Source organism: Mobula birostris, chromosome 5 (genome assembly GCF_030028105.1).
Source record: "Mobula birostris isolate sMobBir1 chromosome 5, sMobBir1.hap1, whole genome shotgun sequence".
NCBI classification, from domain to species: Eukaryota; Metazoa; Chordata; class Chondrichthyes; order Myliobatiformes; family Myliobatidae; genus Mobula; species Mobula birostris.
Window position 1 is genome coordinate 5,228,091 of NC_092374.1, and position 288,358 is coordinate 5,516,448.

General features: G+C 47.7%; 3 protein-coding genes across 4 annotated transcripts in view; all 3 read left to right on the forward strand.

Moving 5' to 3' along the window:
• The first annotated feature begins 66,348 nt into the window (after positions 1-66,348).
• On the forward strand, positions 66,349-149,286 carry dab2 (DAB adaptor protein 2). Of its 2 annotated transcripts, XM_072257084.1 has the most exons (15): positions 66,349-66,527; positions 105,149-105,313; positions 113,603-113,742; positions 116,705-116,803; positions 122,782-122,913; positions 126,978-127,064; positions 127,670-127,690; positions 128,467-128,517; positions 130,135-130,197; positions 134,927-135,481; positions 136,590-136,707; positions 138,543-139,169; positions 140,563-140,648; positions 142,159-142,242; positions 147,930-149,286. In XM_072257084.1, exons 2-14 carry the CDS (start codon positions 105,235-105,237, stop codon positions 142,234-142,236), a joined length of 2,136 nt encoding a protein of 711 aa, XP_072113185.1. In that variant the 5' UTR covers positions 66,349-66,527; positions 105,149-105,234; the 3' UTR covers positions 142,237-142,242; positions 147,930-149,286. The 2 variants fall into 2 exon arrangements, with proteins under 2 accessions (XP_072113185.1, XP_072113186.1); XM_072257085.1 differs by lacking the exon at positions 134,927-135,481.
• An 8,364-nt stretch (positions 149,287-157,650) lies between these two features.
• LOC140197175 (complement component C9-like) lies at positions 157,651-199,822 on the forward strand. The gene is made up of 12 exons (XM_072257086.1): positions 157,651-157,755; positions 160,865-161,030; positions 162,725-162,869; positions 180,342-180,483; positions 182,503-182,641; positions 183,055-183,258; positions 186,502-186,742; positions 188,495-188,647; positions 191,444-191,622; positions 192,335-192,566; positions 194,190-194,336; positions 199,717-199,822. The coding sequence occupies exons 1-11, from the start codon at positions 157,670-157,672 to the stop codon at positions 194,333-194,335; spliced, it is 1,833 nt and encodes a 610-aa protein (XP_072113187.1). The 5' UTR covers positions 157,651-157,669; the 3' UTR covers position 194,336; positions 199,717-199,822.
• Positions 199,823-230,832: 31,010 nt separating this feature from the next.
• Positions 230,833-288,358, forward strand: part of LOC140197472 (FYN-binding protein 1-like) — a 235,315-nt gene continuing 177,789 nt past the window's right edge. The window contains exon 1 of the mRNA XM_072257432.1: positions 230,833-231,690. Within this exon, the coding sequence (XP_072113533.1) occupies positions 230,833-231,690 (858 nt within the window). The remainder of the gene's footprint in view (positions 231,691-288,358) is intronic.

Consider the following 288,358-nt stretch of genomic DNA (forward strand, 5'->3'; position numbering starts at 1 on the left):
GCCAAAGGCAGATCCATCATTCCTTTTAAAAACGCAAACAACAGGAATTCTGCAGATGCTGGAAATTCAAGCAACACACATCAAAGTTGCTGGTGAATGCAGCAGGCCAGGCAGCATCTCTAGGAAGAGGTGCAGTCGACGTTTCAGGCCGAGACCCTTCGTCAGGACTAACTGAAGGAAGAGTGAGTAAGAGATTTATACTCCAAATCTCTTACTCACTCTTCCTTCAGTTAGTCCTGACGATGGGTCTCGGCCTGAAACGTCGACTGCACCTCTTCCTAGAGATGCTGCCTGGCCTGCTGCGTTCACCAGCAACTTTGATGTGTGTTGGTCCATCATTCCTTAATGGGTAGAGCCAATAGAAAGCTTTTGGCACATTGTGTTAAGCACAGAAGATGGGATGTTATATTGAAGTTGTATAAGACATCGGCGAGGCCTAATTTGGAGTATTGAGAACAAACAAGAGAAAATCTGCAGATGCTGGAAATCCAAGAAACACACACAAAATGCCGGAGGAACTCAGCAGGCCAGGCAGCATCTATGGAAAAAAGTGCCATCGATGTTTCGGGCCAAAACCCTTCGGCAGGTATTGTGTACAGGTTTGGTTACCTACCTACAGGAAAGATGGCAATAAGATTGAAAGAGTGCAGAGAAAATTTACAAGGTTGTTGCCAGGACTTGATGACTTGAGTGATAGGGAAAGGTTGAATAGGTTAGGACTTTATTCCCTGGAGCATAGGAGAATGAGGGGAGATCTGACAGAGGTATATAAAATTATGAGGGGTACAGATGGGGTAAATGCAAGCAGGCTTTTCCTACTGAGGGTGGGTGAAACTACAACTAGAGGTCATGGGTTAAGGGTGAAAGGTGAAATGTTTGAGAGATATTGATGGAGAACTTCTTCAGTCAAAGGGAGGTGAGACTGTGGATCGAGCTGCTAGCAGAAATGGTGGGTGTGAGTTCAATTTCAATTTTTAAGAGAAATTTGGATAAGTACATGGGTGGGAGGGGTATTGAGGACTCTGGTCCAGGTGCAGGGCCGACGGGACAAGGCAGGTTAATATTTTGACACTGCCTGGGCCGATTTCTGTGCTGTAATATTCTATGACTTGATACAGGCAGACATTCAGTTACCTGAGGCTTTGGAATCCAGTAATAACACCTGCTGGCTGCCGCAGGCCCAAACGGAAACTTGAGGGGTTGTACCTTGGCATTTGTTGGGTTTTGCTGTAAGAGTACGGGAGCCTCCACACTGGGAATCGATAACCTCTTCATGAACACGTGCGTCCAGGCTGGAGGAGGGGAGCCCCACGTCTCCCGTTCTCTGCCACTTTAATGCCCCATCACACTGCCACTTAGTAGCCTCCTGTAAAGCAAACACCGGGAAGAGTGCCTCAACTTCTGCCTGGCCACGTTGCAGCCTTCCTCATTGAATATGGAAGTCTCCAGCCTCAGGCAATTTAATCCTCAGATTCAGATTCCTTTATTAAATTGAAACACACAGCGGAGTGTGTCGACAATCTACACAACCATGGAAATGCTGGGGCAGACCACAAGTGCGGCCAAACCTTCCAGTGCCAAGATAGCATGTCCACAAGTTTCAGCGTGGCACAACAACAAAACAAAAACAGTAAAAATAAATCTCTTCTGCTTTCCTCTGCTGGAGAGAGTAAAGGGAAGATTTATGAGGATGTGGCCGGGATTTAAGAAACTGGGCTATGGACAGAGATTGATCAGGTTGGAACTTCTCCACTGGTGAGTAGGAGAATGAGGGATGACCTTATTGAGATGTATAAAATCATGAGGGGCAGAGATAAGGTATGGAAACACCAATGCACTGGAACAGAACAATCTATAAAACATAGTGGATACAGTCCAGTCCATCACAGGTAAAGCCCTCTCCAGCACCGAACACATCTACATGTAGCACTGTCACAGGAAAGCAGCATCTATCATCAGGGACCCCCACCACCCAGGACGTGCTCTCTTCTCATTGCTGCCATCAGGAAGAGGGGACCGGAGTCTCAGGACTCACATCACCAGGTTCAAATACAGTTATTACCCTCAACCATCAGGCTCTTGAACCAGAGGGGATAACTTCACTCAACTTCAACTGAACTGATTCCACAACCTATGGACTCACTTGTAATGACCTCACAACTTATTTTCTTGATATTTATTACTTATTTATAATAATAATTTTAAAAAAATATTATAAATAATAATATTGATTAATAATCATTATTAATACAGTTTAATTTCATTTTTGTATTTGTACAGTATGTTATCTTTTCCACATTGGTTGCTAGTCTGTTAGGTACAGTTTTTCATTGATTCTATTGTGTTTCTTTGCAAGAAAATAAATCTCAGGGTTGTATATCATGACATAAATCTGCTTTGATAATAAATTTACTTTGAACTTTGAAGGTGAGTGCGCAGAGTCTTTCTTCCCAGGGATGAGGGATGAGGAATCATGAACTGGAGGGCACAGGTTTAAGGTGACAGAGAAAAGATTTAATATCAATCTGAAGAGAAACCTTTCCACCCAGAGAGTGGTCTGTATATGGAACTATCCGCCAGTGACTGGTACAGCAACAACTTCAAACAATATTCGGATGGCTACGGATTAGAAAGGATTAGAGCAGTGTTTCCCAATCTTTTTAGCCCAACCCCCCCCCCCCCCCCAAATAAAACACTTTCATACTTGCCAATGCCCCTTTCAGGCACAATATACTTTCTGGCATCCCCATCATGTAAAAACATGTCTTCCGTATGTTAACATGAGAAAAATGATTCTGCATTACTAAATTTTTATTTGTATTTAAACAGTACCTGTGCACTCTATAGCAGCTTCGATATCAATCTGATCCTCGAGCTTGATGGTTTTTAGCAAGAGTTGAAATATCCTTATCAAGTTGTGACAGCAAAAGCCTTATGTCTCCACAATTAACAACGTCCAAGCAGTTTCTGTTTTTTGTGAGTATGTGGCTCTCAGCACTGAAGCCTCTTTCATCAAGGAAGGAGGATGGAAATGCAATGAAGAGCAGTTTGGCTCTTCACCAAAGACCAGGAAATATTATATGACAACGTAGCCACTCACCACAAAGCCGACATTTTTGAAAAGCATTTTTGCTTCTTCATCATTCTGAATTTTGATCATTTCTTCTTGCAAGCTTTCTTCCTGTTCTTACACCTTACAAAGAAGTGGGTTAATTACCCAGTCCAGAATTCCCAGATTGTTCAAATCCTTGAATCGATTCTGAAAATCCTTCAGTGACTGCAAGTGTAAGCAGTACTCTTACAAATCACCGTCTGTGAAAGGAAGTGCCATACTTTCTATGCAGGGAAACTGTGAGAACATTCTTCTCCCAATGTTTTATATATTTTCAATCTTCCAATAAAAGTGGACAGTGCTTGGATTAAATTGAAATTCTCACCCTGCAGTTTCATATTTACGATGTTCATTTTCTCATACAGATTGGCTAGGTATACCACATCTTCATGCAGAATTTCAATCTTGTTTCCCAAGCTCTTGTTGACTTTGAGCAAAAAAAAATCAACCACAGTGTCAAGAAGATCAAAGAAACATTTTAAGCAGCAACCTTTTGACAGCCAACACTTCAGTGTGCAGAAGTAAGCATTCAAACCCTTCATCGTTATCTTGGCATAACTGGTGAAATATTTTGCTACTTACTGGAAGAGCTTTAATTTTGTTGATTGTAGATATTGCAAGAGTCATGCTTGGACAAGTTCACTGACTGAGGTTTTTGGCTGCGAGATGTTGATGATGAATTACACAATGGATTGCAAACAGCCTTGGAATTTCTTTTTCATAGATGCCACTAAACCAGCATGGTGACCTGTCAGATACAATGCTTCATTGCACAAGAAATCGTGTTCCTAATTGGAATACTTTTAGCCTTAATATACATTTTGAGTTTGTCGTGGGTTGATTTTTTATTGAAATTTGCTATTTACTTTGAAAATTACGCTGGCAAGGATTCAGATTGGAAACTGAATGTTAATCACGATAGAGCTGGTGTTCTGCAAGCTACCTTTATACCGTTCGAGTTAACGCAATTGTCCAATCACGTAAGGTCTCATAATCCCCAAAGATGGTTCTTGACTGCACATATGAAGCCAAGGTCGCCTTGAACACCTCCTTGGGGTCGGCAGGTTCACTGATTGACTCTGTTTCACCATTTGGCTCTGGCCCCCGCTGTATCATTGCACGACCTGTTTTCCGTAGATCTGTAGAGCAAGCTGAGGGGGTGGACCTTCTTACTAACTGTTAAATTGCATAAATATGTTCCATGCCGCCAGTCAAGGGAACTGTTGGGTACCCTGGTTGCTAATTTATGCATCCCCAATAATGTCCGTTTGGCTGGCAAGTTGGCGGTAGGGAAATTCTAGGCAGTTTCTAGAGTAGGTGACATGGTCGGCACAACATTGTGGGCCGAAGGGCCTGTAATGTGCTGTAGATTTCCATGTTCTATGTTCGGATGAGATTCCCGAGCTTCAGACACGTTGTGACGATGAGTGCCCACTGCCTTCAGAGCAACACTCACAAGTTCCTGGAGGAACTCAGCAGGCCAGGCAGCACCTATGGAGAAAAGTACAGATGATGTTTCGGGCCGAAACCCTTCGGCAGGACCAGAGAGAAAAAAAAGCCGAGGAGTAGATTTGAAAGGTGGGGGTGGGGGGAGAGAAACACCAGACGATAGGTAAAACTTGGAGGGGGAGGGATGAAGCAGAGATCTAGGAAATTGATTGGTGAAAGAGACAGTACTACTACTACTACTACATCGACTCAGGCCTAGGGGGCCGGCGTCGGGCACAATGACAGACTCTCCACTTCTCCCTCTCCCTCTTCAGTGTGTTCAGTTCATCTACATTAGCCGCGCCGCTGTCTTCTAGGAGCGTGTTGACCATAGTCTTGGGAGGGCGTCCAGGGTTCATCCTCCCGTGCTTGGGCTCCCATATGATGACTAGGCTGGCAAGTAGCTCGGGGTGGCATAGACAGTGCCCCGATAGTTACAGTCTTCTCGTCTCGATTTTTCACCTCACCTCAAAAGAGACAGAATGCCATGGAAGAAAGGGAAAAAGTGGGGGCGGGGGCGCGAGGAGCACCAGAGGGGGGCAATGGGCAGGCAAGGAGATAAGGTGAGAGAGAGAGAGACAAGGAAATGGGAAATGGTGAAGGGGGAGGGGAGGCATTACTGGAAGTTTGGGAAATTGATGTTCATGCCATCAGGTTGGAGGCTACCCAAACGGAATATAAGGTGTTGTTCCTCCAACCTGAGTGTGGCCTCATCACGACAGTGGAGGAGGCCATGGATGGATATATTGGAATGGGAATATGGATAGGCCTGCAGAGCTAAGGTTCTCCCTGTGTTCCAGTGCCTCATTCTTCTTCTTGGAAGTGCCTGCTCTACTAATGGTCAACCAGGTCTTGTACCTCGTTAGGGTGCTGCTTACCACACCCACCCACCCACCCCAAGGATTTTGAATGTGTCCCAATGACTTCTATTTTTGCTCATGCCCCTGTAGTACATGTAACCAACCCTAGTGGGAATCACTGGATTAGAGGGATATGGGTGAGCGGGACAAGCTTAGATGGACACTTGGGTTGGAATGGACCAGTTGGGCCGAATGGACTGTTCCCGTATCTTATGACTTTATGATTCTATTTCCGTTGTTGTCATCTGTGAGGTGAACACAGTTTGTTGTTTTTTACCTTTCTTTAAGTTCTGAGAATGAACCCAGTACGATCTGCCTGGCTTCATTTCACAACCACAGTCTCACTCTTTGACTGTTTCCATTCACTTCGTGACCAGAGAACCCTCATCCTAACTTCACCCTATCAGGGACAACCTCCTCTCTTCTACCCCAAAGCCCCAGCTTCTCCTGTCTCCTTCCCAGGTCTGGCCAGGGGCCTTGGATCTGGTTCCCTGACCTGCTGAGTATTCCCAACACCTTCTGTTTGAGCAGGAATTCAGATGCCAGAAACCTGAAACAAAACCCAGATATTAGTCATTGCTTACACTGCGTCACTCTCCACAGATGCTGCCTGACCTGCTGAGTATTTTATAACTCTTTCTGTTGGAGCAAGAATTAGTCATAGGTCAGAGGACACTACAGCACAGAAACAGGCTCTTTGGCACATCTAGTCTGTGCCGACCCATTAATTTGGCTATTCTCATTGAGCTGTACCCAGATCACACCCTCCTATCCATGTATCCATCCAAATTTCTCTTTTTAGCCAGAGGGTGGTAAATCTGTGCAATTTGTTGCCACAGGCAGTCGTGGAGAGCAAATCATTGGGTTTATTTAAGGCAGAAGCTGACGGGTTCTTGATTAGTCAGGGCATGAAAGGATACGGGGAGAAGGCAGGAGACTGGGGCTGAGAGGGAGAGTGGATCAGCCAGGATGAAATGGCAGAGCAGGCACGATGGGCCAAATGGCCTAATTCTGCTACAATATCTTACGCTGTTATGTTGAAATTTAGCCGACCTCCACCACTTTCACTGGCAGCTCGTTCCACACTCACACCACCCTCTGAGGGAAGCAGTTCCCCTTAAACATTTCATTTTTTTACCTTTAACCTACGACCTCTAGTTCTAGTCTCATCCAACCTCAGTAGATAAAGCCTGGTTACATTTACCCCATTTTAACCCTTCGGAAATTTGTATGCCTCTATCAAATCTCCCCTCAATCTTCTGCATTCTGGGAAAGAAGCCCTAACCTATTCAAGCTTTCCCAATAACTCAGGTCCTCACGCCTCGCAACATCCTTGTAAATTTTCTCTGCAATCCTTCAATCTTATTGATATCATTCCTGTAGGTGACCAAAACCAGATGTTTACAAGGATTTTTCTGGGACTTGAGGGAACTTTTGAATCGATTTTGACTTTATTCCTTAGAACGTAGCAAATTAAAGGGGGATTTGATAAAGGAATACAAAATCGTGAGCAGTATAGAAAGGGCAGATGTGACCAGGCATTTCCACAGAGGCTACAACTAAAGGTCATAGGTTAAGGGTGAAAGGTGAAACATTTCAAGGGAACATAAGAGAAAGTTCAAAGTAAAATGTATTATCAGAATACATTCATGTCACCATATACAACCCTGAGATTCTTCGCTCAGAGGGAGGTGAGATTGTGGAATGAGATGTTAGGGGAAGTGATGGATGTGGGGTTGATTTCAATACTAAAAAGAAATTTGGATGGGTACATAGATGGGAGGGGTATGGAGAGCTACGTTCCAGTACATTTCAATGGGAGTAGGAAGATTAATGGTTCAGGGCAGACTAGAAGGGCTGAAGTACCTGTTTCTGTTCTGTGCTCTATGACTCTATGCCTCGGTGACTTTTAAAAGACTCTTAGATACAGTAGGCACATGGATGACAGAAAAATAGGGGGTTATGTAGAAGGGAAGGGTTAGATTGATCTTGGAGTAGGTTAAAATGTTGTCCAAATCATGGGTGGAAGTGACTTTACTGTGGGCTGATGGGGCCTGTACTGTACTGTCTGTTCTACGTTCTAAAACAGAAAATGGTTACGGTCAGGTTCAATGTTATTGTTATTCAATTCTACACGTGCATACTGCCAAATGAAACAATGTTCCCCTGGACCAAGGGGCACAGTACATCTAACTGACACACAACACAGTACACATAACTCACACACGACACAGTACACATAACTCACACAATACAGTACATCTAACTCACACACGACACAGTACACATAACTCACACACGACACAGTACACATAACTCACACAATACAGTACACAACTCACAAAATACAGTACATCTAACTCACACACGACACAGTACACATAACTCACACAAGATACAGAACAAATAACTCACACAGGACAGTACACATAACTCACACACGACACAGTACATATAACTCACACACAACACAGTACACATAACTCACACACGACACAGTACACATAACACACACAATACAGTACATCTAACTCACACACGACACAGTACACATAACTCACACACGACACAGTACACATAACTCACACAATACAGTACATCTAACTCACACACGACACAGTACACATAACTCACACAATACAGTACACATAATTCACACATGACACAGTACACATAACTCACACACGACACAGTACATATGACTCACACACGACACAGTACACATAACGCACACACGATACAGTACACATAACTCACACAGGACAGTACACATAACTCACACACGACACAGTACACATAACTCACACAGGACACAGTACACATAACTCACACACGATACAGTACGCATAACTCACACACGACACATTACACATAACTCACACAATACAGCACATCTAACTCACACACGACACAGTACACATAACTCACACACGACAGTACACAAAACTCACACACGACAGTACACATAATTCACACACGACAGTACACATAACTCACACAGGACAGTACACATAACTCACACACGACACAGTACACAAGTCACACAATACAGTACATCTAACTCACACACGACACAGTACACATAACTCACACAATACAGTACATCTAACTCACACACGACATAGTACATCTAACACACACATGACACAGTACACATAACTCACACACGACAGTACACAAAACTCGCACACGACAGTACACAAAACTCACACACGACACAGTACACATAACTCACACACGACACAGTACACATAACTCACACACGACACAGTACACATAACTCACACAATACAGTACACAAAACTCACACTCAACACAGTACACATAACTCACACATGATACAGTACACATAACTCACACAATACAGTACATCTAACTCACACACGACACGGTACACATAACTCACACTCAACACAGTACACATAACTCACACTCAACACAGTACACATAACTCACACACGATACAGTACACATAACTCACACACGACACATTACACATAACTCACACAATACAGCACATCTAACTCACACACGACACAGTACACATAACTCACACACGACAGTACACAAAACTCACACACGACAGTACACATAACTCACACACGACAGTACACATAACTCACACACGACACAGTACACAAGTCACACAATACAGTACATCTAACTCACACACGACACAGTACACATAACTCACACAATACAGTACATCTAACTCACACACGACATAGTACATCTAACACACACATGACACAGTACACATAACTCACACACGACAGTACACAAAACTCACACACGACAGTACACAAAACTCACACACGACACAGTACACATAACTCACACAATACAGTACACAAAACTCACACTCAACACAGTACACATAACTCACACAATACAGTACACAAAACTCACACTCAACACAGTACACATAACTCACACAATACAGTACATCTAACTCACACACAACACAGTACACATAACTCACACACGACAGTACACAAAACTCACGCACAACACAGTACATATGACTCACACACGACACAGTACACATAACTCACATGATACAGTACACATAAATCACACAATACAGTACATCTAACTCACACACGACACGGTACACATAACTCACACAATACAGTTCACATAACTCACACACGACACAGTACACATAACTCACACACGACACAGTACACATAACTCACACACGACAGTACACATAACTCATACACGACAGTACACATAACTCATACACGACACAGTACACATAACTCACACAATACAGTACATCTAACTCACACACGATACAGTACACATAACTCACACACGACACAATACACATAACTCACACACGACAGTACACATAACTCATACACGACACAGTACACATAACTCACACAATACAGTACATCTAACTCACACACGACACAGTAAACATAACTCACACACGACACAGTACACATAACTCACACAATACAGTACATCTAACTCACACATGACACAGTACACATAACTCACACAATACAGTACATCTAACTCACACACGATACAGTACACATAACTCAAACACAACACAGTACACATAACTCACACGACAGTACACAAAACTCATTCACAACACAGTACACATAACTCACACACGATACAGTACACATAACTCACACAATACAGTACACATAACTCACACACGACACAGTACACATAACTCACACATGACACAGTACACATAACTCACACACGACACAGTACACATAACTCATACACGACAGTACATATGACTCACACACGACACAGTACACATAACTCATACACGACAGTACATATGACTCACACACGACAGTACACATAACTCACACAGGACAGTACACATAACTCACACAGGACAGTACATCTAACTTACACACGACACAGTAAACATAACTCACACACGACACAGTACACATAACTCACACATGACACAGTACACATAACTCACACACGACACAGTACACATAACTCATACACGACAGTACATATGACTCACACACGACAGTACACATAACTCACACAGGACAGTACACATAACTCACACAATACAGTACATCTAACTCACACACAACAGTACACATAACTCACATGATACAGTACACATAACTCACACAATACAGTACATCTAACTCACACACGACACGGTACACATAACTCACACAATACAGTTCACATAACTCACACACGACACAGTACACATAACTCACACACGATACAGTACACATAACTCACACACGACAGTACACATAACTCACACAGGACAGTACATCTAACTTACACACGACACAGTACACATAACTCACACACGTCACAGTACGCATAACTCACACAACACAGTACACATAACTCACACACGACACAGTACACATAACTCATACACGATACAGTACACATAACTCACACACGACAGTACACATAACTCACACAGGACAGTACATCTAACTTACACACGACACAGTTCACATAACTCACACACGTCACAGTACGCATAACTCACACAACACAGTACACATAACTCACACACGACACAGTACACATAACTCACACACGACACAGTACACATAACTCATACACGACAGTACATATGACTCACACACGACAGTACACATAACTCACACACGACAGTACACAAAACTCACACACAACACAGTACATATAACTCACACACCACATGCAGTAATATTACTGGAAATAAATTAACAAATAATAAAGTATTTTCTTGAAGACTGACATTTAGCGTGAGGTACATTCATGACGCAAATTAAAAAGTAAACAATGTTATGCGACTGGCGCTTCTTAAGCGATAAGACCAGGGTGTTGGCAGGGAATTCAGTGATTTTACAGCCTGGGGAAGAAGCTGTTTCGCATCCTCACAGACCTTGCCCTAATGCCTGCGGTATCTCCTGCCTGATGGTCGGGGTCAGAGAGGCTGCTGGACAGTTGGGAGGGATCGTTTACAATGCTGGGGGCCCTGTCTACAGAGTGATGGATTGACCCTCGGGGTCATCTAAACATACATCAGTAACATTAGCTCTGCTTTTCTCTCCATAGGTGTCTGTCACCTGAGCTGCTGAGTGTTTCCGGCACTTTCTGGTACAGTACTCCCCTCAACAAGCGGCGATGGGTCAGTAGCACAGAGTGCGACCGTGGCCTCGGGCTCTAATCATCTCTGTAAATCATTTACAACAAAGGTTTCGTGCCAAAACAAAGATAATGATGTAACTAAAGCTCTCTTTTGGGCGCAGGAGTTGGTACCCTGTTCAGTGGTAAACAGCGTTGTGCAATGGGAGCTCAGTACTTATGGTTGAACTGACTGCTTCACGAGTGTGATGTTTGTCCCGTGGTTGCCCCACGCGTAGCCATGGTCCTCACCGGCTTCCGGGATCCTGCTCAATGGTTTAGCACGCACAGCGCAATGCAGGGTGGAGTCCGGGATTAGACCCGCAGAGTTAAAACACTGACACTCCCGCCTCCCACGGACACTGTGACACCTCTAACACAGAACACTGCAGTTCACCTCAGTTCACTCCCCACCTGCTCCCTACTGATCCCGGGGACATTCCCCACTGCTGTGTAGACAATCCCGGCTGGATCAACCACCCCCTTCCTCCCTTCCTTTCCCGATTCCCCTCACCATCCATCTCCCCTCCTCCCACCCTATCCATTTCCCCTCCTCTCCTCTTCCATACCTCCACCTCCCCTCCCCTCCCACGTCTCCAAATCCACTCCCTTCACCTCCCCACCCCCACACCCCCTCCCTCCTCCCTCCCACACCCCTTCCCTCCTCCCTCCCACACCCCTTCCCTCCCCCCCTCCCACACCCCCTCCCTCCCTGCCCCTTTCCCTTCCTGCGACCAGAACGGGGTAGAGACTGCTTAATGCAGCGACATCACCATCTCTCATCGTTGGAAATGACATTTAGTCGCCCCTCTGATTTTTATGCACCGTACCACAGAGGGGAGGACAGTCGGCCCATTGTGTGAATGTTGCGGCAAATCCTAGTGACTGTGGTCTCCTGTGCCTGTGCCTCAGTCCAAGGCAGCTGATAGAGCGGGTCCCACCACTCAGCTATTCTCCGTGACCCCTGCTCTCCAAGCCCAAAAACATCCACCTGGACTCTACTCCTGCCCACACATAGGGCAATTTACACCCACACACCACCCCTCCCCACCCACAGGGAGGCAATTTATACACACACTACTCCTGCCCACACATAGGGCAATTTACACCCACACACCACCCCTCCCCACACACAGGGGGCAATTTACACCCACACACCACCCCTCCCCACACACAGGGGGCAATTTACACCCACACACCACCCCTCCCCACACACAGGGGGGCAATTTACACCCACACACCACCCCTCCCCACACACAGGGAGGCAATTTATACACACACTACTCCTCCCCACACACAGGGGGGCAATTTACACACACACACCATCCCTCCCCACACACAGGGAGGCAATTTATACACACACTACTCCTCCCCACACACAGGGGGCAATTTATACACACACTACTCCTCCCCACACACAGGGGGGCAATTTACACACACACACACACACCACCCCTCCCCACACACAGGGGGGCAATTTACACACACACACCACCCCTCCCCACACACAGGGGGCAATTTATACACACACTACTCCTCCCCACACACAGGGGGCAATTTATACACACACTACTCCTCCCCACACACAGGGGGGCAATTTACACACACACACACCACCCCTCTCCACAAACAGGGAGGCAATTTATACACACACTACCCCTCCCCACACACAGGGGGGCAATTTACAGGACCTGTTAACATCCAGAGAGTTGAGGACACATCACGGAAACCAGTCTCCCCCCCCCCCCCCATCCCCCCATGTACTTTTCACTGTCCTGGGAGAGCATCCAACATAATCAAAGACCCCTCTCCAACCGGACATTCTCTCTTCTCCCTCCTCCCATCGGGCAGAAGATACAAAGGTCTGAAGGCACAGGACAATAAGACATAGAAGCAGAATTTTGCCCATTGACTGCTTGGCCATTCCATCATGGCTGATTTACTATCCCTCTGAACCCCATGCTGCCATCTCCCCTTAACCTTTGACACCCTGACTAATCAAGAACCTATTAACCTCCGCTTTAAATATATCCAAGTCTTGGCCTCTACTGCTGTCTCTGGCAGTGAATTCCACAGATTCAACACTCTCTGGCTAAAGAAATTCCTCCTCATTGCTGTTCTAAATGGACATCCCTCTATTCTGAAGCTGTGCCCTCTGGTCCTGGACTCTCCCACTGCAAGAAACATTCTCTCCACATGGTAACATATACTGTACTCTTTCAACACACATCAAAGTTGCTGGTGAACACAGCAGGCCAGGCAGCATCTGTAGGAAGAGGTGCAGTCGACGTTTCAGGCCGAGACCCTTCGTCAGGACTAACTGAAGGAAGAGTGAGTAAGGGATTTGAAAGTTGGAGGGGGAGGGGGAGATCCAAAATGATAGGAGAAGACAGGAGGGGGAGGATGGAGCCAAGAGCTGGACAGGTGATTGGCACAAGGGGATACGAGAGGATCATGGGACAGGAGGTCCGGGAAGAAAGACAAGGGGGGGGACCCAGAGGATGGGCAAGGGGTATATTCAGAGGGACAGAGGGAGAAAAAGGAGAGTGAGAGAAAGAATGTGTGCATAAAAATAAGTAACAGATGGGGTACGAGGGGGAGGTGGGGCCTAGCAGAAGTTAGAGGAGTCGATGTTCAAGCCATCAGGTTGGAGGCTACCCGGACAGAATATAAGGTGTTGTTCCTCCAACCTGAGTGTGGCTTCATCTTTACAGTAGAGGAGGCCGTGGATAGACATGTCAGAATGGGAATGGGATGTGGAATTAAAATGTGTGGCCACTGGGAGATCCTGCTTTCTCTGGCGGACAGAGCATAGATGTTCAGCAAAGCGGTCTCCCAGTCTGCGTCGGGTCTTGCCAATATATAAAAGGCCACATCGGGAGCACCGGACGCAGTATATCACCCCAGCCGACTCACAGGTGAAGTGTCGCCTCACCTGGAAGGACTGTTTGGGGCCCTGAATGGTGGTAAGGGAGGAAGTGTAAGGGCATGTGTAACACTTGTTCCGCTTACACAGATAAGTGCCAGGAGGGAGATCAGTGGGGAGGGATGGGGGGGACGAATGGACAAGGGAGTTGTGTAGGGAGCAATCCCTGCAGAAAGCAGAGAGGAGGGGGAGGGAAAGATGTGCTTAGTGGTGGGATCCCGTTGGAGGTGGCGGAAGTTACAGAGAATAATATGTTGGACCCGGAGGCTGGTGGGGTGGTAGGTGAGGACCAGGGGAACCCTATTCCTGGTGGGGTGGCGGGAGGATGGAGTGAGAGCAGATGTACGTGAAATGGGGGAGATGCGTTTAAGAGCAGAGTTGATAGTGGAGGAAGGGAAGCCCCTTTCTTTAAAAAATGAAGACATCTCCCTCGTCCTAGAATGAAAAGCCTCATCCTGAGAGCAGATGCGGCGGAGACGGAGGAATTGCGAGGAGGGGATGGCGTTTTTGCAAGAGACAGGGTGAGAAGAGGAATAGTCCAGATAGCTGTGAGAGTCAGTAGGCTTATAGTAGACATCAGTGGATAAGCTGTCTCCAGAGATAGAGACAGAAAGATCTAGAAAGGGGAGGGAGGTGTCGGAAATGGACCAGGTAAACTTGAGGGCAGGGTGAAAGTTGGAGGCAAAGTTAATAAAGTCAACGAGTTCTGCATGCGTGCAGGAAGCAGCGCCAATGCAGTCGTCGATGTAGCGAAGGAAAAGTGGGGGACAGATACCAGAATAGGCACGGAACATAGATTGTTCCACAAACCCAACAAAAAGGCAGGCATAGCTAGGACCCATACGGGTGCCCATAGCATGCCTACAGATGCTGCCTGGCCTGCTGCATTCACCAGCAACTTTGATATGTATTGCTTGAATTTCCAGCATCTGCAGAATTCCTGTTGTTTGCTGTACTCTTTCAATCTTATGTACATCTTTCCTGTACTCTGGCCAATACTTCACTGACTCATCCTTCCCCACCATTGATTATATCTACAAGAGACGTTGCAACATCCATCATCAAAATTCCCCACAGTCCGGGCCACGCCATCTTCTTACAGCTCCCATCGGACAAGAGGTACAGAAACCTGAAGTCCCACAGGTCAGGTTGAGGATCAGAAACTTCCCTTCAACAATTCAGTTCTTGAATCAACTGGCACAACCCCAATAAGCACCTCAGCATTGGAACACTTTGACCATCTCCTACACGATGATGAGCTTGTCCCTGATTGCCTCCTTGTAAGTCTCCTTGCGCCTTGTAAGGCATGAAAATGCCCAACACAGGCCTCTCATTGTCCGAGTCGACATTCCCCCCACCCCCCCATGACTGTCTCTTTTTTGCACTGAGGTCTTTCATCTTTCTCTCAGTTCACTGTCTTGTATAGTTAATGTTCTGTGTGTTATCTTTACCTCTGTGCCTGTGATATGGTCTTTCAATGTAGATGTAAATCACTGGATTTGTGAACACAACCAACATTCCCTCTAATTTTGTTACAGCTGCATGGACCAACCATTGCTTTGAACAGGAAGTTTTTACACGGCCTGAAAACTGCACGGAATTTCAAATGATTTTTTGTAATATGCATATTTAGAATGAAAATTTAAAACTCATGCTTTTGATTTTACTTATTAATTGGAACATATGAAATACAGTGTAACCTTTCATGTTTTGTGAACTTTTTCCCGTCTCTCTTTAGTCCAGCTGCGTGGCAACAAAGGCTATGTTTGTGGGAGCATTTCAGTTACTGCGCGGCCGCGCAGCTTAGCGGGAGCAGTGCACAAAACACAAAGGTGGTACGGTAGCGTTGCAGTTAGCATAATGCTGTATAGAGGCAGTTGCAAGATCGGGGTTCGATTGCTGCCACTGGCTGTGTGGAGTTTCTAGGATCTCCCCGTGACTGTGTGGGTTTCCTCCGAGTGCTCCAGTTTCCTCCATCATCCCAAAGGCATACAGTACGGGTTAGGGTTAGTAAATTGTGGGCATGCTATATGGACACCTTGCTGGCTTCCCCCAGCACGTCCTCAGTGTTGTATGTTGATGCAAATGACACATTTCACTGACTGTTTCATTATATACGTGATGAGTAAAACTAACTTCCTTATGTCTTTAAATTTGACTTGATTCTGCGTGTTTAAAATCCAGATATGCAAATTAAATTTGACAGCTTTGCCAGAAATAGAAATTACGTAATAGAAACATAGAAACATAGAAACATAGAAAATAGGTGCAGGAGTAGGCCATTTGGCCCTTCGAGCCTGCACTGTCATTTATTATGATCATGGCTGATCATCCAACTCAGAACCCTGCCCCAGCCTTCCCTCCATACCCCCTGACCCCCGTAGCCACAAGGGCCATATCTAACTCCCTCTTAAATATAGCCAATGAACTGGCCTCAACTGTTTCCTGTGGCAGGGAATTCCACAGATTCACCACTCTCTGTGTGAAGAAGTTTTTCCTAATCTCAGTCCTAAAAGGCTTCCCCTTTATCCTCAAACTGTGGCCCCTCATTCTGGACTTCCCCAACATCGGGAACAATCTTCCTGCATCTAGCCTGTCCAATCCCTTTAGGATTTTATACGTTTTAATCAGATCCCCCCTCAATCTTCTAAATTCCAATGAGTACAAGCCCAGTTCATCCAGTCTTTCTTCATATGAAAGTCCTGCCATCCCAGGAATCAATCTGGTGAACCTTCTTTGTACTCCCTCTATGGCAAGGATGTCTTTCCTCAGATTAGGGGACCAAAACTGCACACAATACTCCAGGTGTGGTCTCACCAAGGCCTTGTACAACTGCAGTAGTACCTCCCTGCTCCTGTACTCAAATCCTCTAGCTATAAATGCCAGCATACCATTCGCCTTTTTCACCGCCTGCTGTACCTGCATGCCCACTTTCAATGACTGGTGTATAATGACACCCAGGTCACGTTGCACCTCCCCTTTTCCAAATGGCCACCATTCAGATAATAATCTGTTTTCCTATTTTTGCCACCAAAGTGGATAACTTCACATTTATCCACATTAAATTGCATCTGCCATGAATTTGCCCACTCACCCAACCTATCCAAGTCACCCTGCATCCTCTTAGCATCCTCCTCACAGCTAACACTGCCACCCAGCTTCGTGTCATCCGCAAACTTGGAGATGCTGTCAGGAAATTAACAACATACACTTTGTGGCCAGTTTACATTGTGATAACTCCTGTACCTAACCAAGAAGCCTCTGAGTGTGCGTTTATATCGTCATACCCCCTGTACCTTAACCAAGAAGCCTCTGAGTGTGCGTTCGTGATGGTCTGCTGCTGTAGCCCAGCCACTTCAAGGTTCAACGTCTTGTGCATTCAGAGACGTTCTTCTGCACACCACTGTTGTAACATGTGGTTATTTGAGTTACTGTCACCTTCCTGTCAGCTATAACCAGTCTGGCCATCCTCCTCCAACTTCTCTTCTGTGTTTTTGCTCACAGAAATGCTGCTCACTGGATTTTTTTTGTTTTATGAACCATTTACTGCGAACGCTAGAGACTGTTGTGTGTGAAAATCTCAGGAGATCAGCAGTTTCTGAGATACTCAAACAACCCTGCTTGGCAACAACAATCATTCCACAGTCAAACTGACTCAGATTACATTTCTTCTCCATTTCTGATGTTTGGTCTGAACAAACAACTGAACCTCCTGACCAGGTCTGCATGCTTGTGTGCCTTGAGATGCTGTCACATGATTGGCAGATTAGATATTTGCATTAGCAATAAGGAGTTCAGAATACAAAGTCCAAAGTAAATTTATTATCAAATTACACATGTCACCACATGCAAACCTGAGATTCATTTTCTTGCAGGCATACTCAATAAATTCAATAACCTTAATAAAATCAGTGAACGACCACACCTACCAGTATGCACGAGGCAAAAAAAAATGTGCAGATACAAAAAGAAAGGAAGAAAAATAACCAATAAGCAATAAATATTGAGAAGATGAGATGAAGAGTCCTTGAAAGTGGGTCCATGGGTTGTGGGAAGAGTTCAGTGATGGGGTGAGTGAAGCCGAGTGTACGTCCTCCCTGGTGGGGGGGGGGGGGGTCTCTAATGATGGAGGCTGCTCTCCTGTGACAATGCTTCATGTAGATGTGCTCCATGGTGGGACGGCTTTATCTGTGTTGGACTGGACCACATCCACAACTTTTTGTAGAGATTTCCATTCAAGGGCATTGCTGTTTCTAAGATGCAGCCAGTCAATCCACTGCACATCCATAGAAATCTGTCAGTTTTAGAAGCCGTGCCTAATCTGTGCAAACTCCTGAGGAAGTGAAGGCGTTGCTGTGCCTTTTTCATCATTGGCGCTTACGTGCTGGGCCCACGCCAGGTGCTCCGAAATAATTACACTGAGGAATTTAAAGTTGCTGACCCTCTTGACCTCTGATCCCCCGATGAGGACTGGCTCGTGGACTCCGATCTTTCCTCTGCTGAAGTCAATAATCAGCTCCTCGGTCTTGCTGACACTGAGTAAGAGGTTGTTGTGACAGCGTTTGGTCGGGTTTTCATTCTCCGTCCTATGAGCTGAATTGTCAACTTTGATCCGGCCAACGGCGGCGATGTCACCAGCAAACCTGAATATGGCTTTGGAGCCGTGCTTAGCCTCACAGCTACAAGTATAAAGTGAGTAGAGCAGGGGGGCTAAGTACACAACCCTGTGGTACAGCTGGGCTGATAGAGATTGTGGAGGAGATGTTGTTGCTAACCGAACTGACTGGGGTCTGCAAGCGAAGAAATCCAGGGTCCAATTGCACAAGGAGGTACTGAGGCCATGGTCTTGAAGCTTATTGAACAGTTTTGAGGGGATGATGGTACTGAATGCTGAGCATAGTCAATAAAGAGCATCCTGATATTGACGTGTGTCATCAAGAATCTCTCAGAACACTTCATCACCATGGATGTCAGTGCTACTGGAGACAGTCGTTGAGGCAAATTACCATGTTTTTAGGCACCAGTGTTAGTGAAGCCTGCTTGAAGCGGGTGGGTACCTCAGACCGCCAAGTGAGAAGTCGAAGATCTCTGAAGTCTTCAACCAGTTGATCAGCACAGGTCTTTAGGACGTGTCCAGGCACCCCGGCAGGGCTGGATACTTCAGGTGGGTCCGCCCTCCCAGTTACACAGATGTAGCTATAAATGAGACCAGAGTGTACAGGAAATCCATTTCGTTCATGCTGAGGGTCCCGAGAGGCAATTCGCTCGCCTCCCGGTTCCAGGTGAGCTGCGTCTAATCTGGTGTCCGTGTCGGGATGGGAGACTGACGCTCCGCTGGTGGAGACACAGCGCACCACACTGGCCAAGGGTTGTAACTGCAGGCTCAGGACGCGTGTGGGCACCGGAGACAAGATCAAGATCAAGATCAGATTTGTCACCTGCCCGGCCCGGGGTAGTTTACAGGGAGTCACGTCGATTTACGTCAAATCAGTTCAGCGGAGATTGTGCTGCGGGCTGGCTCGTGTACGCATTGTAGCAGCCCTAACCCATTCGTCTTTGGAATGTGGGAGGAAATCGGTGTCACAATGGGAGCACTCGAGGAATTCTGCAGATGCTGGAAATTCAAGCAACACACATCAAAGTTGCTGGTTAACGCAGCAGGCCAGGCAGCATCTCTAGGAAGAGATACAGTCGACGTTTCAGGCCGAGACCCTTGGTCAGGACTAACTGAAGGAAGATTTGAAAGTGGGAGGGGGAGGGGGAGATCCAAAATGATAGGAGAAGACTGGAGGGGGAGGGATGGAGCCAAGAGCTGGACAGGTGATTGGCAATTGAGAGTTGGCTGGGGTGATATACTGTGTCCGGTGCTCCCGATGTGGCCTTCTATGTATTGGCGAGACCCGACGCAGTAGAGGAGTACCTCGTACCCCATCCGTTATTTATTTATATACACACACACATTCTTTCTCTCTCCCTTTTCTCCCTCTGTCCCTCTCACTATACCCCTTGCCCATCCTCTGGGCTTTTATCCCCCCCTCCCCCTTTTCTTTCTCCCCAGACCTCCTGTCCCATGATCCTCCCATATCCCTTTTGCCAATCACCTGTCCAGCTCTTGGCTCCATCCCAACCCCTCCTGTCTTCTCCTATCATTTTCGATCTCCCCCTCCCAAACCTCTTACTAACTCTTCCTTCAGTTAGTCCTGACGAAGGGTCTCGGCCCAAAACATCAACTGTACCTCTTCCTAGGGATGCTGCCTGGCCTGCTGCATTCACCAGCAACTTTGATGTGTCTTGCTGTCACAATGGGGGCATTGGGAACAGATCCAAATGCAAGACACAGACACTGAAGTACAAGGAACAGGACTTGACTAGAGTAGGGGTGTGACAGGATTCAGACAAGGAGCAGGGACAAGAACGCAGACTTGGGCTAGGACATGGACTAGACACAGGGAATCCCAACAAGGAACTATGAACTAGGAGCCTGGGCTTGGACTCCGAGCCAGAGACTGGACAAGGATCTAGGACCTGGGTCTTACCTTGGGCTCGGACCCCAGAACTAGGCAAGGACGTGACATGGCTACAGGACAGGACGTGGCCAGGGTCTTGGCTCTTGAGGCCTGAGGCTGATAACTCAGAGTCTGGAGCTCAGAGACAGATTGGGAACTGTACATCAACATGGACTTATCCTTTGAAAAGCCAAGACTCAACTTCATCTCCACACCAAGGTGGGACAGGACCATCCGTCGGGTAACAGCAGAACAGCCGGACTTACCCTACAGAGGCGAGGACAAGAAGAGACAAACACCAAAGAACAACAGACATTTCCATCTCTGCATTGGCAATTGAACTCCACAGTGGTGCAGGTGAGGTATCCAGCCAGAGAGTCAGGCAAGAGAGGGGGGCAGGGAGACAAAGAGGGGAACAGGACAGTCCAGCAGGGAATCCCTGTCTTGCAGAGGTATTTATGACCCAGCCCCAAAACGAGAAACATGTGCCCACAACAGAAACTGGGAAAAACCAGAAACCCCGGAACAAGGAGCCAAGGACCAGACCGTGAACCGGAACACGGACCCCACGGACCGGACCATGACAACCGGAGCATCTGGAGGAAACACAGATGGTCCCGGGGAGAACGTACGAACTCCTTACAGACCGCGGCAGGAACTGAACCCCAAGCCCTGTAAACCAACGTTCCCTCTCGTGTTTTTACAGCTGCACAGACCGACCGTTACCCTGAGGAGGACATTTTTACACTAACATTACAGAAAAGAAAGTCCCAGATGTACAACAGCAAAGGTCAGCAGCGCGGGAGCATTTTAGATACTGCGCGGCGGCGCACCCGTGCAGCGGGGAGCAGTGGGTATTAACTGCGGGCGCTGGGATCGAGAACATCACGACAAACAAAACGCTGGAACAACTCAGCGGGTCAGGCAGCATCTGTGGAAGGAAACGGAAAGTTAACGATTTGAGCCAAGAGCAGTTGAAGGGCGTCAGTCCGAAACATCCACTGTCCTTTTCCCCCGTAGATGGTGTCTGAATAGCTGAGTTCCTATGTGAGTGTGTGTGTGTGTCTGTGTGAGTGTGTGTGTGTGTGTGAGTGAGTGTGTGTGTGAGTGTGTGTGTGTGTGTCTGTGTGTGTGAGTGAGTGACTGTGTGAGTGAGTGTGTGTGTGTGTGAGTGTGTGTGTGTGTGTGTTTGTTGGTATTGGTAATGGCTTTATTAGTGTCACCATTACTTGGGGACAAGTGATAAACACGGGTACTCACACCACACTCACACCCACAAACACAAACTCATAGAAGCACACAAACGCACACACACTCACAAAACACATGCACACAGACAGACAGACAGACACACACACACAGAGGAACTCGGACACATTCTATGGAGGAAAACAGACCGTGGACTTTTTGGACTGGGACCATTCAACTGGCCTTGGTACACACTCACACTCACACACACACTCTCTCTCTCTCTCTCTCTCTCTCTCTCACACACACACACACACACACACACACACACACACACACACACACACACACACACACACACACACACACACACTCACACAAACACCCAGTAGAACTCAGCAATTCAGACATCTAGCTATACTGGATTGGGCATTATGTAATGATCCAGAGGTAATTAGGGAGCTTAGGGTAAAGGAACCCTCAGGAGGCAGTGATCACAATATGATTGAGTTCAACTTGCAATTTGACAGGAAGAAAGTAAAGTCTGATGTGGCAGTATTTCAGTGGAGTAAGGGAAATGACGGTGGTGTGAGAGAGGAGTTGGCTAAAGTAAATTGGAAGGAGATGCTGGCAGGCATGTCAGCAGAGCAGCAAAGGCGTGAGTTTCTGGGGGGAAATGAGGAAGGTGCAGGATTGATGTATTCCAAAAACAAAGAAATAAACTCAAATGACAAAATAGTACAACCATAGCTGACAAGCGAAGTCAAAGCTATTGTAAAAGCAAAATAGAGGGCATACAACAAAGCAAAAATTAGTGGGAAGATAGAGGACTGGCAAGATTTTAAAAACCTACAGAGAGCAACTAAAGTATCGTTAGAAAGAAAAGATGAAATATGAAAGTAAGCCGGCAAACAATATCAAAGTGGATGGTAAAAGCTTTTCCAAGTATGTAAAAAATAAAAGAGAGATGAGAGTGGATATAGGACTGCTAGAAAATGAGGCCAGAGGAATAATAACGGGGGGAAATGAGTACTAGGTGACACAGGGCAAGATAGGACAAAGTCAGCATGGTTTCCTTAAAGAAAAATCCTGCCTGACTAACCTGTTGGAGTTCTTCAAGGAGATTATATGTAGGATAGATAAAGGGGATGGAGAGGATGTTGTATATTTGGATTCTTAGAAGGACTTTGACAAGGCGCCACACATGAGGCTGCAGGACCCAGGCTGTAAAAATAGGGGACAAGATCTCCTCTACAATTACTCTGAGCACCGGTGCCCCACAAGGCTGTGTAGTCAGCCCCCTGCTGTACTCACTGTACACCCATGATTGGGTAGCCAAGTTTCCATCAAACTCAATATATAAGTTTGCTGATGACACCACAATTGTAGGCCGTATCTCGGGTAATGATGAGTTTGAGTACAGAGAGGAAATTAAGAACCTGGTGGCATGGTGCAAAGACAATAACCTATCCCTCAACGTCAGCAAGGCGAAGGAATTGGTTGTTGACTTCAGAAGGAGTAGCGGACCGCACGACCCAATTTACATCGGTGGTGCGCAAGTGGAACAGGTCAAAAGCTTTAAGTTCCTCGGGGTCAATATCACAAATGACCTGACTTGGTCCAACCAAGCAGAGTCCACTGCCAAGAAGGCCCACCAGCAGCTTTACTTCCTGGGTAAAAACTAAAGAAATTTGGCCTGTCCCCTAAAACCCTCACTAATTTTTATAGATGCACTGTAGAAAGCATTCTTCTAGGGTGCATCACAACCTGGTATGGAACTTGTCCTGTCCAAGACCGGAAGAAGCTGCAGAAGATCATAAACACAGCCCAGCACATCACACAAACCAATCTTCCATCCTTGGACTCACTTTACACCGCACGCTGTCGGAGCAGTGCTGCCTGGATAATCAAGGACACGACCCACCCAGCCAGCACACTTTTCGTCCCTCTTCCCTCCGGGAGAAGGCTCAGGAGCTTGAAGACTCGCACGGCCAGATTTGGGAACAGCTTCTTTCCAACTGTGATAAGACTGCTGAACGGATCCTGACCCTGATCTGGGCCGTACCCTCCAAATATCCGGACCTGCATCTCAGTTTTTTTGCACTACCTTACTTTCCATTTTTCTATTTTCTATTTATGATATATAATTTAAATTTTTAATATTTACTAATTTTTACTATTCTTAATATTTAATATTTGTAATCCAGGGAGCGGGAAGTGCAGAATCAAATATCGCTGTGATGATTGTACGTTCTAGTATCAATTGTTTGGCGACAATAAAGTACAAATGTTTATATAAAGTATAAAGTTAAGAGACCATAGTATTACAGGAAAGTTACTGGCATGGTTAGAGCACTGGCTGATTGGTAGGAGGCAGCAAGTGGGAATAAAAGGATCCTTTTCTGGTTGGCTGCCAGTGACTAATGGTGTTTCACAGGGGTTAGTTCTTTATATGCTGTATATCAATGAGTTAGATGATGGAATTGATGGCTTTGTTGCCAAGTTTGCAGACGATACAAAGACTGATGAAGGGCAGGTTGTGTTGAGGGAACAGGTAGGCCGCAGAAGTACTTCGACAGATTTGGAGAATGGGCAAGAGAGTGGCAAATGAAATACAGCGTTGGAAAATGCATGGTCATGCACTTCGGTAGTAGAAATAAATGTACAGGCCGTTCTCTAAATGGGGAGAAAATCCAAAAATCTGAGACGCAGAGGGACTTGGGTGTCCTTGTGCAAAACATCCTAAACGTTAACCTGCAAGTAGAGTTGGTGGTGAGGAAGACGAATGCAATGTTAGCATTCATTTCAAGAGGTCTGGAATACAAGAGCAGGGATGTGATGCTGGGGATTTATAAGGCACTGGTGAAGCCTCACCTTGAGTATTGTGAATAGTTTTGGGCCCCTCATCTTAGAAAAGATTTGCTGGCAGAGGAGGTCCACAAGGATGATTCCGGAATGAAAGGGTTACCATAAGAGGAACATTTGATAGCTCTGGGTCTGTACTCACTGGAATTTAGGAGGATGATGGGGGAGCATACTGAAACTTTTTGAATGTTGCAAGGCCAAGGCAGAGTAGATGTGGAGAAATTTCTTTAGCCGAGGGTGGTGAATTTGTGGAATTTATTACCACAGGCAGCTGTGGAGATCAGGTCACTGGGTGTATTTAAGCAGAACTTGATAGATTCTTGACTGGAGATGGCATCAAAGGTTACGGGGAGAAGGCTGGGGAGTGGGGCTGAGGAGGGGTAAAAAGGATCAGCCATGATTGAATTGCAGATACTGGAGAGGGTGTTCAGAGGAGATTTACGAGGATGTTGCCTGGATTGGGGAGAATGCTTTATGAGAATAGTTTGAGTGAACTCGACCTTTTCGCCTTGGAGCGGTGGAGGATGAGAGGTGACCTGATAGAGGTGTATAAGATGATGAGAGGCATTGATTGTGTGGATAGTCAGAGGCTTTTTCCCAGGGCTGGAATGGCTGCCACAAGAGGACATAGTTTTAAGGTGCTTGGAAGTAGGTACACAGGAGATGTCAGGGGTAAGTTTTTTACTCAGAGAGTGGTGAGTGTGTGGAATGGGCTCCCGGCGACGGTGGTGGAGGCGGATATGATAGGGTCTTTTAAGAGACTCCTGGACAGGTACATGGAGCTTAGGAAAATAGAGGGCTATGGGGTAAGGCAATTCTTGGCAGTTTCCAGATTCCAGAGTAGGTAATATGGGCGGCACAACGTTATGGGCTGAAGGGCCTGTAATGTGCTGCTGATTTTTGTATGATTCCATGTTCTAAGACCCTATGGAACAAATGGCCTACTTCTGCTCCCTAGTCTTATGGTCAATGGTCTTATGTACAAAGGGAAATGGATAGTGGACATTCTAGACTGGGACACTTCATCAGAGGTTCACACACACTCTCACACACACTCACTCACTTACACACACACACACACTCACTTACACGCATACACACACACAAACTCACACTGACACACACACACTCACACTCACACAGACACACACACTCACACAGATACACACACTCACCCAGACACACACACACTCACTCATTCACTCACATGCATACACAAACACACACACACACACACACACACACACACACACACACACACACACACATACACACACACACACACACACACACACACACACACACATACACACAAAGTGTGGGCACGTGGCCAAGTGGTTAAGGCATTGGACTAGCGACCTAAAGGTCGTGAGTTCGAGCCCCAGCCGAGGCAACGTGTTGTGTCCTTGAGGAAGGCACCTAATTAGGAAGGGGAAAAAAGATTATGAGAGGAAACTGGCAGGCAATATAAAAACGGACTGTAAAAGCTTTTATAGATATGTAAAAAGGAAAAGACTGGTAAAGACAAATGTAGGTCCCCTGCAGGCAGAAACAGGTGAATTGATTATGGGGAGCAAGGACATGGCAGACCAATTGAATAATTACTTTGGTTCTGTCTTCACTAAGGAGGACATAAATAATCTTCCAGAAATAGTAGGGGACAGAGGGTCCAGTGAGATGGAGGAACTGAGCGAAATACATGTTAGTAGGGAAGTGGTGTTAGGTAAATTGAAGGGATTGAAGGCAGATAAATCCCCAGGGCCAGATGGTCTGCATCCCAGGGTGCTTAAGGAAGTAGCCCAAGAAATAGTGGATGCATTAGTGATAATTTTTCAAAACTCGTTAGATTCTGGACTAGTTCCTGAGGATTGGAGGGTGGCTAATGTAACTCCACTTTTTAAAAAAGGAGGGAGAGAGAAACCGGGGAATTATAGACCGATTAGCCTAACGTCGGTGGTGGGGAAACTGCTGGAGTCAGTTATCAAGGATGTGATAACAGCACATTTGGAAAGTGGTGAAATGATCGGACAAAGTCAGCATGGATTTGTGAAAGGAAAATCATGTCTGACGAATCTCATTGAATTTTTTGAGGATGTAACTAGTAGAGTGGATAGGGGAGAACCAGTGGATGTGGTATATTTGGATTTTCAAAAGGCTTTTGACAAGGTCCCACACAGGAGATTAGTGTGCAAACTTAAAGCACACGGTATTGGGGGTAAGGTATTGGTGTGGGTGGAGAGTTGGTTAGCAGACAGGAAGCAAAGAGTGGGAATAAACGGGACCTTTTCAGAATGGCAGGCGGTGACTAGTGGGGTACCGCAAGGCTCAGTGCTGGGACCCCAGTTGTTTACAATATATATTAATGACTTGGATGAGGGAATTAAATGCAGCATCTCCAAGTTTGCAGATGACACGAAGCTGGGTGGCAGTGTTAGCTGTGAGGAGGATGCTAAGAGGATGCAGGGTGACATGGATAGGTTGGGTGAGTGGGCAAATTCATGGCAGATGCAATTTAATGTGGATAAATGTGAAGTTATCCACTTTGGTGGCAAAAATAGGAAAACAGATTATTATCTGAATGGTGGCCATTTGGAAAAGGGGAGGTGCAACGTGACCTGGGTGTCATTATACACCAGTCATTGAAAGTGGGCATGCAGGTACAGCAGGCGGTGAAAAAGGCGAATGGTATGCTGGCATTTATAGCGAGAGGATTTGAGTACAGGAGCAGGGAGGTACTACTGCAGTTGTACAAGGCCTTGGTGAGACCGCACTTGGAGTATTGTGTGCAGTTTTGGTCCCCTAATCTGAGGAAAGACATCCTTGCCATAGAGGGAGTACAGAGAAGGTTCACCAGATTGATTCCTGGGATGGCAGGACTTTCATATGAAGAAAGAATGGATGAACTGGGCTTGTACTCGTTGGAATTTAGAAGATTGAGGGGGGATCTGATTGAAACGTATAAGATCCTAAAGGGATTGGACAGGCTAGATGCAGGAAGATTGTTCCCGATGTTGGGGAAGTCCAGAACGAGGGGTCACAGTTTGAGGATAGAGGGGAAGCCTTTTAGGACTGAGATTAGGAAAAACTTCTTCACACAGAGAGTGGTGAATCTGTGGAATTCTCTGCCACAGGAAACAGTTGAGGCCAGTTCATTGGCTATATTTAAGAGGGAGTTAGATATGGCCCTTGTGGCTACGGGGGTCGGGGGTATGGAGGGAAGGCTGGGGCGGTGTTCTGAGTTGGATGATCAGCCATGATCATAATAAATGGCGGTGCAGGCTCGAAGGGCCGAATGGCCTACTCCTGCACCTATTTTCTATGTTTCTATGTTTCTATGTTAATCACACATTGCTCTGCAACGACACTGGTGCCAAGCTGTATGGCTCCTAATGCCCTTCCCTTGGACAACATTGGTGTCGTGGAGAGGGGAGACTTGCAGCATGGGCAACTGCTGGTCTTCCATACAACCTTGCCCAGGCCTGCGCCCTGGAGAGTGAAGACTTTCCAGGCACAGATCCATGGTCTCGCAAGACTAACAAAGACACACACACACAAACACTCACACACACACACACACACACACACAGAAAGACACACACACAAACATGAACACACAGACACACACACACATACACAGACACATAAGGTTCATCCATCGTCATCGACACCATTAGTACTTTTTACGAGGTCAAGTTGTGAGCTCGACACTCAACCCGGCACGGATGGAAAGCGTGCCCAGGAGCGGCTCGACTGGGTTTGAACTCGGGAACCTTCGCTCCGGAGTCCAGCGCTGATGTCACTGCGCCACCAGCCGACGCGGGTACTTAAATCCAAGTCACACACACATAGACTCACAAACACATACACACACACACACACACACACACACACACACACACACACACAAGCACGCACACACAAGCATGCACACACACTCACAATCATACAAACAAGCACACAGACATACAAACGTGCACACTTGCACACTCACACATACTCACACCAGATATTCACACATATGCACACACACACACACACACAGATACACACTGACATACACACATACACACACACTCTCAAATACACTCACACTCACTGAGACACACACACAGGCACACACATACACTTATACACACAAGCACACACATGTACACACACAAACACAATCAAGAACAGAGACACACACTCACAATCATACTCGCTCACTCTCACACTCACTCACTCACAATCACACCAACAAGCACAGACATACAAACATGCACACATGCACACTCACACATATGCATACACACTCATACACAGATACACACTGGTATACACGCACATGCACTAAAGCACTGTCTCTCTCTCTCTCTCTCTCTCACACACACACACACAGCACACACACACACACACACACACACACACACACACGACTGGGACACTTCAGCTGGTCTGAACACACACACATACACACACACACTCACACATGTACACATTCACTCACACACTCACACACAAACATACACTCATACATATGCACAAACACACACAAGCACACACACATTAAGAACACATGCATACATACATACAAACACTCTCTCTCACACAGACAGAATACACATATACACATGTACTTCACTCATACACACAGAACACACATACATACACGCACTCACACACATGCAGACACAGACACAAGCACACATACACACGCACACAAACACAGATACACACACTTACACACATTTCACACACATATACATGGGCACTCACACACACAGACACAGACACACACACAGATACTCACACACACAGAAATACACACAGACACACTCATACACAGACCGGAACTCAACCATTCAGACACCATCTGTGGAGGGAAATGAACAGTGGACATTGCAGACTGGGACATTTCAAATGGCCTTCACACACTCACAGTCACTCACACTCACACATGCGCACTCACTCTCATACACATACACACACACACACACTTAGTGGAACTCAACAATTCAAATGCCATCTACAAACGGAAAGGGACTGTGGATGTTTCATACTTGGATATTTCAACTTGGCACACGTGCACATAAACACACATACAGACACACAAGTGTACAGACACACACACAACAAGTGCACAGACACATAACCACACACACACACTGATAGACACATAATCAGACAGACAGACATAGAGGAACTCAGCGATATCGACACCATCTGCAAAGAGAAATGAACAGTGGACGTTTCTGACTGGGATCTTTTAATTGGTCTTAGCGTGCACAGACAGACAGGCACACACGCACACACACAGACACACATATACACACACACATTTTCACACACTCATATGCACACACTCACATACACATACTAACAGCTACACACACAGTCACACACACTCACACACTCAGACACACACATACAGTCACACACACACACACACACACAAACACACACACATTTTCACACACTCATATGCACACACTCACATACACATACTAACAGCTACACACACAGTCACACACACTCACACACTCAGACACACACATACAGTCACACACACACACACGCTCACACACACTAATGCACAGTAACAGGTACACACACACAATCTCACACACTCACACACAACCACACGTAATCACACTCACTCTCACACACACACACACACACACCTTCTCTCACAAACACTCAGAGTCACATCGACAGTGATGAAATGCTTTGAGAGGTTGGTCATGACTAGATTGAACTCCTGCCTCAGCAAGGACCTGGACCCATTGCAATTTGCCTGTCGTCACAATAGGTCAACGGCAGATGCAATCTCAATAGCTCTCCACACACTTTAGATCACCCGGACAACTCAAACACCTACGTCAGGATGCTGTTCATCGACTGCAGCTCAGCATTTAATATCATCATTCCCACAATCCTGATTGAGAAGTTGCAGAACCTGGGCCTCTGTCCCTCCCTCTGCTATTGGATCCTCGACTTCCTAACCGGAAGACCACAGTCTGTGCGGATTGGTGATAACATCTCCTCCTTGCTGACGATCAACACTGGTGCACCTCAGGGGTGTGTGCTTAGCCCATTGCTCTCTCTCTATATACCCATGACTGTGTGGCTAGGCATAGCTCAAATACCATCTATAAATTTGCTGATGATACAGTCATTGTTGGTAGAATCTCAGGTGGTGACGAGAGGGCATACAGGAGTGAGATATGCCAACTAGTGGAGTGGTGTCACAGCAACAACCTGGCACTCAACGTCAGTAAGACGAAAGAGCTGATTGTGGACTTTAGGAAGAGTGAGACGAAGGAACACATACTAATCCTCATAGAGGGATCAGAAGTGGAGAGAGTGAGCAGTTTCAAGTTTCTGGGTGTCAAAGTCTCTGAGGATCTAACCTGGTCCCAACATATCAATGCAGTTATAAAGAAGGCAGGATGGCAGCTATACTTCATTAGAAATTTGAAAAGATTTGGTATGTCAACAAATACACTCAGAAACTTCTATAGTTGCACTGTGGAGAGCATTCTGACAGGCTGCATCACTGTCTGGTATGGAGGGGCTACTGCACAGGACCGAAAGAAGCTACAGAAGGTTGTAAATCTGGTCAGCTCCATCTTGAGTACTCGCCTACAAAGTACCCAGGACATCTTCAGGGAGCGGTGTCTCAGAAAGGCAGTGTCCATTATTAAGGACCTCCAGCACCCAGGGCATGCCCTTTTCTCACTGTTACCATCAGGACGGAGGTACAGAAGCCTAAAGGCACACACTCAGCGATTCAGGAACAGCTTCTTCCCCTCTGCCATCCGATTCCTAAATGGACATTGAATCTTTGGACACTGCTTGACTTTTTTTAAAAATACACAATATTTCTGTTTTTACATGTTTTTTAAATCTATTCAATGTACGTAATTGATTTACTTAAGACTATAAGACCATAAGACAAAGAAGCAGAAGTCGGCCATTCGGCCCGTCGAGTCTGCTCCGCCATTTTATCATGAGCTGATCCATTCTCCCATTTAGTCCCACTTCCCCGCCTTCTCACCATAACCTTTGATGCCCTGGCTACTCAGATACCTATCAATCTCTGCCTTAAATACACCCAATGACTTGGCCTCCACTGCTGCCCATGGCAACAAATTCCATAGATTCACCACCCTCTGACTAAAAAAATTTCTTCGCATCTCCGTTCTGAATGGGCGCCCTTCAATCCTTAAGTCATGCCCTCTCGTACTAGACTCCCCCATCATGGGAAACAACTTTGCCACATCCACTCTGTCCATGCCTTTCAATATTCGAAATGTTTCTATGAGGTCTCCCCTCATTCTTCTAAACTCCAAGGAATACAGTCCAAGACCGGACAAACGTTCCTCATATGTTAACCCTCTCATTCCCGGAATCATTCTAGTGAATCTTCTCTGTACCCTCTCCAACGTCAGCACATCCTTTCTTAAATAAGGAGACCAAAACTGCCCACAGTACTCCAAGTGAGGTCTCACCAGTGCCTTATAGAGCCTCAACATCACATCCCTGCTCCTATACTCTATTCCTCTAGAAATGAATGCCAACATTGCATTCGCCTTCTTCACTATTTACTTGTTCATTTATTTTTTTTTAAATTTTATTTATTATTTTTTTCTCTGCTAGACTATGTATTACATTGAACTGCTGCTGCTAAATTAACAAATTTCACGTCACATGCCAGTGATAATAAACCTGATTCTGATTCTGATTCAGATACACTCGCACAAACCCTGACACACGCACAAACACTGACACACACACACACACACACACACGCACACACACACACACACACACACACATAGATGCAAACCCACACTCACATTCACACATACTCACACACATACGCTCTCAAACATGCTCACACACAGACATGCATACACACTCAGACACACACACTCACACATCTACATACACAGACACAAACACACAAACACACACTCACAGATACAAACACACACACTCACACACACACACAGACACCCACACACAATCTGTGATATACACACACTCACAGGCACACAGACATACACACACTCACAGATACACACACATGCTCACACTCACACAGACACACATACACACTCACACTCACACACACTATCGCTCACACATTCTCACAGTCATACACAGACTCACACAGACACAGACACACACACATACTCACACACATGCACACACACGCACACACACACAGACATGCCTACAGACACATATACACACATGCCAACACACATAAAGGCATACACAAACCAATAAACACAAATACGCAGACACCAACACACATGAAAGTACACAGACACTCAAGCATGCACACACGCACAAACATATACACGCACAAAAATACACCAACACATATGAAAGCACACACACATTCACACAGGTGGGCACACACAGGCAGACACAACACACAAGCACATACACACTCACACATGCTCTCACACACAGACACACACACACACAGATACATACACACACTCGGACACACAGACACACACTTACACACAGACTCAAACATACACACACAGTTACAAACACAGACACATGGACACACAGACCCACTTTCAGACACAGATACACTCACAAATACTCGCATGCACACCCACACACACAGACGCAAACCCACACACACTCACACACACAGTCAAACACACTCACAAACACTCGCATGCACACCCGCACACACAAGCACAAACCCACACTCACGCTCAAACACAGACACACACTCACACTCACACATATGCAGACAGACATACACATCCCTTTCTAAGACTCCCCAATGTGTTGTTTCTCTTGATGCTGAAAAGGCATTTGATAGCATTGAATGGAAATACTTATTTAACATTTTAGAGAAATTCAACTTTGGTACTAATTTTAATAAGTGGATTAGAACGATATATAAAAGCCCTATTGCCACTGTTATTACTAATAATTGTAGATCCCCTTTTTTTTGCCTTTCGCAGGGTAAGAGACAAGGATGTCCGTTAAGTCCCCTGTTATTTAATTTGGTGCTGGAACCTTGGCCATTGCACTTCGTGAAGCTAAAGACATCCATGGAATTTTCATAAATGGGACTATTCATAAGATCTCCCTCTATGCTGATGATCTCACAGTTTATGTTTCGAATCCTGAAGAATCTATTCCTAGTTTATTGAAATTATTAAGTGAATTTAGAGAGTTTTCAGGATATAAACTAAACCTGCATAAAAGTGAAGTATTTCCTCTAAATGATTCTGCTTCTATATATGTTGACATTCCTTGTAAAGTTACGGACTCTTTCAAATATTTAGGTATTATCATCACTAAAAATTATGGAGACCTTTATAGAGCTAATTTAGTTCCCTTAGTGGATTTTATGAAGCAATTATTTTCTAGATGGAATCCACTTACACTTTCATTAGCCAGTTGAATTCATGCGGTTAAAATGATGATTTTACCAAAATTCTTAGATGTATTTCAAAATATTCCCATGTTTTTAACTAAGAAGTTTTTTGATCAGGTTGATTCTATTATTTCATCTTTTGTTTGGAATAATAAAAGACCAAGAATTGGAAAATATCATTTACAAAAATTAAAAAAGGATGGAGGTCTTGCTCTGTCTAATTTTAGAATGTATTATTGGGCTGTTAATATATGTTATGTATGTTCTTGGTTATATTGGACTGATAAAAATGAACAACCACCTTGGGTTGATTTGGAATTGAAAGCTGTGAAACAATTTTACTTAACTTTGTTATTAGGGGCCTCTTTACTTGTACAACTAGTCAAAATTTCTATTCTAAATTTATATCCTATGATTAAGCAGTCATTACGAATTTGGTACCAGTTTCATAATTTTTTTAATCTTAAAGAATTTAACCTTCTTAGTTTAATTTATCAAAACTATTTATTTAAACCTTCACTAAGTGATCCTACCTTTTCTCTTTGGAGGAATAAGGAGTATATTCTTCGTGGATCTGTTTCAAGAAGGCCGATTGATGTCCTTTGAGAAATCAGTAACTAAATATTCTCTCTTGTACTCACACTTCTTGCAATATCTTCAGGTCAGACATTTCTTACAAGAATATTTAAGTAATTTTCTATATATACAAGATTCTGACCATTTAATTTAAAATGTCTTTTAAATTAAGACATTATTTTAAAAATGAATCCTTTAGTGAAAGGTTTTATTGGGAAAATTTATAATTTACTATTACAACAGGATAATTATCCTTTACTTAAGATTAAGCAAGATTGGGAAAGAGAGCTTAACATGACCTTGATAACAGAGGATTGGCTGCAAATTTTGAAGTTGGTTAACTCCTCTTCAATTTGTGCCAGTTACTCTCTAATTCAATTTAAAATTGTACATCATTATTATTTGACAAAGGAGAGACTGTCTAAAATGTTTCCTAAAGTTGATAGTCAGTGTGATAGATGTACAACTGAGACAACTATGTTTTGGTCGTGTTCTGTATTGAAACAGTTTTGGAAATCTGTTTTCTCTACAACTTCTAAAGCTTTAAAAATTAATTTACAACCTAATAAATTGGCAGTTTTGTTCGGTATAATCCCTCAATATATTCATGGTATTTCTATATCAAACCAACATGTCATTGCATTTGTCACATTATTGGCCAGAAGGGCTATTTTATTGAAATGGAAAGATGTCTCTGCTCCCACTTTGATACAATGGTTCTCTCAGGTGATTCTATGTCTTAGTTTGGAGAAAAACAGAAGTCAAACTTTTGATCCTCAACTTGACTTTGAGAAAAGGTGGGGCTCTTTTGCCCGCTACTATCATTTGATTTGCGTTAATTAAGATGGTTCCCTTCTGATTCTTGTGTAAATGGATTTGAGTTGGCGGATTGATGTTTTTCTTTTATGGAAGCTTGTATGGCGTATAACTCCGGGGTTGTGCTCCCAATGGGGTTTTTTTCTCGTTTTTTTGTTAGTAGGGGTTCTTTTTTCCTTCTTACTTTTTTCAAAAAAAAATCTTTAACGTTTTGTTTTTTCTTATTATTATTGATATATTGTTTAGCTTGGTTGATAGTTTAACTCTTATTGTACGTACTGATACGTTGACTTGATTACTTTAGTGTATTTTTGGTTGATTTTCAATAATAATTAATAAAAAAAGATTTAAAAATGAAATGAAAAAATGACATACACACTCATACATACTCATACACACAGACACACACTCACACACAGAGACTTACACACACACAAACACATACACTCACACACACACTCACAGTCACACAGTCGCATACACAAGCACAGAGTCAAACACACTCACACATACAGTCACACATACACACAGATGCAAATCCATGCACACACTCAAACACGGATGCATACCTACACACACTCACACACATGCACTTGCAAACCTACACTCATACTCACACACAGATGCCCACTCACACATGCAGACACACACACACACACACACACACACACACACACACACACACACACACACACACACGCACACACACCCACACCAAGACAAAAACTCACACTCAGACACACATAATCACACTCATTCAAACTGGGCTCATAACTTACAAGTAACATTCGTATCTCTAAAGTGACAGCACTCACCCTCGTATAAGACTCTAAGACATTGGAGCAGAATTATGCCATTCGGCCCATCAAGTCTGCCCTCCCATCCCATCATGACTGAGTCCTCTCACCCCCATTCTCCTGCCTTCTCCCCATAACCTTTGACAGCCTGTCAAATCGAGAACCTATCAGCCTCGCTTTAAATATAGCAAATGACTTGGCCACCGGTGGCAGTGAATTGCACAGATACTCCACCCGAGAGGATCTAACTACCTCCCACTGAAGGCACACCAGCGGCTATATCTTGCTCTGAGTTTGAGGAGGATGTTTCTACATTGAGAGAATTCTGACTGGTTGCATCAACGCCTGATATGGACAGGAACGGAAAAAGCAGCGGAGGGTTGTAACTCGGCTCGCTGCATCGTGGGCACTAAGCTCCGCACTCCTCCTTCAAAAGGTGGCGCCTCAGGGAGGTGGCATCCATTATGAAGGACCCCCATGCCCTATTCTCATTGCTTCCATCAGGGAGGAGGTACAGGAGCCTGAAGACCCACACTCAATGTTTCAGGAACAGCTGCTTCCCCTCCACCTGAACGGACAGTGAACCTACTACCTCACTGTCTTGCTCTCTTTTTGCACTATTGATTTATTTATTTAGAGCCATAGAACCCTACAGCACAGAAACAGGCCCTTCAGCCCATCTAGTCCGTGCCAAACTATTAATCTGCCTCGTCCCATTTTCACAATTTCTCTCGGGATCAATAAAATATGTCTACCATTGACCTACATCTAAACCACAGCCCTCCATACCTTTCCCATCCATGTACCTATCCAAATTTCTCTTAATGCTGATTGTATTTTTATTGTATTTTTATATTTATTATGATAACCCATAGTATTACTATTCTGTATTGCAAAACAAGAAATTTCACAACATATGGCAGTGACATTAAAGCTGACTGTGATTCTGATACACCTGAACCCAAGCAGGTACCAGTCCAGCCTATCGGACCTTGTGTCACACAAGACAGCCCCCCAATTCCAGCTGATTCTGACATTTCCCATCGCTCAGTCCCCCAACATCAGCGTCGGGGGGGTGGGGGTGGGAGAGTCACCACTGAACAGAATCTCAGATGGATTAGCCCCATTAAAATGTGCCCGGGTCAATCGCTGGCAATGACTCCCCTCCAGGCACCCCAAGGTATTTCCCCCTTCTATAAGGCACATGTCAGGAGTGGGGTGGAACTTGTTTAGATGAGTGGAGTTCCTTGGTTATTGCACAGACCAGGCCCTCATGCCTCAGGCTTGCCTGTTACGGCCTCTGGGGAATGAGATGCCTGAGCTGGCTGTTTTCCCCACTGCGTCGAAGGCTGACCCCGCCTGTCAGTGCTGCCCTCCAGTGTTTGCTCCTGGGAAGAGAGGCTGGGTTGCCTTTGTTTGCAGCTCCCCTTGTGGAGGTGAGGAACTGCTGAGTACTCGGTCTTGCAGAAATATGTTCCTTGCACAATCAAGCTACAGGCCGTGACTTGGGTCATGTTGGTTTTCGTGACTGTATGCCTTTCTGCTATCATGATTGTATGTACTGTATGTGCTATGTGTGGTGTGTGACTGTTGTTTCTGTGTTTTGCATCTTGGGCCCAGAGGAACATTCTTCATTTGGTTGCGTTCATGCAGATTTGTGATTAACAGTTAACCTTGAACTTGAACTCCCAAGAAACTCTGGGACAGAGGAGCCTGCTCGATCTGCTCGCTAGCCACCACCTCCCCGTACACTCCCTCCCTCCGTCACCGGCGCACAGTGGCTGCATTGTGCGCTGTCTACAAGACACATTGCAGTTAAAGATAACACATGCAAAATGCTCGAGAAATTCAGTCCTGCCGAAGGGTTTCGGCCCGAAACGTCGACTGTACTCTTTTCCATAGATGCTGCCTGGCCTGCTGAGTTCCTCCAGCACTTTGTGTGTGCTGCTCGCATTTCCAGCACCTGCAGGTTTTCTCCCTTTTGCAGTTAAAAATGAAAGATTAAAGATTATTAAAGACCGGAGATGTGTGGAGAGCAGCCCACAAGTGTTGCCAGGCTTCCAGCACCAACATAGCATACCGACAGCTCACTAACCCTCACCTGTACAGCTTTGGAGCATGGGAGGAAACCGGGGCACCTGGAGGAAACCCATGAGGTCACGAGGAGAATGTACAGACTCCTTATAGACAGTGGTGGGAATTAAATCTGTGTCGCTGGTGCTTTTTAGTGCTACTCCGAATGCCTGTGACCCTGACATTTGGTGTTGGCCCTGGAGTTTCTACACTGATAATGCTGGAGATTTTAAAGAGAAAATTCATGTCAGGTTAGAGGAAGTTATGAGCCTGAACAATTAGACCCAGGGAATGAGAAAGTGACGTGGCGTCCTGGTGATAAGGCCACGAGGATAATGTTGGACTGGCAGCGTAGATAAGACTGGAGGTCCTACTGTGCAGGATGTGCCTCATTGGCCAACAGGATGTGCTACTTGCTGACATTGGAGTCATGTGACCCTCACAGGAAGTGGAGTTGATTGGTCACCTGACAAGCTAGGGTCAGCAGGCCATTTAGTGGCAGTATTGGACAGGGTAGGTGAGTGGTGGAGAGGGTCTGTATTCTTGTTCTGATAAGATGTGGGCTACTTGTGGTGGATGGGTGGGTTGAAGTTTGGAATGTTATTGACATGGTTTATATTTAATGTTCTTGTTGATATTTTCCCTTTGTCTAATCCATTACTTTGGAAACTTTGTGATAAAGTGGGTTTAGTTTAATTTGATGAGTTCCGATTGGATTGTTGCTCTGGAATGTTCATCTGCTGGGATAAAATTCAGTCTGTTCTCCTCCTGAAATCTGTCTTCAGTGTAATCATTCTTTAATGGGCATATTTGCAGGGCTGAAATAATTGTGTCACAGTGAAGAAATTAGTTTTGATTTCTTCTTTCCTTTAGCTCTAACAACTTTAAACCTAAAGTTGCTTTTCTCGATGAGATAAGAAGGATGTGATTGTGCTGGTGAAAAGTGCAGAGGAGATTTATGAGGATTGGTAATCTTATTGAGGCTAATTAGATGCCTATAAAACTTACAAAGTGATGTGGTGTAGGTGGTCAGAATCTTGGATTCTCTACAGTTGGGAAGTAAGATAAAGAATATAAGTTTAATGTGAGAGGGGTGCTGTCTTAGAAGGGGCTTGGGTTGTGTTGGGAGGGGGATTATGAATGAGGTTTCATAACTGCTAATAAATCTAATCCCTTATCATGGCTGTACCCAGAGATAACTGGGTGAGCAGCTTGGCTGTTTGGAGTTGAAGCCACCATAGATTTGTCATAATTATATCAGCTTGTGAGACAGTTTTGATGGGCTGAATGGCCGAGCCCTCTGTTACCTTGTGCCACCCAGCACGGAGTCTAGAGGTGATGGTTTTGGATGTAATTGCAATGTGAGGTCCTTTAACATCTGCCGGACGATGCTGAGGATGTTCTATGAGTCTGTGGTGGCCAGTGCGATCATGTTTGCTGTTGTGTGCTGGGGCAGCAGGCTGAGGGTAGCAGACACCAACAGAATCAACAAACTCATTCATAAGGCCAGTGATGTTGTGGGGATGGAACTGGACTCTCTAACGGTGGTGTCTGAAAAGAGGATGCTGTCTAAGTTGCATGCCATCTTGGACAATGTCTCCCATCCACTACATAATGTACTGGGTGGGCACAGGAGTACATTCAGCCAGAGACTCATTCCACCGAGATGCAGCACTGAGCGTCATAGGAAGTCATTCCTGCCTGTGGCCATCAAACTTTACAACTCCTCCCTTGGAGGGTCAGACACCCTGAGCCAATAGGCTGGTCCTGGACTTATTTCATAATTTACTGGCATAATTTACATATTACTACTTAACTATTTATGGTTCTATTACTATTTATTATTTATGGTGCAACTGTAACGAAAACCAATTTCCCCTGGGATCAATAAAATATGACTAAGTTTAAGCGACTGAGGAAAAAAAAACTGGGCCAAGCAAAGGGGGGGGGTGGGAGGGGAGAGAGAGAGAGAGAGAGTGAGAGAGAGAGAGAGTGTGTGTGTCAGGAATGAACACTTTCCAATTTCCTGTGAAGGGGTCATCTCACCTGCTGAGATCCTCCACTAGCTTGTTTCTCACTCTTGGTCAGCATGGATGAGTTGGGCTGAAGGGCCTTTTTCTGTGCTGTAGGGACCCCTGAACTCCTGACCTTGTATACCAGGTCTAATTGTCACTTCAATCTCCTGCAATGGTTGTCTAACCTGAGGTGTCCCAAAGACCTGGGATTGATTGAATGTTAACTGACCACTTCATATCTTTATTGAGATCTTTGCTTGGTACTGCAAGAGTTAATTGACCATCCTGGCACTTGGCCTGAAGGTAGCTTAGCTGTGAATTCTGTAACAAGTGGCTGATTAGCAACTTGTACAATGTTTGGTCTGCCGGGTGGGATGTTTCTGTTGCTGAAGCAGATGGGACAAGGCCTGAGAGTGGGGCAGCTTCTAATGAGTGTTATTCTGCAGTCTTGCTATCGAAACTATAATCTGTCTCTGTGCTCTTGGGTGAATCTTTTCCTTCTCAGTCCCCTCTATAATCAGCTCTTATCTCACTGAACAGCGATGTTAGATTAGTCTGTTTAGACCAGCTTCAGGAAAAATTCAAGGGCAATGTCTGAACAAGGGCTGGGGGTGCATTAACCCTTGCTTTTCCAGAGCCAATATTGTAGAAGTATTTTTTTTTGCCTTGGATGTTCCAGTCCTTTCTGGGCAACTTTCCTCATTAATGCGGAGGTCCAGTAAGTACCCCGTTTCGAACTCCACTTCTCATTCATGTCTGGTCTGTGCACACTCTGCCCTGTATTCCAGGAAACATGCCGTCTAGCAGAAAGCCTTTTATGCTTGGTTTGGTCAGCTCGTGTCCAAGCTGATGTCCCTTCCAGAAATGGGGATAAATTGGAGAAGGGCTTGAACTGGGATGTTACTGAGTTGTCATCACTCCTCAATGGACTCGAACATAGAATATTACAGTGCAGTACTGGCCCTTCGACCCACAATATTCTGCTGACCTTTTAACCCACTCCAAGAATCCATCTAGCTCTTCCCTCTGACATAACCCTCCAATTTTCCTTCAGCAACATGCCTATCTAAGTCTCTTAAATGTCCCTGATGGGGCATTGCACATGCCCACCGCTCTGTGTTTTTTATAAACACTGTTTTCGCCCCCCCCCCCAATACTTGCTCCAAGCTCCTTAATATCATACCCGGGAAAAAGTTTCTAACTGTCCACTCAATCTCTGCCTCTTATCTTGTGCACCTCCTTCAAATCACCTCTTATCCTCCTTTACTCCAGAGAGAAAAGAGCTCGGTCAGCCTCTCCTCCTAAGTCGTGCTCTGTAATCCAGGCAGCATCCTGGTGAGACTCCTGTGCACCCTCTATAAAGCTTCCACATCCTTCCTATAATGAGGCAACCAGGACTGAGCGCTAGACCTGGTGTGGTCTCACCAGAGCTTTGTAGACCTGTAACATTGCCTCTCAGCTCCTGAACTCGAGAAGCACTTGGGATTCCTATGAGTTTAGCTTGCAGGGTGAGCTGGCACCAAAGGAGGCAACTGCAACGTCAGCATTCAAGAGGCCTAGAATACAAAAGCAAGGATGTTCTGCTGAGGCTTGAAGGTTTTGACCAGACTGTATTTGGAATATTTTAAGCAATTTTGGGCCCTGTACCTAAGGAAAGGTGTGCTGGCCATGGACCACGTCCAGAAGATCACAAGAATGATCCCAGGAATGAAAGGCTTCACGTACAAGGGGCGGTTTTCTCCCGGCCTGTACTTGATGGAGTACAGATAAATGGTGGGATAAGGTAAAATCTCATTGAAATGTACCAGAAACTGAAAGGCTTGGATAAAGTGGATATGGAGAGAATGTTTCTGCCAGTATGTGAGCCTAGGAGCTGAAGGCACAGCCTTGGACATCTCTTTAAAACTGAGATGAGGAATTTTCTCTTTGGAAGGTGGTGAGTCAGTGGATTCATTACAGATGGCCAAGTCGTTGAAGGCAGCGATTGATTGGCTCTTAACTGGTAAAGGGGTTAAGGTAGGAGAATGGAGTTGAAATAAAAATTGGTCATGATTAAATGGAGAGTGGATTTAATGAGCCAAATAGCCCAATTCTACTCCATACCTTGTGGTCTACAGTGGAGTAGATCTGAGACACGGAGACGGGCCCTGTGATACTGGGGGGGAGTGTGGTGTAGATCTGATACACGGAGATGGGCCCTGTGATACCGGGGGGAGTGTGGTGTGGATCTGAGACATGGAGATGGGCTGTCTGGTCAATGCCACCTTGGATTCCTCCTACACTAATCTCACTTGCTTGCAATAGTCCCAGTCTTGCACCTTATCTGGCCAAATGCCACTTTGATGGTTGTTCATTGTGTCCAGCAATGACAGGAGACCTGTGTGGGAGAGTTTTTAAAGTGGGAAAGCTGCTGTGCTGGGGCAGTTCCGCTCTGTAGCCTGGAAGTCCAGCTCCAGTAGTAATCTTCATTCTAAGGTGTGTGCGCACACACAACTTTTGCTACAAGCTCACGATAGGTTGTCACCTTCTACCCCGTTGGCATGTTACGTGTATTTCACTATCGTACACAATCACAGTTTCTTTTCCGGTTTCTGATGCAGATGGTGTTGACAAGGTGGAGTTTGCAATGATTTGTCTGCAGATTCTAGAACTGGCTTATTTGTACTGTTCTTATTGAAGAAATGATTCAGCGTGTGTGCATGTTGTTTTCACTGGGCAAAGAATTGCCCAGCACAGGATTTTTGTACACACTGTCCATTACAAATGTGAGGGGACATTGACGATTGATCATTTTAAATTGTGCCGTGATTGGGCTATAGGGTTAGATTGGGGCTCGCTGGGCGGCACAGTTCAGAGGGCCAGTCTGGTGTATTCCGCGCTCTAGCTCAATAAATAAACTGAATATAAATTAATAAATAAAATCCAAAACCTGCCTCAAAAAACCTTGCAGTCCCATCTCCTCCCCCCCCCCACCCCGCGCTTCTACTCTACCTATGGCTCTCGTAATTTTAAAAACTTCTGTTCCTCTCTCTCCAGAGAGGACAACCCCAAAAGTTTGACTTCTCATTATAGGTAGTACTCTCTAATCCAGGCAGCCTTTCCAAATCTGCCACTCCTTCCTGTGATGGAGCAACATTTCAATGGGTGGGACGGGGGAATCTTTGGTGATACCTCATAGATGGGATGTTTATTATCTGCAGGATCTTGTGGCTGTTACAGAATCTCGTTTCTAATGTCTAGTCTATTAACAAAGTCTGCTGTATTCCTTTAGAGTTACAATGTGGAACAGTGCCCATTGGTAGTTTTAGTAACAGTTACTATTCCTGTTTAAATTTCAATTCCACAATCTCATGATCAATCGGTTTATTACGAGAAAGCTTTTGTCTGTTTGCATACAATCTGTACAAATCCTAAGAGTATCTGGTATCACAAAAGGAAAACAGAACAGAGTACTGTAACTTAGAAAATGCAGTGCAGGTGGAGGGGGCAAGGGTCCCAATGGAGTTTATCTTTATTACACGAGAGGTCTGTTCAAAAGCTTTGTAACAGTGGGATAGGATCTCGCCTTGAGTCTGGTGATCTGAGCTTCCAGGCTTCTGTATCTCCTGTCTGATTGGGGGGGGAGGGGCGCGGGGGGTAGAAAAGTGTGACCAGTGTGGGAGGGGCCCATGGTTATGTTGGCTGTTTCCCTGAGACAGTGGGAAGTGCGGTTGGTGGAGGCGAGGCTGGTTGGTGTAAAGACTGGGCTGCGTTCACAACTCTCTGCGATTACTTGCAGTTTTGGCTCAGCAGTTGCCCTCTGAGACTGTGAAGCATCTGGGTAGGATGTTTTCGCACAGTACAGGGCCTTTGGCCCACTGTGCTGTGCTGACCTTTTAACCTACTCTTAAGATCAATCTAACTCCAGTTAAAGAAATCCCCCCTCATCTCTGTTCTAAAGGGATGTCCTTGTATTGAGAGTCTCTGCCCTCTGGTCCTAGACTCCCCCACTACAGGAAACATCCACTCTGTCTGGGCAAGTCAATATTTGATGGGTTTCAATGCGATACATCTTCATTCTTAACTCCAGCGGATACAGAACCAGAACCATCAAATGCTCATCCGAAGTTAACCCTTTCATTCCTGGGATCATTCTTGTGACCCTCTTCTGAATCCTCTCCAATGCCAGCACACCCTTTCTTAGATTGGGGCCCAAAACTGCCCACAATCCTCCAAATGAAATCTGACTAATGCCTTATTAAGCCTCAGCATTACATCCTTGCTTTTCTATTCTAGTCCTCGCAAAATGAATGCTGACATTGCATGTGCCTTCCTCACCACCATCTCAGCCTGCAAGTTAACCTTTATTGATTCCAGCACGAAGATCTCAAGTCCCTTTGTACCTCATTTCTAAATGTACTCCCTGTTATAATGTCTTTATTCCTTCTACCAAAGTAAATGATCATACACTTCCCTACACTGTTTCGTCTGCCACTTCTTTGCCTGTTCTAATCCATCTAAGCCCTTCTGTAGACTCATTGTTTCCTCAATGCTCCCTGACCTTCCACCTATCTTCGTCATATTCACAAACTTGACCATGAAGCCATCAATTCTGTCCACAAACCACCACATATGTGACAGCTGGAGAAGCAGTATCCTGCGCAGACTTTCAACGCTGAGGTGTCGCCCTGGATCAGACTGCTACAATTGCAGGAACCGTTAGTTTGTACTTGATCCATTTCTGCTTTCCCTACAACATTGAATGATACTTGTTCAGCAAGTAGGCTTGTGGGTGAAAAGTTCTTGTAAATGCTTCAAAAAAAATCCTGCACTGACAGGAAACCGTCTCTCTGGAATGCCACTGCTAAGAGAGAGAAAGCTGGAGAATTTCCTGTTCTTATTGACAGATAGTCGAACCCTTCAGTCTCCAACAGGGAGCTGAGTGACTCGGCCAATGTTGAATAGCTTAGCCCTGTGTGCTTGCACTAATGCACCCTCTCCCTGATGAAACAGGGAGGCCCCCACATCAAGTGGAGTTTCTTATCATTTGCCCATGTACGGTGAGGTACAGGTATACTGGGAAAACCTGCAGCACTACTAGAGGAATGCAGAACATACACTCGGTGGCCACTTTATTGGGTACAGGAGGTGGTTCACAGTGGCCTCTGTGTAATTTGTGCATTATATCATACAGTGGAAAAACAATGGCAAAAGCAACACCTTAATTCAGAAAAAGGCACGGTAGAGAGGTGACCTGCAGAGTTAGAAGTGATTAGGGTTGTTCAACAACCAAATGGTTGAAAGGAAATGGCTGTTCCTGACCCTGTTGAGTCGGACTTCAGGCTTCTGTACATCACAAGTACACGGAAACATAGCGAAACGTCCACACAACCTGTGCAAGTGCTGGGGGCAGCTCCCAAGTATCGGCACAAATTCTGACACCTACATAACATGCCCACAGTGCTTGTCAGAACAACAGAATGCAACGAGCAACACAATCAGAGCAGAACAAGCCCCATTCCTCCTCCCGGCCTCCACTTTCCATGTGATGGCGCATTGGGCTTCAACTACTGGACTTCTGACTGGCCTTTCGGCTTCATTGCTTGGCGTCGAGCCCTTCTGCGCAATTTCAGCAACAAGGAGGCGGCATGGCTTGTCGGGTGGGATTCCGGGATTGATGCTGCCAACTGTAGATGCCATCAAAGCTGAGATTTGGGTGAAGATTACATGGGCACATTTCAGCTGAGTTCTGACAGCCTCTAGGCTTCATTATATTCATTTGGAGAGACAGCATGGTAACAGGTCACTCCAGCCCAAAGAGATCACGCTGCTCAATCACGCCCATGGCCATTTAACCCGTCAACCAGTATGTCTTTGGACCAGGAGAGGAAACTGGAGCACCCGGAGTAAACCCACAGACACGGAGAGAATGTAGAGACTCCTTAGCGGTGGGAAATGTGTTCACGCTGCTGGCACAGTGATAGCGTTATGCTGACCGCTACCGCCCCCATGCTGCCACTTTGTGGAATCTTGCTGTGCAGATCGGCTTCATAGCCTATAATAATGGCCATGCTTGGCTGGGGCAGTACATTGCGACGCGGTATCTTGGCCCTAGTGCCATTTGTACAGTAGTTCTGGTGACACAGTAGCACAGAGTTCAGAGTAACACGACCATGCCAGCAGTAAGGGTTCGATTCCCGCTGCTGTCTGTATGTTCTCCCCATGACCACGTAGGTTTCCTCCCACAGTCCAAAGATGTTAGGGTTATTGAGTTGTGGGCATGCGATGTCTGCGACAGAGACTTGTGGGCTGCCCCCAGCACGTCCTCTGTCTGTGTTAGACATAGAGCACTACTGTTTGGTCCATCTAGTTCCTGCCAGGCTGTGAACCGGCCGGGACCCCTCAGCCTGCACTTGCACAGGGACTGTACTCTCCCATCCATATACCTTCCCATATTAAGCTTCCCTTAAATGTTGCAATCAAACCCAGATCTGCCAGCTCATTCCACACTCTCAACACCCTGAGTAAAGAAGTTCCCCTTAAACTTTTCACCTTTCACCCTTAACCCCTGACCTCTAGCTCTAGTCTTTCAAATGACGTAATTTAACTGTTTCAATAGTACAATGCGATATTTTTGTCTTTATTTTTGTTCCTGGCACATGTAGGGTTAATGTGCCTGGCAGCAATTACTGTTCCATTGCAGCTGACCCCATGTCAAGGAATTTAGGGTGGTGGGGGACGGGGAAGGTAGCAAATGAGAAACGCATCACTGATTCTTGAGCAAGGGCTATTTATCCCAGAGAAGACCTGCTAACCCCACCTAATTAGATAATAAATTCCATCTGAGCGCTGGAGTCCTTGTGTGCTGGCCGTGCTGCCTGTGGTGGGGAGGGCTCGACAAGGCTGCACTGTGTGCCTGTGGCAAACCTCCAAGCACCTACCTATTCTCCGCTCCCGCCACAAAACCTCCTTTGTACTCACCGTTCAACTGAATTTAACACCAAACGCTGCAGGATCTCAGCAGGTCGGGCAGCACCTGTGGAGGGAAATGGACAGTTGATGTTTCAGGCAGAGACCCTTCATTAGGAAGGGGGCAGAAGCCAGAATAAGAATGTGGAGAGAGGGGGAGGAGTTCAAACAGGTGAGGGGTAAAGTAAAGAGTTGAGAGGTGATTGGCGGAAGAGGGAATCTGACAGGAGAGTGGACCATGGGAGATGGGGGATAAAGGGGCACCAGAGGGAGGTGAGGCGAAGGGGTGAAGAGGTAGAAATTGGATGAGACCAATGTCAGAACTGCGGGAGGTGAGGGGTGTGATTGGCATTTAACTGGCTGGAGCATGTCAGTAATTTTTCCAACAGATGCTAGAAATCTTGAGCAACAGAAAATGCTGGAGGAACTCAACAGGTCAGGCAGCACCTATGGGAGGGAATAACTAGCCGCCATTTTGGCCTGAAACCCTTCATGAGTACTGGAAAGAAAGGGGGGCAGAAGCCAGAATAACTTGAGGGGAGTGGAGGCATACAAGCTAGCAATTGATAGATGTTGGGTGGGCACATGGTCGAAGAGTCGGAGAGCACTGGGATGTGGCTGTGAACTGCTTCCACGTGATGGAGACTGGTCAAGAAGGGTGAGACACAAAATGCTGGAGGAACTGAGCAGGTCTTTGCTCAATAAATCCATGATAACGGCCTTTGGATGTGAGGAAACAATTAGTGCATCTGGAATCGTCTTTAGATTATAAAGATACACAGTCTTCTTTTATTGTCATTTAGTAATGCATGCATTAAGAAATGATACAATATTTCCTCCAGTGTGATATCACAAAACACAGGACAGACCAAGACTGAAAAAACTGACAAAACCACATAATTATAACATATAGTTACAACAGTGCAACAATACCATAACTTGATGAAGAACAGTCCATGAGCACAGTAAAAGTTCAAAGTCTCTCAAATGTCCCACATCTCACACAGATGGGAGAAGGAAGAAAAACTACCCCTGCCATGCCTGACCACAATCCGACTCTGAGTCATCCGAAAACTTCTCCCTCTGATCAGCTCTCCGACACAGAGTATTGAGTGCCATCTCTGTCTGAACGATTCGACCTCAATCTCGGTCGCCAACAGCAGGTAAAGCCAGGGATTTTGAGGCCTTCCCACTGGAAGATTCCTGACTGTGCAGTAACAACAGCAGCGAACGAGCGTTTCAGAAATTTTTCCAGATGTTCCTCTATGCTTTCACATCTGTCTCCATCAAATCAGAATTGTCCACGGCCCCTATTTAACAGATACGATATCATTTTTCACCGGAGGGCTGCGCACGCGCGGCGTGCTGCTCTCTCTCCTCCCGCCTTTAGGATACAGAGTAAAAATGTTATTTTCCTTTGTGGCGGATAGGTTTTTATGATGACTTGGATGTGTCATAGCTGCCATTACTAAGACAAGCTCAGTTGGTAAGAGATAGAATTACATCTTTAGAAAGAGGTGACAGAGGGTCAGAGAATGGTGAATCTTTGGGTGGAGTTAAGAAACTGCAAGGGTAAAAAAAAAATTATACAAATCATATATAGGCCTCCAAATAGTAGCCAAGATGTGTGGGTGAGGTTGAAAAGGGAGCTGGAAAAGGCAATAAGGGTACACAATCGAAATGGGGGAATTTCAATATGCAAGGAGATTGGGGAAAATCAGGTTGGTGTCCAGTCATGAGGGAATTTTGTTGAATGCCTATGAGATGGCTTTTTGGAGCAGTTTGTGCTTGAGCCTACTTGGGGAAAGACTATCTTAGATTGTGTGTTGTGTAATAACCCAGATTTTATTAGGGAGCTTAATGTAAAGGAACCCTTGGGAGGCAGTGATCATAATATGTTTGGAATTTGAGAGGGAGAAGCATAAATCACATCTATCAGTATCACAATGGAATAAAGGGAATTACAGAGGAATGAGAGAGGAGCTTGCCTCGGTGGATTGGAGGAGGATACTGGCAGGGATGATAGCAAAACAGAGATGACTGAAGTTTTTGGGAATAGTTCACAAGGTATATCCCACAGAAGAAGTTGTTCTCAAATGGCAGGGCTAGGCAACTGTGACTGACAAGGGAAGTCAGGGACTGCATTAAAAACCAAGGAAGGTTTATATATCGTAGCAAAAGTGAGTGGATGGAGGAATGGCTAACAGGCAGGAGGTAGTGAGTGAGGATAAAAGGAGCCTTTTCTGGTTGGCTGCCAGTGACTAGTGGTGTTCCTCAGGGGTCAGTATTGGGACCACTACTTTTCACGTTGTCAATGATCTAGATAATGGAATGGATGGCTTTATGGCAAAGTTTGTGGATGATATGAAGGTAGGTAGAAGGGTGGAAACATTGTGATTGTAGAAAGACTTAGACAAATTTAAAAAAAGGTGGCAGATGGAATACAGCGTTGGGAAATGTATGATAATGCAATTTGGTAAAAGGAACAAAAGTGCAGACTATTATCTAAATGGGGAGAAAATCCAAACATCAGAGGTGCAAAGGGACTTGGGAGTCCTTGTGCAAGGCTCCCAGAAGGTTAGTTCGCAGGTTGAGTTTGTGGTAAAGAAGACACATGCAATATCGGCATTTATTTCAAGGGAAATAGAATATAAAAACAAGGAGATAATGCTGAGTCTTTGTAAGACACTAATCAGGCTGCACTTGCAATATTGTCAACAGTTTGGGGCCCCATATCTCAGAAAGGATGTGTTGTCATTGGAGAGAGTCCAGATGAGGTTCACAAAGATTCTAGGAATGAAAGAGTTAACATACGAGGAGTGTTTGGCAGCTTTGGACCTGTACTCACTGGAATTTAGAAGAATGTGGGGGAATCTCATTGAAACCTACTGAATGTTGAAAGGACTAGATAGGGTGGATGTGGAGAAGATGTTTCCTATGATGGGGGTATCCAGAACTAGAGGGCACAGCCTCAATATTAAGGGGCAACCCTTTACAACAGAGGTAAGGAGGAATTTTTTTTCACCAGACAGCAGTGAATCTATGAAATTCTCTGCCACAGACTACCGTGGAGGCCAAGACCATGGGTATATTTAAAGAGGAAATTGATAGTTTCCTGATTGGTCAGGGCACCAAAAGTTATGGCAAGAAGGTGGATTTCCAGCATCTGTTGAATCTCTCTTGTGTAAGAAAAGTGAGCCAAATCTCGGGTGCACTTGGTTTAGTTTGGGATAATCCTGATTCCATTAACATGAGATTCAATACAACACATTTTATTTTATCCAGGACCTCCAGAAGGTGACTAGAGGAGAATTGATTACAGCAGAACTGCTCCTCAGTGGGGCCAGAGTATCACTAGTGCTCCTCCAAGATCCCTCATGGTCTGTTCATAGTCATAGAACACCACAGCTCAGAAACAGGCCATTCAGCCCATCTCATCCATGCTGAACTGTCATTCTGCCTTGTCCCATTGACCCACACCTGGACCATAGCCTACCACACCCCCCCCCCACAATCATGTACTTATCCAAACTTGAATGTTAACATTGAACCTGTGTCCACCACCTCACTGGCAGTTCCTTTCACACCCTCAACGCCCTCTGTGTGAAGAAATTCCCTGTCAGGAATTTCACTTTTCACTTTTAACCCATGACCTCTAGATCTGGTCTCGCCCAACCTGCTTGTATTTACCCTGTCTATGTGAGGTGAGAGCGAAGGCCTCCGTCAGTCAGTGTTGACCATGGCTATTGTGTCTTTGCTGTCTAGATATACAAGCCTGGACAGTAGAAGATGGAGAACAAGCTTCCCTCTCTGCACACATCTGATGAATCCAAAGGAATGGCAGAGACCCATACAGTTGGGCACCAGCAGCATTGCCAAAGTTGCCATTCAGTATTGAACTCAATGTAGGACTGTCTTAGGGACTCCCATCTCCAGATTTTTCCCTCCGGCTTTACTCCCGAAGCCTTCCCCATGAGCGGGTATCACCACAAGGCAACGGAGATTTGAGATCAGAGTTTTCCTTTTCCGAGATGAGCTGCCAACCACTGCTGATGAGCCCCATCTGCCCGAAGCGACTGGTTTTAAGGCTCCAGTAACCCACCTTTACCCCTTCTGTCAAAGGAAGTGGTTCCACCAGGCTTCTATCTGAGCCACACGTGAAGGCCAGGAGCTGGACTTGGTTGTCAGAGGCTCTTTGAGGTGCACGCCATTGGGAGCATTTAATAGGTAGTGGGAGCTTGTCCCATTACCACCCCCGGCTATGACGATCTTAAGGAACCACCCTATCTATTCCTTCATAATTTTGTTCCCTTTCACTGAATAATTTCACTGAAATTATAGGCCGGTGAGTTTAACGTCAGTAGTAGGTAAGTTATTGGAGGGAGTACTAAGAGACAGAATCTACAAGCATTTGGATAGACAGGGGCTGATTAGGGAGAGTCAACATGGCTTTGTGTGTGGTAGGTCATGTTTGACCAATCTGTTGGAGTTTTTCGAGGAGGTTACCAGGAAAGTGGATGAAGGGAAGGATATTGTCTACATGGACTTCAGTAAGGCCTTTGACAAGGTCCCGCATGGGAGGTTAGTGAGGAAAATTCAGTCGCTAGGTATACATGGAGAGGTGGTAAATTGGATTGGACATTGGCTCGATGGAAGAAGCCAGAGAGTGGTGGTAGAGAATTGCTTCTCTGAGTGGAGGCCTGTGACTAGTGGTGTGCCACAGGGATCAGTGCTGGGTCCATTGTTATTTGTCATCTATATCAATGATCTGGATGATAATGTGGTAAATTGGATCAGCAAGTTTGCTGATGATACAAAGATTGGAGGTGTAGTAGACAGTGAGGAAGGTTTTCAGAGCCTGCAGAGGGACTTAGACCAGCTGGAAAAATGGGCTGAAAAATGGCAGATGGAGCTTAATACTGACAAGTGTGAGGTGTTGCATGTTGGAAGGACAAACCAACGTAGAACATACAGGGTTAATGGTAAGGCACTGAGGAGTGCAGTGGAACAGAGGGATCTGGGAATACAGATACAAAATTCTCTAAAAGTGTCGTCACAGGTAGATAGAGTCGTAAAGAGAGCTTTTGGTACATTGGCCTTTATTAACCGAAATATTGAGTATAAGAGCTGGAATGTTATGATGAGGTTGTATAAGGCATTGGTGAGGCTGAATCTGGAGTATTGTGTTCAGTTTTGGTCACCAAATTACAGGAAGGATATAAATAAGGTTGAAAGAGTGCAGAGAAGGTTTACAAGGATGTTGCTGGGACTTGAGAAACTCAGTTACAGAGAAAGGTTGAATAGGTTAGGACTTTATTCCCTGGAGCGTAGAGGAATGAGGGGAGATTTGATAGAGGTATATAAAATTATGATGGGTATAGATAGAGTGAATGCAAGCAGACTTTTTCCACTGAGGCAAGGGGAGAAAAAAACCAGAGGACATGGGTTAAAGGTGAGGGGGGAAAAGTTTAGAGGGAACATTCGGGGGGGCTTCTTCACACAGAGAGTGGTGGGAGTATGGAATGAGCTGCCAGACGAGGTGGTAAATGCGGGTTTTTTAACATTTAAGAATAAATTGGACAGATACATGGATGGGAGGTGTATGGAGGGATATGGTCCGTGTGCAGGTCAGTGGGACTAGGCAGAAAATGGTTCGGCACAGCCAAGAAGGGCCAAAGGGCCTGTTTCTGTGCTGTAGTTTCTATGGTAACTACAGTGTTCTATCTGCATACTGACCCTGCTGCCTTTCGCAGGGCTTTGACTGGGATTTGCGCATTGGGCAGGTTACTAGGTGGGAAGCCAAGAGTTAATATGGACTCCCGTTACCATGGAGATCTCCAGCTGGGAATCTGCAGCCAGTCTGCAGGAAGTGCAGTTTACAGCTCTACACACTGCATCAGGCCAGTAGCTGGACAGGCCGGGCTCCCACAGCACACATTCAGATGTTGGCGTAGAGAAAACTCAACTCAAAAGTATCCATGGCAACTGTACGGGGGGGTCTGAAAGGCTTCTGGGCCTTCTGTTGGATTCTTTAATTCTTGGAGCCTAACTTCCATTCTGTGTTCTGGGTACCTTCCAAACAGTGTGCTCTGTTCCTGAGCAACTTCCTGTGGGTCCCTGCCCTGTTTCGTCAATAGTTTAAGCATAAATATTCTGGGGTATGGTTTTAGTGTGGTATTGGCTCCCCCCCCCCCCCCCAGAGATTCAGGAACAGTTAGAACTCTACAAACGTCAGGCTCCTGAACCAGTGTGGATAACTTCACTCACCACTACTCCGGACGGATTCCACAACCTGTGCACTCACTTTCAAGAACACCTTATAGCGCATGTTCTCAGCATTATTATTATTATTATTATTTCTTGTTTTTCTTTATTTACACCAACTTTTGCACAACTGACTCTAGAGTTTACAGAGAGTGGTGCAGGAAAACAAAAAAAAACATCTAGAGAGTGGCAGTTCTATGGGTGAAAGCGCATTATTGAGAGAGATGGCCGGATTGGTACAAGCTGACAAAAATTCAATGGCCATGTGTTATAATGGTGGTGTGCAGATGAGCATCTCTGAACACACAACATGTTGAACCTTGACATGGATGGGCTACAACAGCAGAAGGCTGGCTACAGGAGGTACCTAATAATAAAGTGGTGACAGAATGTATATGCACTTTGATAATAAATTTACTTTGACAGAGTTCCAGCCAATGCCCTACACATGGAGTTCTGTAATGCTGCTGGGAGAGCCAATGTAAAGGCACTGTAACTGGGCCATTCTGGCCATCAAGGGAAATCTTGTCTGACAAATCTGTTGGAATTTAGATTATGAGAACACTCAGTCCTCTTTTATTGTCATTTAGAAATGCATACATGCATTAAGAAGTGATGCTATTTTTCTCCGGCGTGATATCACAGAAAAACAGGACAAACCAAAGACTAACACTGACAGAGCCACATAATTATAACACATAGTTACAGCAGTGCGAAGCAATACCATAATTTGATGAAGAACAAACCATGGGCACGGTAAAAAAGAAGTCTCAAAGTCCCCGAGTCGATCGACTCCCGAGTCCCTGATAGCAGGCGGCAAAAGGGAGAAACTCCCTGCCATAAACTTCCAGGCACCATCAACTTGCCGATGCCTTGGAAGCACCCGAACATAACCGACACTGAGTCCATCCGTCTGAAAACTTCGAGCCTCCGACCAGCCCCTCCGATACAGCCTCCCGAGCACCACCCTCTGCCAAGCGCCTTCGACCTCGTCCGGCCGCTGGAACAAGCAAAGCCGAGGATTCGGGGCCTTCTCCTTCAGAGATTCTGGTTACCACACAGTAGCAGCGACAGCGAAGCGGGCATTTCAGAAGTTTTCCAGATGTTCCTCCGTACTCTCACGTCTGTCTCCATCAAATCAGAATTGTGCACAGTCCCCTACTTGACAGATTACAGGTATCATTCACCAGAGAGGCCGGCGCGCTGCCGTCACGCAGCCATCTTCTCCTCCAGACAAACCTGAGGAAATAACAGGCAGGATAGACAAAGGGGAATCAGTGGATGTTTATTTGGATTTTCAGAAGGCCTTTGACAAGGTGCCGCACACCTGCTGCTTAACAAGGTACTACAGGAAAGATACCGGCATAGATAGAAGATTGACTGACTGGCAGGAGGCAAAGTGGGGATAAAGAGGCCATTTCTGATTGGTTGCCGGTGATTAATGGTGTTCCACGGGGGCTGCTATTGGATCCACTACTTCTCACGTTGTATGTTAATGTTCTGGATGATGGAATCGATGGCTTTGTGGCCAAGTTTGCTGAAGTTACTGAGAAAGCTGGAAGAGCGGGTAGTTTTGGGAAAGCAGGGAGTCTATAGAAGGACTTGAACAGAAATAGCAGATAGAAAACTGTGTAGGGTCATGAACTTTGTTAGAAGTAATAAAGGCTTATATTATTTTCTAAATGGGAAGAAAATTCAGAAATCCTTACTTACTACCAGCTCAACCTGCAAGTTAACTTTTAGGATGAGGACTCCCAGGTCCCTTTGCACCTCTGGTATCTGAATTCACTCCCCATTAGTGAATAATGTATCACTTTATTCCTTCAGTCGAAGTGCATGATCACACACCTCCCTGCACTGAATTCCAGCTTTGCCCATTCTCCTAACCTTCAGCAGATACCCTGCTTCCTCAACACTACCTGCCCCTCCACCCATCTTTTCCATGGGTTTGTCCAGAAGGAACTAACACTCAAACTAGAGCCCAGTGACTTTAAACCACCATTTGGAGGAATTTGCAAACTTGGCACGTAAGTGTACAAGGAGACTGGACAGAGTAATAAACACCTTGGTGTGTACAGTTCCAACCATGCCCACACCCCCTCTCCAAGTTATGAATGCTCAACTTGTGGACACCCACACGAAGAAGCATTTAAAATTGTTTACCGTCAATTTACCAATACTGAATTAATTTTCTTATTTATTGAGATACAGCATAGAATCAGTCCTCAGAGTCCTTGCCCAGCAACCCCACAATTTAACCATAGCCTACTCGTGAGACCTGCTGACCTACTATAGGTACATCTTTGGACTGTGGGAGGGAACCAGACGACGCATTCCACCAGGGGGACGTGCAAACTTCTTGGAGAAAGCTGGCATTCAACTCCAAACTTTGCCCTCAGCTGTAATAACGTTGTGCTAATGCTGCACATGGTTTCATGCTGCAGTGACAAGCTTGTCTTCCACACTGGATCGTTACACGGTGCATTGGGGTAGAACGAGGTAAAACAATAATAGTGACAAGCTTATCTTCCACACTGTTCATACAGACCAGATCGTTACACAGTGCAACACACATCAAAGTTGCTGGTGAACGCAGCAGACCAGGCAGCATCTCTAGGAAGAGGTACAGTCGACGTTTCAGGCTGAGACCCTTCGTCAGGACTAACTGAAGGAAGAGCTAGTAAGAGATTTGAAAGGGGGAGGGGGAGGGGGAGATCCAAAATGATAGGAGAAGACAGGAGGGGGAGGGATGGAGCCAAGAGCTGGACAGATGATTGGCAAAAGGGATATGAGACGATCATGGGACAGGAGATCCGGGAAGAAAGACGGGGGGGGGGGGGGGGAGACCCAGAGGATGGGCAAAGGGTATAGACAGAGGGAGAAAAAGGAGAGTGAGAGAAAGAATGTGTGTATATAAATAAATAACGGATGGGGTACGAGGGGGAGGTGGGGCATTAATGGAAGTTAGAGAAGTCGATGTTCATGCCATCAGGTAGGAGGCTACCCAGATGGAATATAAGGTGTTGTTCCTCCAACCTGAGTGTGGCTTCATCTTTACAGTAGAGGAGGCCGTGGATAGACATATCAGAATGGGAATGGGATGTGGAATTAAAATGAGTGGCCGCTGGGAGATCCTGCTTTCTCTGGCAGACAGAGCATAGGTGTTCAGCGAAACGGTCTCCCAGTCTGCGTCAGGTCTCGCCAATGGAAGGCCTCATCGGGTGCACCGGACGCAGTATATTACCCCAGCCGACTCACAGATGAAGTGTTGCCTCACCTGGAAGGACTGTCTGGGACCCTGAATGGTGGTAAGGGAGGAAGTGTAAGGGCATGTGTAGCACTTGTTCCGCTTACACGGATAAGTGCCAGGAGGGAGATCAGTGGGGAGGGATGGGGGGTACAAATGGACAAGGGAGTCGCGTAGGGAGCGATCCGTGCGGAATGCGGGGGGTGGGGGGGGAGGGAAAAATGTGCTTAGTGGTGGGATCCCGTTGGAGGTGGTGGAAGTTACGGAGAATAATATGTTGGACCCGGAGGCTGGTGGGGTGGTAGGTGAGGACAAGGGCAACCCTATTCCTAGTGGGGTGGCGGGAGGATGGAGTGAGAGCAGATGTACGTGAAATGGGGGAGATGCGTTTGAGAGCAGAGTTGGTGGAGGAAGGGAAGCCCCTTTCTTTAAAAAAGGAGGACATCTCCCTTGTTCTGGAATGAAAAGCCTCATTCGTCTCCCCCCCACCCCCCACCCCATCCCTCCCCACCGACCTCCCTGCCGGCACTTATCCTCGTAAGCGGAACAAGTGCTACACACGCCCTTACACCTCCCATCGAGTCTTCTCCACCCTTATATTACGATTGATTTATTACCCCTCTCGTCCATATTCTCCTGCCTTCTCCCTGTAACCTTAGCTTCTTGATTATTCAAGAACCAATCAACCTCCACTATAAGTATACACAATGGCTGGTCTACACAGCTGTCTGTGACAATGAACTCCACAGGTGTACCACCATCTAGATGAAGAAATTCTTCCTCATCTCTGTTCTAAGGGGGAGGCCCTTGTATTCTGAGGCTGTGCCCTCCAGTCACAGTGGTTAAGGCATTGGACTAGCGACCTGAAGGTCGTGAGTTCGAGCCCCAGCCGAGGCAGCGTGTTGTGTCCTTGAGCAAGGCACTTGACCACACATTGCTCTGCGATGACACTGGTGCCAAGCTGGGTCCTAATGCCCTTCCCTTGGACAACATCGGTGTCGTGGAGAGGGGAGACTTGCAGCACGGGCAACTGCTGGTCTTCCATACAACCTTGCCCAGGCCTGCGCCCTGGAGAGTGAAGACTTTCCAGGCGAAGATCCATGGTCTCGCAAGACTAACGGATGCCCTCCGGTCCTAGACTCCCCCCCCCCCCCCCCGCCCACTACAGGAAACATCCTCTCCACATCCACTCTTTCTAGGCCTTTCAATATTCAATAGGTTTCAGTGAGACCCTTCCCTCCCTCCCTCCTTTCCCCTCCCACCATGTAATCTGGAAAAAGGCATATTTCAGAGTGGATTGTAGAATCAGCATGGACTGGATGGGCCAAATTGCCTGTTTCTGTGCTGTAAAGTTCTGTTCACTGAATTCATGTTCAAGTGGAGATTTTTGACCAGGTAGGTTGGGTTATTAGGGTGGAAAATGTTGTATCATTGTTGGAGTAAACTCAAACTGACCTCTGTGCAAATGAGCCAAGTGTCACTAAACTTGCATCTTTGTAAGCCTTCAGTTCAGACCTAATCCTTCAACCTCCCCACAATAATAAGAGTCATGGATGTGTCCCAAGTTAAATTCGGCCTGAGCTATTTGTTCGTCTCAGCTGTTGGTCATTAGTTCACAATACCCTCCCTCTGTTCAGCTGAGCTTCAGCACCTAAGCTCACATTTGGCAGGAATTTATCCCCCAGCGTTATATCCAGCTGCTCCAGACTTCCAGCTTCAGGTGTATCAGAGGCCCTTCGTTGGTCGGGGTCAACTGTGGGTACTGTGTCCTAGCTGTCTACGTTGTCACTGTCGGGTCAGTACATGAGCCAGGGCAGTATGGTATGGAGAGCTAGCTGTTGCCCGTGCAGCAGGCTCCCACGGCAGATCAGTCTAAAGGAATGGCAGAGACCCATCCAGTGACACCACAGGAATTGTTAGCGTTGAACTCAGCCCAGGACTGCCTTAGGGACTGCAGCTGCAGAATTTTCCTTGGCAGTGGGGGGGGGGGGTGGGCGTGGGGTTTACTCAAAGCCTTCCCCATGAGTGGGTATAGCCACAGAGGTTTGAGATCTGAGTTTTCCTTCTCTTAGCCAACTACAGCTGATGAGCCCCTTCTGCCCAAAGCAACTGGTTTTAAGGCACCAGTAACCCACCTTTTCTATTTCTCAGTAGAAATAGTTATGCTGGACTTAGCTAAGCCACACGTGAAGGCCAGGAGCTGGTCTTGATTGTCAGAGGCTGTTTGAGATGCACGTCATTGAGAGCAAAAAAAAGTAATGGGAACTTACCCGCACTAACCCCTACCCCAGCTGTGAACACCTTAAGGATACATGGGGTATAATGTCACTGACATTATGAAATGTGCTTTCTGCAAAGACACAATAATTCTATTTAATTTACAATAAATAGTGCAAAAGAGATTTCAGTAGTGTTCATGGGTTCGTGAACCATTCTCAAATCTGGTGGTGGAGGGGAAGAAGCTGTTTCTGAACGCGGGTCTTCAGGCTCCTGTACCTTCTCCCTGATGACAGTAATGAGAAGAGGCACGCCTCAGGTGGTGAAGGTCCATAGTGATAGATGCTGCTCCTTCAAGGCACGGCCTTGATAGCCTCCCCACCACTGAGGATAGTGTCCATGATGGAGCTAACTGTAGCCTCTTGCGATCCTGTGCATTGGTGCCTCTATACGGTTGTAATGAAACCAGTCAGAAAGCTCTCCAGTATACATCTGCAGAAATTTGCTGAAGACTTTTACATACCAAATCTCTTCAAACTCCTAATGAAATATAGCTGCTGGCATGTCTTCATATTTGCATCAATATTTTGGGACCAGGGTAGATCCTCTGAGGTCCTTTCATGCCCAGGAACTTGAAGCTGCTCACCCTTTCTACTGCTGATCCCTCTGAAGACAGATGTGTGTTCCCTCTACTTCCCTTTCCTGAAGTCCACATCATTTCCTTAGTATTACTGACTAACATTGTATACATGCTTGTTGTGACACCAGCCAATCTATCTCACTCCATTACACTTCCTCGTCACCATCTGAGATGCTGCTGACAGTGGTGGTATCATCCTGCCATGATGAGGCCAAACTCAGGTTGGAGGAGCAACACCTCATATACCGTCTGGGTAGTCTCCAGCCCCTTGGTATGAACATAGAATTCTCCAACTTCCGGTAATTCCCTCCCCCTCCCTTCCCCCATCAGAGTTTCACTCAGCCCCCTCCTCCAGCTGCCTATCGCCTCCCTCATGGTTCCGCCTCCTTCTACTATCCATTGTGTTTTCCCCTATTCCTCCTTCACCTTTCCTGCCTCCCCTCCCTCACCCCTTGATCTTTCCCCTTACTGATTTTTCACCTGGAACCTACCAGCCTTCTCCTTCCCACCCTCCCCCCACCTTCTTTATAGGGCCCCTGCCCCTTCCCTCTTCAGTCCTGACAAAGGGTCTCGGCCCGAAACATAGAACATAGAATACTACAGCACAGTACAGGCCCTTCGGCCCACAATGTTGTGCCGACCCTCAAACCCTGCCTCCCATATAAGCCCCCACCTTAAATTCCTCCATATACCTGTCCAGTAGTCTCTTAAACTTCACTAGTGTATCTGCCTCCACCACTGACTCAGGCAGTGCATTCCACGCACCAACCACTCTCTGAGTAAAAAACCTTCCGCTAATATCCCCCTTGAACTTCCCACCCCTTACCTTAAAGCCATGTCCTCTTGTATTGAGCAGTGGTGCCCTGGGGAAGAGGTACTGGCTATCCACTCTATCTACTCCTCTTGTACACCTCCATCATGTCTCCTCTCATCCTCCTCTCCAAAGAGTAAAGCCCTAGCTCCCTTAATCTCTGATCATAATCCATACTCTCTAAACCAGGCAGCATCCTGGTAAATCTCCTCTGTACCCTTTCCAATGCTTCCACATCCTTCCTATAGTGAGGCGACCAGAACTGGACACAATACTCCAAGTGTGGCCTAACCAGAGTTTTATAGAGCTGCATCATTACATCGTGACTTTTAAACTCTATCCCTCGACTTATGAAAGCTAACACCCCATAAGCTTTCTTAACTACCCTATACACCTGTGAGGCAACTTTCACGGATCTGTGGACATGTACCCCCAGATCCCTCTGCTCCTCCACACTACCAAGTATCTTGCCATTTACTTTGTACTCTGCCTTGGAGTTTGTCCTTCCAAAGTGTACCACCGCACACTTCTCCGGGTTGAACTTCATTTGCCACTTCTCAGCCCACTTCTGCATCTTATCAATGTCTCTCTGCAATCTTTGACAATCCTCTACACTATCTACAACACCAGCAACCTTTGTGTCGTCTGCAAACTTGCCAACCCACCCTTCTACCCCCACATCCAGGTCGTTAATAAAAATCATGAAAAGTAGAGGTCCCAGAACAGATCCTTGTGGGACACCACTAGTCACAATCCTCCAATCTAAATGTACTCCCTCCACCACGACTCTCTGCCTTCTGCAGGCAAGTCAATTCTGAATCCACCTGGCCAAACTTCCCTGGATCCCATGCCTTCTGACTTTCTGAATAAGCCTACCGTGTGGAACCTTGTCAAATGCCTTACTAAAATCCATATAGATCATATCCACTGCACTACCCTCATCTATATGCCTGGTCACCTCCTCAAAGAACTCTATCAGGCTTGTTAGACACGATCTGCCCTTCACAAAGCCATGCTGACTGTCCCTGATCAGACCATGATTCTCTAAATGCCCATAGATCCTATCTCTAAGAATCTTTTCCAACAGCTTTCCCACCACAGACGTAAGGCTCACTGGCCTATAATTACTTGGACTATCCCTACTACCTTTTTTGAACAAGGGGACAACATTCGCCTCCCTGCAATCCTCCGGTACCATTCCTGTGGACAACGAGGACATAAAGATCCTAGCCAGAGGCTCAGCAATCTCTTCCCTCGCCTCGTGGAGCAGCCTGGGGAATATTCCATCAGGCCCCAGGGACTAATCCGTCCTAATGTATTTTAACAACTCCAACACCTCCTCTCCCTTAATATCAACATGCTCCAGAACATCAACCTCACTCATATTGTCCTCACCATCATCAAGTTCCCTTTCATTGGTGAATATCGAAGATAAGTATTCGTTGAGGACCTCGCTCACTTCCACAGCCTCCAGGCACATCTTCCCACCTTTATCTCTAATCAGTCCTACCTTCACTCCTGTCATCCTTTTTTTCTTCACATAATTGAAGAATGCCTTGGTTTTCCTTTACCCTACTCGCCAAGGCCTTCTCATGCCCCCTTCTTGCTCTTCTCAGCCCCTTCTTAAGCTCCTTTCTTGCTTCCCTATATTCCTCAATAGACCCATCTGATCCTTGCTTCCTAAACTCATGTATGCTGCCTTCTTCCACCTGACTAGATTTTCCACCTCACTTGTCACCCATGGTTCCTTCATCCTACCATTCTTTATCTTCCTCACCAGGACAAATTTATCCCTTACATCCCGCAAGAGATCTCTAAATATCGACCACATGTCCATAGTACATTTCCCTGCAAAAACATCATCCCAATTCACACCCGCAAGTTCTAGTCTTATAGTCCTCATAATTTGCCTTTCCCCAATTAAACATTTTCCTGTCCTCTCTGATTCTATCCTTTTCCATGATAATGCTAAAGGCCAGACTGTTGACTGTTCGTTTCCACGGATACTGCCCGACCTGCTGAGTTCCTCCAGCGTGTTGTGAGCGTTGCTTTGACCCCAGCATCTGCAGAATATTTTGTGTTAAAGAAAATTCTTCCTTGCTGAAATCTGCAAGCAAATTGGCTGTTTGTTGGTCAGCTGTGTCTCCAGGTTTCCATACACCACTGATTACAGCAGGCACAATACAATATAGTCATACTGCACAATCAGGCTCTTCTGCCCATCTTGTCCTTTCTGACCAAATTGCCTTCCCAACCTAATCTAACTTGGCTGCATTTTGCCCAATCCCTTGAAACCAGGAGATTTAAAAATGTTATTTAATGAGATACAGCGTGGAGTAGGCCCCTCCAGCCCTGATCTATGATTCTTATCTATGACATCACCTCTCATCCTCCTTTGCTCCTCATTCAACCTACCCTCGTAAGACATGCTCTCCAGTCCTGGCAGCTTCCTGGTAAATCTCCTCTGCCCACAAAGCTGTGCCGAACTTGTCCTTACTATAGAAATTACCTCAGGTTACCCATAGTCCTCCATTTTTCTAAGCTCCATGTACCTATCTAGGAGTCTCTTAAAAGACCCTATCGTATCTGTCTCCACAATTGTTGCCGGCAGCCCATTCCATTCACTCACCACTCTGCATTTTTTTTTTTTTAAGAAAACTTACCCCTGACATCTCCTCTGTACCTACTTCCAAGCACCTCAAAACTGTGCCCTCTCGTGTTAGTCATTCCAGCCCTGGGGAAAAGCCTCTGACTATCCACATGATCAATGCCTCTCATCATCGTGTACACCTCTATCAAGTCACCTCTCATCCTCCATCGCTCCAAAGAGAAAAGGTTGAGTTCACTCAACCTATTCTCATAAGACATACTCCCCAATCCAGGCAACACCCTTGTAAATCTCCTCTGCACCCTTTCTATAGTTTCCACGTCCTTCCTGTAGTGAGGCAACCAGAATTGAGCACAGTACTCCAAGTGGGGTCTGACCAAGGTCCTATATAGCTGCAACATTACCTCTTGGCTCCTAAACTCCATCCTACGATTGATGGCGGCCAATGCACCATATGCCTTCTTAACCATAGAGTCAACCTATGTAGTCCTATGGACTCAGATCCCAAGATCCTCACACTACCAAGAGTCTTGCCATTAATGCAATACTCTGCCATCACATTTGACCTACCAAAATGAACCACTTCACACTTACCTGGGTTGAACTCCATCTGCCACTTCTCAGCCCAGTTTTGCATCCTATCAATGTCCCACTGTAACCTCTGACAGCCATCCACATGATCCATGACACCCCCAACATTTGTGTAATCAGAAAATTTACTAACACATCCCTCTACTTCCCCATCCAGGTCATTTATAAAAATCACAAAGAGTAAGGGTCCCAGAACAGATCCCTGAGGCACACCACTGGTGACTGACCTCCATGCAGAATATGACCCATCTACAACCACTCTTTGCCTTCTGTGGGCAAGCTAATTCAGGGTCCATAAAGCAATGTCCGCTTGGATCCCATGCCTCCTTACTTTCTCAATAAGCCTGGCATGGGGTACCATATCAAATGCCTTGCTGAAATACATATACACCATATCTACGGCTCTACCTTCATCAATGTGTTTAGTCACATCCTCAAAAAAAATTCAATTAGGCTCGTAAGGCATGACCTGCCCTTGACAAAGCCATACTGACTATTCCTAATCATATTATGCCTCTCCAAATGTTCATAAATCCTGCCTGTCAGGATCTTTTCCATCAAATTACCAACCACTGAAGTAAGACTCATTGGGCTATCTCTACGCCCCTTCTTGAATAAGGGAACAACAGCCACAACCCTCCAATCCTCCGGAACCTCTCCTGTCCCCAATGATGATGCAAAGATCATCGCCAGAGGCCCAGCAATCTCCTCCCTCACCTCCCACAGTAGCCTGGGGTACATCCCATCCGGTCCTGGTGACTTATCCAACTTGATGCTTTCTAAAAGCTCCAGCACATCGTCTTTCTCAATATCTACATGCTCAAGCTTTTTCAGTCCATTGTAAGTCATCCCTACAATCGCCAAGATCCTTTTCCGTAGTGAATACTGAAGCAAAATATTCATTAAGTACCTCTGCTATTTCCTCCGGTTCCATACACGCTTTTCCACTGTCACACTTGATTTGTCCTATAATGATCCCCTGACTAATGAAGGCCACCACCATATGCCTTCTCAACTGCCCTATCAAATTGCACAGCAACTTTGTGACTGTCTCCACAACTTCATTCGAAACAAATCAGAAACTTGGTCAAAGTTTTAAACCATGAATCCACCCTTTGGGAGGTGTAAATCTGTCTTCTTTCTGGGGAAATAACCCAGGAGCTTCTTCGCTGTTGAGCACAGATTCCAAATGGTTAGTGAAGGGCAGAGGATGTATGAGTGCCTCAAGGTCAAAGTAAGTTTATTATCGAAGTGTGTATGTTACTGTATACCACCTTGAGATTCGTTTTCTTGCAGGCATTTCACAGGAAAATAAAGAAATGCAAGAATTTATGAAAAGCTTCACTGAACTCCACTCGCCCCATCACTGAACTGTTCCCACATCTCAGTTTCTCAATATTTATTGCTTATTTATTATTCTTCTTCTTGTATTTGCACAGTTTGTTGTCTTTGGCACACTGAACACACAAGTTGGTGTGCTCTTCCATTGATTTTGTTATTCTATAGATTCGTTGAGTATACCCACAAGTAAAAGAATCTCGGGATCTTGTATGGTGACGTGCATGCATTTTCAACTTTGATAAAGACTGACAAACGTGCAAAAGACAAATTGTACAAATAAAGTATAGTGCTGAGAACCTGAGTTGTGAAGAGTCATTGAACGCAAGTCTATGGGTTTGGAATCAGTTTAGTGTTGAGATGGGTGAGGTTTTCCTTGCTGGGGCAGGAGCCTGATTGTTGAGGGGTAATAACTGTTCCTGGACCTGGGGGTGTGGAACCGAAGGTTTCTGCACCCGCTTCAGGCTGGCAGCAGCCAGAGGAGAGCATGCTGTTGGTGCTGGAGGCCCTTGGTGACGAATTCTGCTTTCTTGTGGCGGTGCTCAATGGTGGGGAGAGTTTTGCCTCTGACGGACTGGGCTGTATCCATCACTTTTTGCATCCTTTGCCGTTGTTGAAATGTGGAGCTTCCATTCCAAGCCGTGATGCAACCAACCAGAATACTTCTCCACTTTTATCTATAGAAGTTTGTCAGCTTTTTAAAAAAGAAAACAAAAACTTTGCCTCCCCGTAAGCCGAATGGTCTTTTTTGGGGGGTTCCTATAGGGGAGATACTGCGAGACGTGCCGCTCTAGCCGAGGGGTTGCTGATGGGTACTCGGTGAGAAGGTGTACGGGGATGGTGCTGTCGGTGGGAATGGGAGGCGCGCAGAGGGTTAACTCTGACCGCCGGGGGGGGGGGGGGGGGGAGGGGCTGTCCCTTCCACTCTCCGGCGCATTCCTTCCCAATCTCCGGCCGCCAGCATCTGATTAGAACCTTCTCCGAGACAACGGTCCTCGTTCCCCTGTCCAGCCCCCGGGATCGGCACTTGCAGCGGGCGCCCTCTGGGTCCCAACCCGGGACATGTGGACTGGAAGCGGTTCGCACAGCCGGCCGGGGTCCCCGTAAGTCGTTGAAACTTTTGAAAGCTCCGGCCGCTGTTTTCGACGCGAGTAGCGGTTCGGTGTGAGGAGGCCAGGGGTTAACGTAGGCATCGGACGTGGAATGACTGCCGTGCGCTCCTTCCCCGGGCAGAGAGCGGCTCCGCGCTCCCTCTCTCCGGGCACAGCTCGCTGCTGGGCAGGCACGGTCCGCCCCAAGAGGCAAGTGCCCATGAGAATTCTCCAGTGTAGGTCACCCACCTGAATTCCCCAGTTGGTTGGGTTGGCAATGCAGCCGAGGCCATTCGGCCCTCTGTGAGTCTGCTGTTGTAGAATAACTCTTACCAATCGCTCCGTTTTCTGCCCTGCACAGACATTCCTGCTGTTATATAACGGGGTAAGCGAACATTAAGCCCTTGACTAGAGTGCCTTCCTGGGTTAGTCCCATATTTCTGTATTTGACCCATATCCCTACCTTTCCTGTCCAAGAGTAATTTCATTGTTCTACTTGTACCTGCCTCAGCCACTTCCCTTGGCAGCTTGTTCAGTACATTGACCACCCTTGGTGAAAATCGCCCCTTGTGCCCCCTTTAATCTTTCCCTCTCCCTAAACCCATGCACTCTAGTTTTAAACTATAGCAAAAGGCTGACAATCTACCTTGTAGTAGGAGAGTCTAACACCAGGGCAACAGCCTCAGAGTAGAGCAGGAGCTCCCAACCTTTCTAATGCCATGGACCCCTACCATTTACCAAAGGATCTGTGGACTCCAGGTTGGAAACCCCTGGAATAGAGGGAGGCCCATTTAGAATGGAGATGAAGAGGAACTTTTTGCCCAGAGGGTGGTGAATCTGTGGAATTTGTTGCTACAACTGGCTGTGGAGGCCAAGTCATTGGGTATATCTAAAGCGGAGGTTCTTGATTAGTCAGGATGTCAAAGGTACAGGGAGAAGGCAGGAGAGAGGGGTGGAGAGGGATAATAAATCAGCTGTGATGGAATGGTGAAACAGACTTAATGGGCTGAGTGCCCCAATTTTGCTCCTGCATCTCATGGTGTCATGACTTTATAAACCTCTAATCTAACCTGTCAGCCTCCTTCACTCCAGGGGAAGAAAGCTCCAGCCTGTCTGCTCTTCCTGTAACTCAGATTCATCTTTCTCAATCTCCTCTATTTTCTAGGGGTACCCCATGCACCCTGTAGTGTGGTGACCAGAATTGCATACAGAACTCCAAATGTGGCCTACCTAATGTCTTGTTCTGTTTTCGCCATCAAGGACGCATATACAGAAAGGTGCTGGAAAAGGTCCAGTAGTATCATGAAGGATCTCGCCCACCCTACTCATGGACTGTCTGTCCCACTCCCATCAGGAAGGAGGCTGTGTAGCATCCACACCAGGGCCACCAGACTCAAAAACAGTTACCTTCCCCACGCAGTAAGGCTGATCAACACCTCCACACTCCAACCCACATTCCAAAGACCTGCGAGTTGGTAGGTTAATTGGTCATCGTAAATTGTCTTGTGATTGGCTAGGGATTAATTAGGGGAGGGCACAGCTCGAAGCCCCAGAAGGGCCTACTCCACACTGCATCTCAATACATAAATAAACCACCGCTACTTCATAACGTCCTGTCGGAGTCACCTTGTGTGCAGACTCCATGTCCTGTGTGACTCTATGACTCTATGGACAGACGATCGATCCATGTATATTATTCTGCTTTTCATTTTGTGCTGTTTCAGATCCAGAGTAACAATTATTTCATTCTCCTTTACACTTGTATACTGGAAATAACATTAAACAATCTTGAATACTTGAATGAACAGCAAGGTTCAGTTGGTCGGCATTCAGGATGAGGTAGTAAACTGGATTAGACGTTGGCTTTGTGGAAGGAGCCAGAGAGTGGTAGTAGATGGTTGCCTCTCTGACTGGAGGCCTGTGACTAGTGGTGTGCCACAGGGATCGATGCTGGGTCTTTTCTTGTTTGTTATCTATATCAAGGCACTGGATAAAAATGTGGTTAACTAGGTAAGCAAATTTGCAGATGACACCACAATTTGGGGCGTAGTGGACAGCGAGGAAGGTTATCATGGCATGCAGAGGGATGTGCTGGTGCAGACAAGTGCGAGGTTTTGCCTTCTGGTAGGGCCAACCAGTGTTGGTCTTACACGGTGAACGGTAGGGCACTGAGTGTGGTAGAACAAAGAGATCTGGGAATACAGGTACATAATTCGTACAGGTAAATCCCCAGGGACTGACAAGGTGTTCCCTCAGACCCTGCAGGAGAAAAGCGCAGAAATTGCTGGGGTCCTAGCAGAGATACTTAAATCATCCTTAGCAACAGGACTGCAGGATAGCCAATGTTGTTCCGCTGTTTAAAAAGGCTCTAAACATAAACCAGGAAATTATAGGCCGGTGAGTCTGACATCAGTTGTGGGAAAATTATTAGAAGGTATTCTAAGGGACTGGACTATATGTATGATTCAGGATAATTGGTATGGCTTCATGCATAGTAGGTCATGTCTAACCAATCTTGTAGCTTTTTGAGGAAGTTACCTGGAAAGAAGATGAAGGTAAGGCAGTAGATCTTGTCTATGTGGACTTTAGCAAGGCATTTGACAAGGTCGCACATGGGATGTTGATCAAAAAGGTTCAGTCGCCTGGTATTTAGGTTAAGATAGTAAATTGAATTAGACATTAGCTTTGTGGGAGAAGCCAGAGACTTGTAGTAGATGATTACCTGTGACAAGTGGTGTGCTGTGGGATTGGTGCTGGGTCTGTTTTTGTTTGTCATCTATAAGAAAGTTCTGGATGATAATGTGGCTAACTGGATCAGCAAATTTGTAGGTGACACCAAGATTGTGTTGTAGTGAACAGCGAGGAAGGCTTTCAGATGGGTACAGTAGTTGGGATGTTATGTTGAAGTTGTATAAGATGTTGGTGAGGCCTAATTTGGAGTATTGTGTGCAGTTTTGGTCACCTACCTACAGGAAAGATGTGAATTATTCACATAAGGTTGAAAGAGTGCAGAGAAAATTTACAAGGATGTCGCCGGGTCTAGAAAACCCGAGTTGTATGGAAGGTTGAATAGGTTAGGACTTTATTCCTTGGAACATAAAAGATTGAGAGGAAATTTGATAGAGGTATAGAAAATTGAGCATAGATAGATTAAATGCCACTGAGGTTGGGTGGGACTGCAAGTGAGGGTCATGGGTTAAGAGGGAAAGGTGAAGAGTTTAAGGAGAACCTGAGGGGAAACTTCTTCACTCAGAGGGTAGTGAGGGTGTGCAATGAGCTGCCAGCACAAGTGGTGCATGCAAGCTCGATTTCAACGATTAAGAGAAGTTTGGATGGGTACATGGATGGTAGGATACAGAGGGCTATGGTCCTGGTGCAGGCCGATGGGAATAGATAGCTTAAATGGTTTCAGCATAGATTAGATAGGCTGAAGGGCCTGTATCTGTGTTGTACTTCTCTGACTCTAACCAGGCCCTTCAGCCTTGGTTTTTCTCCAACCACCCTATAAATCTGATCTAATTCCACCTGCCTGTACACAGTCCATATCCTTCCATTCCCTGTGTGCCTGCGTCTGCCTACCTACGTCAAATGTCCCTGTTGCGTCTGCTTCCAACACCAGCCCTAGCCCCTCGTTACCAGTATGGATGTAAATATGGTAGCATAGCAGATAGCACAGTGCCATCAGTGCCAGTGATATGGGTTCAATTCCCGCAGCTGACTTTTAAGGAATTTGTATGTTTTTTTTGCCGTGACTGTGTGAGTTTCCTCCGGGTGCTCAGGTTTCCTTGCACATTCCAAAAACGTATGGGTTAGTAGGTTTATTGGACAGCGTGGGCTCGTTTGTCTAGATTGGCCTGTTACTGTGCCGTATCTCCAAGTTTTAAAAACTTGCCTTGTCTGTCCTCCCTCTCCTTAATGCCTTTTATATATGATCCTTCTACTCAGGAGGGGCAGATGCCGGGTGCTAAATGCTCTACCCCATCTATCCCTGGCATTCCTGACCAGTTTGTGCCCGTCGCCGGGACTGTGGAGGTGAATGTCACCATGATTTACAGGATTTGCGCCCACTGCTGGAATACTGGGAACTCCATCGGGGCCCCCTGACAATCTTTGTGTATCTTCCACTCCAGTTTTAGATGTGATCTGCCCCTTCTCTGTGTAGCACAAAAACAGGCTCTTCAGCCCATCTAGTCTGTGCTGAACCAATAATCTGCCTAGCCCCATCAACCTGCATCCAGACCACAGCCTTCCATATGCCCCCATCCATGTACCTACGCAAATTTCTCAAATGTTGAAATCAAACCCACATCCACACTCCCACCAGCAGCTCAGTCCAAACTCTCCCCTCCCTCATTGCTCCCATCAAGGAGATGGTACAGGACACAACCCCATGTTTCCTGGGACAGTTTCTTCCCTTCCAGCAGATTTCTGAAGAAGTGTATATGAGCTCATTGTCCATTTTTTTTAGATTATGAGGCCACTCAGTCCTCGTTTATTGTCATTTAGAAATGCATGCATTAAAAAATGATACAACGTTCCTCCAGAGAGATATCACAGAAACACAGGACAAACCAAGACTAAAACTGACAAAACCACATAATTATAACATATAGTTACAACAGTGCAAAGCAATACCATAATTTGATAAAGAGCAGACCACGGGCATGGTAAAAAAAAAAGTCTCAAAATCCCGATAGCCCCATCATCTCACGCAGCCGGTAGAAGGGAGGAACTCTCCCCACCATGAACCTCCAAGCGCCGCCAACTTGCCAATGCAGCACCATTGGAAGCACCCGACCGCAGCGGACTCTGACTCTGTCCGAGAACTTCGAGCCTCCGACACAGCCTCTCCGAGCACCATCCTCTGCCAAGCGTTTCGACCCCGCCCCGGCCGCCGAGCAACAAGCAAAGCCGAGGACTCGGGGCCTTCTCCTTGCTTGTATTTTTTTCTTTTTTTTTCTCTATTTACATTAGTTATCTAATTTAAGGTCCTCCTTGTGTTCCCCTTAAACATTTCACCTTTTACCCTTAACCAATCACCTTTAGTTGTCTCACCCCAACTCAGTGGAAAAAGCCTGCTGTGGTTATCCTGCCTGTGGACAGTTGTGGAGACGGTTCAGGGAGAGCGATTTCCCTGGCTGTGGACAGTTTTGGAGATGGTTCAGGGAGGGTGATTACCCTGGCTGTGGGACAGTTTTGGAGACGGTACGGGCAGGGCAATTTCCCTGGCTGTGGGACTGTTTTGGAGACGGTTCAGGGAGGGTGATTACCCTGACTGTGGATGGTTTTGGAGACGGTTTGGGCAGGGCGATTACCCTGGCTGTGGGACTGTTTTGGAGACGGTTCAGGGAGGGTGATTTCCCTGGCTGTGGGACTGTTTTGGAAACAGTTCAGGGAGGGTGATTACCCTGGCTGTGGGACTGTTTTGGAGACGGTTCGGGCAGGGCGATTACCCTGACTAGACGGTTTTGGAGACGGTTCAGGGAGGGCGATTTCCCTGGCTGTGAGACTGTTTTGGAGACGGTTCAGGGAGGGTGATTTCCCTGGCTGTGGGACTGTTTTGGAGACGGTTCAGGGAGGGCGATTTCCCTGGCTGTGGGACTGTTTTGGAGACAGTTCAGGGAGGGCGATTACCCTGGCTGTGGACGGTTTTGGAGACGGTTCGGGCAGGGCGATTACCCTGGCTGTGGGACTGTTTGGGAGACGGTTCAGGGAGGGCGATTACCCTGACTGTGGACGGTTTTGGAGACGGTTCGGGCAGGGCGATTACCCTGGCTGTGGGACTGTTTTGGAGACGGTTCAGGGAGGGTGATTTCCCTGGCTGTGGGTCTGTTTTGGAGACGGTTCAGGGAGGGCAATTACCCTGGCTGTGGACCAGTTTTGGAGAAGGTGCTGACCACTGCGTTCACAGGCTGTAGAGTCCCACGATCTATTCAGATGGTAACGGGCCGCTCTGCCCAGTTATACCTATGTGTCCAACTAAACTATATCTTTGGAATGTGGGCAGAGACTGGATGACCCAGAGGAAACCCAGGCGATCGCAGAGAAGGCCCCCTTACAGAGAGTGCCAGGAATTGAACCCGGGTCTCGGGCTCTGTGCCAGCATTAAACTAACTGTGCCTCTCAAAGGTGGTGCAGATGGATTTCAGCCACGGTCTGAGTTCCTCTAGAATTTTGTGTATGTTCTCCTATTCCGAGTCTGTGCCCTCTGGTCTTAGACCCCACGTTTTGAAGCCTCCTCTCCACCTAGGCCGCAGTTTCACAAACTCGGGCCCACAGAGCCCTGGGTCAATGGTAGGAGTCCATGGCATAAAAAAAGGTTGTGACCTCCAGAGGTTAGGTTTCAGTGAGATCCCCGGCCGTTCCTTGTTGCATTGCTGGGATAAAAACTCACTCGACACAGACTGAGCACGTGCCCATGGCACATTTCCCAGGCCAGATTGGGGGGGTGCTCTTGGAGCATTCAAACCTGGATCTGTACCATTCAATGTAGAGTGCAGGAACAAGCCCTTCAACCCATCTTATCTGTGCTAACTATGTGCCTAGATACAGTCCATATTCCTTCATTCCCTGCTGACTTTATCACAAAGACTTCAGCACCCTGCAAGTCAAGTCAAGTCACTTTTTATTGTCATTTCAACCATAACTGCTGGCACAGGACATAGTGAAAATGAGACAACGTTTTCCAGGACCATGGTGCTACGTGAAACAATACAAAAACTACACTGAACTACATAAGAAAAAAACACAAAAACTACACTAGACTACAGACCTACCCAGGACTGCATAAAGTGCACAAAACAGTGCAGGCATTACAATAAATAATAAACAAGACAATAGGCACAGTAGAGGGCAGTAGGTTGGTGTCAGTCCAGGCTCTGGGTATTGAGGAGTTTGATGGCTTGGGGGAAGAAACTGTTACATAGTCTGGTCGTGAGAGCCCGAATGCTTCGGTACCTTTTGCCAGATGGCAGGAGGGAGAAGAGTTTGTATGAGGGGTGCGTGGGGCCCTTCATAAAACTGTTTGCTTTACGGATGCAGCGTGTGGTGTAAATATCTCTAATGGCGGGAAGAGAGATCCCGATGATCTTCTCAGCTGACCTCACTATCTGCTGCAGGGTCTTGCGATCCGAGTTGGTGCAATTTCCGAACCAGGCAGTGATGCAGCTGCTCAGGATGCTCTCAATACAACCTCTGTAGAATGTGGTGAGGATGGGGGGTGGGAGATGGACTTCTCTCAGCCTTCGCAGAAAGTTTAATGCAACAGGGTGCATTTAAGATCACCCTGCCATTCAAGATCGTGGCTGCAATCCAACCGCACTGCTTTTGGGCAGCATTCTGATGAAGGGCCTAGGCCCGACACATTGAGTGTTTATTCCTCTCCATAGACGCTGTCTGACCTCCTGAGTTGCTGCAACACTTCGTGTGTTACTCCAAATTTCCAGCATCTGCAGAATCTCTTGTGCTCAGAATAGGATGCCCCTTTACAAGAGCAATGAGGAGGAATTTCTATAGCCAGCGAGTGGTGAATCTGTGGAATTCATTACCATGGATAGCTGTGGATATTTAAAGCAGAGGTAGATAGATTCTTGACTCAGGGTCTCAAAGGTTGCAGGGGAAGGCAGGAGAATGTGATTGGGGGGGGGGGGGGAACAAATCAGCCATAATTGAATGGTGGAGCGAACTCAATAAGCCAAGAGGTCTAGTTCTGCTCCTACATTTTGTGGTCTTTGGAGGTTTCCACTTCCTGTGAAAGGTCGCTGGGTTTTTTGTTGGTGTTCTGCCACTTAGTCATCTTTCCCCAGTTTGTGGCTGTGTATAATGAGCTGGATTTATCAACACCGACTGTAGTCAAGCACTCTCGGCTGGGACTTTCCTGCTCTGGCAAAAGCTTTCTAGTCTGGGGCAGGAGAGGGCAGAATCTTGATTCTTTGTTAAGTGAACATCCTCTGTGTATCTAGTTGCTGTGGATTGGGTGTGACGATGTTTTGTCTTTGAGGGTGAGTGAGGAGGAGTGTAAATAGGCTCCAGGATTAAATTGGTCAAGTTCAAAGTAAATTTACTGACAAAGTACATGTATGTCACCAGTTCATTTTCTTGCAGGCATTCACAGTAACTACAAAGAAACACAATAGAATCAATGAAAGACCATACGCAACAGGACAAACAAACAACCAGTGTGCAAAAGATGACAAGCTGCAAATAAAAATAAGCAATAAATATTGAGAACATGAGATGACGAGTCTGTGCAAGTGAGTCCATAGATCGTGGGAACATTTCAGCAATGGGGCAAGTGAAGTTATCCCCTCTGGTTCAAGAGCCTGATGGTTATGGTTGAGGAGTAATAACTGTTCCTGATCATTGGCCCCGCTCCAGGCCAGAAGGGTCAAATACTAGAGAATACCTCGGGTGAGAGGGGATCGTTAAAGGTGATACACAGGTTAAGCTGAGGTCAGTGTCTGGAATTGCTTCCAGGGACAGTGGAAGCAGGTGATGTTGGGGTTGATGGGATAATAAATCAGCCGTGATGGAATGGCAGAACAGACTTTGATGGGCTGAATGCCTAATTCTGCTCATGTGTCTTGTATGCAGACAGAAAGGACTGGTTTAATTTGGCATGATGGTCAGGATAGACGTAATGGGCTAAAAAGCCTGTGACTGTGGTGTTCCATTGACGAGCAGTGCTGGTGGTATCAAGACAAGTCTCCAAGACTATCTGAGAGAGTAGAGCTGAGGTCCAACCCAGTGAGGATGAGAGGAAGACCTTGTCAGCAGAAACGTCATTCTCTGGAAAGGGAGAAAGGTGAAACGAGGGTTAGAGGTGTAAATGGAATGGTCGGATTGGATCTCCCCCCCCCCCCCCACTCCAGTGAAGTGCAACGGGTTAGAGTGAAGGAGTTCAGACCACCCTCTGAAATATTAGGAGGCACAGAAACAGGCCCTTCAGCCCATCTAGTCCCTGCTAAACTGTAGTTTTGCCTAGACTCATAAATCTGCACCTGGAGCAGGGGTTTCCAACCTGGGGTCCTTGCTTAATGGTATAATTATGGTTAGGAGCTCCTGAAGAGCTATAGCACGCTACTACACAAAACAGGCTCTTCTGCCCATCTAGTCCGAACTGTTCTTCTGCCTGGTCCCATCGACCTGCACCAGGACCAAAGCCCTCCGTACCCCTCCCATCCGTGTACCTATCCAAACTTCCCTTAAACATCGTATTCAAACCAGCATCCACCACTTCCACCAGGGGTTGGTTCCACACTCTCACCACCTTCTGAGTGAAGGAGCTTGAGTTCCCCTTAAGTATTTGACCTTTCACTCCTAGCCTATGACCTCCAGTTCTAAACTGAGGTGTGTGGTGAAGAAGTAATGTGTGTGTCAATGGAACTGTTGAAGGTTAAAGTGCCAGCTGTCCAAGTTGGCCTGACTCCCTCCTGTTTAATCAATCCTGTTGCCTGTTGAATAAGTAACCGGCATGTAGCGACATGACTGAGCTTCAGTGCATTGTGGGAAGCTTTGAACTGCTGCCCCACTTTATCTTCCGTAGTGCTCGGAGATTTGATCTTAATTGCAGCAACAAATGAGCGTCCAGACCTGGTGACCCTCTGTTGGCATTGACCTCGGCAGCAAACATTCAACCATCTATCTTGTAATGCATTCTTCCCGTAGTGTTTTGACTTCAGGCATTGCTCGCTAGCTTTCTGCGTTTCGATAAATCACAGCATTGTTTCAAGCTGCTTGTAATCCTCCTGATCCCATCTTTGTACAGCATTCATCTGTATTCTCTACTTCCAATGCACTCCTGGCAAAAAAAAAATGAAAGTTTTGAGTACAAGAGTTGGAGTTGTATAAGACACTGGTGAGGCCCAATTTGGAATATTGTGTGAAGTTTTGGTCACCTGCCTACAGGAAAGATGTCAATAAGATTGGAAAAAGCACAGAGGAACTTTGAAAAGGACTTGGGGACCTGAGTCATGGGGAAACGTTGAACAGGTTCGGACTTTATTTCCCGGAGCAAAGGAGAATGAGGGGAGATTTGATAGAGATAGGGAAGATTGAGGGGTATAGATGGGGTTAATGCAAGCAGGCTTTTTCCACTGAGGCTGGGTGAGAAAACAACTGGAGGTTAAAGGTGAAGGGTGAAATATTTAAGGGGAACCCGAAAGGGAGCTTCCTCAGACAGAGGGGGGTGGTGAGAGTGTGGAAGGAGCTGCCGGTGGATGCGGGTTCAATTTCAATAAGATAAAGGAGTGGAAGCAGACTACTCGGCCCATCGAGTCTGCTTCGTACAACACACTAGTTACTTAGAACACAATACTTAAGAGAAGAACTTAGATGGGAGGGTTATGGTCCAGGTGTGGATTGATGGGACTAGGCAGAACAAGAATCTAGTATGGACTTGATGGCCTGAAAGTCCTGTTTCCGTGCTGTGGCACTCTATGACCTTGACACATCTTGACCTGAAATCTGCAATCTCTTGTGTTTCTGAAGATGTCCTACACAATGAAATGTGAGCCAAACTCTTCACCTAAAATCCACTGATACCGTCCCAGCCTAGGGAAACATTCCCGTCACTTTAGATTCGAGAACAGGAGCTCCTGATAACAGCATGAGACATAGGAGCAGAATTAGGCCATTCAGCCCATCGAGTCTGCTCCACTATTCCATCAGTGCTGATTTATTATCCCTCTCAACCCCATTCCCCTGCCTTCTCCCCGTAAACTTTGACACCCTTATTGAAAAAGAATCTATCCACCTCCGCTTTAAATATTCCCAATGACTTGGCCGCCACAGCCATCTGTGGCAATGAATTCCTCAGATTCACCAGCCTCTGGCTAAAGAAATTCCTCCTCATCTGTTCTAAAGGGACGTTCCTCTGTTCTGAGGCTGTACCCTCTCGTCCTAGAGTGCCCCACTATAGGAAACCTCATCTTCTCCACGTCTACTCTATCTAAGCCTTTCAATATTCAGCAGATTTCTTTCTTTTCAAATCTTTCTATTGTTATATTATACAAAAAAATAACACGAGTACATTGAAGTAACAACACTTACAATGTCTCAAAAAAGACATTATCTTAAAGACTGAAAAAAAAATTTTGTGATAACAAAAAACCTACTAGGCAGAAAAGTGAGGAAAAAAAAAGAACTCATTAGGTGTTCAACCCCGGAGTCATGTGTCGTACAAAAAGCTTCTAAAAATAAACAACAAACTGCCAGCAAGAAAAGAAAGTAGTCTATTTTTATAGTATCACACATCAAAGTTGCTGGTGAACGCAGCAGGCCAGGCAGGATCTCTAGGAAGAGGTACAGTCGACGTTTCGGGCTGAGTCCTGACGAAGGGTCTCGGTCTGAAACGTCGACTGTACCTCTTCCTAGAGATGCTGCCTGGCCTGCTGCGTTCACCAGCAACTTTGATGTGTGTTGCTTGAATTTCCAGCATCTGCAGATTTCCTCATGTTTGTATTTTTTTAGTATATTGAGTAGATCTCAATGAGACCTCCTCCCCCCCCCCCCAATTCTTTTATTCTTCAGCAAGTAGAGGCCCAGAGCCATCACACTCTTCATATGTTGATGCTCTTAATCCCCAGATAATCCTTGTGAACCTCCTCTGAACCTTGGTACACACTCCACTCCCTCCCTGCCCCCTACATTTTAGGATTCAAAGCCTATGCATTTCACTCTGAGTAGGCGGCGCATGCTATTGGGTCTTGTAATTGGTAGATCTTTGCTGACATAGGAATTCTCAAAGGAAAGGTGGCCTTCTAGCCACCCTGAGGAAGGGTCCCTGCCTGAAACACCGACTGTTTAATCATTTCCATGGATGCTGCCTGACCTGCTGAGTTCTCCCAGCATTGTGTATGTGTTGCTCTGGATTTTCAGCATCTGCAGAGTCTCTGATGTCTCTGACTGTGTGTTGTACTTGTGCTCACTGTTGGTTCATGTGCAAGAATGTCAATGTTTTTTTAAAATTTGAAAACATTTATAAAATAAATCACTTGGTGTACCACCAGCCATATCTTTGGCTGTTCTCACAGCCCATACAGATTAGATTAGCTTTATTTCTTGCATATCCATCAAAACGTAGTGAAATACAACATCTGATGTGCGGGGGGCAACCTGTGCGTGTTGCCTCGCAGGTACTGCATGCCTGCAATCTCGTGACCTAACCCGTACTGTACACCTTTAGAATGTGGAAACAACCTGGAGCACCCAGAGGAAACCCATACGCTTATGGGGAGAACGTCCAAACTCCTCACAGGCAGCGACGGGAATCGAACCCTGGTCGCTGGCACTGTAAATGAGCTAACCGCTATGCTGCTGTTCCAGGTGCAGAGCCTTCAACCTGCAACAGCAAGTGGATCTGCCTGCCTGCCGTGTTTCCCCCACCTCTTCTTCCAGATTCCAGTGTCTGCGGTCTCTTCTGTCTCCTCTAGTTTCCTAGACCTGTCATCCTCAACGGTTTAAAGTCTTGTCTTAGGAAGACAAGCATGGAGCGCTGTTGCAGGAAAGTAGTATCCATCATCAAGGACCCCCTCATCACCCAGGCCACGCTCTCTTCTCGCTGCTGCTGTCAGGCAGGAGGTACAGGAGCCTCAGGACCCACACCACCGGGTTCAGGAGCAGTTACTACCCCTCAACTATCAGGGTCTTAAACGACAGGGGATAACTTCACTCATCCCAACAGTGAATTGATCCCACAACCTGGACTCGCTTTCAACGATTCTTCATCTTATTCTCAATATTTATTTCTTATTATTTTATTTTCCTTTTGTATTTGCACAGTTGTCTTTTTGTTTGTCCATCCTGTTGGGGCAGTCTTTCACTGAACTATTGTTTCTTGTATTTACTATGAATGCCTGCAAGAAAATGAGTCTCGGGGTTGTACATGGTGACTCGTGTCTACTTTGATAATTTACTTCGAACTTTTTGAGTTTTGACACAAATTTTCTTCCCTGATAACTTTCCGTAACTCACTTTTAAGGAGCAAGAAATTCTTTAGACGCTGGAAATTCAGAGCAAAACACAGGAGATGCTGGAGGAACTCAGCAGGTCAGACAGCACCTATGGAGGAAATGTTTCAGGCCAAGTCTCTTCAGGAACTTGGTGCTGTGGCTGTGGCTGTGGCTGGATTGTTTTTTACTTCAAGGAAACTATAAGTAAGCCATCGCCTGATGGCATGCTTGTGTTTCCTGATCCACCAAATTACCCCTACCTTTTGATAGCTTTTTTTTTGTTCCAATTTTAAAAACCTTGGCTTCACATTAAACTGAATCACTTGTGCAATTTGTCATTAATCCTCTTGCTACCAATTAAAACTTGCCCTTGAGGCAAAATGCTGGATTAACTCAGCAGGACAGGCAGCATCTATGGAGGGGAGTAACAGTCAACATTCCCAGATCCTTTCATCAGGATGCAAGTCCAGGATCTTAAGCTGGTTCTGGTCATCTCCTTTTAAGAATGATGTGGCTCTTTTTAAGAATGATATAACCATATAACAATTACAGCACGGAAACAGGCCATCTCGGCCCTTCTAGTCCGCGCCGAGCTCTTACTCTCACCTAGTCCCACTGACCTGCACTCAGCCCATAATCCTTATTCCTTTCCTGTCCATATAGCTGTCCAATTTAACTTTAAACGACAACATTGAACCTGCTTCAACCACTTCAGCTGGAAGCTCGTTCCACACAGCTACCATTCTCTGAGTAAAGAAGTTCCCCCTCATGTTACCCCTAAACTTTTGCCCTTTAACTCTCAACTCATGTCCTCTTGTTTGAGTCTCCCCCACTCTCAATGGAAAAAGCCTATCCACGTCAACTCTATCAATCCCTCTCATAATTTTAAATACCTCCAGTCCCCCCTCAACCTTCTAAGCTCCAAAGACCCAACTTGTTCAACCTTTCTCTGTAACTTAGGTGATGAAACCCAGGTAACATTCTAGTAAACTTTCCCCATACTCTCTCTATTTTGTTGACATCTTTCCTATAACTTGGTGACCAAAACTGTACCGAATATTCCAAATTTGGCCTCACCAATGCCTTGTACAATTTCAACATTACATCCCAACTCCTATACTCCATGCTCTGATTTATAAAGGCCAGCATACGAAAAGCTTTCTTCACCACCCTATCCACATGAGATTCCACCTTCAGGGAACTATGCACCATTATTCCTAGATCACTCTGTTCCACCGCATTCCTCAATGCCCTACCATTTACCAAGTACTATGATATGGCAGCTTTAGAGAGTGCAAAGGAGATTTACCAGGATGCTGAAGGGTCCTGATAAAGGGTTTTTGCCTCTTTATTCATCTCCACAGACACTGCCTGACCTGCTGAACTCCTCCAGTATTTTGTGCGTTGCTCTGGATTTCCAGGATGCTGCCTGGAGAAGAGATCATCTCTTTTGAGGGTTGGCTGAGCGATCTAGGGCTTTTCTCTTTGGAGTGAAGGAGGGTGAGAAGTGATGTGGTAAGGGTGTACAAGATCATAAGACACGTAGATGGTGGACAACCAGGGACTTTTCCCAGGGTGGGAGTGGCTAATATGAGGAGGCATAATTTTAAGGTGATTGGAGGAAATTATAGGAGAATGTCAGGGGTAGTTTTTTGCAGTTTGGTGGTGGGTGTGTGGAACACCCTCCCTGGGGTGGTGATAAAGGCTGATATGTTAGGGATATTTAAGAAACTCTTAGATAGGCACATGGGTGATAGAAAAATTGATTGTGATAAGACCTTTAAAAAATAAGAGCAGAATGAGGCCATTCAGTCCATCAAGTCCGCACAGCCATTTCATCATGGTTGATCCCGTTCAACTCCATACCCCTGCCTTCTCGCCATATCCTTTGATGCAGCGACCAATGGGGAATCTTATCAACTTCCGCTTTGAATGTACCCACAGACTTATCATCCACTGCTGTCTGGCAGAGCATTCCATAGATTTACTACGCTCTGGCTAAAAAAAAAAATCCTTCTTACTTCTGTTCTAAAAGGTCACCCCTCAATTTTGAGGCTGTGTCCTCTAGTTCCAGATACCCTTACCAAAGGAAACATCCTCTCCACATCCACCCGATCTAGCCCTGTCAACATTCGGTAGGTTTCAATGAGATGCCCCAGCATTCTTCTAAATTCCAGTGAGTTCAGGCCCAAAGCTGCCAAACACTCATGTATTAACCCTTTCATTCCTGGAAACATCCTCATGAACCTCCTCTGGACTCCCTCCAATGACAACACATCCTTTCTGAGATATGGAGCCCAAACCTGTTGACAATACTTCAAGTGTGGCCTGACTAGTGTCTTATAAAGGCTCAGCATTATCTCCTTGCTTTTATATTCTATTCTACTTGAAATAAATGCCAACATTGCATTTCCCGCATTTACTACAGACACAACCTGTGAACTAACTTTCTGGGAGTCTTGCACGAGGACTCCTAAGTCCTTCTGCACCTCTGATGTTTGAACCTTCTCCCCATTTAGATAATAGTCCACACTGTTGTTGCGTTTACCAGACTCAGACATTTCCGAACACTGTATTCCATCTGCCAGTTTTTTTCTCATTCTTCCAATTTGCCTAAGTCCTGCTGCAATCGCATTGGTTCCTCGGCATTACCTACCCCTCCGCCTATCATTGTAACATCTGCAAACTTTGCCACAAAGTCATCAATTCCATTAACTAAATCATTGACAAACAATGTGATAAGTAGCAGTCCCAATACTGACTCCTGAGGAACATCGCTAGTCACTGGCAGTCAACCAGAAAAGGCCCCTTTTATTCCCATTCACTGCCTCCTGCCTGTCAGCCATTCCTCTATCCATGTCAGTATCTTTCCTGTAATATCATAGGATTTTATCTTGTTAAGCAGCCTCATGTGTGGCACCTTATCAAACACCTTCTGAAAATCCAAGTAAATGACATCCACTGCCTCTCCTTTGTCCACCCTGCTTGTTACTTTTTCGAAGAACTCTACCAGATTTGTCAGGCAAGATTTCCCTTCACAGAAACCATGCTAACTTTGACTCACTTTATCATTAGTCTCCAAGTACCCTGAAACCTCGACCTTAATAATGGAATCCAACACTTTCCCAATTACAGAGGTTAGGCTAACTGGCCTATAGTTTCCTCACAACACACATAAAAGTTGCTGGTGAACGCAGCAGGCCAGGCAGCATCTCTAGGAAGAGGTGCAGTTGACGTTTCAGGCCGAGGCCCAGTCCTGACGAAGGGTCTCGGCCTGAAACGTCGACTGCACCTCTTCCTAGAGATGCTGCCTGGCCTGCTGCATTCACCAGCAACTTTTATGTGTGTTGCTTGAATTTCCAGCATCTGCAGAATTCCTGTTGTTTATAGTTTCCTCACTTTTGTCTTCCTCCTCAGTGACATTTACAATTTTCCAGTCCTCCGCCAGAATCAAATGATTCTTGAAGGATCGTGACCTATGCATCCATTATCTGTTCAGCAATCTCTCTCAGGACTCTGGCATGTAGTCCATCTGGTCCAGGTGACTTATCCATTAAGATGTTTCAGTTTGCCTCACACTTTTTCCGTTGTAATAGCAGTGGCACTCCCTCCTGCTCCCTGACACTCACGGACCTCTGGCACACTGCTAATGTCTTCCACAGTGAAGACAGATGCAAAGTACCCATTCAGTTTATCTGCCACTTCTTTGTCCCCCATTACAACCTCACCAGCATCATTTTCCAGTGGTCCAATACCAACTCTCACTTCCCTTTCACTCTTTATATAACTGGAAAAAAAAATTCTGGTATCCTGCTTTATAGTAGACCATAAGACATAGGAGCAGAATAGCAGGATACTAAAGGTTTTATCGGCTAGTTTTCCCTCATATTTTTATCTGTTCCCTTGTAGCTTTTTTTAGTTGCCTTTTGTTAGATTTTAAAAGTTTCCCAATCATCCAACTTCCCACTTTGCCCTTTCCTTGGCTTTTATGCAGTCCTTAACTTCCTTTGTCTGCCATATCTGCCCGCCCCTGCCGTTCGAGAGCTTTTTCTTCTGTGGGACGTATTTACCCTGTGCCTTGTGAACTATTCCCACAGACTTCAGCCACCTCTGTTCTCCCATCAACCCCGTCAGCAGTCCCCTCCAATCCACCTGGGCAAGCTCCTCTCATGCCTCTGTAATTCCCTTTATTCCACTGCGATACAGATACATGTGACTTCTGCTTCCCCTCTCAAATTGCAGCATGAATTCAGTCATATTATGATCACTGTCTCCTAAGGGTTCCTTTACATTAAGCTCCCTAATAAAGCATTGGAGAGAGATAGGAACAGACAAGATAGAAAAGTGTTTAATTGGAGTAAGGGGAATTATGAGGCTATCAGGCAGGAAATTGGAAGCTTAAATTGGGAACAGATGTTCTTAGGGAAAAGTACAGAAGAAATGTGGCAAATGTTCAGGGGATATTTGTGTGGAGTTCTGCATAGGTACGTTCCAATGAGACAGGGAAGTTATGGTAGGGTACAGGAACCGTGGTGTACAAAAGCTGTAATAAATCTAGTCAAGAAGAAAAGTAAAGCTTACGAAAGGTTCAGAGAGCTAGATAATGTTAGAGATCTATAAGATTATAAGGCTAATAGGAAGGAGCTTGAGAATGAAATTAGGAGAGCCAGAAGGGGCCATGAGAAGGCCTTGGCAGGCAGGATTAAGGAAATCCCCAAGGCATTTTACAAGTATGTGAAGAGCAAGAGGATAAGTCGTGAAAGAATAGGACCTGTCAAGTGTGACAGTGGGAAAGTGTGTATGGAACCGGAGGAAAAAGGAGAGGTACTTAATGAATACTTTACTTCAGTATTCACTATGGAAAAGGATCTTGGTGATTGTAGTGATGACTTGCAGCAGACTGAAAAGCTTGAGCATGTAGATATTAAGAAAGAGGATGTGCTGGAGCTTTTGGAAAGCACCAAGTTGGATAAGTTGCCAGGACCGGATGAGATATACCCCAGGCTACTGTGGGAGGTGAGGGAGGAGATTGCTGAGCCTCTGGTGATGATCTTTGCATCATCAATGGGGACAGGAGAGGTTCCAGAGGATTGGAGGGTTGTGGATGTTGTTCCTTTATTCAAGAAAGGGAGTAGAGATAGCCCAGGAAATTATAGACCAGTGAGTCTGACTTCAGTGGTTGGTAAGTTGATGGAGAAGATCCTGAGAGGCAGGATTTATGAACCTTTGGCGAGGTATAATATGATTAGGAATAGTCAGCATGGCTTTGTCAAGGACAGGTCATGCCTTACGAGCCTGATTCTATTTTTTGAGGATGTGACGAAACACATTGATGAAGGAAGAGCAGTAGATGTAGTGTATATAGATTTCAGCAAGGCATTTGATAAGGTACCCCATGCAAGGCTTATTGAGAAAGTAAGGAGGCATGGGATCCAAGGGGACATTGCTTTGTGGATCCAGAACCGGCTTGCCCACAGAAGGCAAAGAGCAGTTGTAGACGGGTTATGTTCTGTGTGGAGGTCGGTGACCAGTGGTGTGCCTCAGGGATCTGTTCTGGAACCCTTACTCTTCATGATTTTTATAAATGACCTGGATGAGGAAGTGGAAGGATGGGTTAATAAGTTTGCTGATGAGACAAAGGTTGGGTGTGTTGTGAAGAGTGTGGAGGGCTGTCAGAGGTTACAGCGGGACATTGATAGGATGCAAAACTGGGCTGAGAAGTGGCAGATGGAGTTCAACCCAGATAAGTGTGAAGTGGTTCATTTTGGTAGGTCAAATATGATGGCAGAATATAGTATTAATGGTAAGACTCTTGGCAGTATAGAGGATCAGAGGGGTCTTGGGGGTCCGAACCATAGGACGGTCAATGCATCTACACATGTTGACTATGTGGTTAAGAAGGCACATGGTGTATTGGCCTTCATCAATCGTGGAATTGAATTTAGGAGCCGAGAGGTAATGTTGCTGCTATATATGACCCTGGTCAGACCCCACTTGGAGTACTGTGCTCAGTTCTGGTCACCTCACTACAGGAAGGTTGTGGAAGCCATAGAAAGGGTGCAGAGGAGATTCACAAGGATGTTGCCTGGATTGGGGAGCATGCCTTATGAGAATAGGTTGAGTGAACTCGGTCTTTTCTCCTTGGAGCGATGGAGGATGAGAGGTGACCTGATGGAGATGTATAAGGTGATGAGAGGCATTGATCACGTGGATAGTCAGAGGCTTTTCCCCAGGGATGAAATGGTTGCCACAAGAGGACACAGGTTTAAGGTGCTGGGGAGTAGGTACAGAGGAGATGTCAGGGGTAAATTTTTTTAGGCAGAGAGTGGTAAGTGTGTGGAGTGGGCTGTTGCCTCGGATACAATAGGGTCTTTTTGGATAGGTACATGGAGCTTAGAAAAATAGAGGGTTATGGGTAAGCCTAGTAATTTCTAAGATAGGTGCATTTTCAGCACAGCATTGTGGGCCGAAGGGCCTCTGTTGAGCAGTAGGTTTTCTATGTTTCTAATGAGATTTGGGATATTACACAACACCCAATCGAAGATAACCTTTCCCTGAGTAGTCTCAAGCACAAGCTGTTCTTAAAAAGTCATCTTGTAGGCATTCAACAAATTCCCTCTCCTGCGATCTGACACCAACCTGATTTTCTCAATCTCCTTGTGTAATGAAGCCCCCATTACAATCGTGACATTACCCTTATTACATGCCTTTTCCACCTCCCTTTGCAATCTCAACCCCACATCTTGGCTACTATTTGGAGGCCTATATATGATTCCCATAATTTTTTTTTACCCTTGCAGCTTCTTAACTCCACCCACAAAGATTTGACATTCCCTGACCATATATCGCCTCTTTCTAAAGGTGCAAGTCCAATTCTTGCCAGCACAGCCACACCTCAGCCTGTACAGGTGTCCCCCGCTTTTCGAACGTTCGCTTTACGAAAGACCTACGTTAGTTACCTGTTTTCGCAAATAGAAGGTCTTTTCACTGTTGCAAAAAAGGCAGTGCGCGATAAAAGGCAGCGTGTGTCCCGAGCAGCCAAGCTCGTCCCCCGGAACTGCATTCTAGCCGGCATTGCTTAAACACGTGCCTGTGAGCAGCCATTAGCAAGATGAGTTCTAAGGTATCGGAAAAGCCTAAAAGAGCTGGTAAGGGTGTTAAACTTAGCCTAAAACTAGACATAATTAAGTGTTTCGATCGTGGTGAACAAAGTAAGGACAAAGTGAGTTTGGCTTGTGGAAGTTGACAATGTTGAAGAGGCATCCCATGACCAAGAACTGATAGATGAAGAGCTGATGCAATTGGAAGAGGAAAGGATAACAATCGAAACCGAATACAGTAGCGAACAGACTGAAAGTGAAGTCGTCCAGGGACTGAATGTGAAGCAACTGCATGAGATTTTCGCTACAATCGACAACAATGATTGCAGAAAAGTATGACTTTAATTTTGAAAGGATACGTCGGTTTAGGGCATATTTGCAAGATGGTTTGAGTGCTTACAAAGAACTGTATGATAGAAAAATGCACGAGGCTAAGCAGTCAAGCATACTGTCATTTTTCAAGCCTTCCACATCAGCTACAACAGACGACGAATCTCGACCTTCGACATCGAGGCAAGCAGACATAGAAGAAGATGAGCTGCCTGCTCTGATGGAAACAGATGATGATGAGATGACACCCCAGTGTTCCACCACCCCAGTGGTCCCAGCCCCTGGGCCGCGGACCGATACATTGCCGCGGAGAATGCAGCGGTGGCCGGGACGCACCCAACACATCTTTAAGAAAAAGAGCCAAAATAAACAAGCTAATTAATTAGGTGCCACCCGGCATGTAATTGTCAGCCCAGATCAGAGGCAATTTCAACTTTTATCTTAAAGGTGTGCTGGGTGCGTCCCGGCCACCGCTTTACCACTGCATACTTCGCGGATCGGTATTGGTCAGTGGCCCGGAGGGTGGGGGCCACTGCAGCACCCCAACCTCCGATGACTCAGCTTAACACATGATCCTCAGCGTGCTCAGCGCTATTTTCCCAATTCCAATAAGTGATACTACACTGTACATACATTATTTCTACTTTATATCGGCTGTGTATTTTTATGCGTTATTTGGTATGATTTGGTAGCTTCATAGCTTAAAGGTTACTGGAGAGAGTGTTTTTGCCAAGAACGCTTGCGTGAGATTTTCGCCACGGAGAACAGTGCGGCAATGATCGTAGAGAAGTATTTCTACTTTATATAACCTGTGTATTATCATACCTTTCCTGCTTTTACTATATGTTACTGTTATTTTAGGTTTTATGTGTTATTTGGCATGATTTGGTAGGTTTTTTTTGGGTCTGCGAACAAATTTTTCCCATACGCTTTACGACATTCCAGCTTACGAGCCGTTTCATAGGAGCACTCTACCTTCGGATGGCGGGGGAAACCTGTATGTTCCTGCCTGCCCTTTCGATACAAAGTATATCCTTTGTTAAACTTCCAACTCTGGCCTTCTTTCCGCCACCATTCAGTGATGCCCACAGTGTCATACTGACCAATCTCTAATTGTGCCATGAGTTCATCCACCTTATTCCAAATGCTGCACATATTTAAATACAGCATCTTCAGTCCTGCATTCTTTGCCCTTTTGAATTTTGCCTCTGTGGTACAATCTAACTCTATGCTCTGTCTGTATTTGTACTCAATTATTGACTTGTCCTTCCTTACATTCATGATACACCCATCATCTACTTGTAAACCTGCTGGCTCACCCTCAGCTCTATCATCCTGGTTCCCATTCCTCTGCCATATGAGTTTAAACCACTCTCAACAGCTCCAGTAAACCTGCCCTCCAGAATATTGGTCACCCACCCCCCCCCCCCCCACAATTCAAGTGCTACCCGTCCCTTTTGTACAGGTCCCACCTGCCCCAGAAGAGGTGGGAGGAAAGAGTTACAATAATTTTAGAAGAGGTTTAAAAAGTTAGTGCAGCATTGTGGGCCCAAGGGCCTGTACTGTTCTACATTTTGAGCTATGAGGAAAAGGTGGCCAGAGGATTTCTTTTGGGTGTTGGAGACCTGATGGTAGTTGACCAGCACAGGGAGGTGGGCAACATTTCTGTCAGGATACAAATACTAAACACTAGAGCACATGCAATTGTGGTGAGAGGGTGAAGCTGGGGCAAGGTTTTTGGAGTGGTGGGTGCCTGGAGGTGGTAGGGGCAGATATGGTAACGGTTGAGTTTTTAATCCACATGGATGTGCAGGGAATGGAAGATATTAAGAGTCATAATCATGGAAAGGTACAGCAGAGAAACAGGCCCTTCAGCCCATCTAGTCCATGCCAAGCTACTGTGTGTAGATTTGGATGAATTTTGCATGTTCTGTGTAGACATCATGGGCTAGAGGGCTTGTTCCTCACTTGTTGGCATTCATTTCTAGAGGAATAGAGTATAGGAGCAGGGATGTGATGTTGAGGCTCTATAAGGCACTGGTGAGACCTCACTTGGAGTACTGTGGACAGTTTTGGTCTCCTTATTTAAGAAAGGATGTACTGACGTTGGAGAGGGTACAGGGAAGATTCACTAGAATGATTCCGGGAATGAGTGGGTTAACATATGAGGAACGTTTGTCCGCTCTTGGACTGTATTCCATGGAGTTTAGAAGAATGAGGGGAGACCTCATAGAAACATTTCGAATGTTGAAAGGCATGGACAGAGTGGATGTGGCAAAGTTGTTTCCCATGATGGGGGAGTCTAGTACGAGAGGGCATGACTTAAGGATTGAAGGGCGCCCATTCAGAACAGAAATGCGAAGAAATTTTTTTAGTCAGAGGATGGTGAATCTATGGAATTTGTTGCCACGGGCAGCAGTGGAGGCCAAGTCATTGGGTGTATTTAAGGCAGAGATTGATAGGTATCTGGGTAGCCAGGGCATCAAAGGTTATGGTGAGAAGGCGGGGGAGTGGGACTAAATGGGAGAATGGATCAGCTCATGATAAAATGGCGGAGTAGACTCGATGGGCCGAATGGCTGACTTCTGCTCCTTTGTCTTATGGTCTTATTGAGGATCCTGAAGATACACACTCAGTGTTTTAAAAACAATTTCTTTCCCTGTGCCCTCAGGTTTCTGAGCAGTCCATGAACACTCCCTCACTAGTGTATTAATTTTTATCTGTCCTATTGTAACCTGTCACTTCATGCACTGCACTGTTCTTCTACCACAAGACAATAGATTTCATGACGTACTGTACATCAGTGATCAAAAATCTCATTCCATAGAACACTACTGCTCAGAAAACAGGCCATTCGGCCCTTCTAGTCTGTGCCGAAACTTTATTCCGCTAGTCCATTGACCTGTACCCAATCCGTAACCCTCCAGGCCTCTCCCATCCAGGTATCTATCCAATTTATTCTTAAAACGTAAAAGTGAGCCCGCATTTACCATGTCAGATGGAAGCTCGTTCCATACTCCCACCACTCTCTGAGTGAAGAAGATCCCCCTAATGTTCCCCTAAACCTTTCCCCTTTCACCCTAAAGCCATGTCCCCTCGTATTTATCTCTCCTAATCTAAGTGGAAAGAGCCCACTTGCATTTACCCCTCATAATTTTGTAAACCTCTATCAAATCCCCCCTCATTCTTCTATGCTCCAAGGAATAAAGTCCCAACCTGTCCAATCTTTGGACAGGTTAGGATTCAACCTGTAACTCAACTCCTGAAGACCCGGCAACATCCTAGTAAATCTTCTCTGCACTCTTTCAATCTTACTGATATCCTCCCTATAGTTAGGTGACCAGAACTGCACACAATACTCCAAATTTAGCCTCACCAATGTCTTATACAACCTCCCCATAACATCCCAACTCCTATACTCAATACTTTGATTTATGAATGCCAGGATGCCAAAAGCCTTCTTTACAACCCTGTCTACCTGTGACGCAACTTTCAGAGAATTATGTATCTGAACTCCCAGATCTCTTTGTTCCTCTGCACTCCTCAGTGCCCTACCATTTACTGTGTATGTCCTACCTTGATTTGTCCTTCCAAAATGCAACACCTCACACTTGTCTGCATTAAATTCCATCTGCCACTTTCTGGCCCATTTTCTACTTTTTTTTTCCAATTCTACTTTTGATGTACCTGCCTCATTCCGTACACCCACAGAGGTTGCCCCTTGGGTCTCTCTTAAATCTTCACACCCTCCTTCCTTGGAGTCAGGCTTTTAACCACGACCCATTAGTCATAAATTTGCAGAGTCATAGAGCACTACAGCACAGAAACTGGCCCGTTGTCCCATCTCGTCCATGCTCAACTGCACCTGGACAATAGTTCTCCACTGACCCTCCTCCTCCCCCCATTCCTGTACCTATCCAAACTTCTCTTAAATCACTTGCCAGACAATGGGTCATCAGAGCTGCCCAATGTATCACTGGCACCGGCCTACGTCAATGACATATCAAAGCTCAAAGTAAAATTTATTAGAGCACATGTATGTCACCACGTACAATCCTCAGATTTTGTTCTTTTCCCTGTGGGCATATTTAGCAAATCTATAGAACAGTAACTGTAAACAGGATCCATGAACAACAAACTGTGCAAACAACAAATAGCAATAAATAGTGAGAACATTAAGAATCTTTAAAGTGAGACCATCTGTTGTGGGAACTCCAGAAATAGAATGAGTGCTGTTATCCCTTTTGTTCAAGAGCCTGATGGTTGAGGGGTAGTAACTGTTCTTGAATCTGGTGGTGTGCGTCCTGAGGCTCTTGTACCTTCTACCTGATGGCAGCAGTGAGAAGAGAGCATCAGCTCTTCATCTATCAGTTCTTGGTCATGGGATGCCAAAACCTCTTCAACATCATCTTCGTCAGCTGGAGGAACTAGGTGGTGAGAGGATGCTGCTTTTCTCTGGCAACATTTTATGTAGACATGCTCAATATTTACGCACACACGTGAAAAGGGCCAGTAACATCATGAAGGATCCCACCCACCCTGCTCATGGGCTGTTTGTCCCACTCCCATCAGGGAGGAGGCTACGTAGCATCCACACCAGGACCCACCCAGACTCAAAGACAGATGCTTTCCCCAAGCAGTAAGGCTGATCACCACCTCCACCCACTAACCCACCCCTCCACACCTCCAACCACCACTACTTTATCACTTCCTGGATGTACAGACACTCCTGTGTCCAGTGTCACTTTATAGACATGTAATCAGTCTATCTACATAAGCTATCTTGTGTATTTATATTGATTGTGTTTTATTAATGTGTACTTTATCTTATTGTGTTTATTTTTTGTGGGCATCAGATCCGGAGTAACAATTACTTCTTTCTCCTTGACACTGTACACTGGTGATGTCATTAAACAATCTTGAATCTTGAATTTCCCCTCGCCGCAAACCGGCCTGCAGCCCTGAGTCATTTCTGCTTGGAATGTTGCAGGGGTGGGACCTCTCCCAAGGGAGTATTGGAGAGTGGGGAGTTTTCTGCTGTGTTCGGACACTGTCTGACCTGTACTAATGTGTCCCTCCTGCAGGGTTTCTGTCTGAGCAGTACATTTGGTCTTTGTTGATGTACACCCAGGTAAACTGAGCAGTTACTGGGGTAACTTGGCAGTGGACTTGTACCTGTAGTGTTCTCTTGTTTACGGGTGATTAAGGCTTCTCATTTTAGATTATGAGAACACTCAGTCCTCATTTATTGTCATTTAGAAATGCATGCATGCATTAAGAAATGATACAATGTTCCTCCAGAGTGATATCACAGAAAAACAGAACAAACCAAAGACTAACACTAACAGAACCACATAATTATAACATATAGTTACAGCAGTGCAAAACAATACCATAATTTGATGAAGAACAAACCATGGGCATGGTAAATAAAGTCTCAAAAGTCCCCGAGTCGATCGACTCCCGAGTCCCCGACAGCAGGTGGCAAAGGGAGAAACTCCCTGCCATAAACCTCCAGGCACCGACAACTGCCGATGCCTTGGAAGCAGCCGACCACAGCCAACACTGAGTCCATCCATCTGAAAACTTCGAGCCTCTGACCAGCCCCTCTGATACAGCCTCCTGAGCGCCTTCGACCTCATCCCGGCCGCTGAAACACGCAAAGCCAAGGATTTCGGGGCCTTCAGCTCTGGAGATTCTGGTTACCACACAGTAACAGCGGCAGCGAAGCGGGCATTTCAGAAGTTTTCCAGATGTTCCTCCGTTCTCTCATGTCTGTCTCCATCAAATCAGAATTGTGCACGGTAGCTACTTGACAAATGGCAGACATCACCAGCGAAGTGGCCGCGCGCGCTGCGTCGCGCCGCCATCTCCTCCTACTTTGCTAATGATTGGATTGTGTTGTTGAGATTTCTGCCTTGATGTGTTTGTGCAAAGTGACTAGGCTAGTCACTGTCCTGTTGGTTCACTCTCTGCTGGCACCCATTCAACTCTTGCTTGTTCCTCTTGGTATAAAGTGGGCAATTAGTTCATGATGCAGGCCCTTCAGCCCATAATGTTGTGCTGTTTATTAGGTCTTTGCCTCACTTGGGCAAGAAGACCATGAGGTATGAGAGCAGAATTAGGCCGTCTGGCCCATGGAGTCTGCTCCGCCATTCAATTGTGGCTGGTCCTTTTACTTTCTCCTACACCGTAACTCAGTCACAACTTGTTATGACAGCTGCTCTAGACAGAACAGTACAGGCCCTTCAGCCCACAATGTTATGCTGACGACTTACTCTAGGATCAATCTAATCCTTCCCTCCTACGTAGCCCTCCATTTTTCTGTCATCCATGTGCCTAAGAGTCTCTTAAATGTTTCTAATGAATCTACCTTTACCACCACCCCGGCAGCATGTTCCACACACTCGCTTTATTTAAAAAAAATACCCTCCTCTACTTTCCTCCAATCACCTCAAAATTAGGCCCCCTGTATTATTCATTTTTGGCTTCACAAAAGTCTCTGGCTGTCCACTCAATCTATGCCTCTTATCATCTTGTACACTTCTATCAAGTCACCTCTCATCCTCCTTCACTCCAAAGAGAAAAACCCTAACTCACTCAACCTACCCTGATTTAAGATATGCTCTCTAATCCAGGCAGCATCCTGGTAAACCACTTCTGCATCCTCCTCTAAAGCTTTCCCATCCTTCCTATAATAGTGGATAACAACAATCGAACTCTGCAGCCCTTTCACCATTCACTTGGAATAGAACATGCAGCCAAACAGGCCCTTCAGCCCATCATAGAAACATAGAAAATAGGTACAGGAGTCGGCCATTCAGCCCTTCGAGCCTGCACCGCCATTCAGTATGATCATGGCTGATCATCCAACTCATACCCGCTGATCCCTTTAGCCACAAGGGCCTTATCAACTTGATACTGTCTGTACCAACCACATTGGCAAATTGAATTAACCTCTTCTGCCTGCATGTTATCCATATCCTCTATTCTCTGTTGTCTGTTTTTATATTTAAAAAAACCTCTTTAAACTCCCCTTCCGTATCTGCTTCCACCCCCAAAGGCAGCATGTTCCAGGCCGCACGGCTATGGAGGGTAAACAGAACTTTCCCTGCACAGATGAAGGGTACTGGAAGGGTTAATGAGTGCAATCTTTTATCTTGGCTTGGGCAATCAAGAACTAGAGGGCATAGGTTTAAAGTGGGGTGGGGGGGGTGGGAAGAGATTTAATAAAACCTGAGGATTAAACTTTTGTCACCTAGAGAGTGGCCCACATATGAATGATCTGCCAGAGAAAGTGATGGACAACAGGGGACGCCATGGTAACGTGGCGGTTAGTGCAGCACTATTACAGCTCGGGTGATGGAGTTGAGTTCCAGCATCCTCCGCGCAGCTAGAGGGGCCTGAGACCTGTTCCCTGTTGAATCCCTGATAAGCAGTTAAAAATTGCCTGGGGAGGTGCATGAATTGGAAAGGTTTAAATCGGGGGTTCCCAACCTCCAGTCCAGGGACCCCCCGGTTAATGGTAGGAGTCCACAGCATAAAAAAAGGCTGGAAATTTTGGTCAGCATGGACCAGTTGGGCTGAGGGGCCTGTTTCTGTATTAAACCTGCCCTCTTCTCACTTTAAACACATGTCCTCTAATATTAGCCATTCGAGCCTGTTAAAGATTCTAACCACTCTAAAGTTAGCCTGTTGCTAGTGAATCCTGCTTAACATACAAGCTGCTGATTGGCTGAGGAACCCAGGGGTTCTGATTTACAGCTTCTTCCTAACCCCACTGCTGTTTAATTTTGTGTTGTCGCCACGGTGCTGGAATGCAATTCCGAGAACTCAGCTGGCCTGGTGAGGACAGAGCTCAGAGCTGCTCTGGTGTAATGAAGGTGTGGTGGGAGAAGAGCTGGTTTTGGAATATCCCCCCACCCCCCCACAAGGTTAGTTTTGTTTGTGACACGTACATCAAAATGCAGTGAAATGAAATACATTGTTTGCATCTTTGACCAACACCGTCTGAGGATTGTGCTGAGCAGCCCACAAGTGTGGCCAGCAGCGACAGCTCACTAACCCTCACCTGTACATCTCTGCAACGTGGGAGGGCACGGAACACTGAGGCAGCCCACATGGTCATGGGAAGAGCATGCAAACTCCTCACAGGGAGTGGGAGTTGAGCCCGGGGCACCTGGTACTGTGATAGCATTACACTAAAGTGCCACCCCGATACTGAGGAATGAACTGTTTCCAAGCCTGGACTTGCTGGGTTACAGTGGAGAGCTTGGCCAAGATGATATGCAGTTAACCACGGCACTCAGCTCAACTTGTACAATGTCAAATCAACAAACCCTTTGCATGTTGGCATCCCTAGAATCTGACTCTCTCTCCATCCCTGACCCGTAACCGATCCCATGGGCTGTAAATAGCTTGCAAAATTACTCACTTGAGCTTTACAGACAGACAATAATAGTGCTCCTCGTCACTGGTCTCCAGCCTCTAATTTGAGACGATTCCTCTAGGACTATTTTAAGAATGACCCTTCATTATGGCTCTTCCTGATTGACATAGGAGCTTGTCAACAGAATGGTAAAATCTCAGGATCCTTTGAGGGGGTTTAGAAATTAGGCTGGCTTAGAGTTAATATTACACATAAAATGGGTAATGTACAAGGAGCGAAATTTAATTAGGCATTCTTTCAGTGCTACCATTGTGGGCTAGCAGGCTATTTCCATGCTTCAGGTTGTTGAATGGCTTTAAATTTCATACAATCATAAGACATAGGAGCAGAATTAATATTTGAATTTCCAGCATCTGCAGAATTCAGGAGTGGCATCAGGCCATGTGGCATATCGAGCCTGCTCTGTCATTCTATCATGCTGATTTATCATCCCTCTCAACCCCATTCCCCTGCCTTCTTCCTGCAGCCTTTGATCCTCTTACCAAACAAGAACCTATCAACCTCCACTTTAAATACACCCAATGACTTGTCCTTCGCTGTCATCTGTGGCAGTCACAGATTCACCACCCTCTGGTTAAAGAAATTTCTTCTCATCTCTGTACTGGTGTTCTGAGACTGTGGTCTCTGGTTCTACACTCTCCCACTATTATAAACATCCTCTCCGCATCCACTCTATCAAGGCCTTTCAATATTCCATAGGTTACAATAAGGTAACAGCCCCCCTCCCGCCCCCCCCATACTTCTAAACTGCAGGAGAACAGGCCCAGATGTTCACTTTTAACACAGACGGTGTTAAGTTTTGTAACTTCAGAACATTAAACTAATTCAAAGGAAGACACAGGAGTCTGAAATGCGGGCCTATCTTCGTGTTTCCTTTAAGTGAGGCACATGATAATGTGTTAGTATTTGTACATGATTTATTTACATGAAGAATGATACAATATACTCAAATATTACGAAATATTAAATACAGAGCACTCCTCCCTGCTAAGCTATAAACCTGTAAATCTCAAGGCTACACAGTCCTAAGTCGCTCTCATCGGATTTTTCATTAACAATGTGCAAACTAGTGCTCCTTTTGACTTTTTATGTTTCTCTTCATTTTTCTGCCTGACATGCCTTTTGCACGTGTCCTACTTTGTTGCGTTTTCTATAAGTTTTACCTTTACATCTGTATTTGTTTGGTGTATGTGAGCCCCTGCCACAACGGCAACACAGTTTGTTCGGCCAGGTCATTTTCTGTTTGGCCATTGCATTTTGTATAAGCTCACTTTCATTGCCTACTGCATCTCTGTCTGTGTTTCCATTGAAACAGTGATTTCAACTGTTCTTTCAACCTATGAGTTATGCTTCCATTAGGAGCCGTTTTTGAATGCTTTCTTAAGATTCCACAAACTAAGCAATCTCTCAGTGCATGTTTAAGCCCATCATTGAACTGAAAATACTCAGACAATCCCTTCAATTCAGCCAAAGTGGTCTCCCTTTTTTGATTCCGCTTATGAAACCGGAAGTGTTCTGCATTCAGCAATGGCTTTGGATCTAAATGTTCCTCCATCACTTTGACAGTATTAGCATAGCTCATTTCTGATGGTTTGGCTGGAACAGTCAAACTTCAAAGTAAACTATTATCTTTCAATCCAATACACGTAGCCAATGAAAAGTGAGTACCAATTTTGTTATTCCATTTGCTTCAAAATACTGTTCCAACAGCTGAGTATACATGACCCAATTACCCATTGTGTAATTAAACTCATCAATCTTTCCGGTGTAGCCAGCCATTTCTGATTATTTTTTTGATTATCACCCTTCACCACTCACTCTTTATGAACCCATAAAGTTTTCCATTTTCTGTTTTCTTTTTAAACTCAATCGTGCCTTCCCTTCTGAAGAACATGTGCAGCACTGTTTTTCGTAACTTGACCATCTGCATGTGCTGGGCTGCGCTGTTTTATTTGCTTTTCCTTGCTGCGTCTTTTTTAGATTGAACATCTCACTGCACTGTAACGGTGAGATGTTGCAGTGGTAGCTGTATCGGGTTTGTTTTTGGGGCAAAAGAAACCTCTTCACCAATGTTATGTTTTGTAACTGCAAAATGTTAAACTAGTTCAAGGAAGACAAGGGAGTCTGAAATGTAGGCTTAACTTCATGTTTCCTTTAAGTGAGGAGCACACACGTCAAGTGGTAGTGTGATGACATGTTCAATTAATGTATTTGTGCTTATGACCTGTAATGGACCCTTGGAACTTTATTAAAATTGGAATCACTGAGCACTACAGAACAGAGACTGGCCCTTCGCCTCATCTGGTCCACGCCAGACTGTTATTCCCCATCCCCCTCCCATCCATGTACCTAGCCAAATTTCTCTAAATGTTGAAATCAAACCCGCTGGTGGCTCTTCTGTACTCTCACCTTTCTGACTGAGGAAGATCCCTGTCCACGTAACCTACTCTAGAAACTGCCTACTGCATCGCTCTCTATCTTCCTAAGCTCCAGGTACCTAAGAGTCTCTTAAAAGACCCTATTGTATCCGCTTCCACCACCGTCACTGGCAGTGCATTCCACACACCCACCACTCTCTGTGTGATAAACTTACCCCTGACGTCCCCCTTGTACCTACTCTCAAGCACCTTAAAACTATGCCCCCTTGTGTTAGCCCTTTCAGCCTCTGACTATCCACATGATCAATGCCTCTCATCATCTTATACACCTCTATCAGATCACCTCTCATCCTCCATCGCTCCAAGGAGAAAAGGCCGAGTTCACTCAATCTGTTTTCATAAGGCATGCTCCCCAATCTAGACAACATCCTTGTAAATCTCCCCTGCACCCTTTCTATAGTATCCACATTCTCCATTTCTCTCTGAAAAGTTGCTGCCTGATGATTGAAAGTGGGCATGCAGGTACAGCACGCGGTGAAAAAGGCGAATGGTATGCTGGCATTTATAGCGAGAGGATTTGAGTACAGGAGCAGGGAGATACTACTGCAGTTGTACAAGGCTTTGGTGAGACCACACCTGGAGTATTGTGTGCAGGTTTGGTCCCCTAATCTGAGGAAAGACATTCTTGCCATAGAGGGAGTACAAAGAAGATTCACCAGATTGATTCCTGGGATGGCAGGACTTTCATATGAGGAAAGACTGGATCGACTAGGCTTATACTCGTTGGAATTTAGAAGATTGAGGGGGGATCCTATTGAAACGTATAAAATTCTAAAGGGATTGGACAGGCTAGATGCAGGAAGATTGTTCCAGATGTTGGGGAAGTCCAGAACAAGGGGTCACAGTTTGAGGATAAAAGGGAAGCCTTTTAGGACCGCGATGAGGAAAAACTTCTTCACACAGAAAGTGGTGAATCTGTGGAATTCTCTGCCACAGGAAACAGTTGAGGCCAGTTCATTGGCTATATTTAAGAGGGAATTAGATATGGCCCTTGTGGCTAAAGGGATCAGGGGGTATGGAGGGAAGGCTGGTACAGGGTTCTGAATTGGATGATCAGCCATGACCGTACTAAATGGCGGAGCAGGCTCGAAAGGCCAAATGGCCTACTCCTGCACCTATTTTCTATGTTTCGATGTTTCTGTGATGTGAGAGTAATTTCTGTTTCATTAGATATTTTATCAGAGCTTGTTATAAATGTGATCTATTCACATGTTGATAAAGAAACATTCTATATAAGAATACAACAGTCCAGTCAGTGCTTCGGGCTGAGGCTCTTCATCTGGGCACAAAACATGAATTGTTTCTCCTCTCCATAGGAAGGTACCTGGAGCTTAGAAAAATAGATGGCTATGCAGTAGGCAGTTTCTCAAGTAGTTACATGGTCAGCACAACATAGTGGGCCGAAGGGCCTGTAATATAGTATGATTTCTATGTTCTCTCATTCCTCCTAAAACATTTCACCTTTCACTCTTAATTGTGAAGCACTCTGTCTTCTCTAGACTTGCGTGGCCGTCGGAGCCAATCTCCGGCCCCACCGGATGCGGGAGATTGAAGTGCAAGCTGCCTGAGTACCCCGTTTGCGTGGATGCTGCGTGATTCGTTAGCCCGTCACAAATCAGTACCACGAAATAAGATTGTGCACCGTATACAATAAAAGGGTTAGTAAAGAAAAGGGCCCACTTTAATGGAACAGCCTAAAGGCACAAGTTGGAGCTCTTAGCTTCCCCTTCGCTGATCCTCCTTCGATCTCCCCGGGCTTCATCGGATCATGGCCCCGCTCCGGGTCGACTCCTCCGGCCTCTTCTCTCCAGTGTCTTCTCTCTTTTCCCTTCACAAAGGCCCCAAGCCCAACCTCACCAGAGAAACCTCCCCTAAATCCAACCATCCTAATTGGATGGCACACAATTCTCCTATCTCATCTTCAGCAGTAACCCAAACGAACAGCCTACACAGAACAGAAAAGCATACCAGAGAAAAATATCAACCGTGTGAACCAAGGCATTACAATTGAATCATTGTGGGTAGAGCTAAGGAACTACAAGGGTAAAAGCTCCCTGATAGAAGCTGTATACGGACCCCAAACAGTAGTAAGGATGTGTTTTACAAATTACAATGGAAGATACAAGATTTGTGCCAAAAGGACCATGTTACATTAGTCATGGGGGATTTCAATATGCAAGTAGATTGGGAAAATCAAGATCCCAGGAGGGAGGATCCTCAGAATGCCTTTGAGATGGCTTTTTAGAGCAGCTCACGTTTGAGCCCACTAAAGCATCAGCTATTCTGGATTGGGTATCGTGCAATGAACCAGAATTGTTTAGAGAGCTAAGGTACTGGTGACCCCTGTTTCCATCCAGGGGGTCAGTGTGGACATGGTGGAGGATTACAAATACCTGGAGATACGAATTGACAATAAACTGGACTGGTCTAAGAACACTGAGGCTGTCTACAAGAAGGGTCAGAGCCGTCGCTATTTCCTGAGGAGACTGAGGTCCTTTAACATCTGCCGGACGATGCTGAGGATGTTCTATGAGTCTGTGGTGGCCAGTGCGATCATGTTTGCTGTTGCGTGCTGGGGCAGCAGGCTGAGGGTAACAGACACCAATAGAATCAACAAACTCATTCATAAGGCCAGTGATGTTGTGGGGATGGAACTGGACTCTCTGTCAGTAGTGTCTGAAAAGAGGATGCTGTCCAAGTTGCATGCCATCTTGGACAATGTCTCCCATCCACTACGTAATGTACTGGGTGGGCACAGGAGTACATACAGCCAGAGACTCATTCCACCGAGATGTAGCACTGAGCGTCATAGGAAGTCATTCCTGCCTGTGGCCATCAAAATTTACAACTCCTCTCTTGGAGGGTCAGACACCCTGAGCCAATAGGCTGGTCCTGGACTTATTTCATAATTTACTGGCATAATTTACATATTACTATTTAACTATTTATGGTTCTATTACTATTTATTATTTGTGGTGCAACTGTAACAAAAACCAATTTCCCCCGGGATCAATAAAGTATGACTATGACCATGTAAAAGAAACCTTAGGTAAAAATGATCGTTATAATATAATCAAATTCATCCTGAAATTTGAGAAGCAGCAGCTAAAGTAAGATGTATCATTATTACACGGGAGTAAAGGGAATTACAGAGACGTGAGTGAGGACATAGAACCATAGAACACTACAGCACAGAAAACAGGCCATTCAGCCCTTCTAGTCTAGTTTGGGTTGGCTAATGGTGTTCCACAGGGGCCTGCGTTGGGACCGATTGTTTTTATGTTATACATCAATGATTTGGATGATAGAATTGATGGCTTTGTTAAAAAGTCTGCAGACAATATGAAGATGGGTAGCGGGGCAGGTAGTTTTGAGGAAGTAGGGACGCTACAGAAGGACTTACACAGATTAGGAGAATGGACAAAGTGAGGAGGCAAATGTAATGTTAGCATTCAAACCAAGAGGACTAAATATAAAAGCAAGGATGTAATGTTGAGACATTATAAGGCGCTGGTGACGCCTCACTTGGAGTATTGAGAGCATTGGCTGATTGGTAGGAGGCAGTGAGTGGGAATAAAAGGATCCTTTTCTGGTTGGCTTCCAGTGACTAGTGGTGTTCCACGGGGGTCAGTGTTGGGAACCGCCTCTTTTTATGCTGTATATCAATGAGTTAGATGATGGAATAGATGGTTTTGTTGCCAAGTTTGCAGATGATACAAAGACTACTGGAGGGCCAAGTACTGTTGAGGAAAGAGGAAGGCTGCAGAAGGACTGAGACAGATTAGGAGAATGGGCAAGAGAGTGGCAAATGAAATACAATGTTGGAAAATGCATGGTTTTGCACTTTGGTAGTAGAAATAAACACGCAGACTATTTTCTAAATGGGGAGAAAATCCAAAAACCTGAGAGGCAAAGGAACTTGGGGGTTCTTGTGCAGAACATTCTGAAAGTTAACTTGCAGGTTGAATTGGTGGTGAGGAAGGCAAATACAATGTTAGCATTCATTTCAAGAGGTCTGGAATACAAGAGCAGGGATGTGATGCTGAGGCTTTATAAGGCACTGGTGAGGCCTCACCTTGAGTATTGTGAACAGTTTTGGACCCCTCATCTTAGAAAAGATGTGCTGACAGTGCAGAGGGTCCAGAGGAGGTTCGCAAAGATGATTCCAGGAATGAAAGGGTTATCATACAAGGAACGTTTGATGGCTGTGGGTCTGTACTCACTGGAATTTAGAAGAATGAGGGGGGATCTCATTGAAACCTTTCAAATGTTGAAAGGACTAGACAGAGTAAATGTGGAAAGGATGTTTCCCATGGTGGGAGAGTCCAGGACAAGAGGGCACAGCCTCAGGGTAGAGGGGCATCCGTCGGAAACAGATGCAGAGAAATTTCTTTAGCCAGAGGGTGGTGAATTTGTGGAATTTGTTACCACAGGCATCTGTGGAGGCCAGGTCGTTGGGTGTATTTAAGGCAGAGATTGATAGGTTCTTGATTGGACATGGCATCAAAGGTAACGGGGAGAAGGCTGAGGAGGGGAAAATGTGATCAGCCATGATTGAATGGTGGAGTCGACTCGATGGGCCAAGTGGCCTAATTCTGCTCCTATGTCTTATAAACAGACTCTATCTCGGCCTTTCAGTATTTGGCAGGTTTCTCTGGGATTTCCCCCACCCCCTGTCATTATTCTAAACTCCAGTGAGTGCAGTCCTCGAGCCATCAAACACTTGCTTTTAATGCAGATGGACCCCAGGAATTCTTTAGTGCAGGTGGATTTGGAAGTTATCTTGGAGACCGCACTGATTCCCGGTTTGTTAGTCTATTGGGTCCAGTGCCCTGGTCTGTCTGGGGCCATATGGGCTGGGCGTGCACTCTGACACAGTCAGTAATCTGACTGCCCCGCTGATCTCTTCACTAATAGATGTCCTGGGTTAATGTTTCTTCAGTTTACCAGCTGATCTCTTAACTCTTCGGTGGGTTAACCTTTGGACGCAGCCCCGGCTCTCTCTGCCCCTTAGTCGTCTGTCTTTTTCGTGGCAGTAGTAGTCAGCAGCCGGATCCCAGCTGGTAAGGTCTATCAATTTCTGAGTCTCGTTGCCTCGCTGTTCTCAATATTCAGGATCGCTGTGGGCCAAACCTGCGTGCTGTCACTCTGCAAGTATCCTCAGTACCAGAATCAGTCCTGCATTTTAATCTGCACCCCTTTGACTCCACAGAGTGAACTGGAGCAGGACTCCAGTAACTTTACCATGATGTTACTGGGACTTGAGGTCCTGAGTGACAGGGAAGGGTTAAACAGGTTCGGACTTTATTCCCTGGAGTGTAGGAGAATGAGGGGAGATCTGACAGAGGTATACAAAATTATGAGGGGTATGGATGGGGTAAATGCAGGCAGCTTCTACTGAGGTTGGGTGAGACTAGAACTAGAGGTCATGGGTTAAGGGTGAAAGGTGAAATGTTTCAGGGGAACCTGAGGGGGAGTCCTCACTCAGAGGGTGGAGAGAGTGTGTAATGAGCTGCCAGCAGAAGCGATGGATGTGATTTTGATTTCAGTGTTGCAGAGAAATTTGGATTGGTACATAGATGGTAGGGGTAAGGAGGGCTATGGTCAGAGTGCAGGTCGATGGGACTGGTAGAGTAACAGTTCAGCATGGACTAGATGGGCCGAAAGGCCTGTTTCTGTGCTGTCCTCTGTGTTAGATTCCTGAAGCGCTTGTATCCTCAAGATTGAGCACTGGCACCACTTTGGCCCCGGGTGTTAATTCTTCCATATGAACTGTTTAAAACTGGGTAAGAGCAGCATCTTGCAGTAGTGACAGGACTGTGCCATGAAGCAGTTTCAGAATCCGGTCTGCGTTATGTGACATGAAATCTGCAGTAGCAGTAATATTAGAAATGAGATTAGCTTTGTTTGTCACATGTACAGTAGAATGTGTTATCTGTGTCAACGACCTTAACAGTCCGAGGTTTTGCTGGGGGCAGCCTGCAAGTGTTACCACTCTTCCAGCACCAACACAGCATTCCCACAATGTACCTAACTCTCTTCTGTGTTTGGTACGTGAAGGGAGACCGGAGCACCCAGAGGAAACCCATGCAATCACAGGGAGAACATACAAACTCCTCAGACAGCGATGGGAATTGAACCCAGAGGAAACCCGTGTGATCACAGGGAGAACAGACAAACTCCTCATAGACAGCGATGGGAATTGAACCCTGATTCCTGGCGCTATAAAGCGTTACATTAACCACTGCACCACCATACCGCCCACTCAGTTTGTATATAAAAAAAACTGACCTCTAACATCTGAAATGTTAACACACTCAACATTTCAGGAACAGCTTCTTCCCCTCCACCTGAATGAACAATCAACCCATGAACATGACCTCACTCTTTTCTTTCTGCACTATTTAATTTAATGTTTAGAATGTATTTATTGTAATTTATATTTTTTAATTGTGCATTAAGCTGTACAGCTACCACAAAGCAACAAATTTCATGACATATATCAGTGAGTCTGACATACTTCCCTACAATCAACCTGTAACGATTCTGCCCCACCTGCCCCCCTCCCCACCCCCTGCCATTTGAAACTCAGGGAAAACTGTGTACACAGTAATGAAGAGGGCAAACAAGACAATGATTCAAAACTAGATGCTAAAGAGGCAAGGGGTAGAGTTATAGGTTGGAAAATGTGGCATCTCCACCGGGAAGGGGATGTGAGAAAGGTAATCAGTTCAGAAGTTTGACACCAGTGATAGGAAACATTGTTAACAGCTTAGACTGCAAGGAAACAGTCCATCTCTTCCCCCCAGAGTTTGTAAGTGTTAAAAGTTATTACAAGTTATGATAAGAATATTATGTATTGCTCTGTGCCACTGCTACAAACTATGAATTTCACAATGAATGTCAGAGATAAACAGGATGCTGACGTTGAATGTACTTTGAGTCGAACATCGTTCAGACCCAATGGTGAAGGGTTGAGTGCCATGGTTAGCGTGACGCTGTTACAGCTAAGGGTGCCGGAGTTCAATCCCGGCGTTCTCTAAGAAAGTTGGTATGTTCTTCCCATGTGCGTGTGGGTTTCCTCCCACAGTCCACAGACATAGCAGTTAGTGATTTAACTGGTCATTGTAAATTGCCCTGTGGTCAGGCTCGGGTGAAATGGGTGAGTGGCTGGACTGGTCAGTCCCACGTTTTATCTCTACGTAAAATGAAATAAAATAGACCCAGCTGTCCAATAGCACCGCAGCTGGACCTGCAGTGTGTGTGCCCAGATGTTATGGGTGTCTGTTGACACCACCTAACTTGGCCCAACTCCCTGCCAGCCCTTGAACATACTGAGCTCTTTTCCTCTTCCTTCCTTGCACAGGTTGGGGGGCATGTCCTAAGGTTCTCTCCGAGGCACAGATCCGGTCTCTTCCTGCGCTCCTTGGGGTTTGAATCCAGATAGCAGCCATGTCTGACGCTGTTGAGATCAGCCCCAGTCAGCCGGAGGCATCACCTACAAAAGCGTCTAAAAAGGAGAAAAAACGAGGTAAGATAATTCAGGATTGTTTAATGTCATTTCCTATGTGCAAGGGTAAAGGAGAACAAAATAATTTTTATTCCAGATCTGATGCAGCGCAAAAAAAAACAGATAAAGCACACAGTGATAAAAATACACACACAGATAGAAATGAGTTGGTTTATATACATTACAAACAAGAGACAATCTGCAGATGCTGGAAACCTGAGCAGCACACACATGCTGGAGGAACCCAGCTGGCCAGGCAGCTTCTATGGAAAAGAGTGTAGTCAACATTTCAGGCCGAAACCCTTCATCAGGACTGGAGCAAAAAAGATGAGGAGTTAAGAGAAGGCCCCACATCTGCTCTCAGGATGAGGCTTTTTATTCCCGGGCAAAGGAAATGTCCTTCTTCAAAGAAAGAAGCTTCCCTTCCTCCACCATTTACGCTGCCCTTAACCACATCTCTTCCATTTCATGCATGTCTTCCCTCGTCCCATCCTCCCATGACTCCCTTGTCCAGTCGTCCCTCCCCACTGATCTCCCTCCTGGCACTTACCTTTGCAAGCAGGAGAAGTGCTTCACCTGCCCCTACACCTCCTCCATCACTACCACTCAGGTCCCCAAACCGTCCTTCAAGGTGAGGTGACATTTCACCTGTGAGTGTTGGGGTGACATAATGCATGTTCGGAAAGTGACACTAGTCTGAACATAAGGTGACTGTCGGGAAATAATAAAATAGTGGTGGAGGTGTTGATCAGCTTTACAGCTTGGGGAAAGTAGATGTTTCCGAGCCTGGTGGTTCTGGTGTGGATGCTATGTAGCCTCCTCCCTGATGGGAGTGGGACAAATAGTCCATGAGCAGGAAGGGTGGAATCCTTCATGTTACTGGCCCTTTTCCAGCACCTTTCTGTATATTTGTCTTTGATAGTGGGTAAGCTGGTGTCAGTGATGTGTTGGCAGTTTGGACTATCCATAGACTTTCCTGGTGTTAATCAGTCGCCTACGCAGCGTGGAAAAGGACAATCGGGTTGACTTGTCCACACTGACTTCAAATTACAACTGTTCCCACAACCTTTGGACTCACTTTCAGGTCTCTTCATCTTGTGTTGTTGATGCTTATGTATTATTATTTTGTTGCTTTTTGAATTGGCACAGTTTGTTGTCATTTCATTGATTCTCTTGTGTGTATTTGCATTTACTATGAATGCCTGCAAGAAGGTGAGTCTCCGGATTTTTGTGGTGATCTACATGTACTTGGATAAAGTTACTTCGAAGATGCCCACCTTACTCAGCCCATTGTGTCTGTATTTTCCCTCTGAGCTAAGTGTTCCCGACCTTTTTTATGCCATGGCCCCTTACCAATAACTGAGGGGGGGGGGGGTTCTGTGAACCCTGTTCTAAACCCTTCCTATTCATATATAGTACCTCTATTTGTCTATACCTACATGTATTTATATTCGTATACATGTACATCTTTTAACCAATGCAATTATACCTGTGCCTATCACTTCCTGTAACCTCATCAAGTGCTGACCGCCCTCTGGGTGAAGATATTTGTCCGGGTGGGAGGGGGAGGGATTTAATTGGAAAGCCTCATTTTTAAACCCATACACTCCAGTTCTCAATTCCCCATCACTGGGGTGGGGTGGTGGGTGGTGCAATACTGAGTTCATTCACCCCATCTGTGCCTCTCATGTTTTTTTACACTCTACAAGGTCAGCGTCAGTCTTCTGCAATCCAAGGAATAAAGTTCTAGCCCAGCCGACCTCTCCTGTGGTCCTCAACAGCATCCTCAAATCTTTCTGCACTCTTGGGAGCTCAATAGTATCTTGAGGAACACACACAAAATGCTGGAGGAACTCAGCATGTCAGGCAGCATCAATGGAAATAAATAAACAGTTAATGTTTCTGGCCAAGACCCTTCATCACGATTGGTATCTTTCCTGGAACGAAGTGACCAGAATGGGCTACAGTATTCCAAGTGTGGCCTCACCAATATCTTGTACAACTGCAACATCCCAACCTCTATACTCAATGCCCTGGTGAAGATCAGCATGTCAAAACTGTCAACCTGTGACACCATGTCCAGGGAAACTTCAGAACACAACGAGAGTCTGCGTTGAATTTGCGAGGCCCTTGTAAATCCCAAGGGTCAATTATTATTTGACAGAGTATCCTGTTCCCTTTTATCTCCTCCTGTCATTCCCTGCCACAGCTCTCGGGGACCTCGTGCAGATTTCCTCCGGCAAGTTCTGGATTTAGGACAAGGGTGTTGCTGAGACTTGAGGACCTGGGTTACAGGGAAAGGTTAAATAGGATAGATCTTTATTCTCTGGAGCATAGGAGAACGAGGGGAGATTTGATAGAGGTATACAAAATTATGAGGGTTAAATGCAAGAAGTCTTTTGCAATGGGATTGGCTGAGACTAGAGCTAGAGGTCATGGGTTAAGAGTGAAGGGGAACATGAGGGAGATCTTCCCCACTCAGTGGTGAGAGGTTGGATGGATTTTTGCAAAGTAGGGGAATTAAGGGTTATGGGGAAAAGGCAGGTAGATGGAGCTCAGTCCGTGTCCAGATCAGCCATGATCTTATTGAATGGCGGAGCAGGCACAATGGGCCAGATGACCTACTCCTGCTCCTATTTCTTATGTTCTTATGAGTGTGGAATGAGCTGCCAGCAGAAGTGATGGAAGCGGGTTTGATTGAAACACTCAGGAGAAATTTTGTAGGCACATGGATGGAAGTGGTGTGGAGGGCTATGGTCCAGATGCAAGTCGATGGGGCTGGTAGCATAACAGTTTGGCATGGACTAGATGGGCTGAAAGGCCTGTTTCTGTGCTGTAGTGGTCTAACTCTTCTAACCTGTGCACTCTCAGTTGTGGGACTCCCATCAAACTAAAGATGGCCTGTTGCTGACCATCTCCAAATGCCCCTGAGCTTGAGTCGGCCACATCTGTGGGTCTAGAGCCCAAGGCTGGATAGGTCAAGGACAGACTGCCTCTTGAGGGATTTCTGAATCAATGGTGGCGCTGTCAATTACTAACTCAAGATTTTGCCGTCCCAGTGAAGGGTGTTGGCTTGATGTCTGATCTGCTCTGCTGCCCAACTTGCTGAGCTCCTCAGAATTTTGTGACTGTCAGTCTCTGTTGGAACAGTCCAGACGGCATTGCCTACAGGATCAGGTGGGGTTGTAACAATCAGAAATGAGTATTGGTTTATTATTATTACATGTTCTGAGATAGCTACAAAGTTTCTTTGTTTTGTGGGCCATCTACACAGATCATCCCACACATCGAGGTGGTTTAAAAGAGGTCAGGTATAACATTGTTACCGGAATTGCAGTGCACCAGGTGGGCAAAGTGCACCGAGGTTGATTGGGAGAAGCAGCAGCTCATCTCTTAGGAATGAGCTCTGTTCACGAGTCTGATAACAGCAGAGTCCTTGAGCCCGGTGCTAAGTGCTTTCAGGCGCTTGTATCTTCTGCCGGCTGGAATGGAGAATGACAGGACGGGAGGGGTCGGGGGTCCAAAGGCAGCCGGAAGTGCACATGGGCTCAGTACAGAGGTGGCTTGATTTCGTGATGGACTGTGTCCACGACTCGAAACTCCAAATGAGCTCTGCCCAAGATTGCACAAAGTTATCTTCAGTTCTGGTGCCCAGAAAGGAGATCTTTAGAAACATACAACATAGAAGCACACAAAAGCTACAGCACAATACAGGCCCTTCGGCCCACAACTCTGTGCCGAACATGTGCTTTGGAAATTACCTAGGGTTACCCATGGCTCTCTACTTTTCTAAGCTCCATGTGCCTATCCAGGAGTCTCTTAAAAGACCCTATCGTATCCGCCTCCATCACCGCCTCCGGCAGCCCATTCCACCCACTCACCACTCTCTGAGTAAAAAACTTACCCCTGACATCTCCTCTGTAGCTACTTCCAAGCACCTTAAAACTGTGCCCTCTTGTGTTAGCCATTTCAGCCCTGGGAAAAAGCCTCTGACTATCCACATGATCAATGCCTCTCATCATCTTACACACCTCTATCAGGTCACCTCTCATCCTTCATTCCTTCTCATAAGGCATGCTCCCCAATCCAGGCAACCACCTTGAAAATCTCCTCTGCACCCTTTCTATGGTTTCCACGTCCTTCCTGTAGTGAGGTGACCAGAACTGAGCACAGTACTCCAAGTGGGGTCTGACCTGGGTCCTATATAGCTGCAACATTACCTCTCAGTTCTTAAACTCAATCCCACGGTTGATGAAGGCCAATGCACCTTAAACTCTCTTAATCCCACAGTCAACCTGCGCAGCTGCTTTGAGTGTCCTGTGGACTCAGACCTCAAGATCCCTCTGATCCTCCACACTGCCAAGAGTCTTACCATTAATACTACATTCTGCCATCATATTTGACCTACCAAATGAACCAGTTCACACTTATCTGGGTTGAACTCCATCTGCCACTTCTCAGCCCAGTTTTACATCCTATCAGTGTCCCGTTGTAACCTCTGACAGCCCTCCACACTATCCACAACAAACCCAACCTTCGTGTCATCTGCAAATTTACTAACCCATCCCCCCACTTCCTCATCCAGGTCATTTATAAAAATCACAAAGAGTAGGGGTCCCAGAACAGATCCCTGAGGCACACCACTAGTCACTGGCCTCCATGCAGAATATGACCCATCTACAACCACTCTTTGCCTTCTGTGGGCAAGCCAATTCTGGATCCTCAAAGCAAGGTCTCCTTGGATCCCATGCCTCCTTACTTTCTCAATAAACCTTGCATGGGGTACCTTATCAAATGCCTTGCTGAAATCCATATACACTGTATCTACTGCTCTACCTTCAATGTGTTTAGTCACATCCTCAAAAACTCTTCCTTGGCTGAGCCCCAGATAAAGTTAACCCATTTATACTCACCCCAGAGTCATCAATTTTAAACCAGAACCACGGGTGAAAATCAGGACTGCCACATAAGGTCTGGGAGAGTTCCTAATTGTCAGCACTAGTCTATTAACACTTATGCATTGGGACAGTTCCCTCTACCTTAACCCAATCACATCTTGCTACATCTTGTTCTGCCAGGAGTGGCGATAAAGAGCTTTCCTCTGACCATCCCTCTCTCTATATTGTCCTCCAATCACCTCAGAATTGTACCCTCTCTTATTAAGCTTTTCGCCAGGTCTGACTGTCCACTTTATGCCTCTTGTCATCTTGTACACCTCTGTCAAGTCACCCTCATCCTCCTTCGCTCCAAAGAGAAAAGCCCGAGCTCGCTCAGCCTATCCCTAAACGTGCTTTCCCATCCAGGCAGCAGCCCTGATGAGTAGGTCTCGGCCTGTTTACTCTTTTCCTGGTCTGCTGAGTTCCTCTGGCATCTTGTGTACATTGCTTTGGATTTCCAGCATCAGATTTTCTCGTGTTTGAGCATCGACACCCTCTCCGAAGTTTCAACATCCTTCCTATAATGAAATCAGAGCTGAACACATATCCCAAGTGTGGTCTAACCAGAGTGTTATAATTATCTGCCATGCTGAGCAAGATCCCAGATTCAGTGCTTTGTATATCTTGGAAGTGATCATCTATGGAGGGGTTGTGGGCAGATGTGAACTGGATGGTTACGGTAAACCCAAGTATTACTGGAAGTTTACAAATGGAACTTGGTCCAAAAGTCACTAATTTACCGCTGACATGGGAACTCAAAACCTCCAATGTCAAATAACGGCCAGGACCTGCAATATACACATTGCAACACCAGCTCGGGAGAGCAGCACCACAACAGCTGGCCCAACAGAACTCATCGCAAGCAGTTTAACTACAGTACAACAGATCACAAACACAAGATCCAGGAGATGCTGGAAATCCAAAGTAACACACACAAAATGTGATCTCTCATTTTAGACCCCTCTTCCTCTCTGGGAGATGATGTCCCCACCTCCAGCCTATCAGGGGTCAGGAGATTTCTCAGAAATCTCTCCCTCATCCTTCCCCGTGACAGAATACTTGCCTAGCTGACGTGATCTCTCCTCGTACAACTGTCCCCTTCCTGGAAGCAGATGCAAGAGATTCTGCAGATTCTGGAAATCCAGAGCAACACACTGAAAATGCTGGAGGAACTCAGCAGATCAGGGAGCATCTACGGAGGGGAATAAAGAGGCAATGTTTTGGGCTGAGACCCTTTGCCAGGACTGCATTAGATATTGAAGACTTGACATGACTTGACATGGAAAAATGGAAGGCTATGTCAGAGGTAAAGGTGAGATTGATCTTAGAGTAGGTTAAAGATCAACATATTTTGGGCCAAACGGCCTGTAATGTGCTGAACTGTTATATTTCAAAAAAAAAATTGGAGCTTAAATTTTACTTTTTAATTTAAACCCTTGTGACTTGGACCCAGCATAAAGATGGGCCAGTTTGCCAAAAGACAATCGAACAACGTGGCAAGGCTGCAAGGTGCCACCTAGTGGTAGAGTTACTGAAAGCAGCTCTGTCCCTGCTTTACCTGGGGGGTGGGGGGGGCGGATTCACCGTGGTCAGACACAGCCTTGTTCTGCTGTGGCCAAGCCCAGAAATTCCGCTGACCACAAACAACAAAGCTGGAATGATATTACAGTTCATTCGAAAACCCTTCCTTGGCTAAGCCCCAGATAAAGTTATACTCGCCCCAGAGTTGTCAGTTTTAAAACCAGAACCACGGATGAACAATCAGGGTCTGTGGGAGCTCCTAGTTATCAGCATGGGTCTATTAACACTTATGCATTGAGACAGTTCCCTCTACCTTAACCCAATCACATCTTGCTGTGGCAGCTGTTCTACATAGAACAGTACAGGCCCTTTGGCCCACAGTGTGTACCCTGCACTAAATGCTAATTTATTCTAAATTCATTCTAACCCTTCCCTCCCATATATGTACATGGATGATAGAAGGGCTATCTTACGAGTCTCTTAAGTGTCCATAACGCTTGCGTATCTATCTATCCACTCTCATTTTTTTAAATTTAGAGACACAGCATGGAAAAGCCCTTCTGGCCCAATGAGTCCCACCACCCAGAAACCCACCAATTTAACCGCAGCCTAATCACAGGACAATTTACAATTAACGGATACATCTTTAGACCGAGAGAAGAAAGCAGAGCAGCCAAACGACTCCACATGGTTCACAGGGAGAACGTACAAGCTCTGGAATTGAACTCTGAATTGCCCCGAGCTACAACAGCATCGCACTAACTACCATGGCGCCCTTTATCGTGTCCCGTTATACACCTTTATCAAGCCACCTCTCATCTGCCTTCCCTCAACCCATCCACAAAGAACAAGATGTCAGCTCTCATGTGGAAGGATGAGGGAGAGATTTCTGAGAGATGTCCTGAACCCTGATAGAGTTGGACAGTCAGACCTGGCGAGAAGCTTAATATGAGAGGGTACGATTCTAAGGTGATTGGAGGACAAAGTAGAGGGATTGTCAGAGGAAAGTTCTTTATCACCACTCCTGGCAGAATGGTTCATGCACCTGCCACTCTTTCTAGAGGCAGGAAAATGGAGGGTTATCCAGAATAAAATAGCAATTACAATAAAATTTTAAAGACCATGAGATTTGGTGCTACTCCCATCTGTGCAAAACAAATATTTATAACGCATGTGGTACTGCTTAATCAAAAAAAGATATTTAATTGCAAAGTGACTGATAGTCCACAACACTCGAAGGCCATCGGAAAGCCCAGGTGTAGCATTATTCAGCTGCACAACAGCCCTCGTGAAGAAGCTGCTTTACAGTCTCACTGTCTTGGGGAAGATGTTTCTGTATCTCCAACCAGGTGGCAGGAGATTGAACAGGCAGTGCCCATGATGGGATGGGTCTTAATATAAGTGGCCGTTGACATCGAGAGTTGTAGGTTGTCTCCAGGTCCAGCACTTGAGTCCCAGTGATGTGCTGGGCCGTCCTAATCACCCGCTGGAGTGCTTTGTGATCTGTCTTGTTGCAGCTAGAGCACCACACGGTCATTCCGTATCTCACTGTGCTCTCTGTCACACGTCAATAAAGTTTGTATGTGGGAAGGATTAGATTGCTCATAAGGTGAGCACAAAGACATGGACTGAAGGTCCTGAACTGAACGTTCTCCATTTCTTTCAAAGCAATTCATCTTGAGTTTAATGCAGTTGTTTCTGAGCATCTCTTCACCCACCCTTTGGTAAAACTTTAGTTGGGGCAAGGGTTCAGTGGGTGGGGGGGGGGTGCAGAAGCAGCCGAGCATTGAGCTTACTGGAGACGTGTCCACCCCGTGGAAGTGTTGGGCTCACAATTGGCTGTTTCTCCCAGGTCCAGAGAAGACCGAGGAGTTTCTCTTGGCGAGGTTCAAAGGTGATGGGATTCGCTACAAAGCTAAGATCATCGGTATTGATGACGTGACAGATGCCCGAGGGGATCAAATGTGTCAGGATTCAATGATGAAATTGAAGGTAACGTTAGTGCCTTTAACTCCAGGGGTGAAGGGATGACTGTGATCAACTGTTAAGTGGTGGTGGGGGGCGGGGTGCGGGGTGGGAATAAGGCGTCATGAATCCCATCCATGTCTCAGTGCTGGGACAACTCTCCTGAGGGAGGCAGGAACTTTGTTTAACATGTAATCGGGCACATTTCTTCTAAAGTCAAGGTCATTGTCAGCCTTGTGTTATCCACCATCAGGTTTAGGAACAGTTATTACCCTACAACCATCAGGCTCCTGATCGATCGTGGCCAACCTCACTCACCTCAACTCCGAACTGATTCCACAACATACAGGCTCACTTTACAGCTCACGGTCTCAGTATTATCTTTTAGTCATAGTCATAGTCATACTTTATTGATCCCGGGGGAAATTGGTTTTCATTACAGTTGCACCATAAATAATAAATAGTAATAGAACCATAAATAGTTAAATAGTAACATGTAAATTATGCCAGTAAATTATGAAATAAGTCCAGGATCAGCCTATTGGCTCAGGGTGTCTGACCCTCCAAGGGAGGAGTTGTAAAGTTTGATGGCCACAGGCAGGAATGACTTCCTATGACGCTCTGTGTTGCATCTCGGTGGAATGAGTCTCTGGCTGAATGTACTCCTGTGCCCACCCAGTACATTATGTAGTAGATGGGAGACATTGACCAAGATGGTACGCAACTTAGACAGCATCCTCTTTTCAGACACCACCGTGAGAGAGTCCAGTTCCATCCCCACAACATCACTGGCCTTACGAATGAGTTTGTTGATTCTGTTGTGTCTGCTACCCTCAGCCTGCTGCCCCAGCACACAACAGCAAACACGATCGCACTGGCCACCACAGACTCATAGAACATCCTCAGCATCGTCCGGCAGATGTTAAAGGACCTCAGTCTCCTCAGGAAATAGAGAGGGCTCTGACCCTTCTTGTAGACAGCCTCAGTGTTCTTTGACCAGTCCAGTTTATTGTCAATTCGTATCCTCAGGTATTTGTAATCCTCCACCATGTCCACACTGACCCCCTGGATGGAAACAAGGGTCACCGGTACCTTAGCTCAGTTTGTCATCTTTTGCACATTGGTTGTTCGTCAGTCTTTGTGTATAGATTTTCATAAATTCTATTGTATTTATTTCAGAATCAGAATCTGGTTTATTATCACTGGCATGTGTCGTGAAGTTTGTTACCTTAGCAGCAGCAGTTCAAAGCAATACAGAATATAGAAGAAGAGGGAAAAATAATAAATAAATCAATTGCAGAAGAGGTATATTGAATAGATCAAAAATCATGCAAAAAACAGAAATAATGTATATTAAAAATGCTTCTAGGAAAATGAATATCAAGGTGGTATATGGTGGTTCTGCTACTTTGACGTGCACAAGTACACGTGTGCACCATGGGCAGGTAGCAACAGACGAGCAGCTTTTACAGCAAAAGCAGAACTATTTCCAAGAAACACAACAAAGAAAGTGTCCACTTGGAATTGGTTTATTATTATCTCATGTACTGAGAAACAGTGAAAAAGCTTGTCCTGCATCCTGTTCGTACGGGTCAAATCATTCCACAGTGCATTGAGGTAGAACAGGGGAAAATGATAATTCAGAATCGGGTTCAATATCATTGGCGTATGTCGTGAAATTTGTTGTTTTGCAGCAGCAGTCTGTTGTAATTTATAGTTTATTATGTATTGCAATAAGATAAGTATGTACAGTATTTGTTCATTTACGATGTGGGTGATCATGGTCTTCCATCTGTCGACCATGTTTGTCCTTGGCAGATTTTACTACGGAAGTGGTTTGCCATTGCCACCTCCTGAGCAGTGTCTTTACAAGACAGGTGATCCCAGCCATTATCAATGCATTCTTAGAGATTGTCTGCCTGGCATCAGCGTCGCATAACCAGGATTTGTGACGTGCACTGGCTGCTCATACGACCATCCACCGTCGGTTCCCATGGCTTCCTTTGACCATGATCCGGGGGTGGGGGGGGTGCTAAGCAGGTGCTACACCTTGCTCAAGGGTGACCTGCAGGTTAGCGGAGGGATGGAGTGCCCTACATAGAAACCCTACAGCACAATACAGGCCCTTTGGCCCACGATGCTGTGCCGAACATGGCCTTTTGGAGTTACCTGGGGTTACCCTCTATTTTTCTGAGCTCCATTACACCTCGTTTGGTAGGGACGTATTTCCACCCTGTCACCTCGTATGCTGTATATGAACTAAATAAGCAGGGCAAAAAGAGCAGAATAAAGTGTTGCAGAAAGTGCAGACAGGCAACAACAGTGCAAGGTGATTCATGGCTTTTTAGCCATATAACCATATAACAATTACAGCACGGAAACAGGCCATCTTGGCCCTTCTAGTCCGTGCCGAACGCTACTCTCACCTAGTCCCACCGACCTGCACTCAGCCCATAACCCTCCATTCCTTTCCTGTCCATATATCTATCCAATTTAACTTTAAACGACAACATCGAACCTGCCTCAACCACTTCTGCTGGAAACTCGTTCCACACAGCTACCACTCTCTGAGTAAAGAAGTTCCCCCTCATGTTACCCCTAAACTTTTGCCCTTTAATTCTCAACTCATGTCCTCTTGTTTGAATCTCCCCCACTCTCAATGGAAAAAGCCTATCCACGTTTTTGCTGGTGGGTGCAAGAGCTGAGTGGTTAGAAGGAGGCAGTTGTTCCTGAACCTGGCGGTGTGGGGCTTCAGGATTCTGTATCTCGTGTCCAACGGGAGTTGTGAGAAGATGGCGTGGCCCGGATATTGCTGTGAGGCAGTGCTTCCTATGGACGGTGGGGAGGGATACGTTGGGCAGAGTCCAGCATTCTCTGCAGCTTGCCTTCCCGCACATTCGAGCTGCCGTACCAGGCCATGATGCAGCCAGCTAAGATATTTCAGCAGCACATCTGTGACCCTGGCTAACTCCGCAATTGTAATCTGCAGGGCATAGCAGTAGCTGGTCGGGCTCAAGGACAGCACAAGCAGAGGATCTGGTTAACCATCTCCCTGTCTGGGATAAAGCTAATCGATGAAAAAACGGGCGTGAGTATCATTCTACAGTCATCTGACTGTACGTGTGTGCAACCAAACAAAGCAGACCACGGTGCTCCCACAGAACATGCATCACACACACAGCACAAAAACAAAATATTACCACATTTGTAACAAAATCTAATTCAAAATGCATGTAAACAGTAAACAGCTCACTGTCCGAGTGACGAGACCTCGGTGGTGACAGGGTGTTCACTAGTCTCACAGACTGAGGGAACAATCTGTTACCCAGTCTGACAGCCCTAGTCCTGATGCTCCTGTACCTCCTCCCTGACGGTAGGTAGTGGGATCCTCAACAGCACTCCTGGTAAATGTCACAAGTTGGGGACAGGGGAGACCCCAGTGATCCTCTCGGCAGGTTTTCCTGTAAAGACCTCCTGCAGGGTCTTGCGGCTTCCACACAATGATGCAGCCAGTCAGGACACTCTTGACCATGCTCCATCATGTGTGAAAGTTGTTGGAGTGGGGACGGGCAGCCTTGCAAGGCTCAGTCTCCTCAAAGCACAGGTGCTGATGTGTGTTGTGGGTCCAGGTTAGACCGCCCATTATGTGCACACCAAGAAACTTTGTGCTCTTCACTCAGAGTTGTTGATGTGCAATGGAGAGTGGCCGACCTACACCTCCCTAAAGTCCACAATCCTCGCTCTTGTCTTGCATATGTTGAGACTCAACAACTTGTGCACACACATTCTGATAATTCTCCAGGTTCACTCTGGTCCAGTCTGTGGTTGTAGAAAGCCCTGTAGCATTCAACCATTGCCAGCACCTTGTGCTACCAAACTTGCCCAGTAGAACAGGAGTGAGGAGGAATTTCTTTAGCCAGTAGGTGGTGAATCTGAGGCATTCATTGCTACGGATGGCTGTTAAATAACATGTGTTGCTGGGTGGTAAATCTGAGGCATTCATTGCCACAGACGGCTGTTAAATAACGTGTGTTGTTGGGTGGCGTGGCTCACTGGGCCAGACGGGCTTGTCCCTGACTAAATAAAAATAAAAAGGTGACCATGGGGGTGGTAAACACAAAATAATCTGCAGATGTTGGGGTCAAAGCAACACTCACAACCATGGGGGTGATCTGTAAATAGGTTTTACCCCATCAGAGAGGCCTGGTCCTTGCAGTTTGACCAGAACGGCCAAGGAGATGAGGGCATGCAAACTGAAATAATGGTTTCCAGTACCTTTTTGATTTCTAACCAATGTGAAAAGATTGTCTCCCACTCTGGCAGCCAGTTACATGAGTGAACATGCTCCTTCCCATGACATGTTGATGACAGGAAAAAGCCTCTGACTATCCACACGATCAATGCCTCTCATTATCTTGTACACCTCTATCAGGTCACCTCTCATCCTCCGTCGCTCCAAGGAGAAAAGGCCGAGTTCACTCAACCTGTCTTCATAAGGCGTGTTCCCCAATCCAGACAACATCCTTGTAAATCTCCTCTGCACTCTCTCTATAGTACCCACATCCTTCCTGTAGGACTGGACACAGTACTCCAAGTGGGGTCTAATCAAGGTCTTGTATGTAGAAATTTGCAGAAGCTTTTGGCGTACAAAATCTCTGCAGATTCCTAATGAAGTACTGGACCCAAAAAGCAGCTGTTGGTGCGGTAGTGGGCAGAGCTGGCCAGAGTTAAGAGTTGAACCGGAGTTGGACAGATCTGTCTAGAAATATCAAAGGAAGGATGTGCTGGTGTTGGAGAGGGTCCTGAGGAGGTGTGAAAGAATGATTCTGGGAATGAAAGTGTTAAAGTATGAGGGTGGCTCTGGGCTGCACCCTCTGGGGTTTAGGAGAATGAGGAGTATCTCTTCGCTTGTATATTGAGCGGCCTAGGTGGAGTGGATGTGGAGAGGCTGCTTCCAGTGGTGGGAAAGTTCTGAGGGTAGAGCCTCAGAATATAAGGACATTCCTTTAGGACAGATATAAGGTGAAATTCCTTCAGCCAAAGGGTGGTGAATCCGAGGTTGCAGGAGTTAGATAAGTGGGTGACTGTCAGGGAAGGGAGGGGAAGAGCTCAGATAGTAGAGAGCTCCCCTGTGGCCATCCCCCTCAGTAATCGTCATCTCGTTTTGGATGCAGTTGGGGGGAATGACCTGACAGAGGACGACCACAGCGATTAGGTCTCTGGCACTGAGCCTGGTTCTGTGGTGCAGAAGGGAGAGAGGAAGATGAGGAATGTGGTTGTCATAGGGGATTCCATAGTGAGGGGAACAGAGAGGAGGTTCTGTCAGCCTGATAGAGATATCTGCATGGTGTGTTGCCTCCCAGGTGCCAGGGTACGGGATGTCTTGGATCGGGTCCAGAATATTCTGAAGGGAGAGGGTGATCAGCCAATGACATGGGTAGAAAAAGGGAGGAGGTGCTGAAGAGAGAATTCAGGGAGTTGGGTAGGAAGCTGAAAGGCAGGACCTCCAGGGTTCTAATCTCAGGATTGCTGCCTGTCCCACGTGCTCACGAGCTCAAGAATAGCAAGATCAGGCATATTAGTGCATGGCTGAGAGACTGGTGTAGGGGGCAGGGATTCAGATTCCTGGATCACTGGGGCATCTTCTGGGGGAGGTACGACCCAAACAAAAAGGACGGGTTACACCTGAACCCAAAGGGGTCCAATATCCTAGCCGGCACATTTAATAGAGCTGTTAGGGAGGGTTTAAACTAATTTGGCAGGGAGATGGGAACCAGAGTGACAGAGCTGAGGAAGGGGAAACAGAAATAAATCACGGATAGCATGCAACAGAGATTATAGAAAGAACAGGCAGGAGATGAGGCTTAATCACAGCCAGTGGCATGAGTTACAGGGCAATAGAGGCGTGGTGTAGTTAAAACAGAAAGCAACAAATACTGGACTGAAAGTGTTATATTTGAATGCACACAGCATAAGAAATAAAATGGACAATCTGGAAATTCAGCTACAGATTGGCAAGTATGACATTGTGGCCATCTCTGAAACTTGGCTGAATGATGGCTGCCATTGGGAGCTGAATATCCAAGAATATATGGTGTATCAGGAAGATAGGTTAGCAGGCAGAGGGGGTGGTGTGGCCCTGTGTATAAGAAATAATATTAAACCATTGGAAAGGGATGACATAGGATCAGAAGGTGTAGAGTCTCTAAGGGTTGAGATAAGAAATGGCAAGGGTAAAAGGACACTAATGGCAGTTGTATACAGGCCTCCAAACAGCAGCTCGGATGTGGATTACAAATTACAGCAGGAGATAGAAAAGGCATATCAGAAAGTCGATGTCATGGTAATTGTTGGGGATTTTAACATGAAAGTGGATTGGGAAAACCAGATCAGTACTAGACCTCAAGAGAGAATTTGTAGAATGTCTAAGGGATGGCTTTTTAGAACAGCTTGTTGTTGAGCCCACTAGGGGATTGGCTGTGCTGGATTGGGTGTTGTACAATGATCCGGAGGTGATAAAAGAGTTTAAGGTTAAAGAACCCTTAGGGAACAGTGATCACAATATGATCAAGTTCACATTGAAATTTGAGAGGGAAAAAATAAAATCCAATGTGTCGGTATTTCAGTGGAATAAAGGAAATTACAATGGCATGAGAGGGGAACTGGCTGAAGTTGACTGGAAAGGAACATTTGTAGGAAAGACAGCAGAGCAGCAACGGCTGGATTTTCTGTGAAAAATGAGGGAAGTGAAAAACAGATATATTCCAAATAAGAAGAAATTTCAAAGGGAAGAAAGACACTACCATGGCTGACAAGTGAAGTCAGAGCCAAAGTAAAAGCAAAAGAGAGGGCATACAAGGAAGCCAAAGCTCGTGGGAAGATAGAGGATTGGGAAGCTTTCAAAAACTTGTAGAAGGAAACTAAGGTCATTCAGAAGGGAAAGATAAATTATGAAAGGAAGCTGGCGACTAATATCAAAGAAGATACCAAAAGCTTTTTTTAGAAAGGTAAAAGAGAGTCAAGGGTAGATATAGGACCAATACAAAATGACGCTGGAGGTATTGTGATGAGAGATGCAGAGGAACTGAATGCATACTTTACATCATTCTTCACAGTGGAAAACATTTGCAGTATACCGGACATTCAAGAGTATCAGGGAAGTGAAGTTTGTGTAGTGAAAATTATGACTGAGAAGGTGATCAGGCAGCCTAATGGTCTGAGGGTGGATAAATCTCCTGGACCTGATGGAATGCACCCTCGGGTTCTGAAGGAAGTAGCTGGAGAGATTGTGGAGGCATTAACGATGATCTTTCAAGAATCGATAGATTCTGGCATCGTACTGGATGAATGGAAAATTGCAAATGTTACTCTGCTATTTAAGAAGGGTGGGAGGCAGCAGAAAGGAAACTATAGACCTGTTAGCCTGACATCAGTGGTTGGGAAGTTGTTGGAATCGGTTGTTAGGGATGAGATTACGAAGTACCTGGAGGCACATGACAAGGTAGGCCAAAGCCAGCATGGTTTCCTGAAAGGAAAATTCTGCCTGACTAACCTACTGCAATTCCTTGAGGAAATTATAAGCAGGGTAGACAAAGGAGATGCAGTAGATGTGGTGAACTTGGATTTTCAGAAGGCCTTTGACAAGGTACTGCACATGAGGCTACTTAGCAAGATAAGAGCCCATGGAATTACAGGGAAGTTACTAGCATGGGTAGAGCATTGGCTGATCGGCAGAAAGTAGAGAGTGGGAATAAAGGGATCCGATTCTGGCTGGCTGCCGATTACCAGTGGAGTTCCACAGGGATCGGTGTTGGGACCACTGCTTTTTACGATGTATGTCAATGATTTGGACTACGGTATTAATGGATTTGTGGCTAAATTTGCCGATGATACAAAGATAGGTGGAGGAGCGGGTAGTGTTGAGGAAACAGATGAGGAAACAGAGAGACTTGGATAATTTAGGGGAATGGGCAAAGAAGTGGCAAATGAAATACAATGTTGGAAAGTGTATGGCCATGCACTTTGGTGGAAGAAATAAACGGGCAGACTATTATTTAGATGGGGAGTGAATTCAAAATGCAGAGATGCAACGGGACTTGGGAAACGTTGCATTAGTCTTTGTGAAAGACACCCTGAAGGTTAACCTCCAGGTTGATTCGGTTGTGAAGAAGGCTAATGCAACGTTGGCATTCATTTCTAGAGGTACAGAATATAAGAGTAGGGATGTGATGTTGAGGCTCTAGAAGGAGTATTGTGTGCAGTTTGGGGCTCCTTAGTTTAGAAAGGATATACTGACATTGGAGAGGCTTCAGAGAAGATTTACGAGCATGATTCCAGGAATGAGAGGGTTACCGTATGAGGAACGTATGGCAGCTCTTGGACTGTATTCCCTGGAGTTCAGGAAAATGAGGGGAGGATCTCATAGAAACATTCTGAATGTTAAAAGGCCCGAACAGATTAGACATGGCAAAGTTATTTCCCACGGTAGGGGAGTCTAGGACAAGAGGGGACGACTTCAGGATTGAAGGCTGTCCATTTAGAACTGAGATGCAAAGAAATTGCTTTAATCAGAGGGTGGTAAATCTGTGGAATTTGTTGCTGCAAGTGGCTGTAGAGGCCAAGTCATTAGATGCATTTAAGGTGGAGATGGATAGGTTCTTGATTAGCCAGGGCATTAAAGGGTATGGGGAGAAAGCAGGGGTGTGGGGATGACTGGAAGAATTGGATCAGCCCATGATTGAATGGCAGAGCAGACTTGATGGGCCGAATAGCCTCCACCAACTCCTATATATTATGGTCTTATGAATTCATTTCCACAGATGGATATGAAAGCCAAGTCATTGGGAATATTTAAAATGGAGGTGGATAGGTTCTTAATTAATAAGAGAGTCAAAGATTATGAGAATGGGTTTGAGGGGTAATATAAATCAGCCATGATGGAATGGCAGAGCAGAATCAATGGGCCGAATGGCCTAATTCTGCTCCTGTGTATTATGGAAATACAGTTCACTGACAAGCCTCAATTGCTTGATTTGGGAACGGCCTTGAACCACCTTTTCTCTGCAGGTGATTGAACACGAACACACCGTCAACAGGATCTCGTTCATCGCCCGTGATGTCACGGACAATCGTGCCTTTGGTTACGTGTGTGGCGCAGAGGGTCAGCACCAGTTCTTCGCCATCAAGACTGCCCAACAGGTACTGTGGAGGGAATTTGCAGTTGGTGTCCTGGGCCAGTGGGCAGTGGTGGACAATGCGTGCTTCAGTCTGTACTCTTCAGAACGATGGTCACCACTTTGTTCTTCCCACCTGGCAGTAATTACCCCCTCAAGCTGGTATCCGGCTGCCACTTCCAAGACCACTTGGCCCAGAGTAGTCCTTCCTATGGTGGCAGATGGAGTTCAATCAAGGAAAATGAAGTGATACACTTTGGAAGGTCAAATTTGAAGTTCAAAGTACATGTTTGTCATCATATAGAACCCTGAGATTCATTTTCTTGTGGGCATCCACAGTAAGTACAAAGAATCAATGAAAGAGCACACCCAACGGTATAGACAAGCAGCCAGTGTGCAAAAGATAACAAACTGCAAATATAAAAATAAAAAAATATATAAATAAGCAATAAATATTGGGAACATGAGGTAGAGTCCTTTTAAAGTTGTGGGAACAGTTCAGTGAGGGGCAAGCCAATTCTTAACGACTCTTTCATTTTAGTGTTTTATATTCTGTTTTTGCTCATTCCTCTTTTAGTTGCTGTTTGCACGGTTTGGTTCTTTTTGCACGTGAGGTGGTTTGATGTTGATGTTTTACTTTGAACAGGTTCCCTGGCTTTCTTTGTTTCCTGGCTGTCTGTGGGGAAGTCGAATCTTAGGGTTGTATACTGCATATGTACTTTGATAGTAAATGTACTTCGAATTTTTTTTGAACTTTAAGTGAAGTTGTCCCCTTTTCACTTTTTTGGGCTCCTAATCTAAGATGTGCTGCCATTGCAGAGGGTCCAGAGGGGGTTTGCGAGAGTGTTTCTGGTGATGAAAGGATTAACATACAGTACTGTGCAAAATAAGTCGAACCGTGCAGATACAAAAAAATAAATAAATAAATAATACTGGAAACACAAGTTGTAGAGTCCTTGAAAGTGAATCTATAGGTTGTGGAATCAGTTCAGTGTTGAGGTGAGTGAGATTATTTGTTGGTTTGTGAACCTGGTGGTGTGGGTCCTGAGGCTCCTGTACCTCCTGCCTGATGGCAGCAGCAAGAAGAGAGCACGGCCCGAATGGTGGGGGTCTCTGACGATGGATGCTGCTTTCTTGCATCAGTGCTCCATGTAGATGTGCTCAATGTGGGGAGGGCTTTACCCGTGATGGTAACATACAGGGTTAAAGGCAGGATTCTTGGCAGAGTGGAGGAACAGAGGGAGCTTGTGGTCCACGTCCATAGATCCCGAAAAGCCGCCACACGTGTTGTTAAGAAGGCACATGCTGTCTTGGCCTTCACTAGTCGGGGGGATTAACGTCAAAAACCAAAAGGTAAGGTTGCAGCTCCACAAAACCCTGGTTAGACCATGCCCGGAGTATTGTGTTCAGTTCTGCCAGTTCTGCAAGCCCCACTTTCGGAAGGATGTAGAGAGGCTGCAGAGGAGGTTTCAGGATGCTGCCTAGATCAGAGAGCATGCCTTGTGAGGGTAGATTGAGTGAGCATGCCTTATGAGGGTAGGTTGAGTGAGGGTAGGGTAGGTTGAGTGAGCTTCAGCTTCTCTCTGGAGCAAAGCTGACTTGACAGACGTTTACCAGATGTTAAGAGGGATAGATCAAGTGGACAGTCAGACATTTTTCCCAGAGTGGAAATGGCAAATACGAGGGGTGTCATTTTAAGGTGATTTATGGGAAGAACGGAGGGGTGTCAGAGGGAGTTGTGTTACAGAGAATGGTGGGGGGGGGGGGGGTGGAACGGCCTGCCAGGGTTGATGGTGGAGGCAGATGCATTAGGGATGTTTCAGAGACTCTTGGATGATAGAAAATTGGAGGATGCTGTGGGAGGGAAGGGCTATATTGATCTTTAAAGTTAAAAGGTCGGCACAACATGGTGGGCTGAAGGGCCTGTGCTGTGCTATATTCAATGTACAACTGCTCCATGGCTCCAGCCTCTCAGTAGACGAGCCCTACTGAGTATACATTCTGCCCCAGGTAAATCTGACACTTCCACCGAGGTAGAAGCAGCTTGCCCAGCCAACCTGCGGACTAATGCCTCCTCTAGCCTGATGTCCAGTTCTCCGTCTGTTTGCTGTGTGGAATGAGCCTCAGAGGATGTTAGGGTGGGGGTGTGCAGATTTTGACCCTCCTGTCCCTGCACTTGTCTGAACTGAGTGCTTGGGGTGTCATCTGACCCTCTGGTTACAGGCCCAGACAGACCCTGCAGACTGACCAGGAAACCTGTCTTTGAAAGTCAGGGGCCACAGCAAAACTACCTGGGGGAAAAGCCCTTCAGCCCATCTGGTACAAGATGTCCAATCTAAGCTGGTCCATTTGGCCCACATCCTCTAACCCTTTCCTATCAGTACCCGTCCATGTGCCTCTTAAATATTAATGAGTTACCACCACCCCCCGAAGGCATTTCACTTCTGGTCCCTTCTTACACCTTTCCCTTCACCCTAAACCTACACCCTCTGGTCGTGGGGAAAAGAGTATTCACCCTATGCTACTCACTTTGTCCACACCTCCGCCCCCCATCCTTTACCTTGAAGCTAAGACTGTACCTGGATGTCTCAGGGTCTCGGGTCTGGCAGCCTCAAACTTTCTTCTCTCTCTCTAGCAAAGCAGAGGTTGATAGGTTCTTGATTCGTCAGGGCATCAAAAGGTTATGGTAGAAGACAGGAGAATGGGGTTGAGAGGGATAATAAATCAGCCATGATGGAACGGCAGAGCAGAGTCGATGGGCCAAATGGCCTAATTCTGCTCCTGTGCTGTTATGGTCTTAATGTCTTATCTCACAGGAGTACATTCAGCCAGAGACTCATTCCACCGAGATGCAGCACAGAGCGTCACAGGAAATCATTCCTGCCTGTGGCCATCAAACTTTACAACTCCTCCCTTGGAAGGTCAGACACCCTGAGCCAATAGGCTGGTCCTGGACTTATTTCATAATTTACTGGTATAATTTACATATTACTATTTATTATTTATGGTGCAACTGTAACGAAAACCAATTTCCCCCCAGATCAATAAAGTATGACTATGACTATCCTATAGCAGAATAATGAAAGCTGTACACAATACTCCAAATGCATAGTACTCTTAACCTTGCTATCCAACTCACAGACAAAGGAGGTGCTATTGCAGTGTGGCAGACTGACCTCTGCACGGCCAAGGTGTGGCAGCAACTCTTGGCCACCTCCTCTTACCTACCCTTCAAAGAGGACCTCACTCCAGACCATCAGAAAATTGTCTCTAGCGCCTTCGCTGACCTCATCAACTCTGGAGAGCATCCATCCACTGCCACCAAGCTCATAGCTCCCTTGTCCCTTCCCATTGTTGGGATGCCATACTGGAAAATAGGAGCCCCACTGCTGAAAGGTCATCAGATGGTGTACGGATAGTCAGCGTTGCACTGGGGTCCAAAGATCGACTCCAGTGGCTCCCCGTGGGCAGAGCTTATTGGACTGACTATCCAAGAGTGGCTCTTCAACATGCAATTTTGCAGTTGTTTGAAATCTAGAGCAGCACACGCACAATGCTGGAGGAACTCTGTAGGTCAGGCAGCATCCACAGAGTGGAATAAAGTCTATGTTTGGGGCCGGGACCCTTCACTGGAAAGGAAGCTGGAAGAATTGAGAATGTGAATGTGTGGGAATGGGGAAGGAGTAGAAGCTGGAGAGAGATGGGTGAAGTGGACTTGGAGATCACGTGGGGGAGCAGTGAGAGAGGGTCTCACTGAACTCCTGTCGAAGAGAGGATTAAAGTTCAGTGTAGCCATTCCTCATAGTGAATCCAAACGTTTCAGAATGCCAGTCTGGTGTTGGAGGCTTTGCTTTGTGCCCCGTGGATACCCGAAGATGGACTGAAAGGAAGCATGGGGCCTTGCAATCCAGGCTCTGGTCACTGATTACAGCTCCAGGAATGAGAATCTGTTCCCAGAGCTGAGGAGTAACAGTGAGGGTGACGGTTCCACCTTCATCCTGAGCGAAGACCTATGCCTTGCTATCCTGTGCAATTTCTCATCGGAGCTTTCAGTTCCCCCTCGTCTGATGGTTTTCTTTTGCTCTCCAGGCCGAGCCTCTGGTAGTGGACCTGAAGGATCTCTTCCAACTGGTGTACAACCTGAAGAAAAAGGAGGAAGCTGAAAATCAAACTAAGGTCAGGAATATATTTTGGGCATGGTAACATAGAGAATTGGTGGTGTTGAGTGATGGGCAGGAAGCACTGGGTATGGAGTTGGTTGTCCATACCTACCAAGGTCCCAATTAAGCCAGTTCCATCTGCCCGAGTTTGGCCCATATCCCCCTAAACCAGGGGTTCCCAAACTGGGGTCTGCGGGCCCCTTCCTTAATGGTATTGGTCCGTGGCGTAAAGGTTGGGAACCTCTGCTCTAAACCTTTTCAATGCATCCACCAGCTGAAGTACCTTTTTAAATGTCACCGTACCTGCTTCAAACATTTCCTTCGACAGCTTGTTTCATATACTAACCAGCCTCTGGGCGCAAAAAGAGGCCCTTTACGGTGCAAGGGGAGAGAGTTAACGTCCTCTTGACTTCTCCAAACCTGGGGAGAAACTATACCTTCAGTCGCTTGGTTTTACGCAGCATGTTTTACTGAGTGAAATTGAGCTCATTCAGCATGATCAATTAATTGGCCTGGTATGTCTTTGGACAGTTCAGTTCCCTCCACAGACAGTAGTGGGATCTTACTGTACTTGGTCTCAGTACATGCTGCACTAACTGATCTCCTCTTTCCCCCCTCTAGGATGACAGCAAGCCCATTGAGGTAAGGTGTTCAACGTTTCTGCAGTCGAATTGGTTAGATTGTGGTTGGAGAGAGTTAGGAACATTCCCTCCCAGTGCAGTGTCAGTGGGATCACAGCCCAGTCGACGGCCTGCTCCAACTCCGCGCGCCAGATCAGATCTATTGTCATCTTAAATATTACAATGAAAATGAAGATTTGGAGGTGGCAGTCATTGAAAGCATTGTATGAAGGCAGTCCATTATCTACACCAGGTGTTGGCATTGATTTTGTTCATTTACAGTCAATTAGAAGAACACAGCAAGGTACACCGAATGAATTCCTCTGTCAATAACTACCAACAACTGAGACACAGTTTTATAGTACCGTCTTGGTAGAGTTCCAATTTGTTCTGTATTTCTTTTTTCTTTCAATATTTTTATTAGTTTCTACAAAGAAGAATACAGAGTACAAGAAAGTGTATATAAAGGTCGAAAAAAAACAACTACCAATTACATTATATCTATTCATAATAACAATCTCATTACCCCGTATTCATGTAGGTTAGTCAAAGTTCTATTGAAATACGCTATTGTATTTCTTTTAAATACATACCATTTTAACTACGAAACTTCAGCTAATTAGGGCAACCACTGAATTGGACTGAAGCATACGGGTCCTGATGTGTTGTAATTTCTGGAACCTACTATTCAATTCCATGTGCTTTCCACCCTGGTATGTTGTCACGGACCATCATTAGAACATGGAGAAGATACTACTGTGTCTCTGTCTCACACTGGTTTCTGTCCCTCCCCCACAGAATGGAAATCCACTATTGAACTTCGACGATGAGGTATCTGGTGCTAAGAATGTAAGTGAGTTTTTTTGGATTGGGCTGAAATTTGAAGTCCGTTGCGTGACAGTGTGGATCTTGTGCACCCTTGAATTCTCGATGGTCTTACAGTGGTACAGACCCTCTGCCCCCTCCTGTGTATTTAACGTCCGTTCTGACTGGGTGGTAGAGCAGGTGGGAAGTGAGTTGACATCACTTCCTTCGGATGTGGGCACTGATTGTTCAGTGAGCACAGGCTGTCGGCCCATTGGGTCTGTGCTGATCAAAACTACTCCCATCTGACTGCACTATATCCCTCCATTTCCTGTCTGTTCATGCCTTTAAAGATAAGCATTTTAAAAGATTAGCTTTCTGTCACATGTACATCAAAACACACAGTGAAATGCATCATTTGCGTCAATGACCAACACAGTCAAGGGGTGTGCTAGGGGCAGTTTGCAAGTGTCCATGCTGCTAGTGCCAACATAGCATGCCCACTACTTACTAACCCTCACCCACACATCTTTGGAATGGCAGAGGAACCCGGAATGCTCATAGGAAACTCGCGTAGACACGGGGAGAATGTACGTACTCCTTACACACAGCAGCAGGAATTAACCTCGGTCTTACAGTTGGCATGCTGTGTTACCTAGTTGTTTAGCTACACTGCCATGCCTTTGAAACATATGTGCTTCCTCAACTCCTGGTAGCCTGTTCTAGCACCTCCCACAGTTTAACCCCCCCACAACCTTAAAACTGTTCTGTACTATTTGCCATTTCCTCCAGTGTGGGGGAAAAGTGTCTACTTGATCTATGCCTTGAGCATCAGACAGTGAAGAACAACCCAAGTAGGTTATCAAGGTCCCAGATTGTTGGGTAGTAATTTGTGAATTCTGCATGTAATGTGAGGGTTGCCCGTACAAGGGGACTGGGAGCATGGGGTCAGTGCGGGGCAGTAATGCAGCGATCTGCTATATCAAAAGATAAAGGGGACCAGGACAAAGGATCTGCTGTAGTCCTCCTACCAGGACCTTGGCCCATAAGACCATTGACATAGAAGGAGAATTAGGCCATTTGGCCCACCAAGTCTGTTCTGCCATTCCATCATGGCTGATTTATTATCCCTCTCAACCCATTAACCTACCTTCTCTCCATAACCTTTGATACCCTGACTAATCAAGAAACTATCAACCTCCACTTTAAATGCACCCAATGACTTGGCCTCCACAGCTGTCTGTCACAATGAATTCCACAGGTTCACCACCCTCTGATTAAATAAGTTCCTCCTCATCTCTGTTGCAAGTAGATCTCTCTCGATTCTGAGGCTGTGCCCTCTGGTCCTAGACTCGCGCACTAATAGAAAACATTCTCTCTAGGCCTTTCAATGTTCAATAGATTTTTGAGATTCCCCTGTCCCCTCATTCTTCTAGAATCCTCAGTGGGTGACCTCTGCTACCTTGTGCTCTGTACCTTCCTGTAAACATAATGCCTTAAACATGAACTAATCTCCGGAATAAACTGATTTTTTTGGTGTTAATTCCACAAGAATTGTGAAATGAGGTGATGGTCATAAACTCCTCTGCCTTGTTTCATTTACAATTGAAACCGAGCCTAGTTCTGACCAGCCCCTTTAACACCTTTTTGTTGCTTTAACAGGGCATCGATCAGCTGCAGCTGTTTGGAGACATGTCCACTCCCCCTGACATCCACTCGCCCTCGGTAAGCAAAGCCTTAGCGGCAGGCCTTGGGTTGTGCAGGAGGTGCTGTGACCATGCTGAGAGTTTGGCACCTTCTGATCAGTTCAGGTGGAGGGGGGATCCCCAAGTCAACAAGTCCTCTCTGGCATGGAAGGTTTGGAGTGAGACTGGTATTTCATTTTGGGGATCTGCTTTCAAGGACTCTACAGCTTGTATTCTCTATTGTTATTATTTTCCTTTTGGTATTTGCCCAGTCTGTCTCTCGCAGGTTGTCTGTTCGTCGGTCCTTGTCTTTGGTTCTCTATTTATTTAGAGGCACAGCGTGGAATGGGCCCTTCTGGCTTTGGAGCCATGCTGCAAGCACCCCGCCAAATTAATCCTGGGCTAATCACTGGATCATTTTTCAATGACCAATCAACTCACTGACCGGTACGTTGTTGGACTGTGGGAGGAAACCAGAGCACCCGGAGGAAACCCACACGTTCACGGGGAGAACGTTCAAACTCCTTACAGATGTCATCGGAATTAAACTCCAAACTTAGAGTTGTGATAACTGTTACGCTACCGGGGGGGCCCATGATTCCACTGTTTCTTTGTGGTTACTGTGAATGCCTGCAGCGAAACAAGTCTCAGGGTTGTATTATGGTGACATGTAAATACTTTGGTGATAAACTTACTTTGAACTGGTAATTGTAGATGCAGACGTGTACTTGTAAAACTGGACTTTGAGCTGCTCTCAGAGTTTGGACTATTTAAAGTGGAAATCTCCCAGTGGAGCACACAGTACCCACCCCTAACCCTCTGTTATTGTTTACAGTAGGCATGTGTTGCTGCCGGTTCATGCCCGGCTACGGAAAGACTAGGTTTCTGCCTCTGTTGGTGATTAAAACCTCCACTGGCTCTTTGTCATGTGGCTTACTGCCACTGTTTCCCGCATCAGTCCTACACAAGGCCCCTCAGCTGAACTTGCAATTTAATCCACCCTTTCCTTCATCCCTAACCCCTCCACTTCAAACCACCCCCTCCACTTAAAGGAATTTTTCCAATTCCCTTGATATGAAATTGTGTAAGTTTCAGTTACTTTGATAATAAATTTACTTTGCAAACAAAGTTCATGTATGTCGCAACACACTACCTTGAGATTCTTTTTATTGCAAGCATTTGCAGGAAAAAATACAACAGTTTCCAAAAAAATGTGTACATAAAGACTGTGCAAAGAGAGAAAGTTAGGTATAAAGAGTCCTTGGAAATGAATCTGTAGATTGTGGGAATGAGTTCAGAGTTGTGGTGAGTGAAATTGTCCACGCCTGTTCAGGAGCCTGATGGTTGTCGGGTAATTACCATTTCGGTACTTAGTGGTGTGGGACCTAAGGCTCCTGTCCCTCCTGCCCGATGGCAGTAGCGAGAAGAGAGCATGTCCTGCATGTGGGCTTTGCAGACTGAACTGGCATTTAATTGCCCTTCCCTCGTTACCCTTGAGTGACAGTGAGCTGTCACCTTGAACTGCTGCAGTGTTTGACCTGTGGGTGTACAGACCTAACTTAAGGAACTGATTCTGCCTTAAGACCATAACACATGTTTAGGAGTGAAATTAGGCCATTTGGCCCATCTGCTCTGCCATTCCGTCATGGCTGATTTACTATCCCTCTCAACCCCATTCTCCTGCCTTCTCCCCATAATCTTTGACCTGACTAATCAAGAGCCTATCAAACACCGCTTTAAATACACCCAGTGACATGGCCTTCACAGCTGTCTATGGCAAAGAATTCCACAGATCCACTATCCTCTGGCTAACCTCATCTCTGTTCTAAAGGGATTTTAACATAGGCTGGTATCCCAGGAGACTGGAACTGGGCTTCCAATGCAGTCAGAATCTGCATCTAGGACCCTGTTGTTTAAATCCTAGTACATTAGATGTTTCACAAACAAGAGAAAATCTGCAGATGCTGGAAATCTAAGCAACACACACAAAATCAAGGGTTTAGATGGGGCAGAGTTTATTAAGTGTGTCCAGGACGAATTCCTGTCACAGTATGTGGATTGCAGAGAGACATTGATAGGATGCAGAAGTGGGCTGAGAAGTGGCAGATGGAGTTCAACCCAGAGAAGTGTGAAGTGGTACACTTTGGAAGGACAAACTCCAAGGCAGAGTACAAAGTAAATGGCAGGATACTTGGTAGTGTGGAGGAGCAGAGGGATCTGGGGGTACATGCCCACAGATCCCTGAAAGTTGCCTCACAGGTAGACAGGGTAGTTAAGAAAGCTTATGGAGTGTTAGCTTTCTTAAGTCGAGGGATAGAGTTTAAGAGTCACGATGTAATGATACAGCTCTATAAAACTCTGGTTAGGCCACACTTGGAGTACTGTGTCCAGTTCTGGTCGCCTCACTATGGGTGGAAGCATTGGAGAGGGTACAGAGGAGATTTACCAGGATGCTGCCTGGTTTAGAGAGTATGCATTATGATCAGAGATTAAGGGAGCTAGGGCTTTACTCTTTGGAGAGAAGGAGGATGAGAGGAGACATGATAGAGGTGTACAAGATAATAAGAGGAATAGATAGAGTGGATAGCCAGCGCCTCTTCCCCAGGGCACCACTGCTCAATACAAGAGGACATGGCTTTAAGGTAAGGGGTGGGAAGTTCAAGGGGGATATTAGAGGAAGGTTTTTTTTACTCAGAGACTGGTTGATGCGTGGAATGCACTGCCTGAGTCAGTGGTGGAGGCAGATACACTAGTGAAGTTTAAGAGACTACTGGACAGGTATATGGAGGAATTTAAGGTGGGGGCTTATATGGGAGGCAGGGTTTGAGGGTCGGCACAACATTGTGGGCCGAAGGGCCTGTACTGTGCTGTACTATTCTATGTTCTATGTTCTAAAATGCTGGAGGAACTCAGCAGGCCAGGCAGCATCTATAGAATAAAAGTATTGCAGATGTCTCGGGCCGAGACCCTTCATTAGGATCAACAGATGCGTTCAGCAGAGTTCACACAGAATATCCAGAGAATGTCATTAGGCATATGTTGGGTTATCTCAATCCATAATAGTGCGTTCAAATCTGTTACAATAGATAGAGACATAGAAACTCTATGGCACAATACAGGCCCTTCGACCCACAAAGCTGGGCCGAGCAAGTCCTTATCTTAGAAATTACCTAGGGTTACCTATAGCCCTCTATTTTTCTAAGCTCCGTGTATCTGTCCAGGAGTCTCTTAAAAGACCCTATTGTATCCACCTCCACCACCATTGCCAGCAGCCCATTCCACACACTCACCACTCTCTGCGTTTTTAAAAAAAAAACTTACCTCTGACATCTCCTCTGTACCTACTTCCAAACACCTTAAAACTGTGCCCTCTCGTGCTAGCCATTTCAGCCCTGAGGAAAAAAGCCTCTGACTATCCACACGATCAATGCCTGTTCCTTTTTGAGGCGAATGTCAGTTCATTCAGTCTGTCCAGGGAATGTCACTGGGCATGTGTGTATTTGGGTTATTTAAGTCCATAAAATAATCTGATTCTTGAGGGGGAGTAATTGGGATCATGCGTACTGGGCTATGGCCAGAGGTGTATTTTTACAGATCATTACAGTATGGAATTCTTTGACCATGTGGTTGTTGGAAGCAATTTTCATTCCAAAGGAATTAGAGCGTTGGAATTCAACAACCTAATTCTGCTTTAGCCAAGTCTTCCATTGAGAGCTTCGTTAGATTAATACCCCGGCTGGTTAAGTAACATCATACACAGGAGATTCTGCAGATGCTGGAAATCCAGAGCAACGCACACAAACTGCTGGAGGAACTCAGCAGGTCTGGCAGCTTCTACAGAGAGAAATAAACAGTCAGTCTTTCGAGACTGGAAAGGAAGTAGCAGAAGCGAGACTTGGGAGGGGAAGAAGCACGAGCTGATAACTGAGATCAGATGAGGAAGGTTGGCGGGTGGGGGCTGAAGTAAGAAGCTGGGAGGTGATGGGTGGAAAAATTAAAGGGCTAAGGGCTTAAGGAATCTGATGGGAGAGGAGGGTGGACCATGGGAGAAAGGGAAGGGAGGGCACCAGAGGGACGTGACATGCAGGTGAGGAGAAGAGGAGGGGTAAGAGAGGAACAGAGAAAGAAAGAAGTGACAGAGAGAAATTCCTGGAAGTGAGGACCTGATGGTACCTGATGGGTCTTGGTCAACTATTTGTGCCCCTCTATAGATGCTGCCTGACTTGCTGAGTTCCTTCAACGTCTAGTGTGTTACCTGGGTTTGACATGACCAGAGAACCAGGTTTTCCCTGATTCTGCCCTCACCTATGCCAGCTAAGTATACCAGCCAGGTCACTTTGTCTAAAGTGAAGCTTCTACACAATTCATAGCTGAATGAAATGTGAGTAAATTAAGCCCCAGGATAGCGTTGGACAAAGGCGTGCCCCTGGTAACCGGAGAGAGTCTGCTTCTGCCCCATCTACCAGTGGTGTTGGGATCACTGCCACATGCTGCTCTGCTATTGGCCCACAAACAGGCCAATTGGCACCAAGCTTGTTCTCACCCATTGAGACCAAATTGCCCTGATGGTTTGCTTGCCTTGGTTAAACACTCTCCTTTAACCGGTCAACCTACACTGCAGACTGTAGATAACATTGACAGCAGGGTGGGGGGAGGACTGCACTGACTGTTGCTCCCTTCAGAAGAAATCTTGCCCTTTGGCTAGACCCTTTTGTTTTAGCTTTTGTTGATCCTGTGATTGAAATTTCCTTCTCTCTGTCAATGATCAGGAAAACAATGACGGCTCTTTGGGTTGCTTGTTGGACTTGCCCTCTCCTGAAATGGATCCCTTGAACACCTGTGTGAAAGGCAATCCCTTCCGTGATGAGACCACCGCTTCCTCGCTCAACTTCTTCCCCACGCCTGACCCCAACCCCTTTGGAAATGATCCTTTCTCCGAACATAACCAATCAGTACCTCAGTCTGTTGATTCTGCAAATTGCTCCAATCAGAAAGACGGAGTGCTTGCTTTCCTAGATGCTGCCAGCAGTCTTGACTTTGACCACCTGTCTAGTCCAGTCACAAGCTCTAAGGTTGACTCATCACCTTGGCCGCTGAATGGATTACCAGGCCAAGAACCAAGTGATTCAGTTAGCAAGCCGGCACCCAATCCTTTTGCTGAAATCTCTGGCCCTGCACCAGCCACGCACAATGGCTTGAAACCAGACACTCAAAGCGCTTCAACCAAGCAGATGGATTCCCTTCTGGGACAAGGTCTTGACTCCATCACTCTGTCCCCTCCACCGCAGAGCGCCAAAGGAGGACGAGGCAGGCGAGCTATCCAGGTGAAAAATCCTCTATCCACTTTTCATTAACTAACCACCTAGTGACTAACCAGTGGCCAATCCCAACATAACTCTGTGCATCTCCCAGTAACCTGCAGTTCTGCTGGTTCTCTTGAATGTCTAAGTGTTTCTGTTTGTTGCTTACACTCGGTCACTTTCAGATCTAACACTGAGTCAACTAAATTTATTAAGAGTGACATGCTGGAGATTGCGAATCTCAATTAACATTCTTGGGATGATTTGGTATCTTTCCTGCTGGTCCCACTGGATTACTCGAGCAATTGGTGTAACCTTGTTGGCAAATGCATGCTGTGAGCGCCCCGCTCCCCCCAGCACTGCCTTCTCTTCAGCGAGTACAGAGCCTGGGTCTTCCCTCTTGTAGGAGGGGCTTGCAGTCCTTCAGGCTAATTCCAAGCCAGTAATGTGTAAATTCAAATTCAACCTGACAGACCATAAGATACAGGAGCAGAATTAGGAAATTCAGCCCATCGAGTCTGCTCCACCATTCAACCATGGCTGATTTATTATCCCTCTCAATCCCGTTCTCCTGCCTTCTCCCTGTAATCTTTAGCACCCTTATTAATCAAGAACTTGTCAACCTCTGCTTTAAATATACCCAATAACTTGGCCCCTACAGCAATTTATGGCAATAAATTCCACAAATTCATCACCCCCTAGCTAAAGAAATTGCTCTTCATCTCTGCCCTAAGGGGATGTCCTTCTATTCCAAGGCTGTTCCCTCTGGTCCTAGACTCCCTGTACTCCCCCATTATTGGAAACATCCTGTCTACATCCATTCTATATAAGCCTTTCAATATTCGATAGGTTTCAATGAGATCCCCCATCATTCTTCTGAACTCCAGGGAGCCTAAAGCCATCAAATACTACGTACATTGACCCTTTTGTTCCCAGGATTTTTCTCACGAACCTCCAGACCCTCTCCATGCAGATTTGGGTGGGTTTGTGCTGTGGCCAATTTCTACACTGGGTTGTGGTATAATCGAATTACAGGAGGCCATTTCTGACCCCACAGACCTTCACCTTTCCTGTATCCCTGCACAGGACTTCTCCTTCAGCCTCTGAAAGGCTTGCTTCCCATCTCTTGCAGACCACGAGTGACAATGTTGTATCCAGTACCGCTGTGGTTCAGCCTCTAGCACCGTCGGGTCTCGGTGCTCTGGACCTGTTCAACGTTGCGGTCTCCACATCTTCTCTGGCCGGTCCAGGTAAGACCTTGAGCAACACGTACGCGCACAAGGTGCTGGGGAAACTCCGTAAGTCAGACAGCATCTTGTCAAATCTGTTTTATCGAGCCAAGTCTTTATATGACATTGGTCAGACAGCATGGAACTATGTAACCAGGGATGGCTTGTACTTAACAGAAAGACCTTCATATTTCTCTGCTGTCCCTGCTCCCAGGAGCCCCTGTTAGGGATCTGTGTGACCCTTGACCTTGAGAACTCACATAGGCTGGGGCCAGTGAGCTGGGAGCTTTTGTATGGCAGAATGTTTCAACCAGGCTGTGCGTGGTGACAGGAGAGACTACAGGTACATATGAGGGGTGATTGATAAGTTCGTGGCCTAGGGTAGAGGATTCAAGATTCAAAGATTCAAAAAATTTTATTGTCATTCTAACCGTACATCAGCTCTGCAGGGCAGAATGAGACAGTGTTTCTCAGGAGCAGTGCAATCATAACATAACACACGCAACACTAAATAATAAACATAACAATAAATAGAAAACACAACAGCCACGTGTCAGTTAAAATCAGTTATAAGTGTCCAGTGCAAGTTAGAAGTGTCCAAAGCAGAGTCAGGTAGAGCAGCTATTTAGCAGTCTGACTGCCTGTGGGAGGAAGCTGTTTAGTAGCCTTGTGGTTTTAGTTTTGATGCTCCTGTAACGTTTGCCTGATGGCAGAAGAACAAACAGTTCATGGAGAGGGTGTGAGGGGTCTTTGATGATGTACCGTGTCTTCTGGAGGCATCGACTCTGAAAGAGGTCTTGGACAGAAGGTAGGGAGACCCCAATAACCTTCTCTGCTCCCCTAACCACCCTCTGCAAGGCTTTTTTGTTGACAGCACTGCAGCTGGAGTACTGGAGAAGGAATCAGTTTTAGAAATCCTAGCACAGTTATTTTTCAACATAGTCCCCTCCTACGTTTACACACTTAGTCCAGCGGCCGTGAAGCATACGGATCCTTTCTTTGTAGAAGTCGGTGACTTGGACCTCCAGAAAGTGGTCCACAGCAGGGGTGATTGATAAGTTCGTGGCCTAAGGTAGACAGATATGAGTTATACAGCTCTCGTTGCATGTAAGAGAGTTCAACTCTTTGAGTGATAATGCAGAAAGTTTGAAGTTAGTAACTCATCTCCTTCCACCTTAGGCCGCAAACTTATCGATATCCTCTCGTATATTAGCTGCAGGAGAATGAGGGAAGATTTGATAGAGGTGAAAAGTTCTGAGGCACATCTATATCACTAGGGTGCCTAAGACTTTTGCACAGTACGTCTTTCCACCATGTGCTTCAAATCAAATCAAAATGAACCCACGCAGAGGTTGAGGGTTATGGGCCAACCATGAGCAGGTGGGGGTAATTTGCTGTGCAACAGTCACATGGGCAAGTTGACTGCAGGGCCCGTTTTCATGTCGACTGACTACGGCCTCTGTCCGTGGTATCGGATCTCCTGTGATGGTGCACAATTCAGATGGAGTGGGTGTGCAATAAAAGCTATTGATTATTTATCTTTTGTTTAGAGATACGACATAGAACAGGCCCTTTCAGCCCAACAAACCACACCACCCAGCCTAATAACAGGACAATTTCCAATGACCAACTAACCTGCTAACGGGCACATCATTAAACTGTGGGAGGAAACCCACAAGGTCGGGGGGAGAATGTGCCGAAATTCCAAACTCTGAACGCCCCGAGCTGGGAGAGGGTCACGCTAAGAGTTATGCAAACCGCTATGCTGCCCAGAACTCATCTAGAAGTGTCCAATAGGTGGTGTCCGAGTGGTTCCTAGTCCACAGGTTGACTGAGTTGTGCTCTGCTCTCTCTAGGTTTGATGGGACCTTCCCAGAGCAGGTGGGGGCAGCCGCTTGCTCAGCCTGGCCCACTGCCTCCAGGGCCTGTTCTTGGTGGTTCGGCCTCCTTTGTGCAGTCGGCTGTATTCGGAGGGTGCCCCGCTGTGGTCTGGAGCCAACCGCCTTCCTTTGGCGCCATGCCAACTCCTTCCAGCTGGGCTCAGCTCTCCGTGCCAACACCACCACCACCACCGCCTGTGTGGGGCCAGCCACTCCCTCAAGCCCACCCGTTTGGGTCCAATCCCTTTGCGCCCTCCCTTCCGATGATGCAGGCTCCAGCCATGGCTTCAGGGCCCCCGCCTACCCCACCTCCACGGCCCGCCCCTCAGGCCGGACCCCAGGACTCAGCCAAGCAGCCCACCAGTGCCTTCACTGCCTTGGACCCCCTGGGAGACAAGGAGAAGAAGAGTATCAAAGAGATGTTCAAGGACTTCCAGATCGCCAAGCCGCCCACCATTCCGGCGCGGAGAGGGGAGCAGCCAGCCATTCCCGGGGCATCCGGGGCCTTCGGTCAATATTTTGGCACCAAAGTGGGCGTGGCACAGGAAATAGCCGATCACGATGACTTCGACATCAGTCAGATCTCTCCAGCTGAACCCAATGGTAATGGGCTTTGTCACCTGAGGCACAGTTTGTGTAGGTTGTACAGAAGTGGTTGAAGATAGCTGAGAGTTGGTGGGCGTCTAGGAAGGGCTGGCATCAATGCTGAATTATGGGTGAAGGTGGCAAGGTTGGGGCACCAGCAGGGGGGCAAGAAATGGGTCATCCTTCGTGATGGGTATGCAATAGAGATTCATGATTGTTTAATGTCATTTCCAGTACACAAGTGTAAAGGTGAGCCTCCGGATCTGATGCAGCAGAAAAAAACTATGCTAAAGAATACAATAGTAAAAACAAACACAATAAATATAAATAAGATAGCTTCTATCCATAGATGGATTGTATATCCATAAAGTGACGCTGGGCACAGGAGTGTCTGTACATAAGGTGACTGACAGGAAATGATAAAGTAGTGGTGGTTGGGGGTGTGGAGGGGTGGGTTAGTGGGTGGAGGTGTTGATCAGCCTCACTGCTTGGGGAAATGAGAGTTTGAGTCTGGAGGTCCTGGTGTGGGTGCAACATCGCAGTGGGACAAACCGTCCATGAGCAGAGTGGAACACAAGGGACTGCAGACCCTATCTTCCAGAGCAACAACCTGCTGGAGGAACTCAGCGGGTCGAGCGGTATCTGTGGAGGGAAGAGGATGGATGATTGATGTTTTGAGTCAACCCTTCAACTGGACTGAAGGAGGGGAAGATCCCCAGGGTAAAAGGTGAAGGGGCAGTGTACAGCAAGAGCTGGTCAGGGAAGGGTGGAGATAAGCAGATGTAGAGGGAGTATGGAGACTTGTACTGGCATTGGAGAGGGTCCAGAGGACGTGCACAAGGATGATCCTGTGGATGAAATGATTAACTTACGAGGAGTGTTTGACTTTGGGCCTGTAGTCGCTGGAGTTTAGGAGAATGAGGGGGAATCTCATTGAAACCTATTGAATATTGGAAGGACTAAATGGAGTGGATAAAGAGATGAGCTTTCCAATCATGGGTAGTCTGGGACCAGATGGCATAGCCTCGGAATAGAGGGACATCCATTAAGGAGGGATTTCTTTAGCCAGAGGGTGGTAAATCTGTGGAATTCATTGCCATAGAGGGTTGTGAAGGACAAGTCATTGGGTGTATTTAAAGCGGAGGTTGACAAGGTTCTTGATTAGTCAGGGTGTCAAAGGTTACGGAGAGAAGGCAGGAGAATGGGGTTGAGAGGGAAAATAAATCCACCATGGTGAAATGGAGGAGCAGACTCAATGGGTCAAATGGCCCCACTCTGCTGCAATCTCTGATGGACCTGGGGCTGAGGGTGGGACAGGTTGCTGGGAGTAGAGGGTCTGCTGTAAGAAAGAACAATTACGACCTGAAGTTCACTTGACCAATGTCTGTGCTTGCTGTCTCGTTACTTGTAGAATTACCGGAAGCCGCTGTGAGAGCGAGTGCCCACGCGCCAAATCCCTTTGATTCAATGGGAGACCCATTTGCTGCCCCTCCCATGGTGAGTATGGGCTGTTAGCTCATTCTGGCTTCTTTCCCCTCCTGGTTCTGATGAAGGGTCTCAGCCCAAACCATCCTCTCCGCTGATGCTGCCTGACCTGCCAAGTTTCTCCAGCGTTTTGTGTGTCGCCCTGTGCAAGTACCGTGTGGACATTTTGATGGTTTAGCGGTGGTATAGGCCACTCAAACACCAGGAGAGGCGCTTCTTCATCCTGAGGGGTCTTTACCTGAGGTGAATGTTAACATTAACCTGGTCTAGAGCCTCAGATCTAGCTGGCAGGGACCTCCCACCCTTCCCTGGGCCCCAAATATGAGCCTTGGTGCCCAGGAGTCTGAGACTGTCGCTCACTTGTTGATAAATACTGGCCCCAGCAACCCAATCTTGCTGGTGTCCAGCTGCCACCTCCCAAACCTTGGATCTGACACTTGCTAGCTGACCAGTCTCCTACAGGCCTGGTATTAACTGCACTTGAACTCTTTGACCGGCCCTAGACAACAGACTATAATTGCCTGAAGTCCTTTTTTTTTCAACGCGCGGGGTTTCCCTTCCATCACTATTGATGGTGTCCTCACCCGCATCTCCATTTCCCACATATCTGCCCTCATCCCATCCTCCCACCATAACAGGGATAGAGTTCTGCTTGTCCTGACCTACCACCTCATGAGCCTCCGTACCAGCATGTCATCCTCTCTGACCTTTCGCATCTCCAGTGGGATCTTGACCACGAAGCAAATCTTTCACTTCCCAGCCCCCGGTCCGCTTCCTGTAGAAATGACTCGACAATGTGATTCTCTTGTCCACTCATCCCTTCTCACTGATCTCCCTCCTGGCACTTCCCCCTGCAAGTGGGCTAAGTATCACTCCTGCCCATTCAGCTCCTCCCTCACCTCCGCTCAGGACCCCAAACAGACCTTCAAAGCGGGTTGAGTAAGCACTTCACCTGACATCTGTTGTATCTAACACTCCCAGTGCAGCCTCCTCCCCATCAAGGACTGGCCTTGGCCTTGTGTTTGTGTGAAGGTTCTGGAAGCTAGGCTTTCCTACTATCATCAGGTAGAAAGTACAGACGGTCCCATCCCGCCAGGTTCAGGAACAACCATCAGGCTGCTGAACCACCATGGGTAATTTCACTCACTGCAACACTGAACTGATTTCATAACCTCACTTCCAACTCTTCATAACTCCTATTCTCAGTGTCTTTTGTATTTGCGGTTTGTCTTTTGCACGTTGGTTGTTAGTCTTTGTTTCTGTAGATCTTTGTTCTATCACATGTATTTTTCCTATCACATGCATGAAAACGAATCTCTGGGTAGTATAAGGTACTTTGGTAATAAATTTCTCTTGATCTACACGAGTACGTGGAGGCACAGGTGCAATGAAAACCTGACAACGGCATCGAGAAAAGTAAACTAATTGTCTGCTTTGTATAAGAAAACCAGACCACTTTGATAATAAATTTTCATTTCTACTTTAACCCAGGTGTAAAAGTGTCTTTTTTTTTGCTTTCTAGACTGATTCCGCACCTGCTCCCACTCCACAGCCATCCTCTGACCCATTTGGAGATCACTTCAGAAACCCATTTCTTTAACACCCGGTACGTATGTGACCGTGCTTCTGTGTCTATGAGCAGAGTCCTCTTGCACGTCCTGTATTTGAGCAGGGTGACCCAGCTCTCCAGTTACTTCACAAGTCCAGTGCCAACTTCAGACTCAATCTCAGGTCAGAATCATTTCTTGTCACAAGTACATCAAAATGTGCGGTGACACGAGGAATTCTGCAGATGCTGGAAATTCAAGCAACACACATCAAAGTTGCTGGTGAACACAGCAGGCCAGGCAGCATCTCTAGGAAGAGGTACAGTCGACGTTTCAGGCCGAGACCCTTCGTCAGGACTAACCGAAGGAAGAGTTAGTAAGAGATTTGAAAGTGGGGGGGAGGGGGAGATCCAAAATGATAGGAGAAGACAGGAGGGGGAGGGATGGAGCCAAGAGCTGGACAGATGATAGGCAAAAGGGATACGAGAGGATCATGGGACAGGAGGCCCAGGGAGAAAGACAAGGGGGAGGGGGGAAAAACCCAGAGGATGGGCAAGGGGTATAGTGAGAGGGACAGAGGGAGAAAAAGGAGAGTGAGAGAAAGAATGTGTGTATATAAATAAATAACATGGGGTACGAGGGGGAGTTGGAGCATTAACGGAAGCCAGAGAAGTCGATGTTCATGCCATCAGGTTGGAGGCTACCCAGACGGAATATAAGGTGTTGTTCCTCCAACCTGAGTGTGGCTTCATCTTTACAGTAGAGAAGGCCGTGGATAGACATGTCAGAATGGGAATGGGAACATGTGCGGTGAAATGTTATTTGCATTAACTGACACAGAGGCAAAATGCACTTAATTCCAACCACTCTCTGTAAGGGGTTTGTATGTTCTCCCTGTGACCGCGTGGGTTTCCTCCCACATTCCAAAGGCCTACAGGTTGGTAGGTTGTTGGTCACGGGTGTAAATGGGTGGGGTAGTCTTGGGCCAGAAGGGCCTGTCACTGTGCGTATCTCTACATAAAAATAAGTGTCGTTGCACGTTCCAGCACCAGCGTAGCATGCTGACAACGCTCGGCAGAACACGCCCCTTTCCTCTCTCCCTCCCAGCCAACGGACCTTCCCCCTCATGCGTGCCTCCGGAACAGGCTGCCTCCAAATCTCCAACCTTCAGTGGAGTCTTAGACATTTGGGCCTCTGACTTCTGGATATGCCAACCCAAGGACTTCAGACATCGGACACCGAACTAACATCAACACTAAATTGTCTGTCCTGTGTCCACGAGCTGCTTTGAATTCCCATCAAAACCTAATGTTTAAGCAGATTCCCACAAAGGAATCTAAAAGATGCTACTTTATGAAGCTCTTGTCTATTTTGTGAAGATCTTGTCAGAACATAGGCAGGGGTGACGGCAGAGCAGCAATGGCTGGAATTTCTTAAAGCAATTCAGAAGGCACAGGATGTATACAACCCAAAGACCGAGTATTCTGAAGGAAAGGTCACACAAGCATGGCTGACAAGAGAAGTCAAAGCCAACATAAAAGCAAAAATTAGTGGGAAGTTAGAGGATTGGGAAGCTTTTTAAAAACCAACAGAAGGCAACTAAAAAGAAGTCTTTGAGAAGGTTAAGATGGAATACAAAAGTAAGCTAGCCAATGAGACCATAAGACAAAGGAGCAGAATTAGGCCATTCAGCCCATCGAGTCTGCTCCCCCATTCCATCATGGCTGATCCCAGATGCCACTCAACCTCATACACCTGCCTTCTCGCCATATCCCTTGACCAATCAGGAAACAATCAAATTTCCACCTTAAGTATATGCACAGACTTGGCCTCCACCAGTCTGCGGCAGAGCATTCCACAGATTTACTATTCTCTGGCTAATGAAATTCCTCCTTACCTCTGTTCTAAAGGGTCACCCCTCAATTTTGAGGCTGTTCCCTCGAGTTCTGGATACCCCCACTAAAGGAAACCTCCTCTCCACATCCAGCCTATCTAGTCCTTTGAATATTCAGTAGGTTTCAATGAGATTCCCCTGCATTCTTCTAAATTCCAGTGAGTACAAGCCTAAAGCTGCCAAACACTCCTCGTATGTTAACCCCTTCATTCCCAGAATCTCTTTGTGAACCTCCTCCAATGACAACACATCCTTTCTGGGATATGGGGCCCAAAACTGTTGAAAATACTCCAAGTGCAGCCTGACTAGTAAAGCCTCAGCATTATCTCCTTGCTTTTATATTCTTTTCCCCTTGAAATAAATACCAACATTTCATTTGCCTTCTTTACCTCAGACTCAACCCGTAAATTAACCTTCTGGAAGTCTTGCCAGAGGGCTCCTAAGTCCCTCTGCAACTCTGATGTTTGAACCTTTTCATCATTTAGATAATAGTCCACACTATTGTTCCTTTTACATTTCCCAACACTGCATTCCATCTGCCACTTTTTTGCCCATTCTTCCAATTTGTCTAAGTCCTGCTGCAATCGCATTGCTTCCTCAGCACTTTCTACCCCTCCGCCTATCTTTGTATCATCCAGAATCTTTGCCAAAAGCCCATCAATTCCATTATCCAATTCACTGATAAACAATATGAAAAGTAGCGGTCCCAATACTGACCCCTGAGGAATACAACAACCAACCAGAAAAGGCCCTTTGTTTTCCCATTCACTACCTCCTGCCTGTATTCCTCTATCCACGCCAGTATCTTTCCTGTAATGCCATAGGATTTTTATCTTGCTAAGCAGCTTCATGTGTGCACCTTATCAAATGCTTTCTGAAAATCTTAGTAAATGACATCCACTGCCTCTCCTTTGTCCACCCTGCTTGTTACTTCCTCGAAGATCTCTAACAGATTTGTCAGGCAAGATTTTCCTTTACAGAAACCATGCGGACTTTGACTTATTTTATCATTAGTCTCCAAGTACCTCAACCTTATCCTTGATTATAGACTCCAATAGTTCTCTAACCACTGAGGTTAGGATAACTGGCCTAAAATCTCATTTCTTTTACCTTCCTCCCTTTTTAAAGAGTGGAACGACATTTGCAACCTTCCAGTCCTCTGGGACCATGCCAGAATCAAGAGAATCTTTAAAGATCATGACCAATGCATCTGTTATCTCTTCAGCAACCTCTCTCAGGACTCTGGGATGTAGTTCATCTGGTCCAGGTGACTTATCCACCTTAAGACCTTTGAGTTTGCCTCGCATTTTCTCCTTTGTAATAGCAATGGCACTCACTCCTGCTCCCTGACACTTAACGGACCTCCGGCACAATGCTAGTGTCTTTCACAGTGAAGACAGATGCAAAGTACCCATTAAGTTCATCTGCCATTTCTTTGTCCCCCATCACAACCTCACCTGCATCATTTTCGTGTCCTATCACCTCCCTTTCACTCTTTATATAACTGGAAAAAAAATGTTTAATATCCTGCTTTATATTATTGGCTAGTCTGTTTCCGTATTTAATTTTCTCCCTCCTTATAACTTTTTTAGTTGCCTTTTGTTGGATTTTAAAAGCTTCCCAATCATCCAACTTCCCACTCACTTTTGCTACCTTATACACCCTTTCCTTAGCTTTTATGCAGTCTTAATTTCCCCTGTCAGCCACAGTTGCCGACCCTGCCATTTGAAAACTTCTTCTGTAGGTCGTATCTATCCTGCACCTTGTGAACTATTCCCAGAAATTTCAGCCACCTCTGCTCCATCATCATCCCCGTCAGTATCTCCTCCAATCTACCTGGGCAAGTTCCTCTCTCATGCTCTGTAATTCCTTTTATTCCATTGCGATACTGATACATGTGAGTTATGCTCCCTCTTGAATTGCAAAAATTTTAAAGAGGATACCAAAAGGTTCTTCAGATACATAAAGTGTAAAAGAGGCCAGAGTGGACATCAGACTGCTGGAAAATGATGCTGGAGGGGTAGTGATGGTGAACAATGAAATGGCAGATGAACTGAATAAGTATTTTGTGTCAGTCTTCACTGTGGAAGACACCAGCAGTATGGTGTAAGTTCCAGGTGTTGGGGGTATGAAGTGTGTGAAGTTACCATAACTAGAGAGAAGTTTCTTGGGAAACTGAAAGGTCTGAAGGTAGATAAGTCACCTGGAGCAGATGGTGTACACCACAGAGTTCTGAAGAGGTTGTGGAGGCGTTTGTAATCCCTAGATTCTGAAATGGTTCCGGAAGACTGGAAAATTGCAAATGTCACTCCACTTTTCAAGAAAGGAGAGGGACAGAAGAAAGGAAACTATAGACCAGTTAGTCTGACCTCAGTGGTGGGGAAGATGTTGGAGTCAATTATTAAGGATGAGGACTCAGGGTACTTGGTGACACATGATGAAATAGACCGTAGTCAGCATGGTTTTCTCAAGGGAAAATCTTGCCTGACAAATCTGTTGGAATTCTTTGAAGAAATAACAAGCAGGATAGACAAGGGAGAGTCAGTTGATGTTGTGTACTTGGATTTTCAGAATGCCTTTGATAAAGTGCCACACATGAGGTTGCTTAACAAGCTATGAGCCCTTGGGATTACAGGGAAGATTCCAGCATGGATAAAGCAGTGGTTGATTTGAAGGAGGCAGAGCAGGAATGAAGGAAGACTGCTGGTGACTAGTGTTGTTTCACATGCAGTAAGTCTGTGTTGGGATAAATTATTTTCACATTATATGTCCATGACCTTGATGATAGAGTTGATGGCTTTGTTGCAAAGTTTGCAGATGATATGAAGACAGGATGAGGGGCAGGTACTTTCTGAGGAAGCAGAGGGGCTGCAGAAGGACTTGAACAGATGAGGAGAATGGGAAGAGAAATGGCAGATGGAATACAGTGTCAGGAAATGTATGGTCATGCTCTTTGGTAGAAGAAATTAAAGGGTTAATCATTTTCTAAATGGAGAGAAAATACAAAAAAAACTGAGACACAATGGGACTTGGGAGCCCTTGTGCAGGATTCCCTAAAGGTAAACTTGCGGGTTGAGTCTGTGGTGAGAAGGCAAATGCATTCATTTCCAGAGGACTAAAGTATAGAAGCAAGGATGTAATGTTGAGACTTTATAAAGCACTGATGAGGCCTCACTTGGAGTATTGTGAGCAGGTCTGGGTCCCTTATCTTAGAAAGGTTGTGCTGAAACAGGAGAGGGTTCACAGGAGTTTCAAGGAAATGATTCCAGGATTGAATAGCTTGTCACATGAAGAGTGTTTGATGGCTCTGGGCCTGAATTCACTGGAATTCAGAAGAATGACGGGTAACCTCATTGAGACCTATTAAATGGTGAAAGGCTTTGATAGAGTGGATGTGGAGAGGATGTTTCCTAAGGTGGGAGAGTCTAAGACCAGAGGACACAGCCTCGGAATAGAAGGATGTCCTTTTAGAATGGAGGTGAGGAAAAATATCTTTTGCCAGAGAGTGGTGAATCTGTGGAATTCTTTGCCAGACAACTGTGGAGGCCCAGTCTTTACTACATTTTAGGCAGAGGTTGACAGATTGCTGGTCAGGACATGAAGGGATATGGGGAGAAGGCAGGAGATTGGGGCTGAGAGGAAACTTGGATCAGCCATGATGAAATGTGGAGCAGACTTGATGGGCCAATATCTGCTCCTATATCTCATGGTCTCATTTAATCACATTGCTCGGAGTCCAACGGTTGGAGAGAGTTGTGCTGGGGTGACCATTCCCATTAATCGGCTAGGGATATTTTGTGATATCTAAATTTTTAACAAGCTTTGTCTTAACATTCCTCTTTGTCTTCCCAGCCTCCCCATATTTGACTTTGACTCTCAACTGGTTTTTGCACACAATGAAAGGGTTGACGAACGGAACTGGTTTCCTGTGGCATACACACCTGTGGACTTCAAGCCTTGTAGACCATCGGTTGGCCAAAACTGGTTTCGCAGCAACTGGACAGATCTACAGTCAAGTTAACTCCAACTGATGGAGCTGATTTTCAAACCTGAGTGTTTTGTCTCTGGGGAAATGGAAGCCAGCCCAAGCTGCCTCTGGCTTTTGGTCTGCTGGAGAGTTTAAGCTCCTGTTTTCCTCTTGGGCCTTCAGTGGTCCTGTTGTATTGAGCACCTTTGACTTGTCTGCTGCGGAACTGCCTGGTTTTTTTCACGTGCCTTGCGTTGATCTAGATCTGTGCTTTTTTGGTGGTATTTGCTGTCCCTGCAATGGAGGATGTGTAGGTCCATTGTAAAGTGGGGTGGGGGGAGAGAACCCAAGTATGGGAAGTGTATCTCCATGGTAACCTCTCCGGTGGTTGATGTCCACACTACGTGCCTAGCCCTTGTCCCATTCTGTACGTCATGTGCCTGGTCTGGATTACAGATGTGGTGAAGTATTTAGAAATGCAATGGGCAAGGAGTTGGGAATCGGGGAGCCTAGTCCAAGATGAGGGAATGCTAATTTTGCACAGTTTTAATGTATTTTAAACTTCCTCTTCAATGGAAGGTTTAGCACTAAGGTTAACAAAAGCCTGATTAAACCAAATGAAATTCCCCCGGACCTCCTAGGTGATGTCCAACGGTTAGCGTTCCCACTGGAGTAACCCTAAAGCCCTTACATGGCATGAATGCTATTTGAGTGAGACCAATATTGCTGCTGCTACACCAACTCTACATCCTCACAAGTGGTTCCCATGCACACACCATACTAACAGGTCAGCGGACGCTGCTCCTGAATCTGTATGTCACACTTAAACCTGCCCCGAACAACACCAGGATCAACCCAGTGCAAGGCTTTGGATCCTGTCATGGTGAGTCTTGGATATTTAAAGTCAGTGTACGTGTCACTCCAATTGATCTGCTCGCCTGATTGTAAGGTAACATATCGAGATGTTCCACTGTAAAGGTAGCCTCTGAACAGGTCGTCTCACCGTGGATACCTGCCATCTTAAAGGTGTAGATTTGATAAAAAGCCCAGGGTAATCTTTGTTTGTATGCGTATCTCTCCTTCACTTGCCAGCACTCCACCCGCCAGTTCCTCGACAGCCCTAGTCCGCCTCCTTCCGACATCTTAAATTCTTCAATAAACTGGATCTATCAGTAGATAGTTTAAGCTTTAACCGTTGTAACTGTAACCAATCTAATGTGATCTTTTATTAAATGTATTAATGCAGCATTTAAGCTATGGATTTGTCTTATTCAGTCACTGCTCACTGACACCCGCGGAAGTGCGTCAGAAGAGCAAAGCCTAGGCGCCACACACAAAATGCCGGAGGAACTGCTGTGCTGGGCTGGGCTGTATTCACTAGGCTTCTCCATTTAAGGGCTTTTAGGACATGAAACTCAAATCTGGACATAATGAATGGCAGGGCAAAATGCTGGTGGAATTTAGCAGATCAGGCCATATCAATGGAGAGGAATAAACAGTGGACGTTTTGAGCCGAGACCTACATCAGGACTATAGGAAGCACGATTCAGGCAATGCTTCCGGGTAGTGACCAGCCATAACCACTGTAGTCCTAATGTGGGGTACTCATCTGAAACCATAACTGTGCATTCAAATTCAAAGTACATTTATTATCAAAGAATTTATCTCCATGGATACTGCCTGACCTGAGTTGCTCCAGCATTTAGTGTGTGTTGCTCTGGTTTGGTGGGTTATGGGCTAAACATTGGCAAGCAGGACTAGGTTTGAAGAGACATTTAGGTCAGCAAAAAACTAGAAGGGCCAAAGGGCTGTTTCAACGCTGTTTATCTTTTGATTAGAGTTGGTCTGTTTTCTATCTAGTCCTGGGAGCCACTAACCTAGAGTACTTCCCTCACTACCCCCCACCCCCGACTGAGTCATCACTTAAACTTCACAGGACACTGGGGGGGGGGCAGATAGCCCAAGCAAACACTGCACAATGTACTGTAGTTGAAACATCAGTAAATGTTTGTCCAGCAATGAGTTCGTGTTTAATTAGTTATGAAGGTCCTGGGCAGTAAAGTCCCAACTGACCAACTGTCCTTGTTACCGGGGTGTGAGTGAGAATCTAAGATGCAGGAAGTCTCCAGTGCGTAGAATGTAGAACACTACAGCCCGTCACATTGTGCCGACATTTAACCCTCACCTAATCAGTCTAACCCTTCCCTCTCCCACAAAGCCCTCCATGTTTCTATCACCCATGTGCCTGTATGTTTCTCAAATGTGACTATCACTACCCCAGCAGGGTACTCCATGCCTCTGGCACTCCCCCCGCCCCCATTCTTTCCTCCAATCACCTTAAAAAAATTATATCCCATTGTATTAGCCATTCCCATCCTGTGGGGAAAAAATCCCTGGCTATCTACCCAATCAATGCCTCTTATCTTGTGTATATCTCTATCGAGTCACTTCTTGTCCTCTTTCACTGCAAAGAGAAAACCGCAATTCGCTCAGCCCATCCTGATGAGACATGCTGTCTAATCCCGGCAGCGTCCCGGTCAATCTGTGCACCCTCTCTAAAGCTTCCACATCCTTTCCATCCAGAACTGGACACCATGCTCCGTGCTTGTGGATAAACACAAGAGATCGTGCAGGTGCCGGAAATCCAGAGCAACACGCACTACACAAAGTACTGGAGGAACTCAGCAGGTCAGGCAGCATCTATGGAAAGGAATAAACAGTTGACATTTCAAACCGAGTCCCTTCAGGGCTACAGGGAGCACTTGGTTCAGACAATATTTCCAAGCAACGGCCAACCTTGTCAGCTCGCTTTGAGTAACGGGATTTCGAAAATGGACTCCTAATGCGCTCAGCCACCACCCAGGACAGGCCTCCTTCTCGTTGCAACGTGCTGCTGCCATTTAACAACAAATCCTACAACGAATGCCAGTGATATTAAACCTGATTGTGGTGCTGATTCCGTTCCTGGATGTGGTGACAGGTCTATTGCTAGACCTGAACGTTAATGGTGCTTTCTCTCTCCAGGCTGCCTAACTTGCTTAACTCATTGAGTAACAGAGCACAGAAACATGCCCTTCAGCCATCCAGTCCATGCTGAACCATTATTCTGTCTGGTTTCCCCAGACTGTAGCCCTCCATATCACCCCCCCCGCCCCCCCCCCCCGCTGTCTGATCCAAACATCTCTTAAATGTTGAAAATGAACCCTCAGTCATCACTTCTGCCGGCAGCTCATTCCACCCTTCCACCACCCCCTGAGTGAAGACATTCCACCCCCCCATGTTCCCCGTAAACATTTCAAACTTCACCCTGAGCCTGTGACCTCTAGTTCTAGTCATACCCTTTTTGTACTCCTCGTAATTTTGTATCTCTCTGTCAAATCTGCCCTCCATCTCCTACGCTCCAGGGAATCTTTCTTTTTAGTGATAGGAAAGGAACAGATTCTTCCAGCCTGCCAACCTGCTGATTTAATTCCTGCCTAATCACAGGAGAAGGTACAATGGCTAATGAACCTACGAGCCAGAATGCAGCAGCAAAACATCTTCATACCATGGGAGGAAACCAGAGTACCCGGAGGAAACCCACACACTCCACAGGATGGACCTATAAAGCTTTCTTCTAGATGTGGTCAGAATTGAATTCCCAGTGCCCCAAGCTGTAATAAAGTTGCACTAACCACCACCTCCCACTGGCACCCCTTCAGTATCTTCCTAAAGAGTCTTCAGAATTCAGATCTCATTTCAGATCGATGACTCTTGCAGGAAAATGACAATTAGCAGGAGTGAGAGTTGGGGTTATGAAGAGGTCATGTTGGTGACTCTGACTAGCAAGATATTGGTTCCCAACTGTTCTCATTTTGAAGTGTCTCGATGAGCAGTCGCCAAAATGTGCAGATTACAGTAGATTATTAGATTAGATTATGAGGACATGTAGTCCTCTTTTATTGTCATTTAGTAATGCATGCATTAAGAAATGATACAATATTTCTCCGGTGTGATATCACAGAAACACAGGACAGACCAAGACTGAAAAGCTGACAAAAACCACATAATTATAACATATAGTTACACCAGTGCAAACAATACCATAACTTGATGAAGAACAGACCATGGGCACAGTAAAAAAGTTCAAAGTCTCTCGGAAGTCCCACATCTCACGCAGACGGGAGAAGGAAGAAAACTCTCCCTGCCATGCCCGACCACAGTCCAACTCCGAGTCATCCGAAAACTTCGAGCTCCGACACCGAGCACCATCTCTGCCGAACGCTTCAACCCCAGCCCCAGTCGCCAGCAGCAGTCAAAGCCAAGGATTTTGGGGCCTTCCCTGCAGAGATTCTCGATCGCACAGTAGCAGCGGCAGCGAACCGGGCATTTCAGAAATTTCTCCAGATGTTCCTCCGTGCTCTCATGGCTGTCTCCATCAAATCAGATGTTAGAAACAGTGCAGATACTAACATCTCAAGATCAATTCATCAAACAAAGGGGCAGGGCTTGTTTTCCCCACAGGAGGGGAGGCTGAGGAGGAACTGTATGGAGTTGGGAAGGGTGCTGACAGTAGAAAATGTCTCCCTGCTGTGAAAATGGAGGCAGAGGCTTGCGAAAGAGGATTGGAGAAGGAATCAGGAGCCCACAGCCTGCGATAGGAGAATGGCTGATTGTCAGGCGGCAAGAATGGCAGCCTTCTCTAACTGGCCGCTAGTGACTAGCGGTGTTCTGCAGGGGTCAGAGTTGGGGCCTCTTCTTCTTACATTATATGTCAATGATTTCGATGATGAAATTGATGGTTTTGAGGCCAAGTTTGCCGATGATTCAAAGATAGGTGGAGGGGCAGGTGGTGCTGAGGAAGCTGGGTGTCTGCAAAAGAACTTGGACGGATTAGGAGACTGGGCAAAGAAGTGGCAGATGGAATACAGTGTTGGGAAGTGAGTGGTCATGCACTTTAGTAGAATGAATAAAGGCGTGGACTTCAAAGGTTCATTTATCACCAAAGCATGTATCCATCTACAACTCTGAAATTTGTCTTCTCCAGATAGCCATGAAAGAAGGAAAGAACATGAAAGTTATTCAGAGAGAAACATCAAACTCACCCCCCAGCACAAAAGAACAGCGTCCCAACCGTCAATCCCCAAGACCCCCTCCCCTCCGCAAAACAGAGCTAGAACATCAACCCCCAAATACAACAACTCCCCCATCCAAATAACTAACAGAGTATCAACCCCTAAGCATTCTCCTCTTGCACAACAGAATGGAAAAGGATTGGGCAATAAAATACACAGAATATAAAAACCATGTCTAAAAAAAAGTCCACAGTCCATAAACGCAGAACCACACAACCTTACAACGTCATCAACAATCGTCCAAAGGGAGGCCTTCCCGCCTGCCACAGCAAGCCACACAGCGATAGGCCACTCACAGACACCTTCCCGCCTGCCACAGCAAGCCACACAGCGATAGGCCGCTCACAGACTCCTCCTCAGCGGTTTACCTGGTGAAATGGAGTCAAAGATCAGCTCGTGCCCCATCTAGAAGTTTCTTCGCAGGCCAGTGGGGTTGAGAGGGATAATAAATCAGCCATGATGGAATGAGTCCCACTGGACTTAGTCTGGTGAGGAGGGTGTGAGGACACCCAGCAGGACTGAAAAAAACAAGACCTGACAAAGGGCGGGTGAGCTCCTTGTGAGCCAACGACCATCTTCCGTGGAAGAGATTAAAGTCTCACCACGTATCTACGAATCGTACGCTATGCACCCAGTTACAAGAGACATGATGAACTTGGGCCTGGACCTGCCCAAGGCCTCCGCCTGAGGAAGGGCCGAGCTCGAAGAAGCGGCCGTGGCTGGAGGCCGACGCGGCCTCAGGCTCGAGTTCGGCCGGGACGGCGGTGGGCGGCGAGAACAAACTGGAGGAGAGGCTGCACTCGGTGCTGTCGCAAGATCGAAGAAGATGGAGGTGCGTAGCCGCCAACCCCGGATTGGGGACGGCACCCCCTGACTGACTGACTGACGGAATGGCAGAGAAGACTTGATGGGCTGAATGGCCTACATCTGCTCCTACATCTTATGGGCTGAGGGTTGGAGTCAGTGGCTTGGGAAAGTGGGTAAGAGGTTTATAGCCGATTGGAGAAGGAATCAGGAGCCCCGTGCCTGAAGGTTGGAGGCACAGATTCTCACAACATCCAGACTCGTATATGAGTTGCCAAGATGGAGACCAATTATCATCACACAGTAGTAAAACAGACCCTTCAGCCCAACTTTGCAACTCTTGTCCAAGATTTCCATCCAAGCTCGTCCCATTACCACTGTTTGTCCCACTCCCATCAGGGAGGAGGCTACGTAGCATCCACACCAGGACCACCAGACTCAAAAACAGATACTTCCCCCACGCAGTGAGGCTGATCAACACCTCCACACCCCCAACCACCCCTACTTTATCATTTCCTGTCAGTCACCTTATGTACAGATACCCCTGTGCCCAGCGTCACTTTACGGACACACTGTACAATCAATCTATGCAACACACATCAAAGTTGCTGGTGAACGCAGCAGGCCAGGCAGCATCTCTAGGAAGAGGTACAGTCGACGTTTCAGGCCGAGACCCTTCGTCAGGACTAACTGAAGGAAGAGCTAGTAACAGATTTGAAAGTGGGAGGGGGAGGGGGAGATCCAAAATGATAGAAGAAGACAGGAGGGGGAGGGATAGAGTCAAGAGCTGGACAGGTGATAGGCAAAAGGGGATATGAGAGGATCATGGGACAGGAGGCTCAGGGAGAAAGAAAAGGGGGAGGGGGAGAAAAGCCCAGAGGATGGGCAAGGAGTATAGTCAGTGGGACAGAGGGAGAAAAAGGAGAGTGAGAGAAAGAATGTGTGTATATAAATAGATAATGGATGGGGTACGAGGGGGAGGTGGGGCATCAGCAGAAGTTAGAGAAGTCAATGTTCATGCCATCAGGTTGGAGGCTACTATCTTTCTGTCTCTGTCTCTGGAGACAGCTTATCTACTGATGTCTACTATAAGCCTGCTGACTCTCACAGCTATCTGGACTATTCCTCTTCTCACCCTGTCTCTTGCAAAAATGCCATCCCCTTCTCACAATTCCTCCGTCTCCGCCGCATCTGCTCTCAGGATGAGGCTTTTCATTCTAGGACGAGGGAGATGTCTTCCTTTTTTAAAGAAAGGGGCTTCCCTTCCTCCACCACCAACTCTGCTCTCAAACGCATCTCCCCTATTTCATGCACATCTGCTCTCACTCCATCCTCCCGCCACCCCACTAGGAATAGGGTTCCCCTGGTCCTCACCTACCAGCCCACCAGCCTCCAGGTCCAACATATTATTCTCCGTATCTTCTGCCACCTCCAACGAGATCCCACCACTAAGCACATCTTTCCCTCCTCCCCTCTCTCTGCTTTCCGCAGGGATCTCTCCCTACGCGACTCCCTTGTCCATTCGTCCCCCCCCATCCCTCCTCACTGATCTCCCTCCTGGCACTTATCCTTGTAAGCGGAACAAGTGCTACACATGCCCTTACACTTCCTCCCTTACCACCATTCAGGGCCCCAGACAGTCCTTCCAGGTGAGGCAACACTTCACCTGTGAGTCGGCTGGGGTGATATACTGCGTCCGGTGCTCCCGATGTGGCCTTCTATATATTGGCGAGACCCGACGCAGACTGGGAGACTGCTTTGCTGAACACCTACGCTCTGTCCGCCAGAGAAAGCAGGATCTCCCAGTGGCCACACATTTTAATTCCACATCCCATTCCCATTCTGACATGTCCATCCACGGCCTCCTCTACTGTAAAGATGAAGCCACACTCAGGTTGGAGGAACAACACCTTATATTCCGTCTGGGTATCCTCCAACCTGATGGCATGAACATCGACTTCTCTAACTTCCGCTAATGCCCCACGTCCCCCTCGTACCCCATCCGTTATTTATTTATAAACGCACATTCTTTCTCTCTCTCTTTTTTCTCCCTCTGTCCCACTGACTATACCCCTTTTGCCCATCCTCTGGGTTTCCCCTCCCCCCTTTTCTTTCTCCCTGGGCCTCCTGTCCCATGATCCTCTCATATCCCTTTTGCCAATCACCTGTCCAGCTCTTGGCTCCATCCCTCCCCCTCCTGTCTTCTCCTAACATTTTGGATCTCCCCCTCCCCCCTCCCACTTTCAAATCTGTTACTCACTCTTCCTTCAGTTAGTCCTGACGAAGGGTCTCGTCCTGAAACGTCGACTGTACCTCTTCCTAGAGATGCTGCCTGGCCTGCTGCGTTCACCAGCAACTTTGATGTGTGTTGCTTGATCTGCAGAGTTCCTTGTGTTTGCAATCAATCTATGTTTATAAGCTATCTTATTTATTTATATTTATTGTTTTTTATTATTATCGTGTTCCTTATCTTATTGTGTTCTCTGAGCTGCATCGAACCTGGAGTAAAAACTATTTCATTTTCCTTTACACTTGTGTACTGGAAATGACATTCAACTATCTTCAATCTTCAACCTTGCTCTGAACCTCCTTCTCCGTCTTTTTTTCATCGATTCTACTTTCCCGTAAATGACTCTCATGGTAATGTTAGGCACACGTCAAAACGGTGACGTGTGTACATACTTTGCTAATGAATTTATTTTGAATTGAATCCTTTCCAAGAGGCGGTACTCTGGAGTAGTGGTCAGCGGCAACAATCACCGATTCAGATTCAATTCCCACCACTGCCTGCAAGGGGTTTGTACATTCTCCCTGTGACCGTGTGGGGATCCGGTCTCCACCCCCATTCCACAGATGTACGGACCTGTGTTTGACTGACCATTGTTGTGTGTCGATGATTGATTGCATCGAAGAGAACAAAGTGGGTGTGTGATGGTTGGCACAGATTTGATGGGCTGAATGGCCTGTTTCTGGGCTGTTACCCTCTCTAGCCCTAATGGCAAGTAATGTTTCTGCCTTGTAACGGCAGCCTGCTGCACGTCTAACCACCCCCTGTGCTGGAGGCCGTTCCCCCGCACTAATCGGTGGTGTTGGAAGGGCAGCCAGGCTCAGAGCTTCACAGTGTCCTGGGAAAATCCTACGTCCCAGCAGGTTCTTCTGACAACATGTCCATGCCAGACGTCAAGTAGGTTTAAGGTTGAAGAGGAAAGGATTTAAAAGGGACATGAGGGGCAACTTTTTCATCCAGAGGTTTTGCTTGCTCAATCCCTTGAGCCCTGACATTCTTGTAAACCTTTCCTGCACTCTTCACAACTTAAGGATGTGGAAAGGCATCTTTCGTACAGCAGGGTGACCAGAACTGGAGACTATGTTCCAAATGCGCCCTCACTAAGATCTTGTACAATTGTAACGTGATCTTCCAACTTTTACTCAGTGCCCTGACCGATGAACCTTCTTCACCACCCTGTCCACCTGTGATGCCATTTTTAGGGAAACACGTACTTATATTCTGAGGTCCCTCTATCCTACAACACACCTGCCGTTCACTGTGTAAGTCCTGCCCTGGTTTGACTAGACTAGATTGGCATAGGTTAATAAGCCCAAACGAGACCTGGGAGGCCTGTCAATGATTGATGGATACAGCTTCTATTTGCCCAGTTCACAGTGCTGGAACTCAGTGTCACGTTGGCTGCACTGGTCGTGGGGAGATGGTGAGCAAGTGGATCTGGGCCACCCTGGTCGTCCACCTCCTGCTGTTGCTTTCAGTAGCAGTTCGGTCTCATACGGACACAGGGTAAGCTGGTGGGTCTACTGCCTGCTTGGCATCTCCACAGTCTCCGTTTCTCCACACCATCACTAGATTGGACTGTAGCAGCAGAACTGTACTGGGTGCGTTTCTGGTCAGCAGACTGGAGGCGTGGGATATGATTACACTGGGGGGGGGGGGCAGGAGAGAAGTATGATTACAATGGGAACATGAGGGTGAGGTTGGTCAAGAAGGTTCAGTTGCTCAGCATTCAATATGAAGTAGTAAATTGGATTACACGCTGGCTTTGTGGGAGAAAGCAGAGAGTGGCAGTAAACGGTTGCCTCTCTGACCGGTGGCCTGTGACTAGTGGAGTGTCACAGGGACCAGTGTTGGGTCCGTTGTTGTTTGTCATCAATGACCTGGATGATAAAGTGATGACACCGAGACTGGGGGTGTAGTGGACAGCGAGGAAGACTATCAGAATTCGCAGAGGGACCTGGACCAGACGGGAAAATGGGCTGAAAAATGGCAGATGGAATTCAATGCAGACGAGTGGGAGGTTTTGCATTTCGGTAGGTCTTACACAGTGAACGACACAGCGCCAAGGAGTGTGGTAGAACTACGGGGTCTGGAGGCACCGCTACGTAGGTCATAAATAAAGCTTTTGGCACGTTGGACTTCACAAATCAAAGTACTGAGTACAGGAGCTGGGACTGCGTGAGATGCTGGAGAGGTCTAATATGGAGTATTGTGTGCAGTTTTGGTCACTTCCTTATAGGAAGGATGCAAATAAGGTTGAAAGAGTGCAGAGAAAATTTACAAGGATGTTCCCCGGTCTGGAGGACCCGAGATATAAGGAAAGATTGAATAGATGAGGACTTTCTTCCTTGGAATGCGGATGACTGAGGGGGGGATTTGATAGAGGTATACAAAATTATGGGGGGGGGTATAGATAGTGTAAATGCTAGCAAGCTTTTTCCATTGGGATTGGGTGGGACTACAACCAGAGGTCACGGGTTAAGGGTGAAAGGTGAAAAGTTTAAGGGGAACATGAGGGGAAACTTCTTCACTCAGAGGGTGGTGAGAGTGAGGAACGAGCTGCCAGCACAAGAGGTGGATTTCAATGCGTTGGCGTAATGGTCGGCGTATCGCCTTACAACACCGGTGGGCCAGGTTCAATCCTCACTGCTGTCGGGAAGGAGCTTGTACGTTCTCCTCGTAATCATCTGGATTTCCTCCGGGTGATCGGGTTTCCGCCCAGTGATCTGGTTTCCTCCTAAATTCCAAAGATGAAGTGAGTTGTGGGCATGTGATGTTGGCGCTGGAAGCCTGGCGACACTTGTGGGCTGCCTCCAGCTCTTCCTCGGACTGTGGTGGTCGTTCAAACGACTTCTTTCACTGTATGTTTTAATGTACATGCGACAAATGAAGCTAATCAGGGGTATAGAGATGGGTCAGCATGAACAAGGTGGGCCGAAAGGCATCTTCCCCTGTAGTTTGACCATAACATATCATTACCTGACATTCAGCATCTCTGAAACCAGATAACGGGTGGTGAAGTGGCTTTGATTGAAGTGAGGTGGGAAAGAGTTTCCCTGTTGAATCGTGGAGGAAACATAGAAAACATAGAAAATAGGTGCAGGAGTAGGCCATTCGGCCCTTCGAGCCTGCACCGCCATTTATTATGATCATGGCTGATCATCCAACTCAGAACCCTGCACCAGCCTTCCCTCCATACCCCCTGATCCCTTTAGCCACAAGGGCCATATCTAACTCCCCCTCAAATATAGCCAATGAACTGGCCTCAACTGTTTCCTGTGGCAGAGAATTCCACAGATTCACCACTCTCTGTGTGAAGAAGTTTTTCCTCATCTCGGCCCTAAAAGGCTTCCCCTTTATCCTCAAACTGTGACCCCTCGTTCTGGACTTCCCCAACATCGGGAACAATCTTCCTGCATCTAGCCTGTCCAATCCCTTTAGGATTTTATACGTTTCAATCAGATCCCCCCTCAATCTTCTGAATTCCAACGAATATAAGCCCAGCCGATCCAGTCTTTCATCATATGAAAGTCCTGCCATCCCAGGAATCAATCTGGTGAACCTTCTTTGTACTCCCTCTATGGCAAGGATGTCTTTCCTCAGATTAGGGGACCAAAACTGCACACAATACTCCAGGTGTGGTCTCACCAAGGCCTTGTACAACTGCAGTAGTACCTCCCTGCTCCTGTACTCGAATCCTCTTGCAGGATCCCTTGCGTCCAGCAGAGGGGGCAGTTGCATCAAGTTTCACCGAAATCCTTCGCGGCTGACAGTACAACACCTCCGGCTGTCACCCAACAAACAATCTAACTGAACTGTACAGCCGGCGCAGTGGTCAAAGTGCTGGGCGAGGGGTCAGATTCCTGCATTGCTAACCCCAGAGACCAGTTCAAATCCCGTCCCAATAGAGAGGGAGCTTAACGCACTATTTTCCGTCTGGGACAGGGCGGAGGAGCAACACTTCGTATTTCCGAAGCGAAGCACACAATCTGTTGGAGGAACTCAGCAGGCCAGGCAGCATCTATGGAACTGACGTTTCTGGCCGAAACCCTTCTAAGGACTGTCTGACACCTTAAGTTCCGTCTGGGTAGCCACCAAGCCTGATAGGCGACTGTACCTCTTCCTATAGATGCTGCCTGGCCTGCTCCGTTCACCAGCAACTTTGATGTGTTTTGCTTGAATTTCCAGCATCGGCAGATTTCCTCGTATTGGCATAAATATCGATTTCTCCTTCAGGGAAAAAAATCCCCCTCCCTAACCTCTTCTATTATTCCTCACTCTCTTCTCACCTACCGATCACAAACCCTGGGTCCCCCCTCCTTCCCTTTCTCCTAAGGTCCACTTTCCTCTCCTGTCAGATTCCTTCCTCTCCAGCCCTTTCCCTTTCCCAGGAATCTGGCTTCACCTACCTCCTTCTGGCTACCCTCCTTCCCATCCCCGCATCTTTTTATTGTGGTGACTCACATGCCCTCTTCTCCCTGTGACTATCCTTCATCTATCATGTATCTCCCTCTGACCATCCCTCATCTGCCCTCTATCTCCCTCTGACCGTCCCTCATTTGCCCCGTTACTCCCAGGATTTTCTGCAGTGTGTTCCGTCTCTCCTCAACATTAGGTGTCAGCATGCTCATGAAGTAGGTTGTCCACGGTTCTTGTTTCGGCCAGCCCTGGACGGAGCTCATCTGAGGACACGACGTGCTGTCACTGCCCCGGGCAAGATCCCCTGTGAACTCTCCCCCTGGGGTCCGTGGACATCCTGTCAGCCCTGCAGGGGTATCAAGGTAAAAGCGAGATGTGTGCCCCTGGACATTTTCGCGAATTGATGACAGGTTATATAACAGCAGACTCAGATTCTGGTTTATTTATCAAGCGCACATTGAAGCGTAGAGTAAAATGGGTTAACAACACGAGGACGTGCCGGGGGCAGCCTGCAAGTGTCACCACACAATCACGACCACAGTGTTGAGCAGAACGACACGGACGACATCAACAACAGGAAAACCAACCCCTTTCTTCACACATATCAGAAACATACACACTCATGCACACACTCATTCTGCACTCACTTACACACGCACACACACACACACACACACACACACACACACACTCCTGTAACTCCAGACCTGACTATCTTCTTCAGACTCCAGAGCACTCATGGATTCACAGAAACTTGGCCCAACTTGCCGAGATTCACAAAACCATGCACCGGTCTCAACTCTTTGACCTGTGTTGGCTGCATTTTGCAGAAGAAATGGTGGAGAGATTGGGATGATGGTTGCGTTTTGCATATGTATGTATGGTGGGGAGTTTGGTGTGGAGGCTGCGTTTTGCAGATGGATGTATTGTGGAGAGTTTGGTGTGGAGGTTATCTTTTGCAGATGGATGTAAGGTGGAGGGTTTGGTGTGGCGGCTGCGTTTTACAGATTTATGTATGGTGTGGAGGATACGTTTTGTGGATGTATGTATAGTGGAGAGTTTGGTCTGGAGGCTGCGTTTTGCAGATGTATGCATGGTGGAGATTTAGGTGTGGAGTTTGCGTTTTTGCAGATGCATGTATAGTGGAGAGTTTGTTGTGGGGGCTGCGGTTTGTAATGTGTGTATGGTGGGTGGGGTTTCAGTGTGGGGGCTGCGGTTTGTAATGTGTGTATGGTGGGGTTTCAGTGTGGAGGCTGCGGTTTGTAATGTGTGTATGGTGGATGGGGTTTCAGTGTGGGGGCTGCGGTTTGTAATGTGTGTATGGTGGGGTTTCAGTGTGGAGGCTGCGGTTTGTAGCGTGTGTATGGTGGAGAGTTTTGTGTGGATTGTGAAAGGCAATGGACGGTTGCAGACTCTGCTAGCTGCTTTATGGGTACAACCCTCCCCACAGACAAAATGCCGATCCCCAAGAAGGCAACATCCGTCAGAGAGGGCCCGGAACTGACAAGATGCGACCTCCCCTCATTACCACCACTGGGGCTGCAGTACAGGAGCCTCATTCCCTCAACTCCACCATCAGATTTCTGAACTGCCCATGAACCCATCAACACTCAGTATCTCTATCTTGTTCCAGTTATTAATGTTTGTAACTTAACGGTAATTATTTTCATGTATTGCACAGTGCTACTGCTGAAAATCAGTTTTCACGATGTACGCCAGTGATAATAAACTTGATTCTGGCATAGGCAGAGGTGAGACAGGCCAGTGTGGGTGGGGGGTCATTGACATTCAGTGTATCCCCTGGTGAAGGTCCTCACACAGTGCTGTTGGGGGAGGGAGTTCGATATCCACCCCCAGCCAGGATTTCCAGATCAGGACGGTGTGTGTTGTGGAGGGGAACCTGCAGCTGGTGGTGTTTCCTGTCACTCTCTGCCATGAGCCTTCCAGATAGGGACTGTGGTAATGAGTCGCTGAGGGGCCTAACATGGTCACTGGGGCAAAGCCTCCCCACCGACATGCTTTGAGATGCTGTGACTAATGTCTACTTTCTGAACAGTACCGGTCAAGGAGCATAATCCAGTTTGGGCAGTTCGGCGGCAGGACGTGCACTGACATCCTGTCCGAGGAGCGGCCATGTCCCGTCACGGGCAACTGCGAGGAGGAGCCCGTCAACTGTGGAACAAACTTCCAGTGCCAAGACGGTAATGCAGCTCTGTGCGTTTGTGATGTGTGTGTGTGTATGTGTGTGTGTGTGTGTGAGAGAGAGAGAGAGAAAAGTGTGTCTGTGGGTGTAAGAGAAAGAAAGATGAGTCGGTGTTTGTGAGAGAGAAAGAAAGGTGAGTGTGTGTGTGAGAGAAAGAACAGTGTGTCAGTGTGTGTGAAAGAGAACAGTGTGTTTCTGTGTGTTTGAGTGACAGGTGTATATTCTGTGTGTGTGTGAGAGAGAGAGAGAGAGGTGTGTTAGAGAGAGGTGTCTGTGTGTGCGATCAAAAGCTGTGTGTGCATGTGTATATATATACTGTGTGTGTGAGAGAGAGGTGTGTGGCGTGTGTTTAATATTTCTATAATATTTGAGTGTGGGCACGTGGCCAAGTGGTTAAGGCATTGGACTAGTGACCTGAAGGTCGTGATTTCGAGCCCCAGCTGAGGGAACGTGTTGTGTCCTTGGGCAAGGCACGTAATCACACATTGCTCTGCGACGACACTGGTGCCAGGCTGTATGGGTCCTGATGCCCTTCCCTTGGACAACATTGGTGTCGTGGAGAGGGGAGACTTGCAGCATGGGCAACTGCTGGTCTTCCATACAACCTTGCCCAGGCCTGCGCCCTGGAGAGTGAAGACTTTCCAGGTGAAGATCCACGGTCTCGCAAGACTAACGGATGCCTTATAATATTTGAGTAACCTTGTATAAAGATTGGCTGACTAAGCATTCTTGTTTATTTCTATAATTCATTGGGTTAAGTGTACAAACACATGAGTAGCATGCATCATCAAGCTGCCACTTGATACATGCCCCTCGCCTAAAGTAAAACTCCAAGCTGGACCTGCAATCACAGACTCACACATCTTCCTTTGAATTAGTTTAATGTTTTGAAGGTGCAGAACATAACTTGTGAGTGTGTGTGTGTGTATATACCACTTGGCGACAGCTGTGTAGGGACGGGGTTCGTATTCTGGAGATGGAAAGAACAACCAGAAGACAGCAGAAGAGAGCCAGGAGAAATGCAGCCATGGTAGCCACCACTACCACATATCCATGTCCCACCTGCAATAGAGCTTGTGGGTCCAGGATAGGACTGTATAGTCATCAAAGATCTCACCGTTAAAGGAGTGGACATCGTCATCGGATTTTGATGGATAACCAAAGAAATGTGTGTGTCTGAGTGAGTGAGTGAGTGTGTGTGTGTGTAAGAGATGTGTGGGTGTTGATGAGTGTGGCCATGATGGGTGTGTGTGTGAGAGAGAGGTATGTGTGTCAGAGGTGTGTACAGTGCCCTTAAAATGTTTTCAACCTCTTGGAAGTTTTCATGTTTTATTGTTTTACAACATTGAATCACAGTGGATTTAATTTGGCTTTTTTGACACTGAATCTACGAGATACTGACTTGAATCTACTAAATACTGACTTGAAGGAGATGAATACTTATGCAATCAATGATTTTGTGTTTTATATTTGTAATTAATTTAGATCACTTTCTAGAGAGGTTTTCATTTTGACACAGAAGTCTTCATGTTGGTCAGTGTCAAAAAAGCCAAATTAAATCCACTGTGATTCAATGTTGTAAGTGTAAGGAGTTTCTTCTTTTATGTTACTGCGTATGTTAATTAAAATGGCTTCTTTGTTATGTTAAATGCTGAGAAAGTTCTCTCGCTAGCAGTTTGCTTGGGTTATATCATGTTATATCATTGATAACAGAGCAAATGAAGCAACGGGTGTCCATGTTATTCTTTCTTGGGGTGTTATGCTGTCTCATATGGCTGGGAACCAGGGGTTTTGGCGGGGAGTTGGAGGAGAGATCAGGAGGACGACGGACATGCTGGGAGTGCTCTGGTTGATCACTTCGGGTGGACCCGAGCTGTGAGTTGAAGGGGTCAGAGTGGATCGCAGGGGGAAGGAAGAAGGTCCTGAGCTCCAACTGTGTGCACGAAGAAACTGAACTTTGATAAGTCTGGTGCCTTTTTCTTTTCCTTTTGTATTGTATCTCTAGTAATCTCATAGTTCTAGTAAGATTTATAAAGTGTAATTTGTAAAACGTACACTGTATGCTGGCTGGTGTTTGAAGCTGAATCAGGTGGCGTTTGCACAGCAACCGACGTAACCGGGAGACAGGGTTGGGCGGCGGACGGGGTTTCCCCTAGATAAATACAAACCAATGTAGCTGAGTGTTACATAAGGGAATAAAACATGGGACATTCCGGGGGGGAGGGGGTGAATACTTTTTATAGCACTGTATGTGTATTGAAAGGTGTGTATGGAGGGCATCTGTCTGCAGTATATGTAATGTAATGGCTCCGTCTGTCTAAGTAGACAATGGATGCGCCCGTTCCGGGGCGCAGACCTGGGCGATGAATATGGAGATCCTGGGCTGCCCAGACATCAAGATCCCCATCTCGGCCTCGTGGAAGTGGTCCAAAGGAATGCGAAACAGTACATTTGACATCAGCTTGGCTGCAGGAGCTGCCGGGAGGTGACGTGATACGTCATCCAACCACCTTAGGGGCTCCACTCCGGATTGTGTAGGGTTTTCTCCTTAGCCTTCTCTTCTCCCGAAGATACCCACAAGGCAGTGGGATCCGTAACCCTGGATAGGGGCCCACACCGGGTACTGTCAGCCGGAGCCAGCTGAGCCCAGGACTGGTGTAAGGCAGGGTTGTCACGCCCTGTAGTAGTGACATATGGAGCCACTACCCTAGCAGTATATGTATAGTGTCTGTTTATGGTTGTATAGCAAGTTCTGTATGAACAACTGTAGCAGTGTGATTATGTTACACTGCTCATTGATTATATTGCAATTCAGTCATACTTACAGTCCTATGTATTGCATACCCTACAGTCTGACAGTCTGACCGTTCAGGAGAACCCTATGTTGTGGCTGAGCATATCCTACAGTCTGACGGTACAGGTGAACCCTGTGTTATGGCCAAGTTGGGTATAGAAATACACCCTTACAGAATTCCTGGGTCACGATCTGAAAATCTGAGAAATGGAATAAATTTGCTCCTGTGGAATTCGCTTGGATACAAAATAGAATTTTATCAACCGCAGATTTGCACAGACGATGCAACCCCACTCTGGAAATCATGATATGGATTGTTGTCTATATTGACTGGTAGATTGTGATGTCAAGAGTCCTCCTGCAATTCTGTCTACACTTCTTCTTGCTTCAGTAAAGCAGACAACATAATCAAAGACCTCACCCACGCCAGACATTCTCTCTTCTCCCCTCTCCCACTGGGTAGAAGATACAAAAGCCTGAAAGCACATCCCACCAGGCTCAACGACAGCTTCAGCAGCTCACCGACAACCAACGCTGGCACTGCACAGGGATGTTTGCTGAGCCCACTCTCTCCACCGCCACACAGCACACACAAAATGCTGAAGGAGCCCTGAAACGCTGACTGTACTCTTTTCCTAGATGCTGCCTGGCCTGTTGAGTCCCTCCAGCATTTTGTGTGTGTTGCTTGGATTTCCAGCATCTGCAGATGTTCTCTTGTTTGTGACTGGCTCTCTATACCTGCGACTGTGTGGCTAGACACAGCTCAAAGAGAATCTTTAGATTTGTTGATGATACAACCATTGTTGGCAGAATTTCAGATGGTGATGAGAGGGTGTACAGGAGTGAGATATGCCAACTAGTGGAGTGGTGCTGTAGTAACAACCTGGCACTCAACGTCAGTAAGACGAAAGAGCTGATTGTGGACTTCAGGAAGGGTAGGGTGAGGGAACACAAACCAATCCTCATGGAGGGACCAGAATGAAAAAGGGGAGCAAATACAGTAGTCAATGTGTATACCTCAATGCATGGAGAATAGGAAATGAGGTGGATGATCTTGTTGCACGATTACAGGTTGTCAGGTGTGATGCTGTGGCCATCACTGAATCATGGCTGAAGAATGGTTGGAGTTGGGAACTGAATGTCCCAGGTTACACATTGTATCAGAGGGATAGGAAGGTAGGCAGAGGGGCTGGTGTGGCTCTGCTGGTAAAGAATGGTATCAAATTGGTAGAAAGATGTGACATAGGATCGGAAGATGTCGAATCCTTGTGGGTTGAGTTGAATTGAATTGATTTTATTACTTACATCCTTCAAAAAACATGAGGAGTAAAAATCTTTATGTTACGCCTCCATATAACCATATAACCATATAACAATTACAGCACGGAAACAGGCCATCTCAGCCCTTCTAGTCCGTGCTGAACACTTACTCCATCTAAATGTGCAATGTGCAATTTATAGTAATTTATAATAAATAGTATGTACAACAGGACAGTCAATATAACATAGAAATACAATTGTATCAGCATGAATTAATCAATCTGATGGCCTGGTGGAAGAAGCTGTCCCGGAGCCTGTTGATCCTGGCTTTTATGCTTTGGTACCATTTCCCGGATGGTAGCAGCTGGAATAGATTATGGTTGGGGTGACTCGGGGCCCCAATGATCCTTTGGGCCCTTTTTACACACCTGTCTTTGTAAATGTCCTGAGTAGTGGGAAGTTCACAACTGCAGATGCGCTGGGCTGCCCACACCACTCTCTGCAGGGTCCTGCAATTGAGGGAAGTACAGTTCCCATACCAGGCAGTGATGCAGCCAGTCAGGATGCTCTCAGTTGTGCCCCTGTAGAAAGTTCTTAGGATTTGCGGGCCTACACCAAGCTTCTTCAATCGTCTGAAGTGAAAGAGGAGCTGTTGTGCCTTTTTGTTACCACACAGCTGGTGTGTACTGACCTCATGAGATCCTCAGTGATGTTTATGCTGAGGAACTTAAAGCTGTTCACCCTCTCAACTCCAGATCCATTGATGTCAATAAGGGTCAGCCTGTCTCCATTCCTCCTGTAATCCACAACCAGCTCCTTTGTCTTTGTGACACTGAGGGAGAGGTTGTTTTCTTGACACCACTGTGTCAGGGTGATGACTTCTTCTCTGTAGGCTGCCTCGTTATTATTTGAGATTAGGCCAATCAGTGTAGTATCATAAACAAATTTAATTAGCAGATTGGAGCTGTGGGCGGTGACACAGTCATGGGTATACAGAGAGTAAAGGAGGGGGCTTAGTACACAGCCCTGAGGGGAACCTGTGTTGAGAGTCATGGGGCAGAGGTGAGGGAGCCCACTCTTACCTCCACCTGGCGATCTGACAAGAAGTCCAGGATCCAGCAGGGTGAAGGCCGAGGTCTCTGAGCTTCTTGTCGAGTCTGGTGGGGGGAGGTGGTTGGGATTATGGTGTTGGATGCGGAACTGTAGTCCAAGAACAGCATTCTCACGTAAGCATCCTTCTCCAGATGTGTAAGGACGGTATGTAGAGCTGTGGCTATTGTGTCATCTGTCGATCGGTTGTGTTGGTAGGCGAATTGTAGAGGATCCAGTGTAGGTGGTAGCAAGCTGCAGATGTAATCTTTGACCAGCCTCTCGAAGCTTTTGCTTATTATTGAGGTGAATGCGACAGGACGCAGTCGTTCAGACATATTACCTTAGTCTTTTTTGGCACAGGGACAATGGTGGATGTTTTGAGGCAGGAGGGCACGCTACACTGGGAGAGGGAGAGATTAAAAATGTCTGTAAACACACCTGCCAGTTGTGCTGCGCACATCCTGAGTACCCGCCCTGGGATGCCATCCGGTCCCACAGCCTTGCGACTGTCCACTCACTGGAAACACCTGCATACTTCACCTCAGAGATGACCAGGGTGCAGGTCACATCATGAGCAGATCTCCTCAGGGTCTCAGTGTTGGCAACATTGAATTGAGCGTAAAAAATATTTAGCTTGTCTAGGAGAGAGGCAGCGATATTGGAAACTCCACTGTGCTTAGCTTTGAAATCTGCGATGGTGTGCAGACCTTGCCATGAGCTGCGTGTGTTGTTGGTGGAGAGTTGTGACTGGGATCTTGTCCCTGCATTGTCGTTTCACTGCCTTGATGACCTTGCGCGGATCGTAGCTGTATTTCTTGAGCTCTTGATGATTACTGGCAACGGAAACTCTTCTGTCGTGCGGTAAGCGCTGCTTGCTCGGAACTGTTGATCCAGGGTTAAGAAACTGCAAAGGTAAAAGGACTTTGATGGCAGTTATGTACAGATCTCCCAACAGTAGCTGGGATGTGAACCACAGTTTACAATGGGAAATAGAAAAGGCATGTCAAAAGGGCAGTGTTATGATAGTCATGGGAGATTTCAACATGCAGGTTGACTGGGAAAATTAAGTTAGTAGACTCAAGGGAGTGAGTTTGTAGAATGCCTAAGAGATAGCTGTTTAGAGCAATTTGTTGTTGAGCCTACTAGGGAATCAGCTATACTGGATTGGGTGTTATGTAATGAACCGAGGTGATTAGGGAGCTTAAGGTAAAGGAACCCTTAAGAGACAGTGATCACAATATGACTGAGTTCAACTTGCAATTTGACAGGAAGAAAGTAAAGTCTGATGTGGCAGTGTTTCAGTGGAGTAAGGGAAATGACGGTGGTGTGAGAGAGGAGTTGGCCAAAGTAAATTGGAAGGAGATGCTGGCAGGGATGTCAGCAGAGCAGCAATGGCGTGAGTTTCTGGAGAAAAATGAGGAAGGTGCAGGATAGATGGATTCCAAAAACAAAGAAATACTCAAAAGGCAAAATAGTACAACCATGCTGACAAGGGAAGTCAAAGCTAATGTAAAAGCAAAAGAGAGAACATACAACAAAGCAAAAATTAACAGGAAGACAGAGGATTGGGAAGCTTTCAAAAACCTAGAGAGGAACCATTAGTAGTGAAAAGATGAAATATGAAGTCAAGCTAGCAAACAATATCGAAGTGGATAGTAAAAGCTTTCTCAAGTATGTAAAAAAATAAAACTAGAAAATGAGGCTGGAGAAATAATAACGGAGGACAAGGAGATGGCAAATGAACTACATGAGTATTTTGCATCAATCTTCACTCCCGCATGGGAGGTTAGTTAGGAAAATTCAGTCGCTAGATATACATGGAGAGGTGGTAAATTGGATTAGACATTGGCTGGATGGAAGAAGCCAGAGAGTGGTAGTAGAGAATTGCTTCTCCGAGTGGAGGCCTGTGACTAGTGGTGTGCCACAGATATCCGTGCTGGGTCCATTGTTATTTGTCATCTATATCAATGATCTGGATGATAATGTGGTAAATTGGATCAGCAAATTTGCTGATGATACAAAGATTGGAGGTGTAGTAGACAGTGAGGAAGGTTTTCAGAGCTTGCAGAGGGACTTGGACCAGCTGGAAAAATGGGCTGAAAAATGGCAGATGGAGTTTAATACAGACGAGTGTGAGGTATTGCATGTTGGAAGGACAAATCAAGGTAGAACATACAGGGTTAATGGTAGGGAACTGAGGACTGCAGTGGAACAGAAGGATCTGGGAATACAGATACAAAATTCCCTAAAAGTGGCGTCACAAGTAGATAGGGTCGTAAAGAGAGCTTTTGGTACATTGGCCTTTATTAATCGAAGTATTGAGTATAAGAGCTGGAATGTTATGATGAGGTTGTATAAGGCATTGGTGAGGCCAAATCTGGAGTATTGTGTTGAGTTTTGGTCACCAAATTACAGGAAGGATATAAATAAGGTTGAAAGAGTGCAGAGAAGGTTTACAAGGATGTTGCCGGGACTTGAGAAACTCATTTACAGAGAAAGGTTGAATAGGTTGGGACTTTATTCCCTGGAGCATAGAAGAATGAGGGGAGATTTGATAGAGGTATATAAAATTATGATGGGTGTAGATAGAGTGAATGCAAGCAGGCTTTTTCCACTGAGGCAAGGGGAGAAAAAGGCCTGTTTCTGTGCTGTAGTTTCTATGGTAAAATATGAAATAAGTCACCCGGACCAGAGGAACTGCACCCTTGGGTTCCGAGAGAAGTAGCAGTAGAGATTGTGGAGGCATTAGTAATGATCTTATAAAAATCATTAGACTCTGGCATGGTGCCAGAGGACTGGAAAATTACAAATGTCACACCACTCTTTAAGAAAGGAGGAAAGCAGCAGAAAGGATATTATAGACCAGTTAGCATGACCTCAGTGGTTGGGAAAATGTTGGAGTCAATTGTTAAGGAAGAGGTTATGGAGTACTTGATGAAACAGGACAAGATAGGACAAAGTCAGCATGGTGTCCTCAAGGGGAAAACTTGCCTGACAAACCTGCTGGAATTCTTTGAGGAGATTACACGTAGGATAGATAAAAGGGATGCAGTGGATGTTGTATATTTGGATTTTCAAAAGGCCTTTGACAAGTTGCCACACATGAGGCTGCTTACCAAGTTAAGAGACCATAGTATTACAGGAAAGTTACTGGCATGGTTAGAGCATTGGCTGATTGGTAGGAGGCAGTGAGTGGGAATAAAAGGATAATTTTCTGGTTGGCTGCCAATGACTAGTGGTGTTCCGCAGGGGTTGATGTTGGGACTACTTGTCTTTATGCTCTATCAATGATTTAGATGATGGAATAGATGCTTTGTTGCCAAGTTGTAGATGATATGAAGATAGGTGGAGGGGCAGGTAGTGTTGAGGAAACAGGTAGGCTGCAGAAGGACTTAGACAGATTAGGAGAATGGGCAAGAAAGTAGGAAATGAAATACAATGTTGAAAAATGTGTGGTCGTGCACTTCGGTCGAAGAAATAAATGTGAAGACTGTTTTCTAAATGGGGAGAAAATCCAAAAACCTGAGAAGCAAGGAGATTTGGGAGTTCTTGTGCAGAACACCCTGGGTTAACTTGCAGGTTGAGTCAGTGGTCAGAGGAAGGCAAATGCCATATTAGCACTCATTTCAAGAAGTCTAGAATAGAAGAGCAGGGATGTGATGCTGGGGCTCTATAAGGCACTGGTGAGGTCTCACCTTGCGTATTGTGAACAGTTTTAGGCTCCTCATCTAAAAAAAGATGTGCTGATATTGGAGAGGGTCCGGAGGAGATTCACAAGGATGATTCCCGGAATGAAAGGGTTATCATACGAGGAAAGTTTGATGTCTCTGGGTCTGTACTCGCTGGAATTCAGAAGGATTCAGAGGGTTTCCCATGGTGAGGGAGTCTAGGACAAGGGAGCATAGAATAGAGGGGCATCCATTTAAAACAGAGATGTGGAGAAATTTCTTTAGCCAGAGGGTGGAGAACGTGTGGAATTTGTTACCATAGGCAGCTGAGGAGTCCAGGTCATTAAGGGTTTTTAAGACAGAGCTTGATGGATTCTTGATTGGACACAGCATCAAAGGTTACGGGGAGAAGGCTGGGGGGTGGGGCTAAGGAGGGGAAAAAAGGATCAGCCAAACTTCCCAATTCTGCTCCAATGTTTTATGGTCTTATATCGATGCAGCTATAAAGAAGGCAAGACAGCAGCTATATTTCATTTGGAGTTTGAGGAGATTTTGTTTGTCAACTAAAACACATGAAAACTTTGACAAATGTACCATGGAGAGCATTCTGACAGGTTGTATTGTGGTGGCGGGGGGTGGGGGGGGTGGGGAAGACTACTTCACAAGATCGAAATAAGTTGCAGAAAGTTGTAAAATTAGTCGGCTCTATCATGGACACCAGCCTCCATAGTGTCCAAGACATCTTCAAGGAGCAGTGCCTTAGGAAGGCGGCGTCCATCATTAAGGACCCCCACCAACGGGACATGCCAGCTTCACACTGATACTGTCAGGTAGGAGGTACAGAAGCCTGAAGGCACACACTCAGTGATTCAGAAACAGCTTCTTCCCCTCTGCCATCCGATTCCTGAATGGTCCATGAACCCACGAACACTGCCTCACCACTTCTATTATTTCTGTTATTTTGTTCTACTTAAGTTAATTTAACTATTTAATAGACATTTATATAGTTAAATTAACAGTTTTTCCTCTATATTTATTTACAATGTATTGCATTGTACTGCTGCCGTGAAGTTAACAAACTTCATGACATATGCCGGTGATATTAAAATGATTCTGATTTTGTGTGCCCAATTCCCATCAGGAAGGAGGCTATGTAGCATCCACACCAGGACCAGCAGACTGCACTCCCCAAGCAGTGAGGCTGATCAACACCTCCACCCACTAACCCTCCCCTCCACACCCCCAACCACCACACTTCATCATTTCCTGTCAGTCACTTTATGTGTCACTTCATGGACGTACAATTGATTTGTGTATAGAAACTATCTTATGCGTTTATACTTATTTTGTGTATTTTTTTTATTATTGTGTTCCTTATCTTAGTGTTTCTTTTTGTGTTGCTTTGAACCCAGAGTAACAGTTATTTCATTCTCCTTTACACTTGTCTACTGGAAATGATATGGAACAATTTGAATGTTGAATGTTGAATTTTGGGTTCCTGCAGTGTGTTTTGTTTCCAGCATCTGCAGTCTCTTGTGCTCCGTGATGATGGTCACTCTGCCTTCGATGAAACCCCGGACACTAACTCCCCCTGTGTCCACTTAACTGCAGGACCTCTTCCTTCCGGTCAGTTCTCTCCCCCTCTAGTCCCGTACTTTATGGTCTCTTTCTCTCTGGGCACGTGGCCAAGTGGTTAAGGTGTTCGTCTGGTGATCTGAAGGTCGCTAGTTCGAGCCTCAGCTGTGGCAGCGTGTTTGTGCCCTTGAGCAAGGCACTTAATCACACATTGCTCTAGTGACTGTGTGAGGAGTGGCGCCCCACACAGACCTCCAATCTGCACCTTGTAAGGCATGAAAATGCCCGACACAGGCCTCTTATGGTCTGAGTCGACGTTCCCTCCCTCCCTCTTCCCCCTCTCTTTGACCTCACCCACTAATTGCAATTGCCGGATCTATGTATCTTATTCCTGTTCACTCAAGGAATTGGACCGTAAGATCACAAGATATAGGAGCAGAATTAGGCCATTCGGTCCATCTATTCTGTTCCACCATTCCATTATGGCTGATTTAGTTTCCCCTCTCAACCCCATTCTCCTGCCCTCTCTCTATAAGCTTTGACACACTTACTAATCAAGAAACTATCAGATTCCGTTTTAATTATACGCAATGACTTGGCTTCCCACAGTCGTCTGTGGCAATGAATTTCACAGAATCACTTCTGTCTGGCTGAAGAACGCCTGATACCAGAGGGTGTCAATTCAGCTGGGAGGGAGTAAGTTCAAAGGGGGTGTGGGGGACAAATTTATCTTTACAGAGAGTGTGCTGGGTGCACAGAACACACTGCCGGGGTGGGGGAAGGCAGATTCGAGAGAGGCGTTCAAGACACTCTTGGACAGATGCATGAATTGTGATTTGGAATATAGACTTGGTGTAGCAGAGGCAGTTAGTTAGTTTAGTTAAGCATTTAATTACAAGTTTAAGTAGCTTGTGGACCGACATGTCTTTTCCTGTGCTATACTGTTCTACAACTTTCTCTCTAGCCTCCTGCAGAATTCTCTAGAAATTCCACAGCGCCGTGCAAAACTCTTAGGCACATATATATATATATATATATATAGCTTGGGTGCCAAAGACTTTTGCACAGTTCTGTATTTGTCAACATGTTTTTTTTGTGGTAACAGTACAGTGAAATATATAAAATTACTACAGTACTGTGCAAAAGTCTTCAGCTCCCTGCACCCTACGTGTCTGAGACTTCTGCACTGTATTTTATATAATGTTTGTCTTTACTTATGATTTTTAATTGTGTTGTATATTTTTATGAGTATACCAACATGATTATCAACAGAACTGCTCCGGGAATACTTTACAGTGGGAGTGATGAGAGAGACCTCTGTCGATCAGGGTCAACCATGGACATTGTGTCCGAGCTGCCTAGATACACAAGCCAGGGCAGTACGATATGGAGAGCACGCTGTTGTCCAGGTAGCAGGCTTCCGCTCTCCGAGCATCTGATGAACCCAAAGGAACGGCAGAGACCGGTACCGGTGTCATTGCAAGAGTTTCCAGTCAGGGTTCAATTCCACATAGGACTGCCGGAGGGAGTAACTCTGGATTTTTTCCTCGGGGCTTACTCCTGAAGCCTTCCCCAGGAGTGGGATTAGCCACGAGGCAGTGGAGGTTTGAGAACAGAGTTTTTCTTCTCCTAGATGAGCTGACAACCACAGCTGACGAGCCCCATCTGCCCAAAGCGACTGGTTTTAAGATGCTGGTAACCCACCTTTGCCCCTTCTCCTATCAGTAGAAACGGTTCCTCCGGGCTTAGTAGCTACGCCACTCGCGAAGGCCAGGAGCTGGACTTGGTTGTCAGAGGCTATTTCAGGCGCACGCCATTGGGATAGGGGATAGGTAGTGGATCTTGTACCTATTACCACCCTCAGCTGTAACAATGTTAACCCTTTACAACGGGTAGTCAAAACTGCCCAACGCATCGCTGGCACCAGCCTACCCAGCATTAACCTCATATTTACACAGAAAGGTGGCAATAAAGGGCAGGTGACATCATGAATGATCTCACTCCCACCCCACCTCTCACTCATGGACTGTTTGTCCCACTCCCATCAGGACCACACCAGGACCACCAGACTCAAAAACAGTTACTTTCCCCGAGCAGTATGTCTGATCAACACCTCCACCCACAAACCCACCCCTCCACACCCCCAACCACCACTACTTTATCATTTCCTGTCAGTCACCTTATGTACAGACACTGCTGTGCCTACAGTCACTTTATGGACACACAATCAATCTGTGTATATAAGCTATTTTATGTATTTATATTTATTGTGTTTGTTTATTGTTGTGTTTTTCAGCTTATTGTGTTTTTTTGTGACCCACCAGATCTGGAGTAACAATTGTTTTGTTCCTCTTTACATAAAACATTAATCAATCTTGACCTTGAATCTCGTACACAGGAGACCGCCATGTTACAGTCATTCAGGTCATAGACATCCACCCTTACATAATTCACAAGGATTTGAGATGTGGAATAAAATTAGCTTTGTGAAATGATCTGTCTGGATGGCATGCAAAGCTTTTTACAGTATCTCAGCACGTGCGGTAATAGTAGACCAGTTATCAGTGCCAAAAGTGGCAGCTCTGACAAACCCTGGCTTCATTTCTCTGTCTCTCTAACACTGTTCTGTGGGCCTGAAGAGCCCTGACGAAGGGCGTCAGCCCGATGTGTCAACTGTTTACTCCTCTCCCTAGATGCTGCCTGACCTGCTGAGTTGCTCCAGCATTCTGTGTCTGTTGCTCTGGATTTCCAGCATCTCTTGTGCTTACAATACTGTGCAAAAGTCTTATTTATATATATATAATATATCGCTAGGGTGCCTACGACGTTTGCACAGTACTGTGGTAACTTTATCTATTGCACTTGCACTGCTGCAGGAAAAAAATAAATTTCACCATGTGTGAGTGATGATAAACCTGATTCTGATCTGGGTCACTATAGTGGACTGAGAGTGGGAAGAGGGCAGGGGAGGGGAATCATGGCTGGTAAAGGGGAAGGGAGAGGGGAGGGAGCGGGAAGCATCAGAGAGACATTCTGTAATGAGCAATTGTTTGGAAGCAAATGACCTATCCTAGTGTCTCAGGGCTGGGTATGTCTGCACCGGCACCATCCCCACCCCTGGCATTCCTTCTCTACCAACCGTCCCCCACCCCTCCACCTTCGCCATTCCCAACGGCCTTTGCTCCCGTTAGGTTTACAAACTCGCTCTCTGTTCTACATTGACAAAAACAGTACCCTGCAGGAGCCCCAATCAGCCTAGCTGTATACATTCCGAGACAAATGGACTAGCTTACATGGTCTCCTTCAGTTGTCCCGTGTTTTCTTTCTTGTTGCCGATTGGCGGGTGGGCAATGTGTTACTATTTTTCCCGATGAGGGAGGGGTTGGGGATTCGGGGTCTGATGCTTTTGTTGGGGTTTTTCCATGTGAGTGACCCAGTGGTTTTTGTGTGTGAGAGAGGGGTTGGGGTCTGATGTTATCATTGCCGTTTTTTTGGCTTGGGAGGGGCTTGGGCGTTAGGGGTGTGATGTTTCAGCTGCCGTGTCCGGGTGGGCAATCTGTTAGATTTTTCTGCAAGGGAGGGGTTGTGGGGTTTTGGGCTTGCGAGTTTTGTTTCTTTTCCTTGTTCATGCAGGTGGGGGGGGCATGGTTTGATATCTTTCCTTTCAACGACTTCCATGGTTTTCTGTATTTTGTGGCTATCTAGAGAAGACAGATCTCAGAGTTGTATTCTGCATGCACTTTGATGTATATGTGCCTAAGACTTTGCACAGTACTGTGCATTTTGTTCTGCAAAGTGTTTTCTTTTCCACTGCCTTGATCATTGTGCAATGATCTTTCTGGGAGGTACGATAAGCTAAAGCTTTTCACTGTGTTCAGGTACATGTGGACAGAGCTCAGCACATCAGAGAAACCAGCCTCCCCTCCATGGACTCCATCTACACTTCCTGCTGCCTCGGTAAAGCAGCCAACATGCCCACCCCAGACATTGTCTCTCACTCCCACCCCTCATGAGGTAGAGGCCACAGAGTCCTGATGAAGTGTTTCAGCTTGAAACGTTGACTGTTTATTCCTCTCTTTGAATAGAGTCTTTTAAGAGACTCCTGGATTGGTACATGGAGCTGAGAAAAGTAGAGGGTTATGCATAACACTGGGTAATTTTTAAGGTAAGGACATGTTTGGCACAGCTTTGTGGGCCAAAGGGCCTGTATTGTGCTGTAGGTTTTCTATGTTTTCTCTTCATAGATGCTGCCTGACCTGCTGAGTTCCTCCAGCGTTGCTCTGAATTTCCAGCATCTGCAGAATCTCTTGCATCTAAGATATGAAAGTCTGAAATTACGTACCAGCAGGCTCAAGGACACCCTGCTGTTACCAGACGTTTGAATGGGCCACTCATACTTCTCAAAATGAACACTTCAGCTCACAATCTAGCCCACCGTGGCTCTCACACCTTACTGTCATCCTACACTGCACTCTCTCTGTAACACTTCACTGAGCATTCTGGTTTCCTTTTGCATGATCTCAACGTGCTGATGTCATAGAGTCATAGAGAAGTACAGCACAGAAACAGGCCCTTTGGCCCATCTAGTCCATGCCGAGCCACTTAAACTGCCTACTCCCATTGACCTGCACTGGAACCATAGCTCTCCATATGCCTACTATACATGTACCCACCCAAACTTCTCCTTGAAGCTGAAATAGAACTCGCATTCACCACTTGTGTTGGCTGCTCGTTCCACACTCTCACCTCCCTCTGAGTGAAAAGGTTCCCCTTAAACTCTTCACCTTTCACCCTTAACTCATGACCTCTAGTTCTCGTCTCACCCAATCTCAGTGGAAAAAGCCTGCTGGCATTTACCCTGTCGATACCCCTCATAATTTTGTATATCTCTGTCAAATCTCCTCTCAGTCTTCTACGTTCTAAAGAATACAGTCCTAACCTATTCAATCTTTCTTAATAACTCAGGTCCCCCAGACCCGGCAACATCCTTGTAAATTTCTCCGTGCTCTTTTAACCTTATTTACATCTTTCGTGTAGGTAGGTGACCAAAACTGCACGCAATACTCCAAATTTGTCCAATGTCTCATACAACTTCAACATAACATCCCATTTCTTGTATTCAATACACTGATTTATGAAGGACCATGTGACAAAAGCTTTCTTTACGACCCTATCTACCTGTGACACCACTATCAACAAATTATGGCCTTGTATTCCCAGACCCCTTTGTTCTACCCTAGTCCCTAGCACCCTACCGTTCACTGTGTAAGACCTACCCTGGTTGGTCCTACCAAAGTGCAAAACCTCACACGTGCCTGCATTCAATTCCATCTGACATTTTTCAGCCCAGTTTTCCAACTGATGCAGAACCCTCTGCAAGCCATGATCTGTCTGGGTGGCAGGCAAACCACTGTATCATGGTATGTGTGACAAAAATGATCAACAGTCCAAAGCAAGTTTATTTTCAAGTCACCACATAAAACCCTGTGATACATTTCCTTGCGGGCATACTCAGTAAATGCATGGTAGAACAATAGCCATAATCGAAACAATGCAAGATCACATCTACTTGGGCAGTCTTTCTAACCAATTACCAATTTTACTGTGAAACATAGAAACATAGAAAACCTACAGCACGATTACGGCCCTTCGGCCCACAAAGCTGTGCCAAACATGTAATTACTTTAGAAATTATCTAGGGTTACCCATAGCCCTCTATTTTTCTGACCTCCATCTACCTGTCTAGGAGTCTCCTGAAAGACCCTATCGTATCCGCCTCCACGACCATTGCTGGCAGCCCATTCCACACACTCACCACTCTCTGTGTAAAAAAATTTACCCCTGACATCTCCTCTGTACCTGCTTCCAAGCACCTTAAAACTATGCCCTCTCATGTTAGCCATTCCAGCCCTGAGAAAAAGCCTCTGACTATCCACACGATCAATGCCTCTCATCATCTTATACACCTCTATCAGGTCACCTCTCATCCTCCGTTGCTCCAAGGAGAAAAGGCTGAGTTCACTCAACCTATTCTCATCAGGCATGCTCCCCAATCCAGACAACATCCTTGTAAATCTCCTCTGCACCCTTTCTATGGTTTCCACATCCTTCCTATAGTGAGGCAACCAGAACTGAGCACAGTACTCCAAGTGGGGTCTGACCAGGGTCCTATATAGCTTCAACATTACCTCTCGGCTCTTAAACTCAATCCCACAATTGAGGAAGGCCAATGCACCGTACGCCTTCTTAACCACAGAGTCAACCTCGGCAGCAGGCTTTGAGTGTCCTATGGACTCGGACCCCAAGATCCCTCTAATCCTCCACACTGCCAAGAGTCTTACCATTAATACTATATTCTGCCGTCATATTTGACCTACCAAAATGAAACACCTCACACTTATCTGGGTAGAACTCCATCTGCCACTTCTCAGCCCAGTTTTTCATCCTATCAATGTCCCACTGTAACCTCTAACAGCCCTCCACACTATCCACAACACACCCAACCTATGTGTCATCAGCAAACTTACTAACCCATCCCTCCAGTTGGCACCAGTACCATGTGACCCTGTCTAGGTGGAGCACAGGTTGTCTACAGGTAAAGCGATGGCACGGGCTCGAGCTCGGGAGGTGACTTTTGGGTCGTCTTGTGCACTAGTTCCACACACGAGATCAGAATCAGAATCGGGATTGTTATCGCTGACACAATGTCACCAAATTTGTTGCTTTGCGGTAGCTGTACATTGCAGTGCATAAAAAACTATAAATTACAAAAAGAAAATTAAATTAAGTAGAGCAAAAATAGTGAGTTAGTGTTTGCGGGTTCATTGTCGATTCAGAAATCTGGTGGTGGAGGGGAAGAAGCTGTTCCTGAATCGTTGAGCGTGAGTCTTCAGGCTCTTGTGCCTCCTCCCTGAGGGTAGCAATGAGAAGAGGGCATGGGTGCTGGGGGTCCTCAATGATGGATGCCATTTTCTTGAGGCCTCGCCTTTTGAAGACACCCTCAATGCTGGGGAGGCTCATGCCCACACTGGAACTGATAGGGTGGGAGAACTAAAGAGCTTCACCTCCTGTCTCCTCACAGGGCACTGTGTCAACAGGAGGCTGAAGTGTAACGATGATGACGACTGCGGTGACTTCAGTGATGAGGATGATTGCGAGGACACCCGCTCACCTTGTAGGAGGCAGGCGGAACCCTTGGAAATGGCACACATTGCTGGTTCTGGGTAAGTACCAACACACTCCGTAAAACCATAGGACATAGGAACAAAATTAGGCTGTTCAGCCTATCGAGTATTCCCCACCATTTCACCATGGGTGGTTTACACTTTCCTCTCAACCCCATTCTGCTGTCTTCTCTCCCCAACATCTGATTCCATTAATAATCACCTAAACAGTCAATAGCTTTACAACAGTGAGATGGAAGCTGTCCTCAAGCCAGGTAGTACATGCCTTCAGGCTTTGGTATCTTTTGCCCGATGGCAGGAGGGAGAAGAGAGAATGTCTGGAGTTGGTGGCGTCTTTGATTATGTTGGCTGCTGTACTGAGGCAGTGAGAAGAGTAGACAGAGTCCACGGAGGGGAGGCTGGTTTCTGTGAAGTTCTGAACTGTGTCACAACTCTCTGTGGTTTCTTGTGGTCCTGCTGTGCCGAGCTGCGGTGCATCTGGATAGGATGCTGTCCGTGGTGCATCTACCTGAGGTGAATTTGTTCGGCCTCCAAAGAGTTTTCATTGATTTACCATAAGAGGACAAAATTCAGTGAAGAATCGAAGGTGTTGGTGAGCTCTCTTGGCTGTGGTGTTGGGCTGGGGCAGGCTAGTGGCCGAGGAACTTGAAGTGCTCGGCCTCAACACTGTTCATGTAGACAGGACCATGTGCACCATCTTCTTCCCTGTTGCCAGTGACACGCTCTTTAGTTTTGTTGAGCTCTCTATCTCCTTGTACTCTGAGTCATTGTTATTCAAGACTTGGCCCATTGCAGTGCCATCACTAGTATTGCAGTTCAAGAGGAATCTGGCCACAAAGTCAGGTACAGGGAGTAGAGCAGGTGCTGAGCACACAACTGTATGGGCAGAAGCATCACCTCCTGGTGGAACACAAGAATCTGGGACAACAGGTTCATAACTCCCCGTCACAGGTAGATAGGATCCTAACGAGAGCTTTTGGTGCATTGGCTTTCATAGATTAGATCAGGAGATGCAATATTGTATAAGGCTTTGGCGAGGCCAAATTTGCAGTACTGCGTGCTGTGCTGGAGAGGTATCAATGATATTGAAAGAGCACAGAGAAAACTTTCAGTAATGTTGCTGGGAATCGAGGACCTGTTGTGTGCTGGGGCAGCAGGCTGAGGGTAGCAGACGCCAACAGAGTCAACAAACTCATTCGTAAGGCCAGTGATGTTGTGGGGATGGAACTGGACTCTCTGATGGTGGTGTCTGAAAAGAGGATGCTGTCCAAGTTGCATGCCATCTTGGTCAATGTCTCCCATCCACTACATAATGTACTGGGTGGGCGCAGGAGTACATTCAGCCAGAGACTCATTCCACTGAGATGCAGCACAGAGTGTCATAGGAAGTCATTCCTGCCTGTGGCCATCAAACTTTACAACTTCTCCCTTGGAGGGTCAGACATCCTGAGCCAATAGGCTGGTCCTGGACTTATTTCATAATTTACTGGCATAAATTACATATTACTGTTTAACTATTTATGGTTCTATTACTATTTATTATTTATGATGCAACTGTAACGAAAACCAATTTCCCCCGGGATCAATAAAGTATGACTATGACTTAGTTAATAGGTTAGGGCTTTATTTCCTGGAGATGGAAGATTGAGGGGAGATTTGATAGGGGTATGCAACATTATGAGGGGAATAGAGAGGGTAAATGCAAGCAGGCTTTTTCCACTGAGTTTGGGTGAGATTAGAACTCGAGGTCATGGGTTAAGGGTGAAAGGTGAAATATTTAAGGGGAACACGAGGGGAAACTTCTTCATTCAGAGGGTAGTGAGAGTATGGAATGAGCTGCCAGCACAAGTGGTGGATGTGGAGACAATTTCAACGTTTAAGACAAATTATGATAGGTATATGGGATGCAGGGCTGTGGTCCAGGTGCAGGTTGATGGGACTAACAGTTTAGCACAGAGAGGATGTGTGGAAGGCCTGTTTCTGTATTCTACCGCTCTATGAGTCCGGTTTGGTAGGGGAGTGGGCAGCCATCTCACACCTGCTGCCCTGGGTCCACAGGGCCAATATCCTGGGGATGGAGCCTTTGAGAAATCCTTTCAACAACAACCTCTACAACGGGATGTGCAACACGGTTTACGATGGCATCGAGAGGGCCCGCATCCGTATCCCCTGGAACATCAACACATTCCGCTACCAGGTCACAACGCGCAGTCCCGGAGGAGGGGGGGAGGCCAGTGGGAGAGGATGGAGGGAGGAGGAGGGAGGGGAGGGAGAGAGGACAGATGGGGAGGGAAGGTGAGGAAGAGAGGAGATAAGGGGAAGGGGAGGAGGGAGTGGAGGGAGGAAGAGCGGCCAGAGGGGGAAAGAGCTGATGAGGGGAGAGAGGTTGGAGGGAGGAGAGAGAAGGTAGGGCGTTTTTGGGAGGGTGAGGGAATGGAGTTGTTGGGAGGGGGTAGGGAGTTGTTGGGAGGGGAGGGAATGGAGTTGTTGGCAGGACAGAAGGGAGGGTAGGGAGTTGTTAGGATGAGACTGTAGGTGTAGAGGGGGCACGAGGGTGGTGGGTATGACCTTTCTCCAAATGAACACTGTGCTCCCCTCCCACCTACCCAGACATACGCCCGGCAGCAGTTCACCACCGAGGTGTACGAAAGCTCCAGCGAAGTCATCAAGAAGTTCTTCAAGGAGATCACCGGCAAATTCCACGCGGGGTTCTCACTGAAAATAAACAAGAAGGTGAACTTCTCAGCTGGGTTGCACGTCAGCGCCAACTTCAGCAAAAGCTTCGAGAAACTGCTGACTCACAAAGAGTTCCAGGTGACGAACTGACACTGTGGGGGGGTGGGGGGGTCTCCGGTACGGGGAGGGCAGAGGCACAGGGGGAGCCTAGAGAGGGGTCAGGAGTAAACAGGGTACAGGGAGCAGACAGGGCTGGGGAGGGAAGGGTCAGAGAGGGGACAGGAGTGGGGAGGGAAGGGATAGTGAGCAGGGAGGGGTTAGAGAAGGGACAGCAGTGGGGAGGGAGGGGATAGAGAGGAGGGAGGGGTTAGAGAGGGGACAGGAGTGGGGGGAGGGGATAGAGAGGGGACAGAAGTATGGAGGGAGGGGATAGTGAGGAAGGAGGGGTCAGAGAGGGGACAGGAATGGGGAGGGAGAGTTTAGAGAGGAGGGTACGGTGGGTAAGGGAGGGGTTACAGTAGTAGGGAAGGAGGGCATAGAGAGAAGGGTGTAGTGGGGAAGGAGGGGTAGATGGGGATAGGGTGGTGGTAAAACAGTAAGGAGGAGAGAGACTGTGGGAAAGAAGAGAGAGGAGGAGGTATAGGCGAGGGGTGGGAGAGGGTGGGTGGATACCCATTCATACACTGCAGGGTGACGCTCCCATCTTTAATTCCTATCACCACTGTCTCCCAAGTTGCTTCCTTTCCCTGTGTTCACATTGACATTGATAAGACCACAAGACATTCGAGCAGAATTAGGCCATTCGGCCCATCGAGTCTGCTCTGCTATTCTATCATGGCTGATTTATTTTTCCTGTCAGCCCTATTCTCCCTGTAACCTTTGATGTCAAATCAAATCAAGTTTAATTGTCATTCAAACTGTACATAGATACAGATGAACAAGACAGCGTTGCTGTGGGCCAAAGTGCAAAAACATACACGTGCATTCAAAATAACGAGAATGGGAGGAAAAGAACATAGTCACCTAACTCTCTCAGCCTGACAGCCCACCTGCCTCCCTCAACTCAATGGTCCCACCCTACTCTCTCAGCCTGACGTCCCAATTCGTCTCCCTCAGCTCAATGTCCCGTACCAACTCTCTCAACCCAATGGCCCAACTCGTCTCCCTCAGTCCAACGTCCCAACTCGTCTCCCTCAGCTCAAAAACTCAACTCATCTTCCTCAGCCCGACGTTCCAACTCGTCTCCCTCAGCCCGATGTCCCAACTCGTCTCCCTCAACCCGACATCCCAACTTGTCTCCCTCAACTCAATGTCCTCATCCAACTCCCTCAGCCCGAAGTTCCAACTTGTCTCCCTCAGCCCGACGTCCCAACTCGTCTCCCTCAGCCCAACATCCCAACTCGTCTCCCTCAGCTCAAAAACTCAACTCATCTCCCTCAGCCTGACGTCCCAACTCGTCTCCCTCAGCCCGACGTCCCAACTCGTCTCCCTCAACCCGACATCCCAACTTGTCTCCCTCAACTCAATGTCCTCATCCAACTCCCTCAGCCCGAAGTTCCAACTTGTCTCCCTCCGCCCGACGTCCCAACTCGTCTCCCTCAGCCCAACATCCCAACTCGTCTCCCTCAGCTCAAAAACTCAACTCATCTCCCTCAGCCCGACGTCCCAACTCGTCTCCCTCAGCCCGATGTCCCAACTCGTCTCCCTCAACCCGACATCCCAACTTGTCTCCCTCAACTCAATGTCCTCATCCAACTCCCTCAGCCCGAAGTTCCAACTCGTCTCCCTCAGCCCGACGTCCCAACTCGTCTCCCTCAGCCCAACATCCCAACTCGTCTCCCTCAGCTCAAAAACTCAACTCATCTCCCTCAGCCCGACGTCCCAACTCGTCTCCCTCAGCCCGACGTCCCAACTCGTCTCCCTCAACCCGACATCCCAACTTGTCTCCCTCAACTCAATGTCCTCATCCAACTCCCTCAGCCCGAAGTTCCAACTTGTCTCCCTCCGCCCGACGTCCCAACTGGTCTCCCTCAGCTCAAAAACTCAACTCATCTCCCTCAGCCCGACGTCCCAACTGGTCTCCCTCAGCTCAAAAACTCAACTCATCTCCCTCAGCCCGACGTCCCAACTGGTCTCCCTCAGCTCGAAAGCTCAACTCGTCTCCGTCAGTTCGATGTCCCGTCCCAACTCTCTCAGCCTGACCGTCCAAATGGCCGTCTTCGCCTGGCTACTCCAGACAATGAGAAGCTCACTGATGCAGTGGACCTGCTGAACGAGTAGTTATTGGAGTCAAGAATAATCTTGCTATGAACAAAGAAAAGTGCACCTTTGGTTGGCCCCCGAGAGGCCGCTGTGTGTACCCACACCACCATCTTACCAGACCATCAGAATTAAAGAATCTATTAATCTCCACTTTAAGTATACTCAATGACCTGCCCGGCACAGCTGTCTGCAGCAATGAATTCCACAGATTCACCACCCTCCAGCAAAAGAAATTCTTCCTCATCTCTGTTCTAAATGGACGTCCCTCTATTCTGATGCTGTGTCCGCTGGTCTTAGACACCCCCAGTAGAGAAAATACTGTCTCCACACCCACTTTATCTAGGTTTCTCACTATTCGACGGGTTCAATAAGATCCCACTCATTCTTCGTAACTCCAGCAACTACAGCCCTAGAGCCATCAAACACACTCCTCATAGGCTAACCCTCTCATTCCTGGAATCATTCTTGTGAACCTGCTCCGGGTCCTCCACAATATCAGCACATCCTTCCTTAGATACAGAGCCCAAAAGTGTTCACAATACTCCAAGTGTGATCTGACCAATGCCTTATAAAGCCTCAGCATTACATCCTAGGTTTTACATTCTAGCCCTCTGTTGGAGTAGTTAGAATGAAACAGGTTGAGCACTTCAAATGTTGACGTAGGGAAGAAACAGGGTGAGAGGGGAGTGGAGGGTGAGAGGGCAGTGGAGGGTGAGAGGGGAGTGGAAGGTGAGAGGGGAGAAACAGGGCGAGAGGGGAGTGGAGGGTGAGGGGGGAGTGGAAGGTGAGAGGGGAGAAACAGGGCGAGAGGGGAGTGGAGGGTGAGGGGGGAGTGGAGGGTGAGAGGGGAGAAACAGGGTGAGAGGGGAGTGGAGGGTGAGAGGGCAGTGGAGGGTGAGAGGGGAGTGGAAGGTGAGAGGGGAGTGGAGGGTGAGAGGGGAGAAACAGGGTGAGAGGGGAGTGGAGGGTGAGAGGGGAGAAACAGGGTGAGAGGGGAGTGGAGGGTGAGAGGGGAGTGGAGGGTGTGGACTGATGAAGCACAGAGGGGTATGAGGCCAGCCATAGTTTCTTTATTTGTTGAACATAATCACGGGATTTCAAACGTCTCTTCAAATATAGAATAATGATTACTTCCTGGTCAAAGGCCAAGTGGAGTTGGCACAGTTCACCATGCGCAGTCAACGCTACGAGCTCGAGCCAGACTTTGTATTTGAACTGAAGGGACTCCCGACGGAATATGACAAGGGTGCATATTTTAAAATTCTGGAAGACTACGGCACGCACTACACCTCATCAGGGGCCCTCGGTGGTCAATATCAACTGGTCTACGTGTTGGATAAGTCCCAAATGGCCAAAAAGGGTAAGTCAGCATTCACGGTCATTCTTCGGCCCATAGTCACTCGATGCCTGAAGCCTCAGCCATAGATCTGTGAAAGTCGTTTGCCAGACCTACACTTTGTATTGGTAATTGGTTTATTAGTGTTACATGTACTAGGATACTTTGTTTGCATGCCAACCAGAGAGATCATTCTGTACACAAGTACAGAAAGATCATATAAAAGAAGCGGAATGCAGAATAAAGTGTTACGGTTACAGAGCAGGTGCGATGCAGGCAGGCAATAAGGAGTTCAAGGAGATATGTTGGGAGATCAAGAGTATATTGTCTGACAAACTTCTCTAGATGCACAGTGGGGAGTGTCCTGACTGGTTGCGTCTCAGCCTCATATGGAAGCACCAATGCCGAGGAACAGAAAAACAGTCCAGTCTAGCAATGTAAACACGAGGAATTCTGCAGATGCTGGAAAATCAAGCAACACACATCAAAGTTGCTGGTGAACGCAGCAGGCCAGGCAGCATCTCTAGGAAAAGCTACAGTCGATGTTTCAGGCCGAGACCCTTCGTCAGGACTAACTGAAGGAAAAGCTAGTAAGAGATTTGAAAGTGGGAGGGGGAGGGGGAGGGGGAGATCCAAAATGATAGGAGAAGACAGGAGGGGGAGGGATGGAGCCAAGAGCTGGACAGGTGATTGGCAAAGAGGATATGAGAGGATCATGGAACAGGAGGCCCAGGGAGAAGGGGGGGGGAACCCAGAGGATGGGCAAGTGGTATAGTCAGAGGGACAGAGGGAGAAAAAGGAGAGAGAGAGAAAGAATGCGTGTATATTAATAAATAATGGATGGGGTATGAAGGGGAGGTAGGGCATTAGCAGAAGTTTGAGAAGTCAATGTTCATGCCATCAGGTTGGAGGCTACTCAGACGGAATATAAGGTGTTGTTCCTCCAACTTGAGTGTGGATTCATCTTGACAGTAGAGGAGGCCGTGGATAGACATATCAGAATGGGAATGGGACGTGGAATTAAAATGTGTGGCCACTGGGAGATCCTGCAATGGATCCCGCAGTCTAGCAATGTACTCTTTCTCTGTACTCCTTCAATCTTATTAGTATCCTTCCAGCCGGTAAACAACCAGAACCACAACGAATTCTCCAAATTAGGCTTCACCAACGTTTTACACATCTTCAATATAACATCCCAATTCCTGTCTTGTCCTAAGAGATACAGATCTATAATTCCTTGAAAGTGGTGTCATAGGCAGACAGGGTCATAAAGAGAGCTTCTGGCACGTTGGCCCTCATAAGTCCAAGTACTGATTACGGGACAAGGGATAGTACATTGAAGCTGTATAAGACGTTTGTGGGTCTAATCTATTGTGTGCCGTTCTGGTCACTGAACTATCAATAAGGTTGGAAGATTTGCAGAGAAAATTTACAAGGATGATGCCAGGAGTTGAGGACCTGAGTTATAGGGAAAGGTTGAATAGGTTGGACTTTATTCCCTGGAGCAGAGGACAATGAGCAGAGTTTTGGTTAGAGGTGTACAAAATGATGAGAGGAATCAATAGGACATGTTCCATGCGGGTCGATGGTTCGAGGTAGAGTTTGGGCTGAAGAGCTGTGATGCTCTGGGACTCTATTTCAGGCAGGCAGGGTCAGTTTAATGGCATTGTTTTTTGCACAGACTAGATGGGCTGAAGAGCCTACTCCCGTGCTGTGGTATTCTGGGCAATGGAGAAGATGGAGAATTCAGCCCATCCCCTCTGTCTCTGTTTACAGAAATCACAACGCAAATGTTGAAGATGTGCCTGGGATTTGATGCACATTTTAACCTCCAAAAGGACACCACCAAAAAAAAAAACCATGAAACTGATGGATTCTCAAGCAACATCAATGCTGAAACCTGTGCAGTTGTCAGGAAAGAAATAACAAGTATGAATTTAAATAGTTTATTTTGAGATGAGGCACTGGAACATGAGAGGTGGCAGAAAACCGAAGTCCTGTCTATTCCACCATTCAATAAGTTACCAGCTGACCTTAGACCATCAGACACAGGAGCAGAGTGAGGTCATTCAGTCTTCAACACTCTTCACCAGTCCATCATGGCTGATTTATTTTCCCTCTCAACCCTTTTCTCCTGCCTTCTCTCTGTAATCTTTGACTTTCTGACTAACCAAGAATCTATTGAACTCTGCTTTAAGGATATCCAATGACTTGGCCTCCACAGCCGTTTGTGGCAATGAGTTCCTCAGATTCACCACCCTCTCACTAAAGAAATTCCTCCTCATCGCAAACACAAGGAAATCTGCAGATGCTGTAATTTCAAGCAGCACACATCAAAGTTGCTGGTGAATGCAGCAGGCCAGGCAGCATCTCTAGGAAGAGATACAGTCGACGTTTCAGGCCGAGACCCTTCGTCAGGACTAACTGAAGGAAGAGCTAGTAAGAGATTTGAAAATGGGAGGGGGAAGGAGGAGATCCAAAATGATAGGAGAAGACAGGAGGGGGAGGGATGGAGCCAAGAGCTGGACAGGTGATTGGCAAAAGGGATATGAGAGGATCATGGGACAGGAGGCCCAGGGAGAAAGAAAAGGGGGGTGGGAACCAGAGGATGGGCAAGGGGTATAGTCAGAGGGACAGAGGGAGAAAAAAGGAGAGAGAGAGAAAAAGAAATAAATTAATACTAAATAAATTGATAGATAGATGGATAGATGAATAAATAACAGGTGGGGTACGAGGGGGAGGTGAGGCATTAACGGAAGCCAGAGAAGTCGATGTTCATGCCATCAGGTTGGAGACTACCCAGACAGAATATAAGGTGTTGTTCCTCCAACCTGAGTGTGGCTTCATCTTGACAGTAGAGGAGGCCGTGGATAGACATATCAGAATGGGAATGGGATGTGGAATTAAAATGTGTGGCCACTGGGAGATCCTGCTTTCTCCGACGGACAGATTCTTCCTCATCTCCGTTCCAAAAGGATTCTGAAACTGTGCCCTCTGGTCCCACTATTAGAAAAATCCTCTCCGTGTCCACTCTATCTAAGCCTTTCAATATTCGCATGCGCACCTCTGCAGCCCCCATGCAGATGATATTTACAAAGACAGGTGCGTAAAAATGGCCCAAAGGAACCATGGGGACCTGAGTCACCCCAACCACAATCTATTCCAGCTGCTGCTATCTGGGAAGCAGTACCACAGCATAAAAGCCAGGACCAACAGGCTCCAGGACAGCTTCTTCCACCAGGCCATCAGACTGATTAACTCACGCTGATACAATTGTATTTCTATGTTATATTGACTGTCCTGTTGTGCATAATATTTATTAACAAATACTATAAATTACACACTGCACATTTAGAAAGAGATGTAAGGTAAAGAATTTTCCCCTGATGCATGTGAAGGATTCTGTCCCATCACACACTCCCGGGGTCAGACACAGAGTGAAGCTCCCTCTACACTGTCCCATCACACACTCCCGGGGTCAGATACAGAGTGAAGCTCCCTCTACACTGTCCCATCACACACTCCCGGGTTCAGACGCAGAGTGAAGCTCCACATTGTCCCATCACACACTCCCAGGGTCAAACACAGAGTGAAGCTCCCTCTACACTGTCCCATCACACACTTCCGGGGTGAGACACAGAGTGAAGCTCCCTCTACACTGTCCCATCACACACTCCTGGGGTCAGACAGAGTGAAACTCTCTCTGCACTGTCCCATCACACACTCCTGGGGTCAGACAGAGTGAAACTCTCTCTACACTGTCCCATCACACACTCCTGGGGTCAGACACAGAGTGAAGCTCACTCTACATTGTCCCATCACACACTCCTGGGGTCAGACAGAGTGAAACTCTCTCTACACTGTCCCATCACACACTCCCGGGGTCAGACACAGAGTGAAGCTCCCTCTACACTGTCCCATCACACACTCCCGGGGTCAGATACAGAGTGAAGCTCCCTCTACACTGTCCCATCACACACTCCCGGGTTCAGACGCAGAGTGAAGCTCCACATTGTCCCATCACACACTCCCAGGGTCAAACACAGAGTGAAGCTCCCTCTACACTGTCCCATCACACACTTCCGGGGTGAGACACAGAGTGAAGCTCCCTCTACACTGTCCCATCACACACTCCTGGGGTCAGACAGAGTGAAACTCTCTCTGCACTGTCCCATCACACACTCCTGGGGTCAGACAGAGTGAAACTCTCTCTACACTGTCCCATCACACACTCCTGGGGTCAGACACAGAGTGAAGCTCACTCTACATTGTCCCATCACACACTCCTGGGGTCAGACAGAGTGAAACTCTCTCTACACTGTCCCATCACACACTCCCGGGGTCAGACACAGAGTGAAGCTCCCTCTACATTGTCCCATCACACACTCCTGGGGTCAGACAGAGTGAAACTCCCTCTACACTGTCCCATCACACACTCCCGGGGTCAGACACACAGTGAAGCTCCCTCTACATTGTCCCATCACACACTCCCAGGGTCAGACACACAGTGAAGCTCCCTCTACACTGTCCCATCACACACTCCCAGAGTAGGGACAGATGGGTTCGGTACAAAACAATGCTCTCTCTCTCATTGGGGTGAGCTGCCCACTCGAACCGTTGTTGTTCCGCTGACAGTTTTTGCACAGTAATGTGGGGGATGAGTTGCCACACCAGCTGCTGCTGTGCCTGAGACTGACTCTGGATTCCCTGGCTTTCAATTTCCAGCTATAGGCCAGGAACTTTCCCTCATCAAAGATGTGGTGTCCTTTGTGTATGGGGGGGATGTTTCATTCCTGGCCAAGTTCAATGTGATGCTCTCCGAGGGAAAGAAATTGATTGATGCCTCCCTCTTCGTTGACTGGGCCAGTTCGCTCAAGAACTCACCTGTGCTGGTGAAACAGAAGGTAAGAGAGTAGATCCATAATTTGGCCAATGTGGTGCACAGGTAGATTGGGTCATGCAGAAAGCTCTTGCCACATTGGCCTTCATAAATCCATGTACTGAGTACAGGAGTTGGGATGTTATGTTGAAGGTGTATAAGACATTGGTGAGGCCTAATCTGGAGTACTGTGTGCAGTTTTGGTCACCTACCTACTGGAAAGATGCCAATAAGATTGTAAGAGTGCAAAGAAAATTTACAAGGATGTTGCCCGCAGTTGGGGACTTGAGTTATTGGAAAGGTTGAATAGGTTTGGATTTTATTCCCTAGAGCGTAGGAGAATGAGGGGAGAATTGATCGAGGTGTACAAAATGAGGATGAGTATTGAAGCACTGAAGTTGAGTGAGATTAGAACTAGAGGCCATGGGTGAAAACTGAGGGTGAACGAGCAGGATATTCTTCACTCAAAGGGTGGTGAGGGTGTGGGACGAGCTGCCCGCACACATGGTGGATAGGGGTTCGATTTCAACATTTTAGAAAAATTTGGATAGATACATGGATGGGAGGAGTTTGGAGGGCTCTGGTCTAGGTACAGGTCAATAGGACAAGACAGATTGATGGTTTGGCATGGTCTAGATGGGCTGAAGGGTCTGCTACTGTATTGTAGTGTTCTATGAGTTCTCCACCCCTCATTCACCCATCCACCCTCCGACTCTCACCCTCCTGGCCCCCGCCAGCTGCTGCCCATATACAGCCTGGTGCCGCTGACTCTGAGGAACGCCGTGGCCATCCGCCACAACCTGGAGCGAGCCATCAATGACTACGAGGCCGAGTTCAGCGTCTGCAAGTGCCGGCCCTGCCGTAACGGTGGCACCGTGGCCCTGCTCAACGGGCAGTGCCTCTGCTTGTGCCCGCACACCTACGGGGGGATCGCCTGTCACATCCCCAAGGGCCAACGTTCACAGACTGGTGAGGCGCCCGGGGGACAGGGAAAAGGCCGAGTGGGTCGAGGGGGGACAAAGGGAGGGAGGGAGCAGGGTGGAGGGGGAGAGGGGGCACAGGAGGGAGAAGGTTGGAGAGAGGGAGGGAAGGATGAAGAGGGTTGGAAAGAGGGGAGAGAGGGAATGGGAGAGGTGGAGAGAGGGGAGGGAGGGAGGAAGGGGATGGTTGGAGAGAATGAAGAGAGGGAGGAGGAAGGTTGGGAAGAGTGGAGAGATGGAGGGCTGGAGTGAGGGGAGAGAAGGAAGGATGAAGAGTGGGGAGGGAGGGGAGGGGTTGAGGGGGAATGAGGGAGGGGAAGGGACAGAGAGAACACAGGGAGGGTTTAGGAGGGGTAGAGAGAGGGAAGGAGGGGAGGGAGAGATGGGGAGGGTTGGAAAGAAAGGAGGGAGGTTGGGGGAGGGTTTGAGAGGTGAGGGAGGGAGGGTTAGAGGGAGGGGAAGGATGGAAGAGGTTGTAGAGAGTGGAGGGGGAGGGGTGGAGAGAGAGGAGCGGAGGGGAAAGGGATGGAGAGAGGGCAGGGAGTGGGGTGTGCTGCTGAGGGGGAAGGAGAGGGGAGGAAGGGCTGGAGAAGAAGAGGGTGGGGTGGTTAGAGAGATGTAGGGAGGGAGGGGGAGGATTGGAGAGAGGGGAGGGATGGAGGTGGGTGGAGTGGGTATGGAGGGAGAGGGTGGGTTAGAGAGGTAGAGAGGGAGGGAGGGTTTGAGAGAAGGAGGGAAGGAGGGGGTTGAGTAGGGTGAGGGGTGTGAGGCGTGTGAGTAGGGTAAGGGTGTGAGGAGGTTGGGGAGGGTGAGGGGTGTGAGGAGGGTGAGGGGTGTGAGGTGTGAGGCGGGAAGGGGTTATGAGGGGGTGTGAGGTGTGAGGATGTGTGAGGGATGTGAGGAGGATGAGGGGGTGTGGAGTGTGAGGGGTGTGAGGAGGAGGATGAGGGGGTGTGGAGTGTGAGAAGGAGGATGAGGGAGTGTGGAGTGTGAGGGGTGTGAGGAGGAGGATGAGGTGTGTGTGGAGTGTGAGGAGGAGGATGAGGGGGTGTGGAGTGTGAGGAGGAGGATGAGGGGGTGTGGAGTGTGAGGAGGAGGATGAGGGGGTGTGGAGTGTGAGGAGGAGGATGAGGGTGTGTGGAGTGTGAGGGGTGTGAGGAGGAGGAGGAGGGGGTGTGGAGTGTGAGGAGGAGGAGGATGAGGGGATGTAGAGTGTGAGGGGGTGTGAGGAGGAGGATGAGGGGGTGTGGAGTGTGAGGAGGAGGATGAGGGGGTGTGGAGTGTGAGGAGTGTGAGGAGTAGGGTGAGGGGGTGTGGAGTGTGAGGGGTGTGAGGAGGAGGATGAGGGGGTGTGGAGTGTGAGGAGGAGGATGAGGGGGTGTGGAGTGTGAGGGGTGTGAGGAGGAGGATGAGGGGGTGTGGAGTGTGAGGGGTGTGAGGAGTGTGAGGGGTTGTGAGGGGTGTGAGGAGGAGGATGAAGGGGTGTGGAGTGTGAGGGGTGTGAGGAGGAGGATGAAGGGGTGTGGAGTGTGTGGAGTGTGAGGAGTGTGAGGAGTGTGAGTGTGAGACGGATGTGAGGAGTACGGAGTAACTTTGCCTCGGTTTGCGGCAGCGGAATACACGGATGGTGCCTGGAGCTGCTGGACATCGTGGTCAGCCTGCGCTGACGGTCAGTGGACACGGACACGGCAGTGTCTGGGCCGGCAGGGAGCAGGAGCTGCATGTCAGGGCGAGAGCATGAGCCAGTCCTACTGCTGAGGTAACTCTCCCTCCACATCCCTCCCCTCCTCCCTCTACAACCCAACTCCCTCCACAACACTCCCTTCCCCCTCCCTCCACAACTCTACCCTCCCCCTCCCGCCTCAACTCTCTCTCTGATCCCTCCGAAACTCTCCCCCTCCCTCCACAACCCTCCCCTTCTCTCCTCCCTAAGTAACACTCCCTTCCTGTCCGCCCTCCACAATCCTCTTCTCCCCTCCCCTCCACAACCCTCTTCTCTCCCTCTACAACCTTCCCTCCTCCTCCCTCCTCAACCTTCACTCTCCTTTCACAATACTCCCCTCCCCCTCCTTCCACAACCCTTCCCCTCCCCTCCAGAATCCTCTCCCTCCCCAACCATTCCCTACCTCCTCCACATCCCCTCCCCACACATCTCTCCTATCCCCTGCCCTCCTCTGCACCCACTCTCAACTCACTACTTCCTCTTCCCTCTCCAACACTCTGTCCTCTTCTATTCCATTCCCAACCCCTCGCTAAACACTACCCTCCCACTCTCCCCCCGACCGTCCACATACACCCCTCCCTCATCCCCCACTCTCCCCCTGTGAGGGTCATTGTCACCCTGCTGTTAATGGGATCTGACTGTGCCCAAGTTAAACGAAGGAGATGTTTCCCACAGCAGCGGTGGCCAAAAACACGGGTCAGAGACTTAATGGGAGAAGAGGTGAGCATATTTCCCCCTCTCTGTGCCCTCACACACAAAAGAAGGTTGGGGGGGGCGCTGATCAGGAACTGAAAGGGTGGGGAGGCTCGTTAAACGAAGCCTGGGTGTGGAGTTACGAGAACACAGGCTGCCAGATTGAAGATTAGAATGGGCTGCTCTCTCTTGACAAACCCAGGCACGATGGGCCAAATGGCTGTATCCCCTACCGGCTTCACAACCATCGGCTGTCTCTCTTGAAGTTACGTTGCCGAGTTGCTGTGGGCGGGTGCAAAGTAAATTCAGAGTAAATTTATTATTGACATACATAAATGTCACCATACACAACCCTGAGATTTATATTCCTGTAGACATTCAGAGCAAATATACTTTATATACTTCATACTTTATTGTCGCCAAACAATTGATACTAGAGCGTACAATCATCACAGCAATATTTGATTCTGCTCTTCGTGCTCCCTGGAGTACAAATCGATAGTAAATATTAAAAATTTAAATTATAAATCATCAATAGAAAATAGAAAAGGGAAAGTAAGGTAGTGCAAAAAAACCGAGAGGCAGGTCCGGATATTTGGAGGGTACGGCCCAGATCCGGGCCATACCCTCCAAATACAAAGGAATACAATAGAATCAAAGAAAAACGACCACAAGACAGACAAACAACCAGGTGCAAAAGAGAACAAACTGCAAAAAGAAAAAGGAGAGGAAAAAAAACACAATAACGAGATACATAATAATAAATAAATAAGCAATGATTCTTGAGAATGTGAGATGTAAACTCCTCGAAAGTGAGTCCATAGTTGTGGGAACAGTTCAGTCACGTGACAAGTGAAGTTGACTGAAGTTATCCCCTTTGGTTCAAGAGCCTGATGGTTGAGGGTAATAACTGTTCCTGAACCTGGTGGTGTGGGTCCTGAGGCTCCTGTACCTCCTGCTTGATGGTTGAGGGTAATAACTGTTCCTGAACCTGGTGGTGTGGGTCCTGAGGCTCCTGTACCTCCTGCCTGATGGTTGAGGGGTAATAACTGTTCCTGAACCTGGTGCTGTGGGTCCTGAGGCTCCTGTACCTTCTTCCACATGACAGCGTGGTCTAGGTAGTGGGATTCCCTGATGATAGGTGCCCCCCCAAAAGGGCCACGGAGTTCCACCACTGCCCTCCCAGAGTCCTGCCCCGGCATCGGGGGTCAAAACACCGAAGAGGTACTCGACGGGCTGAGTGTCAGGGAGAACAAGGCACCCACAGGGGCAAACCAGAGGAGCTGAAGTATCTCAGAAAACAACATAACACAGTACAGCACAGGAAGATGCCCTGCAACGCACAGTGTTATGCTGAAATAATTATATCAGTAATCAAATGGCCAAATGGACATTAGTGCTTATCTTGTGCTCTTGTGCTTATCCTTCTGTTTTCCACATCTAAACTTCTCTTGAAAGTCTGTAATGTGTCTGCCTCTACCACCACCCCAGGCAGTGCACTCAGCAGCCTCTGTTTAAACACACCTTGCCCCTCACATCTCCTCCGAACTAATGCACGAATCCCATCCCGGTACATTGTAACGTACCATGAAAAACGTTGCTTGTGTCAGTGAGCAACACAGTCTGAGGCTGTGTTGCCGACAGCCCACAAGAGTCACCACACAACTTGCTAACCTTCCTGGTCAGCCTTTGGAGTGGGGAGAAAACTGGAATGCCCAGAGGGAACCCACGCGGTCACAGCGGGAACATACACGCAGTGGCGGGAATTGAACTCGGTCACTGCCAGTGTATTATGTTATGCTATTCGATACATTGCCATGCTGTCCCATTACATTATGCATGGACACACGGAAACCATTGGGCCATTATGATCAGAGATTAAGGGAGCTAGGGCTTTACTCTTCGGAGAGAAGGAGGATGAGAGGAGACATGATAGAGGTGTACAAGATAATAAGAGGAATAGATAGAGTGGATAGCCAGCGCCTCTTCCCCAGGGCACCACTGCTCAATACAAGAGGACATGGCTTTAAGGTAAGGGGTGGGAAGTTCAAGGGGGATATTAGAGCAAGGTTTTTTACTCAGAGAGTGGTTGGTGCGTGGAATGCACTGCCTGAGTCAGTGGTGGAGGCAGATACACTAGTGAAGTTTAAGAGACTACTGGACAGGTATATGGAGGAAGTTAAGGTGAGGGGTTATATAGGAGGCAGGGTTTGAGGGTCGGCACAACGTTGTGGGCCGAAGGACCTGCAATGCGCTGTACTATTCTATGTCTATGTTATGTATATTTGGCCCCTCAAGTTTATCCTGCCATTCGATATGATCATAGCTGATTTGTCCTGGGTCAATCCCCGTGGCCCTCAGCTCTGCGATCCTTCAAAAGTTTCTGTAACCCTGTGCTACTCATTTAGAGATAGAGTGTGGAACAGACCCTCACAGCCCACCGAGCCACACCACCCAAGAGCCCACCTACTTAACCCTAGGACAATTAACGTACTGACCGGTACGTCTTTGCACTGTGAGAAGAAACAGGAGGGCCCAGAGGAAACCCACACGGTCACAGGGAGAAACTCCTTACAGACGATGCTGGAATTGAACTCTGAACTCTAGCGCCCCGGGCTGTGCTGACTGCTACGTTAGCCTGGTGCCCCAGAGTAATGAAGCAGCCTCCACCACCATCCAGAGTGGAGACTCCTCAAGTACGCCACCCTCAAAAAGAAGAAATTTGTGCCCTCGCTGGACTCAATGAGTCATAGACTCGCACAGAATGGAAACGAACCCCTTCTTCCCAACTTGTCCCACCTAAACTGGTCCCACTTGGTCTATATTCTATAAGACCATAAGATATTAAAGCAGAATTAGGCCATTTGACCCATCGAGTGTACTCTACCATTCCATCATGGCTGACTTATTATCCCTCTCAACCCCATTCTCCTGCCTTTGACACCCTGACTAATCAAGAACCCATCAACCTCCACTTTAAAAGCGCCCAATGACTTGGCCTCCACAGCCGTCTGTGGCAATGAATTCCACAGATTAACCACCCTCCGCTAAAAAAATTTCTCCTCATCTCTGTTCCAAAGAGACATCCCTCTATTCTGAGATGTGCCCTCTGATCCTAGTCTCTCCCACTATTGGAAACATCCTCTCCACATCCAGTCTGTCTAGACCTTCAGTGCTGGATAGGTTTCAAGGACCCCAGCTTCTCCCACCCTCTCCATTTTGTGATGACCCTTTGTTGTCAGAGATGTCCTCTGTACTCTGCCTGCTGTAAACATCAGTGTAGTGTGGTGTACACAGAGCCCTAATCTCCCCAACAGTCTGTTTCCCAGGCCGAGGTGAATGGGAAAGATTCGAAAGAGACCTGAGGGGAAACTTTGTCATTTGGGGTGTCGTCCAGCTACCAAGGGATGTGCTTTGAAGCAGGTATAATAATAACATTCAAAGACACTTGAGCAGGTATTTAGATAGGAGGGGTTTAGGGGAATGATAGAGATCTCACTGGACAGAGTAGACATGGAGAGGGTGTTTCCAAAAGTGGGAGGCTCTAGGACCTCAGAATAGAGGGACGTCCATTTAGAACAGACTTGAAGAAGAATTTCTTTAGCCAGAAGGCAGAAGGCTGTGTAATCCATTGCTACAGGCTGTGGAGGCCAAATCAAAATCGGGTTTAGATGTTGCGAAATTTGTTAATCTTGCGGCAGCAATACAATGCAATACATTATAAATATAGAAAATAATGAATTGCAGTAAGTATAAATATGTCTATTAAATAGTTAAGTAAAATAAGTGGTGCAAAAAAAGCAGAAATTTTTAAGCAGTAGCAAGTTTGGATTCAATGTCCATTTAGGAATTGGATGGCAGAGGGGAAGAAGTTGTTCCTGAATCGTTGAGTGTGTGCCTTCAGGCTTCTGTACCTCTTCCTGATGGTAACGGTGAGAAAAGGGCATCTCCTGGCTGGCAGGGATCCTTAACAATGGATTCAGCCTTCCTGAAGCATCGCTTCTTAAGGATGTCTTAGATTCTGCGGAGGCTAGTACCCGTGATGGATCACTAGGTATAATTAAGACAGATTGGTTCTGGATTGGTAGTTGTGTAAAGGGTTACGGAGAGACACCAGGAGAATGGGCTTGAAAAGACCAACCACCTTTGTGTGGGGGAGCAGACTCGATGGGCCAGTCAGCTCCTGTACCTTATAGTCTTGTGTCCTGTGTTTCATATACTCGCAATCCTCTGAGTGAAGAAGATGCCCCTCGGGTCCCTTTCAAATTTTTGTTCTGTCACCTTAAACGTGAGTTCTCACAGAGAAAAGCAGCAGAGGAACAGTTCATTCCATTCAGTCCACTGAGCGTGCGCTGGCAATCAAGCACCCATAACACCAATTCTGAACGAATCCCATTTCAAAATAAATCTATATATCAAACTGTATGTGCTTCCTCCGGTGCTCGCTCTGTGGAAGAAGACGGTAGACAAGGACAACTTATCGTTAATCTAATTATACCACTCAGGGTCTTGCAGAGTATCATTTCTTTTCTTTGTGACAGTATGTTTGTCTGAACTCGTTACCATAAGTGCATTTTCTACTATGTGTTGTGTGCTGTTGGTAATGTGTTTTACAGCTTGGCACTGGAGGAAAGCTGTTTCGCTTGGCTATGTTCGGATGATTATACCTGAACTTGAATTCGATATGTTATCATATACTATCTTGAGATTCATTTTCTTGCAGGCATTTACAGGACAAGTAGGAAGGATGATAGAATTTACAAAAATATATATACAACAATATGCAAAAGAAGATGAACTGTGAAAATAAACAAATAATTTTGAGAACATGAATTGTAAGGATTTTTGCTCCCCTGCACTGCTGTCAACTTCTACTAGTCACGTATGCACTGGAGACAATTTACAGTGGCAGATTCAAGATTCGCGATCAATTAATGTCATTTCCAGCACACAAGTGTAAAGGGAGTCCAGGATGGATAGTTACTAGCCCTTTTTCAGCACCTTTCTGTATATATATTGCAGCTATATAGAACCCTGGTCAGACCCCACTTGGAGTACTGTGCTCAGTTCCGGTCGCCTCACTACAGGAAGGATGTGGAAACCGTAGAAAGGGTGCAGAGGAGATTTACAAGGTTGTTGCCTTGAATGGAGATATTCTCATGCCTTATGAGAATAGGTTGGGTGACCTCGGCCTTGAGCGACAGAGGAAGAGAGGTGACCTGATAGAGGTGTACAAGATAATGAGAGGCATTGATCCTGTGGATAGTCAGAGGCTTTTTTCCCAGGGCTGAAATGGCTGGCACGAGAGGGCACAGTTTTAAGGTGCTTGTAAGTAGTTACAGAGGAGATGTCAGGGTAAGTTTTTTACGCAGAGATTGGTGAGTGCGTGGAATGGGCTGCCGGTGACGGTGGTGGAGGTGGATACGACAGGGCCTTTTAAGAGACTCCTGGACAGGTACATGGAGCTCAGAATAATAGAGGGCTGTGGGTAACCCTGGATAATTTCTAAGGAAAGAACATGTTCAACACAGCTTTGAAGGCTGAAGGGCCTGTATTGTGCTGTCGGTTTTCCATGTTTCTATATGTTCCTGATGTTGGGTCGGCTGGTACAGGTGATGTGTTGTCTAGTTAACTACCCTGTGTGGAGCCTTCCTGCCCGACACAGTGCACTTTCCAGACTACGCAGTGACGCAGATTGTTAGAAAGCTCATACTGTGCATCTGTACATTGATGTGAGTAAACATGTGCATAGTATGGCTCTCTTCAGCCACCTCAGAGGGAGGAGTCTTATCCTATTAGTCAATGCCTTTGGAATGTGGGAGGAAAGTGGTGGAGCCAGGGAAAATATCATGTGCTGTGACAGGGAGAACATACAAACTACACACACACACACGCACACATGTGCAGACACACACACATGTGTGCGGACACACACATAGACACACACACACACGCACACACACACACATATGTGTGCGGACACACACACACGTACGTGTGCGGACACGCATAGACACACACACACACGCACACATGTGCGGACACACACATACACACACACATGTGTGCGGACACACGCATAGACACACACACAGATGTGCGGACACACACACACGCACGCACACACACACGCATGCACACATGTACGTGTGCGGACACGCACATGCGCACGCACACACACGCACACACACACACACACACACACACACACACACACACACACACACACACACACACACAGTGCTGGAGGTTACAATCGAACTCGGTTCTCTGGAGCTGGGAGATAATGTTACCACCAACTGCGTCACTTTGATAGCATCCTATATTCAAACTGTGACCCCTCATCAAGACGTGGGTTAATCACATTGGACGAGGATGAAACAAACAGGCCAGGATGATACATACTGGACATTTCCCTGCACATGGAATAGAGTTTAGTTTGCCTAGTTGACATTGTGGGCTCTGCAATTGCCCCCAAGTCTTGGGATCCCTCAAGGACACCCTCCATCACTGGAAATGCAGCAGCATTGGTTGAAATCACCGTCTGCCCTCCTGCACAGATGTCTGGTGAAGCATCCTCCCCCAGTCCACTGTCACCAGAGTCAGAATGTGCCCTGGAAACGTTTCTCAAACAACGACAGTCAATAAACATTTGCAGAACAGCCACAAACATGGGAAAAACGTGATTTCTTTCGGCAGTCTGCAACAGGTACAGGACGCAGGGGTCATGGACAGAGGGTGCTTGTGGGGTTACAGACAGAGTGAGTGTGTGGGTCACAGACAGAGAGTGAACATAGAATAGTACAGCACATCACAGGCCCTTCGGTGCACAATGTGACCCTCAAACCTTCGACCCTCAAACCCTGCCTCCCACATAACCCCCCACCTTAAATTCCTCCATATACCTGTCTAGTAGTCTCTTAAACTTCACTAGTGTATCTGCCTCCACCACTGACTCAGGCAGTGCATTCCACGCACCAACCACTCTCTGAGTAAAAAAACCTTCCTCTAATATCCGCCTTGAACTTCCCACTCCTTACCTTAAAGCCATGTCGTCTTGTATTGAGCAATGGTGCCCTGGGGAAGAGGCACTGGCTATCCACTCTATCTATTCCTCTTAATTTCTTTTACACCTCTATCATGTCTCCTCTCATCCTTCTCTCCAAAGAGTAAAGCCCTAGCTCCCTTAATCTCTGATCATAATGCATACTCTCTAAACCAGGCAGCATCCTGGTAAATCTCCTCTGTACCCTTTCCAATGCTTCCACATCCTTCCTATAGTGTGACGACCAGAACTGGACATAGTACTCCAAGTGTGGCCTAACCAGAGTTTTATAGAGCTGCAACATTACATCGCGACCCTTAAACTCTATCCCTCGACTTATGAAAGCTAACACCCCATAAACTTTCTTAACTACCCTATCTACCTGTGAGGCAACTTTCAGGGATCTGTGGACATGTACCCCCAGATCCCTCTGCTCCTCCACACTACCAAGTATCCTGCCATTTACTTTGTACTCTGCCTTGGAGTTTGTCCTTCCAAAGTGTACCACCTCACACTTCTCCAGGTTGAACTCCATCTGCCACTTCTCAGCCCACTTCTGCATCCTATCAATGTCTCTCTGCAATCTTCAACAATACTCTACACTATCTGCAACACCACCTTTGTGTCATCTGCAAACTTGCCAACCCACCCTTCTACCCCCACATCCAGGTCGTTAATAAAAATCACGAAGAGTAGAGGTCCCAGAACAGATCCCTGTGGGAACCAGTAGTCACAACCCTCCAATCTGAATGTACTCCCTCCACCACGACCCTCTGCCTTCTGCAAGCAAGCCAATTCTGAATCCACCTGGCTAAACTTCCCTGGATCCCATGCCTTCTGACTTTCTGGATAAGCCTACAGTGTGGAACCTTGTCAAATGCCTTACTAAAATCTATATAGATCACATCCACTGCACTACCCTCATCTATATGCCTGGTCACCTCCTCAAAGAACTCTATCAGGCTTGTTAGACATGATCTGCGCTTCACAAAGCCATGCTGACTGTCCCTGATCGGACCATGATTCTCTAAATGCCCATAGATTCTATCTCTAAGAATCTTTTCCAACAGCTTTCCCACCACAGATGTAAGGCTCACTGGTCTATAATAACCCGGACTATCCCTACTACCTTTTTTGAACAAGGGGACAACATTCGCCTCCCTCCAATCCTCCGGTACCATTCCAGTGGACAACAAGGACATAAAGATCCTAGCCAGAGGCTCAGCAATCTCTTCCCTCGCCTCATGGAGCAGCCTGGGGAATATTCCATCAGGCCCTGGGGACTTATCCGTCCTAATGTATTTTAACAGCTCCAACACCTCCTTTCCCTTAATATCAACATGCTCCAAAACATCAACCTCACTCATATTGTCCTCACCATCATCAAGTTCCCTCTCATTGGTGAATACCGAAGAAAAGTATTCATTGAGGACCTCGCTCACTTCCACAGCCTCCAGGCACATCTTCCCACCTTTATCTCTAATCAGTCCTACCTTCACTCCTGTCATCCTTTTTTTCTTCACATAATTGAAGAATGCCTTGGTTTTCCTTTACTCTACTCGCCAAGGCCTTCTCATGCCCCCTTCTTGCTCTTCTCAGCCCCTTCTTAAGCTCGTTGCTTGCTTCCCTATATTCCTCAATAGACCCATCTGATCCTTGCTTCCTAAACTCATGTATGCTGCCTTCTTCCACCTGACTAGATTTTCCACCTCACTTGTCACCCATGGTTCCTTCACCCTACCATTCTTTATCTTCCTCACCGGGACAAATTTATCCCTAACATCCTGCAAGAGATCTCTAAACATCGACCACATGTCCATAGTACATTTCCCTGCAAAAACATCATCCCAATTCACACCCGCAAGTTCTAGCCTTATAGCCTTCCCGAATTAAAAATTTTCCTGTCCTCTCTGATTCTATCCTTTTCCATGATAATGGTAAAGGCCAGGGAGCAGTGGTCACTGTCCCCCAGATGCTCACCCACTGAGAGATCTGTGACCTGACCCGGTTCATTACCTAGTACTAGATCTAGTATGGCATTCCCCCCAGCCGGCCTGTCCACATACTGTGACAGGAATCTGTCCTGGACACATTTAACAAACTCTGCCCCATCCAAACCCTTGGAACTTATCAGGTGCCAATCAACATTAGGGAAGTTAAAGTCACCCATGATAACAACCCTGTTATCTTTGCACCTTTCCAAAAGCTGCCTCCCAATCTGCTCCTTTGTATCTCTGCTGCTACCAGGGGGCCTATAGAATACCCCCAATAGAGTAACTGCTCCCTTCCTGTTCCTGACTTCCACCCATATTGACTCAAAAGAGGATCCTGCTACATTACCCACCCTTTCTGTAGCTGTAATAGTATCCCTGACCAGTAATGCCACCCCTCCTCCCCTTCCCCACCCCATCCCTTTTAAAACACTGAAATCCAGGAATATTGAGAATCCATTCCTGCCCTGGTGCCAACCAAGTCTCTGTAATGGCCACTACATCATAATTCCATGTATGTATCCAAGCTCTCAGTTCATCACCTTTGTTCCTGATGCTTCTTGCATTGAGGTACACACACTTCAGTCCTTCTACCTTACTGTCTTTACACCCTTTATTCTGCTTCTCTTTCCTCAAAGCCTCTCTGTATGTTAGATCTGGCTTTACTCCATGCACTTCTTTCACTGCTCTATCGCTCTGGGTCCCATCCCCCTCGCAAATTAATTTAAACCCTCCCGAACCATGCTAGCAAACCTACCAGCAAGGATATTGCTCCCCCTCAAGTTCAGGTGCAACCCATCCAATCTGTACAGGTCCCACCTTCCCCAGAAGAGATCCCAATGATCTAAAAATCTAAAGCCCTGATCCCTGCACCAACTCCTCAGCCATGCATTCAACTGCCATCTCCTCCAATTCTTACCATCTCTGTCACGTAGCACTGGCAGCAATCCTGAGAATGTCACCCTTGAGGTCCTGTTCTTCAGCCTTCTGCCTAGTTCTCGAAACTCACACTTCAGGACTTCATCCCTCTTCCTGCCTATGTCGTTGATCCCAACATGTATCACGACTTCTGGTTGCTTTCCCTCTCGTAGCAGGATGTTGTGCACCCGGTCAGAGACATCCCGGACCCTGGCACCCGGGAGGCAACAAACCATGCGGGTGTCCTTCTCACGTCGACAAAATCTCCTGTCTGCTCCCCGACTATAGAGTCTCCAATGACGACAGCTCTCCTCTTCTCCATCCCACCCGTCTGCACCACAGGGTCAGACTCAGTGCCGGAGGCCCTGCCACTGTGGCTCACACCTGGTCGGTCGTCCCTGCCAACAGTATCCAGGATGGTAAACCTATTCTTCAGGGGAATGGGTACAGGGGTGCTCTGCACTACCTGTCTGCTCACCTTCGCTTTCCTCCCTCTGACTGTCACCCAACGACCTGCTTCCGACAGCCTAGGTGTGACTACCTCCCTGTAGCTCTCATCTATGACTGCCTCATTCTCCCTTATGAGGCGAAGTTCACCCAGCTGCTGCTCCAGATCCTTACACGGTCTTCCAGATCGCCCAGCCGTATGCACTTCTGGCAGAGGTGATTCTGCAGGAGAGGGGCGTTCCCCCAAGACTGCCACATCTCACATGAGAGGCACATCACCATCTCAGGAGGTGTTGTAAAGACTAACTGGGAACAAGCTCATCCTTCGCCTGTTCTTGATGAAGCTTCTCGAGTCGAAGCCTCTCGAGTCAAAGCCTCAAAGCTCCACTCCTTCACTGGCCGCTCTGCTTGAGTTGTCCCTCTATTTGTCTGTTTGAGCTTTTCAAGCCGCTTGGTCACCTGACCTCAATTGCCCAATCAGCTGCTTTCTGCTGAGTCTGAGCTATTCAAATCTTGATTGTCTAATCAACGGAATGTGTGTGTCACAGACGGAAACTGAGATTGTGGGTCACAGATCGAGAGTGAGAGTGTGAAACAGACGGAGAGTGAGACTGCAGGTCACAGATGGAGAGTGAGACTGTAGATCACAGACGGAGAGTGAGACTGCGGGTCACAGACGGAGAGTGAGACTGCGGGTCACAGGCAGAGAGTGGGTATGGTCACAGATGAAGAGTGATTGTGTGTTGTCACAGACGCAGAGTGAATAAGTGGGTCAGAGACGGACTGTCAGTGTGTGGGTTACGTACAGAGAGTGAATGTATGGGTTAGATATGGAGAGTGGATGGGATTTCACCGTCGCATGTTTGGTGTGTGGTTACAGTTGTCGATGGTGTGTGGAGTGTTCACCCTCGGAGTGTGGGTGGGGCAACGTCATTGCTGGAGAGTGGGTGAACCAGCAAACTGTGACTCTGTGAGAGGCAAGATGTCACAAAGGAATCCAATAGAAGATTCTTGTCCTATGTGTACACACTCTGGGTATAAACACTTTCAAAATTAACTTACTGCAGCAGCCCAGTATGTGTATACATGAACATGTCACCAGTTTCTGGTTTACTGTCACTGACAGATGTTGTGAATTTTGTTGTCGAGTGGCAGCAGTACACTGCAGTGTTTCAAAGATTAATATAATCTGCAATCAGAAATAAAAAATAATAAATTCTTTAAAAAGAGAGCAAAAAAGCAATGATAACATTCATGGGTTTATTGTCCATTCAGAAATCTGATTGCGAAGGGAAGTTATGTTCCTGAATCATTGTGTGTCTTCAGGCTGCTGTACCTCCTCCTTGATGTTAGCAATGAACAGAGGGCATGTTCTGGGTGATGCGGGTCCTGAATGATGGATGCCTCTTTCTTGTGGCAACCATTTTAAAGATGTCCTCGATGCTCTGGAGGCATCTGCCCATGATGGATCTGACTGAATATACAACACTTTCATCGTCTTGTAATCATCTGCATTGAAGACTCCAAACCAAACGGGAATGCAGCCAGTTAGGATGCTCTCCACGGTACATCCATAGAAATTTGTGAGAGAACTTGGTAATAATTCCTCCTGAAATAGCCAGTGCCATACCTTCTACATGATAGGAGGGTTCGTTAGTTGTGTTACAGTCAGAAAGTAGCTGAAATGGGTGACAGTGAGATGCGGAGAGGGTGAGTTACAGTGAGAGAGGGAGAGGGTGAGTTACAGTCAGTGGGTTGTCACGGTGAGCTACAGTCAGTGGGGTGGACAGGTTCAGTTACAGTCAGTGGGGTGGACAGGGTGAGTTAAAGTCAGTGGGGTGGACAGGTTCAGTTACAGTCAGTGGGGTGGACAGGGTGAGTTAAAGTCAGTGGGGTGGACAGGTTCAGTTACAGTCAGTGGGGTGGACAGGGTGAGCTACAGTAAGTGGGGTGGACAGGGTGAGTTACAGTCAGTGGGGTGGACAGGGTGAGCTGCAGTCAGTGGGGTGAACAGGGTGAGTGACCGTCAGTGGGGTGGACAGGGTGAGTTACAGTCAGTGGGGTGGACAGGGTGAGCTGCAGTCAGTGGGGTGAACAGGGTGAGTGACCGTCAGTGGGGTGGATAGGGTGAGTTACAGACAGTGGGGTGGACAGGGTGAGTTACAGTCAGTGGGGTGGACAGGGTGAGCTACAGTCAGTGGGGTGGATAGGGTGAGTTACAGTCAGTGGGGTGGACAGGGTGAGTTACAGTCAGTGGGGTGGATAGGGTGAGTTACAGTCAGTGGGGTGGACAGGGTGAGTTACAGTCAGTGGGGTGGATAGGGTGAGTTACAGACAGTGGGGTGGACAGGGTGAGTTACAGTCAGTGGGGTGGACAGGGTGAGTTACAGTCAGTGGGGTGGACAGGTTCAGTTACAGTCAGTGATGTGGACAGGGTGAGCTACAGTCAGTGGGGTGGACACGGTGAGTTGCAGACAGTGGGGTGGACAGGGTGAGTTACAGTCAGTGGGGTGGACAGGTTCAGTTACAGTCAGTGGGGTGGACAGGTTCAGTTACAGACAGTGGGGTGGACAGGGTGAGTTACAATCAGTGGGGTGGACAGGGTGAGCTACAGTCAGTGGGGTGGACAAGTTCAGTTACAGACAGTGGGGTGGACAGGATGAGCTACAGTCAGTGAGGTGGACAGGGTGAGTTACAGTCAGTGGGGTGGACAGGGTGAGTTACAGTCAGTGGGGTGGACAGGGTGAGTTACAGGCAGTGATGTGGACAGGGTGAGTTACAGTCAGTGGGGTGGACAGGTTCAGTTACAGTCAGTGGGTTGGACAGGGTGATCTACAGTCAGTGGGGTGGAGAGGGTGAGTTACAGTCAGTGGGGTGGACAGGGTGAGTTACAGTCAGTGGGGTGGACAGGTTCAGTCACAGTCAGTGATGTGGACAGGGTGAGCTACAGTCAGTGGGGTGGACAGGTTCAGTTACAGTCAGTGGGGCGGACAGGGTGAGTTACAGTCAGTGGGGTGGACAGGGTGAGCTACAGTCAGTGGGGTGGACAGGATGAGTTACAGTCAGTGGGGTGGACAGGGTGAGTTACAGGCAGTGATGTGGACAGGGTGAGCTACAATCAGTGGGGTTGTCAGGGTGAGTAACAGTGAATGACAATAAACAATAGCCAATAGGTGCAGGGATAGGCCATTCGGCCCTTCGAGCCAGAACCGCCATTCACTGTGATCATGGCTGATCATCCACAATCAGTACCCCGTTCCTGCCTTCTCCCCATATCCCTTGACTCCACTATCATTAAGAGCTCTATCTAACTCTTTCTTGAAAGCATCCAGAGAATTGGCCTCCACTGTGTTCTGGGCAGAGCATTCCACAGATCCACAGCTCTTCGGTGAAAAAGTTTTTCCTCAACTCCGTTCTAAATGTCCTACCCCTTATTCTCAAACTGTGGCCTCTGGTTCTGGACTCCCCCAACATCGGGAACATGTTTCCTGCTTATAGCATGTCCAATCCCTTAATAGTCTTATATGTTTCAATCAGATCCCTTCTCATTCTTCTAAATTCCAGTGTATACAAGCCCAGTCGCTCCAATCTTTCAACATATGACAGTCCTGCCATCCCGGGAATTGACCTCGTGAATTTACGCTGCACTCCCTCAATAGCTAGAATGTCCTTCCACAAATTTGGAGACCAAAACTGTACACAATACTCCAGGTGTGGTCTCACCAGGGCCCTGTACAGCTGCAGAAGGACCTCTTTGCTCTTATACTCAACTCCCCTTGTTATGAAGGCCAGCATGCCATTAGCTTTCTTCACTGCCTGCTGTACCTGCATGCTTACTTTCAGTGACTGATGAACAAGGACACCTAGATCGCATTGTACTTCTCCTTTTCCTAACTTGACTCCATTTAGATAATAATCTGCCTTCCTGTTCTTACCACCAAAGTGGATAACCTCACATTCATCCACATTAAACTGCATCTGCCATGCATCTGCCCACTCACCCAGCCTGTCCAAGTCATCCTGCATTATCTCAACATCTTCAGCACATTTCACACTGCCTCCCAGCTTTGAGTCATCTGCAAATTTGCTAATGTTACTTTTAATCCCTTCATCTAAATCATTAATGTATATTGTAAATAGCCATGGTCCCAGCACCGAGCCTTGCAGTACCCCACTGGTCACCGCCTGCCATTCCGAAAGGGACCCGTTAATCGCTACTCTTTGTTTCCTGTCTGCCAGCCAAATTTCTATCCATGTCAGTACCCTGTCCCCAATACCATGTGCTCTAATTTTGCCCACTAATCTCTTATGTGGGACTTTATCAAAGGCTTTCTGAAAGTCCAGGTACACTACATCCACTGGCTCTCCCGTGTCCATTTTCATAGTTACATCCTTAAAAAATTCCAGAAGATTAGTCAAGCATGATTTCCCCTTCGTAAATCCATGCTGACTTGAACCGATCCTGTTACTGCTATCCAAATGTGCCGCTATTTCACCCTTTTTAATTGACTCCAGCATCTTCCCCACCACTGATGTCAGGCTAACTGATCTATAATTCCCTGTTTTCTCTCTCCCTCCTTTCTTAAAAAGTGGGATAACATTAGCTACCCTCCAATCCACAGGAACTGATCCTGAATCTATAGAACATTGGAAAATGATTACCAATGCATCCACGATTTCTAGAGCCACTTCCTTAAGTACCCTGGGATACAGACCATCAGGCCCTGGGGATTTATCAGCCTTCAGTCCCATCAGTCTATCCAACACCATTTTCTGCCTAATGTGAATCTCCCTTCAGTTCCTCCGTTACCCTAGGTCCTCCAGCCACTATTACATCTGGGAGATTGTTTGTGTCTTCCCTAGTGAAGACAGATTCAAAGTACCTGTTCAACTCGTCTGCCATTTCCTTATTCCCCATAATAAATTCACCCATTTCTGTCTTCAAGGGCCCAGCTTTGGTCTTAACTAATTTTTTCCTCTTCACATACCTAAGGAAGCTTTTACTATCCTCCTTTATATTCTTGGCTAGCTTGCCTTCGTATCTCATCTTTTCTCCCCGTATTGCCTTTTTAGTTATCCTCTATAGCTCTTTAAAAGTCTCCCAATCCTCTGGCTTCCCGCTCAACTTTGCTATGTTATACTTCTTCTCTTTTATTTTTTTACCGTCCATTACTTCCCTTGACAGCCACGGCCTCCCCTTAGTCCCCTTAGGATCTTTCTTCCTCTTTGGAATGAACTGACCCTGCACCTTCTGTATTATTCCCAGAAATACCTGCCATTGTTGTTCCACTGTCATCCCTGCTAGGGTATCTTTCCAGTCAACTTTGGCCAGCTCCTCCCTCATGGCTCCATAGTCCCCTTTGTTCAACTGTAATACTGACACTTCTGACTTTCCCTTCTCCCCCTCAAATTGTAGATTAAAACTTATCACATTATGGTCACTGCCTCCTAACGGCTCCTTTACCTTGAGTTCCCTTATCAAATCCGGTTCATTGCACAACACTAAATTCAGAATTGCCTTCTCCCTGGTAGGTTCCAGAACAAGCTGTTCTAAGAATCCATCTCGGAGGCACTCCACAAACTCCCTTTCTTGGGGTCCAGTACCAACCTGATTTTCCCAGTCTACCTGCATGTTAAAATCCCCCATAACAACTGTAGCATTACCTTTGCGACATGCCAATTTTAACTCTTGATTCAACTTGCACCCTATATCCAGGCTACTGTTTGGGGGCCTGTAGATAACTCCCATTAGTCTTTTTGCCCTTACAATTTTTCAGCTCTATCCATACTGACTCTATGTCTCCTGATTCTATGTCCCCCCTTGCAAGGATCTAAATTTCATTCCTCACCAACAGAGCCACCCCACCCCCTCTGCCCACCTGTCTGTCCTTTCGATAGAACGTATACCCTTGAATATTCATTTCCCAGCCCTGGTCCTCTTGCAGTCATGTCTCTGTTATTCCTACAACATCGTACTCGCCAATTTCCAACTGAGCCTCAAGCTCATCCACTTTATTTCTTATACTCCGTGCATTCATATACAATACTTTTAATCCATTACTTCCCTCACCTTTCACATTGATTCCTATTGCACTTAGCCATACTCTCCAATCCCTTCCTGAGCTTTCTGCCCTGTTAAATTCCGTTGTCTTTCTCAACTTTCCTTATTCTCTCTTTCCTTTTAACTCCATCCTTGTATTTCCTCTCCTCCCCCCAACTACTTAGTTTAAACACACCCGTGTAGCAGAGGCAAACCTGCCTGCCAGAATGCTGGTCCCCCGCCTATTAACGTGAAACCCGTCCCTTTTGTACAATTCGTACTTACCCCGAAACAGATCCCAGTGGTCCAAAAATGTAAATCCCTGCTTCCCAGGGTGTACAGGGTGAGTTACAGTCAGTGGGGTTGTCAGGGTGAGTGACAGTCAGTGGAGTGGACAGGGTCAGTTACCATCAATGGAGTGGACAGAGTGAGCTACAGTCAGTGGGGTGGACAGGGTGAGTTACAGTCAGTGATGTGGACAGGGTGAGTTACAGACAGTGATGTGGACAGGGTGAGTTACAGTCAGTGGGGTGGACAGGGTGAGTTACAGTCAGTGATGTGGACAGGGTGAGTTACAGTCAGTGGGGTGGACAGGGTGAGTGACAATCAGTGGGGTGGACAGGGTGAGTTACAGTCAGTGGGGTGGACAGGGTGAGTTACAGTCAGTGATGTGGACAGGGTGAGTTACAGTCAGTGGGGTGGACAGGGTGAGTTACAGACAGTGGGGTGGATAGGGTGAGTTAGAGTCAGTGGGGTGGACAGGGTGAGTTACAGACAGTGGGGTGGACAGGGTGAGTTACAGACAGTGGGGTGGACAGGGTGAGTTACAGTCAGTGGGGTGGACAGGGTGAGTTACAGACAGTGGGGTGGATAGGGTGAGTTAGAGTCAGTGGGGTGGACAGGGTGAGTTACAGACAGTGGGGTGGACAGGGTGAGTTACAGACAGTGGGGTGGATAGGGTGAGTTACAGTCAGTGGGGTGGACAGGGTGAATTACAGTCAGTGGGGTGGACAGGGTGAGTTACAGACAGTGGGGTGGACAGGATGAGCTACAGTCAGTGGGGTGGACAGGGTAAGCTTCAAGCAGGAGTTTTCTGGAATCCAATCAGTTTAGTGAGTGCTCAGCAACACCACAAACTTTCACTTCCCACTTCACCATTGTCCCACTTCTTCCGCAATGCACTGTTGGCAGAGATTTACTGCTCAACTTCGGGAAAAGACCTTGATTTACAGAGTCAGCATTCTCCCTGGCTGCTCTCCTGTTACTGCTGGTGAGAATGCTGCCTTCTCTCACCGAGAAAATAACATTCTAAAGTCTCAGTCTGAAACACAACCAACACCTCTGACTGAAACACCCCATTATCCTGACTGAAACACACTAACACCTCTGACTGAAACACCCCCAACATCTCTGACTGAAACACCCCAACACCTCTGACTGAAACATCCCAACACCTCTGACTGAAATATCACAACACCTCTGACTGAAACACCCAACAACTCTGACTGAAACACCCCAACACCTCTGACTGAAACACCACAACACCTCTGACTGAAACACCCCCAAAGCCTCTGACTGAAACACCCCAACACCTCTGACTGAAACACCCCAACGCCTCACACTGAAACACCCCAACACTTCGACTGAAACACCCTAAAACCACGACTGAAACACCCTAACACCTCTGTGAAACACCCTAACACCTCTGACTGAATCACCCTAACACCTCTGACTGAATCACCCCGAAACCTCTGACTGAAACACCCCAACACCTCTGACTGAAACACACCAAAACCTCTGACTAAAACACCCCAACACCTCTGACTGAAACACCCCAACATCTCTGACTGAAGCATCACAACACCTCTGACTGAAACATCACAACACCTCACACTGAAATACCCCAACACCTCTGACTGAAACACCCAACACCTCTGACTGAAACACCCCCAACACCTCTGACTGAAACACCCCAACACCTCACACTGAAACACCCCAACACCTCCGACTGAAACATCACAACACCTCTGACTGAAACACCCCAACACCTCTGACTGAAACACCCCGAAAACCTCTGACTGAAACACCCCAACACCTCTGACTGAAACATCACAACACCTCTGAAACACCCAACACCTCTGACTGAAACATCACAACACCTCACACTGAAATACCCGAACACCTCTGACTGAAACACCCCCAACACCTCTGACTGAAACACCCCAACACCTCACACTGAAACACCCCAACACCTCTGACTGAAACATCACAACACCTCACACTGAAACACCCCAACACCTCCGACTGAAACATCACAACACCTCTGACTGAAACACCCAACACCTCTGACTGAAACACCCCAACACCTCTGACTGAAACACCCCGAAAACCTCTGACTGAAACACCCCAACACCTCTGACTGAAACATCACAACACCTCTGAAACACCCAACACCTCTGACTGAAACATCACAACACCTCACACTGAAATACCCGAACACCTCTGACTGAAACACCCCCAACACCTCTGACTGAAACACCCCAACACCTCACACTGAAACACCCCAACACCTCTGACTGAAACATCACAACACCTCTGACTGAAACACCCCAACACCTCTGACTGAAACACCCCAACACCTCTGACTGAAACATCCCCAAAACCTCTGACTGAAACACCCCAACACCTCTGACTGAAACATCAGACCTCTGACTGAAACACCCAACACCTCTGACTGAATCACCCTAACACCTCTGACTGAAACATCACAACACCTCTGACTGAAACATCACAACACCTCACACTGAAATACCCCAACACCTCTGACTGAAACACCCCAACACCTCTGACTGAAACATCCCAACACCGCTAACTGAAACACCCCAACACCTCTGACTGAAACACCCCCAAAACCTCTGACTGAAACACCCCAACACCTCTGACTGAAACATCCCCAAAACCTCTGACTGAAACACCCCAACATCTCTGACTGAGACACCCCAACACCTCTGACTGAAACATCACAACACCTCTGACTGAAACACCCAACACCTCTGACTGAATCACCCTAACACCTCTGACTGAAACATCACAACACCTCTGACTGAAACATCACAGCACCTCACACTGAAATACCCGAACACCTCTGACTGAAACACCCCAACACTTCGACTGAAACACCCTAAAACCACGACTGAAACACCCTAACACCTCTGTGAAACACCCTAACACCTCTGACTGAATCACCCTAACACCTCTGACTGAATCATCCCAAAACCTCTGACTGAAACACCCCAACACCTCTGACTGAAACACACCAAAACCTCTGACTAAAACACCCCAACACCTCTGACTGAAACACCCCAACATCTCTGACTGAAGCATCACAACACCTCTGACTGAAACATCACACCTCACACTGAAATACCCCAACACCTCTGACTGAAACACCCAACACCTCTGACTGAAACACCCCCAACACCTCTGACTGAAACACCCCAACACCTCACACTGAAACACCCCAACACCTCCGACTGAAACATCACAACACCTCTGACTGAAACACCCAACACCTCTGACTGAAACACCCCAACACCTCTGACTGAAACACCCCAAAAACCTCTGACTGAAACACCCCAACACCTCTGACTGAAACATCACAACACCTCTGAAACACCCAACACCTCTGACTGAAACATCACAACACCTCACACTGAAATACCCGAACACCTCTGACTGAAACACCCCCAACACCTCTGACTGAAACACCCCAACACCTCACACTGAAACACCCCAACACCTCTGACTGAAACATCACAACACCTCTGACTGAAACACCCCAACACCTCTGACTGAAACACCCCAACACCTCTGACTGAAACACCCCCAAAACCTCTGACTGAAACACCCCAACACCTCTGACTGAAACATCAGACCTCTGACTGAAACACCCAACACCTCTGACTGAATCACCCTAACACCTCTGACTGAAACATCACAACACCTCTGACTGAAACATCACAACACCTCACACTGAAATACCCCAACACCTCTGACTGAAACACCCCAACACCTCTGACTGAAACATCCCAACACCGCTAACTGAAACACCCCAACACCTCTGACTGAAACACCCCAACACCTCTGACTGAAACATCCCAACACCGCTAACTGAAACACCCCAACACCTCTGACTGAAACACCCCCAAAACCTCTGACTGAAACACCCCAACACCTCTGACTGAAACATCCCAACACCGCTAACTGAAACACCCCAACACCTCTGACTGAAACACCCCAACTCCTCTGACTGAAACATCCCAACACCGCTAACTGAAACACCCCAACACCTCTGACTGAAACACCCCCAAAACCTCTGACTGAAACACCCCAACACCTCTGACTGAAACATCCCCAAAACCTCTGACTGAAACACCCCAACATCTCTGACTGAGACACCCCAACACCTCTGACTGAAACATCACAACACCTCTGACTGAAACACCCAACACCTCTGACTGAATCACCCTAACACCTCTGACTGAAACATCACAACACCTCTGACTGAAACATCACAGCACCTCACACTGAAATACCCGAACACCTCTGACTGAAACACCCCAACACCTCTGACTGAAACACCCCAACACTTCTGACTGAAACACCCCAACGCCTCACACTGAAACACCCCAACACCTCTGACTGAAACATCACAACACCTCTGACTGAAACACCCCCAAAACCTCTGACTGAAACACCCCAACACCTCTGACTGAAACACCCCAACACCTCTGACTGAAACACCCCCAAAACCTCTGACTGAAACACCTCAACACCTCTGACTGAAACACCCCAACATCTCTGACTGAAACACCCCAACACCTCTGACTGAAACGCCCCGAAAACCTCTGACTGAAACACCCCAACACCTCTGACTGAAACATCACAACACCTCTGAAACACCCAACACCTCTGACTGAAACATCACAACACCTCACACTGAAATACCCGAACGCCTCTGACTGAAACACCCCCAACACCTCTGACTGAAACACCCCAACACCTCACACTGAAACACCCCAACACCTCTGACTGAAACATCACAACACCTCACACTGAAACACCCCAACACCTCCGACTGAAACATCACAACACCTCTGACTGAAACACCCAACACCTCTGACTGAAACACCCCAACACCTCTGACTGAAACACCCCGAAAACCTCTGACTGAAACACCCCAACACCTCTGACTGAAACATCACAACACCTCTGACTGAAACATCACAACACCTCACACTGAAACACCCCAACACCTCCGACTGAAACATCACAACACCTCTGACTGAAACACCCAACACCTCTGACTGAAACACCCCAACACCTCTGACTGAAACACCCCGAAAACCTCTGACTGAAACACCCCAACACCTCTGACTGAAACATCACAACACCTCTGAAACACCCAACACCTCTGACTGAAACATCACAACACCTCACACTGAAATACCCGAACACCTCTGACTGAAACACCCCCAACACCTCTGACTGAAACACCCCAACACCTCACACTGAAACACCCCAACTCCTCTGACTGAAACATCACAACACCTCTGACTGAAACACCCCAACACCTCTGACTGAAACACCCCAACACCTCTGACTGAAACACCCCCAAAACCTCTGACTGAAACACCCCAACACCTCTGACTGAAACATCAGACCTCTGACTGAAACACCCAACACCTCTGACTGAATCACCCTAACACCTCTGACTGAAACATCACAACACCTCTGACTGAAACATCACAACACCTCACACTGAAATACCCCAACACCTCTGACTGAAACACCCCAACACCTCTGACTGAAACATCCCAACACCGCTAACTGAAACACCCCAACACCTCTGACTGAAACACCCCAACACCTCTGACTGAAACATCCCAACACCGCTAACTGAAACACCCCAACACCTCTGACTGAAACACCCCCAAAACCTCTGACTGAAACACCCCAACACCTCTGACTGAAACATCCCAACACCGCTAACTGAAACACCCCAACACCTCTGACTGAAACACCCCAACACCTCTGACTGAAACATCCCAACACCGCTAACTGAAACACCCCAACACCTCTGACTGAAACACCCCCAAAACCTCTGACTGAAACACCCCAACACCTCTGACTGAAACATCAGACCTCTGACTGAAACACCCAACACCTCTGACTGAATCACCCTAACACCTCTGACTGAAACATCACAACACCTCTGACTGAAACATCACAACACCTCACACTGAAATACCCCAACACCTCTGACTGAAACACCCCAACACCTCTGACTGAAACATCCCAACACCGCTAACTGAAACACCCCAACACCTCTGACTGAAACACCCCAACACCTCTGACTGAAACATCCCAACACCGCTAACTGAAACACCCCAACACCTCTGACTGAAACACCCCCAAAACCTCTGACTGAAACACCCCAACACCTCTGACTGAAACATCCCCAAAACCTCTGACTGAAACACCCCAACATCTCTGACTGAGACACCCCAACACCTCTGACTGAAACATCACAACACCTCTGACTGAAACACCCAACACCTCTGACTGAATCACCCTAACACCTCTGACTGAAACATCACAACACCTCTGACTGAAACATCACAGCACCTCACACTGAAATACCCGAACACCTCTGACTGAAACACCCCAACACTTCGACTGAAACACCCTAAAACCACGACTGAAACACCCTAACACCTCTGTGAAACACCCTAACACCTCTGACTGAATCACCCTAACACCTCTGACTGAATCACCCCAAAACCTCTGACTGAAACACCCCAACACCTCTGACTGAAACACACCAAAACCTCTGACTAAAACACCCCAACACCTCTGACTGAAACACCCCAACATCTCTGACTGAAGCATCACAACACCTCTGACTGAAACATCACACCTCACACTGAAATACCCCAACACCTCTGACTGAAACACCCAACACCTCTGACTGAAACACCCCAACACCTCTGACTGAAACATCCCAACACCGCTAACTGAAACACCCCAACACCTCTGACTGAAACACCCCAACACCTCTGACTGAAACATCCCAACACCGCTAACTGAAACACCCCAACACCTCTGACTGAAACACCCCCAAAACCTCTGACTGAAACACCCCAACACCTCTGACTGAAACATCAGACCTCTGACTGAAACACCCAACACCTCTGACTGAATCACCCTAACACCTCTGACTGAAACATCACAACACCTCTGACTGAAACATCACAACACCTCACACTGAAATACCCCAACACCTCTGACTGAAACACCCCAACACCTCTGACTGAAACATCCCAACACCGCTAACTGAAACACCCCAACACCTCTGACTGAAACACCCCAACACCTCTGACTGAAACATCCCAACACCGCTAACTGAAACACCCCAACACCTCTGACTGAAACACCCCCAAAACCTCTGACTGAAACACCCCAACACCTCTGACTGAAACATCCCCAAAACCTCTGACTGAAACACCCCAACATCTCTGACTGAGACACCCCAACACCTCTGACTGAAACATCACAACACCTCTGACTGAAACACCCAACACCTCTGACTGAATCACCCTAACACCTCTGACTGAAACATCACAACACCTCTGACTGAAACATCACAGCACCTCACACTGAAATACCCGAACACCTCTGACTGAAACACCCCAACACTTCGACTGAAACACCCTAAAACCACGACTGAAACACCCTAACACCTCTGTGAAACACCCTAACACCTCTGACTGAATCACCCTAACACCTCTGACTGAATCACCCCAAAACCTCTGACTGAAACACCCCAACACCTCTGACTGAAACACACCAAAACCTCTGACTAAAACACCCCAACACCTCTGACTGAAACACCCCAACATCTCTGACTGAAGCATCACAACACCTCTGACTGAAACATCACACCTCACACTGAAATACCCCAACACCTCTGACTGAAACACCCAACACCTCTGACTGAAACACCCCCAACACCTCTGACTGAAACACCCCAACACCTCACACTGAAACACCCCAACACCTCCGACTGAAACATCACAACACCTCTGACTGAAACACCCAACACCTCTGACTGAAACACCCCAACACCTCTGACTGAAACACCCCAAAAACCTCTGACTGAAACACCCCAACACCTCTGACTGAAACATCACAACACCTCTGAAACACCCAACACCTCTGACTGAAACATCACAACACCTCACACTGAAATACCCGAACACCTCTGACTGAAACACCCCCAACACCTCTGACTGAAACACCCCAACACCTCACACTGAAACACCCCAACACCTCTGACTGAAACATCACAACACCTCTGACTGAAACACCCCAACACCTCTGACTGAAACACCCCAACACCTCTGACTGAAACACCCCCAAAACCTCTGACTGAAACACCCCAACACCTCTGACTGAAACATCAGACCTCTGACTGAAACACCCAACACCTCTGACTGAATCACCCTAACACCTCTGACTGAAACATCACAACACCTCTGACTGAAACATCACAACACCTCACACTGAAATACCCCAACACCTCTGACTGAAACACCCCAACACCTCTGACTGAAACATCCCAACACCGCTAACTGAAACACCCCAACACCTCTGACTGAAACACCCCAACACCTCTGACTGAAACATCCCAACACCGCTAACTGAAACACCCCAACACCTCTGACTGAAACACCCCCAAAACCTCTGACTGAAACACCCCAACACCTCTGACTGAAACATCCCAACACCGCTAACTGAAACACCCCAACACCTCTGACTGAAACACCCCAACACCTCTGACTGAAACATCCCAACACCGCTAACTGAAACACCCCAACACCTCTGACTGAAACACCCCCAAAACCTCTGACTGAAACACCCCAACACCTCTGACTGAAACATCCCCAAAACCTCTGACTGAAACACCCCAACATCTCTGACTGAGACACCCCAACACCTCTGACTGAAACATCACAACACCTCTGACTGAAACACCCAACACCTCTGACTGAATCACCCTAACACCTCTGACTGAAACATCACAACACCTCTGACTGAAACATCACAGCACCTCACACTGAAATACCCGAACACCTCTGACTGAAACACCCCAACACCTCTGACTGAAACACCCCAACACTTCTGACTGAAACACCCCAACGCCTCACACTGAAACACCCCAACACCTCTGACTGAAACATCACAACACCTCTGACTGAAACACCCCCAAAACCTCTGACTGAAACACCCCAACACCTCTGACTGAAACACCCCAACACCTCTGACTGAAACACCCCCAAAACCTCTGACTGAAACACCTCAACACCTCTGACTGAAACACCCCAACATCTCTGACTGAAACACCCCCAAAACCTCTGACTGAAACACCCCAACACCTCTGACTGAAACACCCCAACATCTCTGACTGAAACACCCCAACAGCTCTGACTGAAACATCACAACACCTCTGACTGAAACACCCAACACCTCTGGCTAGAAGCAGTGTTGGAGGAACTGTACTAGGTGTCGGAGGAACTGGATATGGTACAGACTGTGCTGCTGCCTGCAACAGGAAGACATTGAAGGCATCGGAGTCGGTGCACATAGGTGGTGTGCAGCAGATCTGTGGGTGTTTGCCTAGGATTTCTCTTGCGATCGCTGGAACCTGTTGGACGTTGATGATGTGAGACGCCTCAGGCCAATTTCCCTTGTTTGGTAGGACAACAGATGGCAAGGCAGCTCTGTGGCCTTGTTATAGTCAGGACTAGGCCTCAAACCACGAGTTTACTACTGCTGCAGTCCAAGAGAGGAGACGCCAGAGGTGGTGTAGCATGGAGTCCGAGCTCGGCTGGGGACTGGCCGCTCCTGTCAGTGCTGCCCTCCAGTGTTCAGGCGGTAGAATGACAGGCTGGATTCCAGAGGCTGTGCACTGCCGGGAACTAAACTATCGATTTGCAGGACGTGCTCAGGGGCTTGGGCTATGAATGTATATTTGTTTTTGCATGACTATTTTTTGTTCGCTATTTTGAAGCTGCTCTGTATGTCTTGCACCTTGGCCCCAGAGAAACATTGTTTCATTTTGATGTATTGATGTATAGTTAAACTTGAATTTGAATTTGAATTAACAATCCTCCACCACTCTCTATCAAACATCACCTGCATTATGCAGTCTCCTGATCTCCACCCTACTACTGATGTCCCACTTTCTTACCACATCCACCAGCCCAATTAAAACTATTTCATTCCTGCAATGAGAGCTGTTGTTTCCATCATCAAGGACCCCATCCATCAGGTCACACTCAGTGCTTCCATCAGGAAGGAGGTACAGGAGCCTCAGGACCCAGACCACCAGGTTCAGGGACAGTTATTACCCCATAACCATCAGGAAGGAGGTACAGGAGCCTCAGGACCCACACCACCAGGTTCAGGAACAGTTATTACCCCATAACCATCAGGCAGGAGGTACAGGAGCCTCAGGACCCACACCACCAGGTTCAGGAACAGTTATTACCCCATAACCATCAGGCAGGAGGTACAGGAGCCTCAGGACCCACACCACCAGGTTCAGGAGTGGATAATACATCTCACCCATCAGTCGCTTGAACCAGAGGGGATAACTTCACTCAACTTCACTTGTCTCATCACTGAACTGTTCCCATAACATATAAACTCATTTTCAAGAACTCTTCATCTCATGTTCTCGATATTTATTGTTTCCTTGTTTGTTTGTTTATTTATTTATTATTATTTTGTTTCTTTTTTATATTAGCACAGTTTGTTGTATTTGTTTGTCTGTCTCGTTGGGTGTAGATTTTCACTGACTCCATTGTGTTCCTTTGTACTCACTGTGGATGCCCACAAGAAAATGACAATCAGGGTTGTATCTGGTGATATTTACAGTATCTACTTTGGTAATAAATTGACTTTGTATTTCTTGAACCTGTGCATCTAGTTCTAGATTTCCCAACGCTGGGAACAAAATCTGTGAGTGTCCAGATTCTGTATCTCAGCCAGTCAGTGTGTTTGGGGAGTGTGTGTGTCATTTACTGTTAATGATTCCGTAACTCAGCCAGTCAGTGTGTTTGGGGAGTGTATGTGTCGTTTACTGTTAATGTTTTTTGTGGAACGACAGCGTAATCTTACACTGTATATAGAACATAGAACAATGTTGTGCTGACCTTTTAACTCACGTTAAGATCAATCTAATCCTTCCCTCTCACATAACCCTCCGTGTTTCTATCACCCATGTGCCACTCTCAGAGTCTCTTAAACATCCCTAGTGTATCTGCCTCTACCACAAGCCCTTTCATGCATGCACTGACCCAGCTGATATCAATCCTTGTGCACCCTGGCCTCAGAAGATTCCAGTTATTGCCCAGGCTCTGTCTCCTGCGACCCCTCCACCTCCTCCTGACCACTTCAGTGTCTCGGCCGCTTGCCCGTGTTGTTGTAGATGGGTTTGTCAGAGCGCACAGTGCCGGTCCCTGTCCAGACAAGTCACGGCGTTCTCCTGCTGCAGCTCAGCACTCTGCTCAGACAACCGCAGAGTATTCAGGCTAATGGGGAAAGAACTAATTCCCAATAATGCAATTGATTCCACACAGCAGTACATTAACCCTTCTTGTGCCAAGGGTTTTTAACAGTGGGAAATGGAGAATTCACCTCAGTGTCTGAAACTTCATGTCCCTAATGTCCTGGTGCCAGATCTACAGGTAACCTACACTTTCCAACACATATCTCTCTTTCTGCCATACTCTTTCTCCTTCTATCTCTCCTCTTCCTCCTGCCTCAACACACAAAATGCTGAAGGAACTCAGCAGGGTAGGCTAGATCTATGGAGGGGAATAAGAAGCAATGTTTTGGGTTAAAAAAGGAAGGGGGAAGAAGCCAGAATAAGATGGTGGGGGGAAGGGGAGGAGTCCAAGCCAGCAAGAAGTAGGTGAAGACTAGGTGAGAGGGAGGAAGCAGGAAGTCAGAAGCTGGGAGGTGTTAGGTGGAAAAGGTAAAGGGATGAAGAAGGAGGAGTGTGATAGGGGAGGAGAGTGGAGTATGGGAGAAAGAGAAGGAGGAGGGGCACCAGGGCAAGTAAGATTCTCTGCCCCTCCCTTTTCTCATTCTCCCCCCCCCGTCTCACTCTCTTCTCTCTGTCTCCCCTTCTCATTCTCCAAGCTTTCTCTCTTTCCGTCCCTTGCTTCTACTTTCATAGTCATAGTCATAATTTATTGATCCTGGGGGAAACTGGTTTTCGTTACAGTTGCACCATAAATAATTAAATAGTGATATGTAAATTATGCCAGGAAATAAGTCCAGGACCAGCCTATTGGCTCAGGGTGTCTGACCCTCCAAGGGAGGAGTTGTAAAGTTTGATGGCCACAGGCAGGAATGACTTCCTATGACGCTCTGTGTTGCATCTCGGAGGAATGAGTCTCTGGCTGAATGTACTCCTGTGCCCAACCAGTACATTATGTAGTGGATAGGAGACATTTTCCAAGATGGCATGCAACTTGGACAGCATCCTCTTTTCAGACACCACCGTCAGAGAGTCCAGTTCCATCCCTACAACATCACTGGCCTTACGAATCGAGGCCTTCCTTCTAACCCCACTGTCTCATTCATTCCATCACTATTTCATTCATTTCCATCTCTTCCCTTCATCCTTCCTCGCAGTGAGAAGTTATCGACTGTCTTGACCTTTTGAGTTTTTAGTTGCGGGTGCAGGTGCAGCTCGACAGAAATTGTCCAAATATTATTTATATTTTTATGTAAAATGAATCTCAGGGTAGTATATGGTGACATGAATGAACTTATAAAATAAGTTTACTTTGAACTTGCACTTTTCCCCTTTCTACATCTCTCTTCCCCCTTCTTCTCTTGGCTCCTGGTTCTTCTGTTCAAACCTTAGTCCTTCCTCTCCTCCACTTCCTATTCGTGATTCAGATTCCGTCCACCCACAGAATCAACTGCCCAAATTTGCAGTGACCTCTGTTTGACCTGGGTGGGGTAGAACCATAGACCCACACTCAATGATTCAGGAACAGCTTCTTCTGCTGCACCATCAGATTCCTGAACCGTTCACGAACCCCTGAACACATCCTTGCCATTTGTTGTTTGGATGGAGTGATTATTTTCCTAATTACTATTAACTTTACGACTGCAATGTGCTGCTGCCACAAGACGTATTTATGTCAACGATAATAAACCGGATTCTGATTTGGATTAGGATTCTGAGCTGCCCGTCCCGCCACGGAAGAAAGACTCATTAGCTGGGAGTGGTACCCCAGGACTTCAGTCATAATCACCTCTGTTCCTGTGGAAGAACACTGCTCTGAAGCAGGCAATTATAACATTGCTCTGTGCTGACATCATCAGTTTGATTATGGAATACTGTGAAAACAAGGTAGTGAACATGTTTCTGAGAAAGGTGTGCAGAGGATCGAGCACTCGTGTTGGTGCCGAGACTCCCCTGTCAGCGGCGGATGAGGCTGTTCAGAGCACACGTTGATGCACGTTGACAGTCACGGGGGAAACATGTTCAGGAACGTGAGGAGATTCGCCAGCATACTGCCTGGGATGGAGAGTACAACAGCTACACAGAATAGTATAGGCCATTTGGCCCTTCAGTTCTGACACTGTGTGTCCGACAGAGTGATCAGCAGCACTGGGGCTCCACAGGGGACTGTCTTGTCTCCGTTTCTCTTCACCATTTACACCTCGGACTTCAACTACTGCACAGAGTCTTGTCATCTTCAGAAGTTTTCGGATGACTCTGCCATAGTTGGATGCATCAGCAAGGGAGTTGAGGCTGAGTACAGGGCTACGGTCGGAAACTTTGTCACATGGTGTGAGCAGAATTATCTGCAGCTTAATGTGAAAAAGACTAAGGAGCTGGTGGTAGACCTGAGGAAAGCTAAGGTACCGGCGACCCCTGTATCCATCCAGGGGGTCAGTGTGGACATGGTGGAAGATTACAAGTACCTGGGGATATGAATTGACAATAAACTGGACTGGTCAAAGAACACTGAGGCTGTCTACAAGAAGGGTCAGAGCCGTCTCTATTTCCTGATGAGACTGAGGTCCTTTAACATCTGCCGGACGATGCTGAGGATGTTCTACGAGTCTGTGGTGGCCAGTGCGATCATGTTTGCTGTTGTGTGCTGGGGCAGCAGGCTGAGGGTAACAGACACCAACAGAGTCAACAAACTCATCTGTAAGGCCAGCGATGTTGTGGGGATGGAACTGGACTCTCTCACGGTGGTGTCTGAAAAGAGGATGCTGTCTAAGTTGCATGCCATCTTGGACAATGTCTCCCATCCACTACATAATGTACTGGTTGGGCACAGGAGTACATTCAGCCAGAGACTCATTCCACCGAGATGCAGCACAGAGCGTCATAGGAAGTCATTCCTGCCTGTGGCCATCAAACTTTACAACTCCTCCCTTGGAGGGTCAGACACCCTGAGCCAATAGGCTGGTCCTGGACTTATTTCATAATTTACTGGCATAATTTACATATTACTGTTTAACTAATTATGGTTTTATTACTATTTATTATTTATGGTGCAACTGTAACGAAAACTGATTTCCCCCGGGATCAATAAAGTATGACTATGACTATTATTCTTGCTATTACAAAATGGCCAATACTTTGTTGTCATTTATTCACATTCACTTCCACACGTCGGTCCTTTGTCTTTGTTTCTGTGTAGTTTTTCATTAATTCTGTTGTGTTTCTTTGTACCTACTGTGAATGACTGCAAGAAAATAAACCTCAGGGTTGTTTCTGGTGGCAAATATGTACTTTAATAATAAATTTAATTTGAACTTTGAACTTTGATCCTTTCCTAATGCAAGCAAAATTCATCGGCTGAAACTTCTCTCTCGACAGATGTGACCCATGTTACTGAATTCAGTGTTTTCTGTTCCAGTTCTTCAGCTGGGTTCCCTCAGTAGACTGTTTGTTGCTGCAGATTCCACAACCTGTCACCTCTTGTCTCTCCTTCCCTTTCCCGTTTTATTTTACCCGCCACCTCTGGACATTTATTATACCCTTAAATGTCCTTCAATCCCTCTCTCCATCTCCAGGTGAGCAAGATTTTCAATGAAGACTCTCATGGCTAATTTTCCTTGAATATTTTGATGTCCCACCTTCCTCAACCCAGTTCTGTCCGATCCCTTAGCCACCTTACAGAATGATACTAAATATAATTGTATTCTGATTCCGATTCAGATTTACTAACAGCATCGGAATCAGGTTCAATATCACTGGCCCTTGCTGTGAAATTTGTTGTTTTGTGGCAGCAGTACAAAGCAATACATAACAATAAAAATCTATGAACTACAATAAGAAATACTTTTATTGTAATTTATACATTTCTTACTGTAATTTATAGTTTTATATATTTATACAGTACTGGGCTAAAGTCTTAGGTACATATATATCAGTAGGGTGCTGAAACATTTGCACAGTACTGTTGTAATTTTATGTTTTGCACTGTACTGCTGCCGCAAAAGAAAGCAAATTTCATGACATATGTGAGTGATGATAAAACTGATTCTGATCTGGGTCTCTATTGTAGACTGAGAGTGGGAAGGGGGCAGGGAGAGGGGAATCATGGTTGGGAAAAGGGAAGGGAGAGGGGAGGGAGCAGGAAGCACCATAGAGATATTCTGTAATGGTCAATAAACCAATTATTTGGAATCAAATGACCTTGCCTGGTGTCTCAGGGCTGGGTGTGTCTGCACCCACACCACTGTCCCACCCTGACCCTGGCACTCCTTTTCTGCTACCTATCCCATACTCCTCCCACTGCACTCCACCCTCACCATTTCCAACATCCTTTGCCCCCGCCAGATTTTCAAACTCGCTCTCCACTCCACAATGACAAATACAGTACTGTGCAAAAGTCTGAGGCACCCCAGCTATATATATATATGTGTGTGTGTGCAAAAGTCTGCTGTCTCTTGTCTCTCCATTTAGAAGACAGTTGTAAAGGTACAGGAACAGGAAAGAGAGTGACGGTAGTGTAATGGTTGGTGTAACGCTATTACCATGATCCAGAGCTTGGAGCTTAACTCTGGCACTGTCTGTGTGTTCTCCTCATGAATGCGTGGGGTTCCTCCGAGTGCTCCAGCTTTTGCCCACGGTACTGTTTAACTGGTTATCGTAAATGCTTCGGTGATTAGGCTGCGGTTCAGCAGGTGGGTTGTTGGGTGGCGTGGTTTGCTGTCTGTCCAAATCCATTTTTAAAAGGAAAGAATGGTGTGGAATGTCATGGGCCAAAGGTTGGGAAATGGAATGAGAATGACCATCATGAGCCTGCTTTTGCAACGAACAAGTCTAGCACTCAGATGAAGACACTGCCAAGCAGTTGCTAAACCTGCTGATGACTCAGTGTGGGTAGGGAAGTAAATCATGACCATAGAGGTTCCTGAGGATATAAATAGGATGTGAGCGGGCAAGAACAGACAAAGTGGAACACTGTACTGTAAAGAATTATGCAATTGTTTTCTTCAGCAGAGAAAATAAAAGAAGAAGCACATTAACTAAATATAAATAGATTAAAAAAACCACGAGATAACAGGGGTAAAGGGTGTGCGATCTGGTACACAAACAACAAATAATCAGAAAAGCTAACAGGATGTTCCCTTGAGTTGCAAACCTTAAACTTTAGCTGTGTTTCTCTCTCCGTGAACGCTGGCTGACCCACTGAACCTTGACAGTATTTTGTGTCAGGTTGTCGGTATCTGTGTTTGATTTTCACTGACAGAATGTTGTTGTTTATTTATTTACTTATTAATATACAAGGCAGGGCAGGCCCTCCTGGCCCTTTGAGCTGTGCCGGGCAGCAAGCACTAGCCTCGTCGAAGGACAATTTACCCTAGGAGTGCCCTTGAGCCTTGCCACCCACTAGCGCACCTGCTTAACTATAACCTAACCACAGTTAACCACGGGACAACTTACAAAGACCATGTGACCTACCCACCGTCATTAGGAAGGAACCAGAGCACCATGGATTCCATGAGGAGGACCTACGGACTCCCAATGGAAGGCACTGGGATCGAACTTGAACTCTGACAGCCCGAGCTGCAGCAGCGTCGTGCTGACCGCCAAGCTACCGCGGTGCCCAGCAACGTGAGGAGGTTATGCAAGTCGAGTGGATTCGTTGTCATGTGCCCAAGTGCAGTAAAATACTTGCTTGCAACAGCAGAGGCAAAGTGGACTTTATCGTCACCTGCACAAGTCCATGTGCACACGAGGGCAACGAAAACAGCACATCGCAGGCACACGGCATCAGGTAAGGAGCATTCATAAGACAAAGAAACGTAAATTATAGACTATTTTACAAAAAAAATCAAAGCCCATCCTAGTGCAAAACGACCAATTGGGCACCACGGTTCTGTAGCAGTTAGTGGTTCAATTAACTTCAGCAGTGGGGACATCATTAGCTCCAGTTCCACTGTAAACATTTATTCAGAAAAGCAAGGATTCTTCAGCATGAATCTGTGAAAGGAAAGGGCAAGTCTGAGTCACCCAGGCCACTTTTGGTCGGGATGTTGTTAAACCAGAGAGAGGGCAGAGGTTTATGAGGATATCGCCGGGATGAGGGACTGATTTATGGAGAGAGGTTGAGCAGGTCAATGTCAAAGTCAAAGTCAAGTTTATCATCACATGGGGGGTCATGGATGAAGGGCCTCAGCCTGAAACATCGACTGTTCATTCCTCTCCATAGATGCTGCCTGAACTGCTGAGTTCCTCCAGGACTTTGTGTCTGTTTATTGTCATCTGCATTCTTCATTCTGCATTGTTGTTGTTTTATCTTGTTCTACCTCAGTGCACTGTGCAATGATCTGATCTGTTTGCAAGACAGGGTTTTCACTGTAACTTGCTACGTGTGACAATAATAAACCGATTCCAGTCCAGTTCCGGTCCAGTTCCAATCCAGTCCCAGTCCAGTTCCAATCCCAGTTCCAGTCCGGTTCCAGTCTGCACAAGTCCATGTGTGTACGGGTACAATGGAGCATTACAGGCACACAGCAGTCATTAGAAAAACCATCAACTAAACATCAGTCACACAATTTTTACATGAAAGAACTAAACCAGGGCAGAATCAAAGTACGTTTTAGTGTAAAGTGTCACAGTGTTGCTGATCTGAGGTGACTAGGGTTGTGCGGTTGGTTCAGGAACCGAATGGTTGGAGGGAAGTTGCTGTTCCTGATGGTGGTGTGGGACTACAGGATTCAGTACCTCCTGCCCGATGGGAGTGTGAGAGATGGCGTGGCCGGGTGGTGGTGTGGGACTACAGGATTCAGTACCTCCTGCCCGATGGGAGTGTGAGAGATGGCGTGGCCGGGTGGTGGTGGTGTGGGACTACAGGATTCAGTACCTCCTGCCCGATGGGAGTGTGAGAGATGGCGTGGCCGGGTGGTGGTGTGGGACTACAGGATTCAGTACCTCCTGCACAATGGGAGTGTCAGAGATGGCGTGGCCGGGTGGTGGTGTGGGATTTCGGGATTCAGTACCTCCTGCCCGATGGGAGTGTGAGAGATGGCGTGGCCGGGCGGTGGTGTGGGACTACAGGGTTCAGTACCTCCTGCCCGATGGGAGTGTGAGAGCGGGCGTGGCCGGGCGGTGGTGTGGGACTACAGGATTCAGTACCTCCTGCCCGATGGGAGCTGTGAGAGATGGCGTGGCCGGGCGGTGGTGTGGGACTACAGGATTCAGTACCTCCTGCCCGATGGGAGTGTGAGAGATGGCGTGGCCGGGTGGTGGTGTGGGACTACAGGATTCAGTACCTCCTGCCCGATGGGAGTGTGAGAGATGGCGTGGCCGGGTGGTGGTGTGGGATTTCGGGATTCAGTACCTCCTGCCCGATGGGAGTGTGAGAGATGGCGTGGTCGGGTGGTGGTGGTGTGGGACTACAGGATTCAGTACCTCCTGCCCGGTGGGAGTGTGAGAGATGACGTGGCCGGGCGGTGGTGTGGGACTACAGGATTCAGTACCTCCTGTCCGATGGGAGTGTGAGAGATGGCGTGGCCAGGTGGTGGTGTGGGATTTCGGGATTCAGTACCTCCTGCCCGATGGGAGTGTCAGAGATGACGTGGCGGGGCGGTGGTGTGGGACTACAGGGTTCAGTACCTCCTGCCCGATGGGAGTGTGAGAGATGGCGTGGCCAGGTGGTGGTGTGGGACTACAGGATTCAGTACCTCCTGCCCGATGGGAGTGTGAGAGATGGCGTGGCCGGGTGGTGGTGTGGGACTACAGGATTCAGTACCTCCTGCCCGATGGGAGTGTAAGAGATGGTTGGGCCGGGCGGTGGTGGTGTGAGACTACAGGATTCAGTACCTCCTGCCCGATGGGAGTGTGAGAGATGGCGTGGCCGGGTGGTGGTTTGGGACTACAGGATTCAGTACTTCCTGTCCGATGGGAGTGTGAGATATGGCGTGGCCGGGCGGTGGTGTGGGATTTCGGGATTCAGTACCTCCTGCACAATGGGAGTGTCAGAGATGACGTGGCCGGGCGGTGGTGTGGGACTACAGGATTCAGTACCTCCTGCCCGATGGGAGTGTGAGAGATGGCGTGGCCGGGCGGTGGTGTGGGACTACAGGATTCAGTACCTCCTGCCCGATGGGAGTGTGAGAGATGGCGTGGCCGGGTGGTGGTGTGGGATTTCGGGATTCAGTACCTCCTGCACAATGGGAATGTCAGAGATGACGTGGCCGGGCGGTGGTGTGGGACTACAGGATTCAGTACCTCCTGCCCGATGGGAGTGTGAGAGATGGCGTGGCCGGGCGGTGGTGTGGGACTACAGGATTCAGTACCTCCTGCCCGATGGGAGTGTCAGAGATGGCGTGGCCGGGCGGTGGTGTGGGACTACAGGATTCAGTACCTCCTGCCCGATGGGAGTGTCAGAGATGGCGTGGCCGGGTGGTGGTGTGGGACTACAGGATTCAGTACCTCCTGCCCGTTGGGAGTGTGAGAGCTGGCGTGGCCGGGCGGTGGTGTGGGACTACAGGATTCAGTACCTCCTGCCCGATGGGAGTGTCAGAGATGGCGTGGCCGGGCGGTGGTGTGGGACTACAGGATTCAGTACCTCCTGCCCGATGGGAGTGTCAGAGATGGCGTGGCCGGGCGGTGGTGTGGGACTACAGGATTCAGTACCTCCTGCCCGATGGGAGTGTGAGAGATGGCGTGGCCGGGTGGTGGTGTGGGATTTCGGGATTCAGTACCTCCTGCCCGATGGGAGTGTCAGAGATGGCGTGGCCGGGCGGTGGTGTGGGACTACAGGATTCAGTACCTCCTGCCCGATGGGAGTGTGAGAGATGGCGTGGCCGGGCGGTGGTGTGGGACTACAGGATTCAGTACCTCCTGCCCGATGGGAGCTGTGAGAGATGGCGTGGCCGGGCGGTGGTGTGGGACTACAGGATTCAGTACCTCCTGCCCGATGGGAGTGTGAGAGATGGCGTGGCCGGGCGGTGGTGGTGTGGGACTACAGGATTCAGTACCTCCTGCCCGATGGGAGTGTGAGAGATGGCGTGGCCGGGTGGTGGTGTGGGACTACAGGATTCAGTACCTACTGCCCGATGGGAGTGTGAGAGATGGCGTGGCCGGGTGGTGGTGTGGGACTACAGGATTCAGTACCTACTGCCCGATGGGAGTGTGAGAGATGGTGTGGCCAGGTGGTGGTGTGGGACTACAGGATTCAGTACCTCCTGTCCGATGGGAGTGTGAGAGATGGCGTGGCGGGGCGGTGGTGATGTGGGATTTCGGGATTCAGTACCTCCTGCCCGATGGGAGTGTCAGAGATGACGTGGCCGGGCGGTGGTGTGGGACTACAGGATTCAGTATCTCCTGCCCGATGGGAGTGTGAGAGATGGCGTGGCCGGGTGGTGGTGTGAGACTACAGGATTCAGTACCTCCTGCCCGATGGGAGTGTGAGAGAATGCGTGGTCGGGCGGTGATGTGGGACTACAGGATTCAGTATCTCCTGCCCGATGGGAGTGTGAGTGATGGTGGGGCACAGAGGGTGGGGATCTTTGTCAAAGGATTTTGCCTTCTTGAGGCCGCACAGAGGTGCAGAGAACACACATAAATTATACATGAATTATACAAGCAAGCTTCACTTTATGAACATGCAATCAATCTATTTATATACTGTAAGCTATCTTATGTACTTTGATTTTTTTAAATTACTGTGTTCTTTATTTTTTGTGTGTTTTTTTGGGCTGCAGCGGATCCAGAGTAACAATTATTTAATTCTCCTTTACCTTCATTCTCCTCCAGTTTCTGGGGGTGGTGGGGGGGTGGGAAGGTTGAGCTGAGCCTTGGCGAAGTTGGCTGAGAGGTTCAGCCATCTCCTGCTGCCCCAGGGTAGTCATGGGCACGGACAGAAGATGCTGGTCCACAGCCACAGTTTATTGAGACAAGATTCGATAAAAAGAAAACAGTTAGCTTTATCTGCCACATGTACATCGAAACATTGAAACATACAGTGAAACGTGTCATTTTACATCAACAACCAACACAGCTGGGGATGTGCTGGGGGCAGCCCGCAAGTGTTAGCCTGTCTCCAGCAGCGATATAGCACGGCCCACTGCTCACGAAACCTAACCCACACGTCTCTGCGATGTGGGAGGGAACAGGAGCACCCAGAAAATCCCAGGTGGTCACAGGGACGACGTACAAACTCCTTACAGCCAACAGAAAATCCCACCCGGTCACAGGGACGACGTACAAACTCCTTACAGTCAACAACTAAACGGAACCTGATCAGCGATCGATGGCGCTGTAAAGCCTTAGGTTAACCGTTACGTTACTGTGAGCTCACCACAGCTAACTGTTACACCACTGCGCTGCTGTGGCGGAGTGATCGGGAACTTAGGGGATCACAAACGACAAAAACCATTTGTGGGGGTTGTGGGGAGGGATGCACATTTACCCAGTGAGTGGGGAGGGTTTTGACTGCACAGCTAGGGAGTAGAGGCAGATTAAGTCGTATTAGTACTTGCAAGGATGGGGTTGCCTGTACAGTGACCTGGCGCATGATTGAAGCAGTTAGCATAAAGCTTTACAGCAACAGCAACTGGGGGGTTCAATTCCCACCCTGGTCTGTAAGGAGTTTCTCAGTTCTTCCCGTGAACATGTGAGTTTTCTTCGATGCTCCAGATTCTTCTCACTTTCTAAAGGGTGGGGTTAGCAAGTTGTGGTCATGCAGTGCTGCAGCCTGAAGCTTTGTGCCCCAGCACTACTCAGATTGTGCTAGTTGCTGATGCAAACAACATAATTTACTGTATACTTCAATGTGCGGTACCGTAGGCACATATATACACAGTAGCTAGTATGCCAAAGGCTTCTGCACACTACTGAATTTGTCAACGTGGAGCAGAGAGCGAGTTTGTAAATCTGGCGGGAGCGAGGGATGTTGGGAATGTTGAGGGTGGAGCGCCGCGGGAGGGGGGTGGGACAGACGGTAGAGAAGGAGAGCCAGGGGTGGGACAGTGGTGTGGGTGCAGACACACCCAGCCCTGAGACACCAGGCAAGGTCATCTGATTCCAAACAGTTGGTTTATTGATCATTACAGAATGTCTCTCCGGTGCTTCCCACTCCCTCCCCTCTCCCTTCCCTCTTTCCCAACCATGATTCTCCCTCCCCTGCCCCCTTCCCACTCTCAGTCCACAGTAAAGACCCATATCAGAATCAGGTTTATCATCACTCACATCTGTCATGAAAATTGTTTTTTTTTTGCGGCAGCAGTACAGAGCAATACATAAAATTATTAGAGTACTGTGCTAATGTTTTTGGCACCCTGGTACTATACATGTGACAAATAAAGCTAATCTTATGTCTCCAGAACTTTGTTTGTTATTCCAGATTCCAGCGTCTGTAGAACCTTGCGTCTCCATCGTGTTTGATATCTATGAAAATGCTTACGTTCTTGTGTGCTCTTCCCCACTGCCAACAGATTTCTGAACAATGAACCCATGTACACTACCACACTGCTTTTCTCATATTTTGCTCTCTTTTTGTACTAAATATTTAATTCAATGTATATATATATATATATATATGTATATAATTGTAATTTACCTTGGCAAGCAATTAAATTTCCCTGACTTTATTGCATTATTCTCCGCGAGGCCTAACATGGGCGTTCTGCCTGAGACCCCCTGGTCGTAGTAGAACTGACGGTGCCTTGGGAAGACCGGATTGAGGAGGCGCTCAAGTGTAGGGAGGCCAAACGCCAGGAGTTGGCAGTGACAGGGATGGGGGCCACATTGTGACCCTATAAAGGTGGGGTGTAAAGGCCTCCTTCCCAGAGGATCACACCCTCGTCGTGGCTGGGAGGCCTGTGTGCCTCAATTGCCCAGAGAGCGACGTTGGCTGGAGTCAGGGCTTTGTGCTTTGGATCTTGGTAGGGTCACCCGTGCCAACAGGTCAAAGGGTAGAGGCCAGACTAAGAGTGGCCCACCGGTCCACCAAGTTGGGGGCTTCAGCTCAGGACTAACAACCCTGACCAGTAAAACAATATTGTTACGGAAACAGCAATGAGGATTCCTTTTACATCTGAGTGTGACAGTATTCCTGAGTCTCCTCCCGGGATTTGCATGACTGACAGTAGGAAAAGCTACTGACTGACATGATGAAGGAAGCTGTGAACAGCACCAGAGATGGAGGACCTTCATTGCAAGTAAGTAAGTAGAGATTTTGCCAGCTGCTCACTCTGCAGGACCTACTCTCTGCTTGGTATTACCGGTGGGGGGGGAGGACTGCAAAGAAAACAGCCATCAGGACCGTCACAGGGGCTGCTGAGCGAGCCTCCACATGGCTACAGATCAAGCAGTGTGACCATGGACCAATGCTGCTGAGACACCGGCCAGGGCTGGATCAACCCCGGCCCAGTCACCTGGGCGAGGGAGTCTGATGTTAAAAGACCTGAAACACCCGGTGACCCCAGGTTACATCACCGACGATGTGCCCCAGCGCAGCCGAGCAGGAATCTCAGACTCATAGATTTTAGTATTATATATTGCAATATGCCAGTAATATTACACCTGATGTGTGAGCGTGTGTGTGTGAATGTGCTTGTGTATGAGTGTGTGAGTGTGTGTGTGAGTGTGTGTGAGTGTGCTTGTGTGTGAGTGTGTGTGTGAGTATACGTGTGTGTGAGTGTGTGTGTGAGTGTGCTTGTGTGTGTGTGTGTGTGAGTATACGTGTGTGTGAGTGTGTGTGTGAGTATATGTGTGTGTGAGTGTGTGTGTGCGAGTGTGATTTTGTGTGTGAGTTTGTGTGAGTGTATGTGTGTGTGCGAGTGTGTGTGTGAGTGTGTGTGTGAGTATGCGTGTGTGTGAGTGTGTGTGTGCGAGTGTGATTTTGTGTGTGAGTTTGTGTGAGTGTATGTGTGTGTGCGAGTGTGTGTGTGAGTGCGTGTGTGTATGTGTGCGTGTGTGTGTGTGAGTGTGCATGTGAGTTTGTGTGTGAGTGTGAGTGTGTGTGTGTGTGTGTGTGTGAGTGTGTGTGTGTTCATACCATCCCACATTGTACCTGTATCTACATTGGCCCTGTCTGTACCGTATAGTGTCTGTGATCCTGTGTCGGGTCACTGGAGTGTCTTACTTAGTGCTGGTACGTTTTGAAAGAAGCCCCTCCCATCATCCTGCGCCCCGCCTCAGAGACCTCGGTATTCTTAGTCCTGGGACTGTACGCAGAATTCGACAGTGATGATATCGTTTCCTGTAGCTGTGTAAAACTGCACTTCCACACTTGAAGGGGAAGCAAGTGGACAGTGAGAAGCAGGGATGTGACAAGTGACCCTGGTCGGGGTCAAGAATGGTAAGTGTGAGGGTGAATGCGAACGCGGATCGAACGGTGTACATGTATTTCCCATGGTGGGGCATCTGCCTGACCTCAATGCCTGTGCTGTTTGTTCATCATGTTGGACACTGACTGGGCTCGGTCAAATTTGCATGCTGTATTCAAATGAAGTGTGAAGCTGGGGCCAGCTCACTCAAACCCAGCACAACGCTTGGGGAACATAAGCTACTCTGTGGTTGGGCTAGACTGAGGCTGGAACACGGGTCAGTCTAGACTAGGATCGTTATGGTTGAGGGTCCAGTCTGAGTCAGGGTTCAGTCTGGATCAGGGGTCAGGGACTGGGGTAGTTATGGGGCAGGGACAGTTTGTGTGAAGGTCCAGTCTAGGTCAGGGGTCAGAGATAGTTATAGTCAGGGGTCAGGGATAGTTATGGGTCACGGGACTGGGGTAGTCACTGGTCAGGGGTCGGTCTGAGTCGAGGGGTCAGGGATAGTTATGGGTCAAGGGTTGGTCTGGGTGAGGATTTGGTCTGGGTCTGAAGTAAGGGGTCAGTATGAGTGAAGAGTTGGTCTGAGTCAGGGGTCAGGATATCACAATTGGTGAGGCAGGCTTGCTTTCATTAATCAAGGAACTGAGTTCAATAGTTGGAAATTTATTTAGGATGGCGGGGTGGAGATAAGCCTCTACCAAAGGAAGTGTAAGGTGCTCCTACCCTCCGCTAGCCTGCAGGTCACCCTTGGGCAGGGTGTAGCACCTGTTTAGCCCCCCGATCAGGGTCAGGTGAAGCCGCATGAGCATATCACAAGTCCTGGTGATGTGACCACTGATGCCAGGCAGACAATCTCTGAAGAGTATTGATAATGGCTGGTGTCGCCCATCTTGTAAAGACTCTGCCCTGAGAACGGCAATGGCAAACCACTTCTGTAGAAAGATTTGCCGAGACCAGTCATGGTCAGGGACGGGGAGGAGAGTGAGGGCAGTGGTATGGAGAAGAACTGAGGGGAGGGGGGGGGTCTTCCCCACAGGCAACGATCCCTCGCTACTTCTCAGAAAAAGGGCAGATGGAAGACCATGATCTCTCACGTCATGGTAACGATGTGTCGGGAAGTGGTAAACACAGCAGATTCTGCAGATGCTGGAAATCCAGAGCAACACACACCAGTTGCTGCAGCTCAGGCAGCATCTATGCAGAGGGATAAACACCATCTAGTTAGGCTGCATCTGGAGTGTTGCGTCCAGTTCTGGTTGCTCCATTATAGGAAGGATGAGGAGAGGGTGCAGAGGACGTTCACCAGGATGCTGCCTGAATTAGAGGGTGTGTGGCATAGTAAGAGGTTGGGCAAACTTAGGTTCTATTCCTGTACCTCCTTCCTGATGGTTGAGGGGTAATAACTGTTCCTGAACCTGGTGGTGTGGGTCCTGAGGCTCCTGTACCTCCTTCCTGATGGTCGAGGGGTAATAACTGTTCCTGAACCTGGTGGTGTGGGTCCTGAGGCTCCTGTACCTCCTGCCTGATGGTTGAGGGGTAATAACTGTTCCTGAACCTGGTGGTGTGGGTCCTGAGGCTCTTGTACCTCCTGCCTGATGGTCGAGGGGTAATAACTGTTCCTGAACCTGGTGGTGTGGGTCCTGAGGCTCCTGTACCTCCTTCCTGATAGTTGAGGGGTAATAACTGTTCCTGAACCTGGTGGTGTGGGTCCTGAGGCTCCTGTACCTCCTTCCTGATGGTTGAGGGTACTAACTGTTCCTGACCCTGCTGGTGTGGGTCCTGAGGCTCCTGTACCTCCTTCCTGTTGGTTGAGGGATAATAACTGTTCCTGACCCTGGTGATGTGGGTCCTGAGGCTCCTGTACCTCCTTCCTGATAGTTGAGGGGCAGTAACTGTTCCTGAGCCTGGTGATGTGGGTCCTGAGGCTCCTGTACCTCCTTCCTGATAGTTGAGGGGCAGTAACTGTTCCTGAGCCTGGTGGTGTGGGTCCTGAGGCTCCTGTACGTTCTTCCTCGTGACCTGATGTGCCTGTGATGTTGCCGTCAGGGAGTTTTCCATTGCACCTGTGCACACATGGACGTGTGTAGATGGCAATAAAATCCATGTTTGAATTTTGATGGAGCCATAGAACACTACGGCACAGAAACAAGCCTTTTGGCCCATCTATTCTGTGCCAAACTGTTAATCTGCCTAGTCCCATGTCCTGTACCTGGGCCATACCCCTCCCATCCATGTACCTATCTAAATTTCTCTTAAATGTTGAAATCAAACCACTTCTGCTGGCAGCACATTCCGCACTCGCACCACCCTCTGAGTGAAGTCACCCCTCCTGTTCCCCTTAAACATTTCACCTTTCACCCTTAACCCATGACCTGCAGTTCTAGTCTCACCCAACCCCAGTGGAAAAAGCCAGCTTGCACTTCCCCTACCCATACTTCTCGTCATTTTGTATTCCGCTATCAAATCTCCCCTTGTTCTCCTACGCTCTGGGGAGTAAAGTTCAACTTTTCCCTATAACTCAGGTCGGCAAGTCCCAGCAAAGCCCTTGCAAATTTTCTCTGCACTATCTCAATATTATTCATATCTTTCCCGTTGACTCTTGGATGTGGATGTGCTGCAGAATTCTGCCAAACTGTGTCCCTTCTCCAGGGCACCTTTAAGATCCAGGTAAACTCCTGCAAGGCCTGACACCCCAGTGTTGTGGTCTCCAAGGTAACAAGCTCCTAGCTGCTTTGTAAACAGAGAGTGAAGTGCTTGCAATGCCATACGCTCAGGAAATTAAACGGGCACTTTGAGCAAACTCTCAGGTGGTTGGAAGTTTCTACAAGGATGTTGGAAACCCCCAGGTGAAGAGACTGAAGCCCTGATGGATCCCTTGGTCATTTGCAAGGTACGAGAGATGCCCCCTAGTGCTTTCATTAACCACAATAGTCACTCAACCAGTACGGTAGTTGGAGAACGTTTTTCATAAACCCTTCTTGGGTTTTCTGCAGCCCAGAAGGAGGCTGTTCAGGCAGGTTCTCCAATGCTGGCCCCTCCCTCTGGTGTCTAGCGGCAGCTTCCAGTGGGAGTACCTCAGAGCGGGCGGGGAAACGGCCGAGCAACCTGGCTTCGGACCGTTGATCGAGAGGACATCCGTTCCACGGACACTGCTACAAATCGGGCAGGAGAACTTGAAGATGGATTAGGCCACTCAGCTCGTCGTGCTGCTTCTTGAACCACAGTGGTCCTCACGGTGAAGGGGCTCCGACACTCAGGGTCAACTTTATTGTCATCTGCACAAGTACCTGTATTGTTTTACTTAGAGACAGAGTGCGGAATAGGCTCTTCCAGCTCATGAACCGCACCACCCAGCGGCCCAGCTTACATTTACAGCGACCAATTAACCTACTAACCGGTCTTTGGACAGTGGGAGGAAACCTATGTATCCACGGGGAAAATGTACAAACTCCTTACAGAGGACGCCAGAACTGAACTCAGAACTTCAACGTTCCGAGCTGCAATAGCATTCCTCTAATGGCACAGGTACAATGGAAAAAATCACAGGCACAGAGAATCAGGTAGGCAAAATTCACAAGGAAGATGTACAAACATTATAATTGGGAATGCACTGAACAATCAGACTGTGTATTTCCAAGCAACACACATCAAAGTTGCTGGTGAACGCAGCAGACCAGGCAGCATCTCTAGGAAGAGGTTCAGTCGACGTTTCAGGCCGAGACCCTTCGTCAGGACTAACTGAAGGAAGAGCCAGTAAGAGATTTGAAGGTTGGAGAGGGAGGGGGAGATCCAAAATGATAGGGGAAGACAGGAGGGGGAGGGATGGAGCCAAGAGCTGGACAGGTGATTGGCAAAGGGGATATGAGAGGATCATGGGACAGGAGATCCGGGGAGAAAGGCAAGTGGGGGGAACCCAGAGGATGGGCAAGGGGTATAGTCAGAGGGACAGAGGGAGAAGAAGGAGAGAGAGAGAAAGAATGTGTGTATAAAAATAAGTAACAGATGGGGTACAAGGGGGTGGTGGGGCATTAGTGGAAGTTTGAGAAGTCAATGTTCATGCCATCAGGTTGGAGGCTACCCAGACGGAATATAAGGTGTTGTTCCTCCAACCTGAGTGTGGCTTCATCTTTACAGTAGAGGAGGCCGTGGATAGACATGTCAGAATGGGAATGGGATGTGGAATTAAAATGTATGGCTGCTGGGAGATCCTGCTTTCTCTGGCAGACAGAGTGTAGGTGTTCAGCAAAGCGGTCTCCCAGTCTGCGTCGGGTCTCGCCAATATATAAAAGGCCACATCGGGAGCACCAGACGCAGTATATCACCCCAGTCGACTCACAGGTGAAGTGTTGCCTCACCTGGAAGGACTGTTTGGGGCCCTGAATGGTGGTAAGGGAGGAAGTGTAAGGGCATGTGTAGCACTTGTTCAGCTTACACAGATAAGTGCCAGGAGGGAGATCGGTGGGGAGGGATGGGAGGGACGAATGGAAAAGGGAGTCGCGTAGGGAGAGATCCCTGCGGAAAGCAGAGAGTGGGGGGGGAGGGAAAGATGTGTTTAGTGGTGGGATCCCGTTGGAGGTGGCGGAAGTTACGGAGAATAATATGTTGGACCTGGAGGCTGGTGGGTTGGTAGGTGAGGACCAGGGGAACCCTATTCCTAGTGGGGTGGTGGGAGGATGGAGTGAGAGTAGATGTGGGTGAAATGGGGGAGATGCGTTTGAGAGCAGAGTTGATAGTGGAGGAAGGGAAGCCCCTTTCTTTAAAAAAGGAGGACATCTGATAGTGGAGGAATTGTGTGTGTGTGTGTGTGTGTGTGTGTGTGTGTGTCTGTCTGTCTGTCTGTGTGAGTGTGAGTGTGAGTGTGGGTGTGCGTGTGAGTGTGTGAGTCAGGGCCGGATTAAGCTAGTGCAGGGCCTGTAGCATATGTTATAAAGGGGCCCTAAATTTTAAAAATGCACATAAGTATTAAAACATAAATTATTTACTTGCATAGTAAAGTGATTCAGTTATTTCATTTGCTATACAGCCAGATAATATGACAAATGTCTAACACTTCAGTAATAGTATTACTTACATGTAGGTATCAATTTCAAATGTCAAAAGTAGCAAAACTACAATTTAAAAGTTACATTTTCTAGATTCAGCATGAGCAAATTTGTTTTTTGATACTGGAAATGTCTACTTCACGCAGAAGTTCATGTTCAATGCTCATTAGAGTGAGGTTGTTCAATCTGTTTTGACCCATGGTGCTCCTTAGTTCGTTCTCAATCCTTTTCAGTTTTGAAAATGAGCGTTCTCCACTGCAGTTGGTAACCATGAGTGACAAATAGATGCGCAAGGCAGTTTCTACATTTGGAAAACGTGACTCCAAAGAATTGTCAGTTATCAAACGGTACAACTGTAACTCTACAAGGTCTTGTCTGGCACCAATATAAGAAGCAAGATCAGTTTTCAACAGTTCAGTAAACTGTACAAATTCTTCATCAAGAGTTTCTTCCAGATCTTCCGGATATGATTTAATAAGATTTGATGACGTTTTTAGGATCTCTTCAGATGTAAACAACTGTAACTGATGAAGATAAGCTTTCTGCCTTTTTGACAGGGCAGAAAGCAAGCTGTTAATAATGACAAGAAATGTTTGGCTTTTAAACTTCTGAGAAGGCGTTTGAGATACAACAAGTGGATCAAGGGTGCTGGAACCACTGAAATTATCATACGCATGATTTTGCTTGTGTTTTATTCAAGTTTGCTGTTGATAATCTTCACACCTAGTCAGATCCTTGGCTTTTTGCACAATGTCTGAAAAAGCAGACCACATAGCTTGAATACATCCATGCAAGGATTCATAGAGTGCACAAGCTGTGTTCAAGTCTTGGCCAGAAGATTGCAAGGAAACACTGGTCATTCGAAAACACTGTTATACTTGATCGCACAATATGACCATTATTCCTGTTTCCAACTTCATCATGGTTGAAAGTAGTCCACGAGCCTGTTGTCGACACTCTGCCTTCTGATCATTGTTATTTGAAATGTCATCCAAGACTTGTCTTACAGAAAAACTGTGTAAAAGGGCTTTTGTTTGCATCTACACGAGCTGACCACCTGGTATCTGACATTCTTTTCACAATGGGCAAATGAGCACCACCATCAGATACTGCAGCAGAAGGGAGATCCCACCGATAAACAGAAGCAGAAAAAAATGTGTACAGGCTTTCTACAAATTGAAAGGAAACTAATGCTTCTTGACAACATTCAGCAGCACATTTTCCAGCCAAATTTAGTGAATGTGCAAAACATGGAATGTAATCCGCAAACTCATTCAGCTCTTTAATTCGTGCTTGTAAGCCACTATACTTGCCACTCATGTTGCTGGCATTGTCATAACTTTGACCACGGCGGTCTTTTATATCAATGTCATTTTCCTTTAAAAAGTCTGGTAAACTTTGAGTGAGCTGTTCAGCACTATGACCTTCCATATCCAAAAACTTCACAAATCTTTCAACTGGTCTTAGACGGCAAAACATAACACACAATCAAAGTCAGCTGGTCCACATTAGATATATCTGGAGTAGAATCCAATGAAACAGAATAATAATTGTATTTCTTCAACATACATAAAAGTTGCTGGTGAACGCAGTTGGCCTGCTGCATTCACCAGCAACTTTTATGTGTGTTGCATGAAATTCCAGCATCTGCTGATTACCTCGTGTTTGCGCTTGTATTTCTTCACTTCACCGATAATGTGATCTAGTACGCTGGATCCAATCAGATTGATGAATTCCTCACACGTTTTTTAAGATAGGTAAGATTTATGTCCCCTTCCTTGGTTTGCATGAGCATTTATACCACGACACAGCAAGGAGCCAACACACGCCTGTACACACATACCGTACCATGTAGCATGCGGCTCCCCCAACATGAAAACAACAGCGTTGCCAGATCGTTGTTGCTGTGGCGTGGATGAAATCACAGAGCGTTGCGTTACCGGTAGGTACAAGGTAGTTTCCTTATTTGACAAAACAAGGTTACAGCAGACAGAGACCCCGACAGAACAGGTCTAACCACCTTGTGATTGAGGCTCTATATTTATTTGCTAAACACAAAGGACAGTTCATAGTTACAAGTATGGACAATTCTTTGAAGTTTTCACATCTTTTGATTAAATTCATTCCACCGGTGCCAGTATGCCTAGGCTGGCATTCATGGCCTTTAGGAATGCAAGTTAAGATCCATAATACATTATTTGGTATATTACGTGCTAACATAGAAGAGAATTCATATTCAAAAAGTATAGATATGGTGTCTTTGCAACTACCTGTAAACTTAGCATTCGTGTCTCAGAGGGGCCAGAGATGCATTGTTACAAATGAAACTGGGTTCACAGCTTTTAGGAAACGCATTGTTATGAACTCAATCCACAGTACTTTGTCAAAGAACAGAAGACTGACGGCTGAAGTCATATATTTAAGTGTAAATGAATCGTCTACTCAAAACTCACTCTAACTGTCGAGAGAATATGCTGAGATGCTGATTTCACCAGACTGCAGCTTGCAAACATATAGTGCAGGCAGGGTTCTCGAAAATGCGGCGCCCTGTAGCATACGCTACTTTTGCTGCTAGGTTCATCCGGCCCTGGTGTGAGTGTGTGTGTCTGTGTCTGTGTCTGTGTGTGAGTGTGAGTGTGAGTGTGAGTGTGAGTGTGAGTGTGAGTGTGAGTGTGAGTGAGTGTGAGTGTGAGTGTCTGTGTCTGTGTCTGTGTCTGTGTGTGAGTGTGCGTGCGAGTGAGTGTGTGTGTGTGAGTGTAGTGTGTGTCTCTGTGTGAGAGTGTGTCTGTGTCTGTGTGTGAGTGTGAGTGTGAGTGTGAGTGTGCGTGTGCGTGTGCGTGTGCGTGTGCGAGTGAGTGTGTGAGTGTGTGTGTGTCTGTGTCTGTGTGTGAGTGTGAGTGTGCGTGTGAGTGTGCGTGTGCGTGTGCGTGTGCGTGTGCGTGTGCGTGTGCATGTGCGTGTGCGAGTGAGTGTGTGAGTGTGTGTGTCTGTGTCTGTGTCTGTGTGTGAGTGTGAGTGTGAGTGTGAGTGTGAGTGTGCGTGTGCGTGTGCGTGTGAGTGTGTGTGTCTGTGTCTGTGTCTGTGTGTGAGTGTGTGTGTCTGTGTCTGTGTATGAGTGTGCGTGCGAGTGAGTGTGTGTGTGTGTGAGTGTAGTGTGTGTCTCTGTGTGAGAGTGTGTCTGTGTCTGTGTGTGAGTGTGTGTGTGTGTGTGTGAGTGTGAGTGTGAGTGTGAGTGTGTCTGTGTGTGAGTGTGAGTGTGTCTGTGTGTGAGTGTGAGTGTGAGTGGCTTGTTTCACTGTTACGTTGTTGCTTCTTGTGCAGGCTGCCCGCAGCACATCCTGGTGTTGGTTGACGCATTTCTCAGTATGTTTCCATGTATTCATGATAATTAAATGAAACTGAATCTGAATCTGAAAAGAAAAAAAATTTAATCCATATAATTTCAAATGTTTATTTCCTATAATGGGAAAGTCTAGGAAGAGGACACATTTGGATTTTCGTTTAGGTAATCAGGGCGTTCTTTAAGGATGTTTTCAGCGGATAAGTAAAGTGGGGGAGCAGCCGACGTGGTGTATCCAGCCTCTGGGAGCTGTAATCAAATTCCTCACAACAGGGGGATTGACAAGGAGATCGGGATCAGTCACTGGGAAACACAAACTCCACACACAGACAGTGCCGGAGATCGGGATCAGTCACTGGGAAACACAAACTCCACACACAGACAGTGCCGGAGATCGGGATCAGTCACTGGGAAACACAAACTCCACACACAGACAGTGCCGGAGATCGGGATCGGTCACAGGGAAACACACGGACAGTGCCGGAGATCGGGATCAGTCACAGGGAAAAACACAAACTCCACACACGTACAGTGCCGGAGATCAGGATCGGTGACAGGGAAACACACGGATAGCGCCGGAGATCGGAATCGGTCACAGGGAAACACAAACTCCACACATGGACAGTGCTGGAGATCGGGATCGGTCACAGGGAAACACACGGGCAGTGCCGGGGATCGGGATTGGTCACAGGGAAACACACGGACAGTGCCGGAGATATGGGATCACTCACAGGGAAACACACAAACTCCACACACAGACAGTGCCAGAGATAAGGATCGGTGACAGGGAAACACACGGACAGTGCCGGAGATCGGGATCGGTCACAGGGAAACACACGGACAGTGCTGGAGATCGGCATCAGTCACTGGGAAACACAAACTTTACACTCGGACAGCGCCGGAGATCGGGATCACTCACAGGGAAACACAAACTCCACACACGGACAGTGCCGGAGATCGGGCTCGGTCACTGGGAAACACACGGACAGTGCCGGAGATCAGGATCGGTCACTGGGAAACACACGGACAGTGCCGGAGATCGGGATCAGTCACTGGGAAACACACGGACAGTGCCGGAGATCGGGATCGGTCACAGGGAAACACAAACTCCACACACGGATAGTGCTGGAGGGGGATCAGTCGCAGGGCAACACAAACTCCACACATGGACAGTGCCGGAGATGGGGATCACTAGACACTAGACAGTAGAATACGAGAGCACAGTACAGGCCCTTCAGCCCATGATGTTGTGCTGACCCATATATTCCTTTTAAAAAAACGTACTAAACCCACACTACGCCATAACCCTCTATTTTTCTTTCATCCATGTGCCTGTCCAAGAGGATCTTAAATACCCCTAATGTTTTAGCCTCCACCACTGTCCCTGGCAAGTCATTCCAGGCACCCACAACCCTCTGTGTAAAAAACTTACCCCTGATATCTCCCCTAAACTTCCCTCCGTTAACTTTGTACATATGCCCTCTGGTGTTTGCTATTCGTGCCCTGGGAAACAGGTACTGGCTATCCACCCTATCTATGCCTCTCATAATCTTGTAGACCTCTATCAAGTCCCCTCTCATCCTTCTACGCTCCAAAGAGAAAAGTCACAGCTCTTCTGACCTTGCCTCAGAAGACTTGTTTTCCAATCCAGGCAACATCCTGGTAAATCTCCTCTACACCCTCTCCATAGCTTCCACATCCTTCCTATAATGAGGTGACCAGAACTGAACACAATACTCTGTGTGGTCTCACCAGAGATTTGTAGAGTTGCAACATGACCTCTCTACTCTTGAACTCAGTCCCCCTATTAATGAAGCCCAGCATCCCATAGGCCTTCTTAACTATCCTATCAACCTGTGCAGCGACCTTGAGGGATGTATGGATTTGAACCCCAAGGTCTCTCTGTTCATCCACACTCTTTAGTAACTGACCATTAACCCTGTACTCAGCCTTCTGGTTTGTCCTTCCAAAATGCATCACCTCACACTTATCTGGATTGAACTCCATCTGCCACTTTTCTGCCCAACTCTGCATCCTGTCTATATCCTCTTGTAACCTTCGACAACCTACAGCTCCATCCACAACTCCTCCAATCTTCGTGTCATCCGCAAACTTACCCATCCTTCCGCCTCTTCATCCAGGTCATTTATAAAAATCACAAAGAGCAGGGGTCCCAGGACAGATCCTCGCAGCAACTCCACTAGTCACCGACCTCCAGGCAGAATACTTTCCTTCCACTACTACCCTCTGCTTTCTTCCTGTAAGCCAATTTTTTATCCAACAGCCAAGGTTCCACTGATCTCATGCCTCATGACTTTCTGGATGAGTCTCTCGTGGGGCACCTTGTCGGATGCCTTGCTAAAATCCATGTAGACCTCATCTACTGCCCTACCCTCATCAATTTCTTTTGTTACCTCTTCAAAAAACTCAATTAAGCTCGTGAGGCACAACCTTCCCTTCACAAAGCCATGTTGACTATCCTTGAGTAGACTGTACTTCTCCAAGTGCTCGTAGATCCTATTCTTAAGAATCCTTTCCAATAGTTTGCAGACCACCGACGTAAGACTCACCGGTCTATAGTTCCCAGGATTCTCCCTATTACCTTTTTTAAACAAGGGAACTATGTTTGCCATTCTCCAAGCCTCCGGCACCTCCCCTGCAGCCAAAGAGGATTCAAAGATCATAGCTACTGCCCCAGCGATCTCTTCTCTCACTTCCCACAGCAACCTGGGGTATATCACGTCCGGCCCTGGGGACTTATCAATCTTGATGTTTTTAAGAAGATCCAACACTTCTTCTTCCTTAATCTCCACATTGTCCAGCACACAGGCCTGTTCTATTTCGACCTCACCCTGATCAAGGTCCTTTTCACTTGTGAATACTGAAGCAAAGTATTCATTTAGGACCTCCCTGACCTCTTCTGCCTCCAGGCACGTTGCCTTCTTTATCCTTTAGCAGCCCCACCTTCATTCTTGTCATCCTTCTGTTCTTCACATACGCATAGAACGCCTTGGGGTTCTCCTTAATCCTACATGCCAAGGCCTTCTCATGCACCCTTCGAGCTCTCCTAAGTCCTTTCTTAAGCTCCTTCCTGGCTACTCTATATTTCTTATGAGCCCTTCCTGCTTCCTGCTTCTTATATCTAACGTATGCTTCCTTCTTCCTCTTGACGAGTTGCCTCACGTGTTTCGTCAGCCACGGTTCCCTTTTCCTACCATTTTTTCCTTGTCTCAGTGGGACAAATCTATCCTGAACCCAGTACAAGTGGTCCCTAAACTTCCTCCACATTACTTCTGTGCTTTCACTCTTGAACATCTGTTTCCAATTTACTCTCGCTAGTTCCTGCCTCATCCCTTCATAGTTAGCCCTTCCCCAGTTAAGCACTTTCCCATTTTGTCTGTTTTTATCTTTTTCCATAGCTATGCTGAAGCTAAGGGAGTTGTGGTCACTCTCACCAAAATGCTCCTCCACCAAGAGGTCTGCCACCTGACCAGGTTCATTGCCCAGAACTAGATCCAGTATGGCCTCTCCTCTCGTCGGCCGGCCCACATACTGTGTCAGGAACACACCTGACAAATTCAGCCCCATCTATCCCCCTTGCAGTCAGGAGGTGCCAGTCAATATGAGGGAAGTTGAAATCACCCAGAACTACAACCCTGTATTTCCTGCACCATTCTAAAATCTGCCTGCTTATCTGCTCCTCGGTGTCCCGAGGGCTATTTGGGGGCCTATAGACTACTCCCAGCACGGTGATTGATCCCTTCCTATTTCTGACTTCCACCCACACCGACTCAGTAGACACTCCCTCTGCAGCGTCCTCCCTTTCTACAGCCCTGATACTATCCCTGACCAGTAATGCTACTCCACCCCCCACCCCCTTTTCTACCTCCCATCCTATTCCTTTTAAAACACCTAAACCCCGGTACCTGCATCAGCCAATCCCGCCCTTCCTCCAGCCAAGTTTCAGTAATGGCCACTCCATCGCAGTTCCACGTACTGATCCATGCTCTAAGATCATCCCCTTTATTCCTAACACTCCTAGCATTGAAATAGACACATTTCAACCCCTCTGACTGGCTACATTTATGATTTGTCCCTGCCTGTCCTTCCTCACCAACTCAGAACACATAGCATCGTGCCTTGTCCTTCTACCCTAATCTCTGCACTCACATTCTGATTCCCACCCCCTGACAAACTAGTTTAAACCCTCCCCAACAGCTCTGGCAAACCTGCCCGCCAGGATATTTAGCAAGCAAGGTGAAAATAAATCCAAAGGGTTTCTACAGTTATATTAATAGCAAAAGGATAGTGAGGGATAAAATTGGTCCCTTAGAGAATCAGAGTGGACAGCTATGTGTGGAGTCAAAAGAGATGGGGGAGATTTTGAACAATTTCTTTTCTTCGGTATTCACTAAGGAGAAGGATATTGAATTGTGTAAGGTAAAGGAAACAAGTAGGGTAGTTATGGAAAGTATGACGATTAAAGAAAAGGAAGTACTTGTGCTTTTAAGGAATATAAAAGTGGATAAGTCTCCGGGTCCGGACAAGATATTCCCTAGGACTTTGAGGGAAGTTAGTGTGGAAATAGGAGGGGCTCTGACAGAAATATTTCAAATGTCATTAGAAACGGGGATGGTGCCGGAGGATTGGCGTATTGCTCATGTTGCTCCATTGTTTAAAAAGGGTTCTAAGAGTAAACCCAGCAATTATCGGCCTGTGAGTTTGACATCAGTGGTGGGTAAATTGATGGAAAGTATTCTTAGAGATGGTATGTATAATTACCTGGATAGACAGGATCTGATTAGGAACAGTCAACATGGATTTGTGTGTGGAAGGTCATGTTTGACAAATCTTATTGAATTTTTTGATGAGGTTACTAGGAAAGTTGACGAGAGTAAAGCAGTGGATGTTGTCTATATGGACTTCAGTAAGGCCTTTGACAAGGTTCCACACGGAAGGTTAGTTAGGAAGGTACAATCGTTAGGCATTAATATCGAAGTAGTAAAATGGATTCAGCAGTAGCTGGATGGGAGATGCCAGAGAGTAGTGGTGGATAACTGTGTGTCAGATTGAAGGACGGTGTGTAGCGGTGTGCCTCAGGGATCTGTACTGGGTCCAATGTTGTTTGTCATATATATTAATGATCTGGATGATGGGGTGGTAAATTGGATTAGTAAGTATGCAGATGATACTAAGATAGGTGGAGTTGTAGATAATGAAGTAGGTTTTCAAAGCTTGTAGAGAGATTTAGGACAGTTAGAAGAGTGGGCTGAAAGATGGCAGATGGAGTTTAATGCTGATAAATGTGAGGTACTACATTTTGGTAGGACTAATCAAAATAGGACATACATGGTAAATGGTAGGGCATTGAAGAATGCTGTAGAACAGAGGGATCTAGGAATAATGGTGCATAGTTCCCTGAAGGTGGAATCTCATGTGGATAGGGTGGTGAAGAAAGCTTTTGGTATGCTGGCCTTTATAAATCAGAGCATGGAGTATAGGAGTTGGGATGTAATGTTGAAATTGTATAAGGCATTGGTAAGGCCAAATTTGGAGTATTGTGTACAGTTCCGGTCACCGAATTATAGGAAAGATGTCAATAAAATTGAGCAAATACAGAGGAGGTTTACTAAAATGTTGCCTGGGTTTCATCTCCTAAGTTACAGAGAAAGGTTGAACAAGTTAGGTCTTTATTCTTTGGAGCGTAGAAGGTTGAGGGGGGACTTGATGGAGGTGTTTAAAATTATGAGGGGGATTGATAGAGTTTATTTGGATAGGCTTTTTCCATTGAGAGTGGGGGAGATTCAAACAAGAGGACATGAGTTGAGAGTTAAAGGGCAAAAGTTTAGGGGTAACATGAGGGGGAACTTCTTTACTCAGAGTGGTAGCTATGTGGAACGAGCTTCCAGCAGAAGTGGTTGAGGCAGGTTCGATGTTGTCGTTTAAAGTAAATTTGGATAGATATATGAACAGGAAAGGAATGGAGGGTTATGGACCGAGTGCATGTCAGTGGGACTAGGTGAGAGTAAGAGTTCGGCAAGGACTAGAAAGGCCGAGATGGCCTGTTTCCGTGCTGTAATTGTTATATGGTTATATGATATTGGTCCCTTTCCTGTTCAGGTGCAGCCCGTCCTTTTTGTACAGGTCAGACCTTCCACAGAAGAGATCCCAATGATCCAGAAATCTGAACCCCTGCCCCTTGCACCAACTCTTCAGCCACGCATTCATCTGCCATAACTTCCTGTTCCTACCCTCTCTGTCTCGTGGCACAGGCAGCAATCCCGAGATTACCACCCTTGAGGTCCTGCTTTTTAACTTCTTTCCTAACTCCCTATATTCCTTCTTCAGGACCTCATCCCTACTCCTATCTATGCTATTGGTCCCCACGTGGACCACGACATCTGGCTGTTCACCCTCCCTCCTGAGAAAACCAAGAACTCGATCTGAGATATCATGGACCCTGGCACCAGGGAGGCAACAGACCATCCAGGATTCTCGATCTCTCCCACAGAACCTCTTATCTGTCCCCCTAACTATCGAATCCCCTATCACTACTGCTCTCCTCTTTTCCCTCTTTCCTTTCTGAGCTGAGGGTCCAGTCTCGGTGCCAGAGACGTGACCACTACAACTTGTCCCTGGTAGGTCGTCCTGATCAACAGTATCCAAAACGGTATACTTATTATTGATGGGAACGGCCACAGGAGTGCTCTGCTCATTCTGTCTATTCCCCTTCCCTCTCCTGACAGTCACCCAGCTTCCTGCCTCCTGACTTTTAGGGGTGACTATCTCCCTGTAACTCCTGTCTATTTCTGCCTCTGCCTCCCGAATGATCCGAAGTTCATCCAGCTCCAGCTCCAGTTCCCTAACTCGGTTTGTCAGGAGCTGCAGCTGGATGCACCTTTTACAGGTGTAGTCATCAGGGACAATTGTGCTGTCCCTGACTTCCCACATACTGCAAATGGAGCACTCAACTGCCCTAACTGCTGCCTCCATTACCAACTCCTAAGTTAATTAAATTAATTAAAGAAACTTACCCAGCCTTACCTCTCTGGGAGCAGGCTCGTCCTCCGCCTCTTCGAGCCAAAGCCTCAAAGCTCCACTCCTTCACTGGCCCACTCACTCACTGGCCACTCTGCTTGAGCTACCCCTCTTTTTATTTGTTTGAGCTTTTCAACTTTCGATTGCCCAATCAAACTGCTTGGTCACCTGACCTCGACTGCCCAATCAGCTGCTTTCTGCTGAGTCTGAACTATTCAAATCTTGATTGACTTGATTGCACAATCCAACTGCCAGAACCTCTCGAGCCAAAGCCTCAAAGCTCCACTCCTTCACTGGCCCCACTCTCCACTGTCAGTCACAGGGAAACACACAAACTCCACACACAGACAGTGCCGGAAGTGGGCATCGAACCGAGGTCACTGAACATAGGAGGCAGCTACTCAATTGACTGTGCTGTGTTTAAGTATTTATTCTGCATTAGATTTCTTGGGGCAAGGGAGTAGCTGGGGAAGTTCCTGGCGATGTAATCTCTGGTTTGTATTTAAATTCGGTGTTCTAGGTCTGCTGATCCAACTTCCTCTTTGTATCATTTAGTTCCTGGACTGCTGGTTTGTAATTAACACATGTAGCGACTTCCTGTGGAATACTTCTCTTGTTCATACAGGTCAATTCATTACACAGTGTATCGAGGTAGAACAAAGTAAGACAATAACAGATTGCAGAACAAAGTGTACCAGCTGCTGATGATGTGTAGTGTAGATACAAGCTCAAGTTTAGCTCTAAACAACAGGAATTCTGCAGATGCTGGAAATTCAAGCAACACACAGCAAAGTTGCTGGTGAACGCAGCAGGCCAGGCAGCATCTGTAGGAAGAGGTGCAGTCGATGTTTCAGGACGAGACCCTTCGTCAGGACTAACTGAAGGAAGAGTTTAGCTTTTTGTCATTCAACCGTATGTATCTATACTGCCAAACAAAACAAAATTCCTCCAGTCCAAGGTGCAGAACGCAGCACACGTAGCTCACACACAACACATAAGGTAATATTACCACAAACAAATTAACAAATAATTGGGTGAATTTACAATACAAGTTAAAAAGTAAACAGTATAACGTTACTGGAACTTCATACACGATGAGGCCAGGGTGGTGGCCAGGAGTTCAGTCGTCTCTCAGCCTGGGGAAGAAGCTGTTTCCCATCCTAACGGTCCTTGTCCTAATGCTACAGTACCTCCTGACTCATGGTCGGGGTCAAAGAGACTGTTGGATGGATGGGAGGGATCACTGACAATGCTAAATGCCCTGTGCAAGCACTGCTCCTGGTAAATATCCCTACGGGTGGGAGAGAGATCCCAGTGATCCTCTCAGTAATCGTTGCAATCCTTTGTCGGGATTTGTGATCAGATGCCTCGCAATTCCAGTGCCAGAGGTGATGGGGCTGCTCAGGGCACTCTCCGCGGTGATCCAGCAAAGATTTGTTTAAAGTGGTGGGTTGCGGTTGGGGGGGAGCCTCACTCATCCCACTCTTCTCAGGAAACGGAGACACTGCTGTGCTTTCTCGATCAAAGAAGTCAGCGATAAAGTGCAAGATCATAATGAGCTAGATTATGTGTCCAAGAGTCCATCATCGTACAAGATATCTGCTCAAGTCTGATGACAGTGGGATAGAGGCTGTCCTTGGACCTGCTGGTATGTGGGAGAGGGGAGAAGAGAGAATGTTGCTGTGAATTGCTAAACTGGCAGATTGGTTTACGACTGTCAGATGTACCATGTATATGTTTTGAATCTCTGTCTGCCTGTGCTTGGCCAGTCATCCACCCCCTCTCAGTTGCCACTGCCGAAGGAAGGTTCGGGAGTCCTGGGTCTTGGGTGGGGTTTGTGGATTGGACTTGTTTTCAGAGCAACTCTGCAGTCCATGATATTTGTGCTTCCGGTTACTTCTTTTTAATTGCCATTCTGTGCGATTTGTATCGGGGTAGGCGGCTCTGCTGCCTGCAGTCAGCAACAACTCAGCACTACGTCAAACTGAACATTTAAGTCAAGTTTATTGCCATTAAACTACATACACGTATACTGTCAAATGAGATGTCTCTCCGGACCAGGCTGTAAAACACAGTGGTACATGTAACGCACAATGACTTAGAAAAGTAATAATTAAATCTACAAGTGAATTATACATAAGTAAAGTGTATAGATTAAATACTGTAGGGTACAGTACAAATTATCCGGAGACACTTCGAATGCGATGCAGCAGGGAGTTCAGGAGTCTAATGCTAAGAAAGGCCACGGTCCTAGAGGATTTCAAAGACTCTGCAGTTTGATGTTCAGCATTCTGTGTGTTATTCACTCGTTTTCTGGAGTTGGTGTGATTTGTTCTTTTTTTTTGCGCATCGGATGTTTGACGTTTTCTTCGATAATTTCAACATATCAGTGTACTGAGGTAATACAACGGAAAAACAATAAGAGAAACCATAGAAACCATAGAAACTACGGCACAGAAACAGGCCCTTTGGCCCTTCTTGGCTGTGCCGAACCATTTTCTGCCTAGTCCCACTGACCTGCACATGGACCATATCCCTCCATACACCTCCCATCCATGTATCTGTCCAATTTATTCTTAAATGTTAAAAAAAACCCCGCATTTACCACCTCGTCTGACAGCTCATTCCATACTCCCACCACTCTCTGTGTGAAGAAGCCCCCTCTAATGTTCCCTTTAAACTTTTCCCCCCTCACCCTTAACCCATGTCCTCTGGTTTTTTTCTCCCCTTGCCTCAGTGGAAAAAGCCTGCTTGCATTCACTCTATCTATACCCATCATAATTTTATATACCTCTATCAAATCTCCCCTCATTCTTCTACGCTCCAGGGAATAAAGTCCTAACCTATTCAACCTTTCTCTGTAACTGAGTTTCTCAAGTCCCGGCAACATCCTTGTAAACCTTCTCTGCACTCTTTCAACCTTAATTATATCCTTCCTGTAATTTGGTGACCAAAACTGAACACAATACTCCAGATTCGGCCTCACCAATGCCTTATACAACCTCATCATAACATTCCAGCTCTTATACTCAATACTTCGATTAATAAAGACCAATGTACCAAAAGCCCTCTTTACGACCCTATCTACCTGTGACGACACTTTTAGGGAATTTTGTATCTGTATTCCCAGATCCCTCTGTTCCACTGCACTCCTTAGTGCCTCACCATTAACCCTATATGTTCTACGTTGGTTTGTCCTTCCAACGTGCAATACCTCACACTTGTCAGTATTAAACTCCATCTGCCATTTTTCAGCCCATTTTTCCAGCTGGTCCAAGTCCCTCTGCAGGCTCTGAAAACCTTCCTCACTGTCTACTACACCTCCAATCTTTGTATCATCAGCAAACTTGCTGATCCAATTTACCACATTATCATCCAGATCATTGATATAGATGACAAATAACAATGGACCCAGCACTGATCCCTGTGGCACACCACTAGTCACAGGCCTCCACTCAGAGAAGCAATTCTCTACCACCACTCTCTGGCTTCTTCCATCGAGCCAATGTCTAATCCAATTTACCACCTCTCCATGTATACCTAGCGACTGAATTTTCCTAACTAACCTCCCATGCGGGACCTTGTCAAAGGCCTTACTAAAGTCCATGTTGACAATATCCACTGCCTTCCCTTCATCCACTTTCCTGGTAACCTCCTCGAAAAACTCCAACAGATTGGTCAAACATGACCTGCCACACACAAAGCCATGTTGACTCTCCCTAATAAGTCCCTGTCTATCCAAATGCTTGTAGATTCTGTCTCTTAGTACGCCCTCCAATAACTTACCTACTACTGACGTTAAACTCACCAGCCTATAATTTCCTGGATTACTTTTCGATCCTTTTTTTAAACAACGGAACAACATGAGCCACTCTCCAATCCTCCGGCACTTCACCCGTAGACAGCGACATTTTAAATATTTCTGCCAGGGCCCCCGCAATTTCAACACCAGTCTCCTTCAAGGTCCGAGGGAACACCCTGTCAGGTCCCGGGGATTTATCCACTTTAATTTTCCTCAAGACAGCAAGCACCTCCTCCTTTTCAATCTGTACAGTTGCCATGGTCTCACTACTTGATTCCCTCAATTCCATAGATTTCATGCCAGCTTCCTTAGTAAATACAGACGCAAAAAATCTATTTAAGATCTCCCCCATTTCCTTTGGTTCCGCACAAAGCCGACCACTCTGATCTTCAAAAGGACCAATTTTATCCCTTACAATCCTTTTGCTCTTAATATACTTGTAAAAGCTCTTTGGATTATCCTTCACTTTGACTGCCAAGGCAACCTCATGTCTTCTTTTAGTGCTCCTGATCTCTTTCTTAAGTATTTTCTTGCATTTCTTATACTCCTCAAGCACCTGATTTACCCCCTGTTTCCTATACATTTCATACAACTCCCTCCTCTTCTTTATCAGAGTTGCAATATCCCTTGAGAACCAAGGTTCCTTATTCCTATTCAATTTGCCTTTAATCCTGACAGGAACATACAAACTCTGCACTCTCAAAATTTCCCCTTTGAAGGCTTCCCACCTACCAATCACATCTTTGCCAGAGAACAACCTGTCCCAATCCACACTTTTTAGTTCCTTTCTCATTTCTTCAAATCTGGCCTTCTTCCAGTTCAGAACCTCAACCCTTGGACCAGATCTATCCTTGTCCATGATCAAACTGAAACTAATGGTGTTATGATCACTGGAGCCAAAGCGCTCCCCTACACAGACTTCTGTCAATTGCCCTAATTTGTTTCCTAACAGGAGATCCAATATTGCAACCCCTCTAGTTGGTCCCTCTATATATTGATTTAGAAAACTTTCCTGAACACATTTTACAAACTCTAAACCATCTAGACCCCTAACAGTATGGGAGTCCCAATCAATGTATGGAAAATTAAAATCCCCTACCACCACAACTTTATGTTTCCTGCAGTTACCTGCTATCTCTCTGCAGATTTGCTCTTCCAAGTCTCGTTGACTATTGGGTGGTCTGTAATACAATCCCACTAATGTGGCCATACCTTTCCTGTTTCTCAGCTCCACCCATAAGGACTCAGTAGACAAGCCCTCTAATCTGTCCTGCCTGAGCACTGCTGTAATATTTTCCCTAACAAGCAATGCCACTCCCCCACCTTTCATTCCTCTGCCTCGATCACATCTGAAACATGGGAACCCTGGAATATTAAGCTGCCAGTCCTGCCCCTCCTGTAGCCAAGTTTTACTAATTGCTACAACATCATAATTCCACGTGTCAATCCACGCCCTCAACTCATCCGCCTTCCCCGCAATACTCCTAGCATTGAAATATATACACCTCAGAAGATTTTTACCACCACTCACAACCTTTCTATCAGCGGATTTGCTTAAACTTTCAACATCATTTATTTTCACCCCAGCCACACTGTTAGCTCTGGCACTCTGGTTCCCATCCCCCTGCAAATCTAGTTTAAAGCCTCCCCAATAGCACCAACAAACCTCCCTGAAAGGATATTGGTCCCCCTGTGGTTCAAGTGTAACCCGTCTCTCTTGTACAGGTCCCACCTGCCCCAGAAGAGGTCCCAATGATCCTGAAATCTGAAACCCTGCTCCCTACACCAGTTCCTCAGCCACTTGTTCCTCCTCCAGAGCATCCTATTCCTACCTTCACTGGCACCTAGCACAGGTAGCAATCCTGAGATTACCACCCTGTAAAGTTTTACGGTTCCAGAGAAAGTGCAGTGCAGGCAGACAACAAGGTGCAAGATCATAATGAGGCAGATTGTAAGGAGAAGAGTCTCTCTGGGGTGGAAGCTGTCTTTGAGCCTGGTGGTCTGTGCTTTCAGACCTGAGCGTATTCTGCCTGATGAGGAGGGGAGAAGAGAGAATGTCTGGGGTGGTCAGGGCCTTTGATTACACTGGCTGCTCTAGAGGCAGTGAGAAGTACCGAAGGAGTCAGTGGAGAGGAGTTGGTTTCTGTGATGTGCTGAGCTGTGTCCACAACTCTGCAATTTCTTGTGCTCACTGGTAGAACAGTTGCCATACCAAACTGTAATTCAAAAAGTTGCAAGTTCAAAGTAAATTGATAATCAAAGTATGTCACCATCTGCTACCTTGAGATTCATTTACAAAAAATAAAGAAATGCAATAGAATTTATGAAAAAATCATACACATCAAAAAGGGACAAAAGACCAATGTGCAAAAGAATCATGCATATAACCAAAAAACATAGATAATACTGAAAACCTGAATTATACAGTGCTTGAAATTGAGCCTTGAGTAGAATGTGGAATCAGTTTAGTATTGAGGTGAGTGAAGTTCTGGCCTCTGGTTCAGAAGCCTGGGGGCTGAGGTAATAACTGTTGCTGAACCTGGTGGTGTGGGTCCTGAGGCTCCTGTACCTCCTCCCTGATGGTTGTAGAGTAATAACAGTTCCTGAACCTGGTGGTGTGGGACCTGAGGTTTTGTACTCCTGCCCAATGGTAGTAGTGAGAAGAGAGCATGGTCTGAATGGTGCAGGTCCTTGCTGATGGATGCTGCTTTCTCATGGCACTGCTCCATGTAAATGTGCCCAATGCTGGGGAGGGCTTTGCCTGTGATGGACTGGGCTGTATCCATCACTTTCTGTAGTCTTTTCCATTTCTGGGCACTGGTGTTTCTGTACCAGGCCTTGATGCAACCAGTCAGAACACTCCAATGTGCACCTATAAAAATTTGTCAAAGTTTTAGATCTGCTGAATCTGTACAAACTTTTAAGAAGGTAACATGCACAAAATGCTGGAGGAACTCAGCAGGTCAGGCAGCATCTGTGGAGGAGAATAAACAGTCGAAGGTTCAGGCTAAGATCTTTTCCTCAACTCTGTTCTAAATGGCCTACCCCTTATTCTTAAACTGTGGCCTCTGGTTCTGGACTCACCCATCAGCGGGAACATGCTTCCTGCCTGCAGCGTGTCCAATCCCTTAATAATCTTATATGTTTCAATCAGATCCTCTCTCATCCTTCTAAATTCCAGCGTATACAAGCCCAGTCGCTCCAATCTTTCAACATATGACAGTCCCGCCATCCCGGGAATTAACCTTGTGAACCTACACTGCACTCCCTCAATAGCAAGAATGTCCTTCCTCAAATTTGGAGACCAATACTGCACACAGTACTCCAGGTGTGGTCTCACCAGGGCCCTGTACAACTGCAGAAGGACCTCTTTGCTCTTATACTCAATTCCCCTTGTTATGAAGGCCAGCATACCATTAGCTTTCTTCACTGCCTGCTGTACGTGCATGCTTGCTTTCAGTGACTGATGTTCAGAGGCCTGTATATATCTCCCATCAGGGTCTTTTTACCCTTGCAGTTCCTTAACTCTAACTTCAATGATTCTACATCTTTTGATTCTATGTCACCTCTTTCTAAGGATTGATTTCATTTTTTATCAACAGAGCCACCCCACCCCTCTGCCTACCTCCCTGTCCTTTCGATACAATGTGTACCCTTGGATGTTAAGCTCCCAACTCTAATGCACGACACAGATGCCCACAAGATCATACATGTCAATCTTTAACTGCACTGTAAGTTCATCTACCTTATCCCATATGCTGCGTGCATTCAAATATAACACCTTTAGTCCCTTATTCATCACCCTTTGCGATTTTGTCCCTCCTGTTACACTTCAACTCATCCTGCTGGTTACAATTTGTCTCTCTCCTCCCTGACAGTCTCACTAGACACTGCATTTACCAGTATACCAACTGCCCCATCCTCAATCCTATCACTCCAGTTCCCACTCCCCCGTCATATCAGTTTAAATCCTCCCCAACCTGCCCACAGGCCCCCTTGGGTTCAGGTGTAACCCATCCCTTTTGTCCCCAGAAGAAATGCCAATGATCCAAAATTCTGAAACCCTGTCCCCAGCACCAGTTTCTCAGCCATACATCCACCTGCCAAATCGTCCTACTCTTACCCTCACTAGTGTGTGGCACAGGCAGCAATCCAGAAACTACTACCCTAGGGGTCATGTTTTTCAGCTCTTTACCTTCTCCCTAAATCCTCTCTTCAGGACCTCCTCACCTTTTCTGCCCATGTCATTGGTGCTAATATGTACCAAGACTTCTGGCTGCTCACCCTCCCCTTTAGACTGTTGTGGACTCAATCTGAGACATCCTGACCCTGGCACCTGGGAGGCAACATACCATCTGGGTGTCTCTATCGCGTCCACAGACTCTCCTATCTACTCCTCTAAGTATGGAATCCCCAATCACCACAGCAGTCCTCTTCTCTCCCCTTCCCTTCTGAGCCACAGAGCCCTACTCAGGGCCAGAGACCTGGTCACTTTGATGGGTCACAGCAGGCAGACTGCAGAACTAGTAGTGAAGACTAAGAAGGTTTGGACAAGGGAAGCACAGGAGCGCCTACAGGATTGCTTTGAGTTGGTGGACTGGACTATATTCAGGGATTCATCTTCAAACCTGGATGAGTATGCTGTTACCAACTTCATTAAAACCTGTGTAGATGAGATTGTGCCTACAAAGACTTGTAGTACATTCCCAAACTAAGAGCCGTGGATGAACCAGATGGTATGTCGTATGTTGAAGGCTAGATCTGTGGCATTCAAGTCTGGCAACCCAGGCCTGTACCAGAAAACCAGGTATGATTTGTGGGGGGGCTATTTCAAAGGAGGTTGGAGGCAACATTGGATTTTGGACAACTCTGATAGGGTCTACAAGACATTACTTCCTACAAAACAAAACCCAATAGCATGAATGTCAGCGATGCTTCACTACCAGATGAACTCAACGCCTTCTACGCCTGCTTTGAAAGGGAGAACACAACTACAGCTGTGAAGATCCCTGCTGTACTTGATGACCCTGTGATCTCTGTCTCAGAGGCCGATGTGAGGCTGTCTTTAAAGAGAGTGAACCCTCGCAAGGCGGAAGGTCCCGATGGAGTACCTGGTAAGACTCTGAAAACCTGTGCCAACCAACCAGCGGGAGTATTCAAGGACATTTTCAACCTCTCACTGCTATGGGCGGAAGTTCCCACTTGCTTCAAAAAGGCAACAATTATACCAGTGCCTAAGAAGAATAACGTGAGCTGCCTTAATGATTATCACCCGGTAGCACTCACATCGACAGTGATGAAATGCTTTGAGAGGTTGGTCATGACTAGACTGAACTCCTGCCTCAGCAAGGACCTGGACCCATTGCAATTTGCCTATCGCCACAATAGATCAACGGCAGACACAATCTCAATGGTTCTTCACATGGCCTTAGACCACCTGGACAATACAAACACGTAAATCAGGATGCTGTTCATCGACTATAGCTCAGCATTTAACACCATCATTCCTACAATCCTGATTGAGAAGTTACAGAACCTGGGCCTCTGTACCTCCCTCTGCAATTGGATCCTCGACTTCCTGACCGGAAGACCACATTCTGTGCGGATTGGTGATAACATCCTCCTCGCTGACGATCAACACTGGTGCACCTCAGGGGCGTGTGCTTTGCCCACTGCTCTATTCTCTCTATACCCATGACTGTGTGGCTAGGCATAGGTCAAATGCCATCTATAAACTTACTGACAATACAACCATCGTTGGTAGAATCTCAGGTGGTGACGAGAGGGCATACAGGAGTGAGATATGCCAACTAGTGGAGTGGTGCCGCAGCAACAACCTGGCACTCAACGTCAGTAAGACGAGAGAGCTGATTGTGGACTTCAGGAAGGGTAAGACGAAGGAACACATACCAATCCTCATAGAGGGATCAGAAGTGGAGAGAGTGAGCAGTTTCAAGTTCCTGGGTGTCAAGATCTCTGAGGATCTAACCTGGTCCCAACATATCGATGCAGTTATAAAGAAGGCAAGACAGTGGCTATTCTTCATTAGGAGTTTGAAGAGATTTGGTATGTCAACAAATACACTCAGAAATTTCTATAAATGTACTGTGGGGAGCATTCTGACTGACTGCATCACTGACTGGTATGGAGGGGCTACTGCACAGGATGGAAAGAAGCTGCAGAAGGTTGTAAATTTTGTCAGCTCCATCTTGGGTACGAGCCTAGAAAGTACCCAGGACATCTCTAGGGAGCAGTGTCTCAGAAAGGCATTATCAAGGACCTCCAGCACCCAGGGCATGTCCCTTTCTCACTGTTATCATCAGGTAGGAGGTACAGAAGCTTGAAGGCACACACTCAGCGACTCAGGAACAGCTTCTTCCCCTCTGCCATCCAATTCCTAAATGGACATTGAAGCGCTGGACATGACCTCACTTTTTTAATAAACAGTATTCCTGTCCTTGCACATTTTTTAAAAATCTATTCAATATATGTAACTGATTTACTTGTCTATTTATTATTATGTTTTATTTTTTTCTCTCCCTGCTAGATTATGTATTGCATTGAACTGCTGCTGCTAAGATAACAAATTTCACGTCACATGCCGGAGATGATAAACCTGATTCTGATTTAGTGAAGAATTCACAAGAGACCTTTACTCATTATATAGTTAGAATGTGAGACCTGCTCTCAATGGCATTAAAGTGCATTGGTTGGATTAATTTACAGGGAAGGTAGATAAGAACAGAGGCAAAAATAGGGTATGACGAGTTAGTGGAAGAAGAGTGATATAAAACGCATGTGAAAAATGAAATTGGTGTAACTGAGCTGGGATAAATGGCCCGTCTTTCCAGAGTAAATTTTATATACTGTAATTATGCAAAGTATAGTGTGTCCGTAAGACAGGAGCAGAATTAGGCCATTCAGCCCATCAAGTCCATTCAGGAACAGCTTCTTCCCCTCCGCCATCCAAGTCCTAAATGGACATTGAACCCTTGGACACTACCTCACTTTTTTAATATATATTATTTCTGTTTTTTCCCCATGATTTTTAATCTACTCAATATAGGCAGACATCCCACCTCTCCCGGAAGTTCCGGGAGTCTCCCGCATGTTAATAGTGACTCCCTGATGCCCGCAAATTATATACAATGTCCAGGAAACTGATTTTTTTTCAGAGTGAGCGTGAGAGAATGCACGAGAAAGAGTGACCACGAGAGAGAGAGAGAGTGCGTGAGAGCGAGAGCAAGAAAGCAAACACGAGAGAGCGAGCGGGCGTGTGTGCGCGAGAGAGAGAGAGCGAGAGCAAGAGCAAGAGCGAGAGTATTCCAAAAAAAGAAAATATAAAATGTACATCACCCCAGACTACACTAAAGTGTACCCCTGCCTAATAGGGGTCAAAAATAATGACAGTGTTGCTCGCTGCACTGTTTGCAACTGTTTTCTATTGCCCGTGGTGGGTTAAGACTGTACAAGACATGTTGAGGTGAGTTTAACAGGTGTCATTCGTTCATTAGCATAGCTAACGTTATTTAAACTAGCTGGCTAGCTGCTAAGGAGCTACTCTATTGCAGACATCCCACCTCTCCCGGAAGTCTCCCGCAAATTGATGGTGCTACCTCCCTGAAATGAGTTTTTGCAGGGTGGGATGACTGTATAGGTATAATATAATTGATTAATTTATTTTTTCCTCTTCTTCTATATGATGCATTGCATTGAACTGCTGCTGCTAAGTGAACAAATTTCGTGACACATGCCGGTGATAATAAACCTGATTCGGTATCTGAAGCGTACAATGATCTTTGAAGGGAATGGTCACATGGACACTCTGCACTGGCAGCCCACTTCCCTTTCACCTGCCTCCTGCAACCTGGGGGTGACGACTTCCTCATTCTCCCATAAGAGCCGAAGGTCATCCAGCTGTGGCTCCAGTTCCCTAGCGTGTTCTCTCTGGAGTTGAGGTGCGGTGCACCTGGTGCAGATGTGTTTACCCGGGAGGCTGGAGTTCTCCCAGAATTCCCATAATCTCACACAAACTACGTAACTCAGCCCCTCGAACCATCCTCACTGCTCGAACTATGCACCAACAGATGAAGAATGAAAAAGACGAAGAAAATACGAGGCATTGACGCTGCAGTGTTTCGGGTGAAGCTGCCCCCGCAGTGCTGTTGAGGGGGTGGAACAGGTTTAGACCCAGTGTCGGTGAAGGACTGGTCACAGGTGTCCCAGTCACAATTGGAGGGGAACCTCCAAAAAGTAGTGGAAGCAGCCCAGTTCCTCACAGGCAAAGCCCTCCTCACCATTCAGCTTATCTACAAGGGCTGCATCCATTACTAAGGACCCATTCCCACACCATCACCATCCAGGACATGCTCTCTTCTTTACTTTATTGTCACCAAACAGTTAATACTACAGCATACAATCATCACACCGATACTTGATTCTGTGATTCACGCTCCCTGGAGTACAAATCGATAGTAAATAGTAAAAATGTAAATTATAAATCATAAATAGAAAATAGAAAAGGGAAAGTAAGGTAGTGCAAAAAAACCGAGAGGCAGGTCCGGATATTTGGAGGGTATGGCCCAGATCCAGATCAGGATCCGTTCAGCAGTCTTATCACAGTTGGAAAGAAGCTGTTCCCAAATCTGGCCGTATGAGTCTTCAAGCTCCTGAGCCTTCTCCCGGAGGGCAGATGGACGAAAAGTGTATTAGCTGGGTGGGTCTTGTCCTTGATTATCCTGGCAGCACTGCTCCGACAGTGTGCGGTGTAAAGTGAGCCCACGGACGGAAGATTGGTTTGTGTGATGTGCTGGGCTGTGTTCACGATCTTCTGCAGCTCCTTTCAGTCTTGGACAGGACAACTTCCATACCAGGTTGTGATGCACCCTAGAAAAATGCTTTCTACAGTGCATTTATAAAAGTTAGTGAGGGTTTTAGGGGACAGGCCAAATTTCTTTAGTTTTCTCAGGAAGTAAAGGCGCTGGTGGGCCTTCTTGGCAATGGACTCTGCTTGGTTGGACCAAGTCAGGTCATTTGTGATATTGACCCCGAGGAACTTAAAGCTTTTGACCTGTTCCACTTGTGCACCACCGATGTAAATTGGGTCATGTGGTCCGCTACTCCTTCTGAAGTCAACAACCAATTCCTTCGTCTTGCTGACATTGAGGGATAGGTTATTGTCTTTGCACCATGCCACCAGGTTCTTAATTTCCTCTCTGTACTCAAACTCATCACTACCCGAGATACAGCCTACAATTGTTGTGTCATCAGCAAACTTATATATTGAGTTTGATGGAAACTTGGCTACACAATCATGGGTGTACAGTGAGTACAGCAGGGGGCTGAGTACACAGCCTTGTGGGGCACCGGTGCTCAGAGTGATTGTAGAGGAGAGCTTGTCTCACTGCTGCCATCAGGACCCACAGCACCAGGTTCAGGAACAGTTATTACCTCTCAGCCATCAGGAAGGAGGTACAGGAGCCTCAGGACCCACACCACCAGGTTCAGGAACAGTTATTACCCTCAACCATCAGGCAGGAGGTACAGGAGCCTCAGGACCCACACCACCAGGTTCAGGAACAGATATTACCCCTCAACCATCAGGCAGGAGGTACAGGAGCCTCAGGACCCACACCACCAGGTTCAGGAACAGTTATTACCCTGCAGTCATCAGAGTCTTGAACCAGAGGGGATAACTTCACCCAACTTCAATGATCTGTTCCCACAACCCATGGACACTTTCAAAGACTCTTCATCGCATGTTCTCGATATTTATTGCTTATTTATTTATTATTATTTTTGTTTGTTTTTTAATTTTTTTATATTTGCACAGTTTGTCTTTTACACATTAATTCTTTGTGCATCGGGTTATGTGATACATAAGATAGCTTACACAAACATAGGTTGATTGTATGTCCATGAAGTGACGCTAGGCACAGGAGAGTCTGGACATAAGGTGACTGACAGGAGATGATAAAGTAGTGGTGGTGGGTCAGTGGGTGGAGGTGTTGATCATAAACACAAAATAATCTGCAGATGCTGGGATCATGGAGGTGTTGATCAGCCTTACTGCTGAGGGAGGAGGGTTGGCTCTGGTGGTCCTGGTGTGGAGTTTGAACTTGTGAACCTGCAGATGGCGATGTTCCCCCGGCCCTGCTGTGTGAGGGTGTGAGGGTGCTGGCCCGCTGGAGGTGCGCACCGGACGCAGTCGATGCTTGTGGACGGGTAGGTGGGTGTGCAATAACAGCCCGGGTCAGACAACATACAACACACGCCTACAGCTTTCAGATTCGGCGACAAGTTTCCAAAACTCGTTAGGAAAAGAAACGGGACAGTGTAGTCAGCAGACGACACTGAGAAACCTTCAGGGCTGTCGTTTGGAATGGTGAAAGGGGCAGATTAAATGTGAGTTGCTATCCTTTGTCGTTCCATGTTCAACTAGTTAAATAGACTCTCCCCATTAAGTCGTAAATCGGCGGGCTTATGTGGTTGAATATAATTTGGTAGATAGAGTGGACATGGAGAGGATGTTTCCACGGATAGGGAGTCTAGGACCGCACAGCCTCAGAATACAGGGATGCTCCCTGTAGGTCAGAGACGAGAAGGAATTTCTCCGGCCAGAGGGTGGTGAATCTGTGAAACCATTGCTATGGTGTGGAGGCCAAATAATTGAGTATACTTAAAGCGGGGATGATATGTTCTTGATTAGTCAGGGTGTCAAACGTTACGGAGAGAAGGCAGGAGAATGGGTTTGAGAGGTAAAATAAATCAGCCATGATGGAATGGCGGAGCAGACTAGATGGGCTGAATGGCCTAATTCTGCTCCGATGTCTTACGGTCTGAAAAGTTGGGTCTAGTTTCGTTATGAAATGTTCGTCTTGCCGGTAATTAAGTCGCTGTAAGAAGTGTCGGCACATTTTCCGTCTGGTGTTCACACTTTTCAACTGAGCTTGCAGTTTACTGCTCTCTTGCTGTGCAATTGGTGTTTGCTTCCCCTCTGACAGTTCCTCATAGACTGCTTCCTCATTGCCTGGGCTACACACGCAGAGTTTGCAGCCCCGCAGCCGGCTCGCAGGCAAACCCCGCACCGCGGCTCCGGATGGCGGCAGGCAGGCCCGTCTGTTTGTGACTGACCCCGGCGGCCCCCACACCTTCCCCAGGTAAACCCCCGCCACAGGCTCCCCGTGGGTGCGGAGGGCGAACAGCTCTGAGCGTGGGGGAGAGGGCGGCAGGAGAAAGCAGTGTGGGGGAGAACAGAGAGTCTGGGGAGAGTGAGGAGTGTGGGGAGTGTAGGGATAGAGAGAGACTGGGGAGAGTGAGGGGTGTAGGGATAGAGAGAGACTGGGGGAGTGAGGGGTGTAGGGATAGAGAGAGACTGGGGAGAGTGAGGGGTGTGGGGAGTGTAGGGATAGAGAGGGACTGGGGAGAGTGAGGGGTGTAGGGATAGAGAGGGACTGGGGAGAGTGAGGGTGTGGGGAGTGTAGGGATAGAGAGAGACGGGAGAGTCAGGAGTTTCGGGAGTGTAGGGATAGAGAGAGACGGGAGAGTCAGGGGTTTCGGGAGTGTAGGGATAGAGAGAGACTGGGGAGAGTGAGGGGTGTAGGGATAGAGAGGGACTGGGGAGAGTGAGGGTGTGGGGAGTGTAGGGATAGAGAGGGACGGGAGAGTCAGGGGTTTCGGGAGTGTAGGGATAGAGAGAGACTGGGGAGAGTGAGGGGTGTGGGGAGTGTAGGGATAGAGAGAGTCTGGGGAGAGTGAGGAGTGTGGGGAGTGTAGGGATAGAGAGAGACTGGGGAGAGTGAGGGGTGTAGGGATAGAGAGAGACTGGGGAGAGTGAGGGGTGTGGGGAGTGTAGAGGGGATAGACAGAGACTGGGGAGAGAGGGGTGTGGGGAGTGTAGAGGGGATAGAGAGAGACTGGGGAGAGTGAGGGTGTGGGGGAATGTAGGGATAGAAAGACACTGGGGAGAGTGAGGGGTGTGGGGAGTGTAGGGATAGAGAGGGACTGGGGAGAGTGAGGGGTGTGGGGAGTGTAGGGATAGAGAGAGACGGGAGAGTCGGGTGTCGGGAGTGTAGGGATAGAGAGAGACTGGGGAGAGTGAGGGGTGTGGGGAGTGTGGGGATAGAGAGAGTCTGGGGAGAGTGAGGAGTGTGGGGAGTGTAGGGATAGAGAGAGACTGGGGAGAGTGAGGGGTGTAGGGATAGAGAGAGACTGGGGAGAGTGAGGGGTGTGGAGAGTGTAGAGGGGATAGACAGAGACTGGGGAGAGTGAGGGTGTGGGGGAATGTAGGGATAGAGAGAGTCTGGGGAGAGTGAGGGGTGTGGGGAGTGTAGGGATAGAGAGAGTCTTGGGAGAGTGAGGGGTGTGGGGAGTGTAGAGGTGATAGAGAGGGACTGGGGAGAGTAAAGGGTGTGGGGAGTGTAGAGGTGATAGAGACTGGGGAGAGTGAGGGGTGTGGGGAGTGTAGGGATAGAGAGGGACTGGGGAGAGTGAGGGGTGTTGGGGAGTGTAGGGATAGAGAGAGACGGGAGAGTGAGGGGTGTTGGGGAGTGTAGGGATAGAGAGAGACTGGGGAGAGTGAGGAGTGTGGGGAGTGTAGAGTGGATAGAGAGAGACTGGGGTGAGTGTGGGGAGTGTAAGGATAGAGAGAGTCTTGGGAGAGTGAGGGGTGTGGGGAGTGTAGAGGTGATAGAGAGGGACTGGGGAGAGTGAGGGGTGTGGGGAGTGTAGAGGTGATAGAGAGAGACTGGGGAGAGTGAGGGGTGTTGGGGAGTGTAGGGATAGAGAGAGACTGGGGAGAGTGAGGAGTGTGGGGAGTGTAGAGGGGATAGAGAGAGACTGGGGAGAGTGAGGGGAGTGGGGAGTGTAGGGATAGAGAGACACTGGGGAGAGTGAGGGTGTTGGGGAATGTAGGGATAGAGTGTCTGGGGAGAGTGAGGGGTGTGGGGAGTGTAGGGATAGAGAGAGTTTGGGGAGAGTGAGGGATGTGGGGAGTGTAGGGATAGAGAGAGACTGGGCAGAGTGAGGGTGTGGGGAGTGTAGAGGGAACAGAGAGAGACTGGGGAGAGTGAGGGGTGTGGGGAGTGTAGGGATAGAGAGAGACTGGGGAGACTGAGGGGTGTGGGGCAGTGTAGGGACAGAGAGAGACTGGGGAGAGTAAGGAGTGTGGGGCAGTGTAGGGATAGAGAGAGACTGGGGAGAGTGAGGCATGTGGGGAGTGTAGAAGGGATAGAGAGGGACTGGGGAGAGTGAGGGGTGTGGGGAGTGTAGGGATAGAGAGAGACGGGAGAGTGAGGGGTGTGGGGAATGTAGACAGGATAGAGAGAGACTGGGGAGAGTGAGGGGTGTGGGGAATGTAGGGATAGAGAGACTGGGGAGAGTGAGGGGTGTGAGGGAGTGTAAGGATAGAGAGAGACTGGGGAGAGTGAGGGCTGTGGGGGAGTGTAGGGATAGAGAGAGACTGGGGAGAGTGAGGGGTGTGGGGGAGTGTAGGGTTAGAGAGAGACTGGGGAGAGTGAGGAGTGTGGGGAGTGTAGAGGGGATAGAGAGAGACTGGGGAGAGTGAGGGGAGTGGGGAGTGTAGGGATAGAGAGACACTGGGGAGAGTGAGGGTGTTGGGGAATGTAGGGATAGAGTGTCTGGGGAGAGTGAGGGGTGTGGGGAGTGTAGGGATAGAGAGAGACTGGGCAGAGTGAGGGTGTGGGGAGTGTAGAGGGAACAGAGTGAGACTGGGGAGAGTGAGGGGTGTGGGGAGTGTAGGGATAGAGAGAGACTGGGGAGAGTAAGGAGTGTGGGGCAGTGTAGGGATAGAGAGAGACTGGGGAGAGTGAGGGATGTGGGGAGTGTAGAAGGGATAGAGAGAGACGGGAGAGTGAGGGGTGTGGGGAATGTAGACAGGATAGAGAGAGACTGGGGAGAGTGAGGGGTGTGGGGAATGTAGACAGGATAGAGAGAGACTGGGGAGAGTGAGGGGTGTGGGGAATGTAGGGATAGAGAGACTGGGGAGAGTGAGGGGTGTGAGGGAGTGTAAGGATAGAGAGAGACTGGGGAGAGTGAGGGCTGTGGGGGAGTGTAGGGATAGAGAGAGACTGGGGAGAGTGAGGGGTGTGGGGGAGTGTAGGGTTAGAGAGAGACTGGGGAGAGTGAGGAGTGTGGGGAGTGTAGAGGGGATAGAGAGAGACTGGGGAGAGTGAGGGGAGTGGGGAGTGTAGGGATAGAGAGACACTGGGGAGAGTGAGGGTGTTGGGGAATGTAGGGATAGAGTGTCTGGGGAGAGTGAGGGGTGTGGGGAGTGTAGGGATAGAGAGAGTTTGGGGAGAGTGAGGGATGTGGGGAGTGTAGGGATAGAGAGAGACTGGGCAGAGTGAGGGTGTGGGGAGTGTAGAGGGAACAGAGTGAGACTGGGGAGAGTGAGGGGTGTGGGGAGTGTAGGGATAGAGAGAGACTGGGGAGAGTAAGGAGTGTGGGGCAGTGTAGGGATAGAGAGAGACTGGGGAGAGTGAGGGATGTGGGGAGTGTAGAAGGGATAGAGAGAGACGGGAGAGTGAGGGGTGTGGGGAATGTAGACAGGATAGAGAGAGACTGGGGAGAGTGAGGGGTGTGGGGAATGTAGGGATAGAGAGACTGGGGAGAGTGAGGGCTGTGGGGGAGTGTAGGGATAGAGAGAGACTGGGGAGAGTGAGGGGTGTGGGGAGTGTAGGGATAGAGAGAGACTGGGGAGAGTGAGGGGTGTGGGGACTGTAAAGGGGACAGACCGAGACTGGGGAGAGTGAGGGTGTGCGGAGTGTAGAGGGGACAGAGAGAGACGGGAGAGTGAGGGGTGTGGGGAGGAAAGAGGGGACAGAGAGAGACTGGGGAGAGTGAGCAGTGTAGGGATAGAGACTGGGGAGAGTGAGGGTGTGGGGAGTGTAGAGGGGACAAAGAGAGACTGGGGAGAGTGAGGGGTGTGGGGAGTGTAGGGATAGAGAGAGACTGGGGAGAGTGCGGGGTGTGGGGAGTGTAGAGGGGATAGAGAGACTGGACAGAGTGAGGGGTGTGGGGAGTGTAGAGAGGATAGAGAGAGACTGGGGAGAGTGAGAGGTGTGGGGAATGTAGGGATAGAGAGACTGGGGAGAGTGAGGGGTGTGGGGAGTGTAGGGACAGAGACAGACTGGGAAGAGTGAGGGGTGTGGGGAGTGTCGAGGGGATAGAGAGAGACGGGGAGAGTGAGGGGTGTGGGGGAGTGTAGGGATAGAGAGACTGGAGAGAGTGAGGGGTGTGGGGAGTGTAGGTATAGAGAGAGACTGGGGAGAGTGAGGTGTGTCAGGGAGTGTAGGGATAGAGACACGGGAGAGTGAGGGGTGTGGGGAGTGTCGGGATAGAGAGAGCGTGGGGAGAGTGAGGGGTGTGGGGAGTGTCGGGATAGAGAGAGACTGGGAAGACTGAGGGGTGTGGGGAGTGTACAGGGGACAGAGAAACAGGGGAGAGTGAGGGGTGTGGGGAGTGTAGGGATAGAGGGAGACTGGGGAGACTGAGGGGTGTGGGGAGTGTCGAGGGGACATAGAGAGACTGGGGAGAGTGAGGGTGTGGGGAGCGTAGAGGGGATAGAGAGAGACTGGGGAGAATGAGGAGTGTGGAGATAGAGAGAGACTGGGGAGAGTGAGGGGTGTGGGGAGTGTAGGGGGGATAGAGACTGGGGAGAGTGAGGGGTGTGGGAGGTGTAGAGGGGACAGAGAGAGACTGGAGAGAGTGAGGGTGTGGGGGAATGTAGGGATAGAGAGAGACTGGGGAGAGTGAGGGCTGTGGGGGAGTGTAGGGATAGAGAGAGACTGGGGAGAGTGAGGGGTGTGGGGAGTGTAGGGATAGAGAGAGACTGGGGAGAGTGAGGGGTGTGGGGACTGTAAAGGGGACAGACCGAGACTGGGGAGAGTGAGGGTGTGCGGAGTGTAGAGGGGACAGAGAGAGACGGGAGAGTGAGGGGTGTGGGGAGGAAAGAGGGGACAGAGAGAGACTGGGGAGAGTGAGCAGTGTAGGGATAGAGACTGGGGAGAGTGAGGGTGTGGGGAGTGTAGAGGGGACAAAGAGAGACTGGGGAGAGTGAGGGGTGTGGGGAGTGTAGGGATAGAGAGAGACTGGGGAGAGTGAGGGGTGTGGGGAGTGTAGAGGGGATAGAGAGAGACTGGACAGAGTGAGGGGTGTGGGGAGTGTAGAGAGGATAGAGAGAGACTGGGGAGAGTGAGAGGTGTGGGGAATGTAGGGATAGAGAGACTGGGGAGAGTGAGGGGTGTGGGGAGTGTAGGGACAGAGACAGACTGGGAAGAGTGAGGGGTGTGGGGAGTGTCGAGGGGATAGAGAGAGACGGGGAGAGTGAGGGGTGTGGGGGAGTGTAGGGATAGAGAGACGAGAGAGTGAGGGGTGTGGGGAGTGTAGGTATAGAGAGAGACTGGGAGAGTGAGGTGTGTCAGGGAGTGTAGGGATAGAGACACGGGAGAGTGAGGGGTGTGGGGAGTGTCGGGATAGAGAGAGCGTGGGGAGAGTGAGGGGTGTGGGGAGTGTCGGGATAGAGAGAGACTGGGAAGACTGAGGGGTGTGGGGAGTGTACAGGGGACAGAGAAACAGGGGAGAGTGAGGGGTGTGGGGAGTGTAGGGATAGAGGGAGACTGGGGAGACTGAGGGGTGTGGGGAGTGTCGAGGGGACATAGAGAGACTGGGGAGAGTGAGGGTGTGGGGAGCGTAGAGGGGATAGAGAGAGACTGGGGAGAATGAGGAGTGTGGAGATAGAGAGAGACTGGGGAGAGTGAGGGGTGTGGGGAGTGTAGGGGGGATAGAGACTGGGGAGAGTGAGGGGTGTGGGAGGTGTAGAGGGGACAGAGAGAGACTGGAGAGAGTGAGGGTGTGGGGGAATGTAGGGATAGAGAGAGACTGGGGAGAGTGAGGGCTGTGGGGGAGTGTAGGGATAGAGAGAGACTGGGGAGAGTGAGGGGTGTGGGGAGTGTAGGGATAGAGAGAGACTGGGGAGAGTGAGGGGTGTGGGGACTGTAAAGGGGACAGACCGAGACTGGGGAGAGTGAGGGTGTGCGGAGTGTAGAGGGGACAGAGAGAGACGGGAGAGTGAGGGGTGTGGGGAGGAAAGAGGGGACAGAGAGAGACTGGGGAGAGTGAGCAGTGTAGGGATAGAGACTGGGGAGAGTGAGGGTGTGGGGAGTGTAGAGGGGACAAAGAGAGACTGGGGAGAGTGAGGGGTGTGGGGAGTGTAGGGATAGAGAGAGACTGGGGAGAGTGAGGGGTGTGGGGAGTGTAGAGGGGATAGAGAGAGACTGGACAGAGTGAGGGGTGTGGGGAGTGTAGAGAGGATAGAGAGAGACTGGGGAGAGTGAGAGGTGTGGGGAATGTAGGGATAGAGAGACTGGGGAGAGTGAGGGGTGTGGGGAGTGTAGGGACAGAGACAGACTGGGAAGAGTGAGGGGTGTGGGGAGTGTCGAGGGGATAGAGAGAGACGGGGAGAGTGAGGGGTGTGGGGGAGTGTAGGGATAGAGAGACGAGAGAGTGAGGGGTGTGGGGAGTGTAGGTATAGAGAGAGACTGGGGAGAGTGAGGTGTGTCAGGGAGTGTAGGGATAGAGACACGGGAGAGTGAGGGGTGTGGGGAGTGTCGGGATAGAGAGAGCGTGGGGAGAGTGAGGGGTGTGGGGAGTGTCGGGATAGAGAGAGACTGGGAAGACTGAGGGGTGTGGGGAGTGTACAGGGGACAGAGAAACAGGGGAGAGTGAGGGGTGTGGGGAGTGTAGGGATAGAGGGAGACTGGGGAGACTGAGGGGTGTGGGGAGTGTCGAGGGGACATAGAGAGACTGGGGAGAGTGAGGGTGTGGGGAGTGTAGAGGGGATAGAGAGAGACTGGGGAGAATGAGGAGTGTGGAGATAGAGAGAGACTGGGGAGAGTGAGGGGTGTGGGGAGTGCAGGGGGGATAGAGACTGGGGAGAGTGAGGGGTGTGGGAGGTGTAGAGGGGACAGAGAGAGACTGGAGAGAGTGAGGGTGTGGGGGAATGTAGGGATAGAGAGAGACTGGGGAGAGTGAGGGGTGTGGGGAGTGTAGAGATAGAGAGAGACTGGGGAGAGTGAGGGGTGTGGGGGAGTGTAGGGATAGAGAGAGACTGCGGAGAGTGAGGGGTGTGGGGAGTGTAGGGGGGACAGAGAGGGACTGGGACGAGTGAGGGTGTGGGGAGAGTAGGGATAGAGAGAGACTGGGGAGAGTGAGGGGTGTGGGGAGTGTAGGGGGGATAGAGAGAGCCTGGGGAGAGTGAGGGGTGTGGGGAGAGTAGGGATAGAGAGAGACTGGGGAGAGTGAGGGGTGTGGGGAGTGTCAGGATAGAGACTGGAGAGAGTGAGGGGTGTGAGGAGTGTAGGGATAGAGAGAGACTGGGGAGAGTGAGGGGTGTCGGGGAGTGTAGGGATAGAGAGAGACTGGGCAGAGTGAGGGGTGTGGGGTGTGTAGGGTTAGAGAGAGACTGGGGAGAGTGAAGGTGTGGGGAGTGTAGAGATAGAGAGAGACTGGGGAGAGTGAGGGGTGTGGGGGAGTGTAGGGATAGAGAGAGACTGGGGAGAGTGAGGGGTGTGGGGAGTGTAGGGATAGAGAGAGACTGGGGAGTGTGAGGGTGTGGAGGAGTGTAGGGGGGATAGAGAGAGCCTGGGGAGAGTGAGGGGTGTGGGGAGTGTAGGGATAGAGAGAGACTGGGGAGAGAGAGGGGTGTGGGGAGTTTAGGGATAGAGAGAGAGATTGGGGAGAGTGAGGGGTGTGGGACGTATTGGGATAGAGAGAGACTGGGGAGAGTGAGTGGTGTGGGGAGTGAAGGAATAGAGACTGGGGAGAGTGAGGGGTGTCGGGAGTGTAGGGGTAGAGAGAGACTTGGGTGAGTGAGGGGTGTGGGGAGGGGAGGGGTAGAGAGATACTGGGGAGAGTGAGGGGTGTGGAGGAGTGTAGAGGGGATAGAGCGAGACTGGGGAGAATGAGGAGTGTGGGGATAGAGAGAGACTGGGGAGAGTGAGGGGTGTGGGGAGTGTAGAGGGGACAGAGAGAGACTGGGAAGAGTGAGGGGTGTGGGGAGTGTAGGGATAGAGAGAGACTGGGGAGAGTGAGGGTTGTGGGGAGTGTAGAGGTGATAGAGAGAGACTGGGGAGAGTGAGGGTGTGGGGAGTGTAGGGATAGAGAGAGACTGGGGAGTGTGAGGGTGTGGAGGAGTGTAGGGGGGATAGAGAGAGCCTGGGGAGACTGAGGGGTGTGGGGAGTGTAGGGATAGAGAGAGACTGGGGAGAGTGAGGGGTGTGGGGAGTTTAGGGATAGAGAGAGAGACTGGGGAGAGTGAGGGGTGTGGGGAGTGTAGAGAGGACAGAGAGAGACTGGGGAGAGTGAGGGTGTGGGGAGAGTAGGGATAGAGTGAGACTGGGGAGAGTTAGGGGTGTGGGGGAGTGCAGGGATAGAGAGGGACTGGGGAGAGTGAGGGGTGTCGGGGAGTGTAGGGATAGAGAGGGACTGGGGAGAGTAAGGGGTATGGGGAGTGTAGGGATAGAGAGACGGTAAAGTGAGGAGTGTGGGGAGTGTAGAGGGGATAGAGACTGGGGAGAGTGAGGGGTGTGGGGAGTGTAGAGGGGATAGAGAGAGACTGGGGAAAGTGAGGGGTGTGGGGTGTGTAGAGGGGATAGAGAGAGACTGGGGAGAGTGAGGGGTGTAGAGAGTATAGAGGGTATAGAGAGAGACTGGGGAGAGTGAGGGGTTTGAGGAGTGTAGGGATAGAGAGAGACTGGGAAGAGTGAGGGGTGTGGGGAGTGTAAGGATAGAGAGAGACTGGGGAGAGTGAGGGGTGTAGAGAGTATAGAGGGTATAGAGAGAGACTGGGGAGAGTGAGTGGTGTGGGGAGTGAAGGAATAGAGACTGGGGAGAGTGAGGGTGTCGGAGTGTAGGGGTAGAGAGAGACTTGGGTGAGTGAGGGGTGTGGGGAGGGGAGGGGTAGAGAGATACTGGGGAGAGTGAGGGGTGTGGAGGAGTGTAGAGGGGATAGAGCGAGACTGGGGAGAATGTGGAGTGTGGGGATAGAGAGAGACTGGGGAGAGTGAGGGGTGTGGGGAGTGTAGAGGGGACAGAGAGAGACTGGGAAGAGTGAGGGGTGTGGGAGTGTAGGGATAGAGAGAGACTGGGGAGAGTGAGGTTGTGGGGAGTGTAGAGGTGATAGAGAGAGACTGGGGAGAGTGAGGGTGTGGGGAGTGTAGGGATAGAGAGAGACTGGGGAGTGTGAGGGTGTGGAGGAGTGTAGGGGGGATAGAGAGAGCCTGGGGAGATGAGGGGTGTGGGGAGTGTAGGGATAGAGAGAGACTGGGGAGAGTGAGGGGTGTGGGGAGTTTAGGGATAGAGAGAGAGACTGGGAGAGTGAGGGGTGTGGGGAGTGTAGAGAGGACAGAGAGAGACTGGGGAGAGTGAGGGTGTGGGGAGAGTAGGGATAGAATGAGACTGGGGAGAGTTAGGGGTGTGGGGGAGTGCAGGGATAGAGAGGGACTGGGGAGAGTGAGGGGTGTCGGGGAGTGTAGGGATAGAGAGGGACTGGGGAGAGTAAGGGGTATGGGGAGTGTAGGGATAGAGAGACGGTAAAGTGAGGAGTGTGGGGAGTGTAGAGGGGATAGAGACTGGGGAGAGTGAGGGGTGTGGGGAGTGTAGAGGGGATAGAGAGAGACTGGGGAAAGTGAGGGGTGTGGGTGTGTAGAGGGGATAGAGAGAGACTGGGGAGAGTGAGGGGTGTAGAGAGTATAGAGGGTATAGAGAGAGACTGGGGAGAGTGAGGGTTTGAGGAGGGTAGGGATAGAGAGAGACTGGGAAGAGTGAGGGGTGTGGGGAGTGTAAGGATAGAGAGAGACTGGGGAGAGTGAGGGGTGTAGAGAGTATAGAGGTATAGAGAGAGACTGGGGAGAGTGAGGGTGTGGGGAGTGTAGAGGTGATAGAGAGAGACTGGGGAATGTGAGGGGCGTGGGGAGTATAGAGGGGATAGAGAGAGCCTGGGGAGATTGAGGGGTGTGGGGAGTGTAGGATAGAGAGAGACTGGGGAGAGTGAGGGGTGTGGGGAGTTTAGGGATAGAGAGAGAGACTGGGGAGAGTGAGGAGTGTGGAGGAGTGTAGAGGGGATAGAGAGAGACTGGGGAGAATGAGGAGTGTAGGGATAGAGAGAGACTGGGGAGAGTGAGGGTGTGGGGGATGTAGGATAGAGAGAGACTGGGGAGAGTGAGGGGTGTGGGGAGTGTAGGCAAAGAGAGACTGGGGAGAGTGAGGGGTGTGGGGAGTGTAGGATAGAGAGAGACTGGGCAGAGTGAGGGGTGTGGGGTGTGTAGGGTTAGAGAGAGACTGGGAGAGTGAAGGTGTGGGGAGTGTAGGGTTAGAGAGAGACTGGGGAGAGTGAAGGTGTGGGGAGTGTAGGGATAGATTGAGACTGGGGAGAGTGAGGGGTGTGGGGAGTGTAGGGATAGAGAGAGACTTGGGGAGAGTGAGGGTGTGGGGAGTGTAGGGATAGAGAGAGACTGGGGAGTGTGAGGGTGTGGAGGAGTGTAGGGGGGATAGAGAGAGCCTGGGGAGAGTGAGGGGTGTGGGGAGTGTAGGGATAGAGAGAGACTGGGGAGAGTGACGGGTGTGGCGAGTGAAGGAATAGAGACTGGGGAGAGTGAGGGGGTGTGGGGAGTATAGGGATAGAGAGAGACTGGGAGAGTGAGGGGTGTGGGGAGTGAAGGAATAGAGTGGGGAGAGTGAGGGGTGTGGGGAGTATAGGGATAGAGAGAGACTGGGGAGAGTGAGGGTGTGGGGAGTGAAGGAATAGAGACTGGGGAGAGTGAGGGGTGTGGGGAGGGGAGGGGTAGAGAGATACTGGGGAGAGTGAGGGGTATGGGGAGTGTAGGGATAGAGAGACGTAAAGTGAGGAGTGTGGGGAGTGTAGAGGGGATAGAGAGAGACTGGGAGAGTGAGGGTGTGGGGAGTGTAGGGATACAGGGAGACTCGGTAAAGTGGGTTGTGGGGAGTGTAGAGGGAACAGAGAGAGACTGGGGAGAATGAGGGGTGTCGGAGAGTGTAGGGATAGAGAGGGACTAGGGAGAGTGAGGGTGTGGGGAGTGTAGAGAGGACAGAGAGAGACTGGGGAGAGTGAGGGTGTGGGAGAGTAGGGATAGAGTGAGACTGGGGAGAGTTAGGGGTGTGGGGGAGTGCAGGGATAGAGAGGGACTGGGAGAGTGAGGGGTGTCGGGGAGTGTAGGGATAGAGAGGGACTGGGGAGAGTAAGGAGGGTATGGGAGTGTAGGGATAGAGAGACGGTAAAGTGAGGAGTGTGGGGAGTGTAGAGGGGATAGAGACTGGGGAGAGTGAGGGGTGTGGGGAGTGTAGAGGGGATAGAGAGAGACTGGGGAAAGTGAGGGGTGTGGGGTGTGTAGAGGGGATAGAGAGAGACTGGGGAGAGTGAGGGGTGTAGAGAGTATAGAGGGTATAGAGAGAGACTGGGGAGAGTGAGGGGTTTGAGGAGTGTAGGGATAGAGAGAGACTGGGAAGAGTGAGGGGTGTGGGGAGTGTAAGGATAGAGAGAGACTGGGGAGGGGTGTAGAGAGTATAGAGGGTATAGAGAGAGACTGGGGAGAGTGAGGGGTGTGGGGAGTGTAGAGGTGATAGAGAGAGACTGGGGAATGTGAGGGGCGTGGGGAGTATAGAGGGGATAGAGAGAGCCTGGGGAGATTGAGGGGTGTGGGGAGTGTAGGGATAGAGAGAGACTGGGGAGAGTGAGGGGTGTGGGGAGTTTAGGGATAGAGAGAGAGACTGGGGAGAGTGAGGAGTGTGGAGGAGTGTAGAGGGGATAGAGAGAGACTGGGGAGAATGAGGAGTGTAGGGATAGAGAGAGACTGGGGAGAGTGAGGGTGTGGGGGAATGTAGGGATAGAGAGAGACTGGGGAGAGTGAGGGGTGTGGGGAGTGTAGGCAAAGAGAGACTGGGGAGAGTGAGGGGTGTGGGGAGTGTAGGGATAGAGAGAGACTGGGCAGAGTGAGGGGTGTGGGGTGTGTAGGGTTATAGAGAGACTGGGGAGAGTGAAGGTGTGGGGAGTGTAGGGTTAGAGAGAGACTGGGGAGAGTGAAGGTGTGGGGAGTGTAGGGATAGATTGAGACTGGGGAGAGTGAGGGGTGTGGGGAGTGTAGGGATAGAGAGAGACTGGGGAGAGTGAGGGTGTGGGGAGTGTAGGGATAGAGAGAGACTGGGGAGTGTGAGGGTGTGGAGGAGTGTAGGGGGGATAGAGAGAGCCTGGGGAGAGTGAGGGGTGTGGGGAGTGTAGGGATAGAGAGAGACTGGGGAGAGTGACGGGTGTGGCGAGTGAAGGAATAGAGACTGGGGAGAGTGAGGGGTGTGGGGAGTATAGGGATAGAGAGAGACTGGGGAGAGTGAGGGGTGTGGGGAGTGAAGGAATAGAGTGGGGAGAGTGAGGGGTGTGGGGAGTATAGGGATAGAGAGAGACTGGGGAGAGTGAGGGGTGTGGGGAGTGAAGGAATAGAGACTGGGGAGAGTGAGGGGTGTGGGGAGGGGAGGGGTAGAGAGATACTGGGGAGAGTGAGGGGTATGGGGAGTGTAGGGATAGAGAGACGGTAAAGTGAGGAGTGTGGGGAGTGTAGAGGGGATAGAGAGAGACTGGGGAGAGTGAGGGTGTGGGGAGTGTAGGGATACAGGGAGACTCGGTAAAGTGGGTTGTGGGGAGTGTAGAGGGAACAGAGAGAGACTGGGGAGAATGAGGGGTGTCGGAGAGTGTAGGGATAGAGAGGGACTAGGGAGAGTGAGGGGTGTGGGGAGTGTAGAGTGGATAGAGAGAGACTGGGGAGAGTGAGGGGTGTGGGGAGTGTAGGGATAGAGAGAGACTGGGGAGAGTGAGGGTGTGGGGAGTGTAGGGATAGAGAGAGACTGGGGAGTGTGAGGGTGTGGAGGAGTGTAGGGGGGATAGAGAGAGCCTGGGGAGAGTGAGGGGTGTGGGGAGTGTAGAGTGGATAGAGAGAGACTGGGGAGAGTGAGGGGTGTGGGGAGTGTAGGGATAGAGAGAGACTGGGGAGAGTGAGGGTGTGGGGAGTGTAGGGATAGAGAGAGACTGGGGAGTGTGAGGGTGTGGAGGAGTGTAGGGGGGATAGAGAGAGCCTGGGGAGAGTGAGGGGTGTGGGGAGTGTAGGGATAGAGAGAGACTGGGGAGAGAGAGGGGTGTGGGGAGTTTAGGGATAGAGAGAGAGATTGGGGAGAGTGAGGGGTGTGGGACGTATTGGGATAGAGAGAGACTGGGGAGAGTGAGTGGTGTGGGGAGTGAAGGAATAGAGACTGGGGAGAGTGAGGGGTGTCGGGAGTGTAGGGGTAGAGAGAGACTTGGGTGAGTGAGGGGTGTGGGGAGGGGAGGGGTAGAGAGATACTGGGGAGAGTGAGGGGTGTGGAGGAGTGTAGAGGGGATAGAGCGAGACTGGGGAGAATGAGGAGTGTGGGGATAGAGAGAGACTGGGGAGAGTGAGGGGTGTGGGGAGTGTAGGGATAGAGAGAGACTGGGGAGAGTGAGGGTGTGGGGAGTGTAGGGATAGAGAGAGACTGGGGAGAGTGAGGGGTGTGGGGAGTGTAGAGTGGATAGAGAGAGACTGGGGAGAGTGAGGGGTGTGGGGAGTGTAGGGGGGATAGAGAGAGCCTGGGGAGAGTGAGGGGTGTGGGGAGTGTAGGGATAGAGAGAGACTGGGGAGAGTGAGGGGTGTGGGGAGTGTAGAGTGGATAGAGAGAGACTGGGGAGAGTGAGGGTGTGGGGAGTGTAGGGATAGAGAGAGACTGGGGAGTGTGAGGGTGTGGATGAGTGTAGGGGGGATAGAGAGAGCCTGGGGAGAGTGAGGGGTGTGGGGAGTGTAGGGATAGAGAGAGAGATTGGGGAGAGTGAGGGGTGTGGGGAGTGTAGAGTGGATAGAGAGAGACTGGGGAGAGTGAGGGTGTGGGGAGTGTAGGGATAGAGAGAGACTGGGGAGTGTGAGGGTGTGGAGGAGTGTAGGGGGGATAGAGAGAGCCTGGGGAGAGTGAGGGGTGTGGGGAGTGTAGGGATAGAGAGAGACTGGGGAGAGTGAGGGGTGTGGGGAGTGTAGGGGTAGAGAGAGACTTGGAAGAGTGAGGGGTGTGGGGAGGGGAGGGGTAGAGATACTGGGGAGAGTGAGGGGTGTGGAGGAGTGTAGAGCGGATAGAGAGGGACTGGGGAGAGGGAGCGGTGTGGGGGAGTGTCGGAATAGAGAGAGACTGGCGAGAGTGAGGGGTGTGGGGAGTGTAGAGAGAGACTGGGGAGAGTGAGGTGTGTGGGGAGTGTAAAGGGGACAGAGAGACTGGGAAGAATGAGGGGTGTCGGGGAGTGTAGAGTGGATAGAGAGAGGCTGGGGAGAGTGAGGGTTGTCGGGGAGTGCAGGGATAGAGAGGGACTGGGGAGAGTGAGGCGTGTCGGGGAGTGTAGGGATAGAGAGGGACTGGGGAGAGTAAGGGGTATGGGGAGTGTAGGGATAGAGAGAGACGGTAAAGTGAGGAGTGTGGGGAGTGTAGAGGGGATAGAGAGAGACTGGGGAGAGTGAGGGGTGTGGGGAGTGTAGAGGAGATAGAGAGAGACTGGGGAAAGTGAGGGGTGCGGGGTGTGTAGAGGGGATAGAGAGAGACTGGGGAGAGTGAGGGGTGTGGGGAGTTTAGATGGGATCGAGAAAGACTGGCGAGAGTGAGGGGTGTGGGGAGTATAGAGGGAAAAGAGAGAGACTGGGGAGAGTGAGGGGTGTGAGGAGTGTAGGGATAGGGAGAGACTGGGAAGAGTGAGGGGTGTGGGGAGTGTAGGGATAGAGAGAGACTGGGGAGAGTGAGGGGTGTGGGGAGTGTAGAGGTGATAGAGAGAGACTGGGGAATGTGAGGGGTGTCGGGGAGTGTAGGGATAGAGAAGGACTGGGGAGAGTAAGGGGTATGGGGAGTGTAGGGATAGAGAGAGACGGTAAAGTGAGGGGTGTGGGGAGTGTATAGGGGATAGAGAGAGACTGGGGAGAGTGAGGGGTGTGGGGAGTGTAGGGATAGAGAGAGACTGGGGAGAGTGAGAGGTGTGGGGAGTGTAGGGATAGAGAGAGACTGGGCAGAGTGAGGGGTGTGGGGTGTGTAAGGATAGAGAGAGACTGGGGAGAGTGAGGGGTGTGGGGGAGTGTAGGGATAGAGAGAGAGTGGGGAGAGTGAGGGTGTGGGGGAGTGTAGGGATAGAGAGAGACTGGGGAGAGTGAGGGGTGTGGGGAGTGCAGGGATAGAGAGAGACTGGGGAGAGTGAGGGTATGGGGAGTGTAGGGATAGAGAGAGACTGGGGAGTGTGAGGGTGTGGAGGAGTGTAGGGGGGATAGAGAGAGCCTGGGGAGAGTGAGGGGTGTGGGGAGTGTAGGGATAGAGAGAGACTGGGGAGAGTGACGGGTGTGGCGAGTGAAGGAATAGAGACTGGGGAGAGTGAGGGGTGTGGGGAGTATAGGGATAGAGAGAGACTGGGGAGAGTGAGGGGTGTGGGGAGTGAAGGAATAGAGACTGGGGAGAGTGAGGGGTGTGGGAGTATAGGGATAGAGAGAGACTGGGGAGAGTGAGGGGTGTGGGAGTGAAGGAATAGAGACTGGGGAGAGTGAGGGGTGTGGGGAGGGGAGGGGTAGAGAGATACTGGGGAGAGTGAGGGGTGTGGAGGAGTGTAGAGGGGATAGAGAGGGACTGGGGAGAGGGAGCGGTGTGGGGCAGTGTAGGGATAGAGAGAGACTGGGGAGAGTGAGGGGTGTGGGTGGAGTGTAGGGATAGAGAGAAACTGGGAAGAGTGAGGGGTGTCGGGGAGTGTAGAGTGGATGGAGAGAGACTGGGGAGAGTGAGGGGTGTTGGGGAGTGCAGGGATAGAGAGGGACTGGGGGGAGTGTAAGGATAGAGAGGGACTGGGGGAGAGTAAGGGGTATGGGGAGTGTAGGGATAGAGAGACGGTAAAGTGAGGAGTGTGGGGAGTGTAGAGGGGATAGAGAGAGACTGGGGAGAGTGAGGGTGTGGGGAGTGTAGGGATACAGGGAGACTCGGTAAAGTGGGTTGTGGGGAGTGTAGAGGGAACAGAGAGAGACTGGGAGAATGAGGGGTGTCGGAGAGTGTAGGGATAGAGAGGGACTAGGGAGAGTGAGGGGTGTGGGGAGTGTAGAGTGGATAGAGAGAGACTGGGGAGAGTGAGGGGTGTGGGGAGTGTAGGGATAGAGAGAGACTGGGGAGAGTGAGGGTGTGGGGAGTGTAGGGATAGAGAGAGACTGGGGAGTGTGAGGGTGTGGAGGAGTGTAGGGGGGATAGAGAGAGCCTGGGGAGAGTGAGGGGTGTGGGGAGTGTAGAGTGGATAGAGAGAGACTGGGGAGAGTGAGGGGTGTGGGGAGTGTAGGGATAGAGAGAGACTGGGGAGAGTGAGGGTGTGGGGAGTGTAGGGATAGAGAGAGACTGGGGAGTGTGAGGGTGTGGAGGAGTGTAGGGGGGATAGAGAGAGCCTGGGGAGAGTGAGGGGTGTGGGAGTGTAGGGATAGAGAGAGACTGGGGAGAGAGAGGGGTGTGGGGAGTTTAGGGATAGAGAGAGAGATTGGGGAGAGTGAGGGGTGTGGGACGTATTGGGATAGAGAGAGACTGGGGAGAGTGAGTGGTGTGGGGAGTGAAGGAATAGAGACTGGGGAGAGTGAGGGGTGTCGGGAGTGTAGGGGTAGAGAGAGACTTGGGTGAGTGAGGGGTGTGGGGAGGGGAGGGGTAGAGAGATACTGGGGAGAGTGAGGGGTGTGGAGGAGTGTAGAGGGGATAGAGCGAGACTGGGGAGAATGAGGAGTGTGGGGATAGAGAGAGACTGGGGAGAGTGAGGGGTGTGGGGAGTGTAGGGATAGAGAGAGACTGGGGAGAGTGAGGGTGTGGGGAGTGTAGGGATAGAGAGAGACTGGGGAGAGTGAGGGGTGTGGGGAGTGTAGAGTGGACAGAGAGAGCCTGGGGAGAGTGAGGGGTGTGGGGAGTGTAGGGGGGATAGAGAGAGCCTGGGGAGAGTGAGGGGTGTGGGGAGTGTAGGGATAGAGAGAGACTGGGGAGAGTGAGGGGTGTGGGGAGTGTAGAGTGGATAGAGAGAGACTGGGGAGAGTGAGGGGTGTGGGGAGTGTAGAGTGGATAGAGAGAGACTGGGGAGAGTGAGGGTGTGGGGAGTGTAGGGATAGAGAGAGACTGGGGAGTGTGAGGGTGTGGATGAGTGTAGGGGGGATAGAGAGAGCCTGGGGAGAGTGAGGGGTGTGGGGAGTGTAGGGATAGAGAGAGAGATTGGGGAGAGTGAGGGGTGTGGGGAGTGTAGAGTGGATAGAGAGAGACTGGGGAGAGTGAGGGTGTGGGGAGTGTAGGGATAGAGAGAGGACTGGGGAGTGTGAGGGTGTGGAGGAGTGTAGGGGGGATAGAGAGAGCCTGGGGAGAGTGAGGGGTGTGGGGAGTGTAGGGATAGAGAGAGACTGGGGAGAGAGAGGGGTGTGGGGAGTTTAGGGATAGAGAGAGAGATTGGGGAGAGTGAGGGGTGTGGGACGTATTGGGATAGAGAGAGACTGGGGAGAGTGAGTGGTGTGGGGAGTGAAGGAATAGAGACTGGGGAGAGTGAGGGGTGTGGGGAGTGTAGGGGTAGAGAGAGACTTGGAAGAGTGAGGGGTGTGGGGAGGGGAGGGGTAGAGATACTGGGGAGAGTGAGGGGTGTGGAGGAGTGTAGAGCGGATAGAGAGGGACTGGGGAGAGGGAGCGGTGTGGGGGAGTGTCGGAATAGAGAGAGACTGGGGAGAGTGAGGGGTGTGGGTGCAGTGTAGGGATAGAGAGAGACTGGGGAGAGTGAGGGGTGTGGGGAGTGTAGAGAGAGACTGGGGAGAGTGAGGTGTGTGGGGAGTGTAAAGGGGACAGAGAGACTGGGAAGAATGAGGGGTGTCGGGGAGTGTAGAGTGGATAGAGAGAGGCTGGGGAGAGTGAGGGTTGTCGGGGAGTGCAGGGATAGAGAGGGACTGGGGAGAGTGAGGCGTGTCGGGGAGTGTAGGGATAGAGAGGGACTGGGGAGAGTAAGGGGTATGGGGAGTGTAGGGATAGAGAGAGACGGTAAAGTGAGGAGTGTGGGGAGTGTAGAGGGGATAGAGAGAGACTGGGGAGAGTGAGGGGTGTGGGGAGTGTAGAGGAGATAGAGAGAGACTGGGAAAGTGAGGGGGTGCGGGGTGTGTAGAGGGGATAGAGAGAGACTGGGGAGAGTGAGGGGTGTGGGGAGTTTAGATGGGATCGAGAAAGACTGGCGAGAGTGAGGGGTGTGGGGAGTATAGAGGGTATAGAGAGGAGACTGGGGAGAGTGAGGGGTGTGAGGAGTGTAGGGATAGGGAGAGACTGGGAAGAGTGAGGGGGTGTGGGGGAGTGTAGGGATAGAGAGAGACTGGGGGAGAGTGAGGGGTGTGGGGAGTGTAGAGGTGATAGAGAGAGACTGGGGAATGTGAGGGGTGTCGGGGAGTGTAGGGATAGAGAAGGACTGGGGAGAGTAAGGGGTATGGGGAGTGTAGGGATAGAGAGAGACGTAAAGTGAGGGGTGTGGGGAGTGTATAGGGGATAGAGAGAGACTGGGGAGAGTGAGGGGCGTGTGGGGAGTGTAGAGGGGACAGAGAGAGACTGGGGAGAGTGAGGGTGTGGGGGAATGTAGGGATAGAGAGAGACTGGGGAGAGTGAGGGGTGTGGGGAGTGTAGGGATAGAGAGAGACTGGGGAGAGTGAGAGGTGTGGGGAGTGTAGGGATAGAGAGAGACTGGGCAGAGTGAGGGGTGTGGGGTGTGTAAGGATAGAGAGAGACTGGGGAGAGTGAGGGGTGTGGGGGAGTGTAGGGATAGAGAGAGAGTGGGGAGAGTGAGGGTGTGGGGGAGTGTAGGGATAGAGAGAGACTGGGGAGAGTGAGGGGTGTGGGGAGTGCAGGGATAGAGAGAGACTGGGGAGAGTGAGGGTGTGGGGAGTGTAGGGATAGAGAGAGACTGGGGCAGTGTGAGGGTGTGGAGGAGTGTAGGGGGGATAGAGAGAGCCTGGGGAGAGTGAGGGTGTGGGGGAGTGTGGGGATAGAGAGAGACTGGGGAGAGTGAGGGGTGTGGGGAGTGAAGGAATAGAGACTGGGGAGAATGAGGGGGTGTGGGGAGTGTAGGGGTAGAGAGAGACTTGGAAGAGTGAGGGGTGTGGGGAGGGGAGGGGTAGAGAGATACTGGGGAGAGTGAGGGGTGTGGAGGAGTGTAGAGCGGATAGAGAGGGACTGGGAAGAGGGAGCGGTGTGGGGGAGTGTAGGGATAGAGAGAGACTGGGGAGAGTGAGGTGTGTGGGTGGAGTGTAGGGATAGAGAGAGACTGGGGAGAGTGAGGGGTGTGGGGAGTGTAGAGAGAGACTGGGGAGAGTGAGGGGTGTGGGGAGTGTAGAGGGGATAGAGAGAGACTGGGGAGAGTGAGGTGTGTGGGGAGTGTAAAGGGGACAGAGAGACTGGGAAGAATGAGGGGTGTCGGGGAGTGTAGAGTGGATAGAGAGAGGCTGGGGAGAGTGAGGGTTGTCGGGGAGTGCAGTGATAGAGAGGGACTGGGGAGAGTGAGGGGTGTCGGGGAGTGTAGGGATAGAGAGGGACTGGGGAGAGTAAGGGGTATGGGGAGTGTAGGGATAGAGAGAGACGGTAAAGTGAGGAGTGTGGGGAGTGTAGAGGGGATAGAGAGAGACTGGGAAGAGTGAGGGGTGTGGGTAGTGTAGGGATAGAGAGAGACTGGGGAGAGTGAGGGGTGTGGGGAGTGTAGAGGTGATAGAGAGAGACTGGGGAATGTGAGGGGTGTCGGGGAGTGTAGGGATAGAGAAGGACTGGGGAGAGTAAGGGGTATGGGGAATGTAGGGATAGAGAGAGACGGTAAAGCGAGGGGTGTGGGGAGTGTATAGGGGATAGAGAGACTGGGGAGAGTGAGGCATGTGGGGAGTGTAGAGGGGATAGAGAGAGACTGGGGAGAGTGAGGGGTGTGGGGAGTGTAGGGGTAGAGAGAGACTTGGAAGAGTGAGGGGTGTGGGGAGGGGAGGGGTAGAGATACTGGGGAGAGTGAGGGGTGTGGAGGAGTGTAGAGCGGATAGAGAGGGACTGGGGAGAGTGAGGGTGTGGGGAGTGTAGGGATAGAGAGAGACTGGGGAGAGTGAGGGGTGTGGGGAGTGTAGAGTGGATAGAGAGAGACTGGGGAGAGTGAGGGGTGTGGGGAGTGTAGGGGGGATAGAGAGAGCCTGGGGAGAGTGAGGGGTGTGGGGAGTGTATGGATAGAGAGAGACTGGGGAGAGTGAGGGGTGTGGGGAGTGTAGAGTGGATAGAGAGAGACTGGGGAGAGTGAGGGTGTGGGGAGTGTAGGGATAGAGAGAGACTGGGGAGTGTGAGGGTGTGGATGAGTGTAGGGGGGATAGAGAGAGCCTGGGGAGAGTGAGGGGTGTGGGGAGTGTAGGGATAGAGAGAGACTGGGGAGAGAGAGGGGTGTGGGGAGTTTAGGGATAGAGAGAGAGATTGGGGAGAGTGAGGGGTGTGGGGAGTGTAGAGTGGATAGAGAGAGACTGGGGAGAGTGAGGGTGTGGGGAGTGTAGAGGAGATAGAGAGAGACTGGGGAAAGTGAGGGGTGCGGGGTGTGTAGAGGGGATAGAGAGAGACTGGGGAGAGTGAGGGGTGTGGGGAGTTTAGATGGGATCGAGAAAGACTGGCGAGAGTGAGGGGTGTGGGGAGTATAGAGGGTATAGAGAGAGACTGGGGAGAGTGAGGGGTGTGAGGAGTGTAGGGATAGGGAGAGACTGGGAAGAGTGAGGGGTGTGGGGAGTGTAGGGATAGAGAGAGACTGGGGAGAGTGAGGGGTGTGGGGAGTGTAGAGGTGATAGAGAGAGACTGGGGAATGTGAGGGGTGTCGGGGAGTGTAGGGATAGAGAAGGACTGGGGAGAGTAAGGGGTATGGGGAGTGTAGGGATAGAGAGAGACGGTAAAGTGAGGGGTGTGGGGAGTGTATAGGGGATAGAGAGAGACTGGGGAGAGTGAGGGGTGTGGGGAGTGTAGAGGGGACAGAGAGAGACTGGGGAGAGTGAGGGTGTGGGGGAATGTAGGGATAGAGAGAGACTGGGGAGAGTGAGGGGTGTGGGGAGTGTAGGGATAGAGAGAGACTGGGGAGAGTGAGAGGTGTGGGGAGTGTAGGGATAGAGAGAGACTGGGCAGAGTGAGGGGTGTGGGGTGTGTAAGGATAGAGAGAGACTGGGGAGAGTGAGGGGTGTGGGGGAGTGTAGGGATAGAGAGAGAGTGGGGAGAGTGAGGGTGTGGGGGAGTGTAGGGATAGAGAGAGACTGGGGAGAGTGAGGGGTGTGGGGAGTGCAGGGATAGAGAGAGACTGGGGAGAGTGAGGGTGTGGGGAGTGTAGGGATAGAGAGAGACTGGGGAGTGTGAGGGTGTGGAGGAGTGTAGGGGGGATAGAGAGAGCCTGGGGAGAGTGAGGGGTGTGGGGAGTGTGGGGATAGAGAGAGACTGGGGAGAGTGAGGGGTGTGGGGAGTGAAGGAATAGAGACTGGGGAGAATGAGGGGTGTGGGGAGTGTAGGGGTAGAGAGAGACTTGGAAGAGTGAGGGGTGTGGGGAGGGGAGGGGTAGAGAGATACTGGGGAGAGTGAGGGGTGTGGAGGAGTGTAGAGCGGATAGAGAGGGACTGGGAAGAGGGAGCGGTGTGGGGGAGTGTAGGGATAGAGAGAGACTGGGGAGAGTGAGGTGTGTGGGTG

Excerpts from the sequence above, each read along its gene's own strand:
- dab2 (XM_072257084.1), top strand. The coding sequence starts at position 105,235 with ATGTCTGACGCTGTTGAGATCAGCCCCAGTCAGCCGGAGGCATCACCT. Across the intron at positions 105,314-113,602 it reads TAAAAAGGAGAAAAAACGAG|GTCCAGAGAAGACCGAGGAG; the intron begins GTAAGATAATTC and ends TGTTTCTCCCAG. Across the intron at positions 127,691-128,466 it reads ATGACAGCAAGCCCATTGAG|AATGGAAATCCACTATTGAA; the intron begins GTAAGGTGTTCA and ends CCTCCCCCACAG.
- LOC140197175 (XM_072257086.1), top strand. The coding sequence starts at position 157,670 with ATGGTGAGCAAGTGGATCTGGGCCACCCTGGTCGTCCACCTCCTGCTG. Across the intron at positions 180,484-182,502 it reads GCACACATTGCTGGTTCTGG|GGCCAATATCCTGGGGATGG; the intron begins GTAAGTACCAAC and ends CTGGGTCCACAG. Across the intron at positions 186,743-188,494 it reads GTCCCAAATGGCCAAAAAGG|AAATCACAACGCAAATGTTG; the intron begins GTAAGTCAGCAT and ends CTCTGTTTACAG.